Source organism: Thamnophis sirtalis, unplaced genomic scaffold (assembly GCF_051295495.1).
Source record: "Thamnophis sirtalis isolate CommonGarterSnake01/CBP01778 unplaced genomic scaffold, rThaSir2_p1.2 scaffold_5, whole genome shotgun sequence".
Taxonomy (NCBI): Eukaryota; Metazoa; Chordata; class Lepidosauria; order Squamata; family Natricidae; genus Thamnophis; species Thamnophis sirtalis.
In genome coordinates this window covers 118,252,959-118,541,316 of record NW_028261385.1, presented here as the reverse complement: position 1 = coordinate 118,541,316, position 288,358 = coordinate 118,252,959, and the positions used below count along the sequence as shown (strand labels likewise).

The following is a 288,358-nucleotide window of genomic DNA, read 5'->3' as shown; positions in this document are numbered from 1 at the left end:
CTTTAGGGAGTGGGCGGCATACAAATTTTATTAAATTGGAAATTGGAAATTGGAACTATGCCTAATTAAATTAATTAGGGCTTGTTGTCAATTCTGGATTAATGGCCGAGAGAGAGCGCACGCGAGAAAGCCCAGCAGCCGGATCTGGAAAGGGGGCGAGGGGCGGGGTAGGGTAGGGGGAGATGGGGAACTTCTCCCTCTCCCCACCTCCCACCCCTTTCCCACCTGGCTCCTTTTTCTCTTTCGGCGGTGTGCCTGGGCTGCTCTAGAAGATGAAGGGGGTTCATCCCCAGTGTCAAAGGGGAGGTTGTTTGCTCCCAACAAGGGGCTGGCTCTGCAAAGTATAAATAGGGGGGACTTCAATCACCGAAGCCCAGACAGATCGGAACTCTTTGCGGGGAGAATTGTCAAAGGTCAGTTTTTACAAGCTTCGCTTGGGGGGTGGGAAAAAATAATCTAAAACTCATATCCTGGCGAAATAGCCACATGGCCACCGAAAACCGTATATTCCCTTCTCGTTCTCCCACTGTTCCATAGCTTGTCGTGTATTCTTTTCAAAAATCGGGACTTTTTTAAAACGCTGCGGGATGCGGGACAAATTGTTAAAAATCAGGACTGTCCCGCCAAAAGCGAGATGTCTGGTCACTTTAGGTTAGAACCACTTGACTCCCAGCCACTCAAATCACAATAATCACAAGTCAATAACAAAAACCATGGTTTTTGAAGTCTACTCCAAAAGAAGCAGCTGTCTGGAGTACTGTCTGTCTGCTTACAATCTCTGCTATTTCCAGATAGACTTTACCAGCCAGAATTCACCATCTGGCTGATGAACTCTACTGCAATTCCTTGCCCATTCCTTTGGGGAGGGGCCATGAAGCCTCACTAGAAGTGCTTCAGAACATTTATCTTTGGAATATTTACACATGTGCTGTAAGGAAACTTTGACAGTGACTCCCATATCCCTTGAAGAGGACTCCCATATACTTGAGAGCCATAGATTTAGAGAGACACATCAGCTGCTCTGTGAAATGCCTTTCCAAAATTTTGGGATCGATCTGATATGCTATTAGAGCAATAGTCAAAAACTGCAGTACCAACTCAGTTTGGATCCAGATTGGCTCACACATTTCTTTTACAATTATCAGGGTTTGAAGAGCTATTTTTTTTCCAGTTAAAGCCTTATCAATATCACCTCTTAAGCTAATAGAAGTTATTGCAAATTTTTATTGGAAACTTATAGTATAAATATTCTGGGGAAAAAAGAAGGGAAGCATGCATGTTACAAAACTAACAGAGAGCTTATGTCCTCACAAATTCCAACCATGTACAAAACGCTTCCCAGAGCCTTCTACAATCTATGATCTCCTGAAGCAGCATTCAGCTAGGCCTGAGTCAAATAAACCCTCACATTCACTAGGCCCCAGTAGGATGCAAGGTAGTTTACAATTTGATAATCCCCTTCAGCCCTTATTAAATCAGCAACACACTGCAGGTGGGAAGCCAGACAAGGAAAATAAAAGGCTGGCAGAGAAGGGGAGGGAGAAACAACCCAATGCATACCCCCCCAAACAGCTAGGGTTTCACAATCCTACTGCTAACTTTTGTTATCCAGATCCCCCACGTCTTCACTCTTCCCAACAGTGTTGTGAACATTGTATAATGGGGAATGATGTCATCTTTATTTTTAGCACAGAGACTTCCTCTGTAGAACTCTAGCCAGGACATTAGAACAGAAGTATTTTATTATTTGCTTGGGTTTGACCTTCTTTCTCCAGAAAGTCTTTTAAGTGCAAAGTACACTTACTTTGTTACTGCTACCAAATCTATGCTGCAAAAAATCTACTTTATGCAGCACAGAGATAGAGGGCTTTTATAACTCTTTGCTCCTCTGCATTGATTTATTTGCAAAGCTTCTAACCAGCCTAACCTTCACCAACTGTCAAAATTTACAGCATACCTATATTTATTTAGTGATAAATAAATACCTCACTTTTGCAGTCTAGAATGTACAGACACATACATAATAAATAGCCTTCAGAACAATGTAAATATTCCTTATCATATGTAATTATTTCAGATGGAAATAGAGAAAGACAATAAACCATTGCTTTTCACATATTTTTCATACTTTTCTGGTATATAACAATACACACACACGGATATGTACATAAACACACATATATGTATACACACATATACACACTGTGTGTGCATGTTTATTTTTATATATATATATGGGATTCGAACCCTTTATTTATTTATCAGCACAAATAAAACACAAATATAACAAAGGCAACAGTAAAAATATTGGGTTTCTGTCGTGATGGACTCTTGTGACGAGCCGATTGACAGATGATGGAAGCAGTCAGCTTCCTCCCATAATTGGGGCTTAACAGGGGTTGTGACACTATATATACATATATATATATATATATATATATATATATATATATATGTATGTATGTATGTATGTATGTATGTATGTATGTATGTATGTATGTATGTATGTATGTATGTATGTATGTATGTGTGTATATATATATATATATATATATATATATATATATATATATATATATATATATATATATATATAGACAAAATAGTAAGACAAAAATAAAAAATAGTAAGACAAAAATAAAAAAAATAAAACAATTTAAAATGGTAAGGTTGTTCAAGGATATACAGACACAAGTTAAACTGCTGAGTATGGTAGGACTTTGTTTGGATAGACAAATATATAAATCTCTTCATAAATGTAGATATTTATTTCAAAATTACCCTGTGGTAAGATAGGTGGCCAATACTTTTAAAAAACAAATAAATTTGGAGCTGAATGGCCATCTCACCTAAGTCACTCTAGGATATTTACAATAAAAACATAAAAAGTGGTATAAAAGTGAAAATAAAATAAAGATAAAATTAGAGAACAAAATTAAAATATTACAAATTAAATACAGACAATATAACTGCCTCTTCCAAATGACATTCTTAGATAGATGCCAACAAAATCCTTCCAATGAGTCCTTTCTTCTGATGTTATTCAAGGTTAAATCCATTGGACATTAAATGCCAGACCCCAGCCAGCAAACCAAATTTATATAGCTTTACTTCCTGGATCCTCAAGGCAATGTGGAATTCAGAACATGTATATTCCACAATTATAAAATTCAACATGAGGTTGGAGAAGGGAGGGAGGGAGGAAAGGATTTCTGAAGCTCCCTGATAACTTTTCACTAAGAAATGGAATCAAATTGTGGTTTGTCAGGTTTACTGTTGACATAATACTATTCTTAAGTAATATCTATGCAAGGAATGTTCAGGAGAAATTACATATGTGGGCACAACATGAGTGAATGAAATGGATAATTATAATCATAGATGGATGGATGGATCAATGGATCAATGGATTGATTGATGAATCAATGGATCAATGGATTGATTGATGAATCGATGGATCAATGGATTGATGGATAGTAGGATCTTTATTACAGCCAAAAGCCAAAGATGGAAGGTATAACTGAAAACAACTAAAAATCAACAACTAAAAAGTAAAAATAGAATACTACAGCTAATTGTGATAGTTGATGTAAAAGACTCCAAATTTCTTAAATAAATAAATAAATAAATAAATAAATAAATAAATAAATACATACATACATACATACATACATACATACATACATACATACATACATACTGTTTTTAAATCTTTGGAGAAAAGTGTGTTTGGCATGCTCAGGGCCCAAGGTTTGTAGAAGCTCTGATGATATCCCATAAGTTGTTAGTAGGGGTTTTTTTTCTATGATGTTACAGCTTAAGGGGCAATCACCAATCATTATTAATGGGAGTAGTCTCAGGAAAAGAAATAGACCTTTAGCAAGTAGCTTAATATCAAGTTTCATGCCATAATCTCAATTTTAGGCATCCTCTTTTCTAGCCTGGGAAAGGCATTGGCAACCACACTGAGTGCTGCAAGTATGTATCTTAGAAATTTAGTTTGGACCACATTGGGGCATATGTATCTTTTTCACATCTTTCTCATTCTTCTGGGTAATAAAATTCTCTGTTTGCCTGGGCCTAACAATACCATTAACACAGTGAGGAACTTACTCTCAGATTCTTAGTTTGGTAATTGGGTTAGAAGTTTGTAAGAGGATATCTCATATTTTTTTTTAAAATGGCTTTATTGTCCGCTTTAAAGCATATGGGAGAGGAAGTTTTAGATTGAACAACAGTTGGGTTGAAAAGCAGCAATCGGTTAGAAGCTAGAACACAAACATTAGACATTAATTGAAAGTATCGCGAAAGAAATTAAATAGCGGAAGACTTAATTGAAAAGATGGGTTTGACTGAAATTGGAGACAAAATTGCATTCTAATTCAAACATAGAGTCTGTGTTGTGTTTTCATTACTAATGTTTAGGGCACGCATGTCCAAAGTCCGGTCCGGGGGCCAATTGCAGCCCTCTTTCAAATTCCGAGCAGCCCACAGTCTCTTCTCCCCACTGGAGTTATTTGTTTAGACTTTCATAAAATAGTTCATTTGCATTTAATGTTAATGGTTCAGAGAATGTCAGGCTGAGTGGTCGGCCCCACATATTTTCACCTCACCAAATCTGACCCTCCTTGCAAAAAGTTTGGACACCCCTGGTTTAGAGTGTCCACATGCAGTTGTACTCATCAAAATCTTTTTGCAACTTTGTATCTTTCATTCTGACAGTAATTGGAAAGATTCCCAAGGCCAAAATCTGCATGGATATACTCTACTATAAATTCCCTGGTCACTTCGTCATTGCTTGTATGTCTCTACTCTCCTTTGTGCACATATTTATATTAATCTGTGCTGATGTCTTTTAAGAGGGATTCTTAAGGCATCCCTTATCAGTATTCAAAATGCCGTGTTTATTGATGGGAGGTAGATAGCTTTTAAGCTACATCTCTACATAGAAAATATTTTAATGCTGTGTACATATATAGCAATAGCACTTAGACTTATATACCACTTTACAGTGCTTTACAGCTCTCTCTAAGCGGATTACAGAGTCAGCCTCTTGCCCCCAACAATCTGAGTCCTCATTTTACCCACTCGGAAGGATGGAAGGCTGAGTCAATCTTGAGCCTGGTGAGATCTGAACTACCAAATTGCAGGCAGCCAGCAGGCAGCAGAAGTAGCCTGAAGTACTGCACTCTAACTACTTTGCCAATCCATATAAAATAGGCAACGTTTTTTGACTAGTGAAAGACATTTAATTTTTTTAACATTTTCTACATTTTGAGAGCCACAACAGCAGAGGTGGAAGTCTACTGGTTCAGACAGGTTCGGGCAAACCTGTGGCTCCGAAGATCAGTTTGGAGCAACCTAGTTCACTCCCACAAGCAAGTGGGCCCGCCCGCCAGTCCCTATGCTTTACTTACTTTTATCTTCTCAGCTGAGTCATGCGGCAGAGTGGATTGCCATGCCTCAGCTGTTTTTCTTCCCAAGCAGCAATCCAGAAAATAAGTATTTTCTGAACTGCACACTTGTGCACGCACTCAGAGAACCAGTTGTTAAACCGGTAGGGTCCCATCCCTGCACAAGAGACTTTTCTGATGACAAAGATGTGGTTCAATTTTTTCTCTTGTTTATGTTTTATTATTTTATTATTTATTATTAGATTAGATTTTTTATCCTGCCTTTATTATTTGTATAAAAAAGGCAGCAAACATACAGTACCTAATATTCCTTCTTCCTCCTATTTTCCTCATAATAACAACTCTGTTAGGTGGATTGGGCTTAGAGAGAGTGACTGGCCCACAGTCAACCAGGTGACTCTCATGTCTAAGGTGGAACTAGAACTCATAATTTCCTGGTTTTAACTGATTTCTTAACCACTAGACCAGAATGATTCTTCTGGGAGGAAGATCTTGAGAATTACAACACAGAAGAAATGGGAAGGGGAGTGGATAGAAAACCAGTAGCTTTGCCATCAAACATCAAAACAGAGGGGTTTTCAAGGTACTAGATAGATGCTGATGGAAAACAGATCGTCAACCGGCTGTCTAACTGTTATCCTTGATGAGTTATCAATGTGTTAGTGAGGAAAGAGTTAAGGAAGCTTTTTATTTATTTTTTCACATAATTTGTTTTACAATTCCAACTACAACACATGAAAACCCAGCCGCAATGTTGCATAAAATCCTGTATCAATACTGGATCAAATCTACTCCAGTTTGCTGTCCAGTTTTGCCATCAAAGGATAGGACAAAAGTAAGCAAGATCAGGATAATGAGGAAGGACAAAATAAAATAGGGTTTAGTTTAAATCAGGTAAATGTACTGTAAGTTATATGGTTCCTTCTCATAAAAATATTACTTATCTATTCTATCACATAAAATTAATTTGGTGGCTTCCAAAACTATTAAAATTATATATGATTGTGGATCCTAGACTAGGATTCAAATATATATTGGGTGAGAGAAAGAAATTATATATACATATACATATACATATACATATACATATACATATACATATACATATACATATACATATACACATACACATACACATACACATACACATACACATACATACATACATACATACATACATACATACATACATACATACATACATACATACATATATATATATATATATATATATATATATATATATATATATATATATAATTTGTGCTGATAAATAAATAAAGGAGACTAGTATAGATCTATTTCAAGCTATTTAGCTCTCATTAGCTAGCCATACCCTTACTGGGATTTCAACCTGGGCTATATTACATACTAGGCAGACATCTTAGCCATTAGGCCACAGGTGCTTATCTGTTATCAGCGAAGCCAGAGTGAAAGGTATCTATTAGATTTTTACAACCCCCGGTATATGTGTGTGTGTGTGTGTGTGTGTGTGTGTGTGTGTGTGTGTGTGTGTGTGTATAATATATCACACACAGGTTCTTTAGAGCCCTGAGCAGAATTTCTTGAAGTTATAACTTTGGTCATTGATAAAGCCAAATTTAATTTCGTCCTTTAACAAAAAAAAAAAAAGGACACATGTAGGCTCTTGCCTATGCACAGCCATTGTCTGTGTGCAAGTCATGCAGGGAAGTTTCCTCTGCAATTTCAGTATGGCTGAGATTGCTGGACAGGCATTTTGATTGTGTACTATGGCTATCTTTTTTACCTTATTAATCTTCTGAGAATGTATGTCCATCAATTGTCAAGACTGGAGGGTCATATAAGTTTGAATACATGCATGCATGCATACATGCATACAATCATACATACGTACATACATACATACATACATACATCTTTATTACTGTTTGCACTCCATGGTCCATTTCTATCCTGGCTTACTACTGTTGCAACCACATAAAGTCACATTTGTGACATGGGCATCCATATAAATTGATATAAGCAAGCAAACAAACAAATGGTTTCCTGCAGTCACCTGGTGATTCTCTCAGTCCAAAGTCAGAGGGTCTAGTGCTTTGGCTTGTGCATTTTACAGATTGATGGTTGCTGAGCTTTTCAGAAGCAGGACTACTGGAAAATAGGTTTGGGGTGAAACATGGGTAAGTCGGGATGAACAGTGACACAGACGATGATGTGATCTTGTAGATTATTAAGAAAAGGATTCCAAGAGTTTCCCATTGCCTTGAAAGGTTAGACTTCTATTCTTCCATGTGATTATATTTTACCAGAATTTGGCCTTGGACATCTGCAGGTCTGATCTTTAAATGTGCTTGAGGAAAAGGGAATGTGCTTTCAGATATGGGTCAAGCTCAAGAGAATCCCCCTCTCCTCTAGCATTCAAACATGAAGATAAAATGTAGTCTTCAGCCCTCAGGTTGCTGCTGTGGGTAATTTAAAGATTTCCCTGTAATGACAGGGGAGACACTAAGGCTTCAGGTTCTTCCTTGAAACCTTGATATCAATCAGCCGTTATTTTTTCTGGCATCTTTATAGCAAGATGAATTTCACTAAGAGCATAATTGTAGACACATTTAACCTACAAGTGTATTTGATCTTGATTTTTTTTAAAAAAATATATATTATGGTCCATTTTGTTCTCTGGCTTTATTGGTTGTTATGAGTTATGTCTGTTGTATTGTGCCCAAAGCTCTTTAGCTGTCATGGAAAGTTCCCAAGAAGCCTCTATAGATGAAAAGCAATGACACTGCAACTTAACGCTCTCTACCATATGCAGTAATTTATCAACAGCACTTACACTGGAGAAGCCAGTGCTGAGATCAGTTACAAGTGCAAGGCTCGTAACATGACCTATAAGCCGAAGAGATGGCGATCCCTATGGAGATTAAACAGATGCCACAAGACTGAAGGAAAACTCCTCTAAAGTTACGGCAGATAGGAAGGATCCTGCCCTTGGGTCCTCCATCCAGGCAAACAGTTAATTGCATCCCTCTTTAATATAGGTAATTAAATGTTCCTTTAAAAAGTCTTATCCTTCCTCAAACAGTAAGTGGAATGTCATCTTTAAAAAATGGTTCAAAGAGGCTTGTCTTTGCTTTGTCCGCCTTGTCCATTAATGGTGGCCATATGCTAATGTCAACCGTTTGCCAAGTTTAGAGGAAAGGGAATATTGCAAGCAAAATAGTTCAGTAAGGTTTGAAAAGAGGTAGATGAACTTGGTGTAAAATGAACCTTGATGAAACGACAGTGCCAATTTATACTATGGACCACAGTCTTTCTAAAGTCATTTTCTGAAATATAAAGGCTAGTTTCAAACTAGAAATATGAAAGTCAGAAATGACTGTGGTGCCTCACTGAAGTAAAAAAAAATCTAGTTTATATACAGAATAATTACAAAAGGAGCCTGAATCCACAGTCTGCACACCAAACCCATCAGAACATTCAACTTTTTATCACTTTGTGAAAACCAAGAAAACGGGGGCTCTCCTTATTGCTAGGAGTTTCTACAACATGAGGGCTACATTAAAAGAGTTTATTACATTATTTGGATTTGGATTTTCTTCTTATATATTTGCACAAAGGACATTTATTACTGGGCAGATTAAAACTCATTAATTCATATTATTAATTGATCAGCATACAAATGAAGATTTTAATTACCATGAAGTAAAAAAAAATCTACAACACAAAAATGTAGCATGAATAGGTAGTTATTAAACTATTTTGCTTCCATTCCAAACTTCTCAATTCTCAACAAAAGTCATCCTAATAAAGTAAAATATTGGAAATAAATAACTTATCTCCTCTGCTAAGTCTTGTTCCTCCCCCAAATCATGAAGTCAGCAATATTCAGAGACCTACATGCAAATCTGAAATAAAAATGTGTTGAAATCACAAAATCCACATTCATTTTCCTTTGGTTGATCAAATATATCAAGATGTTGATAGATTTCGAAGCTATCCTTTTTGGCTAAAGACCTAGACTAGATGGTTTGGAACAAAATAATGCCTGTAATAACTTCCTGAATAGCAACGACAACAGTCTTGAATTCCAAGGGATGCCTCAAGTAAAACTCACATGATTTTCCTCCCCAAACAATTATTGAGGATATTGGAATGTACTACTCTTCCTGTTGCTCAGCCCTTTAATTGAGAAGTGGTAAGTTCCCTTGATTAACTGAAGACATAGTGTATTGCTTAAACCACATGCATGCCAAATTGTGACAGTTGCTAAAGGCAGGGTGTTGTGTATAAAGAATAACACTGAAGTTATACTGAAATACCCCAAAATCTGCCAAAGAAAATAAATGATCAGTCTCTTCCATATGTTAAGGAGAAAAAAAGACGGAAAGAAAAAACCGGGATGAATACTTTTGAAGTAGAAGTGTTAATGCATTGCGGCTGTTCTACTTCCAATAACAACATAAGAACCCACATGTACTCTGCTATCTTATAATTCTTCCAGTATTGCTTCCTGTTATTTTCCCAAGAATCCTTTTGTTGCCTCTATTACCCTTTATACAATCTTCCAGTTGCCTTTAAGAGCTCCAATTTAAACAAGCTGATCATTTCAGATTCAGGTCAGAAGTATATTTTGCTGGTGATTCACAAAAATTCAAAAGCCCATTCTTGTTTATATTCAAATTTTATCACACATTTATTTGCAGCAAATATCTAAGAACAGAAGTGGAAAACTTTTTCTTGATAGGGGCTAAATTTGTAAAATCTGCTCCACAGCTGTCAAGGCCATATGAACTGTTAAGATGTGGAGGGTTCAAAAATAATTCATTAAAAATGGCTTTAGGTGGGCCTAGAACTTCTCTGTTACTCATTAAAGCAGCCATGTTTTACAGTGAGCTTTTGAGACAGTGAGGAAAAGCTGCCCTTGCTTTAAGAGTAATACTAAAGGCACAGTTTTACTGATTTGATTCATTAAAGCACACAATGTAGGAGATTACCAGGCTGAGCCTGAGGGAATGGTCAAACACATAATCAGTCATGAATAATTGTGCAACCACAAGACAAGCCCAGCCCACCTTGAATCCCTTTCTATTCTTGACTCCTGCAAATTTCCCTTGACCATTAGTAGTTCCAATTCTTGTAGAGAGTTTAAGCTTACAATAAATGTTTATACTCATTTATGCTGCCTGAATCTCCTCATTTCCCTAGCACTTGACACGTAAGTTTTTTTTAAGGATCCTGCAGAATTTTTATAAAGACAGATATAGTCACATGCAAGAACTGAAGCATTTCTGGATTATTTTGCAAGACTGCGCAGTCTTACTCTGTTCAGGTAATCCCTGACTTACAACTGTTTGTTTAATAATGGTTTAATGATGATTCAAAGTTACCACAGCCTTGGAAAAGTCTCTTATGACCTGTACTTATACTTACAAACATTGCACCACTTGGCAACCAGCTCATATTTATGACCAATGCAATCCTAAATTGCATTAACAGAGGGATACAATCAAGATCAAGTGAGGTACTAATACCACTCTATGAAGCCTTAGTAGGACCACACCTAGAATACTGCATCCACTTTTGGTTACCACACTAGTTAAGATGCTAGAAAGAGTGCAGAGAACCAAGACGATTAAGGGACTGGAGGCTAAAACATATGATGAATAGTTGCAGGAACTAGGCATGGCTAGTCTAGCAAAGAAAAGGACCAGGGTAGATATGATAGCAGTGTTGCAATATTTGAGGGGCTGCCACAGAGACAAGGGGATCAAGCTATTTTCCAAACCACAACAAGGCCAGACAAGGACTAATGGCTGGAAACTGAACAAGGAGAGATTCAACCTGGAAATAAGGAGAAATTTTCTGACAGTTAGAACAATCAACCAATGGAACAGAAGTTGCCTTCAGAAGTTGTGGGAGCTGCTTCACTGGAACCTTTCAATGGGAGAATGGACTGCCATCTGTCAGAAATGATGTAGGTGGGGGTTGAACTAGATGACCTACAACGTCCCTTCCAACTCTGTTAATCTGTATCAATTGCAGCATCCTGCAGTCCCATAATTATGATTTGTGATCTTTCTTGCCAATTTACAGCAAAACACTTGATGATGAGTGATTCTTGTAACAACCAGTATAAAAAAATGTCACAAAATTGAGTCTCACTCAATTTACAGCTGCAATGACTTATGATGGAAATTCTGGTCCCAATTGTATGGTCATAAGTCATAAGACTACCTGTAATGGCAAGGTGCAATCTGGGGATCCATTTGATTTGAGGGAGGTTTATGGTGTAAAGGGATGCCCTATATCTTAGAGGCAGGTAGGAAGATGAAATATATGTAGCCAAAAACTAGCAGGTGTTTCTAAATTTTCCATACCCAATTATATTTAGAAATGCAGCTTCTATTAATGAAAAACACCATATATTGAGAGCATTGGTTTTGATATACGGGAACATTAGCATTGTCAACAATTCAGAAAACCTTGCGTTTTTCAAATAAAGTGAGGTATACATATCCAACAAAATGAACCCAGCCTATGGGAAACCATAGCCGGTCACAAGCCCGGATAAATGGGGAGTGTTGGTTCCCGTGGCGACGGAACCATGAAACAAGCTGAGAATCCAATGGCAGGACAACACACGGATAAACAACTCTGTAATCCGTGACGTTCTGCCTTTGGCCTTCACAATGCAACGGTCACTGCCTTGTGGACGTTGACATTTACGAAGATTAAGTCCAAGTAAGTCCAACAAAATGCAATTTATTGGTGAGAAAACTAAAGTTTTGCCCTTCGACAATAAAAGTCAAATGCACAAATGTACAATAGGTGGTAGCTGTCTCAACCCCTTCATTTTATGCATTCCTGTTTTTAAAAGACAGGAAAAATGATATAGAACAAATTTGCACAATATGATCAAAAATATAAAATGGGGGTGATTTTTTTTCATCTTTGTTGAAGGACAAACAAGCAAAAAGCAAAGCTATTTCTCCTTGTTCCCATATTATAGCATTCAGCTAGATTACTCTTCTTCCTAATATCATCACCTTCATCAGATAAACTGCTGCTTTAAAGCCATCTCTTAAAACCCAATGTGTTTGCTTTGATGGTGTTGAGCTTCAGTTGGCATCAGGGCGGGCAGCCAGGCAGGCAATCTTGCCCTTTCAACCACTTTAAATATGGACCCAGGATAGTGGTGGGTTGCAAATATTTTCACTATCGGTTTGGGTGCACTCCCCTGTGCAGAAGCGTCCAGATGGGTGGGCGGGGCCTCCTGCCACCACTACTACCTGTTTGGCCAAACCAGGCCAAACTGGGAGTAACCCTCCACTGACCCAGGAAAGGAAACTAAATGCATAAGTTCCAGTGGCAGAGCTTTTTTTAAATCCCATCCTAGTACCATTTTATATATGCATGTTCAACTTGGAAAAAGAGTCCATACAAACAAATCCATTATTTCACATGAAGACTCATCATCACCTTAATGAGTTGCATTTTCAAAGAATTTTCTCTGCAATGAGTTCTGCTTCATTCTTTACTGATTTTCATTACCACTTTATTGAACTTGATGCATTTTTATCATCGATTTGAATTTTATAGTCAGTTTGATATTGTGCATGTTTTTTGGGAGTAGATCTGATTCAGTGCAATTGGATATTTTCAATGTTTGCAGAGGCTTGCAGTCATCATCATCATCATCATCATCATCATCATCATCATCATCATCATTATATCCAATTTCAAGGCTGCCCAACTCCTTAATAACTCTTGGCTGCTTATAAAGAGAAACAATATACTTTAATATAAAAAGAGAACCCAGCCGACATGTATGAGAAATTGTCAATTACTTGCGCTCCAGCAGTGTCACATAAATTGAATAAAATTTCAAAAGAATACAAGAGAAATCTGCAATTCTGTTTAGAGTGAAATTGAATAATCTCTCAATAGAATCTATCACAGAAGATAACAGGAGTAATTCATGGAGTCCACCATGAGGCAATATTCTTGATCTAAAAGTTTTATACAAAGCAGCTCATGAAACTTCTTGGGGAAAGTTGATATGGAAAAGCACTAAGTTACTGGTGGTTGCAATAAAACAATGTTTATTAGGGAAAATTGTGTGGAAGACTACAGAAAATTTCATAGAATAAATGGGTGTTTTTCTTATAGTTTCCCTAAGAAAATAACTTGAGGAAATTTAACAAAATGGAATATTAAATAAATATTAGTGACATTAACCATATTTGACTGATCCACATATTAAATGGGATAGACAAAATTGGAAACAAGATAGATTTGGATGTCACTTTCCCAAATGATCTATGAAATACCAAACCTCTTTGCTCTTCCCAGCCCTGCCAGTCAAGTGAAACTGAGATTTTGGAGACACACAAATAACTATTGGCTAAGCTGCATAAGACAGCTTTGCTCTTTCTGGTATTGATTTTGCTTATTTTAAAGTTAAGCATATCCATAAAAGCACTCTATTTTGCCTTGAGGTAAATCTCATAAGGTATATTAAAAAAGAAGAGAAAAAATCTTTGGCAGCAATTACCATCTCAAATAACCTGTTCAGGGTTGAGAAAGCATGCCAAAGGCATCTGCAGAAATAGCTTTCATTTGGGCTGTTTATTTTCATATGCATTGTTCAACACTTTACTGCTGTGGCAGGGTATTTAGCTGTCAACTTCCATTAAATGCTGTGTCAGTTACCCTGCTTTAAGTAAAATACTCCAATAATTGTTCATATCTATATTTTAATTTCAGTTACTCCTATTTTGGAGAAGTGAAATAACAAAGGAAATAATCCATAGGTTGTATAATGATCTTCAGTTAAGCTCCTTCCACAAACACTAATAAAATCCAGTAAAAGAACAATATCTTCAAATTCCCATATTGGGTCACTTAAGGCAGTTTAGGAAGGTTGCTGGAAGTACATCTGCCGTGGGATGAGAGGCCCACAACTTCTGAACATACTGAAGCACATCGAGCTATCAACAGTTTTAAAAACAGAATAAGAAAGATAGGTATCTGAAAATCTGGTCACCTTACTGAAGTCCAAAAGAAAAGATGGCTTGCAGACCTGATATATAGTTATATAAGTTAATTGTAACTTTGGTCACTATACCACCTTTCTTGCCACCGTTCTTAAGTGAATAACTGCAGCTGATAAGTTAGTAACATAAGTGAATCTGGTTTCCCCATTGGACTTTGTCAAAAGGTCACAAAAGGCAATTACATGACCCCAGGACCCTGAAACCATCATAAATACGAATCTGTTGCCAAACATCAAAATTTTGATCACATGACCATGAGGATGCTGCAATGGTATATATATATCTTTCCTGGGGGTGTGGATAGTCTAGACTCTAGAATACAAATAATGGATTTAGCTTCCAAATACCCATTAAAGAAAGGATTAGAGCTGTTTGCTTGTGCTCCTTATTCACCACCATAAAATTTTAGATGTTAAGTTAAGTTTCTTATGAGGTGAACCATAAAATGAGTTTGGTTAATTCAGCAATCTCACCAGTTCAAGCATCACATTATATAAATAATCAACACCTTGTTCTCACTCCTATGATGGAGCTGTTTTCAACTAAACACATTTAGTGATTTTTATCTCAGTTAGGATATCTTGTTACTTAGCTACAGTTTATCCAAGCAAGCCAAATAATAAACCGATATTACCTGATAATGGAAGGAAAGCTTCCAGCCTCAAAGAAACAATGTCCCAAGAAGAATAGAAGGACATGAGGCTAAATATTATATCCAAACCTGGACATTCAATAAAAATTCAATGAAATATGTCAATATCTGACAACAGTTGGCTCTCCCAATTCCAAATTTTCCTGCAAACAAACAGAAATGTTACCAAAGGTTGGTCTATTTTCTTTAAAAAGTGGAAGAGTGTGTGAGAGAGTTTGGACCTCTCTAAAATAATAATAATTTGCTGCCGCTGCAGTGAAAATCTTTGTGGAGAAAGTAAATAGCCAATCCCCTGTATAACAAACACATCAGGTTATCTTTTAATTGCTTGCTTGCTTTTTAATGCACACTGTTGTGCATTTGCTAAATGTCATAACTCATTTGCTGAATAGGTATTTTTTGTTGGATTCAAGTTTGTTCTCTCTCGCTCAGATTTTGGGAAATTGAATGATTAACTGGTTTCCATCATCATTCTTCCTATAAGTCACAGCTTGCAATGCTATTTCAAATTCTCATTGACAAAGATTTCATTATGCAAAGCCATAATTTTGAACCAGAAATTTAACAAAGGTTTTACTTTCCACCATGAATGAGGCCCATATGTTTTAGTAGCATGCAGAAAACACACACCGGGGAAGGGGAGTGGAACAGGTCTGTTTAAATGTCCACCCAGATCAGAGCACAAAGACACTCTGAATTAGTCTCTCTAACCCCTTCATTAAATAGTATAAATCAAAAATACATTTTCGATGGATGTTGAAAGATTTGCTTTCATAATCCAAAAGGAATTTTAAGCGCTCACCAGGTGAGAGTTATCCTAAGAGTAGAACCATTTTTATTGACCTTGACAGGTGAGGTAGCTCATTTTACCATCATTACAAAACTCTTTACAAACTTGAAATCAGTGTGTTATTGGAGTGATTAACTATTCAAAGCAGTTACCAGTTCTGTGTTATTTATTACATGTATAACTCATCCTTTCCTCCAAGGAGCTCAAATGTCTGGCAATATTTATGCCGCAAACAACATGTCTGAGTGGGCATTTGAACCTACTGATTTGGGGAGATGTGGGAAAGTGAGATGAGGTGGACAACTGGTGATATTCCAATTTTACAAATAATAACCTGCTATTACATGATGCTCTGGGTCTCTTCAATTAAACACTGCAATCTTCTGGGACCAAGGAAACATGCCTTCATTGTCACAGCTCCTGCTCTCTGGCTCCAAATTCTGGATAGTGTCCCTTCTCCAGGGGTTCCAGAAGGTCCTTAAGACAGCTCTGTTCCCAGACATGAATATAATGTGCAGTTAGAACCTCACTGGTGTGTGTGTTTGTATCTACATGTGTGTAGATGGTATAGGGAACAGCTTTGAAGAACAAGAAGATGGGCAGCTACCAAGGCCTTGGTTAGATAACAGGGGCTTGAGTCCAGGCCAAGAAAATAACTTGAAAAAAATGTCTTATACAGACTCCTGTCTACTTCATATGAAGATAAAGTGAAGAAGGGGAAAGCACATTTAGACTTGCAAGATTTTGTTATGATAGCTGTTACAATAAAAGTAGTTCTGACATAAATGATATTAGTTTCTTAGTTTGACCTATCTTGTTTGGCTAATAGTGTGTGTGTGTGTGTGTGTGTGTGTGTGTGTGTGTGTGTTAGTTATTGATAATTCCATATTATGTCTAACACTCTTCAACATCTTTATAAATTATCTAGATGACGGGTAGAAGAGAAACTCATCAAATTTGTAGATGATACCAAGCTTTGTAAAAGAGTGTTCCCAAATGTTGTGGTTTTCAGTTCAATATTCTGAATATATCTATAGGGGTCATATATGAGAGGCAGTTTGGTGTAGTGGTTAAGGGTTAGGATTAGAAACTCAGAGAATGTGAGTTCCAGTTTTGCCTTAGGAACAAAGCTGCTAGGTGATCTTGAGCCAGTCACTTTCAGCCCTAGGAATGAGGCAATTGGACATGACTGAACAGAAGAAAAACATGGGGTTCCTATACAAGCATAATGGGGTGAAGAGAAGAGAAAGGGAGGGAGGGAGGGAGGGAGGGAGAAAGAGGAGAGAGGGGGGGACATCATTTTAATTACATGTGTAAAAAATTTTAAAGGTAGAAGGCAACATTTTTCCACTTGTCTATACGATAAAATGACATCAGATGGCATGCTTTTTCAACTTGTCAAAGCTATGTCTAAAAGTCTTGTGTTCACCATATGTATTTATTTTCTTATTAAAATTTGTTATAGGTACCCACTCCAATGAACTCTGGGCAGCATAGCTCAGAGTTTTATACCATTGTTTTATACCATTCTCAAAAACTGTATTCTTGAGAGGTTTTTTTTTCTTGTGCCTACTTGTCACATTGGAGGAGGTATCCTCAATGACTGAATCAATTCTCCCTAGGAGTGACTATCTCCAATGTTACTATGTTTGAATCTCCATGCAAGACTATCTTCACTTAGAATAATGTCTTGCATAATAATCTCAATTATTCTGTTGTTTGCAGCCCAAAACTCTGCCTTGTAAGATTGGGGGGGGGGGGCTTTATAAACATGATCAATAAATAAAAAAGACTAAATACATATGAACTGGTCAATACCAATTAATGAACTATACCAATTAAGGTCATGCAAAATTAAATAGAAGTGACATTCACCTTAAACTTACCAAATTGTTAATGATTTGCAAGCAATTGCTTGCTCCTTCAGATTTTATATGTTATGAATCCTTTGACAGCATGGTATATCTTCATTGTGTAAGGCCCAACAGAAGGGGTAAAGAACCTATGAAATAATTACAAAAAATTTAAACTCCCAATATCATTCATGTTTCCACAGGTCAAAGGACCATAGGAGCTCTGTCAGCATAAGTAGTGGTAAATAAATGTTCCATTCAGAGATGGAACAGTAGGGTAAATCACGGGATAAAAACAAAAGAGGAAAACAATAACATTTTGATAAGATCTCTCCCTTCTGCACTGAGCTCCAAAGCTTTAATACTAAATAGCAATAGCAATATATAAGTCTTATACTGCTTCATAGGGCTTTCAGTCCTCTCTAAGCGGTTTACAGAGTCAGCATATCGCCCCCACAGTCTGGGTCCTCATTTTACCCACCTCAGAAGGATGGAAGGCTGAGTCAACCTTGAGCCGGTGAGATTTGAACCGCTGAACTGCAGCTAACAGTCAGCTGAAGTGGCTGCAGTACTGCACTCTAACCACTGCACCACCTCGGCTCTTGCTCTAAACACCCCACCCTCTCCCTCAGCTTTAGACTGAGCATATTAACACTCAGAGCTAATATCTAAATTCTCAGGTGCCTTCAGATGTAGAACACATGAATATTACATGGGACTGCAATCTTCATATTAAGAAAAGATCTCAAGGAAATTACCGTAGACTTCTAGCATCTCAGAGGTTTTCTCTCCCCACCCTACCCCTGTCTCACAAACACAAACAAACAAACAAATTCTGGCTTGAGGTACTGCCTTCTTTGCCTTCATTCCGAAATTTAGTCACTGAACTTGTATTTTAAATTATCATAAGTGGGTAGCTGTATAAAATAATGAAAATGTAAAACATTTAAAACATACTGTAAATCATTTATTGGCAGGTTTAATTCTAAAGTATGATGTCTACATTCAGCCTCTTTTGAATTCTCAAATTAAAACCCAGAAGACCTCATGTTGGCACAGAAAAATGTAAGTTAAACATGTAATGTTTCTGCAGACAAGTTGCAGGTTCTAAGTCCAAAAAACAATTTGGCTCACTACTCAATCATTTTTAAATGCCTCCTTTTTCTTCCTTTTTTGTTTCTGAAAAGCAATATATTGAAGCAGCTGATTCTTTTGAATGTATATTTAAAGCTAATATGATTATAGATTTTCATGAACCTAAAAAAGGAACTACATTCTGCTTTGTGAATCAACATTCTCTTATAAGTGTTTGATGCTCACATAATCTTTATTATAAATAATGACTCTTTAACTGTTACAAGTGTACAAAAGCCTGGGAATGCATCCACATTTTAGAGAAATATTCAGCAGACAGGGTTTTTTTTATACTTCTTCTGCCATAACGTTATTGAGATCTTACACTATTCACTGACCCATCTAGTCACAGCAGATATTCAGGTGTTTAATTCCTCCAAAGGCAACATATATAATTTTAAATTAAATTATTGGTGCCCTATATGGATGTTTGCAAAATTAAGATTCCAGAAGTATGTTCAATTCTCTGGGACTACTGAATGCAGTAGGTTTTACTTCACAATTATAATGAGTTGAGATAAGGCTAGATTGCTTTTCTCTGAGGCTGACAGGAGAGTGAGGACAACAGTGTCACTTTATAACAGTGAGGACAATTAACCAGTGGAAAAGCTTGCTGTCAAAAGTTGTGGGTGTGTCATCACTGGAGGTTTTTAAGAAGAGGATGGACACTTGTCTGAAATGATAGCCAGTCTCCTGCTTGAGCAGGGCGGGTTGACCTGAAGATCTCCAAGGTCCTTTGCAGCCCTATTCTTATTGATTGATTAAGTATGGTGACAAAACCACACAATCACTGCAAAAGGCACTAAAGCCCCAGGTCTAGTTTTTCATTTACACTCCTTTAACTTCTTCTCTTTTGCCAAGATGTAGAGTTCCCTGAGAAAAGCATCGGAAATATTTAGCATTTATAGTTTGTTTGATTATAGCTATCTGTTTCAGTTTTAAAAAGACAACATCATGGGCAGCCCGAAGTCAGGGATGGGTTGCTGCCGGTCCTCGGCGGTTCTTGCGAGCCGGTTCGTGACCGGACCCGGAAGTAAGCCTGCCCTGCTCCCAGCCCTGTATACCCGTCCCGGCCGGCCAGTATTTTGTCCCTTCTGTCTCCACGTTGCTCAGAAAAGCAACTTTGGGAAGGTCCTTTGCTAGCAGGCAGGTTCTAGGATGCCTGCCGCCACCAAAGGACCTTCCCAGAGTTGCTTTTCTGAGCAACGGGGAGACAGAAGGGACAAAATACCGTCCATTTTCCCCGTACCATGAGGGCAGGAGGAAGACTAGGACAGGGATCTCCTCTCGGATCCAGCCTGGGAGAGAAGCAGCAGAGAAAGGTAAACCAGCATTTTACATTTTATTTGCTTTATTTGTAGTAGTTGTAGTTGCGTTTATTTATAGGCCGCCCTTTTCCCTGAGGGGACTCAGGGCGGCTAACAACTTATGGGAAGGGAAGACGTACAATAACATAAAAATACAATATGTAGTTAAGATCAAACAACATTCATTCAACATTCGGGCGGGGGCAAACTATGGTCTTTACCCCCAGGCCTGGCGGGATAGCCAGATCTTGAGGGCTGTGCGGAAGGTCTGAAGGGTGGTGAGGGTACGAATCTCCACGGGGAAATCGTTCCAGAGGGTCGGAGCTGCTACAGAAAAGGCTCTCCTCCGCGTAGTTGCCAGCCGGCACTGGCTGGCAGATGGCACTCGGAGGAGGCCTAATCTGTGGGATCTTATGGGTCGAGAGGAGGTAATTGGCAGAAGGCGGTCTCCCAAGTACGCAGATCCACTACCATGAAGGGCTTTATAGGTAGTAAGAAGCACCTTGAAGCGCACACGTAGGTCAACAGGTAGCCAGTGCAGCTCGCGGAGGATAGGTGTTATGTGGGCGAACCGAGGTGCACCCACGATCACTCGCGCGGCCGCATTCTGGACTAGCTGAAGCCGCCGGATGCTCTTCAAGGGCAGCCCCATGTAGAGCACGTTGCAGTATTCCAGCCTAGAGGTCACGAGGGCGCGAGTGACTGTTGTGAGAGCCTCCCGATTCAGGTAGGGTCGCAACTGGCGCACCAGGCGAACCTGGGCAAATGCCCCCCTGGTCACAGCCGACAGGTGGTGATCAAAGGTCAGCTGTGGATCCAGGAGGACTCCCAAGTTGCGAACCCTGTCTGAGGGGTGTAAATTTTGACCCCCCAGCCTGAGCGTTGGAACACTAACCAAATTTTTGGGAGGGAAACACAACAGCCACTCGGTCTTTTCTGGGTTGAGTACAAGCTTGTTAGCCCGCATCCAGTCCCTAACGGCTTCAAGACCCCGGCTCATCATGTCTACCGCTTCATTGAGTTGGCACGGGGCGGACAGATACAGCTGCGTATCATCCGCATATTGGTGGTATCTTATCCCGTGCCTCCGAATGATCTCGCCCTTTATTTGCTTTCAGCCCGAGCGGGGTAGGGAAGACATCTTGCCAGAGGCTGCTGGAGAACTCTTTCCAAAGAGGGGGTTTGGGAACTGGGCGGGCGAGATTGGAGTGGGCAGGCGGGCAAGTGCACTTGCTCCCCTTTCCCATGGCCCGCCTTTCCCCACGGAGCCTGTGGACGCAGCTGCTGTCTGTGCAGGTGACCTGGAGGGAAGCACCGAACCTCCTGGCGTGGACCTGGTGTTGGAGATCCACATTTCCAAAGCGTAGCATTATTTCACTCCTCTCCCATTTTCTAGTGGGGGGAGCTATGAGAAGCGAGTGCTGGCCACTTGGGGAATATTTGTGTCCCCGGGAGATCTGCTCTTCCCTGCCCCTTACCTCCGAAGGAGAGGCCAGGCGTGGGAGAGAGTGCTAATGATAATGACCAATTCCCTCCTGTTTCTGCGGGTTTAGGGGGGAGAGAAGGTAATTGCCAAGCTGGACTGAAGTTAGGAGGCTGACTCGCTACAATAAGGAGTGATCATTATTTGGAGGAAGAAAAAGCGTAGCCGTGCAATGGAGATTCGCTCTTGCAGAACCTGCATCATCTTTTTTTTCAAAATTAAAAAAAAGCCTTTTAATCATTCTTATTCCTAAAGGCAAAAAAAACCCATGAGGCTTTCTGGAGAACGGAGTGGAGGTGACGTGCAAGGGGGAAGCGGGGTGCCGTGGTGGGGGGAGATGTTGCTGAAATAATTCGATCTGTCAGGAACTCGGAGGTGGGGGGGAGGTCAGTGGGAAACCTTTGCCGGCCCAACACCAGCCGTAGCTCTGAAGTTGCTTTCCTTTCTACTGAAGCAACAAATGTTTCCCTTGCTTAACATCTCAGCGTTTTTCGCATCGGGGCATGCTGCAAGAGGGAGGGAGTGAAGACCTTTTCCGGATTCCTGGTGGTGGAGGTGCGGGCCCGTCACCCCTTCCCCACGTCCGGGGAAGTCCTTTGCGCTGGCTAGAAAAGGTCTTCACTCCCTCCCTCTTGCAGCACGCCCCGAAGCGAAAAACACCGAGATCGCCGCACTTGGGACTGCTGCTGCTGCAACATCCAGGGAGGTCTGGAACCCATCTGCGGGGGGAAGGATCCCCCTCATGTTACTCATCTTCCCGGATGGGCTGGTAAGGGGGTAGAAAAGGGTTTTCTCCAGTCCCAGGTTTCAGCTTCTTGGCTTCAGTATCTCTTTCCAGCTTCTTTTGTTGAGCCTGTAATTAATTAATTAATTAATTAATTAGTCTGTAATTAATTTTTATGTCTTAGGAAAGATCACCTGGTTAAAATGAAGGAAGAGGCTCTGCTGGTCCGGAGCCCATCTGCAGGTTGGGAGGGAGGGAGAGACAGACAGAAAGACAGACAGACAGAGACACAGAGAGAGACATGCACACACACAGAGTGAATGATTAAGTGAGTGAGTGAGAAACAGACAGACAGACAGACACACACATATACACACAGAGTGACAGAGAGAAAGGAAGGGAGGGGAGAGAGATAGAGAGATAGAGAGGGAGGGAGGGAAACAGAGAGACACACAGAGAGTGAGAGACAGACAGACACATACACACACATATACACACAGAGTGACAGAGAGAGAGGAAGGGAGAGGAGAGGGAGAGAGAGGGAGAGAGAAAGAGAGAGACATAAATAGAGTGAGGGAGAGACAGACAGACAGACACACACACACATACAGAGTGACAGATGGGGGAGGGAGGAGAGAGAGACAGCGAGATACAGAGAGACAGACACAGAGAGAGAGTGATAGAGAGAGACAGAGAGAGGAGGGAGAGAGAGACAGATCCACACAGAGGGAGACAGACAGACACAGAGAGAGAGACAGAAAGAGACAGAAAGAGAAAGATAGAAAAAGAAAGGAAGAATGAAAAAAGGAAAAAAGAAAAGAAAGTGGGAGAGATAAAAGAAAGAAAGAAAGAAAGAAAGAAAGAAAGAAAGAAAGAAAGAAAGAAAGAAAACATATGACCACAATTGAGCCCAAAATTTTGGTTGCTAAGCAAGAGTGTTGTTAAGTGAGTTTCATCACATTTTCCAGGTTGGCCACTCCCACCCGGTCACATGGCTGGCAAGCCACTCCCACCAGTCACATGGCCAGCAAGCCCACAAAGGAGGCCACACCCACAGAGTAGGTTCCCAAAATTTTTGAAACCCACCACTGCCCGAAGTGAAACTATCATAACAATATCAAACCAGACCAAGGTCACATAAACCCATTAACCTTAGGCCTCAGGCCAAATCCAGGTCCAAACAGCTGTTTGGAACTCTTTTATGTATCTCTGAGGAGATGCTACCCCAGAGGGCAGGAGCCTTATCAGAAAAGGCACATTTCCACGCCCATGTAAGATGACAGAGTTTAATAGAAGGGACCTGGAACACACCCATTTTGCCAGAATGTATTAGGCTGGCAGAAACATTTGGAGATATAATGTCCTTCATGTATCCAGATTCTATTATTAAGAAATTTATAGGTAAAAACCACTACCTTGAATTGCTCTGGAAGCCAACTGGCAACCAATGTAGTTCACATTGCAACAGTGACACCTGAGAAGTACCCATTTTATCTTGCACCACTGCATGTTGTAGTATTTAATATTTATTAATTGAAGAATCGATAATTCTTACTAAGAGCCAAGGTGGCGCAGTGGTTAAATGCAGCACTGCAGGCTACTGCTAGATCAGCAGGTCAGCGGTTCAAATCTCACCGGCTCAGGGTTGACTCAGCCTTCCATCCTTCCGAGGTGGGTAAAATGAGGACCCAGATTGTTGGGGGCAATATGCTGACTCTCTGTAAACCGCTTAGAGAGGCCTGAAAGGCCTATGAAGCGGTATATAAGTCTACTGCTATTGCTATTGCTATTACTAATAATTTTTCAAAAAATAATATAAGAATATGAATGCTCTTGAAGAGAGAGACCATATATATCTCCTGTATCTGCAGTGAAAACAAGGATTTAGTCTTGGTTACTACAGCTCATCTGTGCAAAAAAAATCAGATTTTGCACACATGTTCACACAAAAATATCACAAACCAGAAACTATTATAAAAGAAGGAAGGACAATGGCTGAGACATTTGAACATGGATAGCAATTCCAAAGAGTGCAAAGATTTTAGCATTCAAAATCAGCATGCATATCTACTTTTTGATCAATATAACATATTTCACATTTCAAGCAGGAGCAGTAAAGCATAAGGAAATGGTGGATGGATGGATGGATGGATGGATGGATGGATGGATGGATGGATGGGAATTTTATTGAGGCCTTGGTGCTTAGTTGTGGATAGTTTAATATCTCAATAGGACAGTGTTTCTCAACCTTGGCAACTTGAAGATGTCTGGACTTCAAATGCTGGCTGGGGAATTCTGGGAGTTGAAGTCCGGACATCTTCAAGTTGCCAAGGTTGAGAAACACTGCAATAGGAGTTTATCTGAGGAGTTTCTTCCACAGGCTGGAGTTGATACTTCGTTTGGCTGAGCATTCTTCCCTGGAAAGTGGATTTAATCAACAAGGTTTCAGATTTCTTAGGATCAGCATTTTATTCTTCATTTGATACTCTGAGAATCTTGAAAATACCTCTCTCTGTCTCTCATACAGTTTCTATATTATTGTTTATCTACCCTGTACTCTTTTTTTATATATACATATGTTCCTGTGCTACCTAACCTGAAGTAGAAAAATCTGGATGAGCACTAGATGATAGCAAATTGCTTGTTTCTGTAAGCCTTTGCTACCATTTAGTGGTTATCTGGATTTCTGCAGACCAGATATGGTAGCTATAATTCTTCCTGGGTTTTTTTCTCTTTTCAGCCAGGTAACTTGTAAATTAGTATTGTATAATCTCTCTGAGTCATAAAAAGGGACTTAATTTGTTCTGATTTATGATTTTCAATAGTAACATATACATATATGGTTGCTTTACATTATTTAGCCATTTCTTTACCTGTTTTCTATTTTCTATTTTGTGAAGGAGGTCAAGGTGCTTTTTCCTATTTTGAATTGAATTGAATTGAATTTATTATATTTCTATGCCGCCCTATTCCCAGAAGGGACTCAGGGCGGCTCACAAACCAAGCCGGGGGGGGGGGGGGGGGTAGGGGATACAAGTAGGAAAAAAAGAGAGACATAGACAAAAACAATACCACAATTTAAAAACAATCAACAGCCACACCATTCGAGCGGGGACAGGAACTCATCAGCCCCAGGCCTGTCGGAACAGCCAGGTTTTAAGGGCTTTGCGGAAAGCCTGGAGGGTGGTGAGGGTCCGAATCTCCATGGGGAGCTCGTTCCAGAGGGCTGGAGCAGCCACAGAGAAGGCCCTCCTCCGGGTGGTCGCCAGTCGGCATTGGCCAGTGGATAGAATTCGGAGGAGGCCTAATCTGTGGGATTTTTCCCATCACAACCCTGAGATAAGACTTGACTGAAAGGGAGTGACTAGCCCAAAGTTGCCCAGTGAACATCTGTGGTGGAGAATGCAGAATTTTTTGTCTCCATGCTTTTAGTATCACATCTAAAGCACTATCTAACCTCATCACCAATATGTCACATTATGCATTAATATGTGTGTGTACATGTTTGTGTGTGTGTGTGTGTGTGTGTGTGTGTGTATTTTCAAAAAATGACATCTGCAGCTTTTTATGAAGAGAAAAAGATAGTTAAAAAAAACCTGTTGCTTAATCTAGAACACAAATGGGTCACAAGATATAGCTCCCAAATAACTGAAGCATTTGGCTGTTTTGAAGAAATGAGTAATTTTTTAATATTATATTAACAACGTGGCTATTAATTTGGTTAAAGATTTTATACTAACAATTTGACTAACACATTAGCCCAAGCATATTTATAAATACTTATTTTATTGCCAGGTAATGGTATTTCACTAGTGCATTACAACCTGGTCAACCTCATCATTCTAATAAAGCTGTTGAATTTGTTGGCTTGAAGAATATGCTATATGTATTATTTTCCTTCACGACAGACTTTTATGCCTAAAGTGCCTTCACTGAAGTCATTCCATGATGCCTTTTGTGATGCATTAATTGTTCTTGCACAATAGCTTTTCATCAGAGTTCTACCATAATACAAGATTACCTGCATTATATTTTGCTGCTTCTACTTTGGGAAAGCTGGACAATCATATAGAGCTATATCATAGGTGGCAATGCTTACAAATATCCTAAATCTCTTTGCTGCCATCTATTTGTACTCTAGGTTTTTGCTATATATGATTGCCTTAGAAGATACCAGTCCTGATTGCCCAGTGAGATATCATGTGAAAGTCAGTTGGCTTTCTTGGACGTTTCAATGATTTTCAGAGTTGTGGGCTTCTTTTGGCTATGTAACTTAAATAGGAGGATAATGATTTTTCTCCACCTTGGATGAGCAAGTGGTACTGAGGGATTATTGCTATGCTCAGTGAGGTTCCCCATAGCTGTTTACAGGTGTTCATCTAAATAGAATTTATCCTGTTCAGGAAAGCTTTCTACTCTCCCTCTCCTTCCAAAAAAGCAGATATATAGTCTCTGGATACTTGCAGATCCAGAATTGACATTGGAAATTCAAGTGGCCTCAATTTCACTTATTTAGGACCTCAGCTCAGCTAACAAAGCTAATCACTAGTCATTATACTGAGATAGACCTGAAACACGGGGACAAGAAAGAAATCCCCATCTTCCAAGACTTCTGGTTTTAAGGAGGTTTGTTGGCCAGGAGAGACATCATTGACTGAATTGAAGTTATAAGAACAAAAAGGTGAATAGATCTGCCTTTGTAGTTTTAACCACCTTAGGATAAAGATACAAAAATGTGCAAACTTTGAGGGGGGGAGACAAAAATAAATAGGAAGACAGGAAGGAAATGTTTGTAAGAGTTAAGAGCAACTAAGAGCTAAAATCATCCTTTCTTGCTGAGAGGGCTATACAGAATAATAGGGGCAAAAGGTCATCACTTTTTGCCATAAATTTCATTTTTTTGGCTCAAAAGGGAGGAAAATCCCCTTGAGCAAAAGAAAAAAAAACCTTTGATGACTTTTTGATTTAATAGGCTAATAATTAAAGACAGGTAGGTTGATAATTAAAGATATATAAGCTGATAAGAAATTCCATTTGACTATATAAAGGCTGATGTTTAGAATAGTAAATTAGCTGTTTCAGCAAACCCTCCTAAAATAGAGGAGAAATAATGTCTGGAATTCAGTACTGTGTGCTTTTTATGTGTCTTAATGTTTGAATGATATCTTTAATGTATCTGTTTTATGTATATGTTATCCTTACGATATTTTATTAATAACATAAAAGCAGATACTTCAAAATGAAGGATAGGTTAGACTTTTCCTGTGTAGAGGGTTTATTTGGAAACTTATTGTCCTTACCCAGCAAATCTTAGGATATCAAACTCAGATATATTTTTGGTTAAGATTTAAAATTACTTGGAAAAGGAGAAAGAAAAACAATGCCTCCCTAAAAATCCATCAGCATCTTGTACAAATGATACCCCAATCAAAGCTAATCAGTTTAACTACCTCATATAAGTAACCAGCAAACTCTACTCCTCCAAGTATTGATGATGTTACCCAGCCTGGGAATGAAAGATCTGCAGGAAGAGAAGAAAGCTCAAACACCAAATATCCATCAAAAATGAAACCTGCATTAAACAATTAAGCGGTTTCTGATAATCTCTCTTTGGGTATAGTTGTGTGCAATGAAAAATCGTTTGGTTTTTTTTCCAGCCCAGCTGGAAAGTTACTTGTAATAACCAATCTTCTTTTTAAGGATAACGCCTCAGTCTTCTTTCCTAAAGGAACATAGCTTTCTTTTCTTGGCAGGTAAGAAAATCAGGAGAAAAAATGTTGGACCCATTAGCAATAGTTTTCCATGACAATATGAAAATTTAGTTAGTCATTATTTAGAATCTGTATTTTTGAATTATCTGTCTGTATATGTTGGACCAGTTATGAAATGGTTTTTCTTTGCTTTTATTTTGTTGCTGGGTAGAACAATAAAGTTCTCATAATTGGAACCAGTAGTTTTGTCCGTGACTCATGTTTGCTAATCTGAACACAGTTCAGCTGGGGAAACCAGAGGAGCATGTTGCAGCTTAAGAGAAAACTTTATGCATTGATTAGAACTCATCACTTGATTCTTTGTATGCAATTCACCAAAATAGTTCTATTTTACCCCAAATGACGTAACTACTACACAAATAAATGCAAATATATGTGTCCCAGGATAATCTTGCAAGATCTAATATGGGTTGGTCACCAGGACCAGAGGTTCTGTCTTCCAAGCTTTTGGACTCGTGCTGGAGCCCATCCTCAGGAAACTTCTCTTTGCCAGAATGTATGCTTTGGGCTACTATAATTTTTTTAATAGCATTTTCCTTTCTTCATCAAAACATTTCTAACCAGTTTGTAGACTGAGTCAATAAAGTAGTTTAATTGGTAGATCATTGGTTTATCAGAAAGTTGGATTAATGAATAAAGATAATGTTAGACAATTGGATCAAAATCGTTAAGACCATCATGTTCCTTTATTAAAAGAACAAACAGAGCATGGTCATGAAGATACTAAGCAAATTCATTAGAAATACTTCAGACAACTCCTGGGCATTTCCAAATATAGGTGTTTGGCTGCCTCATCCATCTGGTAGCCTTCCTTTCTAATATTTTCTTCTTCTGCAAAAGCTAACTCTAACAACCATTGGCTATGTGGAGCTCTGAAACCACATGTTTATTTTCTCCAGCTATAAAAAGTTTATAAGGGGAGCTGGTATTCTTATGGAGCACTGTACAGTGATTTGCTACTACATTCCACTCTTAAAACAGAAAGAGCTCTGTGTTTCTTACCAGAGGGAAATCCTTGTGATTTGGCTGTCAAGCAGCCAACAAGACTACAGACACCTCCTAAAATATATTGCTGATTTTGCTATTTAACAAACTCTATGAAACGGAGAGAACTTCACATATTTGAAGAATGGATCTGGCTAGTTCCAGGAACAAGAATACTTGTAGGTAGAACACAATATTAAAAGTAAACTCTCTCTCTCCCCTCCCTCTCTCTTGTAATTAGACACAGTGTTCAACATTAGAAAGGAAAAATCGTATCCCCAAATACCTTGCATCTATGTGTTAACAAAAACTAGGGGACCTCTGATTCATTTCAGTTCAATTGTATTTATTATCTTTGAGAGACTTAAGTTAATACTTTTCTTTCAAACATATTTATACAAATATACATATATATATTTTCTGATAAAATAGCTTTGGCAGTTATGCAATTTTTTTTCATTTCATTTTTAATTCATTCAAAATTTCTAATATGTGTTTGGTACTGAGTTATCTTTTATTTCAATACTTGAAGCGATTAAAATCATTAAGTCTGCATAAAATGGATCCTCTTCATCATGTGTCTCTTTTTCAAACACAGTATTTATTTATTTATTTATTAGACTTATATACCGCTTCATAGGGCTTTCAGCCCTCTCTAAGCGGTTTACAAATTTTTTAGCAAATTGAGTCAGCAACTTGCCCCCACAGTCCGGGTCCTCATTTCACTCACCTTGGAAGGATGGACGGCTGAGTCGACCTTGAGCCGGTGAGATTTGAACCGCTGAGCTGCAGATCACAGTCAGCTAAAGTGGCCTGCAGTACTGCAACCTAACCATTGCGCCACCTCGGCAACATTAGTATCCTAATTTGATGTACCTGAGTTTCAGTGTTGCCAATTTTGCGGTATTTCCATTCTTGCTGCTGTTAATAAAAGCCTACCTCTTAAATGTATGTTCTCTTTAATGAACACATTAAAGAGTTCCAGTTGCAATGTTTGCTTAATCTTATTAATGTTATCTCTATTAAGACCAAAATGTCTGTACTATATTACAATACCACCATAATGTTCCCTTTTCTGTACATTATTTGCAAACTTCAGAATGTCTTCAATACAATCAGGATGAAGAACTATTTGTTGATTACTTGAAGATGCCTTTCTTGTATTTTTTGCTGATAGTTTGGCTTTCTTCCTTCAAACTGAAGAGGCACATACAGTATTGTGGTCCCTAATTCTCATGTTATCTTCTTTATTATCTACATCAGGTTTAGTAGCAATCTTCATAATTAATTCTATCATCTGTACATATTATGTACATCTCTGGCTAATATACTCAAATTTCAGAACTTCGTGTACAAGGCAAATTGAAAATCAAAGAAAAATGAAAATATTTATTTATTTGTATTAGTTGTATTTGTATTTTTATTATTTTTATTCAAGGCTGTAAACATATCCATACTTCCTCCTTCTATTTTTCCCACAAACACAATCTGTGAAGTGAGTTAGGCTGAGAGGTAGTGATTGGTCCCAGGTCACACAGCTGATTTTCAAAACTAAGGCAGGATTAGAATGGAGAGACTTCTGGTTCCTAACCTGGTGTCTTAATCATTAGACCAAACAGGCTCTCAAACTTATTGAGAAAATAGTTCCAAAGACCTCAAGCACAACCAAAGCCTATTTTGTAGCAGAACTCCTCATTGTAGGAAAGTTAATATAGATAATTTCCACTTTGGTTTCCAACCGGCACACTCCCAGTCAACCCCTACATCCATTCGGTCCAGCTATCAAAAATATAGTGTCACATTTCTTTATTAAACATTAATTAACCATAAGTCAATATTAAAAACAGTTAAGGGGGAAAAGAGAAAAGAATAGAAACAACAAAAGAGAAAAAAGGCAGGGAAATACAGGGGAAAAGAGATGAACTACAGGCAAGAATTTACACTACAGTATCGATGTTTATCTTTCAAAAGGCTCAGAATTTTCCATAGCCATGGAAGCAATATTGTGGGTAATTAGGCAAGGCACATGATGATCTGAGTTAGATAGGTTTCAAGGGAAAGAAAACCACATGCTGAGATGAGAAGGCCTTAAGGCCTGCCCTTAGATCCACAGTACGTTACCCCTTCATCCAAGGAGCTTGGCTCTTTCTCCTTTTTCCCCTTTTCACTATTTGCATAGCCTTTTATATGGCATGTTTCTTCCAAAATCAAGAGAGTGAACGTGGTAGCATGGATCGATAGTATACCCTTCATGCTGTCTTCTGGTTGTTGTGATTATGGGTGATATGATCAGACCATGATACCTCTCCAGCTTTCTCCAGCTTGGCTTTTTTTTTTTTTTTACTGTGCTGAGACACAGAATCCCTCATAATAAGATCGCATGTTCCCTGATGCTCTCTTCTTTGGGCAGCAAAGCCTACTTATTTCAATGTGTGTGATGCACCAAAAATAACAAAGGTTCTGTTTTGTGATTTGCAATGCTGGTGCTCAAGGACTTGGAAGTAGATCATTTCCCCATTCACTCTCCTTCCTTATTAAATCTGGAATTCTTTAGTAGATTTCATAAGATACTTTGTTAAAGAGAAGCATTAGTCAGTTCAGAATCCACCCTTTTATTTATTTTTCATGTATATATTTATTATGCTTTATCAATAGGAATAAAATACACACACAGAGAGAAAAAACATATATCCAACAGTAACAACAACAACAAAAGAAAAAAAGTGTACATATAAGGAAAAAAAGGGGGAGGAGGAAATGACTCAAATATTCAACATTAAACTTATTAAAATATCCACCCTGGCTGGATGTTGAAAAAAATAATAATTAAAAAAAACCCTATTAAATTATTCTCCCTTTTATATAATGAGTATGTAAATAGTTATAAACTTTCGTATCCTTATTTAAGAATAAAAACATATTATATAAAGCAAAATTTTACTTGGCTGCAAAACTATGGTGTCAAGTCATCATCAAGGTTTTGATAGAAAGAATGTCATCTTGATCACTAGATTACATTCTTTACATGCTAATAGTCCCAGATGTTTGCAAATAGCCAAACAGCATGTACTGAAAACAAAAATGGGGAATTAGTAATTGATTCCTACTTTTTCTCTGTGGAAATATGACACAAAGATTTTTGTTATCCCAAAGATTGTCATAGCTCAGGAGACAGGATATTAAGTAAATGATATTTCTACACTCTCTTATTTGAGTGAGTACTGATTGATTCATGATGTTTTTTCCCATGATTTGGGGTTTTTCCAAAAATCAGAGGTGACGACAATTTCAAAATCCTTTGGAAAGATAAGAGAATAGAAATGATGCTATGTAGAAGTGCCCTAAATTCTTTAGAATCTATCTTGGTGATTAAGAGGGGTTATACTTAACCATCAAAACCATATAATATTTTATCTAATACAGGAGAATGTTTGTGTTCAGTGCTGAAATGAAGGATCCTTGGTGCTCTCTGAGCTTGATTGTTTTCTTGCAGATGATTCATTACCCAAACTAGGTAAGATAAACGATGCTAAAAAAAAAATCAAGCTCAGAGAGCACCAAGGACTTTTCAATATTTTATCTTTATTGTTAAAATCCAATCCAATCAAATCAAACCAAATCAAATCAAGAGGTTATGCAGATTGAAGCTTTTCTTTCATGCCTTTCACATCTGTGAAAATCTCCCCCCTCAAAAAACTTTGCTAGTCCAAAGCAACTGGAGGGTGCCAGATAAGATATGTTCGGTTACTTTGGATGACTGAAATGGATATAAGGGCCTTTTATTTTAATTGAAGACAGAAAACCAAAACTGTCATTTGCCATTAACCAAGCCTACCAGGCCTAACTAGTTATGTCTATGGTACAAATTTCTTCCATCGTTTTTTAGGAAACGATGAGTCAAAATGTTATTGGTAAAGTTGTATAATCCTATGAATGCTATCTTTTGGACACAATGATAATTCAGAGAATGTTAATCACAATTTTAAACCTATACTAAGAAGTTCATTTTTCTGCATACCATAGCTTTCCAATCTAGGGAGAAGCAAATGTGTCAAATGTAGAAATAGATTTCTAGAGTAACTAAACTTCTTCTCAGTGGGAAGATTCAATAACAATTTCTAACACATGAAAATCCAGTAATTATCCACTTAGCAATTGTCATTTTCTCTCACTTGAAAATTGATTATCTAGAAGGCTGCATCTGCTAAATTCAGCATGAATATACGTAGAACAGGCTGTAGCCCAACTTCAATAAATGTGTTAAAAAAATAATACCCACACTGGATTGTTTGACTTGAAGCATAAACATGTGCTTAAGGAAGAGAAGTTTGACAGCTCAGGGACTTAATCTTTTTATTAGCAGCCTTCAGTGTCCATTAACCTGTCTCACTGGATTTCCTTCTGTGCCATACTAGAAGCAACTCTTGTAACAAAATAAATAGGCATGTGTAGAAATTTAAATTCTTTATATTAAAAATGCTTTAGGTAGCTAGCTTTGGGATAGTTTTCTCATGCAGCACAGAACCATCTCTAACCATTTCTAACTCCTAGGCAATTGCTAAGTGATTTGTTCCAGTATCATTTATGATTTCCTTGATTCGTAGGGAAACTCAAAGCTCAAAAGTAGCTTCCGATATAATTGCAGAGTGGTCTTTTAAAAGAAAGTGTTAAAAAAGCTGTGGAGTGACATTACAGGGTAAGTGGAAGCACACACACAAAAAAGATGGAATTTTTGCTTTTGAATACAATGTGTTACAAACCATATCACATACTATCAGCTCAGATAGCATACACATGAATGAATCTTGCTAATGTAAATAAAGTATTATCTGAGAAATCATACTATATTCCTTAGTGAAATAATACAAAAAGCAAATCTTGCTAATTTGAAAATACATTTGCGAACTCTTAAGATTGCATATTATACTATATTTGGAATAGAAACATGACCAAGTATTTTTTTTTGTGAGAATAAACATGATTTGGATATTTAGATGCTTTATCTATTTATAATCAAGATGCTTGAGCTATTTAAAATCAAGAGCTCAGGCACTCTTGAGTGCTCAGTGCAGTTCTGATGTTCATAGCCAGCACCCTCCATTTATTTTTCAAAGAGAAAGAAGAGACTAGTAGAAAGGCAGGGGTGTGTCTGCAGAATATCTCCCTTGACCCAAGTACATTACTTGGGTCAAGCAGGATCTCAAATGCCAAATCATAGTACCTAAAGAAAAATACCAGTCTTTGGGACGAAATAATAGGCGCCATCTTCTGGAGTTTGGCTTCCACAAGCCCGTCATATCATTCTTCTTTAAAAATGAAATTACCATTGTTAGGTTTAGATGGCATTTCAAGTTCAACATGATCAGAACTGACACTTTTCTGGTCAAGATATCTTGCACCCTTAATGGCAGTGGATATTAGTTTACACATGACTTCTGAGTGCATAACAGGGTCTTTCTTATCAACCTTCCACTGAGAAAATGATGAAGATGAGACCTTTGGACATACAGATAGTGGTGGTACTTCAATCTCAGTATTTGTTTAAGGTCACACCTCTTCTCCTTCAACTGAACTCCTCCAGTGTTTCTGGCGATTACCACGCATGTGGCCTTGAGCTCCTGAAAGAAAAGTAAATTATAAATATAAGGATATAAATACTGCATTTGTTGCAAGGACACTGGCAGAAACCATTCTTGAGGCTCTTGGGACAATTATGGTTGTGATGGGGTCTATAGAGCCACCATTTTTAACATACATCTTGTGTGTACATATACAATACTTTCATATGTTTGCAAGGCAACTCATAATGAAACATTAACTATAGTTTTTAAACGTCTAACATTTAAAGTGTATGGTTACAATTGGGGCTAAAGCATATTTATATGTCATTTTGATGCCCACCATGGGACATTCATACCAGAAAAATACTTAATGAAGATCAGTGTATAAATATGTCAAGCAAGTTCTTGTTTTTAACCGAAGTGCATAATTTAGGCATAACTACCTCACACGGAGCCAAATAAACTAGAAGAAGGGAAACCAGGGAGTCCCAGAGGCTGGTGCAATTGAAGTAAATCCCAAAGTCGAAACTCCAACTGGGAATTTTTTTAAAAAAACCCTAAAATGTGACTGATTAACTGACAATAATCCCTTTTAGCAATATATTTTGTTCTACTATAAAGGCCAAGCTTTCTTTTAATAGAAGAAAAACAAATGTACTTATTTAGGTCAGCCCTCAAAACAGATTGTCAAAAAGAATGACAGCTAAACATTTTTTACTTGCAGAGTGGCTATTATATTAAAGAGAGGCATTGTATTCTATTTAGAATCCAGAAGTAGTCTCTCACTGTCTGTCTCTGTGCCATTACTTAGCCTCGGAGATCAGAGGCTACTGTCAGACTAGAAAAGGCATACCCGTGGTGCAAAAGTGAGCCGGGTAAGTTCTTTTTCCAGAAATATTCTGGGAAGCATTGCTTGAGGTTCAAGGTTTGCTCCTAGCCTTGTCTGCAGATACCTTAATTACATGTAAACCACAGGATCCTCCCCTCCTGTTGCACCATGAAGAAAAAAGGGTGGATAGCTTCAGACATTCGTTGTCAAGTGGTGGTAGATTACAAATTGTGTGTAAAGTCATTTCCAGAGGACAAAAAAAATCAGTAGCAGAAACATTTGGTTGTCTCCTCACTGTATGGTCAGACAGGAAATTAGTGACTCTCCAGCATGACTTACCAGCAGTGAGTTCATACAGAATTACTAGAGCAGAGATGCATTCTGTACTCCATGCTGCAATTAGGGAAGAAATAGATAGTGGTGTTGAAATTAGGCCAAGCTGTGGGTGTCAACTCATCTGATCCAAAAGAGAACTGAAGTTGGCTGGACCAGCTAAAAAGAGTAGCCTCCGATAGACTGGTGTTCGGAAGATCTGTTTCCCATTTCTTTGAATGTAGTGGCACTGCTGGCTTTTTCACGAAAAGAAGCCTACCCAGGCATGACTCATAGGACATCCGCATTAGATTTTCTATAGTATTTAATTTTCCACAAAGGCAGTTGCAACTAAAGCAACATTAAATATAGGCTTGGTAATACTTTTGACATTCGTAGGTTGTCATGAAAAATTAATGGAAAACGAAAGGGGAAAAACCACATGAGGGTGGCAGCTGACTTTCTGAAATAGGTCTGTAAAGGACTTGTGGTTTATGTCTCCCAGGGTTAGAAAGAGCATTTTAAAGTTGCATATGTATCCTCAATTTGGGAATAGAGGGTTGCCCTAGGAATCCAATCCTAGCCAATCCTTTAAATATTGACAATAATTCTAATGGAAGATTTTATGCCTCATGGATCAACATTCAGGACAACTTTCATTTTTCTGGCTTGACTTGATCCTGAGAGCAAAGTCATTATCCACATTCTATCATGGCAGCCTGCTGACCTTCAAATTCTGGGTGTTACAGTCTCTGTACCCCTTAAGGATGTCAGGTCAGGGAAGACTGCCAGATTCATCGATACATACAGGTGAAACTCGAAAAATTAGTGCAAAAGTTCATTTATTTCAGTAATGCAACTTAAAAGGTGAAACTAATATGAGATAAGACTCATTACATGCAAAGCAAGATAGTTCAAGCCGTGATTTGTCATAATTGTGATGATTATGGCGTACAGCTCATGAAAACCTCACATCTACCATCTCAGAAAATTAGAATATTACATGCAATCAATAAAACAAGGATTGTACATAGAACAATATCGGACCTCTGAAAAGTATAAGCATGCATATGTACTCAGTACAACTTTTGCCAAAAACACCAAAAACTGGTTCAATGATTACTGTGCTTGATTGGCCTCTCCATTCTTCCTCCATACTCTGGGTCCTTGGTTTCCAAATGAGATGCAAAAGTTGCTCTCATCAGAAAAGAGGACTTTGGACTACTGAACAAAAGGACTATGGACCACTGTGCTTCATTAAGACCAGGATCAACGCAGCCGTCTACCAGGAGATTTTGGAGCACTTCATGCTTTCTTCTGCAGACAAGATTTATGGGGATGCACTCTACATGGGGCAGCCCTTGAAGAGCATTTGGAGACTCCAGCTTGTCCAGAATGCAGCCGTGCGAGCAATTGTGGGTGCACCTCGGTACACCCACGTTACACCTATCCTCCGTGAGCTGCACTGGCTGCCTATTGGTCTCCGGATACGCTTCAAGGTGCTAGTCGTCACTTATAAAGCCCTTCATTGTATTGTACCTGGGTACTTGAGAGACCCGTCTGCTGCCAATTACCTCCCAAAGACCTATCAGATCCCACAGACTAGGCCTCCTCCGACTTCCATCCGCCGGCCAATGCCGATTGTCGACCACCCGGAGGAGGGCCTTCTCTGTGGCTGCTCCAGCCCTCTGGAACGATCTCCCCGTGGAGATCCAGACCCTCACCACCCTTCAGGCTTTCCGCAAAGCTGTCAAAACCTGGCTGTTCCAACAGGCCTGGGGCTGATGCATTCCCATCCCCACTCGCATTGTGTGGCTGTTGACTGCTTTTAAATTGTTTCCGTATTTTGTTTGCTTGTTTTTATTGCTTTTTGTCTGTATTATTCCCTTCCCCTTTGGTTTGTTAGCTGCCCTGAGTCCCTCTGGGAATAGGGCGGCATACAAGTGTAATAAACCTTGAACCTTGACTTCATTTTCCAGCTGCCCACACTGCCAAAAGCACCAAAACCTGGTTCAATGACTGTGGGATTACTGTGCTTGATTGGCCAGCAAGCTCGCCTGACCTGAACCCCATAGAGAACCTATGGGGCATTGCCAAGAGAAAGATGAGAGACATGAGACCGAACAATGCAGAAGAGCTGAAGGCCGCTATTGAAGCATCCTGGTCTTCCATAACACCTCAGCAGTGCCACAGACTGATAGCTTCCATGCCACGCTGCATTGAGGCAGTAATTGCTGCAAAAGTGGTCCAAACCAAGTACTGAGTACATATGCATGTTTATACTTTTCAGAGGTCCGATATTGTTCTATGTACAATCCTTGTTTTATTGATTGCATGTAATATTCTAATTTTCTGAGATGGTGGATGTGGGGTTTTCATGAGCTGTACGCCATAATCATCACAATTATGACAAATCACGGCTTGAACTATCTTGCTTTGCATGTAATAAGTCTTATCTCATATATTAGTTTCACCTTTTAAGTTGCATTACTGAAATAAATGAACTTTTGCACGATATTCTAATTTTTCGAGTTTCACCTGTATATATAAATTATTCATGTTCAACTTACCATGATTATTATGAGAATATCAGAAATATGCTTTAATCACTAATGGGATCCAAATATGCTTGGATTTAGTTGAAGCATCCATACAATATTTCTTAAGAACCTGATGCCTACTACTATTTTCATCACAAACCATTTTAACATATGATATTTCAAGACACTCTCCAACCTAGAAGTCTTCTTAACAATTATTTTATTGCCTACCAATTTTATTGACCTCAGCAGGTTTGAGGCATCATGATTTTTATGAAGAATTTAATATTGCATCTCAGATTCCATGCCATTGCAGAACATATGGCACAAGTTATTAATTCTTCCAAAAGACACGGTTCAGGGATTTTCCTGTATCTCTTCTTTCAGAACTCATTTTCAGCTGCCACGAGAAAGTCTCCTTTCCAGTTAATGCTGCCTATTCTTTTCTAATGAAAGATGTGCAGCCCAGATGCAACTTCTCCTTCTCACACCCATCAGAGTAACAATAGAAAAAACAAAATAATCACACAAAAGGAAATCAGCACATGCACAGAGAGCTATTAAACATTTGAGAAGGGTTTAAGACTCAGGATTGGGGTAGAGTAGGATCATTTTGTTCCAGACACTTTGCCTTTATACATTTTCCTATTTTAATAAAAAAATAGTTTGAGACTGAATAACCAGAACCGCACAGGATATTTAAAAAAATGGTTCTATTCTGAATTTATAAATCAACATAAATTGATGTATTTAGGTGTACATTTGATACTGTATAATGCAATCATATTGCTTATGATTTAGGATGCAGTTGCAATAATAGTTTGAAAGAATGAGATTATTTTGCCATGGCATGCGTCCTAAAATAAATTATAGCCCACATTAGAAAGTAGGATTCTTTGCAGAGTACCACTTATTAAGCATCTCAGTTGATTTGGCAGCTAGATTGTGGCCTCAACCAGTGGCAGTCCTTCAGAAATTGTTAGCAGGGTAGAATCATGCTAAGTTCTTTTCCTTAAATCTCTTCTACCCCTTTGCAATAATAAATTCATTGCTAATAACATACATGGAAAGAAAGATTGCTTAAATACTGGAAAATCAAATTTATGATGGCATCTTAGAGCGGTAATTCCCAGTGTGTTCCAACAAATTAGGTAATGTAAGACTCCAAGAAACTCCCGCCTTCCCCTCTCAACAGGCCTATTATTACAGTTCTGTCTCCTTCCAGTCTTTTACAGTCTTATGATCAGTAAATCTGCTGTGTTTGGGCATCAAGAATAAATGAGAAGGACCAGAAACTAAAAAACCACAGTATGCACTAGTTGCCACTACAGCAATATATGCAGTTCAGTGAGCAGGAGCAAGCCAAAATACACGTGCCTTCCCCACTCCCCAAAAGAGAATGCCTTCAGAAAGATTCAGAGCTTCCTTCGTAATGCAAATCATGTGGGAGGGATATTGATCAGAAATATGGGACAGGGACATTTTTATAGAGTATCTTGTTAGACAACAGGAGGAGAAAAAAATGTTAGTCTGAGTTCAGTTGATTTATGCTCAAGTTTTACAGTACAATCTGATAGATGTCTAATCATGAGTCTCACTGAATTCCAAAGGACTTACATCCAGTTGATAGCATACAAAACTGCAACATTAGTTTTGCAAATAAAAATTTAAGAGTTTATTCAACTGAAGAATCAATTGAATCAGATGACGAGCAAGAAACTGCAAGTTAATTACATTCATATTGTCCTTCTAAAAAGTATTTTAAATACTATTTGTTGCAAAATACATGTTTAGGTTACCCGGGTTTCTTACATTACATTACATTCTTACATTTTTACTTTCGTAAAATGCCCTGCTAAAGCACTAATACTAAGACAAAGACCAACATGCTGAACATTTCCAGAAATAGTGTTGATGACAGTTTTGACAAAGAAATAAATAGGAAAGCAGTGCAAATTTGGGCTATAAGAAGGAAGAGATAGGCTTTATTTAAAACAGGCAGTATGGAAAATCCAATTTTATTTATATATAAACTGAAAAGGTGATGTATCAGTGGTGTATAGCATAAATCAAAGTCTAAGAATTATGAGTGAATTATTTCTTTCACTATAGTAAAATCATGATTTTGTAGACTAAATGGAAGAAAAATGTATCCATTAAAGACAAATATCTATTAAATCAGACAATATGGAATGTATAGATATTTTATGGCCTGGAATATTTTATTGAAGTCAATGCCTGTCATTATGTTACAGGTCCAAAGATTTTACTAAATGTAGCCAATAATACAATCAGGATAATCTAATGAAGATAAGTAGGGAGAAATTCTGAATTGATAAAATAAATAATTCACACCTTTTCTTCTTATACAAGCCAACACCACTTTAACTATCTGCCATTTGAAAACAAAGCAAGTATGAAATATTGGAATCCATTGTCAATTAACTACAAGAATTATAAGAAATTACTTGAAAATGATTCACTATTCTACTGGTCCAAATCATTGCAGCATAAGCTCTTAATGCAAGAGTATAACTCCTTGATTTTAGACTCTGACAACAAATCATTAAATGAAGCATAGAAGGAATTTGTAAATACATTATGGTCATGTAAATAGACCATGACAGCTTGGACAGTGATTTCTATTTTGGGGTAACTAAGCTAAAAGATCTTGGGATATGTTTCTTCCTCTCTTTATAGAGCTAGGATAAAAGACAGTGTGACAAGAAATATCCTGTTTTGGAGATGGAGATCTGTGAAAATGAATCATGGGGTGGCTATTCTTGAAAATGGTCCATACTCATGCTACTTTAATGGAAGGAAATGCTGCCACTCCTTCTGTAATTTAAGTTTTTTTCTAAAGCAAACATTTGTATTCTGGTCATATCTTCAGGTTTAGAATGATGTTATGAATGTTAACAGTTAGCAGGCTTTCAATTATTATTCTTTTATTACATCAATAAAATAGAGTTCTAGTATTTCTTGCAGTGTTTCCTGACCTGGTCTACATTGAAGGATTGATAGTACCACCCATAATGCAATGACATGTCTTTTCTAATGGAGGCAACAGACAACCTGAAACCAGGTGCTAGAGTACATGAGGACAGGATGTCTTTTGTGTTCTGCTTGTGGATTTCCTAGGGGACTGGCGTGGCCACTGGGGTACAGAATGCTTTTGACCTGAACCAGCAAAGATCTTGTATTCTCAATTCTGACTTTAACCCATTTTCTGTAACAGTGAAGTAAAGTATGGAACCACACTTGGCCTTTGGAGGCAGCATTCCAAGTGACTCTAAAATTTGGGGTGTTACGTGTTGCATAATAAACTTGGAAGAAGGTAGAAGAAAAGACAAAAACAGCCTGTCCATATGAAAACAATAATAATGTGTTAGGAAAAACTAGACTTCCTGATATGAAGACTAAAAATGTTTTTGGTTCCTCAAACAGAAAAAAAATCAGTGATATTTTATGATAAGCAAACATTTTTTTAATGAAATAAATTTCTAATTTAAAGTAGTATAGAACCCCCAGAGGGCAAAATAGACTTGCCTTTGGGAGTCTGAAGGAAGCTCATGGTAGCCAAATACACAATCTGCGTATAATAAAAAGTAAGGAACTCTCAACTTTAATTTCAGCAAGCACTGAGGCATTTCTCCAACTTCTAGGTTTGGCAATATTTTCCCCAATATACAACTATAAAAATATTAAATGTTGCCCTCCCAGCACAAACCAGGACATTGTTAAAGTTATTTGATCTCTTGGTTTTTCTAATGATTGTATTACATTTTCTTTCAAAGTGCACATTTCAATTTTTTATAGCTCTTTAATATCAGAAGAGTCTCGAATCTTCATAAAAAGAGCAGGAATCATCATACTTTGGATAACCTTCAAATAATAATTGTATATTATTTGAGTCTAGCAAGTTTAGGCCAACATTTAAAATAGTGCATTTATCCTGTTAAAAAGAAACTAAAAACTAAAAGTGAAGCTTGAATTTATATGTTACTATTAAAGATTGGATATGGATAATATTAACCTTTGGAGAAATGCATATCAAAATTCTCTACAGGCATTCTCTTCCAATTAAATTTTGAGGCAAGGAAAACAATTACAATACATGACGATAATAGTTCATAAATCAATATTAATATCAATAATATCAATTATGCCAGTAATGAGAAACCTGAATGAATGTAGTGGACTTCGTTTTTCAGAAAGGTTTTCCACAATCTTTATCACACAATTGCTTCAGTCCTAGATATGTGAAATAACTTGTAAAGTGTTGAATAAAGTACATCTCAACAATAATTTAAAAATATACTTAGTTTTTTTAAAACCAATGCTATGTATGTATCATAAATCCATATATGTTGCATCATTGCCTCTTGATGTTTTTTGATAATAATTCAATAATTCAAAAAGATGCAATGAAATTTTTAATTACAAATATAACTAAGCCAAGTTTTGAACATATTTTAGAACACAGTTTTTATTAATGCAAATTGCTCCCTAAGCCTAAGAGGTCTACAGCAGCAATAGCTGTGGAATGCATGTGTTTGTGTGCGCATACGCTGCAATCTGTACACTGATGTTACTTAACCATAAAATTGTCATGAAGTAGAGAGGACAGAATCCCTCCATCTGCAACATCACTTCCTTTTGGCATAAGATGTCAAAATTGGAGATGATCAAAAGTGTCATGTCTTGGAGAAACATCATCATTGTAAACTTATACTAGTTTGGTAAACTACCTATCAGTCATCCCACAAAATGTCCCTTATTTTTTTAATTTCTGATGATTTCCATGCATGTCTATCTAGGTTTTCTTTACACAAACATATGGAAGTGGTTTGTCATTGCTGTCACCGAAAATTGTTTTTGTTTCCCAGTTTAGCCTCCTAGGATTTCATAGTGCTCTTCCATTCAAGTTCTTACAGCCATCTCAGGATCCAGTGTTTTCATCTGAAGATGCTCTTTGCTGTTGCAATGTATATCGTTTCATGCAATGCCACCAGAGGTGGGTTCCTACCAGTTCGCACCTATTCGGTAGAACCGGTTCGTCAAATCTACCGAACCGGTTAGAAGAGGTTCCACCAGTGGACCCGGAAAGCAGGCCACACCTACAGAAGAGGCTCCAAAAATTTTTGAAACCCACCACTGGTCCTTGGATATGATTATTCTACACTATCATGCTCATGTTTATAAAACTCAGTGCCTCTGTGAAAGGTAAGGATGACTACTGCGTTTGTGGTGCAATCAGAACATTGCGTGTGTTGAAGTTGTTTTAACGCAAACCAAAGATGCCTTTTAAAAAACAAGTTTACATCATATTCTTATGCACGCCAGTGCTGTGTGTGAGGTAATTTAAGGTGCTTCTGACAAGTGTTGTCGGCATCTTCATATCCGGTCACATGGGTGGCAAGCCACTCCCATCCGGTCACATGGGCGGCAAGCCACTCCCACAAAGGAGGCCACACCCACAGAGTAGGTTCGAACAATTTTTGAAACCCACCACTGAATGCCACAATAGACAATGTGTCCTCCTTGACATCCATTCCACAAAGTTTTGCAAGTGCGCACTATAACAAGTCATTTGGCTTTTCAAGAACAGTGAAGATTGATCAGGTGTTGCCTTCTATACTTCAATATTAAACTTATGTTGATCTTCAGCTTTGGAAAATGATTTTATACAAATTGAACTAACGTGTTTTCAAAGGCCAAGTAGCTAAACTACTTTCAGACAAGCATGTTAATATGCATTTACCAGTTCATGACAGCAGTTTCATGGAGCATTCAGACATCAGTTGTTTTTTAGTCATCAGCCCATGTTCTACATCTAGTTTACACTTTTTTTCTCTTAATGGAGACAATCTATTTAGTTTATATTGTAAATGAAATGGACTCCATTTTCATTTTAAAATTCATACTGAAATGAATCCATGTATGTAAAAAAAAATGATAATTTTTATAATTTTACAAATTATTATTTTAATAAATAATAATTTAAATGTTATATAATTTAGTAAAGGAGTGACTTTTTTCTAGGCTATGCAGAACCCTGAAAACAGTTCGGGCACTTGATCAGCAAAGAGATATTGAAAGTAGGTTCCAAGGGATCTTCAGATTGTTTACCTCTACTATATTTTCTGTATGACAGAGGATTCAAGAAACCATCTTATATTTAGGAAGAAATCATCTTCTAGTCCAGTGGTTCCCAAAGTGGGCAGTACTGCCCCCTGGGAGGCGGTGGGATGACTTAGGGGGGGGCGCTAAGAGGCAAGGGGGGCAGCAGGGGGGTGCTAAGAGGCAAGGGAGATGGCAGAGGAGTGCTGGAGGTGTTCTGCTGTACTGTACTCCCGACTCGCCTAGGTTAGCGCACAGACACAGAAGGGAATGCGATAGGACTGAAAGCAAGAGTCCTTTCCCCCACGTGGCTTGTGTGGAGGTGGCGGGTCAGTCTTGCCTCACCAGGAACCGGCGACGCCGCGCCTTTGGGAAGGCTTGGGTCTCGCGCGCACCTTCTATGGGTAGAAGGACTGGGTTCTTCTTCATTGCGAGAGACTGGCAGTTAAAACTGCTCCTCCAGCTGCGGAAGGGGGGGCGGCCGTGAACCTCTAAACGTAGCAATGGAGTTATCTTCCCTGCTTCTTGCCGGCTTTGCCACCTTCCTTCTCCATGGCCAGCTGCTATTTAACGAATGGGCATGTGGGTGAACAGCTTCACAAGAGCCGAAGGTCCTATCCCACCTGACATGAGCGTATTGAGACCCTCGGCTGGTCTGTCATGCTGTGTAGCAACTGAGCTGCTGTCTCCGTAAAAAAATGCAGGTTTCTCCATTGACTTTGCCTTGTCAGAAGGTTCCAAAGATGATCATATGACCTTGGGACACTGCAACCATCATAAATACAGTATGAGTGAGTTGCCAAGCATCCAAATTTTAATCTTACAACCATGGGGATGCCACAATTGTCATAACTGTCAAAAATCATCATAAGTCACTTTTTCAACACCTTTTCAATGATGAAGATTTTGATCGTTTGCTGCTTCATACAGAAGCTTGTTGGCTATCAAAAGGCAACTGTGTGAGACACTTTTACAATCATTTTGACACTGTTGTGGAGTTTTTTGAAGAGAAGAATGCCTTGCTCAGTGGTGAACTGAAAGAGATCAGGCATGACATTGCTTATTTATCAGAACTATTTGCAAAGTTCAATGAAGTGAATTTGCAGGTGCAAGGAAATTAGGTCAATTCTTATTAAGGCCAAATCTGTCATCTCTACATTTATTTCAAAGTTAACTCTATTCAAGTGCAATATACGCCATTGCGAGCTATACCAATTTCCGAGCTACTCTGAGCTAGAAGAGAAAGGTGGGATACAAGATGATGATCTTCAAGGTTTTTTTTGTGACCATTTGGACATGCTGCATAAAGATATGTCTGAGCGATATCAGGATCTTTTTTTGATGGGAAATTCCAGATTGGGTGATAAATCCATTTTCAGATACTGAGGAAGATGGGGTAGTGGAGGAACGACTCATAGAGCTATACAATGACATTGAGCTGAAGCCAAAGTTTAAGAAATCGTACCAAGAGTTTTGGTTATAGAAAGAAGTTTCTGATCGCTATCCTGCACTATGGACAGTGGTTAAGAAGTTCCTTGTTGCATTTCCAACATCATATTTGGTGGAACGTGGCTTCAGTGTGGTCATCTAACTTCTCTCCAAGCAAAGAAATAGACTCCAGATTACTGAACATGGTGATTTAAGACTCCTGCTAATTGACTTAAAACCAGACATTGGGAAACTAGTATCACTTCATCAAGCCCATCCATCATATTAAGAATTTACTGAACAGTGAAGTAGTTACTAAATTTTACTGAGTTTACTAAGTTACTAGTCACTAAGGTTCTTGATAAATAACTATCAAACTTTGAAAACCTGGTATCACTGGATCATATTCAACAATTTTGTTGAATTAACATTAACTAAAAAGGTTTTTAAATTGATTTTGAATAAATGTGCAATTAATTGTTAGTTTTGAATTTTACTGTTACTATCTTCCTTCCGTCGTGCAAACAGCCCAGTCACATGACCCCCCCAGCCACGCCCATCAAGTCACGCCCACAGAAGCGGTAGAAAAAAATTGAATTCCAACACTGGGTGGGGGGCACTGAGGATCAGTTTGTAGCACCAAGGGGGCGGTAGACTGAAAAAGTTTGGGAACCACTGATCTAGTCTCTGAATAAATGATGCTCTCCATGCTCACATTTATTCACGGTAAGGTCTTTAAAGAAGTACATAATTTCTAGTAATTGTTTTCCTCTATAACTAGCCCTAGTAAGAAATATGAAATAAGTATACTACAGAATCCATGCTTTCTCCATTAGTTCATATGACTCCGAGACCTTGAAGTAGGAACATTTCTATATTTACAATCCTCTGCTTTTTAAAGAGTTGTTTGTATTGCCACCACATTAATGTCTACTGAAAGTTTATATATCTAATTCTGCTCCTCTTGTGATATAAGAAATATATGAAATTTTTAAAAGTGCCGTTATTTTAAGGGACAATAAAGTTATAATAGATATGTAGCCTTTTTCTGGTTTTAAAGGCCATCTGGCCTTACTTAAGCCACAAAATATACATTCCATTTCTCCAGGATAGTTTAGCTGCATAAAGTTGGCTTATTGCCCTCTGGAAGAGTCATTGATTAAATGCATCCCATCACGTTTTCCTAGCTATGTTGCTGTTCTGTACAGATGTACCATTGCAATCTTAAAAACCCAACCTGATTCCTAACCTTAAAAAAAATAAAAAAGATTCACTTGGCCAATAAAACGTAATAGAATAGCCTTCAATGTTGAAGTTATACCTATGACAAATGCCGCTATCAATTTATCCTCAAATTATCTCTGGAAGTGTTTATGTACTATGAAACATTTTGCATGAGCTAGACAGGAAGCTATAAAATATTTTATGAGAACGGCACATGGCTGATGGCAGAGTTTTAATGCAAACGTGGTCCCTTCTAAATCTGAAGCCTGCCAGAAAGGAATTCTTTCCACAGTAATCCTGGTTTGACCAAAGCCCCCCAAATCTAGAGAGACTTCTTCCAATGGACAGCCCCCTGAGAATGTGAAAGAACATCACATTTGGCTGCTATGTATGGAAAAGGAAAACTAAATCTTTTGTGGAGTAAGAAGGGAAGTAAGAAATTATTCTTCAGACAATTAAAGGAATAGAACTTTAATTTTTTATTCAAATCCTTAAGGTTGTAATGCTATTTCTAACATGAGAGAAGTTTTGAGTAAATAATATTCCATATATTTAGACAAGCTTGTTTTCCATGGGCTTTCTCTCTTAATCTACATGCAATGAATGCAATCTTGAGTCTTCCCTATACGGGTTATGATATATTGTAATATACTTCTGTAAATAATTGTTCTTACTCAACACCCACTTGTGTTATCAAGATATGGTTGAACAACGAATTGTCTTTTTAAGGATTCACCTATTCAGATTACTGAACTATCCTATGACTGACAACTTTTGGGAAACAACATCACTAACTGATGAAGTCTGGGGACAGTTGAAGCTGCTGGTGCCACCATCACCTCCTGTAGCATATGAATAGAGGTGTCCCTGCCTTACAGAAAGGGGTAGTATTGGAAACTCTGCTCAGTTCACTATTGGATACTTTCTCTTTAAATATGGGATTCTGGTATTTAGTTTGGCCTCTGTAATTTTGTCCTGAAATTACTTTTAATTTGGTAATTGTATTTTAATGGCGGATTGTATTTATATCTGTTTGTTTATTTTGGATCCTTCTTTCAGTATGTCCTTTTTGGAGAGGAAGATCAAAATCTAAATATTTCTGTAAATATAAATAATATAAGAATATTAAAAATTAAGGAGGAACAGAAAGAATATGAAGTATAAGAATAAAGGGAATGGGAATATATAGGAACTATACTATATTCAGTCATTCTGAGAATAAATCTAGACTGATCCAAGAAAATGAGACAAAATGTAGCTTGTTTTCCTTACAATTTTTTCATTTTGGCATATAATTCTTGCTTTTTGGAGAAGAGAAAGGTTATTATATGGGTTTATTGAACAAACTAGATTTTATAAATAATTGCCTGTCAGACTGTTCAAGACAGACAAATATACAGCAGACCAACAAAAACATGATCTGTCATATTTCTAAGAGAAATATATGTTGATTTTTCATTCTCTGGGGTTGTAAGTGTACCAAGTAGAAATAAATGGCAGTGCTTTTTCTGCTTATGCATTTTTTTAAAAAACAAAGATACATCTAGAGAAAGAATTTTTATTCCAGTATTCTTGGCTTAAAATGTTTTCTTTTTGCATATATGCCTGCAGATCGAAACCAAATACAATAAATGCTGGTGTCCTTTAAAAAGTCTGGATGTTTACAGCAAGCATATAATTTTCCATCATTATGGATGCCAAGAAAAATAAGAAATCATGATAAAAAGAAAGGTTTAATCATACATTTCAGCAAGCACAGACAGAACATCAGCAATGGGTTTTCTTCTTTACTGTATACACTATTTTTAGTTCTTTAACATCAGATCAATTCCAGAAAAATGACATGCAAAATGTTTTTAAAGTATAATTATGCCACTATGGAAAGCATAATACTGAATATATCAATTGCAATAATTCAGTAAAGTAACCACATCTAAACATTGACTTCTAAAGAGATTGATCCGTATAAGGCTGGTTATGGTGAATGTCCAGTATTTGGACTCTTTAAGTCCTTGGCTCTTATGATTAGCTGTACAGCAGCAACTTTTGGCAATGAGTCCGTCCTGCAGGGTTTAATGAAAACATTACATGAGATCCCATTCAAAACTGATGGCCACATTCAGACCTCATCATAGAATAGTGAAAACTTTCCTAAAGTTTTAATAAAAAAATGAAAATGAATATAGTCTTGTGTAGATTTTGAACAAAAACAGAATACTGAAATTAGTTTGCAATTGAAAGGAATCCTTCTTTGATTGAGTAACTTGCCAACCGAAGAAATGACAAGACATTAGGTGCTCCAAGAAAAAGAAAGAAGAAGATGCTGTAGTGTCATTTCTTTCAAAAAAATTCAGATAAATGGATTCACAAAGCACTGGAAGCCTAGAAAAAGCATATAAACCAATAATCTTGATGTAGTGGCAAAATGCTGTTTCCATGTTTTTATTCCATTGAAAAAGATTAGGATTAGAATTTACTATCATGCTTATCTTAACAGAAAAATGCTTCCCATATAATTATTGTAAGGCATTTGCACTGCGAGAATACAATATATTTTTCTGTGTAGAAATGGGCTTTTAATTAATATCCCAACGTACGAAGAATTATCCCTGCCTTCAGCTTTTTGCATGATTCACTAAATGATTTTGTTTTTTTCTGAGTGAAAGAGCCTCATTCTTGAACTGCACAGGAATTCTCCATAGTAGGCAATTCTGCTCTGTCTCTGCAAAATGTCTGACTGACTGAAAATGAGGCAATCAGAATAACAGAATAATGGAGTTGGAAGGGACCTTGGAGGTCTTCTAGTCCAACCCCTGGCTCAGGCAGGAAACCCTATCAGAAAAATGGTTATTCAATCTCTTCTTAAAAACTTCAAGTATTGGAGCAAGAGCCGTGGTGGCACAGTGGTTAGAATGCAGTACTGCAGTCTACTCTGCTGTCTACCAGCTGGCAGCAGTTTGGCAATTCGATCCTCACTGGCTCAAGGTTGACTCAGGCTTCAATCCTTCTGAGGTGAGTAAAATGAGGACCCAGGGGGCAATATGCTGAATCTGTAAACCGCTTAGAAAGGGCTGTAAGGCACTGTGAAGCGGTATATAAGTTTAAGTGCTATTGCTATTGCCAACTTCTGGAGGCAAGTTATTCCACTGATTAACTGTCCTAACTATCAAGAAAATTCTCCTTAGTTCTAGGTTGCTTCTCTCCTTGATTAGTTTCCATCCATTGCTTCCTGTCCTGCCTTCAGGTGCTTTTCATATCTGATGCACAGATGTGCCAGAAGTGCTTACCTTTGCATGGCATCACTTGCTGGTGTAATTGTTAGCACCTGTAGGCGACTCTCATAGTATATAGTTTTAGAATTGCTATTTTTCAAAAACCAGTTTTTAAGACCAATATTGGTATAGCACAGTTTAGTTGAACTCTGATATTATATAACGATGTTTAGATTGATTGTTAAAATAACATTATTTTCTGTTTCACAGTTCCTGGTCAGTCTATCAATTTCCAAATTACACAAAATAACAATTGGCTTTTTAGATTTGTGAAAAAAATCAAAATTTCTCTAATTATTTTCCTGATGAGGAAAAACAAATAAGGCAATTAGCAGTTTGATGTAAATACATCACAGCTTCTTTTAACTTTCTTTATAAAGGTGATGAGTTGAAATTAACAAAAAGGCCACTGAAATTTGTTCTTGAGGACAGATACTGTAATAATTTTGAGGAGGAGGGTAAACTTCAGAACCGTGCAATTTACCATGACATACCAAACATCTTGCCATTAATTAGCTAAATGTTACTTTTAGAAATCAGGAATAATGACTGAGGGGGTAGGAAAAGAGAGACAGAAGCAGCCATTTGATAGTCGCAACAAGCCAGCCCACTCACAAGTATACTTGCAAATGCCGAATTGGCTTCGGGGGGAAAAAATCACCTTAATATAATACTGTCTTCTTTCCTGTTGCTGTAGGCACATCCATATTAGCAAGCCAGAAAAGTCATCCCATTTCTGCGGTAGGCGCTCTGTCAAAGAAAGAAAATCTGCAATGAATTATCACATCAACTTAAACAAGGAAAAACAGGCAGAGAGCAGAGCAAGACTTTCTTCCTGTTTGTAGACTATTCTGGCTGCAATCTAATAGCAAACTTAATCTTAACATTTCTGGTGGGGAAGCATTAAGCAACCACATTTTCTATTAAAAGCTCAGTGTGGTTAGAAGCGGTTAGTGGTTCTATTTCAGGACATGTGCAAAATTATGACATCCTATTTTGTTAATTACCTAATACATAAGCAATTGGTGGTCAAAAGTACTAATAGTTCAACATTCTCATTTTTTAAATAAATCTATCCTAAATCTCATCACCATTTAGAAAATTCACTTCTGCCTTACCTATAATAAATAAATGACTGCAATATTTTAAATTTCTCTCATGAGGATTTTATAGACTAGGTTCATTACAATGTACATCCAATCAACCTTTACCTCACCTCCCATTAAGTCAGTTTTCTGACACTGCAGAATCAATGGGTTTGAAAAAGAGGCTCAAACAACTGAAGGCTATAAGAGAAAAGTTTTTTTTTTAAATCACTTTATATTTTAGGTGGCTCAAGACTGTCAGGGGCTTTAAACATATTTTGAGACATTCTAGAACAGTGTTTCTCAACCTTGGCAACTTGAAGATGTCCGGACTTCAACACCCAGAATTCCCCAGCCAGCTGGCTGGGGAATTCTGGGAGTTGAAGTCCGGACATCTTCAAGTTGCCAAGGTTGAGAAACACTGTTCTAGAACCATTATTCTCAATTATCTTAATGTTATCAGTGTAATGTTCATTACACATTTGTTTCATGCACAAACTCTCCTTTAAATACTTACTATATGTCTTTAAACTCACTGAATTCTAATCAATGTTGCCATTCATCTCCAACTGAGTGCATTCTGGTAAATTTTGCAAATCTGCTTATTTCTTTTATATTCCTAATATGGACATCATCAGAAATCAAGATGTCACCTCCCCCCCCCTCTTTTTCTTCCTTTGGCATACATGTGAATACAAGCATGCACACACAAATATACCAAGTAATACTGATACAAATAATCGAAACTGGTAGATGTTAACATGATTCTACTCTGATTTTCCAATTATAACAGCCTCCAAAGCAGCTTGCAACCAATAATTCTAATCTAAACTGATTATCCTGAATTAAATGAATCAAAATCCAAGTCAAACATTGAAAAGCAATTGTTTATATTGCAAAGGTATATTAATGCTGAGTGATACAGTATATGTGTGATATCATGTAGTAGAATAAGAAATCAAGCTAGCTAGGAACATTTCATTTGATACCAAAACTGAAATTTCAGCTAACCTCTAGAATTATTTTCTTTTAAAGGCAAGCGAATTTTTAGGGGACAGAATTTTAGAACTGAACTGAATCTTTAGTAACTACAACTAATTTGACAAAGGAGGGATACCCAGAAGAAAAGCCTCTATGGCAGGCATATTCAAATTGGAGTAGACAATCCTTAGATGTGTTGACTTTAGGTTATTTTTGGCTTTGAATGTTAAAAACCAGGATTTTCAACTAAAAATTTAAATCAATTTTAAAAAAACAGCTCAAGACTGGGTGTTTTCGAAACAACATTAAAGAGTAGCTGAACTCTTTCAGGAAATGAGAAAAGGAATTGGTATATCAACTGAAGTAGAGTATTACTCTACTTATTTAGTATTTACAATCATTTTTATGATTGTAACTAATCCAAAATATTGTTGGTAAACAGGGTAAAAATACTATTGTTAGGTTCCACAACATGTTAGCATAACAACATTTTGATCAAGGAGAATATTTGTAGCTCAGAACTGAAATAAGGGGTCCTTGGTGCTCTCTGAGCTTAGTTGTTGCTTTGTAGATGTTTCATTATGAGTAATGATCCAACCTAATTATTTGATCTAACCTAAATCTAAAATTTATTTGTGTGGGAATGTTCTAATTTTATTCTCATTCAATTTTAATAACAACAACTATTCTCACGCGATTATAACAACTACTATATCTACCATGTTTTGGATATTGATCAGAACATTACTATCTACTGCATAAAAAGACACAATAATGTTCTCTGTAGCTGTAGACCAGGGCTGTCAATCTCCCGGCCGACAGGCTGGATGTGTCACAGGCTGGTCACGCCCATGTCCGCTTTAGTGAAGGGAAAAAATATATCATATGACAAAGTGAGTTTGACAGCCCTGCTGTAAACTAAAGGATAATTCAAATTAAATATGCCACAAGAAAGGTGGGAAACTTTTCTATTTTGAAAGATAGTTTCCATTATTACCATTATTTTGCCATTTTAAAAGTCTTCACAGTTGAATCATGTAAAGTTTTCTGAAATTCCAGATCCTAAAAATCCATATCTCAACCTAGACAATTCCATTAATTCTTATCTCAGACTCTTAATCACCAGTAAATATATCCATAGAACTGGGCTTCGAATTCTCAGATCTTCCAGATTTTACTGAAATATATCTCCCAGCAGGCTCAGACAGTAGGGCTGATGGTTAGTGATGCTGGGCTTCATAGTCCAATGAATATATACAGAGTTACATATTTCCCACACTTCCCTAGAATTTCTAATAGTCACAAATATTAATAAAAAAGTTTTACACATTGCAATTCATAGCCACATCTACGAGAGACCTCCTGAACCTGTTTCTGAAAACTATTCTCTCTATATAAAATGGAAACTATTTCAAATATTGTCATGACTTTTTTTCCTGCTTTTGGGAGCCAATGAATGAATAACATTGAAAATTAGCTCTTAGTGGTTTTAATGTACATTTACCTAGAAGAAATGTCCTACTTTTTTCTCTTATACATAGGCTTACACTGGAATGTGCTACAAGATGAAGAATATTACACTGAACTTAAAAAATACTTTCAAATAAAACATTAGGCAATGTCATAAGAATGAATAGCTTAAAATGAAATATTCTAACTAAAGCCAGGCATGGGCCATTATAAACAAAAGAGCCATATATCCAAAGATATGGGTATTGCTTAAGCAACTAGAATCTATGCTTAGAATTTCAGGCAAAAATAGTATTTTCTTTTCCTTCAAGACACTCTAACAGATTTATAACACAGCAAAAAGCTTTACTCTAATTCAACACTAAAGATTACTATGAAACATATATGAAGATATAATAAAAATTATATCTTTATTATATTTTATTATAAAAATATATTATATTTTTGCTAATTTGAGAAAAGAGATGTGGGAGATACAAATACTCAGAGAATAGCGGTGGGGGGATAAAATCTAGTTCTCTTAAATTCAATTGCATATTTCAGCCAAAAACAGAAATACTTTTTTTTAGTCTATGAAGATAATAGCTTACTGAAGCAGACCAACTTGTAAATGAACAGAAATAACAAAAAACACTTAAAGGAGAGGAGGAGGTAGGAGAGGAAGAAATGGTGCTGATGGCAAACAGTATTTTCCCTTCTAAAGGCTTGCTTGATATATTTTACTCTTTGAATAGAGTAGCAAATGACACCACAAAGCAAGTTCGATAATAACAAATGTTAAGCAAGTTATTTTGTGATATGAAGCAGAACATTCCCTATCCCCTCTCTCATCTTCAACAATAAAAACAAAAACAAAGTAAATAGCTAATCATTGCAATCCTTCCATTGCATTCATATCTGCTGCCAATATAATCATAATTACAACACTTGTATGTTGTACAACACTTGTACACACTGATGACAATTAATGAATTTTACTTATTAAAATTCAATACATGCAGGCTTATGGGGCTATAATAGCTATAGGTATTTTGTTTCTTCATTTAATACATACATCGGCACCTTGGTGTGGATGGCTATCCTTCAATATTGAAATGACACAATTACTAATGTAATTTAGCATATTTACATATGTCTGCATATGAGAAAAGTATAAATCCAACATGCAATAAAGCATAGGAACACCAGATTCTACCACAGAACCTGTAGGTATGGTATCATCTGTTCATACTTCTACACTGGATCGCTGTATGTGTCCTGTGTGATCAAAATGTTGAAGATTATCTTGAATAGCAAACCAGAACAGGGAGCATACAAATGAGGAATTTCAGTTAATATCGTTTCAAATATTTGTGAAGACGATGATGATATTTATTCAGTTGTGTTCAACTCTTGGCAATTCTATGGATTAGGTCTTTCCACATCTTCCAATCTTATACTACTTCTTTGAGCGTTTCTATGCTATGGCTGGTGTCATGTTTGAGGTGTCCAACTACTGGTTTCCTTTTTACCACTAAGTCTTCCAAACATAACTGTTTTCTCCAGTGATTCCCTGCCATATGGCATGGGCAAAATAAGTGAGATTCACTGTTTCATGATTTTGCCTTCCAGTGACATGCCTCCTGTTATGCGCTCCAGTACTTACTTGTTAATCACCTTTGTTGTCCAAGGAATATCTAGGAACTGCACCACAGCTCAAATGAGCCAATGTTCTTCCAGTCTTGCTTTCTTAAGGTCCAACTTTCATAAACATAGTTTATTATGGGGAACACAATAGAGCGGACTAACCTACATTTAATTGCCAGATGTCCTTGCTTTTCCATATTCGGGTCATGTTCATCATTGTTATGCAACCCAGTGCAATCTGATGTTTTATTTCTCAGCTGCATTTATCACTTTGAGTGATCTGCAATTCTAGGAAAGTAAATTTTTCCACGCATTCTGTCTCTTCATCCTTCAATTACTATTTAGTTTGTTTGTTTCCATTTCTTGCTGTGGACATGAGCTTGGTTTTTTTTGGGATGTTCAAGAAGAGGCCCAAATTCTCACTTTCTTCTTTTATTTTCTAAATCAGATATTCCAGGCCTTCTTTTTTCTATTTCTACATTTTTCTAAGTATTTCTATTTAACCTAAATGTCTATCCCTCAGAAAAGCAGGCCTTGGAACCAAATAAATGGGAAGAAAAACCAAGTTTAATTCTAAATGATAATCTGGTTTAAGATAGTGTTGCGTAGTTGATAGGAAAACCTGGGCATATCTATATTAAATTAAACATATATGACATGGAAAAAGGTCCAACAAGTCACCTATGAGTTCAAAATGGGAAACCTCTAAAGCAGTGTTTCTCAACCTTGGCAACTTGAAGATGTCTGGACTTCAACTCCCAGAATTCCCCAGCCAGCGAATGCTGGCTGGGGAATTCTGGGAGTTGAAGTCCGGACATCTTCAAGTTGCCAAGGTTGAGAAACACTGCTCTAAAGAATGAAAAGACTGGTGGAAAGGGGGTGGAAAAACAAAGTCAAGAATATCTTTCCAATGTTTTAAAACCACAATAACTGAAGCTCAATTGGCAGGTATGTAAAAGACTTAACAAAATCCAAGAAGCGGTCAACATGGCCCTTGTGATGGAAAAAGGGCAGGATAATAACTGTTATTTAAGATAAGATAACTGTTTTTCCAAAAAATTATACAAATGTAAATGTACCAGAGACATTCGGTCCATAACAATAACAATAAAAACAATTGATTGCTTCTTTGTAATTAGTATATTCCTTCATCTGTGTTCTGTACCAGACCTGTCATAAATAGCCTATTTTTTATACTTCTATATGATCCTGAAAAAGGATGTGATTGTTTTAATAAAGAAAAGATGAATCGTCTCTTGCAAGCTCCATAGCACTTCTTTTGTACTATGCTCAGTGTACAACCCTGTTGTTCCTCTACATAGATCTTGGTTCAAAACAGCCTAGAGCTACTATAACCAGCCAGAGTCACTTAGGCACAGAAACAAACAAAAAATAATATGTTAGGCAGAAAAGACTTCATCTCCATTCCTACTGCATACTCTTGTAATTCTCCTCCATTGAGATACTAGTTTGAGGATGGTAAAGAAAAATAAGATATATGAATGTATTTAAAGAGCCATCATCACAACCAGCAATCTGAACATCTAGGGGGCAACAATATATTGAATGGAAAAATAATAATTTCTGAGCCTATTTCAGGTGAATGAGAAAAGATGTAGCTGGTGAGAGAAGTTCTGTCCAATGAAAAGTTCTATTTTGGAATGAAATAAAGATTTGTTTACAAGTCAACCTTATTCTGACGCATAATCGAGATAGGGTTGATTTATTTTTAGGACAAGAGCTTATTCAATAGCATACCAAACAGTCAGATACAAAGATATGATGCCCAACTTCCTTGTGTTTGAGAATTATTGGTTAGTTGATGCAAATCCCAATCATTGGATTGAGGAATGTTGGTCCCATAAGTGACGTGTTTTCTACTGTTAGTGGCTATTAGCCCAAGCGAAAAATAGTTATACTCAAACAATGGCAACTGTTCAAGTAGCAAGAAGAAAAAAATGATTTAAAAAAGAAGCAGACTAAAAGTAATTAGGCAGAAAGAAACAATGAGAGAAAGAGAGAGACAGACACAGAGAGAAGGCAAGTTTGAAAGCAGACAGTTTGTAAAATGGAGTGTTTTCAGCCTAAACATCTCAAGTTCTAGAACTTCTAAATAAAATTCTTAGTATATAAGCTTTAAGGCAAAAATCATCTTAAAATAACTCCTGTTTAAAGTTACTTACTGGATGCTTTTTGACAATGCAAATACACAACCTTTACGGATTAGAAATTACAGTTTTTCATTCATTTAAAAGGCGGTAATTTGATTCTGTATTCATTCACTTTGGTACTCAAATTAAGATATTTAGCTTCTCTACATAAAGAAAATTTGGGCTCAGAATCTAATATTATTTATGTTGTATAATACATTTAGCTGCCTGGTCTCATGACTTTATATATCCTTACCAAAGAATTCTGTCATCAGATTTCATGCGATTCTTGCCTTTCTGAAGGAGAAAAATGAAATCATTCAGGACTTCTGTGCAAATCACCCACTCAAGTAGAGAGTGTCAATTACACTTGGTGGCTAAATATATAGGCCGCACGTGGCTGAATAGATGAAGCAGAACTGACAGTTTTCTCTCTATACATACAAATTCACCACAGGAGATGTCATCTTTGCGTTTAACATTTAAACATTTTTGTTCATTCTTTATTCTAGGAAATCATTTGAAACTAGTTGTATAACCTAAGTGTAATATTAATGTATTTACATTATTTATAAGCTGTCTTTCAGAGCAAGTCCCTCACAGGAAGCCTACAATAAAATTGCCTAATAAATTACTAAAAGCAGCAACTAAATAAAAGGAATAAAGGGCCAGCAAAAGATTAATCACAGGCTGAGCAAAACAAATGCTTTGGAATTCTGTTTTAAACTTTGCAGTAAAAGAGCTGTAGTTCCTGGAGGAGGAAAATCTGAAAGTAAAAATATCCTTGAATCAAGCAAGCCTGGCTCTTGAATCTGGCCAAAGGCAGGTAAATTGTAACCCTCCAAATGATAATGATGGTTACTTCAAATCAATAAAATGTATCCTTTTAGTGGATTTCAATCATCATCATCTTGCTTTTGGCAGTTCGAATCTCATCAGGCTCACGGTTGACTCGGCCTCCCATCCTTCCAAGGTTGGTAAAATGAGGACCCAGATTATTGGCGACAGTATGCTGACTCTGTTAACTGCTTAGAGAGGGCTGTAAAGCACTGTGAAATGGCATATAAGTCTAAATGCTATTGCTATCATTGTCGTCGTCATCATCATCATCATCATCATCATCATCACCATCATCTTGCATTAATAAACAGCACAGGAAAAGATAAAATCTATAAATACCACTATTTCAGGAAAATATAAGCATGTAAAGCTGACTGACTGATGAACTAACTATAAAATACCGTAATCCTTGGAGAAGACAGCTATATTAATCAGGGGATGCAATGCCATAGTATGTGCTGTTTTTCACAAGGGAGAGATCTATAATGGAGAATGCTCTCTCTTTCTGGTTAGCTGTCTGTACAAATGTAGTTGACAAAGCATCTGGAAGGAAGTTTGTACATGATTAATTCATGGAGCAAAATATGTTCCTTGAAATCTTCTTGCCCGGGCTATTCGTGGCTTTAAAGGTTAGCATTCACAATTACTCCAACCCTAATTCCAATTCTAAGAGTGATTTCTACTTGGTTCACTTGATTTCAGTGATGACCAGTAGTTTTAAAAAAATTGTCTCCTATGAATATGGCTTCTGTCATGGGGTTCATTTTGAATGGTTTGGCATAGGCATATAGATATAGGTTTCACCCCCAAAGTGTTCTACTTATTGCTTCACAAATACACAGATTCTTAAGTTTCATAAGTTTTACTAACATAATCCTACTCTTATACCTTACTTAACCTACATCTCAGATAAGCCTATAAATGTAGCTACTTATTTATTGAGGTTTTCAGTAATACTTCTAATTTTGTGGTCCAAATCCAATTTACATAGTTTCTGTTTTTATTTCTGACTTTGCTCCTTTAACTGCTGGGTATTTTCTTTTCCTCCTCCTCCTCCTCCTCCTCCTCCTCCTCCTCCTCCTCCTCAACTGTTTTTATTTTCAGTGTTTTTAACAAGTATTTTTAAAACTACCAGCCTATGTAGTAACACTTGGGTTTTCAAATGTTTTCAGACTGCAGTTAAAAAAAATCCAGAATTTCTGCTGTTTTAGGCATATAAGGAAAGGCACAGTTGATACTTTATTCCTCCTATAATTTTTTTCAGCTGATAAGCTTAGTGGTTAAAGATACTGAGATTGACATCTCAGGTTTGAGACCCAAGCACTGCACAAGAGTGAGCTCCCATTGCTTGCCCTGTTCCTACCCACCTAGCAGTTGGAAAGCATCCAGATGTGAGCAAATTAGAAGAGTAGACCTTCAGTGGGAAGGTGACAGTGTCTTTGGCCTATAGCTGTGCTGGCCACATGACCACTGGAAATGTCTTCGGACAATGCTAGCTCCCTCAGCTAAGAAATAGAGATGAGAATCACCCACTAGAGTCGGACATGACTGGACAGGGAAACCTTTACCTTTACCTATAATTCTTTTCTCTTATACAGATACTTTTTCTAAAAAGAAGTCTTCTGATCTGACGTACATCATTTGAAATAATTATTGGATTTTTAATATGTGAAATTCTATAAATCCTAATTCTAACAAATTCTTTAGGTCTTAACATTTTTTTTACTTTAGACATTTCTAACAGTTTAAAAACTAAAGGAAAAGTCTAACATCTTCCTTAATACAGAAGAAAAGCATTTTTCCCCAACTAACAGATACTGGATGCCAGTATAGTATAGAAGTATCAACCTGTTCCAGAGTTCCTAGAATATCCTAATTCTTTAATATAACTTTGTCCTACCTGTTAGAACTGATTTTATGTCTCCATAATATCAAATAATGTCATTATGTCCCCTTAGTAACAAATATTTTATTTTTAACTATATTATTTTAAATACATAGATGATAAACAAGAAAATGATACTTTGGTATATTAAAATGTCTTCATTTTTTTTTAAAAAAGGCAAAGATCCTTACAACTATTTTATTTTTCCCAAACCACATTAAAAGAATTTTAAATCATTGTTGAAACTGTAACAGCTAAATGCTGCAAAATAATATGATTAAAGAAGAAAAATATGCTTTATATTTTTGTTGTTAATTCCTGTTGCATCAGAAAATAAGCATATGTTGCCAAATAATTAACCTCAAAGTAATACATATCCTTATTTCCAATTCATTTTCTTTAAAAATTACAGCAGTCTGTTTTTAATAGTAATAGTAATTAAGCTTCTCTATAAGCAATTAGGTCAAAATATGAATTTTGGCTAATGAAAAAGTATTTAAGAGCTGATGGCCCTATATCTAAGGAAACTGCTTATGACCCTGAATGATTCCTTTCGGGAAACTGTTGTCTGCAGTTAATTTGGAAAAGATAAGTTAATCAAATATTTTCTCTTAAATTAGTACAACAAAATAAGATTAAAAATTATGTTAGTCAAATTCATAGCAGTGTCTTCTCACTAATCACTCTCAATTAATGAATCAGGTTAAGGTGAATTGGTATCAATAAGATCATGTAGATTAAGACAAATCTTTTTTATCTAAAGAAGAAAAATTGCTGGATTAGGCACCAGAAGAAGTTGCAAACTTATTGCAATCAGCCAGACCAAGTTATTGCAATCAGCCAGATCAAGGCTGGAGAAAATACAGAAACCACTGAAAACACAATAGAATCATATGACTGAAAGAGACCTTGGAGGTCTTCTAGACACCTCTCCCTCCAGCCCAAGGCAGGAGGCCTTGTATCATCCTGATCAAATTGTTGTCTACTCTATTTTTGAAAATCTCCAGTGATGCATTACCCACAATTTCAGAAGTGCCATTCCACTGATTACTGGTCTCACTGTCAGAAAATGTTTCCTTCTAGGTTGGATCCCTCTTTAACAGGCTTTCCACCCATTAATTCCTGATGAAAAATGAACTTCACATTCTTGAGCAATACAGGATTATAGACCCATTCACAATGCTGTCAATCAGTAGGATCTGTACTGGTGAGGAGATTCCATAAATCTCTTGTTATAAATGCAATTTTCTCAAAACTCCAATATTGTAAATAATGGAAGTCTTTGACATCACATAATTGTGAATTTTCACAAACTCTTGCGCCTTTCTTGGCCATTGGCCCTAAAATGTAAGCAATTCTTCAAAAATTCCCCTATTTGTACTCCCACTATTTTTCTGCTACAATTAATGCTTTTCTCATTAACATCTATCTATCTATCTATCTATCTATCTATCTGTCTGTCTGTCTGTCTGTCTGTCTGTCTGTCCGTCCGTCTGTCCGTCCATCCATCTCCACTGTCTGATTTTTTTAAGACAAACCTAACATATAACATTTCTATAGCACTACATCAACTTTCCACAAATTCTGTTCCCCTTCTCAGCCTCTGTCTGATATCATTGAGAGGAAAGAAAACAAGGCAAAAAGAGGATGGCATCTGCTCCAGTAAAAGCGTGAGGTGTGGGAATAGCACATGAACATTTGCCAAAAGGAAAAAGAAAAAAACTGGTAGGGAATGAACTACTTACTATGTTATGTTTCTCAGAGGCTACTGTAAACAATGGTGTGGGAAGCTTAAAAAAGGAAACTATAAAACAATACTTGGCAGTAGCTTTTGCAAAACAAACAGACTTATGAAGTTCTTCCCATCACTGCCACAAAGTTTAATAGATTTATTTTTCTGAGTAAGAAAACTTCTGGAAATAAAGTTAAACTGAAAGCCTTAAGGGAGACATCTAGAAAAAAAAAAGGACGCGACTGAAAGCTGGATTTGGTTTAAGAGCACAGTATAAAAAGGCAGACTTGCTTCCTACTAACTTGAAGACCTCCCACAGAGTATAACTGAATATTATTAGTACCTTGTGCAATGGCCTGATTAGACTCTTTGCTAAATAAGAGTTGCTTACAGCAACTAGGTTTTTATTCAACTTACTTGCATTTATTTGGAGCACAGCTCTGCCCAGGTCTAGACAAACGCGTCTGTGTACTTGATATCGTTTTTCCTTCTAAACTCTGTGCAGCATTTTAAGGCATTTGGTTAGGAAGGGAGAGGAAAAGAAAGCAGAGTGGGGTGGCTGGGAAGGATGGGTTTGCAGGAATAAGAAGATGCTGGGATTTAAAATTAACTTCCTTACTTCTTTGCTGTGTGGCCTCCCAAAGACCATTTGTCTTTATGGAGCTTCAATTTCCCTGTCTTTTACATAGGGATATGATTACCTCCAAAAAGTATTTCAACCGATTGCAAGTTGAAAGTTTGCTCAAAGCTTTCGAAATATGGCACCTTGTCTAATTATTATTTGCATTAGCCTTTTCTCCCCGTTGTTTCTTATGGCGAGATACAGAATGACTGAAGTGGATGTTGAAATAGGCAGCCACTGGGCGACAGGAGTGGAATTTTCATGTAAGCAACTGAAGCGTCTTGGAGAAAAATAGTTATTTTCCGTTAGATGCTGCTGCTGCTGCTACCGGCTGCTGGGTCAGAGGCACTCTCTTGCTATTATAGTGTGAACATATATCATCAATCCCACACATTTACCCATAAATAACTCACTGGCAAATGTGTGTGTAATATGTGCTACTTTATCCCATGCACAGTCTTAACTTAATGCCTATATCTGGTTGCTGGGGGGAAAGGAACTCATCCGTTATTTTAACGCAAGAAGAACTCCTATCCTAACGGAGAGGTTCTCTTCGGCTCCCGGCTCCTTTGCTGGCAGAAACGTGGGTGCGGCTACAGTACTTCTGCTCAATGCTCATTCCTGCTCGATGTGCTCAGTTTCTATTGAGGCTCTTGTTCACCAAAGCAGTGGGAGGTAAGAGGAGTTAAGGTAATGCATCAGTGGTTGCCAGTGGTGGAGATGGGAAGAAATAAAAAGCAAAAAGAAATATACCATTTCAATCAAAGTCTGAAATTTGTAGAAGTGGTTTTGGTCTCAATATAGCAAAAATATTTATCCAAGAAACTCCTACTCGGGTGCGAACATCCTACTTCTAGTGGGATTTTGTTTGGACAAAGTCCTGGGCAAGAGTGGAAGCTAATACAGAACATGTCTATAAACAAATATATTTACTTAGTACGACTGGCACATTCACTAGAGTATTTCAGTGATTATAACGGGTAAACTATTTCCTAAAGTAGTTTTATTTTGTGATATCTGCTAATTTATTCAATCCACCTCATTCTTCATACTCTTGAGTGTTAAGTTATTTCAACCAGACAGAATGAAAGGTATGCTCTGAGAGACATATATACTGCTTAGTGCTCCAAACCCTTAGGCTTACCGGGCAGCTGGGGTTGAATTAAAGAAACTGACTTAACTATTTTCAATATCTGCTGATCAGCGGCTGGACTGCTTTGTGATGGGACAAAAAATTACTCTGTCGGGTTTTCCCCCCCCTATGTTGGATAATAGCAAAGAGAATAAGCAATGACTAGGAAGGATAACAAGGTGGGTATTACATATAATATTATTAATTAATTGGCAGAAGAAATGTATATATTTACAAAATTGTTAATAAAATTTATTTAGGTAGAAAATTTGTAAGGCTATCCGTTTTTTTTTTAAATAACAGTGCGCAGCTAACAAATACTTAATCAAGCCAAAACAAAACAAGATCAGAAAAACATAATTTCTGTCTTTCATTCAATTTTGCATTTTGTTCAATTGTTAAATAATTAAAAGATAATCATAGTTTAAAAATAAAATTACACTGAATGCCAACATGGACATCTTTAAAAAATAAAGGAAAATCAAAATATGACTATTTCTAGAACAAAAAAAAATCTAGAAAAACACAATGAAATAAAAACCACTCACACACGGACACATACACACATATTTGTGTGCCTCCAATTTTTTTCTGGCTCACAGAACAAAGTAATGCCTCTAGATCAGCCCTGATATCTCAAAACATCAGCTCCTTTTTTCTTTGTTGACTTTTGACTGCAAAGCATTTTGTGGTAACTCTTATAGGTCAAGTTCGTATTTTTAGCCTTACTGGAGTTTTGAATTGCTCTCAGTTTGTGGGTTTAAAACAAAATCTTAACATCACTGATGTGGCATTTTGTTTTCAGTAATTGATATTAATTTTCAGGTTGCACTTCTGGTTTTAATATGAGAAGATCTTGGAGAACTGCATTAAAAGATCCACAAAAATGGTAAGATATTGTTTAGTTTCCATTTGTTTTATATTCAAAATGTTTAAAATGCTTTAACTGCCATACACTTTCCTGGTTTCTCTTGTGCCAGATATTATCCCTACATTGCACAAAACATTGGCTGGCTGAAACAATTATTGTGGTGTTTCTGCAAGTAGCCAGGTCTGGAATCTGGTGATAATCAACATTTCTACAAGCTCAAGTTGATACACTGGACCTCTTTACACACTTTAAAGTGACTACGAAAACAGTGGTCAATTATTTATAGGAAGATGCTATGCCAATAGTAGATGCTTTCCATATGTACAGCACAATGCTGCAGTTCCCCTGTCTTCATTGTATTCACACTGCAGAACAGATTTAGAGATAGTGATATCATTCTCATAACAGAAGATTCTGCCAATGTTGCACTGCTGAGAACCCTCAAATCTGCTTAAGATATTACAGTAAGAAAGGGGATAGCTTGTTTACCAATGACAGCATTTTTTAAAAAGAAAAATCACAAGCACTGCTTCTAGCACACTGTGTCAAAAATCAGTATTTAAATATGCTCCCTTAGATGTACAGCCAGAAGGTTCTGGAGTAAAACAGTTCTTTAAATGAGTGACAAGGCTGATGCTAAAAGTCATTATTACATGTATTTTGTGGCACTGATATTATTTTTACTTTTTCAGGATCATTTTATTTAGGATGATCATACACTTTTCCAGGTGGTAAAGGTTTACAGTATGTAATTTTTTAAAACAGAATATTACAGAACAGTTAAAACAGTTCATTTAGTGACTGTTTAAAGTTAGAATGGCATTGAAAAAAGTGACTTATGATCGTTTTTCACACGACCCCATGGCCACATGATCAAAATTCAGATGCTTGGTAAGTGGCTTATGCGATGGTTGCATTGTCCTGGGGTCACATGATCAGCTTTTACGACCTTTTGATGAGCAAAGTCAATGGGGAATTCAGATTCACTTAACAACCATGTTACTAACTTAACAAATGCAATGATTCACTTAACAACAGAAGTAAGAAAAGTTGTAAAATGGGGTAAACTCACTTAACAAATGTTTCACTTAGCAACATAAATTTTAGGCTCAATTATGGTCATAACTCAAGGACTACCTGTATTAGACTCCTCAGAGATCTAGTATAATAAAGAACCCTGCTCATCTCAGATCAAGCCTACAAAATTAAATGCATCCAGGTGATCACTGCTTCTGGAGACAACATGTTAAGCCTGACTGCCTTGAAGGAAGTAATGCACTAGACTTTTTAAAAAGTGTAATGAATTTTAACAGCTATTGCTCAATGACAAATACAAATACAGGTTTTGGGGAAAGCTACTTCAGAAACTGATGGTTCAATTCCAGGCACTGGAGTGAAAACTGTTTATCTGGCTTCAGTTTAATCGAACATTTTAAGGCAGCTGTGGCTACCTTGATGGATGAAGTCTATCTAAAAAAACAGGAGAGTCCTATTCCATTGATTCTTCTACATCAGGGCTGTCAAACTCATGGCCTGCGGGCTGGATGCGTCACACACTGGCCATGGCCAGGCCCAGTTTAGTGAAGGGGAAAAAGTCACAATACATCACATGATGACACGAGTTTGACACCCCTGTTCTAGATAATTCAGTAGTCTAAGTGAACCATGATATTTACCTAATTGGTTTCAGATAGCAGCAGGCCATACATACCTTAGGAAAGAAGTCTATCTATAGAAATGCCTTTTTCTATATCTGCTTATTTTCACTGGACTTTCTTTTTTCAAATAATAAAGTAAAAATTATGTAGGAATTTTAATTATCTATGTATAAAAAGAGTCTTTCTTTAGTGCAGGGCTGTCAAACTCACGGCATCGTCACCTGATGTATTGGGACTTTTTTCCCTTTTGCTAAACCAGACGTGGGCGTGGTCAGCGCATGACACATCCGGCCCATGGGCAGCGAGTTTGACAACCCTGCTTTAGTATCTTCTCAAAAGTATTAGTAGCACTAACTTTACAACATTTTCAATTCTATTTTAGGTCCTTTTAGTGTCTCCAGATATTGTCAATGCTAATATTTCATTTTGCTTATAGTTTCACTATTTGGTGTGTTTATTCTGATAAAGAGTAATTTGAAAAATAAATAAATAAAAATACCCAAATTCATCTTGTTTGTGTTGTTACTTAGCTTATTGCTTTTAATTTCCCTTGGGAAATGACTGGCTTTTGGCCTAACTAAAATGTCTAAAGTTCATGATATAAATACTGTGGTCTGAAAAAAAAAAGCAATAATAATGACAATCTCATAATTGTAGGTTACTTCATCACTAAGGTCCTGCACATAATGTGGTTTAATGTGTCAGAACTTTGTGACTACAGTTCTGTGATTCAAACATACTAAGTTCATGGCATTTTGCTGAGATAGAATTTACTCTGGAATAAAGACAAGGTCAGCAAAGACTCTTTCCATAGACAATGTCTACATTTATTTATTTTTTGAATAGGTGTTTTTGTCTGTACACCCTTCTATCTTCTTCTTCCTAATACATGCACTAATTTCCAAGAGTGAACTGCCCTCAAGATCAGCTGGTGACTACCTGTATAAAACCATTCATGCAGCTTTCTTACCAACATTAGAAAAGCAATTTGCCATGACTTCATAAAAAATGTACTTACTAGTATAGCCATATACTCTTTGCATTCTCACCCAAATACTAATCAGATCTAATCTGCAGCAGAGTTTTAAAAAATATGAAGACTTATTATTTACTTGACATGTTTTTGTTAATAACTATTTGCCTTTTTAGCAGCATTATTATAACATTAGCTCTTAATCAGCTTGTGATCTACTAACGCAAAGATAGGGAATCTTTAGTTCATAGTCATAGGTATTAAAAAGGATCCAGTTAATCTATATTTCAAGAATCCTTTGCCTCACCATCTTCTGAACTACCCTGTTTCCCCAAAAATAAGACCTTCCTGGATAGTAAGCCCAATCGGGCTTTGAATGCATGTGCTAAAATAAGACCTCCCCAAAAATAAGCCCTCCCTGAAAATATTGCAACAGAGCAGCAGCCATGAGGTGACCACACTCACTGCCTTCTGAATCTCAAAAGTAATAAGACCTCCCCGAAAATAAGGCCAAATGATTATTTCGGGGGTCAAAAGAAAATAAAATCCTGACTTATTTTCGAGGAAACACAGTATGTCTCTCAAAAGCAAAGATGTTTATGTTTTCCTGAACTCTATACTGTACAGAATAGGTAATCTTCTATCAGTTTGATAACTGATCACAAAATGCTGTTCTATACTCTATGGGGGAAAACCTATCTATGTAATTATTTTTGTATGATCAAATTTTCTGATCTCTCTTGCTACAATGGCAAAGTGCTAAATAGAAGCAGAAGATTTCCAATTGGTTAATATTTTCCCTAAAAGTAGTTAAGAAAGAGATGTAGAAAACTTCAGAGAAATATTCAGTATTTCAATTCAATTTATCATATTCACAAATCTAAATATCTTCTGAAATAGTTCAAGATCACAATTTCAACCCGTTTTTTTCTTAGGAGCTATAATTGTACCTCATGGCATGATTGACATCACCACCACCACCATCATCTACAACTTCTTAGAAAAATAACTGTAGTGCAATCTGCACAAAACACATTTAAAAACCACAACTATATAATGTTTCATCCTAAACATACTTCTCTGGAATTTAGGCTGTGCAAAAATTGTTCTTTGGGGAAAAATTAAAATTATTTGGGGTGGGGGATAGCCGTGCTCATAAATGTCTCCTCTCCTATCATTGCTGAAGAGTGAATAATATCTGTACCAGGAATAATGACATGATTTCAACATACTTCACAAGATGAAGACATTTTTATTACTATGTTCATGCAGTCCTCTAGAAATGCATTGTCTGTCCATGATCATGTCTGTTCTCAGTATTTTGTTTTTCTATTTACTTTCCTAATTCACAAATCAGAATTCAATATGAAGGGTACTTTTAGACACCCACGTCATTCACCCTAAATAACTCTTTTCTTCCTCAGAATTAGAGTTAAGAAAGATTACAAAGGTCACCAAGTCCACTCCCTTCCCGAGCTTCGCTAACAGATGGTCATCCAGGCTCTGTTTGAAAATCTCTAATGAAAGATAAGTTACCACATCATTTTGCAGCTGGTTCCATCATCTAACAGTCACACAGGCCAGGGAGTTCTTCCTGATATTTATCTGCTTCATTATATCTTAACTAAATATATTTATGGTTCATATTTGTAATAGGTTAAACATACACAGTTCCTTTAAACTGTGCCCTCATATTGCTTAGTTTCTAGACCGTAAACTATTGGTAGCTCTATTCTGGGCTTGACTTATTTTGAATTGTGGTATCAAAAACTAGTTACAGTTCTCCAAATGGAATATGATCAGGGTAGAATGGAAAGGAATAATTGCTTCTTGTGATCTAGATTCTATGGTTTTGTTAACATCACTCAGATAACATTTAGCTTTTTAGCAGCTGCATCACACTCATGCTTAACTTATGATGAGCAAGGTCATCAGATGTTTTACATATGCACTATTGCCAAGCTATTGCTTATAGTCATGCCTGACATTTTTTCCTACTAGATGCAGGACAGATAAATTTATTCCTCTTAAATTCTACCCTATTTATTTAAACCGGCTACTTCACATTATACTCTCTCCCCTATTTAATATCTACATAAAACGACTGGATTTTGTCATTCATCAGTTTGGAGTCAAGTATTTTCAGTATATTGATGATACTAAAGTTGTACATTTTGACACTAAAATATCAGTAATCATGGTCACATGACTGTCGGACATTATAACAGATCATAAAACTGCTCAGAGGTACCACATGGTAAAATGGACAGCTAATAAATTTTATAAATAAATAAATAGCCAAATCAGCTGCCAAGTGACCAAAATGTAGTCATGTGATAGTGGGGAGGCATTTAATAATGGTTAGATGTGCTTTATGGGCTGTAAAGCAACCATTCTGAAGTGGCTGTACCTTTGACCAACTGTAAAACAACCAGTTGTAAGTCAAGAACTACGTACATTCTCATTTCCTCTTTTATTTGTAACTGGCCAGAATTAATAAGGAATTGGATATTAAGTCTGTTATGAGGAACAAATGTTTGTTGAACAAATGAAAAAATAAATGTGTGCAAGAGTGTATTTTGAATGATTAAAAAATCATAGAACAAATATGGATGAAAAAGTGAATAAATTGAGAAGAAAGGGAAGACTGAGAAAGTTGTGGTTGAGTGGAGTTGATGAAAAACCCCAAACCAGAAAATTTAGCAGTTCAAAGAGCAAAAAGCAAAGTCTTGAGCAATGTATGGATGGAGTGGTTTGCAAAGATAGAAGGAACTGAGCAGATATAAGAAGTGTTAAAATAAACTTTTTTTCTTTTTTTATCCATGCCTTTAATTTCTTTATCTTACTGATTTTTGTGCTCTTCATAAAACTGCTTACTTAAAAGGACATTATGCATGATATGCAACCCTCTTTATGGTTCTTATGTTCAGTGACAGAGCAATTCCATGTGGAAAGGAACTGCTACTACTAACTAGATGTTTGTTCCACACTACTACCGCTCAGTAGACACTTGTGTGAAACAAACTTAATGTTTGTTGTGTGAAATCAACTTAATGTTTTTGAGTTAAGTACTAAATAATTCTTTTAAACTTGTAGAGATGCATCCAATGGATGTACTTTATCTCCAAGCATGTTATTAAAAACATTCCGTTTTGCAAAAACTTTATCTATTAAAATAGCGGTCTCCAACCATAACAGCTTTGTGGACTGGTGACGGCAGCAGGAGGGGGGGGGGAGTGGATGGTTCCACGCATGCCCTGTTCATGCAAATGATGTGTATGTGCTTATGTATATGTATTTTTATTTACATGATAGCATATGGCATGAAGAATCAGCTTTAAAAATTCATTTTGAATAATTATTCTTCAAAATATCTCTTCCTTCTTCGGGATATAGTATAGTTTTTATGTCAAGCTCAGCTCCTAGAGCTGTGATGGCGAACCTATGGCATGCTGAGCCATTTGTTAGGGCATGCAAGGCATTACCCTGTCAGCTCTAGCATGCACTTCAGCCTTTATTTTCGTTTTTCACCCTCCGGAGGCTTCCCATTCCTGAATTTCTGGGTTGCTCGAAGGGTCGTTTTTCATCCTCCTGAAGGTGAAAAATGGCCCTACGGGCAACCTGGAAGTCCATTCCCAAACTTCGGGTTTGCCTATAGGGCTGTTTTTCAGCCTCTAGAGACTTCAGGGAAGCCTCCTGAAGGCTCTGGAGGGCCTCGGGGTGGGGATGGGGGAGCCCATTTTCGCCTTCTCCGGGCTCCTAGAAAGCCTCTGGAGCCTGCGAAGGGTGAAAAATGGGTCCATCTGCACCAAAAGTGGGGGTCGCATGTGCATAGAATTATGGGTGTGGGCACGCCCATGTGTGACCCTCCTGTGCTCTCCCCGCTTTTGGCATGGTATGGGGAAAAGGTTAGCCATCACTGTCCTTGAGCCTTGCATGGACACATCCATACAGGGTGGTTTCTTTTTTCTTTTTTTTCTTTTTTATATAATAGAAAGTGATTTGCCACTGCCTTCTCCTAGCCAGCAGCTCTGGAAAACTTCCACACATCATTTAATCCTATAGTCTACTTTTTAAACAAAAACAAATTCTTTACTTCCTGTTAAAAGTTTAGTTATAAATGAAAAACACCAAGGGAGATTTTTAAAAATCTGAAAGCATTTGATCATTTCATATCATGCTGAGAAACAAATCTCAGTGATAATATACCACCAGTGAACTCCCCCAACTCAAGCTCAAATATGCCAGTGCTAAAATACTTATACTTACCGTGCCGCCAGTTTAATTAAAGAAAAACAAAAGTGCACATAGTTTGCCAAAAGCAGGAAAGCATTTCAGTCAACTGTGTTTTGCTTTAGTAACAAGATCATGAACAAGTGGAGCATGCAACTTTTTCAACCATTGCTCTGTGTTAGATCAGTATGTTTTAACATACTGGAAATCTGGAAACCAAACTCTTATAGCCCATTATTAGCTGAATAAGAAAGGAAGAAAACATAATCAAATGTCCTTTGACTCTCTAGTTCAAATCAGAATCAAGAAATGGGAAAGCAACCCAAATCTAATGTGAAAGCGTGTGCATGTGTGCGTGCATGACCGTGCATTTCATTCAAAGAAAATAACAATGCTGTAGAAGGCAAGGCTAACCAATGTATCTTTAAGACAGATAGTCTGCTCTCAGGAAGATGACAAGCTAATTATAGTGTTCCCTTCAGAGGCAACTCACACATGTAAACTATTATGCAAAATATAAGTGTTTTTTTCCCCTTCAAGAATGCTCAAGTTCATTAGACATGGTTTTCTCAATGTAGAAAATCAGGCCAGAAATGAAAATAAACAGCTTCTAGTATATGCAACATAATTCCCCCAGCATTTATGGAAATACAGTAAGAGTCCTACAAAAAATGTTACTTGACATTTTCATGCTTTCCCCACAATCTCAGATTCAGTATTTGCCTATTTGTACTATATTGTTTCCAATTTAACAGTACTTCAGTGAACGAGGATGGCTCTAGCGGTAGTAACTATTTGTTGGTGAATATTTTGGTCTAATTTAATCCAACAATTAACAGATACCGATGGAAACTGAACTCATGTTTACAGTACATATTACATTTACTAACCTAGTCTTGCAAAGGATGTCAGCAATATAGCATCCCGGAAAGACCCTTCCGCAGGTTTTTCAATGGTCAGTACTCTTTCTTTAATTATTGCCTGCTGGACAGTTTATGCCAAAGGTGTTCAGTTGTTTGACTGAACTTCAATTCTGCTACAAGCTCAGTAGTGGTGGGATTCAAATTTTTTTTACTACTGGTTCTGTGGGCATGGCTTGGTGGACGTGGCATGGTGGGCATGGCAGGGGAAGGATACTGTAAAATCTCCATTCCCTCCCCACTCCAGGAGAAGGTTACTGCAAAATCTCCATTTCTTCCCAATTATCTGGGACTCCGGAGGCAGAGAATAGATGGGGGCGGGGCCAGAATTGGTCACAACCTGATGAATGCCACCTCTGAAGTTCAGGTGAAGTAACAGCAAACCATCCATGTAAAATAGCTATAGCAGAAATGCACTTCAGTTCAATATATTCTTATGAAGCCTAGGAGAATATTTTGACTGGAAGCACCCAAAGGCTTTAGTTGGTATCCTTTTATTCCAAGCTGCCAATCAGCAAGCTTTTGTCTTTGACAATTCTTTAATATTCTGTCATCTTCCTCTGATGTTTAAGACAGGTGCTCAACTCACAAGGACGGTGATGTAAAACCAGCAAGCAAACCCAAATATCTCTGCCAAAGCACTGTTCTCCGAATGACAGAAATGGCACACTTACTGTTCAGGATGCCTTTGGTGAAAGAATTGCATCCAAAAGGAAATAACTGTAATCTTACCAAATTTATTTTCAACTTCAGTTGGGAAAGGATTCAATACAATGCTACTTCGGATACAGAATTTGTTACTTTAATCCCAATGTGGGAAACATTTGCAATCAGTCTTAAATGCCTTAGTTGCAGAGTTAAGTTAAATAATGTAGAGAAGAGACATCATTCATCCACAAAACATAAAACCTCATTTTACATGTAAATCAGCAGCACCGATTGTAGATATTAGTATAGTAAGCTAGAGGCAGACAACTGTTCCTTTTGCTTGTTTCCTTCTTTACATATTGTTGCTTAATGTGCTGAAAACAGGGCTGAAAAGGGCACATATGATCATTCTAGCAGAGGATAAAAGGTCTGGGCTTTGTGCAATTTGGAGAGTGACCCTTCAGAAAGATAAAGATACAAATACTCTGGGACAGATTTCCTTTTGCTTATCATCATTGCTCCCATCATCTCCAGTATCTCTATTGCCACTCCAATAGTATTTCTTCCAAAAGAGAGTACAGGTAGCCCTCAACTTACCACCACAACTGAGTCCAAAATTTATATTGTTAAGAGAGAAATTTGTTAAGTGAGTCTTGCCCCACTTTACAATTTTCTTGTCACATTTGTTAAGTGAGTCACTGCAGTAATTAAATTAGTAACATGGACGTTAAGTTAATCTGGTTTCCCCATTGATTTTGCTTGTCAGAAACTTGCAAAAGGTGATCACATGATCCCAGTTCACTGCAAAAGTTACAAATATGAATCAATTGTCAAGCATCCGAATGTAAAACATGCTGCAACTGTCTAAAGTGTGAAAAATGGTCATAAGTATTTTTTGCTCCATAAGAAACACTTTTTTCCTACCAAAATTGGATGGAAATGTCTGAACATCTTGGCCAGTTGGCCCGGAGACAGGAACACCTGACAGGAGACCGAGTTGATGATGGCGCTCAGATGTTGAATGCGCATGATCGGGCAGAGATGACTCGTCTCCATATTGACTGAGAAGCCGTGGTGCTGCAAAGTCCGGATGGTCATCTGTACTTCCTGCTTTGCTTGGTCTGGAGTCGTTGAGTGGATAAGTATGTCGTTTAGATAGCACTCTAGACGGATGGGATGGTTCTGGAGGTGGGTTGCCACCACTGCCAGGGTCTTCGTGAAGGTCCTGGGTGTGGACGAGAGGCCGAATGGGAGAGCTTTGTATTGGTAGTGCCTCCCATCGTAATAGAATCCCAGGAACCTCCTGTGGGCAGCATGGATGGAGACATGCAGGTAGGCCTCTTTCGGATCTATGGATGTCAATAGATCTCCCTGTCTCACACACTCCAGGATGGAGTGGAGGGATTGCATCTTTAACCTTTTGTAAGCCAGATGCTGGTTCAGGCTTTTCAGATCCAAGATGGCCCTCCCCCCCCACCCCCAAATTCTTCTGGACTAGAAACAGTATGGAATAGAATCCCTGTTTCTCCTAACCTCTTGGGACAGTCTCTATGGCCTCTAGTTGGAGCAGGTGGAGGATCTCCTCCTGCATGAGCCCTCTCTTTATGGGATTCTTTGGAGTTGGGCAACAAATGAATTTCCTCTGGAGAAAGGATAGAAACTCTAGGACCGGGCCCCTTTTGATCGTATTGAGGACCCACAAGTCTGAAGTGATCTCCTCCCACCTGTCAGCATATAGTTGAAGCCAACCCCCTATGGGAGGGATCCTGTGATGGTCCCTTCCCCCTGCAGAACTGACGGGAGTTGTTGTTATTGTTACCCCCACGAAATGGTTTGCGAAAGGAATGCTGTTGTTGTCTCTTGTGTGACCCAAAGGAGTTCCTATCCTGAGTCCTTTCACCCCCTTGGTTGTAATGCCTCTGGAAGAGGTGGACGCTTGAGCAGTGTCCTGGTCCCGAAATGCTTGTTTGCGAAAAGATCCTGAGCCTTTGCACTCGTCTTTTTCAGAGTGGCTGGGAGAATTTTCTGTTTATCTTTTGTCTCAATGACAAATTTATCCAAGGCCTCCCCGAACAACTGAGCACCCTTGAAGGGAGCGGAAGCTAGCTTCCACTTCGCCTTCATATCTGCCTGCCAGTGGCGGAGCCAAAGGAGGCATGTAGATGTGATGATGGACACCAGGGCCTTGGAGGCAAACTTTGCAGCATTTAGAGAGGTGTCAGCGGAGTACTCCACAGCCATAATGATCTTGCTGAGATCATGGTGCCAGCGAGAGCCCGGGGAAGGAAGTTTGGCCCTAAGCTGTCTCAACCAGAGTAAGGACGCTCTGGTGAAAAAGGAAGCCGAGGTGGATGCCTGATGGTCCAGGTGGCCGCCTGGTGTGTCTTATGGCACGCCTTCTCTGATCTCTTGTCTTCAGCTTTTAGGCCTTCCAGGAGGTCGACCGACAGGTTCGAATTAGAGGTCAGAGAGATCACTGGGGCATCACCCCAGGAAGCTTTAAGATGTCCTCCATCCTACTTTCCACAGTGTAAAGGGATTTATCCCCACCACTGGGATTGGTTAAGGAACCCACTGTCTTTGGACAACATCCATGAATAGATCTGGGACAGGAATGAGCTCCTGAGTGGGAGCCGTTTCCTTAAACAGCCTTTCCTTGGGGTCTTTTGACGAAGAAGGTGGTAGGTTAGGTTTGGGGGTATACCCGGTTCGGTTGCCGCCTTGGCCTTGTGAAGTATTGACTTAAACAAAGATGGCTTAAAGAGACCTGTAAAGGCAGGCTTGTCTGGGGGAAGATCATCATCCTCAGACAGTTCAAACCCCTCAGCCTCCTCCTCACCCCCTGAAGAGTCCTTCGTGGCTATGGATGAGCCTGGAGAGGATGAGGCCTGTGTGGCAATGACTGCAAGCACCTGTTTGGCCTTGGAGGAGCCTGACTTGTGGTATTCCTTTTGCCTAATGCCCTCCGCTATACCTTGAGATATGGCTAAGGAAATTAGCTCTCTCATTTCAGTGGATAAGGATGCGCCCTTATCCTCCTTTGGGCGACGTCTGCTGGTAAACCAACATTCCTTATGCCTGCCTCAGGTGGCCCCTTCCTCCATAGGAAGCATGCCCTAGAATGGCTCCATTTCCTCCCGAAGAGAGGAACTGGGTGAATCCGGGTATCCCCAAGAGGCATCCGGAGATGGATCCCTCAAATTCCCCTCCCCCATGGACTGGGATGCATTGTCCCCCTTCACCGCAATCAGATGGGGACTCAGGGGGAAGTTCTTGCTCAGGAGGAGAACGAGGGCCGTGGACATGTAGGGCCTTCCCTTCCTCAGGTCTATGCTGACGGTGACCCCCTCTGGCCTTGTCAACGGTCCCTGAGGCCCCGGGGAGGTCTTTCTGGTGGTGCCCCTGCTCCCTTCCTCCCCCTTGGATGGAAGGTCTAGCCTTCTGCATTTGCTGGAGGGCCCTGCCTGCACCTCCAGACTGTCATCAGCCATGCTGCCCTGAATCTCTGATGATAGGCAGACTTCTGATCTTGGCTGTGCTCACAGCAAGTGGATACCAGGCGCTGGCCAGCCGGCTCAAGCGTGCTTGCAGATCTCTAGGGGAGGAGAGGGCCGCCAAGTGGACAGAACCTTTCCCCCAACCACTCTCGGGTCCCCGAGTATTAACAGGCAGGAGGGCAGGACTAGCCGGCACCCCAGGCTAGGCCCTGCGGCTCCTGGTGGCGATCTGCAGCTGAGAAGCAAGATATGCGACTTCCTGTCTCTCACAAGCTCCGACGCTCCGTGCTCGGCTCCTTCGCAAGTCGGAATGGAACAAAAATGGTGGCTGCTGTGCACGCAGCCTCCGCCCACCAAATTTGTCCGTCAATGAGGAGAAAGCGCGCGAATCTGACCAAAATGGCCACTGCTGTTGCCAGGCAGAAAAGAGCATCGCTGGTGCCGCCGAAGCGCAGGACGATGGCACAGCACTGAAATTCGGCGACTGGGGTCCACTGGGTTTGGGAATCCTCCCGCACTCCCCCTCACCCTCCAGCAGCGACTCTTGTGACCAGCAGGGGAAGAACAGCGAGCCCGGAAGCCTCTCAGCACTTCAACGTCTCAGATGGTATAGGTGTTTCTTATTAGTAATGTGCAACCAAATGTGGTCAAATTGATGTTGGGGAGACCAGTCTATCTGCTCTTGGACTGGAGAGCTCCCTAATTTAGTCCTCACGGGCAGACTGAGTTTTTAAACTGAAAGTATAACAGGAGCAGAGATGTTGCATTATATATGTTACACTTGAAGGCCATTGATATGAGTTTTCATAAGTTGACTTCCATTTTTATGTCCCAAAATCCTTTCCTGAAAAAAGAAATTCTGAACCAAATTTTGTTTGTACAGTGTGTATGTGTTTGCATGAGACTAAAAATTAATTCTTGTATTTTCAATAAATTGTGAGAATATATCAGTTAAATTGAAATACTGAAAACTGAAGAGTGTTTCCAATACTAAATGTTCCCTTCTTCCCTTTACAACCATTGCTATTTCAGTAAACCTCCCAGGCATGAGAAAAAGTTATTAAACTGATGTGAAAAGTTCAGTTACAAACAATTACTTCCCTTCAAGATATATCTGTGTGACAATATATGTGATTTTCTGAAGTATAATACAACAAATTAAACCTCGAGAAATAGAGAGAAACAAAGAGTAAGAAAGAGTGAGCCTTACTCAGAGAGTGCATGGTGTATAAAGATGGGATTGAGATAGGAGGTCCAGGACAAACCTTTGCAAATTTGTTAGACTATACAACCATACAACAAAATTGTACCAAATAACATACACAATGCACATTTTTATTTGAAACTTTTATATATACCTTCCTATTAAATAAACCAATCATATTACCTGCAAGCAATTTACTTATAAGCCCAAGTACACTGATTGTAGTTATGAAAAGGTTCTTAAAAAGGATTTTTTTAAAAAGTCGGAAAGACATGAGTATCTGCTATAGCAAGAAGGTTAAATAGGGTAGGCCACTACAAGCAGGTTTTTGTGGGTTTTAACTCACATCTGATGACACAGAGCTAATGGGGAAAACCTGGATTAGAGTTGAAAATGATTTTCATTTGCTAACGCTTTAACTTTTTTGAGAAATTTGCCAAGCTTAATTTGGATGTGGCATTTCAAAGTTTGCACAGTTCTAACTTTAACCTGTTGCCATCTTAAAGAGTATCCTGAGTAACATTCCATGCTCATTTAGCATAACTAACAGTTTGTTCCAAATACAGCCCAAAAAACATAACAAACCAAGTTTAAAATTGTCTGCCTAAAAAGAGTGAAGGTGACCTGAGAGGAAAAAATATATATCCATGTCATAAATACCTGAGAGGAATAATATTTAATATTACATAAAAATAATTCTTGCAAGATGAAATCAGACTGTCTTTTTTTTCAGAATAGCAGTGATAGTTAGCAATAGCAATAGCAGTTAGACTTATATACCGCTTCATAGGGCTTTCAGCCCTCTCTAAGCGGTTTACAGAGTCAGCATATTGCCCCCAACAACAATCCGGGTCCTCATTTCACCCACCTCGGAAGGATGGAAGGCTGAGTCAACCTTGAGCCGGTGAGATTTGAACAGCCGAACTGCAGAACTGCAGTCAGCTGAAGTAGCCTGCATTTAACCACTGCGCCACCTCGGCTCTCTACGTTCTTCTCTGTAGTTCTTCCCATTCCATAGTTCCCCAACATCTTCTCTAGAAATGTTCTAGTGGAACTCTCAAGCAACTCCAAGAATGACATCATTCAGCATCATCAACTGAAATGTGTGAAAATTATTAGTAGTAGAACTATCAGACTGTTACAGGGGTGGGTTTCAGCTGGTACGCACCGGTATGTCCGTATCCGTTTGTGAAATTTAGCGTGTCCTCCCATGCCCATTCTTCCAGAGGCCCCGTACTGGAATTCTCCCTCCCCTGGTATGCCCCCTTGCTCGCTCCCCCTGTGCACCCAGTTGCCGCTTGCTTGCTCTACTTGTCTGCACCAGGATTGTCCCGCCCACCCACTTCCTTTGCCGAAGCGGAGGATTGGGAGAAGCCCATGTAGCGCGCGCTCCTCCTCTTGGGCTTTTCCAACAGCCGAACTCCCATCCTATTCCTTCTTTGGCTATCTGAAATGGTATGGGGTTTCCTGCCTGAGCAGAGGGTTGGACTAGAACCATGATGGTGAACCTACGGCACGTGTGCCACAGGTGACACACAGAGCCCTCTCTGTGGACACACAAGCTGTTGCCCCAGCTCAGCTCCACTGCGCATGCGTGTGCACTTCCCACCAGTCAGTTGGTCTTTGGGTCTCTGCTGTGCATGCATGTGGGGCATGTGGGAGATCCGTGTGTATGTGTGTGAGGTCTGGCACATGTGGGGGTCATGCATGCATGGGGGCACATGTGGGTCACATGCGCATGGAGTTGCACATGAGAGTCATCCATGTATGCACGGGGCAGGGCAGTCACATACGCATTGCATTATTGGTAGTGTGTGCACTTTCGGCATCGGCGAGAAAGAGTCACTGGACTAGAAGATCTCCAAGGTCCCTTTTCTATTCTATTCTATTCTGAAAAGAAAAGAAAAGAAAAAAAAGTGTTTGAAAGTTGTAGGTGTTGAAAGGTACCCAAATATCTATAGTTATGAAAACCTTTGAAAGACTAGTGATGTCCCACTTGAAAATCATCACGGATCCCCTGTTATACCCCCTACAATTTGCACAATTTGTTGGGGGCAATATGCTGACTCTCTGTAAACCGCTTAGAGAGGGCTGAAAGCCCTATGAAGCGGTATATAAGTCCACTGCTATTGCTATTGCTATTGCATACCGAGCAAATAGATCAACAGATGATGCTGTTAATATGGCTATGCATTACATTCTACAATATCTTGAGCCTCCAAAGACCTATGCAAGGGTCCTCTTTATAGACTTTAGTTCAGCATTCAATACCATCATACCGGATATTATTCTAACTAAACTAAATCAGCTAGTGGTGCCTGTACACACTTGTAAATGGATCACAAGCTTCCTAACAGACAGGAAACAGCAGGTGAAGCTGGGCAAAATCACATCAGATACCTGTACAATTAGCACAGGAGCCCCCAGGGCTGTGTGCTCTCTCCACTTCTCTCCTCTTTCTATACCAATGACTGCATCTCAAATGATCCATCTGTTCAACTACTGACGTTTGCAGATGATACAAGTCAGTCTCAATTGAGACAACAATGAAACCGCATACAGACGGGAGGTTGACAACTAGCCTCGTGGTGTGACTGGAGCAATCTGGAACTAAACACACTCAAAACCATAGAAATGGTGGTAGACTTTAAGAGAAACCCTTCCATACTACCACCTCTTACAATATTAGATAACACTGTATCAACAGTGGAGACCTTCAAATTTCTAGGTGCTATCATATCTCAAGACCTAAAATGGACACCTAATATCAATAACATCATAAAAACAGCACAACACAGAATGTTCTTTCTGCACCAACTCAGGAAGCTCAAACTGCCCAAGGACCTGCTGATACAATTTATACAGAGGAATTATTGAGTCTGTCATCTGTACCTCTATAACTGTCTGGTTTGGTTCTGCAACCCATCAATACAGACTTCAGAGGATAATTAGAACTGCAGAAAAAACAATTATTACCAACCTGCCTTCCATTGATGACCTGTACACAGGGTACAGTGCAATAGAGTATAATGCAATAGGGCTGTGAAAATATTTACAGACCGAAGCTATAGAGCACTGCACACCAAGACAACTAGACACAAGAAATTCTTTTTCCCCTGAACGCCATCACTCTGCTAAACATATAATTCCCTCACCACTGTCAAACTATTCACTAAGGCTGCATTACTATTACTATTAGGCTTCTCATTGTTCCTATCATTCATCTCCTTCCACTTATGACTGCATATCTGTAACTTCGTTGCTTGTATACTTATGATTTATATTTATATTGATTATTTCCTGATTGCTTATTAGTAACCGTGACTATCACTAAGTGTTGTACCTTATGATTCTTGATGAATGTATCTTGTCTTTTTATGTACACTGAGAGCATCTGCACCAAAGACAAATTCCTTGTGTGTCCAATCACACTTGGCCAATAAAGAATTCTATTCTATTCTATTCTATTCTATTCTATTCCATTTTACCTCCTTTGCTGGATTTTGAATGCAATAATGGATAGTAAAAAAAGATTTCTAACAAATTAAAAGACATCAGTTTCAAATTCAAGATATGTTTTTAGAAATAATTAAGTTTTATGGCAATATTTTACATATTTCTCAAAATAATAAAAAAGAAATATTAGAAGTGAGGGATATTTAGCTTTGTATAATAAAGGTTTTAGAGAACACAAATTCCAGTCTCTTGAATTTTAAAAGTAATTAAATAATTTTTTGGATAATTCTACAAAAGACCTTGAACATAGAGAAAACAAAACTGTTTACCATTTCTCTCTTGGTGTGGCTTTTGCTAGGAACATTTTATCACAGAACTTATTTTAAGAAACAGGGAGTACGCATAAGATATCTCACCATACGATAAAAGAAAAACAACAACAAAAAATATCATCAGCATTGCAGCATCCATGAATTTCTTTCAAGGGAAAAACACTTCATAGTTTTTCAAAACACTTCTGCAATATCATTTTGGGACTGATAAACAAACTCATGATTTTGAAAGTGAAATTGTTTGGTTTCTTTATCGTACAAATTGGACCTGGATTGTTAAGCTATTTGTACCATTGTTTTCTTGCTTCGGGGTTGTTATTGTTTTTTGTAATAGTGGTGTGATGAATGCACATGATATTCTAGAAGAAACAGTACAGTCTGTGCAAGTTAGTCAACTGCAAAAAGCACATCCCAGAGTGCATGTGAGTTTTAGTTCAATATGCACTAAAAATAGAACACTTTGAGACATAGGTGCACTGCTGAACCTGGATATTTAAAAATTAGTTTAAGGGCAACCAAAATATAACTTGTAACTATGACACTTAACTACTCCCAACAGAGATTAGGAAATTGCCTACTCTAAAGATTTCCCCCAGAAATTAAGCTGATTTATCCTTATCAGTAGGTCTAATTAATCTATTTTTACTCTGTTGATATTATCATTTTATACTTTCCCCTATATTTTATTGTATTTATTTCAGTGGTTTTGTGAACCACTTTAACCATGTTAAAAAATTAAAAAGCTCATTTAAATATTAACTATGTTTTAGCTGAAACTACTTTTGTAACTACCAGTAAATATTTAAATACTTTCAGTTCTACTATTTTAAAACTGTAATTTAAAGGTGTTTTTGATGTTGTTAAATAGGTCATATAAAACAGAATACTGGAACTATTACAAACTTTAGAACAGTTGATATTGAAAGAAAAAATATTTTTTAAAACCACAGAAACATCTATTGTAGGAACTTTGCCTGTAAATTTCCTTTCAAAGCTAAAATGGGGTATAAATTGCTGTTAATGGCAAATTCCATGCAAGCTTTCCCTCTCCTCTAACTCTCTGCTCAAGAAAGCAGAACTGATGGGAGATTCAGAGTGCAGTCAATCTTTTCAGAAAGCTCTACAATGAACTAAAGGAATCAGCAATGATAATTGAAACTAGTTACATATGTACCTAGTTTATTTTCCATTTACCAATGTAGTCTGATAGTAAATTATTGATTATTTTAATAAATAATTATTTATAATAAATACCTTTTGGTGCATGTTTGTCTTAAGCAATATGAATTGGAATACATAATGTACAGTATGTTCCAAATGAAAGCATGCTTTTAATGATAGACACAGAACTTTGACTGATAAAAAGCAAGGCAGTATAGTGCTTTGAAAACACATTTATGCTCAGTTCTCATCAGCCCAACTAACTTTTATAAGGGGGAAGGTGCTTTTCTTTTTCTGATAATAAGGTCATCAAATTGTAGAGTTGGGAGGGATTACATGGATCATCTATCCCATTGCTCTGAAATGTGCAGAAAAACTATTAAGCCACCCCTAAGCGATGGTTTAACCCACTTTAATCCTCCCCTCCCCCAGGATGGACTACAGAGTTGTTTGTAAAGGGGTCGCTACAACAAATCATCATTATCATCAAACCTAACAACTTTCACAGGTAGACTGTTCCACTGTTATACAAAACTTACAGTCACAAAGTTTTTCTGTATTTAAATTAATTCTAGGAAGCTGCAATTTATTCTTTGCATCACTGGTCCTAGTTTTCATGGCCATGGAAAATTTCCTTCCTTCCTTCCTTCCTTTCCCTCCCTCCCTCACTGCATTCACATCCAGAGTAGCTCTCGGGACTGTAAAATTTTCTCCCTTCCCCTGAAAGCACTTAGAGATGTCACATTCTTTTTTTTCTCCCTCCCTCTCTCTTCTTTCTTCTTTCTCTGTTTCTCCCTCCCTCTCTTCTTTCTCTCTTCTTTCTTCTTTCACTCTGTCTCTCTCTGTGTCTCTCCCTCCCTCTCTCTCATCTTTCTGTCTCCCTCCCTCCCTTCCTCTCTCTCCCCCCTCCCTCCCTTCTTTCTTTCTCTGTCTCTCTCTCTCTGTCCCTCTCTTCTTTCTTCTTTCTCTCACTCTCACTCTCTCTGTCTCTCTGTCTCTCTCTCTGAGGGATATCACATTCTAATAACCCAGTTGGCTGACACATGAATGAGGCTGCTGCAGCCAGGAATTCTGCTGTCTCCTATATAAAAAGAGCCAACTTTATGATGGAAATTGGCTAAGGAGCTTCATAGCTGGGGTGGTATGGTGATATATGCTTCCATCTACATCTTCCAGCAAATGTTGAATCTTCTTTAAATGAGTTTCTGTTCACATGTGGCACTCAGCTGCGCAACAACTTTTTGTCTCCCTATCTCCCTAATTGTCCCTATCATGAGCTTCTTTGATACTGTCTTAAGTCACTTAGAGCACTGCATATGTGGAATAGATTCACACTTATCACAAATAATAAGCAAACAATAGGAACTTTAGTAAAACATTTATACTTGGCAATACTTATTTTAATGTGTGAAAGAAATGTGCAGACTTTCAAATTCCCAGAAATTTTCAATTGGTACAGTGAGTGGAGGGGGGGGGGAGTAGAAAAGATCTAAACTACAGACAAAAAAAGAGTAATAAAGAATAGAATACCATTTTTTGTGAGAATAATTAAATTCCAACCAATTCAAAATGGCACAGCAATAATGTTGCCTGTACAATTAAATTTTCAGGCAAATGGAAACTGTAAAGGTAACAAGCCTTAGGTGTATTTTAATGAATTTGAAAAAAAAGAAAGGATCTATTAAAAAAAGAACCATGAAGCTAAAGCAGGGATTAGACTGAGCATTGGTTTGGCAAGAGGTTTGAAAAACTATATATTAGTACTGTAGCTAAAAACAGAACTTCCCTCTTCCTCTTCTCTCCCCCCCCTTCAAAACTTTCCTAATAGATGGCAGCTGATAAAAGCATAAAAGACTCAATATCCTCCAGCCATAATTCTGCAACTGAAGAATCTAATAAAACCATAATCAGTAATTAATAGGCCCTTTAAGCCAGATAGAGAGCTATACACATCCTTTCTCCCAGAGAATGTATGAGAGGCTATTTCCATTCCTTCTCCAATAGCTCTCCCTTTCTCTAGTATGGTAAGTACGGGAGACAGCATGGGGGGAAAACATGTTATTTCATCCTCTTCTTCTATCCACTCAGCACGCAAATCTGAATTCCATATACTGAAAGCTCTTGATGAAAAGACAAATTTTAAAAAAGCTAGATTTTTCAAAATTCTGATTTCATGGTCAATTTGCCACTTTGGCAACTTAAAGCTTCTTTGTGCATTGGTGCATTTATAAAGCTTGTATCAAACCTTTTCCTACATTTCACTACTTTGATGCATTCCTGCTCAGGTGCCAAAATACACTGACTGAGTCAACAGTAGTAGCAGCAGCAGTGGCAGTAGCGGTCGTAAGAATGGCAGCAAGTCAGAATTATTTGAGAGGATGGAGATGAATGTTTGAAATCCCAAACAACTGTCAATTTGAGGATGCAGTCCAATAACTTTTTAAAAAAGAAGAGAAAATGTAACTTTATAAAGCTACAGCAACAGCAGTTGAAACAGTAAAAAACTCAGGCATATGTACTTTGTCTTGTTATTTTGACAAAGTTAAACAACAAGACTGTTTTTCAGTCTGGAGTTAAAGCTAAAATGAAATTATAAATGATGATTTTATAAATAAATTATTAAAAATGAAGTTATAAATAAAATAAAATTCAATGCAGAGAAAAGTAAAGTCCCACATTTAGGTAAGAAAAACCAAAAGTACAAAGATAAACTGGGTGAAACCAGGCTTAATAGTGAGAGGGAACTTGGAATCTTAGTGGACAACCAGCTAAATATGAGCCAGCAGTGTGCAGCCGCCACCAAAAAAGCCAATGCAATCCTAAATTGTATTAACAGAGGTATACAATCAAGATCAAGTGAGGTACTAATACCACTCTATAAAGCCCTAGTAAGACCACAACTAGAGTTCTGCAGCCAGTTTTGGTTATCACACTATAAAAAAAAAATGTTGAGACTCTAGAAAAAGTGCAGAGGAGAGCAACCAGGATGATTAGGGGACTGGAGACTAAAACATGAAGAACGGTTACAGGAACTGGGCATGGCTAGTCAACTTTGAATGCAATATTGCAGGTTAACTCTGCACACAGTCAGGAGTTAGATCCTGACCATCTTGAGCTTGACTGAGCCTTCCATCTTTCTGAGGTCAGTAAAATGAGGGCCCAGATTGTTGGGGGTAATATGCTGACATTTGTAAATCACCCAGTGCTGTAAAGAGAAGGACCAGGGAAGACATGATAGCAGTGTCCCAATATTTGAGGGGCTGTCACAAAGAGGAGGGGGTCAAGCTATTTTCCACAACACCTGAAGGCGAGACAAGGAATAATGGATGGAAAATGACCAAGAAGTAATTCAACCTAGAAATAAGGAGGAACTTTCTGGAAGTGAAAACTATCAACCCATGAAACAGCTTGCTCTCGGAAGTTGTGGGAGCTTCATCACTTGAGACTTTCAAGAAGACACTGGACTGCCATTTGCAGAAATAGTGTAGGGTCTCCTGCTTGAGTGGGGGGTTGGACTAGATGACCTATAAGGTTGCTTCCAACTCTGTCAATCTGTTAACATCTGTTAACTCTGGTACGGTAGTTTATTTCAATGCAAACTTTTATCTTTTTAGCTACAATATACTACTTCTGCAGCATAAAATGGTTGACACCCAATTCTTTTAAAATAAAAGAATATAATAATATTTAATAAATTAGTCTAATTTAAAGATCATAACAACCCTATTTAATATTCATCAAAAAATCATTCCTGTATTTTAACTCTGGATCCTAAATTTCTCACAAATTACCTAGATCCCTCTTAACAATATATTCAGGGTTTTTTTTGTAAAATGAACTCTAGGTTTAAATTGCTTCAAAATATCTTCTAATGTAATGTAATCTTTAAATTTCAGTAGCAAAATGTAGTATAACCAAATTAAGAAGTAATTTTTGTTTAATTGAATAATATCCTGCAATTTAAGACAATTAAAATTCCTCATGTAGTGTATCAGTTTTTAGAAATCATCATTATAAATTGGGTGTAGAATACCAATACATTTCTGCTCAAGAAAGTTACAAATCATTCACAACTTTCAAATAAAAATTATTATTCCAAAATGTCAACTTTTCATGCATTCTTAACCAAATTTAAGTTTCAGGTTTGGTTATGCAATGACTCACTTAGTGACCAAAATTTTGGTTCCAACTGTGTTTATCAACCAAAGACTATCTGTAATATTATTTCTGTTCTCTCTTTTTTTTGCTTTGGAAATAATGACTAACAAATATAGCTTCTTTTAAATAATTTTAATAGCAGAATATGTTTAAATATTTTTAAAAAAATATATGTATGATGTAATGCATTTCTGAAATGGGTTGTGAAAATAACCTCAGAGAAAAATGCATAGCTAGGACAATAATCAGACAAGAGTTATCTCAACCCATAGAAGAAATGGATGTAGAGCATGTGTCTCAGGAGGGACTTGTCCTTGTTCTCTAGAATATGAAGGAAGGAAATTTTTGTTACTGTAACTTACAATAAGGGCAATGTCAGTAAACATAATTTTGGTTTCTTGGGTAAATTACCATGAAGAGATGACAATTTCATCCAAACACACAAAGCTCACCTGTCTCAAATGTTCCAGGACAACCGTATTTTCAAATGTTCTGTTCCTCACTAAAACTCAAGAAGCTTTCTATCACTCCTAATGCTGGAAATGAGCTGTTCACACCCAATTAATGGTAAAGTCAATGTAAGTAAATCAAGACTTCCTAAAAAATATTTAATGGACACAATTTCATACATGAATAGTTTAACACATAAGTAATCAATTGATAAATAATGAAATATTTTCCAAATTAACCTAATTTAAAAATTATGTTATTATTATATAACATTAAATATTTAAAGTCTTGTAATTAAAAAAGGTTGCTTAATGTGTTATGCTTGTAATAAACAAATAATCATGTAAATATAACTTCATTGACAGATTTTTCTCAATCACTATCAATAAGTGCTTTCAATTTTTTATATACAGTTTTATATAGAGCTTTTAACTTTCTTTTCCTTCAGGCCAATTGTTAATGGTTCCTCTAAGTTTCTTAGTTGCATGACTGCTTGTCTTCTAAGAAATTGGCCATTTAACCTTTTAAAAGAACATTTAAAATGTTTCCTTTGTCTGATTGTTGAAGAAGTTAGAAGAACTTTTCAGTGGCAGCATAATTTAAATGATATTACTGTTGGGATAGGATAATGTTTTTTTAGATGATGATGATACTAATTTATAAACACTGCTTTGGTTTTTCCTGTTTGCTTATGTATAAATGAATACATGAGCAAAATAAAAATATCTTCCTGCAAAATATCCACAAATGTTAGTTTGTATTAAATGTATGATATTGAAAGCTAATAAAGACATTATTATTAAAAAATAAACAGGAATAAACTCATCTCTAGTAATATGCCTGAACTTGATGTTGTAACGTAGATCTGAGAATCTGCATTCTCTAGGTGGGTTTTTTGGCACAGGACAGGATAGCAAAAAGAAAGCATCAATATTTACTGAGCTCCTTCCTCATTATAAATAATACAGTTTTCATATGAGATTTGGGGCAGACTACTGCTTATTTCTCTCCCTTCGACTTTCTAGGAATATAGAGTATAATGTGGAGGTTTTTTTAAAAAACTCTTAAGATTTTCATAGAAATAAGCATGCTTAAAACAGCCTGAGGTAGTAGGAGCTTATTCATCTCAAGAGGCCATTTCTAGTCGAATGGCTGAGCTTGTGACTCTGGAGAGAACAGACCCTGTAGTATCAGCACTATGGAAATACAAAGCTGCTTCTGGGGTTCCCACTTTGCCTGTACAGGCATATAAACAACACTGGGGCATACAAGAGTCAGTTTGGTTTAAAAGGCAACTCAGTTAAATACTGGTGGTATTTTGGGGAGCTTATAAGTGTACCTTGGGCAATGATCAGAAGCAGCCATCACATAATAGTTATCTAGGTAGAATCAATACAAATGCTCTTCCATAAGGAACATAGTTCATAGAAAGGTACATTTCTTAGTTCTATTTCTATTTGACCAGCTAACTAAGGTCCAGGTAACTTAACTAACAACAACAGGAGCAAAAAATAAATAAATCACTTTTCTGCCTTGGCCAGATGAAATGATAAACTGAAAAGCAGAAGAAAATAACAGAAAATCAACAATAAAGACCAACTAAAACATTCCCAAAGAAAAACAGAGAATGTTACTAATAGGGCTGCAACTGTAGCAAACGAAAAATAGCTCAATGAAAGACTAAAGTTATGATCCTTGGGACTGGGGACTGCCAAAAGTCACAGGATAACATTTTCTGGAACAACGCTCTATACATGCACAAACCTCCATATTTAGTGCACAGAAACATTAATTTTATTGTATCAGAATATTTTTAAGCTATAAACTCTTTGTCAATCTTTTGAAAGCGACTCAATCGACTATTAAAAATATTGAACTTTTAAAATTATCCTCAAAGCAATAAAAGCTTCCATATTAATGTACAGATCTGCATCCCTGGGTAATTCATCAAAATGCTTAGTTGTTTTAGAATGATTTTATTGCTTTTATTCAAAAACTATCGTTATTGTGTGCATAATGTATATAATTAAATCTATTTTCAAATTATTCCCCAGTTGAGTATTAAACTCAACTGCACTCTGCAAACATTACTTTCAATAATGCTTGTTTTAAAATATGTGGAGCTTCTAAAACTTATTTTAGAAGTCTTGAATTCCTTTCAAAAAGAGGGTTTTTTTACCAGTAAATTTCAAAGGAGTATCTTAAGCTATTTTTCAACTGGTCATTTTTGGCATACTTTTGTATTCAATGATGCATTTGAAAGAGGAAACAAGCAGAGAAGTTGGTTTTTCTCATCCCGTAAGCTCCCGTGTAAGTGGTTCAGCACTGACTTAGTGAGGACCAACAGTAGGAATGTGTCTTTATCCACAGGCAGCAAAAAATGTACCATCTCATCTTGGAGTAATTTATCCAATAAGATGATTTAGGGGACAGTTCAATGGCACCAGTTTTGGAAGGCCAAAGCAGAGGGAAGGAATATAAATCAAAGGTGACTGGCAGGTAAAGGATATATGCAGCAATCAGCCAAACCATGTGCACCCTGGCACAAATTCAACAAGATCATTTATAAAAATTTTAAGTCAGGAATACACAAAAGGGGGTCTGGTGCTAACTAAATCCACAGATAGATTACACTCCACTGAAATAAACACTTCCAGATGCTGGTGTACAAAAACCTTTCACAGAAAGAAATGTTTTCTTTCATAAATTTGAAGGGAGGAACCTCGGGTGAAGGGAGAGGAAAACAAGGGCTCCATACTGAGACCTGGTTTCCTACCGCTTTTACGGAACTAGTCATTTTTTTTCCAAAATATAAAATGTGACACACAAGAAAACAATATGCTGAAATTCAGCCCTGACTAAATAAACTTCAATACAGCCATGTTTGGGTAGCAAAAATAATATCTTTGGGTCTTTTATAAAGCACTTAATTTTGATGCAGCTCAACTGACAACACATGCTGTATCTTACTGATGTTTGCCCTTAAGGACAATAGTGTTTCTTGAAGACTTTTACACACATACATCTCCCACATTCTATGTATGTGAAAAAATAATTATTATACAAATTATATAGACAGAAACAAGGTTTTGAGGAGACTAGATAAGTGTAAGTTGTTAAGAAAGACAGCCTAGCATATCAAAGTATGAAAAGAGCCTCAACATTTTTGTGCAGTTTAATATTAATACACCTTTAAATGAGGCAAAGACTATTACATTACACTGTGTTTTTTATTATATATATATTTGATAAAAATTATTCCTCTTCTATTTTATTACACTGGAGTAAAGGTGTATTATGACATACCGTATATACTCGAGTATAGGCCGACCCGAATATAAGCCGAGGCACCTAATTTTACCACAAAAAACTGGAAAAGTTATTGACTCGAGTATAAGCCTAGGGTGGGAAATGCAGCAGCTACCGGTAAATTTCAAAAATAAAAATAGATACCAATAATGTTTTTCAAAGCCATTGTAAAAATTTGCTCTGGATAACAAATTATTATCACACAATACCGGTGTATTCAATGAAATACTTCACTCACCTCATGATGCTGATGTCCCACTGTGATGATGATGTCCCGTGCAGCTGCGGGAGCGATGTCCCGCCTCCTATGACACACGGCACAGTGATTCCTATCATTGGATCACTGTACCAGAGGAGGTGGGACATCGCTATGTGGCTGCTTGCCATAACAAGGAGGAGGTGGGACATCGTTGCAGAGCGGCAGGAGGGGGAGGAAGGGGAATCGTAAGACAGCCCTGCATTACATTAGAACGTGAGGAGGGGAGATGGTGCGGTGCGCGCTGCGCAGCAAACTGACACAGAGGGAGGGGAAACTCACAGGGGCGCCGGGCCATTCACGAGTGTCACCCAGCGGCATGGCCCCGCCCTTTTTTCTCCTCCATTTCGGGCAAATTTTTCACTGACTCGAGTATAAGCCGAGGCGGCTTTTTTCAGCCCAAAAAGTGGGCTGAAAAACTCGGCTTATACTTGAGTATATACGGTAAGTACTTTTTTAAAAATGTATTTTAATCAATAATACTTTTCAGAGTTCATTTCCAATCATGACAGAAATTATGCTGAGATTTCTGAACCTCAGTTGCAGAATCTTCCCATATTGTGGGAAGAAGAGAATCAACTCATATTGGAAAATAGGCTTTCAGTCTTTCAGGTGAGGGACAGGAAAAAAAATTCTAACAGGGCCTGATGATCAGAGGAGCAATGGACAAGTTGCCTCTTTTATTTTGTGGGGAACAAAGAAGGGATTTTGGAGTACAACTTTTTTTTAAGGAATTTTAAAAATGTGACACTCATTGACATGTTTCAGTATGGACTTTTACCATTATAACTTGTAGGAACCATCAAAATGAAACTTGGGGAAGGCTGAACAACTTTATTAGTTGCATAACCATATCCTTGTTATCAACAGCTGTTAATATAACAGCTAATATTAACAGGAAATTTATTTAAACCTAACAGTTCAAAAGAATGTAAGTGTGTTCAGATAAAGGAAAAGCAAGAAGATGACACTGGCACTTTTTTAGTCCCCTAGTAAGCATTTTGCATGCATTCTGTATACTTTCACATATACATTTTATGGCTATAAAATAAATGTTTTTTTGAGGCCCAGAAGCAATTGCAGTAGGAAATGGCATCCAGCCAGCAGAGAAAACTGCCAACCCCAAAAGCAAGCAAAGTCAACAGTTTGGGTGGGAGAAAACTATTTAAGAAAAAAAATAGCCAAAGCTAGAGTAAATGACAGTAGCTGGAGAGGATGAACTTCCAATGTTAACACAATAAAAGAGATAAAAGAAGGAAAACAATTTGTTTTTCGTATATTCCTCAATATTCGTGAGGCAGATTTTTTTTCAAAGTTAAAGTGGAAATATTTAATTTGGAAAATAATGTTGCATCAAGGGGGCATTAAAATACTTTTATCACAGCAATTTGCATTCTAAATTTAAATAGCAAAATTTGGAATACATCAAGAACAGTATCCAGGCATTTCTATTCATGGTTTTGCACTAATTACATTCTTATTCATTTATATACTTTGCTCTATATTTATTTATATACTTTGTTTACAATGTCCTATGAAAGCATAATATTTTTAAGAGAAGAAATACTAGGTATGTATTTTAAGGAGACATTCAAAGCAGTTACCATATCCAGACACTGAGATACAAATCAGTGAAACAGTTTTAAAACATTCTGTGACAATTCCGATTTTATACCAAGTAATAGCAATAGATTTTACTCCATTTACTTTTTTGAGTTTTTTAAATGCATCTAGTTGGTTTTTGTATGTGGGACTAGATCAACTACTCCTGTATTAGGAGTAGGTATACTGAACTCAAACAACATATAACAGTGGTAACTAGAAAATTTTACAGTTTATGTTATCAAAATAATTAAACAATTGTTATTAGCAATTATAATGACCGCACAAGTAATATTACAAATAAGTCATATTATTATATGCTATTACTGCAGTGCAATGTACATAATGAAATGTTACATTATCAAATCTATGCTAAAAAGGCATAGATAACAACTCAACTCTGCTATATATAATTGTAAAATATGCATGAATACGTAGAAACCTCCAAAGAATGGCCTTAGATAAGCTAAACAAACATGATATATAATCTAATTATTTGTCTAGTTATTTTCCTTCTCTGTAGTACAGCCTTTGAGAAATCTAAAAATGTCATTTATAGGAAATTATAACTAGTATCCAGATATTCTGTCACCCACTAACTAAGAGATATTTGATATTGAGCTAATTAGAAATGCTGTTGGTGACAATATATTTTCTCCCAACTCTAGCCAATGAACGAATTCCCATAGATATACTTTGGCCTTTTTGAATTGTTTACCCAATTTAAACACCATTTTCAAGCAATTGGTTTCAGTACCAAATCAAAACTGGCTACATCTGTAACACACCCATATTGGCAGACAAATAGCTTTTTCAGCAATATTTTGTTTCAAATAATAATGGAAGTGAATTCTTGGAAAGACAGAATATTAAATTCAAAAGAATCAACAATATTTGGGGATTGTTATTTTTGAAAAACCCAACTACTCTTTTTTGGAACGATCTCCCCGTGGAGATCCGGACCCTTACCACCCTTCAGACTTTCCGCAAAGCTATTAAGACCTGGCTATTTCGGCAGGCCTGGGGCTGATAAGTTCCCAGCCCCATTCGAATTTGTTGTGACTGTTGTTTATCTTTTAACTTGTTTTTGTCTCATTTGTTGTTTGTATTCCCCCCCTTATTTTGGTTTGTTAGCCGCCCTGAGTCCCTCGGGAATAGGGCGGCATACAAGTGAAATAAACATTTCCAAACAAACATTTATTGTGAAATTCATATAGCATTATACAGACAAGATGATAGTGATGTCCTTTAAATTGCTTGCACCTGCATATGGCAAACGTCTTTTGTATGTCCTGACATACCACCTATAATGAGCTATTTTGCAACTTGATATAAAGGCCAATTGAGTAAATAATCTGATGAGCATGATTAGTTCTGCTCAAAAATAGTTATCACAGGAACAACATAGTGAGGTTTATTATGCACAGCAGCTTTTAGTTTTCCTATTTTGTTTTACCTCTTGAATTGGACAGATATGAAATTCAAACTAGGGCAAATGGTCAATAAAGAAAGTATTTGGCAAATGGAGAAACCTACATATTTCTTTTAAAATAATTTTCCTCGCATAGCGTCAAATTATTTCCAGTTGAGAATGCCAATTTATTTTTTTATTTTTTTATTTTGTTAAAGACACCTGTTGACTTAATGCAATAATAGCTTCATAACCTCAAAGAAACTCATTGATTCCCATGTTTTAATGTTTCAGCATAAAGCAATATTATGTTTTGACCTTTTATATTGTCAGCACAGGTAAATTAATCTTAAATTAGGAAGAAAGAAGCAACTGTATGTACAAATGACATAGTTGTATACTATGTGAAGATACACTGTAGAGCAGGGAAGTCAAACTCAAGGCCCGCAGGCCGGATGCATCATGTGCTGGCCACATCCACCCCCGGTTTAGCAAAGGGGGGGAAGTTCCAATACGTCACATGATGACGTTAGTTTGACACCCCTGCTATAGAGTGTCAGCAAAAGGAAGAAACATAGACACATAATCTGTAATTATGTATGCACTGAAATGTTAATTGCATTACTTTTAATGATTTAATTTTGCTGTATTAGCTTCCTTGATTGGCAAACATAGTAAAATTTAAAAGCTAATTGTTCTGCATTAATTTCCATTTGCATTATAGATAACAAATTATTAACTGGCAAAGCCCTAATGCAGGCATGAAACACAAATCACAAACTCGGACAGAGGCAGTGGAAACACTAATCTCTTGACACTAGTTCAAATGTAAAAGAACCCAACATTTGGGGTAAATTCCCTATTGCAACACTATGATTATATTTTAAACAAATATCTCTGAATTCCTTGCCTAAATCTCCCTGCAGAGCCGGGCACCTCCGCTGCCCGCCACTGCTGCCTCCCCAGCATGGCTTTTTCTGCAACTTCCAAACCACGGAGGTAGGATGCCGAGTCTTTCCGCAGTTGCTGCTCTGGGAGTACGTTTTATGGTTGTGGGCTGATTGCTCTATTCCCAGAGTGGCAACTTCTGGAAGCCTCGGCATCCTACCTCCGTGATTTGGAAGCCACAGAAAAAGTCATGCTGGGGCGGTGGCAACAGTGGTGGTGGGCAACAGCGGAGGTGCCCAGGCTCTGCAGGGAGAATTAGGCAAGGGCGTTGTGAGGCTGGGAGGTGCGTGAGCAGGGAGCAGAAAAGCAGCTCATGCAACCCACCTCTCCAGCCATGCAGAGCCCCATTCACTGACCTAGGGGCATTTCGTAGGCACGAAGCCACGGGAGCAGGAGGGCAACGAACAGGCGCTCACGTGGCTTGGCAATACCCTAGTTCAATGAATGAGGTGCTCACGTGGCTTGGCAATACCTTAGGTCAATGAATGGCGCTTTGCCCGGCTGGAAAGGGGGATTGCCAGGTGATGCTCATGAGTGTGGTCACCTCATGGCTGCTGTGTTATACTGCTGCAACAGCGCAACACAGCCGTTCGACTCTGAGGATGTGCTAGGCTCTTCGGGAGCCCGCTCGCAAGAGAGCAGCAGCCCAGCAACCCCCCTCTCCAGCTGGGCACAACGCCACTCACCGACCTAGTGGTATCCCTAAGGCGCCAAGCAATGCAAGCCTTTGCTCACCCCCATCCCATTCCCGCGGCTTGGCGGGATACCACTAGGTTGGTGAGCGATGCTCTGCCTGTCCAGAGGGGGAGGGGTTGTCCAGGGGGCTTATTTTTGGGGGGGGGCTTATTTTTGGGGGAGGGCTTACATTTTTTTCCACCTGAAAAATGTGGCATGGCCTTATTTTTAGGACATGTCATATTTTCAGGGAAACACGGTAGTTAGGTGCTGCTTCCTGCTGCTCATAAGAGCCAAGGTGGCGCAGTGGTTAAATGCACTGCAGGCTACTGCTAGATCAGCAGGTCAGCGGTTCAAATCTCACCGGCTCAGGGTTGACTCAGCCTTCCATCCTTCTGAGGTGGGTAAAATGAGGACCCAGATTGTTGGGGGCAATATGCTGACTCTCTGTAAACCGCTTAGAGAGGTCTGAAAGGCCTATGAAGCGGTATATAAGTCTACTGCTATTGCTATTGCTATAAAAGAATTAAGATTATTTAATAATCCCTTCTTCCTCAATAGCCACATTTATTATTTCCTAATAGGGTTGTATAGAGTATTTTAAAAACTGTGATTCACATTACTGTCAGTAAAGTATCTCTCCTCAACATGACTGAGAGCCAGTGTAGTAGAGTGGTTATGGTGTTGGACTAGTAGAGGTACCCATTTACCCCCATTACCCCTTGGCCTTTGGGTCAGCCACTAGCCTAGCTTAGAAGCAAATATTGTTTCCTTATATAGGAACTATTACATACCATTATTTGACATTTATTTATTATATTTATATCCCATCTTTCCTCCAGGAGCCCCAGATTGATTCACAAAGTAAGACTGTTACAAGATCTAAAATGATGCTTTCATTTTCACTGTTTATTTATTTAATATTATATTCCTCCTTATTTATTTTTTCTAAACAACTCAATGAGGTGAATATACTTAATACCCTTTCCTCCTCTTATTTTCCCCACAACAACCCTATGAGTGGGTTGGGCTGAAAGAGAGTGACTAGCTAGCTTCAACTCATACAAGATGAGTAAAGTTATAAAGATGAGTTAATAATAGTATCAGAATCGGAACAGATTGGTAAGAAACTGTAATACTGATAAACACCAGGGAAACATTTTTGGGCATTCTTCTGACACCATTCTTAGAGCCTTATCCTTATTAAATGGAAATGCTTTGAATATTTAAAAAGAAATAGATAATTTTAAATACAATTTTATACTTATGTGGAACTAAGATACTTTTTCAATTACATCTGTAAAGATGCTTCTTCAAGTACATTACAATCCTGTAAATGGTTTATGAAGTCTAAGTCATTAAGAACCTTTAAATGTATGACAAGGAATAAATCTTTGTTAGACAATTGATCAATCCACTAATTTTAGAATATTTAAACTGTTTAAAGTTGACACTAGGAGTACTCCAAATAAAAATATTTCATCATTAAAATTATTTAAAACAAAATTATCTTCCTTTGCCCTACAAAAGAAAAATATTGTTTCATTCCCCCAAAGAATTATTCCATTTTTAAAGAAAACTAGAATTGCCACAAATTGCACTCAACAATTCCAAGGCTTCTTCATTTGACCACTTGAAAATCAAACTTCTCTAAGATTATAAATATAGCTTCTTAAATCTTTGTTATTACATACTGTGTAAGGGGAAAGGGGTCCAATCTTGTGGCCGTAGCGTCGAATGGCCTCTCTGATGTGGGCAGGCTGGATGGCATCACTTTGGGCTTCTGCACCACAAGCTGCAGTACTCTGCAGCAACAATATCAACAACAATATAGCTCATTCATTGTTATTAAGTCGAAAACACATAACAAGCACGCACTGTGAATTAATTAAGAAAATTGACCTTTCTAGAATTTGTTTATTTCATTTGAAGAGACAATCATTGTCACACCATTCACATTAAAATAAAACTAAACTTCCATAAACAGAGCAAAAAGGAAATGTATTCTAGAATATAAAGTTTACTTATAGATGAAGAACAGGAAGAAAAATAGTGTTTTCCTTTGCAAAAGGGCTATTTTGGAAGCAAGCAACATTGAAGCCATAATTCCATAGGGAACTTAAGAGGAACCTTTGTGCATCAACTGGGGCTTAGGATGGGATTCACTAGATTGACCACTTCTGATACTAAAAGCCAGTTTGTTTTTTTTAGGACAAGAAAGTAGAAACATTCATTGTTTGGTATGATTAACTCTAGCAAAATTCTTCTGGTTTCCCTAAAAGCTAGTCTTTTATTTCTCCTATATGCAATTTTGTGAAAAGTGTACTTGTGAAGCTTTCTTAGTAATTCAAGTGATACCAGTGTTTAGATTTGCCACTTTATACTCATATTATGTGATTCAGTGTGTAAAGTGGATTTGTAATACTTTCAATGATTGCTGAAATGCCCAATGTGTGATGAGAAAATCTATCTTTTCTGATAGTGATAGGGATTCCTAGCTAAATGAGATCTTAAATGAGATCTCAATTTGTGCTTACAAATTCCTGTAGTGTCCCCACATAAATGTGTGCATGTGTGTATGTTTATGTTTGCATCTATAATATCACATTATATACCTATGGTGCCAAGCTAACATACATTTATTCTGCTCAAAGACTACTAACATTTTCTAGAAGAAGCTTTGTTGAGCAATATTTATTATCAGACAGAGATTACTTATCTATGATTCTGGCATTTATACAGTACAGATAATCCTCAATTTACAACAGTTTGTTCATGACCATGTTACAACAGCAATGGAAAAAGTGACTTGTGACTGTTTTTCACATTTAAAAGGTCAAGCGATCAAAATTCACTTGGCAACTAACTTTTATTTATGATGGTTGCATGACTCCAGGGTCATGCATTCATCTTTTTTGACCTTCTGACAAGCAAAGTCAAATGGGAAGAGAGATTCACTTAAAAACTGTATTAGTAAGTTAACAACTGCAATGATTTACTTAGCAACTGTTGCAATAAAGGTTGTACAATGGGGCAAAATTAACTTAACTGTCTCGCCTAGCAACATAAACTCTGGGTTCAATTTTGAACTTAAGTCAAGGACCACCTGTATTTCATTTTCTACAAGATTTTTCTCAAGCTAGAAATTTTGATAAATCATTTCTAACAAACCAAAACTTATTTCATTTTTAAATCTTATTTATTTTATTTATCCCTTCATCTATTATTTTGTTATTATTTTAAATCTCAATTTAGACTAATTTTACATTTGAATGTAAAATGTCTAAACTGAGATTTAAAATAATAACAAGGTAATACATGAATGGATAAATTTGAATGACTAGAAGTTTTTTAATGGATTTGGAAAAAATATATTCTAGCGAAAATGAATCTTCATGGGAAAATTATTCCAAAACTGTAGCACAATAAGGAAATTGATCTCATCGGAGCACAGTCACAAGATCACCTAAAATGGCTGTCAGATCTCATATAAAGAAATCATAACTTCCAAAGCAACTTAGATTTCCATATGCATTCCGTTCCAATTTCCATTTGACAGCACAAAAGTGAAACGTGCCGGGGACTAATTGATTGATTAGTTTTTAATCAAATGCTTAAAAATGGTTAGCAACAGAAAGAAGGCAAACATTAAAAGATAAGCATGATAAGAAGGAAAAGGAGAATCATACATATTAAACATTCCACTGTGATTAGCTTCACATAATCCTACTCTATCTATGTTTTAGTTTGATAGTTTTTCTTTATTTGATTCTTATTCCACCTTTCTATTCAGATTAGATTCCCAAGGCAACTTATATCTTAAAACAGTCACCCAGAAAGACAGAAATTATTACAGTTCAATGAAACAGGAATGTGTACCTTCCTGGATCCATGCTTCAGAGGGGAAACTGATGTCCTAGCTATACCGATCAGTGCCTCCGTAAAGAAGGCAGAAATTGAAGGCAGGGAGTACCTGATAAGCATGTCATCTTCAGAAGGAGCTTTCCGTTAGGCCTTATGATTCAGACAGAACCTTAACAGTTACTCTCAAGCATCATACTGAGTCTCTGATTAGATGGTCTGCAAACCTCTTCAATATTTATTAGATGTCACCAGTGGTGGGTTGCTCCTGGTTCAGCGGAACTGGTAGTAGCGACAGCGGGAAGCTCTGCCCACCTGCCAGGATGTTTTTGCGCATACACAGAAGTGTCACGCATGTGCACGAGTGCACACTGGAGTGCGCCCAAACCAGTAGTGAAAAAATTGGCAACCCACCACTGGATGACACCTGACACTTAAGCATACTGAAATACCTGCAGACTGTACAGATAAGCTATTCCGGAGAACAGGATACATATTTGGAGGAGCTGAAATATTTGATTGTCTCCATTGTTAATTTTAACTTACTTTCTTCTTCTTTCGCTGTTTGACTTTGGAGGAATCTTGTCCAGTACTGCCATTCCCCATAGTCCCAGACTGAATTTTCCCAAGGTACTGTGGGCCCATTGATGGCAGGGTTGGTGTTGGTGGTGGAGTATTATCTGGTGAGTCTGGATTGCTTTTCATACTTGCAGTCTGCCCTAAAATATGCATCTAAAAAAAAGACAAAATTATTCCTTCACCTATTTTCTCTGAGTACATATACCTATCAGTTCCATGTTTTAATGGTAGAAGATGAATATGACCAGAAATTGGGGCATTCCAACAATTGCACCATTTCTTTCTGGAGCTATTCCTTCCCAACCCTCCCTACCTCCAAAATCCAGGAAGATCATTATATATATACGTTTCTGTTCTTCATAGAGATTATACTTGATTAAGCTTCACTGTTGAATCTAAATGTATTCTAAAATACCGTATATCCTAAATCATACAATGTGAATATAAATCTTTCTGGTCAAAGTCTAATAGTACTCAATATATACAATAGCATTCCATAAATATATTTTCAGGAGATATATATTTTCAGAAGACTGCCACCAGTCTTCCATTTCTAAGATAAAATGGCAACTATAAGTAAATGTGGGCATCAATAGTCTCTAGGAGATTACTGTATTATAGCTAATAATAATAATAATAATAATAATAATAATAATAATAATAATAATAATAATAATGATGATGATTCCACAAAAAAAATCACCCTACTTGGAACAGCTTATATCCTTCGACGTTACCTTAACAGTTCCTAGGTCCTTGGTTAGGACTCGAGCTGTTGAGCTACCAACCAGCCCCAAAGGCTGTGAATCTCACCAAAGATGATAATAATAACAACAACAACAACAACAACTCTGCCGTTGCCGGTCCCAAGCCCAGAAGAGAAAGGAGGAGAGTTGGGGTCAGGTTGACAACCTGGCCCCATAAAAAAAACCTGCCAACTCATACAATATGGTGAAAGAAACGAATAAAAATTTTATACCGCATTGGTCGTTGCGCAGGTTAACAAGGGCCGTGGCGGATGTTGGGGTCCCTGGACATCCGTCGACAAGTGGGCTACAAATGGACTAGCCAACAAAATGACAAAAATATAGTGCAGATGAAAACCGTGCCATAATGGAATGTTACTACAACTCAGAGCCAGAAAAATCAACAATTGAATCGGGATCCATCTTGGAAACGAACCAGTTAATGTACAGCGCAGCTGTAATAGTCACTAATGAACTAGGCATTAAAATCAAAGTACCTAGTCACACAACAGAAAAAGCATCAAAGCCAAAGTGGAAAATCTGATTAGAACAAAAAGTCAAAAAATTAAGGGCAGATGCTAGTAACTTAAAGAACATGTATGAGCAACGGCTTAAAAACAACAAAATCATAGATCAGCTAATCAGAAGATGTAGATTGGATACAAGAAACATCAATGAAGCTGTAGAGATTGTAAAACAGCAGATAACAGCAACAGCTAGAAAAATTGAAAGATATGAGGCACGAATCATCCAATATAAACAAAATCAGCAATTTTGATCAGACCAACGGCGTTTTTATCAAAGTCTTAATGTGAATGGTGACATCAAAAGTGAAAAACCAGAAAAGCAGGCCATAGTTGAATTCTGGAAAGAATTGTGGGAAAATGCAAAGGACTACAATAAGGAAGCAAAGTGGATACATGACTTAGAGAAAAGCATTGGCAACAAACAAATGCAAGTATTAGAAATAACAACTGAGATGGTCAAAAATTGATTAAAAATGGTAAAGAATTGGACATCACCTGGAAAGGACCAATTACATGGTTTCTGGCTCAAATATGTGACCAGTTTACATGCAATATTGGCCAGGCAACTGAATGAAATTTTACAAAAGGGCCAAATTGATGAATGGTTGACAACTGGAAAAACATACTTGATTCAGAAAGATGCAACTAAAGGACTAACACCTGAAAACTACAGACCAATAATATGCTTGCCAACAACCTTCAAATTACTCACAGGCATTATTGCAGATAACATGATGGATTATTTGGAAACAAACAACATCTTGCCAGTAGAGCAAAAAGGCAACAAAAGAAGGAGCAGGGGCACAAAAGATCAGCTTCTAATTGATAAAATGATATTAGAAAATTGTAAGAACAGAAAAACGAACTTGAATATGGTCTGGATTGATTACAAAAAGGCATTTGACTCACTGCCACATAGTTGGATCATAAAATGCTTAGAAACAACTGGCATTAGCAAAAATATTACATCCTTTACTGAAAAGGCGATGAAACAATGGAGAACTGAGTTGGCAGTAGGGAATGAGATCTATGGAATGGTTAATATCAAGTGAGGAATTTTCCAGGGTGATTCACTTTCACCTCTTCTCTTCATCATCGCAATGATCCCACTATCAGTAATCTTTAAAAAAAAATGAAATTAGGCTACCAAACAGCCAAAGAAGCTGAAAAAAATTCGCATTTACTATATATGGATGATTTGAAACTCTATGGAAAGTCAGAAATAGAAATCCAATCATTGACAAACACAGTCCGAGTATTCAGCACTGATATTTCAATGCAGTTTGGCATGGAAAAATGCGCCACTGTATCCATAAAAAGGGGCAAAATCACTGCATGTGAGGGAATTGAAATGCCCAATGGCCAACTAATTAAATGCAATGAAAATGAAGCCTACAAATACTTAGGCATTCTGCAGTTGGATAACATCAAGCATGGAGAAGTAAAAACTATTGTCAGGCGAGAGTACACCAACAGAGTTAGGAAAATTTTGAAATCTAAATTGAATGGTGGAAATACAATCAAGGCCATAAATACCTGGGCAATACCAGTTATAAGATACACAGCTGGTATAGTTAACTGGACACAAGCTAATTTGGACCTTTTGGACCGAAAAACCAGGAAACTAATGACAATGCACTACAGTTTACATCCACGTGGTGATACTGATAGACTATATCTGCCCAGAAAATCAGGTGGCAGAGGATTATTACAAGTGAAGCAAACAGTTGAAGAAGAAAAACATGCACTGGCTGATTATTTAAAAGAAAGTCAAGAACATCTATTAATCGAAGTAAAGAACAAAAATCTACTGAAGGCCCAACAGACAAAACAAGAATACAGAAAAGATGTGATAAAATCAAGAATGGAGAGTTGGCAGAACAAAGCACTGCATGGTCAATTTCTGGAAAAAATAAAAGATAAAGTGGACAGGGAACAAACTTGGTTATGGTTAAAAACAGGTACATTAAAGAAAGAAACAGAGTCACTAATCCTGGCTGCGCAAGAACAAGCTATCCGCACAAATGCCATTAAGGCCAAAATCGAAAAATCCTCTGATGATGCTAAATGCAGACTTTGCAAAGAAGCTGACGAAACTGTTGATCACATACTCAGCTGCTGTAAAAAAATCGCGCAGACTGATTATAAATTGCGGCACAATTCAGTAGCACAAATGATCCATTGGAATTTGTGCAAAAATTTAAAACAGCAACAAACTGGTGGGAACATCAGCCTGAAAAAGTCACAGAAAATCAGATGGTCAAGATCTTGTGGGATTTCTGTATACAAACCGACAAAATACTGGCGCATAATACACCAGACATCACACTGGTTGAGAAAAATAAGGTCACAATCATAGACATCGCAATACCAGGTGATAGCAGGGTCGCCGAGAAGGAACATGAAAAAATTGCAAGATACCAGGACTTAAAAATCGAAATTCAACGACTATGGCACAAACCAGCAGTGGTAATTCCAGTGGTAATTGGCACACTGGGTGCTATTCCAAAAGCACTGGAATTACATTTAAAACAGTTAAATATTGACAAAATCACCATCAGTCAAATGCAAAAAGCCGCACTGCTTGGATCTGCACGCATATTACGAAAATACGTTACAACGTCCTAGGCCCCTGGGTGGGGCCCGACTAGTAACCAATGCCAAATCCGGCGAAACAACTGGCCGCTGTGATACAATTGTATAATAATAATAATAATAATAATAATAATAATAATAATAATAATAATAATAATAATAATAATAATGGAACATCTTACATCCTGTGATACCTTTAACACCACAAAACGTTAGCATCTGCCTATTCCAGGTCTTTGGGAAGCACATGATAGATGGGACAAAAATACCAAATGTAGTTCATCTGGTTCATTATGTAAGGTATATTAATTCTGAAACTAAGTTGTGAATGCTAATACAAATTTTATTACAAAGTTATAGCAACAGAATCTTGCAAGACTGAATGTGTTCTCCCCACCTCCCAACGCACAGACACTTTATCTATTTGAGAACTAGGGGTCACATCTAAGATGGTTTCTCGTTAAATAGCATCAGTTTCTTCCTTCTGTTCCTCAAGGCTATTTCTACTTCCTTTTACAGTAGGCACTGGCCACATTTAGCCCTGAAGGAAAAAAAATGCTCACCTCTGCAAAGGAGCTATTGAATAAGTGTTTTAACATACAGTTAGTTCCAATAGAAGAGAATATCTTCAGTTGAGGGTTGAACTATGGAGTCCTTGGTGTCTTTGAGCTTAGTTGTTTGTTTACAGACATTTTATTTCCTGACTAGGTAACATCATTTCTCTCTCTATAGGTTTATTTATATGCAGAAAGGCGTGGTGGGAGCCTTTTCAGGTAAAGTGATTTAGATCCCTTAGAGCTTCCATAAAAATTTATATTGAAATTTAAGTCCTTGTGATAAAGCAAATCAATAAAGTACACTATATTCTGTAAGCTGTAAACTTTAAGGTCATATTTACCTCAGAATGGTGATGCTGAATAAAAGTAGCAGATATTGCATGACTAAAAGGGTCACCAGTTTTCGGTATCATATCCTGCTTGACCAAAAGAGCCAAATCCACCAGCTAAGGAAAAATTGACAATTTAAAAATGGTCAAAAGGAAATCTTAACTTGATTGGCTATTAATAAGTATAGGATGCACTTAAAAAGATGGTTTTTTTTAAATGTTTTGATATCAATTTAGTCCTAGAAAGTATTAGAGACAAATGTTCTTGTCCTTTGTATGAGGATAGTATCATTCCATATTAATTTGCATTAGGAACATGCAAAATGTTCTGTGCACCCACCATCCAGCATGTGAAACAGCCAGTTTTTGGTAGTTCGTTATCTAGACTAAATCACGCATGGACCTGAAGCAAGCATGCTTTCAAGGTTGGTTGAAGACGAGAAAAACAGGAGGAGGAAAAGCAGGGAGAGGAATGGGCAAGGTGGTTGGATATTCTACCCTTGAATTTAAGGGAGTGGCATTTGGAGGCAGTGGTGGATTGCAGCCGGTAAGCCCTGGTATGGGCATACTGGACCCTGCCCGGAGCACTGGGTACCGTTCCGGTATGGTGCTCTGGAGGGCCTGCCTGCCCGAGCTCCTTACCTATCCTTTAAAGCCTTCAGTGCTTCTGCACATGCACATGGTATGTACAGCGCCTGCCTGACACTTTGCCGTGCAGCTGGAGCATCGCGGAGGCTTGCAGAGGCATAACTGGCATAACTCATGCGTGCATTGCACATGTTCATATGGAGGATGCTGGGCCCCATTGCAACCAATACGGAACCCACTACTGTTTGGATCCGGAACCCACCACTGTTTGGAGGCTAAGGAGGGATGGGGAACAAAAGTATAGGGAAGATCTTGCTAGCTGGTTGAGTCCATTGTGGGTGTTGTCCATTATTGCCCTCAAATTCAAATGCAACTAAATGGCATCTTCCCCTAAAATCATCAGAAATAAAAAATATTTTCTCATTACCTGTGCTACTGTCTCATATGCTAAATAAGCCAGCATTTCCATAGCACTTGCATTTGGTTTTATTTCCATGCTACTACAGTCCAACCAGTCTCGAAATTTGGAGGCTTTTTTGGCTGCATTGGAAAAAAAATTAAATATTAAACCTGCATCTTCTAATTTCTATTGCTTCTTATGAAGAGTAAGACCTTGTAACCTCTGATGTAAGTGAATATGTAAGTATTCAGGATTCGGAGTTAACTGACAAGTAAGTAAGTAGGTAGGTAGGTAGGTATTCCCCACCTTTATTATTTTTACAAATAACTTAAGGCAGCAAACATATCTAACACATGTTCCTCTTTTCCCCCACAACCTATTTTCCCCATAACAACCAACCTGTGAGGTGAGTTGGGCTAAGAGTGACTGGCCTACGGTCACCCAGCTGACTTAAGACAGGACTTGAACAAACTTTTCAGCGAGAGCCAATCATCACCATCATCATGTCCTGTGCTAAGCTACAAGTGTATTCCACAATTTTCAGTCCGCAGCTACAGTATCTGCATCCTTCCATTAAGATTGGTGTTTTTGAGATCTTCCTGAAATGTTTGGCAACAAGCTTGCTTTGGACTTCCTCTTTGCCTCTGACCACCTGCTGGTATCCAATTAATTGTGGTTTTTGTTGGACATTGTTCATTCATGTGGAGTACATGTCAGGCAAAGAGCATTCTTCATTCTGTCATTATCTCAAAGAGTCTTCATGAGTTACTTTTTTGTAGAATTTCCTTGTTTGTGACATGGTCCCGATATGAGATACAAAGAATCATTCTGAGATAACATTGTTGGAAGACATTGATCTTATGAATAATTTTTCTTGTAGATTTCCCGATCTCACTGGCATAAGATGGCAGTCGGTATGACAATGGAATTAAATAATCTGATCTTTGTGGCTAACAGAACCTGAACCAGAAGCTAGCAGTCTTAGGTAGCCAAACAATTACTTTGTTAACACTGTAGTCTCCCGGCTAATGTATGATCGCTTTATGCTAAATAAATAATCTGTCCTTTCGGATAAATGGATATAATATCAAAATAAATGAAAGCTTCCCTATGCTTTAAAATATATTTTGAATGTTTCTCTTCTTTTTCTTTTTTAAAAAGGTCATTCTGGTATGATGAAAACAGAAGTGGAAACATCCGTGACCCGTCAAAAGCGCGTTCCACAAAATCGCGGTCGACGAAATCGCGTATGTGACGTCATCACAACGCGTCGAAAAAGATCGAAAAATTGAAATAAAAATTAAATTACAGCAAGCCGATTCACATAAAGGTAAGGGTTAGGTTAAGGGTTAGGGTTAGGTTAAGGGTTAGGGTTAGGGTTAGAGCATTAGCGTTACGTTTAGCGTTAGGTTAAGGGTTAGCGTTAGGTTTTTTGTTACGTTAAGGGTTAGGTTTAGGGTTAGGTTTAGGGTTAGGTTAAGGGTTAGGTTTAGGGTTAGGTTTGGGGGGGTTAGGGGAAGGTTTTAGCTTTATTTTTACATTTTTCGATCTTTTTCGTCGCGCTGTGATGACGTCACATACGCGCTTTCGTCGACCGCGATTTTGTCGTCCGCGGTTTTGTGGTAGAACCGGAAACATCATTTACAAAGCATACTGATAAGATCCTACATTTAGATGGAGGAGGGCAGGTGATGTGAGCCTCCTACATTGATTACAAGTTGACTTTGAGGCAGTGGCAGCGCAGGTGAATATGGAATTATTTTATTCCATGTTGTCACTTATTTCTGAATATGATTTATATCAATATCTGACAAATATTTTGATTTATTTCAAAATACATTTCATTCTTTAACCAAGTCAATGCAATATTGTTCGCGTAAGCAGCTTTGAATCAGATATTTCAAAAATAGCTATTATTTTTATACTAGGTTTTCATTTCTGTGTTTTATAGTTGAATTCTACTAAATAACTACAGTATCACAGAAAACAATATGTATTTATATAAGTGTTTTTCCAAGTTCAAATTTTTGATACTATTGTCTGAAAGAAATATATAATCAAGGTATACCCTTGATTATAATTAAAAGGTGCAAAATGTGAGGTTATCACATTTTAAGATGAAGAGTTTTCACTTAACTATTTACAGATGCTTAAAATGAACTCAGAAAAAAGCAATGAAACAGCAAAAACACTACTTACAGACCAAACTTCTCTGCTATTTGACATTTACAGAAGACACAATTGTGGATGTGTCATTTATTCTTCACATTGTGATTCTCAAGTGAACCAGTCATTTCTCCAAATCAAATGCTTGTTATGGAAAACGAGATAAGTGCCTTTCATTTAAAGATTTTGTGCTTTTGTGCTTTCATTTATCACTGGAACACACTGTACTATTTTGTTGAGTTTTTTTAGGACTCCTTCAGTGTGCTCTTTTTTCTCTCTTTGACCTTGAAGGCTCTTAGCATTATTGTTAGTTATTTTTTATTATTGTTTTGTAACAAAGACTTTTAATAAAGTAAGAGATAATGAAAGTTATGTTATTTGGAAATGTAGGGGAATACATGGTAACTTTACCTGGTTAATTAATTAATTAATTAATTAATTAAAAACTGGCTGTAGATTTAAAATTAATCCCAACATCTGTTGTACTTTTTCTTACTACTATTGATCTCATTAATTTGCCATCACATTCTGCTCTTTTTAAGCAGATCCTTGCATGATCATGCCTTTATTATTTCTCTACTTTTTCCATAGGGGGAAAACTCACAAAATTATTTCAGAAAATAATTGTCCTTGTTAAATATCAGATGGCTAGGTAATCAATATCACATGTAATCTGTTGCTCTTTAATTTCACTGTAAAAATAAGACAAGCTGAATATATTAATAGATAGTAGAAATACACCGAAGGGAGGAGTAGAGGGATAGAAGAAAGAGGGGTAGAGAGGGTGGGAGAGAGGATGGGAGGGAGGGTGAGAAGGAAGGGAGGGAGTGTACTGGGAGAAAGGAGTGGTAGAGGGGGAGGGGAAGTAGGGTAGAGGGGAATGTTGGAGGGAAGATGGAAAGTTGGAGGGGGGCGAAAGAAAGGGTGTATGGAGGGTCGAAGAGGTACATTGGATTTCTATTTTGGGGGTATTGTTGACAAGAGGAATGGCTCTGTTTATTGTTTAATGTTATATGGCCCCGGTTATGCACAGTATATATGTGACTGTACGAAATGAAAATGGAAAATAAAAACACATTTACAACAATATCACGTGTAATCAATTTATACAATCATACTGCAGGTGAACATGTACAAGAGATTAATACAAGAAGAAATCTTATGAAGGGACTCCCAAATTCATCTATAATGAGACTCATTGAACTTGAATGTACTCTCATATTCTCTTTAACAGCCTTATGTTTTGATGATGTGAATTCAGTGGGCATGCCAGACAAATTAAAAGCCTCTGGGGGAAAAAAAACAGAGACGGTGCCATTATTGCAAGTTAAGCATAAATGACATTTTTTCCTTGTTTTGGCATTAAATGAATTTGCTTTTTAACTACTACCAACTTGAAAAATACTACCTTTGAGAGTAAAAATTTTACACAATACTTACAAAAGCTCAACTGACGGCTTTCACTGAATTCTGCATATTGTGCTGAATCCATCACTCTTGCTTGTCTTTCTGCTCTCTGGAAAATGATATAAATGCATACATCACCCAAAAGATTAATACAACTTTATCCTACCTTTCTCCATGAATCACAGGATGTCTCTTTCTCTCTCTCATACACACACACACACACACACACACACTCCTTGAAGACTTTTTTTTTACTTCATCAGCTAAGTTATAACATTGTAAAAGGGTATGATTATGACTCTTTACTGGAGCAGCCTATCTTAATCATAATCCTGCTAACTTTTGTTATACATACACTAGTATATTAGCAAAATGATAATATGAGAAATCTTGAGAAACAATTAAACTAAATACTCTTCTGCTATTCACTTACCAGTGTATTATTTCATTTTTCAACAATAAAAACTGTTCTCTTTGCCTATTTCTTATTTCTATAGTCTGGAACAAGGCAAGGAAACAGAGCAGTGCTCAAATGAAGGATAAAATAATATGTGACAATCTTAAAGAAGGACCTGGCGTTATCATGATAAATTAATGAAAAAAATATTCATCTTGCTACATATTAGTGTCCCCCAGTTTTTTCGGAAACTTTTCCCCTCTGTATCTGGTGCGGTTTTCCTCTTTAATTTATCCTTTTTATTCTCATTACACTCAACTTGATTTGCTGATGCTGCCATCCAGTTTAATTCAATATACTGAGAACATTTATGGTTCCTTTTTGTAGATACTATGACATTACCCTTTCAGATGTAATTTCAAAACAATGCAAATTAATACTGCTAACCAGATTAAACCAAGCCAATAAAGAAGAAGGAAGAAATTGATGATCAGAAGAACACTGCTCACAGAACAGCTAATTGAACACAAAATGAGTAGCTTCAACTCAGCAGTAACTACATACCACTTGGTTAAGATCAACAATGATGAACAGATAATAATAATGAAAGATTAGACTGATGTTCATTACAACTTGGCAGAAATCCTATAGCTTTGAAAGACAAACTAGAATATTTAATTTTGCTTCATTTTGTTCCTACACACACAAAAAATCCTGAAATAAGCTATATTGTATAGTATGTACTTAGAGGCAGTATTTATTTATTCTGAGTAGCTAAATAAATAATTTCTGTGGCATAGAGGCAATTGCTTTGCCCATCACCTGCCCTTTTGGTTTTCCCTGCACAGCATGAAGTATTCTGCTGCCATCACCTCCAGTGGACATTCCTCACTATTTTCCTTAGGGGCAATCATCATGTTTTACCTCACCTGAGCTAGGCTTGCTGCTGAGGCCAGCTGTCTCAAGATCCCTGGTATAGCAAGCAGCCCCAGAGTTGCTTTATCATAAGGCCAAGAGAACCAAGCAGACAAGATGTTCTCCTGTCCTAAATATGTACACAAGGCAGAAGAAATAGAAATTCACTCCCAAAAAGAAATCCTCCTAGACTATAGGATTGGAGATTTTATGACTCAAAAGCCATGAAGAACATTTAGTATAAAATAAATGGGAACTACTGTTATAATCACAAAAGTCAAAATGGTACTTGAGCTAATGAAATATTGTTAAACTGTAAATTTAATGCAAATCCTAAAGGCCCTAAAACTTATTTCATACTTGTAATTTAGCTGATTATGCCCTCTAAAATCCACATAAAATTTTAGAAAATGAGTCAGAAAGTATACAATAATATAAACCATCTTAAAAATTAGATACAGTCTGAGACTTCAGCTGAAACTAACAAAACTTTTGTAACACAATGACCGAGGCTGGGATGAGCTGCAGATTTGGAAATAAAAGAACAGATACCCAATCAATTCCTGTTATCTTATTTAATCTTGCATTTTAAAGCACACCCATCTCTTCTATCCATTAATATGAATGAATATGTAAGAGTAGCAGTTTTCAAAGTTATACTAAACATTGTTGTGAATTTCCAACTTAACAAGAAAGTCTAATTTATACCAAAGGCAGGATTAGATTTCAACCTTAAAAGGGCCTCAAGAGGAAGTAATAATCACATATTTTCTTCTTTCCTCTTCTACCTGAAAAAAATGTTTGTGGAATTTTCTATGAACTAGTCTTGAGCTAATCTGAGGAACATAGGAAGTTGCATAGACTTACTCACAGATGAGAGTTATATAAATGAGAGGTCCATACATATGTAGTCTTCTGCAGGAACATATTTTTCTTAATTTATTCTTTATATTAACGTAAAGTATGTGCATATGTGTGTTCACGTTTATATGAATTTTGTTTATAATATATGTTAATGTTTTATATATTATATTGCATATTATATAATAATATATTTTATAATAGCAAAATAGTAAATGATTTTTCCTTCCATTTTATGAATTTTGAAAAACAATATATTGGAGCATCGGATCCTTTTGAATGTTTATTTAAACCTGGTATGGTATAGTTTTCCATCGTGACCCGTCAAAACCGTGCTCGACTAAGCCGTGCCTGATTAAACCGCGTCGCTGACGTCATCAACAGGGCGACAACAGCCAGCGCGGAGAAAGAAGGGCGCTTTAAATAGCGCTTTGAAAGCAAGCCGATTCAACTTAAGGTAAGGGTTAGGTTTAGGGTTAGGTTTAGGGTTAGGATTAGGGTTAGGTTAAGGGTTAGGTTTAGGATTAGGTTTAGGGGGGTTAGGTTTAGGTTTAGGGGTTAATTTTAGGTTTAGGGTTTACAGCGTGCTTCTGTCTCCGCGCTGTTGTCGCCCTGTTGATGACGTCAGCTACGCGGTTTAGTCGGATGCAGTTTAGTCGAGCGCAGTTTTGTGGTGGAACCGTTTTCCATAAACTTAAAAAAGGAACTACATTATTCTATATGAATCAACATTCTCTTTTAAGTGCTGAATACTCGTATAATCTTTATTATAAATGACTGTTTGACTGTCCCAAGGGTGCTTTTTCAGAGGCAACTGGACTTTCTGGTTCTTTATTGAAGACATTTCACTTCTCACCCAAGACGCTTCTTTAGCTCTGGGGAATGGAAGAATTTATACTCCTTGCAGATAGCTGGTCATTTGCATTCTCCCTGAGGGTCATTGAGTCCACCTGGAGGTTTATCTGTGTCGGTCAGGGTCACCTAAGTAGTGCAAATGTGTATGGAGCCTTCTTGGAACTGTTGAAAGGACTGTTGTAGCCTAGAGTTAGATGATCTCTCTCAACAGCGAGGGATATGACATAATCTATTTCATATCCCTCCTGCCATATCAAGGAATAATTACAAAGCTGTGATTGGAAGAATATGTTAATCTTACATTAATCTCAATTTCTTAATATGTACTATTTTAATCTAAGAAGATTCCCTCAAGTAGGTGTTTCACTGAAAATTAAAAATGCAATCTTACCAAAGCATTTCAGTGTTGACCTAAATCACATCACAGAAATGTATGGAAATAAGCCTGGTGGAAGTTGGGCTTTCTAAGTGTATCTTCAAGACAAAGATGAAGAACACCTATTCTGGAGTTTATTCAAGCATGAAAAGCAAAACAAAACACACTAAAATTTACACCACCCAAATCAAGGAAAATTGGCCAAAATTTTATATATTCCATTAATTATATATTTATTTCTCTCCCGAATAAATGTTTAAAACTACCTATTATGCAGTGTGAAGTTAGAATTTTGAAAACAATCAAGGGAGCATTCATAAATTTGAAAGACTGAATCAAGCAAAAGTTTGCACAGCCTTCATGCTATACTGTTTCACATAGTTTCAAATACTGGTATAACAACACAATTATTCTGATGTTTATCCTAGAGTGCAAGAGAGAGTCCAATGGGATGGAAAGGAAAAATGAATGCAAAGAACATCAACTGTATGTGGATTCATTAGCTTGAGCTTTACTGATAATTTATCCTGTTTCCTAATGAAAGCAAAAAAACCTCCCCCCAAAACCCACCATGTCTCTATTAAAAAGCAATCAGATTTGGTATATTGGTGACACTTTAAAGGGCACATTATGTGGGAAAACAAAATAAACATTTACCCTGGCAAATGAAAGTAGGCTTGGGGTTTTGACATGCTTGGCAGGCATGCAGAATTATATTCACATCAAGCACACAGAAAACCTAATTTAATATTTAAATATTTGCTTAAGTAATACACTACTTTAAAGCAACAGATTAGAAGACGCATTTTTATCAAAACTTTTTTTTAAATACTCTAAAAAGAATACCCCATTGAAGTAATACATTCAGGTGAGATCAGAGAGTTTTGATCTCTCTATGATACTGCCTCTGTTTTCAGACAACCGAACAGGCATCCTTCATCTGTCAGCAAGAGCTATTTCAAAACTATCTACTAACAATCTGCTGAGCATTACAGACTGTAGCTCTCACCAACAGATTTACATTTGTAAAATCTCATCAAAGCTTTTATGCATTTGAACTCCTAACCCACTTCATTCTGACCAAGAAAGTTTGTATCTTATGATTAATTATTTATGTTGATTGCTTATTTGATATCCTATGATTATCACTGAGTGTTCTATCTTGTGATTTATGATGATTGTATTTTATGATTACGATCATGATTCATCACTTGTTACTTGTATGTACACTGAGAATTTATGCACTGGAGACAAATTCCTTGTGTGCCCAATTACACTAAAGAATTCTATTATATTCTAAAAAAAACAAAAACAAAAAACAAATCATTTCCAGTGAGGCCTGTAAACAACTCTTAAATATATTTAGTATTTGAAAAAATTGCACTTTATTTTGCATGTTTCAAATTCCTTTCCTTTTTATTTTCCTTTAGCAAGCTCTATGGACCAAGGGCTTGTTATTTTTCATCACAATCCATTACTTGTGATGACATTAGCTGTGGCCCACCATAATTTACAAGGTACAGTAATACATTCATTAGATATGAAAATGCCAAAATATTCTGTCACCTAACATGGATTGGCTAGGTTTATGGACTGGATAATGTTCCATGTATTCACCATCCAATCTAAGCATTGATTTTTGTCAGTATAGAGAAAAGAAGACTGAACTACACTGTATAGCAAGGCAGAATAGAGCAGTGCCAGAAAACTTCTAAAATAAGAACTTTACTACTTTTGCTTTTCTTATTTCTGTAGGAACATATTTGTAGCAAAAGACTGTCCAGAAAAGGACTTCGGTCAGGGTATCATCAACAATTCCTTTTTTTCTCCTTCCAATTTTCTCAAATAGTTTTCTCTAATTCTCCCTCCTTCATATCCCATCTATACATGTTCTTTTTTAATTGAGTTGAGTAGAAAAGGTGGAATATGCAAATGGAACAATTATAAACTTATATTACACTGTCAATAATCATATTCTCTCTTTTTGTGTCTCTTGACACCCCCCTATTATCAGTGCATCTGAGTAGAGCTCAACAGTAGCCAGTGTTCAATTTCATTCCATTTAAATTTTCCTCCACTATCATTCATGTCATTATCCCTGATGTTCCCTGATGCTCTCTTAAAAACCAGAAATAAATGCAAAGTTCTTCAATCAACTAGGTTCTCCAAAGTTATACAGTTTTTAATGTAAAAGAATTCTACTCCTCTTTCCCCAAATATGAGTAAGTGTAATTTTGACTTGTGGCCCTTGATTGATCCAGACATTTTTTACTGCATTTTAATTGGCAGTTTAGAAATACAGATTATACAGAATGTTACTAACTAGAAAAATGTTTGTACTAAAGCATTCAGATTATTTCTAAAGGCAATATGAGTAATTGTTTTGTTTTCTAATGTCTTCCAGAAAAACAAAATGCATTATAAAATGCATTATTCCTGTATCTTTGAAGAATTACAATATTTGAAACAAACATTTAAGCCGTTACAACAGCTTAAAATATCTGTAGCAGTATATTGATCTAGTTCAGAAAAATGAGAATATGCATGATTTATTGATTTATCATCTGAAACAAGGATAATTTCCTTTATACAAGTCTGATTAATAGAAGTGTTAAAAGCAGGTACACCTAAAGTATGTACAAAGCTACACTGGTTATTTTTTAAAATTATATTAAAGTTGTTACACAAAGGCCTTTAAAAGTTTTTCATATAAAAGTTTAAAATTTCCTTGAAATATATGCTTGGTTTCTGTACATATGAGCTGTTAAATTAACACTTTTAAACTACTAAAAAGTATTTACAAAATTGAATGGACATTTCTCACCTCAGAAGACAAGCAAGGGAAAAGATGACCCTCCAGTTATATTAGCAAGGAGAAAGCTGAAACCGATGCTGCCAACTAGTAGCTTTTCTGTAATCTTGGGAAGGAGAGACACTTACATCCTTTCTGCATTGGAGTTGTAATTAGCCTCCTCACCAGCTATTGTAATGGGTCAATAAGAGGATTTCTAGTGATACAGCAATGTTGCTGAATGCGGTTAAAAATATTGGGTCCATTTTTTTTTGCAAAATTTGGACCTTTGGAATGGGAATTAGGACTGGGACCCAAAGTCCCAACATCTAACTTCAATCATTTTGCCCTTAAATTCTGGTAGCATGATTTTTGAAGCCACTATTACTTCAAAAAGAAAAAAGAAAAAAAGTGCTGGAGAAAGAGACTTATGCAGCTCAATACTGTTGTGACTGATCCTTTGATTTTGAGGTGTGTGTGGTTAAACTGTCTTTCTACAATCAATCTGAGACAACTTTGCAATTATAGGATATAAGACCATTAGCATTTGATACAAACTCACATGGTTGGCATATATAAATACTTTTAATTATTTCAAAGCGGATGTAATATGTACATCCTTTTTCTTTTTCCAAAAAATTGTTTGATATGGTTTGCATAAGGATTTCCATTACCAGACGCTGTGTGTAGCACATTACAGATGTCTGCAGCCTTCAAGTATCAACAATGCTTTGAATAACACCCCCAGTATAACAGTCCTCTTGTCATTGGTGTTGCCTATTATAGCATAGGAATCCCACACAAGTGGATGAACAGACTTTAAATAATACCATCTGACACTGGGGAGTGGAGGCGAGGAATAGAAATCTGACAAAGGATTGGAAATGGTTGTTAGCCATGGGAAATAGGATCCAGGCCACTGGGGAGAGGCTCATCCTTCTTCCCTTTGATCAGACCAACTATACTTTTAAATATTGTTTCCTACAATTCATGGGAAAAGATTTTACCATCATTTAAATGCTACTTAAGAAGCTATTGCCATTCTTTTTTGCAAATTTATTTCAAAGTAATATTTTCTGAAGAACATCGTAACTCTCTTAAAGGTGTTTCACAGTGCACAGGTTATGCTAGAAGCAGACAAAAACTGTGTACTAATATCAGAAAAGGATACATACATGGGTACAGATTGCCCATGTTATCTGTCATCATATTATTCACAATTTTGTGAAACTGAGATTGATAATTGCAAGCAAGATCTCTGAATACAGGTAAATGTTTTTGCCTATTGCATCTGCAGTGTTGCCCTTTTTTGCTCGCATGCAAATTGGTGAACTGTTTTTATGCATCTTCACAAAAGGATAAGTTTTTAAGGATGAGGCCATCTATGCAATGTGTTTGCATTTTCTCCTCTTTCTCATTTGGTTATGGTGGGTCTTGGTCACAAGGATCCACATGACTTCTTTAACGCAAATGGCCTTCTTCAGAGAAACTTGCTTATCTTTTGCTTAATTGCTGTAGCTGGTCAACTGGGAGCACTAGCATTCATTGGGGCATTTAGATCATGTGACTTGATGCTAGTGCTGTCTACTTATTCACAGTGATCTCTTGATCATGTCACTGAATGCTATTGTGATATCAATGAGACATGCTGTGACCAAGCGAGGAGGAGGAGGAGAAAAAAATACAGGTTATCTAGACAGTCATAGGGAAAGAGTGAAAAAATACAAGTGGAAAAAAGGGAAGGTCACAAGCACCCAAATTAACCTCCCAGAATTACTTTCCATAAACTCATGATATTGTTATTTGTGTTGCAGTTTCTTTAACTGTGATTTTATGTTGAGATGGGCATTCTCTGCATAACAAAAACCATGTTATGAGGAGGCTGAGGAAGAAACAGGGGAACCTCTAGGCATAAACATCCTACATATATAGTTTGTTAGTAGCTTATCTCATAAATGGCAGCTTACTCCAGGCTCAAAAAGTCTTGGAAATAGAGATTCAAAATATTCAGGAGGAGTAGAGTAGAGTAGAGTAGAGTAGAGTAGAGTAGAGTAGAGTAGAGTAGAGTAGAGTAGGGAATAGGAATAGAATATTTGGCCAAATGTGATTAGACACTGAAGGAATTTGCTTCCGATGCAGAAACTCTCAGTGTATATGCAAAACAACAGAACAATAATAACCATAATAATAATACTAATAAAAGGGGGTAATAAAGAATATGAGAGGTATAATAATAATGGTACAGCCATACAACAAGGGTAAGTGTACAAAGACATTAGACAATATTATGAGAAAATTGGGGAATAGAGAAAGTGTTCCCACTCAGAATACTATTGGCTGCTAAGGTGATTTGGGCAGTGGGAGATTCCTTAATGTTAGGTGTTAGGAGACCACAGAACTCCTAAGAAAAGCGCTTGCACAGTGATACCTTCAGAATAAAAAATACCTAATCTGTGATGTTTATTAAAAATGAAGAAATATTTCTTTACATGAAAACAAAAATAGAGAATCCTACTTTAAAGTTAATGAATTGTTTCTGTCCAAAAAACCTGTAATTCCTTCAGAGGCCTGATACGCCAAAATGAAACTTTCTCTTCATCATCATAAAATAGTAGATTTTAAAATCTTCTGCTCTGTCACTGTGGGATTGGGAACTCTGGTCCTGTCCGAATATCAGTGGCATGCCAGTGTTACATATAATTCATAATTTCTTTGTTCTGAAAGTGAAGTTAACTGACCAAAGAGCAAAAATGAGATCCCTTGGGATCGTTGAAAATTGATGCTGAATACAAACAGAAAAAGATCTAGTCATAGCTTTCTCATGGTACAGGCATAATACAGATCTGATAAAAATGCTGAGAGTTTTGAGACTCGATTAGGAACTTTCAACACACATTCAAAAGGCCATAAGCATAGTAAGAATTTAGTTGAGATTCCAAACTAGAAATACTGTTCTGTAGGAGACTGGTAAGTAAGTTTCACTGGCCTGCAATTGTTCCTTTTCTTAGCAGCTGCGGGGTACCACAAACCACTACTTTGTCCCCAGTGCAAGTTACATTTATTTGAAAGCTGTTACGTGTGATCATTAAAGGATTAAGATTCACTACAATACTCCATTCTAATATACACACACAGGAGTTAAATGTGGCTGTATTTAATTAAAATGGAAGCCCACATGTAGTGGTTGGTTGGATAAAGACAAATAGGCTGAAGTAGAAGCCTGGAAAGACTATGCTCGTAATGGGCAGTTTATAGGTCTACCAACAGAGAGCTCTACATGTTCTAGATGGGACTGAATTTCCTGAACAGCTTTGTCTGAAGAGTTGCAGAGAGCAGAGTGTGACCATCTGAAGGGTTCCCAAAGCCTGTCCAGTAGTGCTATGGTATGGGAAGAGCGGTATTCACACATTTTTTTAAGAAGTAGGGTACAAATGAGAATTCACTCTGGCAGGCAAACCATTTCAATCCCCACCTGTTAATCTTCTCAGATTCCACCCAACAGAAATTAAACCAATATAAACAATATGTGTCTCTGTGTTTGAATCATTTGTTTAATAAATACTTTTTAATCTTTAGTATTACTGTATAAGCTAAATTTAACACATCATGATTTTTCATTTGGGTTGAATTATTCTTTGTCTATATATTGACAATCTCTCTCTCCCTCCCTCTCTCACACACACATACTAAATATTATATTCAATCATATCTACATAGCTACATAACCTGACACTCATGTGCATAATAGAGTTTTAAAATCTTACATTCTATGTAATGTACAATGTGCATTTGATGAAAAGCTCCTGGATAAATTGGCAGATTCTTGACATGCTTAATAATTAGAAGCACAAGGCTGTTGTCCCATACATCTTCTCAGGAGCCTGACCATCAGAGCAGGCAAAGGAATTCTTCTGCTATTCATAACGCTCATTGTCCAATAACTAAGTTAAAGTTGCTTAATGTTAGCAATGTTTAAAAGTACTAAGAAAAGAGATACTTATAACCCATTCTTAGGATGAATTTTGCAGCAGCTTCTAAAAATTCAGAGATTTGCCTTTGAGACATCTCCAAAAAGAACCTCATATCAACTTTGGTTGGCAAGAAGTCTATTTGGGAAGGATATTTTCATCTATTAAAAGTATTGGTCTTCCACTGTTTATTCAAATAAGAAATGTACTATGAAAGCAGTTTGGTGCCTGTGGTGCTGAATTATTGCTATGTAACTCTCAAGAGCGGGAAATTTATCCCTAAACTAGAAGGCAAAGTGATAGATGAATAGTGTGCTTTTTAATCCTGAGGGAATAACTTCTGAAATGCAGCATTCAGAATGCAATATTGTTTGCATATCAGTTCAGATTTTTTCATCACAGGGTTTTTCTTCCTGTGAGGGTAAGTGGATGAGTCCCCATTATAAAATTATTTTGTAGAAATTAATTTTATTTAAAAGTAAAAAATAAATGACCATATTTTGAAAAATTCAATATACTTCCTACTAAAATAACAGAGTATAATGACTTTATGATCCTGTTTTCTTAACTTTATCATATTGTATCAAACCTACATTGGTCAAATAATCTTTCTGTACAAACAAAGCACAACCACGGCTACAAAGCAGTGTTGGGCAGATGTGCTTTGATAAATCTATTCAGGATCTGAAAGATATTCTTGACGCAACCTGGGTTGCTCCAAGAGTAATCCATTCTAATGTTTCTGGGATCAGAAAGAGATTCCCTTCAACCTCTCCTATGTAGAAAAAGCATAAATGCCAAAGCAACTGCAATATTTTTAATCCAAATAGGATGACATTCATATATTAATTAAACTATTCTGAGGTAATACAGATTTCTAAACTCCACAGATATTGGTGGAAAAGGCTTTGGGCTACAATTCTTTGAAATTTGATTTCTCAATATAAGGAAAACACTTTTTTTGCTTTCTTCTGAAAAGGAATGAAATTTACAAGAAAACTAGATCATTAAGAATGACCCACATTATATTTCACTGGCATTGTACTGAGAACCTTTGAGGTATTTTATTTGTTAAATGCATTTTAAAAACCTCAATTTGAAAGATTGGAAATAAACTTTGCCAGTGAGGATTCATGGCAAACTACACATCCCTGAACAAGCGAGAATGCAACAGCCATCCAGTGAACTGTGGCTTGCAAAATTTCTCCAGAAAAAAAAGGGGGGGGAGTGAGATCAGTCACTGGTACTGCAGACAACTGCTCCTCATCAGTAGATTGCAGAAACTGAGATTTTTATGGTTGACTTGAGTTGAGCAACTGAAAGTTGAGAGATTTCAACCAAGCTCATACCATAATGCAGCTTATATGGACATGCTGGAACATTGGACTAAGGATCCAAATGGATCTGAAATAAGATTTTGAAATTAAATTTATAAATCCTTCTCATGGGGAAATACTGTTGTTTTGAATTCTTTAAAAAAAACATAATGGCACTGTTAATGTACTGTTAACTCCGCATAAACTGTCAAAGATGTATAAGAGAGTATCAAATGTATATTGGAAATGCAAACAATTTGAAACAACCCTTTATCATCTCTGACAGGCATGGAAACTTGGTGACCAAGTATTTGAAGCATTCTCCATCTCTTGGAAGTGATTTTACAAATTGCTTCATCAATCCCAATTTTATGTGGAGAGGTGGTAGAAGAACTTTATGGGAAGGTACCAAAGTTTCCCAAAGGACATTTTTTTCACTGACTGTTAGCACCCTCGGTTGCCAACTCTTCTTGGTCCAGTGATTTTGTCGGTCTCGACTGTCCCATAGACACAGAAAACAAGGGTATTTGGTATACCCAGCTTGTTGCCCGAGCAGCATGCACAAGACCTTCAAGTCCCCACACACTTGCCAACCATGGTCTTCATATTTAAGTTTACGAAGAACCAATTTCAAGTTCTTGTAGGTTTCCTTCAATTGTACGGAATGACCTACAGGTATGGAAGCATAAAAACCGTTGTGGATTAAAACTGCTTTGAGACTTCTTTTTGAAGAATCTATAAAAAGACGCCATTGCTCTGAATCATATTGGATTTTAAATTGACCCATCAGATCTTCGACATTGATGCAATAAGCCAACTTGTCTTCCTGGGCGAAGTAAGGAACGAACTCCTTTTCAAGATGTCTGAACCATGAAGATGACACTCCTGGCAATAATAAATTCTTGCTTTTCAGCCTTGATCTGAGTAACTCAGTGGCATCTTTGGGAAGATTCAAGTCTCTTACCAAATCATTCATCTCCTCCTGAGAAAACAATTTTGGTCTTGTATCATCTTCAAAGTCAGAACTTGATTTGTCATCTGATTCAGGTATGACTTCACCTTCATCGGAGCTAAGTATCTCTTCCAAGGTAGCAGGGGGCTTGGGTACTGGTATATCTGTGCCATGGGGGATAGGATGAATTGCTGAGTGAAGATTGGGGTATGAAACGGAATGCTTCCATTTGGAATTAAACCCTTTCACATTGCATGAACAAAAGTAACAGTCAACACTATGGTTCTTTTGCTCTCGCCATACCATAGGAATCCCATAACAGAAAGATTTTTTCTTACCCTTGAACCAGTTTCGGAGGTCCTCAACACACCATTTGCACACTTTATGAGGCGCCCAAACTTTATCTTGATCTCCAATTTTAGTCCAAAGTATGCAAAGTATACTTTTTCACAAAGTCTGCAATATTCTGCTGTTGCTTCAACACTGTATATTCACCACAGATGAAACAGAAACTGTCTGGCGAATTAATACACTTTCGCGGAGCCATAACATAATGGTTGAAGAATGACGAGCTAACATGAATTGCGATGAAAAAGTGTGAACAGCCTAGAACCAAGAACCTGATGATGATTCGTGCACAACTGTGGCATGCAGGCCAGAGCAGCTCTGTGTCTGTACACAAGACGTCACAGTGCTGGCCATGCCCCCTGCACTGACCGAAGATGCTGCTATCTGCCCTGTGTCTCCCTCCCACGGGATTCTTCAGGAAAGATTAACCCTTTCTACCATTAGAAGCACAGACTTAAAACTTGCTTAGCTTATGTATATATTGCTGACCATCAGATTTACAGTGCTATATTTTTTTTACATTACTCGGACAAACCTTTTAAGGTTTTTTGGTATTTTATATCTTAAATGCACCTATGTGAATTAATTAATAGTAATTTGGACTTTAAATTTGGTTAAAAACCCATAATATAAAAAAATACCCAAAAAAATTTTTTTTAATAAATTTGAAGACAATTTTGCATGTTGTGGCAAATCATGACGTCTAGGAGTTTTTTCAATATTTTATTTGTTTTCAGCACACCAAAATACATGGAAATTAGATGAAAATAATCAAGTAGTCTTTTAGTCGCAGACCTGTGTAATAAATCGATTCCAAGGTCCCCCTCCTCCCAACTAAACGGCAGTATCACTTTTAGGGATCTGACACCTGTCTTCTTTACAGCCCAAGAAATTGGGGAAAGTCTCTTCTGAACCTGTTGCCTCACCCACTACCCAGCTGAAGCAATGCTGTCTCTTATCTGACTGTTTGCTAGTCAGCTTCTTTTGGCCCTGTCTCACAAGGTCTTGCCCACATTTCACTACATTCTACAGGAAGTGAATAACAGCATTTTTCTATTTAACAGATAAAATTCCAAATAGCCCATTCATTTTTCTCTAGTGTCATAACTATCCACACATTCGTGTTACCGAAAATAATAATTAAGGTATTATTTTGCAAGCCAACATTTTGTTCCCCTCACCCCTACAATCTGGGCACATATTCTGTACACACTATTTTTTTATTTAAAATATTTATTTAAAATAACCTCAGTTGATTTTCATTTTCTATTGTTTATTCAATAAGGAACAGTTCAAATTAATTAGTATCAAGCTGTATGCTGCTTACCAAATACGTCACAAAAGAAAAAAAAATACACTAGAAGTGTACTAAAGTGTATCTGCTGTGAAAATTTTATTTTGATAAATCTTTCATTACTAGGAGAAGTACGTGACAATATGTTTGGGGCAACACTGAGTTAGACTGGTTGCCAAATATTTTATTTTCATATACCTTACTTTAGACCCAATGGCGCTGATATTTACAATGTAAACCGATGGGCTATACTATTAAGATAAAGCAAGGATCCTCAAAGATTTATATTACGTTTCATTTTATTCATTTATATATATTCTCAAATTTAGATCAGAACATTTAATTAACAGAAAAGATACTTTATAATGATCTATGCATAGTATCCTTAATAAGTAATTAATTGAGCTAGTTTTTTCAATTCAAGTAAATTCACTTTGTTTCATTAATATACCACATTTCAAAGTAGTCCCAGAGGTGATAGGAGCACTTGGGCTGTAAATTCTAAACAGGGAGAGTGGCTCCAACAGATCCCTGGAACAACTTCAGAGCTCTCTGTCCAGAAGAGTAAAGTGCATCTAAGATCCTGCACAAAGTCCTCACCCTATCAGGGTGAGAAGGGTATGAATGTGGGAATGTACGTACTGTATGTTTTTATGTATGTATGTAAAATCTCCCTTGGAAATAAAAAGGGATGAAACTGTAATTTTTAATTTAAAATTTCAGAAAGACAATTTAAAAATGCATAGTAAACAATATTTGTTTTCTGTATAACTCATCATAACTGAAACCATACCGCCAAACAATCATATCCTGTTTGGGCCATAATGACATCAGAAATCCATGTTTATCATTTGCTTTGGACAACTTAGCATGTTTTTGGCCCAGGGCAAAGTGGAAATAAAACCATTTGCAGCTGGCCAAACCAAGATAACCACACATTTCTGAAGTAATTGATACCTAAAGGAACATAGCCTTTAGATCACAGTTCATGATTTAAGTACACTAATTCTTTAAAGGAGGTTGTTAAAGATTTTAAAGAACACACTGGACTTACTCCAAGATTTAACATGCAGAAACTATACTAAACATGGCAAATAAGATATTCTATACGTCTTTATGCACTAATTACCACTTTTTAAAGGGAATGGAATATATTTCCTGCATTGTTTTAAATGTCCACAGTATTTTCAGAGAGTCTAGGCCAAAACATTTTAAATGGTACAAAATAACAAAATATCTCATTGTCCATGCAATCCTTGAGAAAATGGAATGCAGTTTTTCTATTTTCTATTCAATTTTAAGATTCCAAATTTAATAGAACAACTTTATTTTCTTTTTTCTTCTCTCACTTTTAAGAGTTTATACCATATTGTTTAGTGGAATTCCCTTGTCTTTCTGTTTTTAATTTAATTAATAGTTTATAATTATATCTGTACCATGGTCAAATGTGTTAAGATTGGATTTGTGAATTTTAGCCAGGAAGAAACCTGTTCGTGTTATCCATAATTTGCTTTGTTATACATGTAATGTTAAATCATGATTGAAGGAAAGTAACATTACATTATAGCAAATATAAATAAATGATAACACTCAATTTCTGTTATATCCAGATCCCAATTTTCCTTCTGATCTTGCCTTTCTTCTTTATAACATATAAGAATAACAAACAAGGAAACCTATCAAAATAAAACCAGCAGAAGCTAACTTTCATTTGATAGTTTGTGTAAGATTTCCAACTTTCAATTTTACAGGAAATTCCTAAAGATAAAGAATTTATTGTAGGCCTGTTAAGTTGCTGCAGTGCTCTCCTAATAGTTGCACATCTACAGGTATAGAACTCTATGCACAGTTTTCTGTCCTTGAATCTTGAAAATGCCACCATGCATAGAACAAGAACTATTTTCTGGAATGTGCTCATCACATACTTTCAGAACTTCAGAAATGCTCCTAGTGATGAATGTAGAAATAATATTGTAATTGCTCTAGTGTAAAACAGTCCACAAAGCATTTTAAAAAAATCCCTTCATTAATTAGTAGAAAGTGGCAACTATAACATTAAGATTATTATTAGAATACTTTGGTTCTTAATCTTAAAGTTGAAGCAATCAAAAATTAGTATAACTGACAGTCCAGTTAATAACCTCAATGTATATCATATCATGACTTTTGAGACAAGAGAGTGGCAAATCTGTGATTAAAAAGGAAAGTAAACAAGGAATGTGACAGCTCACAACAGTTTATAATTTGTTAATTGTGACTATAGATAGTCTTTGTATACTGACCACTTGCTCAGCCACTGTTCAAAATTATGAAGGCACTGAATACTCGAAATTTAAACTCATCGTTGTGGCCATTGCAGCATCCTCACAATCTTGATTTGGGTACTTGGCAATTTACCTATGAATGCCCAATTGAACTAGTGAACTAACCTGTGATCAAATGTGGAGAGGGAGGAAGGATTTCTGATGTTCCCTGCCAGCTTCCCACAAGGAAATTCAATGGAGAAGTCAGCAGGAAGTTGCAAGTCACTCACATTCCCACTGCCTTTTTGCTCATCCATAGTCATTTTGTTTCTCTGTTTAGGAAATATCTCTGAAAAGTTGACCAATGGGCAGCCGTTGCTTATTACCTCAACAGAAATACCATACGGAGACAGTTTCAAATGTTCTCGCAGGTATTTTAAATCTCATTAATTAGATATAGCAAATATCAAGCTACTATTACACCTTTTACTATATACAGTTAATAACTATTACTGTGTTTTATGTCTAAAAAACAAAGAAGGAGAGAAACAAGTAACTAATATGTGTAGAATGTGTATATATCCACACAGAACATCCAAATTTCTGATAAAAATTTAAGAGGAAAACTGAAAGCAAATATGTCAATAAGAATGAACAAAGCTGCTTATATTATGACCCTTGAGGTTACAAAAGAAAAAAGTAGGGAAGAAAAATTATGCTGTGAAGATTTTAACTAGTACTTCCCAGAATCCAGAGAAAGATTTGGCACCCATACAAATTAGCCTAGAGGCCAGGAAAGCTATATAAATTTAGATATCATTGTGTTGAACATATGGCTAGCTTGATAGAAACTTTTGCTTTGCAGATGTTGCCATTCATCTTCATCGGAACAACATATAAAGTCTCAAAGTGAGGGTTGGCTTTGTTACAAATTCAAATATAATGTTAGAACTGAAAACTACTGTCTTATGATTCTTAGAAAGTAATTATGCATTTGTACTCCTTTCAACTTGACTCCTAGATATCTATTTTTGGGATAAGAGTCTTATTTGCTTTTTGAAAAGAGTAATGTGGTTATGAAAATGAATTATTTGGAATAACTCACATCAGTTCATCATAATATAGTATCTCTTTATTCTTTCAGTTGCTACTACAGATGCTACATAATGACCAGTAGGTCATCCAGTCAATCACTCAGATATACTTACTAAAAAGACTAGTCATCAAAAAGAACATATTTTAACATAAATGATCCTCATATTCCAAATCTATATTAAACATGTATTTTCTATTTGTTGTGCGCTAAATATTTTTCTCTTTTGTTTTTGATGAGAACCATTCTTAAAATATTTTACAAAAATTCTAGCTTTAGAATTGTACAGATTAACAATTAAAAAATGGTCCAGATTTTATGGCAATAGTTTACATGAACATGTAGATGAAGCCCAAAACATTCAAGAAATAATTTGGAAGGCCAATATCAAAATTAAAACAAATAATTGCTTAATTTAAAGATAAAGTCTAGCTAACTTACTCCAATTTTATTTTAAACATGATGCACTGAAGCTGAAATAGCAACTTTCAGAGGTTATATAATGAGACGATCATTGTTTCTAAACATTTCATATATCTTAGCTCATATGTGTATAACTACATTGAAAATTTAGTTCTTATAGCCTTTTTCCTAAGAGCCATGAATATACCATATCCATATAATTTCACTTAATCTACAAGCAAGAGATCATGAAAAATAATCTCAAATACTGTAACAGAAATAGTGCCATATGGTACATTTACAAAAATAGAAGACTTTGCATATGTCTTATTTGAATGCCAATTATATGCCCCATGAAGAGCCTTTTATTTAGAACTCGATGAATGTAATAAAGATTGATTAGAACCTTGTATTTAGAACTTATGCATTGAATAGCCTATTGGAACTGCAACAACCAATAGTTCTACTTCCTTCTCTTATATTAAAGCTGTTCAGCTGAGAGTTTGTTACATAGGAAAAATTGGAGTAAAGTGCAAATGGGATGTCCGTAGGATAACAGAGTTTGAAGGGACCTTGGATATCTTCTAGAACAGAGGTCCCCAACCTCTGGGCTGCAGACTGGCACCATTTTGTGGCCTGCCAGGAACTGAGCCGTGCAAGCAAGTGAAGCCCCATCTGGAAAAGCCCCATGCGGAAAAACTGCATCCATGGAGCTGGTCATTGGCACTCAAAAGGTTGGGGGCTGCTATTTCAGAATATATTTCTGAATATATATTATATTATATTAATTATATTATATTATTATATTATATTATATTATATTATATTATATTATATTATATTATATTATATTATATTATATTATATTATATTATATTATATTATATTATATTATATTATTATTATATTATATTATATTATATTATTATATTATATTATATTATATTATATTATATTATATTATATTATATTATATTATATTATATTATATTATATTTATTATACATTGCCCTGTAATTTGGTATATTTATTTATTTATTTGGAAAACTTATAACTATGTTACCCTTTTGTTAGTTGATGCTGTGATGTATCTTGACATGTCAATTGACTAATCAGTAACAACTAGACATGACTGAAAAATGCTAATCTTGTACTGATCTTAAAAGTGAAGGTATGGCATTTGTATGAAGCCTTTCTAATTCAGATGGAAGGGTGTTTATTTAGTATTTATATGGGAGAAACTTCAGTGATGCTGGTTGTATACCATGTAACATACTGTCTCCTGTCTTCTTTGTTTTATTTTGTTAATCCTGACAAGATGGTAGTACTTGTCATCTTTCCTGGTTCTCCTCTCCTTTCCTCATCCTCTCTGTTCTACTTGAGTCATCACTACCCTTCAATCTTGCAGTTTCATCCTTGCTAGAGTCTTCTGACAGGGTTTGATCTGCCTGCTTAAAAGTAGAGAGATTAAAAGCCAAAGTGGTAACTAACAGTTATTTACTTGTAACATTCAGAATAAATTTTTTCTAAGTTTTAATAGTTTTTTTTTGCTTCATATTTATCTATCTGATTTATCCTAAAAGTAGCCTCATAAAGTTTAAAATATAAAAATTAAAAATGATGAAAACAAGGGAGGGAACTCTAAAATACTGATAGAAACCTTTTATAAGTGTTTACTTCATGAAACCTGTAAAATAATATATTTGGGGCTTGGAATCTATGTTTATTATTTTGCCTTTTCCTTTAGCATGCATTTGCCTGGCCAAAGAATTTTCACATTGATCTCACATTTACTGTGTCTTAAGGAGGTCAGTATTATATGTGGATGAATGCTCTGCATGAAGAATTCTCCTATAAAGCAAGGAATTGGACTAAATGAATTTAACTTAATTTATTTTAATGTAATCTAATTTTGTAAAGTAAATAGTTTTCGTACTTTGTTTAGAAAAAAGGGTAGAATTTACCTCCATTCTTTCTTGCTTTACATCATCTATCTCATCATCTTCAAACAAGGCCAAGAGCTCCCCAGTCTGATCAATAGAAGTAAGAAAGTCTTGAGCAGTTTTCTGACGTTTGTTAGTGCTGCTACTGAATTTGTCTGAAAGAGACCAGAAAAGGAAAATAGACAGCTGTTGATACAAAAAAAGGGATTCCATGAAAGCGTCTAAGCAAGTGCTGAAATCGAGTCAGCTGAATGAAGACCATTTTAATTTAATTCTCCCTGCAATTACATACACCATGACTACAGAACACTTATATCAGAAAGCTGAGGAGTATCACTGAACTTTGGACCTTTATACTGAAGACACTCGGATAAAGATGAATCTATGGCTCTTTGAAAAAAACCAATCACTTCTATGTTCATTTTAGTCAGAAAGTATTGTCACGATCTTACTTTTGCCTGATTTCTCCATCTTACCTGCACTGCTTTGACTGCGCATTCTTGATTTTTTTAAAAAAAATAGATTGTTAGCCCTGAAGCCATTTCTGGGAGCATGTTCAGGGCTGCCACAGCGAGGCCGGGTGGCGCTGTGGGAATGTAAGGGGGGGGGGAGGTAGAGATAACCGGGGGATGTTAGCCAAAAAAAATATTCTTTCCAGTGGGAGCCAAAGTGTTGGAGGAGTGTGCACCAAAGGCAGCCGGAGTTGGGACTATGATCTGATTGGACCATGTGATGGACATGTGACCTGGAGAGCAAGAACTTTGGGCCAGATGCTTTTTGGTTGTTTGCTTTGCTTTCTTCCTCTCTCCCAATTATCATTATAAGGTCATTGTCTCATGTTGTCCTTTTGCAAATCCATTTGCATTCACACTAAATGCTTGGATTTTAAAACAGATCCCAGATATCTTGAAATCCCATAGAAATAAATTTTAGGGGAAATGCAACCAAATTAGAGTGATTACATATTTAGTAACTAATTAAAATGAAACATTCATCTTAATTTTAGATCAGTATTAAAGGATGATTCTGACAATATTTTTTCTAATAAATTAATTAAATTATAGTTCAAATTAATCTGAAAATGTAAATTGTAAAATTAAAAAGACTGTTAATCAGCATCAGTGCCTTAACTAAACTTAATTGTTGATAATAACAGTTCTGGTTATCAAATGGTTGATGGACTAATATTCTAAACTTTTATAAATAATTGAAATGGAAAAGCACTGGCTTAAATGAAATTTCCCACGAAGTACAATTTTGAATGTCTAAAGCTAGCTAGAGTATATTTCCATTTGACACTGTGGAGATAGAGCACATGTTGCATATTCCCCATAGAAAGACAAGTTTTCTGGAAGCTTCATACCTTCAAGAAGATCATCTTCATCAATGCCTTTGACAACTTTAGATTTGTAATCTCGGAAAAACATGTATTTAAGTAATCTTCGAAGTTTTTTCTAGTTAAGAAAAAAAATGGACATGGACACTGCCTGCTAACATTAAACATTCAAGGAAAAATTTGAAGCATTGTAACCGCAATCTTAGATTATATATCCACATTTATATTCACAGATTGACAATAGTTATTCTAATAGAACCAAAAGCAGACTTTAGCAAAAACTCAAATTGATATTGAAATTCCAAACATAAGTCTGACAATGCAAATCAAATCAAGTGTATCTTTTGTGCAGATATATTTCAACACTCATTTTTCTTGTGTTCATTATACTTTTCAGTCATGTAAACCTTATTTTGCCAGTTCAATAAGCAGACTAGACTGAAAAATAATGAAGTTTGAATCAAAATTCCTTTTTGTTTTATTTCAGTGTGTGAATAAAAGTTTATGGGAATAGCAGGCTGTAATCAAGCACCTTTATTTTCATTTCATAAATTTAGTGATAGTTGAATTTATCTCAGAACAAGACAAGCACGCAGGGTGCTTTCAGGCAGCTAGCTGTTTAGTATCATTACAGTTTATTTAATCATTCTATGTTTCCCTCCTACCTTTACATTTTTGCACATTGGTTAAAACTACTCTTTTTCTCTATAGGTTTGAGTTCTCTCCTTATAGAAAACAATTTCAAATCAGCATGCTTCAGGACCATCTCACAGGGTATGAGTGTGTATTTAGTGCACTTAAACAATGTATTAAAGATCTGGAAATCCAGCAAGATTGGGCTGCTCTTCCCAAGAATGTTCATTTGAGCAGTCAAACTCCCCCCTTTAAAGCAGAAAGATATTTATACCAAATAATTGTTCCTCAAAACTGAAGGGCATTAACTAATTCTGTGGGAAGTGCACTAATTGCACTTCCTACAGAAGTTTTGGAGGGCCAATACAAAAAATTATCATATGAGCTGAGACTGTGCCCCTATGGATAAGGGGCCACTGAAACTATAGCTCACATTCTCCCATACTGCGTTTTCTATAAGGACCCACAGACTCAATTTATAATACCTCACCTAATAAATTATCCAAGAAATACTGATATTTTTCTACATGCAACTATGTTATCAGATCAATATGGAGTAGCTTCTCTGAATGTGGCCAAATTTTGCTATGCTGTATGTTATTCCACCGCCAGTCGCAATATATTATTTTGCTTTTATTTTTATTTGTTGTTGTTGTTGTTAGTTTGATGCAATTATTTGGTATAAATATATGTGACTGTAATAAAAATTGATTGTTTCCTTCTTTTTCTTAATCATGACCTAATATTTCTGATCTGTCAATAATCAAGGGGACAAATGACACCCAGAGAATATTTCTTTCCCCTGATTTTGCATGTATCTTGGTGACAGGTCTTACAGACAATTTCCCTTTAAAATTTTGATTATAATGGTCTTGTATTTGCCTTAATAAACTCAGATTCAATCATTTTAAACTACATGAGTTGGAGTGGAACAAGAGGGAGGGAGAGAGAAAGAGCATAAAGCAGTATTTAGGGAAAGTAATGTGTCAGAGGGTTTTTCCTATTCACATTTATACTGATCTGGTATCAGAGTTTTGCTGCTATGTTCCCACAAAATCAACCTCTTTGGAAAGTTGACATAATTTTCATACATTTACAGAATAAAAGTGAGCATAGCATCATCTAGTCCAATTCCCTATTCAGTGCATGATCCACTAGAGTATTTCTGATGGATGACCATCCTACTCTCATTCTGAAGATTTCCAGTAAAGGAGAACATGTAAATAGCCTGTTCCAATGGATGTTCCAGCTGATAAGAGTCAGTTTCTCCTGTTTTCTAGTTTAGCTGCAATATAACTCAATGGAAAAAAAATCATTTTGCAATTTGTAAAACTTGAAGCATATGCGCCTAAGGTGGAGCTGGGATGGCTGCCTTTCCATTAAGGAAACTTTTGACTCATTCTGTCTCCCATTGGCTGAACTCAGGGTTCTCTAAAAGTTTTACGGGAAATCCTATCAGTGAGGCTGATCATAATTTTTCTACAGTAGTCAATTTCTAAACAGTTTGACAATCCTTCTTAAAAAAACATTGTCCAGCTTGATTTTCTCTAGATATTATGAAGTGTGCACCAAATTCTTGGCATATCCCATATCCCATTCTCTGGAATAAAATCATCAATCTGCTACCTTCTGTGCATAGACACAGAAACATACTTAGAACCATAATTTCAGTTATTGAGGGGAAAAAAGTTTGTTGTTATAATCATTGTTACAGCTTTCAGTGCGAATTTTGAAAATTAAGCAGTTTTTACTTTTTTACCAATATCTTTTAAGATTTTTCAACTCCACTTGCAATTATTCCTTCCTTCTAAAGTAAGTAGGATAAATGACATTACAAAGCACAATTACAAACAGTTGGAGCATATATTACAAATATGGGGCAAGATGAAATAACTATTTTTTTCCTTTTCAGCATAGAGAGTAAGAGAAGGGGACTTTTGATATTGGAGGAGTTACTGTATCTTATTGGTATGATGTTGACTGAATTATAATTTTTGAAGTATCATGTTGGGTGACTAGAGAAAACACTAATTCATGGTTTAATTTACAACGTCAGTTAATTTATATTACAGTACCTTATCTTTGCGCATCAAAAAAATAAGATCTTCTGCAGAGATTACTCTAGCACCTCTCATCTGAGACACTTCAGAGGCTTGTTGCAACTGTGAACAAAAAAACAAGATCAGAACTGATGAGGCAATGTGATATTTTGTAGAATTATATTTATTTAAAGTAGCCTGAGCGGTATGGGGGGGGGGAATCCCTCACAATGCAAATCAACTAAATTTAGAATTTAAAATAATTTTAAATATCAGTAGAATTAGAAGCTATACCTCACCAGTCAGTTTAAGATTTTCATTTTGCTGAATTTATCTTGACAATAACTATTCCAATCAATCTTTTCTAAATCGACCTGGAATATAGATGGTTGGGCCTGACGAACATCTGCAGGAGAATTTCAGAAAATTCTAGTGCTGTAGGCTAGGTTGAAAATAAGGCAAACATACATACATACAGTAGGTCCTGTTGCTGAGAAACGGACCCATGAAGTCATTAGGTGTTGAACTCAACTTGAATGATATATTACTTTTTATTGTAAAAAGACTGTATATATTATCTCACAAGTGACATTTCCTATATGAGGATAATATTCTATTTTTCTTAATAAAGGATCAAACCCAAATGCAACATGTATGTATGTATGTATGTATGTATGTATGTATTTATGTATGTATAATATCCTTCTGAAGTTTAGTACATATTCACTCTGCTGAACACAAACTTTTCAGTACCATACCCATTCCAACAATGTATCAATGACTTAGATTAAATTAGATCACTAAAAGAAATTAGAAAAAATTATTGACTCTGAGATGAAAATTTGCAAAGTAGGTACTCTTTACAATTCCAGCTACTGGTTCTGTTTAAAATCTTGCACAAATGTACACTAGATGATGATGATGATGGTAGCAATAGCAACTATATGTATGTTGTGCCAGTTTTTAATTTGTTTCTATCTCACAGGACCTAATATGATGCCTGCCTATTATATTCTTTTTCTTGATGGTTATTTTAGTTTTCTTTTTTGGTTAGCAAGGACAGGTGATATGACAAGTATCAAAAAACATAGTGATGACTGGTGTTGATCATTAGTGGGGGGAACGTCAACTGTTATAAATGGGCAATTCTTCACCATACTCCTTCCATGGTAAGAATGCTCTAGCTCTTATTCAGTTGTCTTTCAATAGAAGATGATTTCATTATAGATTTTAGTGTTCCATTTCGAACGTCTATGAACAGATTAGAAAACGGTCAATGGAAGGCATACGTGATAGCCCTGGTTTATACTAAAATCTTACAGTAACCTACTATGATCCAAAGAGACAAAACTAATAGAGCCATCATGGACATTGATCCTTGGTACCCAGAATAAGAATTGGAATTTCCTGGGTTTAAGACACATGTCAAAAATTGACAAAAACTATGCAAAACAGTAAGCACTATAAAATGTTTCACACATTCTGCTGCTAAACTAAAGTTCTGCAGAGCTTTGTATTTTACTTCTAGGTTTCCTGATGCATGCATTCTGTGGTAATTTCTACAGTGACATTTACTTTCCTAGTTCTACCATCTTTTTCCTTTTACTTAAATGAACTTTGCCTGGTTATGAAGAAATCTATATTGACATACCTCTAGCTAGCAACTGTATACTATTTTGTCTGTATTCTCAGAAATACATCATAATGATGCCACTGGACTTTTTAACATTCTATCAAAATAAAATTATTTGTAGAAGTACAGAAAATTAACTTTTTAAAGAAATAATTAATGCTCAAAACTACTACATCTATAGAACAATATATAAACATATACTTCATGGAAGCCCTGGAATGTGATAGATGCAAGCCAAATAATTCAATACTAACTACAAAAATGTATCATATTGTTTTTTCATTTGAAATATAACATAATAAAGCTTACATTTATAAATACATACACATACGTACACCTGAGAACAGATGGAAGAAATTTTAATTTTCATATATCATATTAGCAGTAGTTTTACTTTGTAATATTGGCTGAAGAAGGATATTATTAATATGAGATTTAATGTTGCTGTTGCTATAATTTGAAATAGGACTATTCAGCAGTTAAAACAGTAGCTGTTTCTAATATGTAGGGGGGAGGTAGTTTTTACTTTTGGCAAGTGTTCAGCAGGAAAAAGATTTCATCAATAAATCATAATACCGGACTGCATTCCCCCCCCCCCCCCGCTCTCTAATCACATGCACACAGAATGTGAACTGTATCTGGTAGGCACAACACAAAACATACTGCTTTAAAAAGCTTCACTTTTTTTCCCCTTTGAAATGCTCAGGAGGGCTTTTGCAGCTACAAAGACAAGAGAATTTTTAGGAATTCAGAAGTCACAGTAACATAATCTGACTTAAAACTGAACTGGAAAATATAAGAATGTGAAAAATGATAGTTCTATTTTTTTGGCAGAGGAAAGTAGCTTCTTATTCTGATTAGTTTAAGGAGACACAAGGTACTTATGTTTCCAGCATAAAATACAGAAAAGCTGGGTAACATTATAATACAAAGAACGGGATGAATACCTCATTGGTGTAATTTGGATGAACTCAGTGGACTTATATCCAGGCATGCATTTACTCAATATATTTAATAACTGCTTAGAAAAGTGATGTTAGTGTGCTGCTAATATAATACATCTTTTTCAAATTTTGTATGGACCTAGAGAATTCTTTTGAACAAAACAGCTAAAGTTATGTCGGCCTCTGTTGAATAGAAGGTAAAAAAAATATGTAACACAATAGAGCCACAACCCAGTAGTAACCTAAATGGTTGACCACTACTTCATGGTATCATGATTATATCCAAATATACTAATCAATTCCATTAAAATAAATATATAAAAACTAGCAGTTTAAATGATCTGAAGACACTTAAGATACTCCTAGATATGAAATAGAAACAAAATACACTACAATCGGCATAATAGCTACCTGATGAAAATGACTGATGATGCTTTTAAATCAATAAAAGCAACTCAGACAATCTCTCATATATGGCTAATATGTACTTCTATTTAATAGTGAAAAAATGAAGTACTGCTCAAGGATCAATTATTCCTTCTTGACATCTATATGCTCCTCTTCCAGGATATTGTTCTATACCAATCGGTAGAAAAAGATTAGGTGATTACACACAGATTTTCTGAGAAATCGGAAACTATCAGAACACTCTTATTTGCAATCTTTTTCCAGCGTAGCTAGAAGAGCAGGATGTAACCTCATTTTCTTGAATAGGAAAGAGCATTCTTGGTTCTGAAATGTTTCAGACCAACCCACCTCCCAAAATTAAGCAAACATCAGCTTTTTTAATGATGAAAATGCATAGCATACAGAACAAAGTACTGTTACAAACATAACTGCTGAAAAATTGTCTATACTGTTAGATATAAAAAAGCTTCAGAGCAGTGTTTCTCAACCTCAACAACTTTAAGAACTTTAACTCTCAGAATTCCCCAGTCTCCATATGTCAGACCTGCCCAAGCCTGATCCCTTAGAGGAGAAAAACTCTCAACTCCATTTGGCTGAAGTGAAAGATACTTTTACTAAGAGATGCTGATTGCAGTACAGTCAAACGGAATCTAAAGTCCTTGTGCATCAATACAAAACCCGGTGGTTCCCCCAGCACTACCCCCATGGTCCATCTGTGTGTAGCCAATCTGGCACCGCCGAGATGTTTTGGGAAGCACTAAGGTGTTTAGACTGTTGAAATTCCATCCTTAAGGTAAACAGCCTTGAAGATGCCAGGCACGAACTGGATTCCAAAACACTGTTGTTCCTCAACAATCAATCTCCTCTCCCAATTTCCCACCATAGAGGTATACAGTTTTATTGCCCATTTGTTCCCCCCTCCCTCACCCAGTTTATTGATTGCAGGACACCAGCTTGATGCCAAACTGAAGGTGGTGGATCTGTCAGCATAAGAAACATTGTTCAATTAAGAAATACTGCTTTAAAGTGTAACTCAAAGTTATATGCATATTGATCTGTAAATCACTAAACAAATATGTAGCTCAATGAAAGAACTCCAACTGAAAAAAAATTAAGTATTAAGAAATGAAACAGCTTCATCTGCTTTCTGGATAAAAATAATATTTTCTAATTACAATATAGTTCAGGATAGTTTAAAAAAATAAAGAAACAAACTACCTGATTATATCTTTATTAGGTTTGCTTAGAACATAAAAATAAATCCAAGACCTCATTATATCTAAATTTTGAAATGTTTATCAAAATGAATAAAATTATGAACAACACCTGCACTATATCATTTTGACCAAGAGTACCTTGTGAATTTATTTTCTATTATATATGTAAGAAAGAAAACATGAGCCATCCTAAAACTTCAAAGACATGATTGGAGCATAACATTTCAGGCTCTAATAGCAATCATTATATTTTTTAGTTCAATCCAATGATATTCATCCAATAACAGCAATGGCAAAATGGATTCTCCTTCCAGCGCTCCAAAATTGCTCCAGAATAAGAATATACAAAATATTTTAACATTATATCAGCATTTTGGATTGTTTCAAGCAGTTTTACTATTTAGCCTTTCTAAATTGTTGATTTGTAGGATGTGATTGGGTGGCTTGTTTATAGTCTTGGTCCAGACTAGGCAGTCCAAACAGCCACCGATGGCCATGCTGCTGTTGGCTAAGACAGGATGAGCAAATAGAAGAGAGGAACGCTGATGAAAAAGCAGAACTGAAGTTAATGGCCAGACAGTAGAAGCTTGTTTGCACTTAAATATCTACCAGGCCAAATATTTATCCATATTTATAGATTTTCATCCTGCTGAAAAGAAATGTGGTTTACAGCAGCTTACTTACACATATAAAACAAAAAATGTTGGGAATTTTTTTAATGTTTTAGTCTACTGTAATGTATTTGATCACATCCCTTCTGTTGTATTATTTTATTTATGTTGGTGTATTCTATTTATTTCCCCAATAAAATCTTTAATTAAAATTAAAACACCATAGAATAAAATCCAAGTCAAAAGCAAAGCTAATGTAGGGCTTTGTAGGCTAAAGGTAGCTCTTTAAATTGGACTCCTAAACTTTCTGGAAGTCAAAACAATCCCAGCAATAGAGGCATAATATGGACCAGTTCTCAGCTGTCCATATGTGGGATTCTACATATTCTATCAACTACAATTTCTAAATAGCCTTCAAAGGCAAACAGGCTTCTATCCAGCAGACAAGATTGCAACCAGTTTAAGAAATTGCAACCAGTTTAAGAGGTTCAAGAATTTCTGATGAATACGGTATATTGTAAAAAAAAAAAAAGGAAGAAGTTATTCTTAGACTTCTAATGTTTTTGATGTACCCAATCAATGCTGTTCTTTCATATCTTTTTCCAGCCTGTAGTAACTATCTTTTGGCCAGGAAAAATTATTTCCATCTACTCCTTGTTCAATGGCTAAAATTTGTATCAGGCTGTTTACATCTGACAATGTGAGACCTAATTTTCAAGTAGTAGACAAGTAAGTACAGTTGGTAGATACATTTAGAGCTTATTGTATGTAAGTAGACACTTGGGTATATTGTTTGTGTTTTAGGATGGTTTATAAGGGGAAAGATAACCTAAAGTTGTGTGTCTGCTTCTATTATTGTGCTTCACAAACAAATGTTGCTAATGTTACTAAGGTTGAGTAGATGCAAAAATGTTAGTATAGATATTAACTTGATGGTAGGTAGGTTGGGCCTTGGTGCATGCATGTACTTTGGGCATATCTTCTTTTTATTTTGTTATCCTTATAATTATGTTATATCAATAGCCATCCTCTTTTTTTCTTATTCTTTTTGCAGCTAGGCATGAAACATTAGCAAGAAATAATCCAGGTGCTTTGATTTGTTTTGGCCTCTTGCCTTGTAGGCAGGCTAAACAAAAAAGCACACTTGATTTTGTTAACTAGTTTGAGTAGCTATCCCTACAGAGAAATTGGGAATATTTTTTTAAATAAAGACATCATAGGACTATAAAGAAATAATATGACCATCTGTTTTGTTTTTCAGAGACCATTGTCCATGTGGAGAATAACAAAATGACTTTGAGATGGAGCCAGGTAAAATGAGCTAAAGTACTTTTTAAGTTCAGAATGTCCAGAAAACATTCTGAAACAGCTCAGACAGAGATCTCCCTAGTTTACTGAATCTGTAACTATAGATACAGCACAATCAGATTTGCAAAATTCTGTTATTGTAGCCAATTTTAATAAGTACTCTTAATCTTTAAAATAACAGGTTAATTGATACAATCAGCACAGTCTACAGGAGGCACCTACAGTGGAAATATCAGGATTGGCTGGAAAAACAAAACATATTTGCAAAGGAGCAAGTTGGCTTTAGAAAAGGCTGATTAACTTAGTTTTCCATCATGTCATTGAAAAACACTCCCCCTGCAACATAGCCTTCCTTTAAACTATTGTCATAAGCTTCAATGTAACATTTGATTCCGTATGCTGAACTACATTTTATAAAACTAAAAAACTAAAGAAACTGAAAGCCTCCTCAACTGACCAATATCTGCTTCATTTAATACTATGCTACTTGAAGGCACTTCATTTAAAGTAAGATGGCCCTCTCACCAGTGTCACTATAACTGAGAAAGGCATCAAGCAGGGCATCAACCCATACCCCTCTTTTTCAATTCTTTTAGACTTGTTTTTTATATGTACTTTCTATTTCAATATATTTATACAACTTTTTCCAATTTTGTTTGGTGCATCTTTTATGATTTTTGACTGACTATATCCCATACTCATTATGCTGGTCTATGACCATAATAAAGATGATGATTGTAGCCTATGTAGATATACTTGCATGAACAAAAATCTTTCTGCAGCTATATGTGCTATTTCTCTTACTGAAATCTAGAAAGATCTTCTTGCTACTGAAGCTGCAGTTTACTCACTAATTCCTGGAGCAGGGTGGCTTTATGTGTGTTAGATATAATATGTTGTTAGATATCTTAGCATCTCAAATTTCAATATATGTTAGAAAAAGAACGTTGGTCCCTACCTGAATGTTCGTTTTAAGTAGAATTGAGGGAGGGGGTCACTGCTGGGATATCGTCAAAGCCTGATTGGTCCAGAGACTGAGGGAAATTTCTTTTATGCTTCACCATTCCCTGTTGGTTTCCAGTTTCCTCGAGGTCACAGTACGAATCTGTGAAAAAAACAGACTGCAAATCACCTGACCCTCCACCTGACTAGCTGTCTGCAGTCTTACTAGGGAGGGATGTGACCCCTCCCTCAATTCTACTTAAAACGAACGCTCATGTAAGGACCAACGTTCTTTTACCAGTAGAATTGAGGTAGGGGTCACTGCTGGGACGTACCCAAGCTCAGTCCCAGGGAAGGATTAAGACCCAGGGGGAGGGATGGTTGCTACTTGCTGAAGGACTCTGCATCCAAAAGATGCGTCAGCAGATGCGAAGGAATCTATTCAGTAATGTCAGATAAAGGGAGTCGGGGATGACCAGGCGGCCGCCTGACAAATGTCCTCAAACGAGGCCCTAGTGGCCCACATAACTGTAGTAGCTCATTCGCTTGCGTTGGTACGAAATGAGAGTCCATTGGAGTGATCTGGCATGAAGACGGGCCCAGGGAACGATCCCTAGCAGGACACCATCTTGCCTAGGAGGCGGGCTAAGGTCAGGATGGAAACAGACCGACTTGCACGTACTTGGCGCAAGAGGGATTGAAGGCTGGAGAGGCGCTTGTGGGAGAGCCAGACAAGACCTGTCAGGGAATCTATCACCGCCCCCAGATGAAGAATTTGAGTTGTGGGAGATAGATGACGTTTGGGAAAATTGACGGAAAACCCCAGGAATTGGATGGTGAGTTGGAGGTCAAGGACTGTCGGGGGGGGGGGGGGTTGAATGAGCATGTCGTCTAGGTAACATTGGAGTCTCACCGGCTTGGATCGTAGGTGAGCTGCCAATGCGGCCAGGATCTTTGTAAAGGTGCGAGGGGCCGAGGCTAGGCCGAAGGGAAGGATATTGATAGTGTAGCTCTTTGTGAGAGAATCCCAGGTACCTGCGATGGCTGGGAAGGATTGGGACATGGAGATAGGCCTCTGTTAAGTCCACTGATGCCAGGTAATCTCCCCGCCTGATTCCTTGAAGGATGGACCTGAGAGAAGACATTTTGAATCACGTAGACTAGGTAGCGATTGAGTTGCTTGAGGTCCAGAATCGCTCTCCAAACCCCGAGGCCTTCAGAACCACAAATAGGTTGGAGTAATGATCCAACCCACGCTCGGCCTCTGGAACCGCCTCCACCACCCAAATGTCCAGCAGATGTTAGTCCGCCGCCACATGAGGTGACGGCAGATCGGGTCCCGAGATGGGTCAAAGGTCCTGAAGAACATTGGGGGCAGGGAGAGAAACTCCAGGCAGAGATTGAACCTGATGGTTGACCTGACCCAAGTGTCTGACGTTATCCAATTCCATTGGTCCACAAAGTGTTCCAAGCAGCCACCTATGGGAACACTTGGGTTGGAGTCATTTCCCTTTGCAGAAGGGGTGCCCCTCCCCCACAAAAGGGCTGCCTGGACTGGCCCTGGAACGTGTTTCTGTCTGGATAATAAGGTTACTGGGTTTGTCTATCAGATCTGTAAGGGAAAAACCTACGTTGATGGAAATTAGACTTGGGTGCCTTATAAGAAGGCCTGCGGTAGTGGGAAGGGCAGGTATCTGGCTTCTTTGCGTTGGTAGGCAAGACCTTTTTCTTGTCTTTATTCTCGATGAGAATTGGGTCTAGGCATTCGCCGAAAAAATTAGTACTCGTATAAGGGGCCGTTGCCATGTTCCATTTGGACTTACTGTCCATTTGCCAACTGCGGAGCCAGAGAAGCTGTCTGGAAGTCACTGAGGTAGCTAGCGCTCGGGACACATATTTAATGGAATCCAGAGTGGCGTCCGCCGAGAACCATGTAGCAGCTATGATCTTAGTGAGGCCTTGTAGCAGACGTTCATCCTGGGCCGGGATGTGGTCCTGCAGTTGATGTAGCCACATGACAGCGGTGCGGTTGAAATAAGATCTAATTGCAGATCTAATTGCCCAGGCCGAGGCAATGAAATTCTTAAGCAAGATAAGTTCTGCACGTTTGTCCTCTGGTTTTAACCCCGGCTACATCACCTGACACTACTGTGGAGGCCATGGCTAAAGCAGCCACCGGGGTGTCTACGGTTGGCAACTGCAGGGCCTGGAAGAAAGCTGTCCATGTTGTAGAAACGGCGGTGATTACTCACAGGGTTGGGAAGAGTAGAGGGCCAAGCCCATTGATTATTGACTACCTCTAAGAATAGAGAAGGGGCTGGGACCTCCTCTTTATGGGTGGCAGTATTGGAAAACATGGGCAGGTTTGGCTCTCTAGGCTGAAAGACGGCTGGGTCTCCTGTGCCAATCTTAGTGGTAGAGACCAGGAAAAGGCCGGAGGGGGAACGGTGTCCTCATCCTCCGAAAAGCCCATATCTTGATGGGCCTCCTTTCCCAAGATAGACCCTTCACTCTCTACAGAAGGAGAAGGAGATCTGGAACTCTCCTGTCTGCGGGTAGAAGTGGGATGTCTCATCTCAGAATGAGGCCTGACCTCTGTCTGAGGAGGGGGAGCTCTTTGAGCTAGACCAGTAGCAATGCCTTTAGTGATGGCAGATGATATAAGTTGTTTGATACTCTCAGGCAAGAGCTCCAAATCATCAAACTCATCTTTGGAAGGCCCTTTAAGGGGGTGCCTGGGGAGCAAGTGTGGAAGCTGGAAGGAAGTCATGAGAAGAACTTCTAATGGATCCCCCTGTTCCTCCTCAACCACCCTTGGAGATGCAGATGGAGAAGGGGAAATCTCCTGCCTGGAATGCCTATGCGGCCTAGGAGGAGAGATAGAAGGAGAGGATAGACTGAAATCCCTGGGGGAAGCCGATTGATGGGAGCCTGGTCTAACCAGTGACCTGGATCTGGTAGGAGAGGAGGGCCTCGCTGCCTGGGCCTGCTTCTCCACCCTGGCTACTCTCTTTTCCAGGGCACGTTGGCGCCTGAGCTCATCCCTGACTGTAGCTCTGGAGGGGCGCTGGGCGGCAGAAGGCTTAGAGGTCACCGCCCTTGTCCTTGGTTTATCCATAACCCCTGCATGGGGCTGATACAGGGGCTCCCTGGAGGCTTGGGCTCTGTCGGGCCTAGAGTCACCCATATCACTCCCCTGGCCTTGCTGAGGAGAAGGTTGCGGCCGACCAAAATGCCTGCCGGAATCACGGCCTCACGGGAGCTGATGGTCTGCGAGATGGCAAACTTCTGCCTGCCGGCCTCGATTTATGGCCGTGATGCAGGTCCGAGCTTCAAAATGGCCGCCTCCACGTGCGCACCTCAAAATGGCCACCGGAGGTCTCGCTCGGCTCGCCTAAGGATTTTAAAGTGCTGCAGCTTGTTTTTCGCCGTCCTCAGCACTCTCTAGTCGGCGTGGCTCCTTTCTTCAAGCCACGGCTCGCCCTTTTGAAGTTGTGGCGCTGAAGGAAGCTTGCAAGCCAAATTTCAAGCTGCTGGAGCAGGTGCAGCCTATTTCTTCAGGTGCAGCTTGCCAAATGGAAGGGCGGCCATGCCACGCTGGATTGCTCTTCGCAGTCCTCCCGCGGAGCTGCAAGGATAGAGCCTGTCACCCCCACTGGCCCGGGACCAGACAGAGCTCCCAAGCCCTGGGCAGGATAGAGAACCTTCAGACAGATCCTCCACAGCACACAGGCAAGCCGGAAACCCGGTCTCTTAGGGCAGCAGCTCAAATTTAATTTAGTTTAATGTTAAGTAAGTCAATTAGCCAAATTAATCAGAACTGTGAATAATCTTGAATAAGATATTTCCTCAAGGGAACCAAAACCAGTGTTTGGACCAAAGACTGAGAGGAAACTGGGAACCAACAGGGAATGGTGAAGCATAAAAGAAATTTCCCCAGGCTCTGGACCAATCAGGCTTTGACGATATCCCAGCAGTGATCCCTCCCTCAATTCTACTGGTAAATGTTAGATTATAGATGTTAGAAATCATATTATAAATAAACAATAGGGGTATTTGTCCCATCCCTGTGTTTATTCATGTCTGAATAAGCCTATAATTGTCCTGCAAAATGCTATTAACATACCCCAAACTGAGATGTGGGAAATGAAAGCCAACCATGGCATGGTGCTTCAGCATTCAAGCTTGTGCATTTCCCCACCAACTTTTAATAGAGGTTGAAGCATGGAAATTCTCTAAGGAACAACAATTCTAGCTACTCATAATTAAAATAATTTTAATAAGACATTTCCAACAGGTTAAATTAGGAATAGTTATTTATAAAGGATGAGAACTACAATAAAATCCTCATCTTCCAACATACATAAACAGGGACCTTCAGTGTCAAAAGGACATATTATAGTAGAATATCTCAATGTGACACACCAAACATTTCTAAATAGAAGAAATGCATCTTCGACAAACATTCTAATACATGTACAAAGAGCAGAGTCAAATAAGGAAACTGCCAGAGTTTGGCCTTAGCTTTGTTTAAAGGAACTGTAGATATTATTTCTTGAAATTGTATTTAAGATACCTGAAACTATCAATGATATAACCTTTGCCTTGTTTTCTGATATTAGAGAACATTTTTGAAGTGAGTACAAAAGACAAAATTTGCATTATTCTGAGACAGTCAGTAAATGTCTTTCTGATGGCTACAATTCATGCTAGATGACAATTAGAAGCTTATGAAAACACTTCCTTTGTTAGTGTAGAGAGTAGCATTTATTCAAAACACCATGCTACAATTGCTTATATAAGGAAACTACATATTGCCTTACCAAATTAAATGCAAAAAAGATAAAACTATTTGCTTTCCTGGTAGCGATGGCCTCGTCCTTTCAGCAAGCAGATAGTGACATATTTTTAGTAGCAGTAGCAATGTTTGAGATAATAAACATTTCTAAATTTCGTGATGTCCTCCTCCCCTGCCTTCCCAAAATCCAAATAAAGGCAGGAGAAAATGTAGAATATTTTAGCCAAATTTAACAATTTAATCCTAATTGATCAAAAATTGGATGTGAGAGCTAGATGCACAGCCAGTCCAAGATCGACTGAGTCTAAAAAGCGGGAGGAGCTACCTCAGGAGCTATGATGTCACGATTTGTAGAATCAGTCCTACTAGATGCTGACAGAGTTAACCCATGCATGGATGCTATCTCCACCAACATTGGAAAATGCACAGGATTTTGCAGTAGGCGGAACAAGATCCGGGTCATGACTTGAGCTTTCTCACAGAATCGTGTTTACTGTTGGAGCAATACTGGAATAAAGACTCTTTACTTGGCTTAGGCTGATAGGCCACTTATAAACTTTGGAGAAGAGAACCTATGCTGTTATCACTGTGATGATTTGGCATAAAGTAAAGGCAGACAGCAAGGAGCTTGTGTTTATTCAGCAGCAGCCATCTTAAAACTGCCTTCTGCCCCAGATGATGTCATTAAAAAAGTTAACTGTTTCCTAACCTTCTTAAAGAGCTAGGCCTAACAATTGAACTTGAAATATAGCATAAAACATACACATCATTACAGTCACCACATGGCATAACTACTGCTGCATGCTCCATGTGGATTGCGTTGGAAGACACATCAATCCATTGGTGGGACTTGAATAACTTATAACCAGTTCTCTGGCTGGGTAGGCGTGGCCGGTTAGTCATGTTACTCATCACACCAAGCCCTGCCTCCCGGCAACTCACCTCGAAGGCAATCCCACCACTGGCTAGCCACACCCCCCACTGTTTTTTGGCCTGTTTTGGGGGGCGTTTTCAGGTCCATTTTTGGCTCGAAAAACAGCCTGGAAAACAGGCCAAAAAATGAACAGGGTGGGATTTGCTGGTTCACCGAACTGCACAGAATCTTAACTACCAGTTCGCCCGAACTGGTGTGAACCAGCAGTATCCCACCTCTGCCTCTGCATAGGATTCAGAGTCCAGTATCCTACCAAGATAACACCTATTATATAATCATTGTACTGATGTCAGTAAACCTCAGGATCCAATTTAAAGTATTGGCTACCACTACTAAATTATAGTAGAGCACCAGAGAAACATCAGGAACCACTTAACCCAAATAGAATATAGAATAATAAGATTGGAGGTCTAGTCCAACCTCCTGTTCAAGCACGAGAACTTAAACCATTCTGGCCAAATGGCTGCCTTCTTGAAAACCTCCAGTGATAGAGCACCCACAACTTCTGTAGTTAAACTTGATTCTTCCTGCTTTGTAAGAGCATCAAGGAAAGGTTTGCTCAGTTCTTGCTTGAGATAGAATGGGCATTTTCAGATCACAGAAAGCAGGCCTTCTCAGTAGTTGCCTTAATAATGTGGAACATGCTGATGGTTGAGATATGACTAATCCCTTCAGCCTAGACATTCTGCTGAGCTCCAAAGTTTCTGCTTTCTAAAGCAGAAATTGATTTTGAATTGATGGTTATTAGGTAACTGTGTTTTAATTATATTATGGTTCAAGTCAGGGAAGTTCACCTTTAAGGATTGCTTTTTTATTGTTACCATCTAGAGTTTATTAATGCAGTATAAAAAGATAAAAAGCACTTTTCCCCATGAATGAATGAATGAATGAATGAATGAGTGTATGCATGTATTATTAGTACAAACACACACATTCAATATTATCCATTGTTTGAAAAGGGCACGCAATTGATTATCACATTTAAAAAATGTTTTAAACTTATAGCACAGAATGTATACTAAAATTGCACTGTAGTACTGGATCATTGCACCATTGACACACAAAAAAATTATTCCACTTTTTATCTAAGAATGCTGCCTTTAAATGAGCATGCACAACAGAACAGAGTATTGTGAAAAAACAGCCAAATGAGATACAATTGGATGAAAATAAAGCTGAAATGTTTATATGAAAGATTAGCAATGTCCTTGGCCATTTGCCTTACATGGCATTCATAAGCAAAATATGATTTTTCTCAGAGAACATTTACTACAAACAACTCTTAATCATTTTGAAAACATTTTCTGAATTTCAAAATATTTTCCTTAGAGAATCTTATTTGTCACGTTTTGTTTCAATAGACACATTTAAGAGATAATGGTATGTTTGTAGGTTTTGAGGCAGACTTTCCTACTTGAATTACTAACAAAATAATATTTATTAACCCATATAACCTAAATTCAGATTGCAGAAGTAGATGTTTTAGTGCACAAATCTAAGCCTGACAGTTTCTAAGAAAACCGTCACTAAATTCTTATACAGAGGACTGTAATTTGACCTCTCTATCCCTAAAATAGGAACTACAAGTACAGGTATATTTATTTTTAGTCTTCTCTGTTAGAATGCCCTTGCTCTCATTTGATCAAATGATGCATCTATCCTTTGCCCCATTCACATTCTACTGTTAAAATAAGCAACAGGAAAGAGATGGAGAAGGCAAAAATCAGCATCATGAGAAAAGAACAATTTCATGTCTGAAAAAGCAAATTCTCCTTTAAAAATATCTTACTAGTAACAATCCCATTGGTTTTGCATTTCTTTGCTTATTTTACTAACTTATACTTGTAATGCTGTTGGCACACCAGTCTTCTATGCAACATAAAACTGACACCATCAATTAGCATCAATTATTAATTGTATTAAATAAAACAACAGTACCATAAATAATATCAATATAAGCATAATCAACTATGTATTTAAAATATGGAATGTTTCATAAATTTGCATGAATGCACATACATAAACACCATTCTTCATATTTTCAATTAAAAACAATGCCAGGTAGTGGAACTATGAAGAAATCCTGGAAAATGGCTGCTTATCTAAATTTGGTTTTAGGTATGAGACATGTCATGGGAGCCTATTCGTACTTAATTAGAAATGGCAATTTGATGGAGGGGATTTCAAAGCAAATGAACCACAAACAAATATTTAAATATGTGACAGTTCAGTTTAAATATGACATACAAGCCTTTATGATGACTATGTCATACAAAATGTTACCATCAGTGACTGCACATTTCTTTGACATGTCTGCACATCTTTCATGTTAATTTTAAAAGAGTATGATTTTGTTTCAATGTTTACATTTTCTTGGGCCACTAAAATGTGCTTTCGCACACTGCACAAATAAATCACCATTTTTTTCTTACAGGCATAAAGAAAGAAAGAAAGAAAGAAAGAAAGAAAGAAAGAAAGAAAGAAAGAAAGAAAGAAAGAAAGAAAAGAAAGAAAGAAAGAAAGAAAAAAAGAAAGAAAGAAAGAAAGAAAGAGATATCAGCAGTACTAAATTCCACTGCCAAATTAGTAAAGTGTTACATTTAGTTCAGCTTTAAATAAACAATATACTAATTTTAATAAGTCAGCAAAGATTTATTTTAGTTCTAGTTCAGACATACAGTCATGTGCAAGGTAATTCAACACTCATTGTAAGAAAAAACTATGAAAATTGTTTTACAGCTGGTTTTAATCAGCTCCCTTTGTTTAACATTAGAAACTACCTCTAAAAGATATATACAAGCTGCACATCCTACAGGTAATAGTATCCAGATGGGATGCTCTTGCTGAACATCATGCTCAATATCATAAAGAATATACTGTGAAATAAGCACCTTGGCATAGACCTTGAAGTTGACTTCTACTGTGTTTCCCTTAGTCCTTATGCTTGATGAAACTTGGAGGAATTCCTCACAGGTAGACCAAAGAAGTTTCAGATCAAGATTTATGTAATAACAGCAAATATTAGCTTACTAATAATACTTTTCATTTTTTTAGCAGAACTATTATATTTTTAGTACTTTTGCTATAATGCAAACCAAATTATCAAAGATGTGCATCTTAGCTTATTAGCTTGATATGAGTTAGGGTTTAAACAAATGAAATGAGTTAAGATGTTGTCATTTTTGTCCCTTTTGAGATTCAAAATAAATGTTTGGCCCTGTTGGTCTTACAAGATTGATCTTACTCAGTTGCAATGGCAAAGGCTCTCTTCCTGGGTCCCTGCCAGTCAAAAGCCTTTAACTCACAGGGTCCATAACATATGTTCTGCCACTGTATTTTTCATAATTGGGCTGACAGTCTCTCATATAGGCTTTCCTCACAGCAGCAGGCACCATCTGACCCCAACTTGTGCTGTGCATTATTCTTAGTTTCACTTCTCCCTTTTGATCTTATTAGTGATCTCGCACACTTCTGCCAGCATGACTCTAGCACAGAGTCACTAAAACTACTGAGAATATTCCCACCATGTTGATGTGATATTTCCTGGAAGGTATGTTCATTAAAATAAAAAAACATCCAAACTTTTTGCTGTCATTCCTACATTGCATGTGAAATCATTAGAAAATGTGCTTTCCCCAATATTTTTAACCATAAATGCATGATACTATAAACGCTGGAATAGGAATGAAAAGAGAGGAGAATAAATCTTATTTGTACAAACTTCAAGAATTCTACTTTAAAATGCAGGTTAATCAGGGCTATTTGCAGATTCCTGCGATTCTTTCCATGTGTATAGCAGCCCAGGCAAAAGAAGTAGAGATAAACTGCATAAACGTTCTGTTTTCCATTTCTCTTCGATTGAGGACAAAAGCACTAGACTGGATATGTTTAGAAACTGAATGATTCATTTGAGCTTGGCAGAGAGGGAAGAAGAAGAGTAGCTACCAATATGGGAACAGTCTGCCCCAAAGACACAATATTGCAAAAAGCACACAGGCACTCACAGCAAGAAAAAAAAAGGTGACTCATTTCTTAAACTGGAACATCATTTAATCAAACAAGTCCACAACCAATGCATCACTGCCTATAAACTGGATAAGAACTAAGGTAGGTTTATAATTGGATGATGGTCATGGTAGGTAATGAATTAAATTATTTGTACAAGAACACGCAGGATTAAATCATCCTTAAAAAGAGTTTGTGAACTCAGAGAATACTTTATGGATCCTTAGATGACACTCCCGAGTGTATTTCTGTATCAGTTATATTTGAATGGTTGCTGGTACCTATTCTTAGAAAATAAGTATCCAGTCTTCTTTATACATATTCTGATAATTTCCTATATGTGGAGCTAATGTACGTAAAAAACAACAATGAAGATTGTTAGGAAACCGGCACGATTTGTTTGTGCTGAGAGTCAGAAGGATAGAAATGGATACAACTGCAAATAAATAAAATCCTGGTTACTTACAGATAGTTACGAATAAATCTTAAAGAAGGATTCGCTCAACATTTGCTTGAGAATATCTTTATTTATACTAAGAATACAATATGGCAGCGACCTAGGCCTGCCACACCCCTGAACAGTTTCTCCAGGCAATGTCATAGGTGCCACCATCTTGTTTTTTTGCTTATGCACACGCGCAGAACAATTTGTATTGTACTGTGCATGCACGCACGGTGCATCCATGAGCAAACCGGAAGTAGTGACTGCCAGAACCCATCCCTGATGATCTGGATAACTTTTTCCTACTGGATTTATAAAAGAAGTTTGTTAAAACCTTGAAGATCTTGATGTAATGGGACAAAGAAGAAATGAAGAAGAATCAAATACTCTGGCAATATTGGAATTAAAGATTAAGACTGTTAGAAGTAAAAGGAAGAAGTATAAAGTTGATATATGTGATCAACATTTTTTTTAAAAGAGAGATATCTTACTTCTGGCTACACTATTTGGACTTTATGCTGACACCAGGACTTTAAAGATGTTTTATGGATTTGTTTATAGATAAGAGATGGGATGGAGACAAATGTTTGTAACTCTAGAGAGAGTGAAGATTACTAAATTTGTTTATACTTGTTAAGATGAATGTTTGAAGTAACTTCTTTATATATTTCTTTTCTCTTGCTTCTCTTTTTCTATTTCCTTGCACTTTTTACTGCTATTTACTTTCTGTAAGATTAGTTTGCATTAAATGTTATATTATAATCAAAATTCTTAATACAATTATGCATAGATAGAAAGTAATTGTGTTTACTTCTTCGTGCCTAACCTCCAAGTGCCCCGATGATACCATCTGACTTACTTCTGAACCCCATTTTATATCTTCATAAAAACTCTTATACTTATCACTAACAGGAATGCAATGTAGACTAGCAAATTGTTTTGATTATTTGTGATAGAAATGTTTTAAGGGGGTTATTGGTCTTGCCAGCAACTCATTAACAGCATGAAATGGATTACATTCACAGATATCTCTTTACGTTGGTTTACTTCTAAGTAGATGGGTAAATAATTGGGCTAAGTATTAGAATGCACAGAAAGAGTGAACACTAGGTGTCAGTGTAAGAAATGGGGGGGGGGGAATAAAAAAAACCTGTTGCTTCCAATCAGGTGGATAAGCTAAAAAACCAGAACCAGCTGTGACCACATTTACTTGTAACTGCATAATACTGTTAACAAGCCAACCTTCCTTAGAAAACTGATTCCCAAACCATCAGGTTCACTTGAAATCAGATAAGTATTAGAAGCCGCAATGATTTCTCTCTATTAAATGCCACTGAAGTGGTTGTTAAAATAAAGCAAAATACCTTATAACATTAGGCATTAATTTATTCCATCAATACTTGTCAAGGATGTGTTCAGATGGCAGTTGACCATACCAACTGTAACTCTATAAAAGTTCCTTAATAACTGGCATAGGATTTGAGCATTACAGTTGGTAATTTGGAAAGTGTAATGGCTACTGATCAGATTAATTTATTTAGACTGACGCAGGACTGGTACAGGCATATGTGGTTGGAATATGCTTGACTATGCAAAACGGTCCAGCTGGAATGATCATTTATTGAAAAAAATAGAAACATTGATGTTACTTTAAATATATTTCTTAGCCCAAGGATTGAAGACTTCTGGCAGAAGTTTAGCTTAGACTGAAATTGGCAAGTTTTTAAAAATAGTTGCTTTATGCGGAATTGCTACTAAATCAGTATTAGTATCCAATTTTTTATTTCACAGCCATCATCACTTATTCACATACACACCTTCTCTTGTAGCTGCTTTCATAAGTTAGCTACAACTTAGCTGAATTTTTTAAAAATGTCATTTTTATTTTGTAGGGTAACACATAAATTTAAAGCAATACATAAAAAAGGTAACACTTTGAATTTTAAACATTCAGTGATGACCTTTAGCTTCAAGAGATGAAAGAATGTTTTCTCGATTGCTGCTTGAGTTGAGAAAATCCAAGAAACTTGTAACTGAATTTTAAAATAACCTAAAACTTCTAAATTTTATTTTTACTATGGTATTATTCCCCTAAAGTATTTCTGTTCTCCTGCACGGGTCAGGATTGAGCACGTGGCATCCCATAACACTGTTCTCCCCCACCCCATGATAATTGTTTGTATTTACCAGCAAAACAAAGGCACAGTTTCTGCAAGGCATAATGCACCTGTTTTATCTCATTAAATCATTCCCAGTCCAAGCCAATTTCAATTCTTTGATGAGAATTTGAATGCAACTTTATTACAGCATCATAGCATTAGCAGTTAGACTTATATACCACTTCATAGGGCTTTCAGCCCTCTCTAAGCGGTTTACAGAGTCAGCATATTGCCCCCAACAACAATCTGGGTCCTCATTTTACCCACCTCGGAAGGATGGAAGGCTGAGTCAACCTTGAGCCGGTGAGATTAGAACCGCTGAACTGCAGATAACAGTCAGCTGAAGTGGCCTGCAGTACTGCACCCTAACCACTGCGCCACCACGGCTCTTATCATCCTTAAAGATGGATGGATATGATCCAATAAGCATTTTTCGAGCTCATAATCATAATTCCTTAAAAGTCACAATTAAATTTGAGGGAAAAGATCACAGGGTATCTTGCACAAATTAAGTATGCATATAAGGCTGGTTTTGCTTGAATCCAAACAAAATGCCAGGACTGTTCCTTGCCTTAACTGGACAAAAGAAGAGCAAAGCCAGTGTTTTCTACAGCTGTCGCTACGAAGTGCAAACCCTGATCTATAATAAACTTGCAACAAGAAAATAAGAGTAGCTGTTTCAAAAATAAAACCCAGAATGTATTTTTATTAAATGTGTTTTATTAGAAAACTAAAAAATTCAGGATCTCTCAGTCCTCTGGGGACACAGGGGAAAGATGGAGATGGGAGTATCCAATTTACAAAGTTTCCTCATGCAATCTGGAATCAGAGGCAATATCTATCTATCAAACGTTTAGCTTATCAATCAATTTTGAAATTGTTGATTTTTGAGATGGAAAGGAATGAGGCTTTTTAGTTAGCTGCTATATATTGCTATCTTCAGGAAAAAGCTGTATCAGCACTTTTAAATTTTCTTGTTGACTAATCTTTTGTGGCATTATTGAAACTCACTCATTGTAGCTAAACAGTGATAATTCAAGGAACAAAGAGAAAATAAAACATGTAACGTTATAATTCAACAAAATATGTGCTTCATAATACAACTTAACAATAAAATGTATTTGGTATTAAACAAAATTGATGTTGTATTTTGACATTGCCTTCTAAGATAGGAGATAATTAGGAAAATATATTTTCCCATCTGTACTAATGTTCCATTACAAGGAACATTCAAATATTTGAATTGTATGCAGCTTTTTAAAAAGTTGTCATTTGTTAGCTACAGAGCACACATTTTTATAAAGTTCTTATTTCTTGTATTATTATGTTAACTAGTAACTTAACAATTAATGCTACTTCCTAATGTTCTGATTTCTTTTTTTTTTTACAACTCTTTAATCTTTTTACTCAGGGTGGAGTTGGAGTGGCTGAATGGAGCTGAGCATTTACTGGCCAGATGCCCTTCCTGACGCCTACATGAAGTTCGCAGCAAATATTTTCACTTTAGGTCCTGATAGAGAAACATCTGCCACTGCTTAGGATCTTAACCTTCCAAGTGGGAATTGAATGTCTTCACTTCTAGGTCACCACATCACTCCGATTCCTAATGCTCTGATATTCTGTCATATAAAAATATTATTCTGATTCCATTTGATGCCTCCAAACTTCTGTACTGTTGAACAAAAATGGGCGTGTGTTAAGTCTGAAGATCTAATTCCTAACCAAATATTAGTAAATAAAAGATTTTACCCCGATGGTTTTTATATTTTCTTTATCTATTCATATAGACCTAATGTATTTTCTGGTCTACTAAATAAAGTATACAACTTTCTATTAAGCTCAAATGTTTAACTATCAGGAAGATTGTTTCCATCCTGTGATTAATAAGATCCCACTGGGATAACTACTTCCTTTATTTTATCCAATTGAAAATTATATGACTTTTTTCTATTTTTGTAACATCTTTAATTAAGGTCCTCACAGGAAGCTTTATTATTTTTTAAAACAATCACATAAAACAAGGACTTTTTAGGATGCCCTACTACCAAGAAGTGAGTGGCAAATAACTTTCTAAAAGTAGTTAAGCAGTATTTGCCATGTGTTAATTGACACACACATTATTTTAAACAAATCTAGGAGCAACACACAATTACAACTTATATTCATTCATGAATAAAAATATTTAACATTATTAGTATTAATATATAAAACTACTAGTAGTTTTATATAGAATGCAAAGTATTTTAAATACTCTTTTTATAGTACTTAAAATATTATTATAGGCTAAATAGGAAAGTTTATTTATTAATAGATTACCAAATCATAATGGCAGCTATTCTTAAAAATGCATTCTACAGGGTGTCTTATCATTTTCTATGTACTTCAATTCCCTCAAAATACTGAAAGAAGATATATATTGTGTTCATGTTTTTCCCCTCAATTGTTATATAGACTTTTTGATCCAGCAAGGCAAAGGGTATTGCACAGACTCTTGGCAGCAGGCATAGGTAATATTTGACAGCTTTACTTCTACGATCTGAAATGCAACAAATGGAGATTACCTAACCTGCTGGTTAGTAATATTTATAGAATGGGCTAAATATCATTATACTGATCTCACTTTGTCAGATACAGATATTTCATTAAAACTGTTGATCTTCTGTTTTCATTTGTTCAACAACAACAAAAACCTTACCAAATTAATCAGTTGAGTGTGAACAATGTCTTCAACCAATATTGCTGATTCATGTAGGGGCCTGCGAGCATCTCCTAAGGAAAACCTAAAAGACAATTTACTGTAATTAGCAAACTAAAAAAATGCAGGAAGAGAGAAAAAAATATATAGTGTGAAATAGTAAAAGAATTATTAAACCACGTGATGCAAATGGATTGAGAAGGGGAAAAAGTATGTTAAACCTAAACCCATGGCCTTCATCCTGGGCATAAATCAAGATTTTAAGAATTCTATTCTGTTGGAAGAAAATGTTTAGGAGCAATTAAGCTGTCTCCACGTATCAGTGAGTAATTAATAGCTGTATCCACCAAAAAATCCTCCATCTGTAAAAGTCAAAAGTTCCTATCAGCTTCCTGAAACATGCAATTAATGTAAAGTTGGTAGATTTAGCAGGATTTAGGGTACCTAGAAAATTGCTCATAGTCCTATACTCTATAAATTTATCTAATCTCCATCAAAAATAGTGGTCATCACAATATCTTGTGGCAAAGAATAAATTATGACAGCTTCAGAAATGACTTGGAAAACATTTTATGTAATCCTTATCTATACCAATTTTATCCATTGGGGCAGAATACCATCTATAAGGTGTAAAGCTGATAAACTGATTCAAACTGGATTCAAAGTCATTTTCTTGACTTTCTTCTCTAAAATTATTTTTCCAATTACACAAATGTCCCTTGATGAGATTCATTTGCCTCCCAACTATTACTAGATTTATCTACTGATCCCTTCATCATGACAACTATGTTTTTTGTTCCTGGCTTTTGGGTGCTGGATGCCGAAGCCTATCTTAGTCTGATTCCATATTCTCCATGTTGTTAACCAATATATAATATATACATAGAAGCAGAAACAATGATTTAATAAAGTAAACATCTCCTACCTGACTTAAAACTGCTTTTTTAAAGGAAAATGAGTCCTAATCAAGCAAAAAGTTTTTAAAGGTTTGACCAGAAATCATAGTACAATAACACTTTAAAAGGGCTATCCAATGAGAAGCATGCAGACAACAAGCCACCATCAGCAGCCTCTCTAGAAAAGATAATGGAATTGTATAAACAAACACTGGAATAGACAATTACTGTAGCTGAACCTCAACAGCAGCAACTAACAAGGAGATTTAGAGTCACCAACAAGAATCCAATATCAGACTTTGAAATGAATGAACAAGTTAAGAAACTCCTGATTGTATTTAATTACCTACTCATTATTCTCATAGTATTTGGTGGGCCTTTTATTATTTTCTTTTGTATACAAATGGAGTTGTATCAAGAATTATTCAAAATATTTGGGTTACTGTTTTTTGAGTTCTAAAAAACTTCCAGATACATCTAATAGACACACAAAGGAAATTATTTCCCAGTAATGCAATGTGAAAAATAAAACATTTTCTGAAAGTAATGCACTTTTACATTCTTTTCAGTTGTCATATTATTGTACTATTGAGATAATTTATAGCCATTATTCCACAGCAAAACATTTTTCCCCGTGTGAAAACTTTTAACAGAAATAATATTAATGGGGGGAAATGGAGAATAATCATGAGCAAAATTTGGGAGATGTAGTGAAGGAGCTGGCCACTGAAGAGTTTTGCTCTTCAGCAATTTGATAAGAAATACATAAATATAAAAAAATTTATTGTTTCTTTGTTGAGTTAGACATAATGTATGATAAATTATGTTTATTGTACTTATGCCCATTATGCGTATTATAAAATTGTTCCTTAAATTGTGGAATGTTACGCATGAGTACATAGTTGAAGATTGGTTGCTAAATGCAATCAGTGTAATATTAGTAGAATATGAGGAAGAATAAAAGGACTGGTTAGTGAAAAATGCAAGGTTGAGCAAGAAGTAACACAAGAATGTACTTTGTGCCATTTATTCTTTAATATATTTATAGATGACTATATAAGGATTGCTGATGTGATGTTGGAAGTATGATAGGTGGGAATGTGAATATAAATCTGTTTTTGTATACAAATGATTATTAAAGAAAATCTGAATGCTTAAATAGACTATATGATGCAAAAAGGAGTACAGATCTCAAAAGAAATGTAATAAAGACTAAAACAACTGTTATATAGAATAGAATATTCTATATAACAATATATATAAATATAGAATATTTCCTATATAAGGAAAATAGGGACATTTTAAGATGCCCAAATAGGTATGAGCATTTATCCAAACAAACAAACAAACCTCCGCAGCATTAATCTTCCAAATTTCAATTTATATGAGAGAAGTTAGAATATACTATGATTAAGGACAAATTTAGGCTCCTGTTGGACCTGCCACAACTTAGAACTCTGAATAAAAACATTCCTTGGCTCCATTTGTTGAGAAAGGTATTGTTTATTAGAGATCAAGTGTATTGCAGTAGTGCAAAGCCAGATCTGAATATTGCGCTCCAAATTCACACTCATGGTGGAGGAACTGTGAGGAATGTCTTCATGGTGAAAGAAGGCAATAAACAAATTGCATTCTGTATTTGCAATCCTATTAAATATGACAATTCAGATAGTTATCCTCAGGTTTTTGAGTATGTATGTGTGTATGTATGTATATGTTTTAAGTCACTATAGTGGGAAGATGATTCTGGCAGCAAAGCAATTAAGGACCAAAGGGACTTGTGGTGTGGATACATACAATATTCAGGAAAGCAGCATATTTTCCTTATCTATGTCTTTCTCTGTCTTTGAGCAAACCTTGCTACACAGGCAATATGGCATGCAGCTGCTCATGAATCAATATTTTCTCATGTATTCTTTTAAAAAAGATGTAAAGATTGTAATCTACTAAAATCAATAATGTTGTGTGCTTTTGTCTTGAAAAATGATACTAATTCACAAAAGACAACCATGGAAAATGCACAGCAATGAAACAACCAGTGTTTCACATGCAAAGCACAATGCAATTCAACCTGCTTCTATAAAAATTTCTGCAGATGCTTACGCATTTACAGAAACAACCTGATTGAAAGAGAGAGGAGAAACAAACGAACAAACCAGGAAGAAATCATCTATTTGCATAAAAAGGGTTTGACCTATTAAAGAAGAATGTTTGGTATACAAATTTTCCTACCTAGATAGGTAGGTAATTGGGGAAATAATAATGAATATTTTTTTAATAATGAATGGTTCTATACTAAACTATAGAGAGCCAGTCTGCTGTAGTGATTAAGACACCAGGCTAGAAACCAGGATACTGTAAGCATTTCCACCTTATGCACAAAGTGAACTGGGTGACCTTGGACCAGTCACCCACTCTCAGCCCCAGGAATAAAAAAGCCATGAAAAACTACTTCTGGGAAAAGTTGCTAAGAAAACTACTGCAGGGGTGGCAGGAAGGTGTTCTCCCAGGGCGTAGCAATCGGCTCGGCGGGTCTGCTGGCAATGGGGCGGTTGGTTCCTGGGTGGTGCAGGCGGACCGTAGACCGGTAGAGACGGATTGGCTTGAGCTGGAGGTGGCAGGGTGGCCCGGCAGACTTGGGCCAGGTGCCCTTTCTTGCCGCAGCGGCGGCACATCAAAGCCTTGAAGGGGCAGGACGCCGGGGCATGATTGCCTCCACAGCTGAGGCAGGCAGCAGCCGCCACAGCGGTTCGGGCTTGTGGAGGCTGTTGCCGCCGGGGAATGGCTCAGAGGCGGTCGACCTGGTCTTCATAGATTGGATCCGGCAAGGGGGCCAGCTCGTCTATTAGGCAGGTCGATTGTGGGGAAGACGACGGAGGCAGAGGTGTTGCTGCAGGCAAGGGAGGCAGGTAGCGGGCCATCTCTATCGTTGACAGCTCCGATAGTTCCGCAGCCCTAGCCTCGTCGACAGCCTGAGTCAAAGTAATGTCTGCCTTGGTGAGGAGGCGCCACTTGAGATGGATGTCCTTCACCCCCAGACAAACTGCTCAAGCAGATTGTCCTCCAGGTCGGGGAATTTGCATTGAATGGCGGCGACCCGTAGCGCCTGGAGGAACTGGTTGATCGATTTGATGCTTTTTGGACACACCGGCAAAAAGCGTACTGGCGCGTGATCTTAGAGGGAGTTGGGGCGTAGTGAGCCTTTAGCCCTTCCATGAGTTCGTCCCAGCTTAGGTCGTAAACGGGGAACGGGCCGCGAAGGAGCGGGCCGTCCCGAACATCTCGGGGCTGCAGGCACTAAGGAAGAAGCTGCACTTCCGAGCCTGTGAATACCCCTGCCAGTTATTAGTGATAAGGAAGCATTCAAAATGCTCCAGGAAGGCGGCCCAAGACTCGCCGTCCGTCCCAAATGGAGCGAACGCAGGCATTGCGGCCATAGTGAGATGCCATTGAAGAGTAGCGAGACGCGGCGAGAATTGCCCGGCAATGCGGAGCACCTAACAACTGCTTGCTTGCCTTTATAGGTTGAACTCAGAGCCCGATATCCCACCAGCTCGTCGCCAGTGTTAAGTTCCTTAGAAGAACCAGGCGGGAGGCGTCTGAGGTAAGTTTAACTCAACCAACTTTATTCACTGGCATTCACAAACAAGAACAAGTAGACCGGCACCCCCTCCCTGTCTGACAGCTATTTATACGGAGCTGTCAGACAGGGAGACCAATAGCCGCGCGTTTGACAGCCCAACAACTGCAGGTCGCGCCTGATTGGTTCCGGCGCACCTGGCTGTTGCCGAGCTGTCATTCGTAAGTCCGAGGACTTAACAGAAAAAACTTGCCTAAGGCAGTTGCCTAGAGACAACACTGACTCAAAGACAACTCTGCCCCCCACCCACAAAATCTATAGTAAATCTAGTAGCTCAAATACCAAGAGACCTAATATTAATTGCACTCTATAAATCAAGCTTCTTTGGAAAATATCAGCTCACCATCCTATACAAAAAAGAATGAGTACAATGTACTGATAAGAAATGTTATCTGACTAATTTATGGCTCAGTATATCATACACATATAGAGTGATTATGGTTGTTTGTTTTTGTGAACTATGTAGATCTACTGAGCTAATTCAATAAGCCATGGTTAAATAAATGAATTAGCACATTTTTCAAATTCACCCAATAGATATGCAGCAATTAATGGGCTCATCTGGTCTCTAGGTTCAGTGGCGAACCACCCTCTGTAACAATAATTTATCCAATTTAAGAAAGGCATAATACTTCCCAACGCACGTGTTTTATAGGCCAGAAGAAATAAACTTGTGGCTGCTCAGCTTTCCACAGAAGGAATGTCATTCATTTTTTTTGGGGGGGGGGAAATCCCACTGAATTCAATGAAACTTACTCCCAGGTAAAATCTAGAATTGCAGCATCTGAGAGAATTCTCTAGCAGTATTAGCAGAAGGGTTATACAGCATAGTAGCTTTTCATTTAAAGTTTATCTTTACTTAATTTCTTGTCACCCTATATAGTAAATACTCTGAATTCAGTAAAGCTGGCTCTCAGTAAGGAAATCTAACATGCAGCTTTTTTAGCATTTCCAACATGATGTAGCAATAATAAGAAAAAAGTCTAATCAATGGCCCTATCCTACTTTCTTCTCACCTTTTCACCAGATTCATTTCAAAGGAGAAGACCTTCTGGGTAAACCAAATAAACAGTTAACTAATTCTAGCCCTTCATTCCTTCCATGGATATGTGTTAATCCCAACAGAATTTAAAAATGAATAGTAAGGAGCAAAGGCGTTAATTTAATCTCCATTCTTTTCACTAATTTTCATAGGGCTTTCAAGTCTAATTGTAAAACCATGTCACCTAGTGGTCATCTGGATTTTTACAGATATGGTAGCCCTGGTATAAATTAAAATAGGCGCTTTTTGTGGTAGTACATTCAGATTCTTTATCAGTCAATATGTATCTGTGTATACAGCAGCGGTGGGCAATTAATTTTCCCGAAGGGCCACATGACAAATATGGACTGTTGTGGAGGGCCGCCACCAACACCCCCTGCTCCTAATGCTGTCCCCACCCTGCCCCCACTGCACCATCACCCCAGCCTCCACTACCCTCTGCCATTGTCACCTCACCCCTGATGTTGCTGATACCCCACCCCCACTGCAGCAGGTCCGATTGAGGCTGCAGCAGGGCTGGATGTGGCTTCTGGACCCAGGAGTGGTATAGCCTACATGTATTGTTACTATTTTAAGATTTAAGAGAGAAAACGTAAAACTGTTAAAAACACAACTTGGAGCAAAACCTTTTATATTTGAACAATATAGGATGGAAATAATAGAACCTTTCCTTTAGCATTAAAATGGGGCAGTATCTTTTCTACTTACCACACAGCCTTTTAAAGAAAAGAAAGTTTTCTCTCTCAAAGCCTATAAACATAAAATCAAAATATATTCCAGTAAGTGGAATATATTTTGTGTTGAGTATGATTTCAAAACTATCTTTGCAGTCTTGATAGGATGTTGACATCAATCATACAATACAATAGCAGAGTTGGAAGGGACCTTGGAGGTCTTCTAGTACAACCCTATAGCGTTTCAGACAGATGGCTATCCAACATCTTCTTAAAGACTTGCACTGTTGGGGCATTCACAACTTCTGGAGGCAAGCTGTTCCACTGATTAATTGTTCTAACTGACAGGAAATTTCTCCTCAGTTCTAAGTTGCTTCTCTCCTTGATTAGTTTCCAGCCATTGCTTCTTGTTCTACCCTCAGGTGCCTTGGAGAATAGTTTCACTCCCTCTTCTTTCTGGCAACCCGAGATATTGGAACACTGGAACACATCTCTCCCCTAGTCCTTCTTTCTATTAAACTAGACATACCCAGTTCCTGCAACCGTTCATATGTTTTAATCTCCAGTCCCCTAATCATCTTTGTTGCTCTTCGCTGCACTCTTTCCAGAGTCTCCACATCTTTTCTACATCGTGGCGACCAGAACTGAATGCAGTATTCCAAGTGTGGCCTTACCAAGGCATTATAAAGTGGTATTAACACTTCACGTGATCTTGAGTCTATCCCTCTATTTATGCAGCCTAGAACTGTGTTGGCTTTTTGGCAGCTGCTGCACACTGCTGGCTCATATTTAAATGGTTGTCCAGTAGGACTCCCAAGATCCCTTTCACAGTTATTACTATTGAGGAAGGTACCACCTATACTGTACCTGTGCATTTTGTTTTTCTTGCCTAAATGTAGAACCTTACTCTTTTCACCGTTGAATTTCATTTTATTAGATAGTGCCCAATGTTCAAATTTGTCAAGATCCTTCTGTATCTTAAGCCTATCTTCTGGTGTTGGATATTCCTGCCAGCTTGGTGTCATCTGCAAATTTGATGAGTTCCCCATTTCCTCATCCAAATCATTGATGAAGATGTTGAAGAGTACTGGGCCTAAAACAGAGCATTGGGGTACTCCACTGCAAACTTCCCTCCATGTAGATGCAGTTCCATTGAGGACTATACCTTGAGTGTGGTTGGTCAGCCAATTACGAATCCATCTGGTGGTGATGCTGTCTAACCCACATTCTTCTACATTATCTAGTAGTAGGTTATGGTCTACCTTATCAAATGCCTTAATGAAGTCCAAGTAAACTATATCAACAGCATTCCTCTGCTCCACTAATTTTGTCACATTATCAAAGAATGCAATAAGATTAGTCTGGCATGATCTGTTTTTGACAAACCCATGTTGGCTTTTGGCTATTACTTTGTTTGCTTCTAAGTGTTCGCTAATTCGTTGCTTGATTATTTTTTCCAGAATCATTCCTGGTATTGAGGTCAGGCTGATAGGTCTGTAGTTTCCTGGATCTATTTTTTTTCCTTTTTTGAAGATGGAAACCACATCAGCTCTTTTCCAGTCCCCTGGTAGTTCCCTGGTGTTCCAGGATCTCTGAAAGATATAATTCAGTGGTTCTGAGATCTCTTCTGCCAGTTCCTTCAGAACCCTGGAGTGTAATCCATCCGGTCCTAGTGATTTGAACTCGTCTAGGGTAGACAGGTGCTCACTTACCGTTTTCTTCCCTATTTCAATTTGTGTTCCTAATCTGATTTTTGTGGTGCTATTTTCGATAGGTTGGACTGTTTTATCCCTTTGTGTAAAGACAGATGCAAAACATGAGTTAAATAGTTCTGCTTTCTCCCTGTTGCTTGTCACCTTCTTGCCACTTTCTCCCAGCAATGGACAATTGTTTCCTTAACTTTTTTCTTGTTTTTAACATGTTGGAAGAAGCTTTTTTTGTTAATTTTTACTTTTGTGGTAAGCCTTTCTTCATTGTGAGCCTTAGCTTTCCTCACTTCATCTTTACAGGCTCGGGCTATTTGCTGATATTCTGCCTTAGTTATGTCCCCCTCTTTCCACTTTTTATACTTATCTTTTTTGTCTTTCAATTTGTCAGAGAGTTCTTTATGCAGTCATGCTGGTTTCTTTTGGGAGCTGTTATTTTTCTTCTTCATTGGTATTGTCCTAGACTGGACTTTTGTAATTTTATTTTTCAAAATTTCCCAAGCTTCTTGAGTTGTTTTCCCCTTGAGGATTCTCATCCATGGAATTTTTCCCAAGCTCTAAGTTTATTGAAATTAGCTCTCTTAAAGTCCAAGACTCTAGTTTGACTTCTACTACTTGTGTTTGCATAATGTAGAATTCCAATATTGCATGTCATGTCCCTTATCTTAAAGATGTGCTCATCACCTTTTCATTTGTTGCCCAATCATTGCCTTTCCTTTTTGTGATCTGACTTCCTTATCTAGTTGCAACATCTTTTACATCCCTTTGGCAAATTATATTAACTGAATGGGGACTGATTTTATGTGATGATTGTTTGTTTTAAATTGTGGCAGTTGCACATCATTATATAAGCGGAGACAGGATCATTTAAAATTCAAACTCCTATTCATGGACAGAGCAGAATTCCTCCTTTCTCCGTTGGAGTCAAAATAAGATTGGGGGTGGGGGGGAAGAGAAGCATTGTTTTCCAGGAAACGGGGGGATTGTATGAAGCATAAACAGTGATTAAAATGTTCAATATTCATATCCTTTGAACACTTTAAATTTATTTTCACTTATTATTGTAATGAGTCTTATTCCTCCTCCAGGAAGAGTTCTTCTCCCACTCTTTTCTAAAGTGCTTATTTCACTTTGGTGCTACTAAACATTACTGCTTCTTCTCTGAAATGCTTTTAACTCTCTCAAATTCCTCTGGTTGATTCATCTGTCCCCTTTACTATGATAATTTGTATTTCTTCAATGGACTTGCATCTTCACATTTTCCCACAAAGTCGCATATGAGGATAGAACGTATATGTGCCTAAACACTATCACATATACTTTCCTAAAATTAAACTTTGATTTGATCCTGTTCCCAGAAAGATTCTGTCACCACCACCACCTCTTCCTTCTTTGGGAAAATAAACCTCCTACAGGGCTTAAGTGGTTTTCCGGTACCAGAGGTAGCCATTGTATGTTGAAATAAGTGGCTTGCTTCAGGGGGTGGTGTGGGGAGAACTAAAATAAAAATATTGCCACATACTTTATGAATGATTTCATTTTATTGCATAAATATAATTAAATCTGATAAAGCTACTTTTTATGCATTTAATCTATTTAATTGTTTTAAAATCTTTTCATCATACTTTTATAGTACCTTGATGACTAATTCATTGTACTATACATTTTAATAGATTACAGTCCATTTCATCAGATGTCTCTCCTGAAACAATCTAAAGCCTACAATAGCTTATACCATAATTAATACATATATTGTAAGATTCTTTGATAGTTTTCTCACATTAATGTTTTATGCATTATATTGAAAAATATTCCTATTAATTGTCCATAAAATGTACCAACATAAAAATGAAATCTAATCTGTTTGATTATATTGCATGTTTTTCTACCATTCCATCCTGCCCAATGTAATTTTGCTTTTTGGTTGTTTGTGCAGTCCATACTTCTTCAGATGTAATTGTTGATCAGTTGTGTTTGTTCTGTCTATAAAAGTAGTATCCTGGTATCAGTCAGATCATTAGCATGGTCCTGATATACTTTAAAGCATTTACATTTGATGGTAATTAAAACTATATCTAATAACTAATCAATGTCTATTTCTGTATTTTTCACAGAAGTTCCCTTAATGTCAAAAATCATAGTTCTATGAGAGACATATTTTAAAGTTATTTGAAATAGTAATTAAGGATACAGCCAATAGAAGTTTTATTGATACCAAAAAAATAGCAACTTCTATCACAAATTATAAAGTTTCTGTGTGTATACTTTATAAACTTTTTGTAAGATTTCCAGGAAAATCTGACATGAATATTGACCCTGTTTTCCAAAACGGAACAAAAATATGGATCCAGAAAAACTAAGAATACCTAGCTTTTAACATGATATAAATGAAGATCGGAAGATCTTCAGATGACTGACTGTAATTCCCAATAAATAAATAGCAGTAAGTTTGTGTCTAAAAATTTGATGCTAGAATCCTGGCTTTGTAATAACAATAGTGCATTTTTTATTTTTATATGCCGAACATCACAGTGTTATAGCAAAATGCACATGTCATTGTGTGCCATAATCATGGTTTACAACAATCTGCAAACCACAATGATTCACATCACATGCCAACCCCAAAATAAGAAAGTATTGTTAAAGGTTTCTGTAATGTATATACTATTTTTATAGTTCAGTAGATAACTAGTTCTATCCCTTAGATACTGTATGGAAAAAATCCAATAAAAACAAAAATAACAGAAGTCTGTTTTTTCTATTCTGCTTTCGATAATTTCTCAGATTTTTTGTTAATCCTTGTAAAATCCTACATTAACTTGGAATCATCACAACATGTTGATTTGTACATGTTTAAAAAATAGCTAAACCTATAATGATTTCTACCAGTACAAAAGAGAAGTAAACAATTCATTACTCAGTCTCAAAATACTTATGTAAGAGAACTTTATAAATCCTCTGACTAACAAAAAAGAAAACACGTAATATAATTTAGCTCAGTTTGTAGAATCTAATATGTTCCATTTGCTACAATAGGATTTAGTCTGGATCAAGGAAAAAAAATGAGACAATAGGCTTTCCAGAGGATGTAAACTGGACTATGATTAATCTTTTCTGTAAATTAAGGAGCATACTTGTCTCAGTCCCAGATATATCATCCCATGCTGAAAGAATCCAGGACTGAGAAGAACCAGAATGAAAAGGAAAGGAAATCAAAGTTTACAACAGTGTGTATGACAAAGAGAATATCCACCAGCGGAGATGGAAGGAGACACATAGTCCAACTCCTGCTTAATGCTAGAACTTTTAAGCTGAGATCTCTATCTAATCTTTCTTGAAAATATCCAATAAACAAACACAGGTACACAGAGTAAGTGTCAACACTTAATGAAGAAATCTTTTTCAGATGTACAGGTAGTCCTGTACAGGAAGTCCTTGACTCATGACCACAATTAAGCCCAAAAAATCTGTTGCTAAGCAAGACAATTATTAAGTGAATTTTGCCCCATTTTACAACCTTTCTTGCCACAGTTGTTAAAATGAATCACTGCAGTTGTTGGAAGTGTGAAAAATGGCCATGTCACTTTTTTCAGTGTTATTGTAACCTCAACATATTTTCTTGTATCTTTGTCTGAAATCTGAATGCCTGATATCTGCACATGGATTTACACATGCATGCGTACACATACAGTGAAGTGTAATGACTAGGTAGATTTTCTAATATTGACATTCTATTATTTGATGATTTATCCATTCTACTTACCATGACTAGCAACCTGAACAGTAAAATAATTTAATATTTTAAAAAGCACTGTGCTGTGTCTTTTGAGTCTTGCAAAATTTTAATATTTATTCTGGTTTTCCCCTCCATAGAGCTTAGTTGACTGCTCTTTACCAATTTTGCAAAACTGTTGCATTTTGAAAATAAAAATTAATATATCTTGAATAATATATTCATTTTAACAGTGGCTGTTAACTCTAACCAGAAGAGTTTTAAATTCTTCCATCTTTCAAAGTCTTTTATATTTCTCTTCATAATAGCTGACTTTTGCCAATTGACCTATAGACACATTTAGTTATTTGCAACAAATATCTTGCTACTGTAGATTTGCTGAATAGTCCTAGATCCTTTTCTTGGGGTATATTATATATATCCAAACAGATCTTGTTAGGCCTCAGGAATAAAGTATACAAGTAATCCAAAATTAGATCTGACATGGGTCTGTGCTTGAAGAACATTTGGAGCTGCAGCTGATTCAGAAAGCAGTGATGTGGGCAGTGTTTGGTGCTTCTTGTTATGTTCATAAAATACCACTGGTCTGTGAACTGCATTGGCTTCCAGGTTCAATTCAAGGTGCTGCTTATCCTTTATAAAGCTTTACATAGCAAATGACTAGGCTGTTTGTGGGGCTATCTGTCTGCCATTTTTCTTGCCTGTCCCACCAGCTCTAACAAATAGGGCATGTTTTGAGTTCCCTCTGTTATCTTGTTGTACCCAGGAATCATGTCTTCCTTTGGTCACCACCTGCATTCCTCCAAAGTCAGATGATCCCAACAATACTTTGCATAAGGCATTGAAGACCTAGTTGATTCCACAGGAATCAGAGTGTTAGATAAGCTTTGTTGGTTAAAGTTATTTTTATTATTAATTGGGTTAAAAATTAAGAGAGTGAGAATTCCTGGCCGAGATGATATCTCAAGGTTGCTCCGCGATGAGAAGAATGCAACTGCAAACCAGTCTACAATCGTATTCAAAATTGATTGGACAGTGGGCGACTAGCAATGGGTCTAAGTGGGAAAAGGTTTTACTCTGAGTTTTTGTGTGCTAGTTCTGACTTTGCTCTAGTGTATTTTGCTTAATCTTTAGTAAACTATATCTATACCTAAACTATATCTTTTTCACCAAAAGGAGTCAAGGATGATTCTTGCAGTAGGGCTGACAGCTGCTGTTTTAATTTTCAGCATTCACCCTGAATCACTACTGCGAGATGGGGGTCACATAAATCCAATCATTAAATCTAAAAAGAATCAAATTTTCTCTTTTAGACAATTCACTGTGTCAACTGCTATATAAACAACTTAAATTTAAAACAATTAGTCCCCTTTAATAATTTAAACAGTACAATTAATAGACAAACTGTAGTAGATGCAGGTATTTCTTATTGACTCATCAATACCAAACTTACAATAACACGGTTAAAATACAAATAAAATATATAGTATGTTGCAAGAGCATAAATTCCCATTTTAACCATATTATCATAAGTTTGATACTGATGAGTCAATACAAATGCCTACATCTATCACTATTCATCTTTTAATTGTACTGTTTAAACTTGTTAAATATTAAATGTATAATTTTTTACCTAGGTTGTCCTCTGTTCTCCAACATTGTGATTTAATGTGCACAAACAGCATTAGCCAGCCTTAAATTTATAAATTCTGGCTCATTTGGGTACCATTACCAATAATTCTAAGTTCAGGGTAATGGTAAAGGTTCCCCTCACACATATGTGCTAGTCGTTCCCGACTCTCGGGGTGGTGGTCATCTCTGTTTCTAAGCCGAAGAGCCAGCACTTTCTGAAGACGCCTCTGTGACCATGTGACTGGCAGGACTAAACACCGAAGGTGCATGGAACACTGTTACCTTTCCACCAAACTGGTCCCTGTTTTTCTACTTGCATTTTTACATGCTTTCGAACTGCTAGGTTGGCAGAAGTTGAGACAAGTAATGGGAGCTCACTCCTTTACGCGGTGCTAGGGATTCGAACCGCCAAATTTTCTGATCAACAAGCTCAGTGTCTTAGCCACTGAGACATCACGTCCTCTCTAAGTTCAAAGTGTTCTCTAAAAACCCTTTATGACAAACATTATAAAGATAACAGTACATTAAAGTTGTAGTTCAATCTATTTTAAATACTTTAGTCTTCATAAAAATCACAAAACATTTTTACAGTAAAGAATTCAAAAGATATATTCTTTAAGGGGAATCAGGCAAGATTTTTGGAAGGAGAAAATAAGAATTTTCAAATGGTTGATGATTTAAAGTAATTTGAATTTTAATCTATCTGCTATGAAAACAAAGGCTGACAGTTTGGAGAATGTCTACTGTTTACAATCATTAATTATGTTTTGTTACTGAGTTACTTACTAAAAATGCAGGAACTATATCCAACATTCTCTGGAGCACTGTGGGAAAAATTAAATTACTAAGATATAAAAGAAGATTCTATTAAAGCAATAATGCTACCCTTAAGAAATTAAACTGAAACAAAAACTTCATCATTCTTTTTTTGTAGTATGTAGAGAATGTTTGCCAATCCATCTCATACTGTAAATGGTAGAGTTTTGAACCCTGGCTGGATCCAGCTAAAACTGTAAAACAAAAAACTCATTAGGCATAAAATTCTGGTTATTTTCTTTCTGTTATCTTTTATTTCATTGTCATTCTCATAATGTCAAGATAACCCTGAACTTGAATATCTGAAGGAAATCTTGGACACATTGACTTGTTTTGTTTTTGAAACAAACTGAAAAATATATCAGGAAAGTAGGTGTACAAAGTTATTTCATATAGAAAATTATTTCTCTCTTTACTCAGATACTCTAACACTACTACAGAAAAGGCTTTTTTTTCTACTGCCAAAATCTGTGCATATGCATTAAGTAGGGTCACTGTGTGCATGCTCAGACTTTATTTCAATCAAGATGTTGGGATAGGTAGAAATAAAGAGAAGAAACCAACAGCTAAGTGGATAGACATGTGATAGTTCACCTATTTTTAAAAATAATTTTCAAAAGCAATGAACAGAGATGCAACCAGACTGACACCTTTTTTCAATATTCTAAGGTGAAATTTAATTGGAATATCTGAAATTTAATCTGGATATCTGAACTCATCCAAGGTTTGTAGGCTTTCCCTAATTGTGTTTCTGTCAAACCGAAATCTTATGGGCTTTTCTCAATTGCCACACAGAATTATGAGTAATCAGGATGACATTATGAGAACAATTTGATAGGAACCCTAAAGGTTCCAGTAATAGAAGAGATTTCGCTAAGACTGCATGCTTAGACAATATCAATAGAAACAGTACAGAATAGTACAGAATATGCCAGGCATGTAGCTTTGTGTATTTAGATGTCATCTTCATGATATTTTATTATTTGTATATTTTCTATTATGCAATGTATTTTTGTAATCTGTGACTGTCTCTGATACTGCATGCAATGTTTTTAATACATTCTGTTCTGCATTTTGCAGATTCAAAACCTATGAAAGATAATTCTGCTTCTGGTCATCAGAAATATGGATGTATTTTACTGTGTGAGTCAAGTTACTCTAGTTCAGAAGGCCCTTTGGAACCAATTTACAATACCAACATAATTTAAGATAATATAAAAGCACAAGAGTCACAAGACTTCATTGCAATTCCAGCAAGGCAGCAAATCTAAATAAAGAAGTAATTAACAAATACATAAGATTGTGATTAGCTGTAGGCAAGTCTTTCAAGTGACTGCCTTTTCTACATCTAAAAAATACTTTTACACTGGTCACAAAATAAGAAAAGGCAGGGCCAAGATTTATTTCATTTATTTATTTTATTTATTTAGTTTGTCAAACATGTACAAGATAACAGGTATAAGTAAGCTCTGGCAACTTCCTGTTAAGAGCAGAATTTCAAATTAACCTGCATTGTACTCCTGAGCTGAGGATAAATCTCAGGGTGAATACTGTATATCTCCCTTGCTACTTGAAAGAATGGTAGAAATTACCAAACTGAAACTTCCATCAAATACCTTATATGCCATTCACAGCACCTATTAGATAATCATTCTGCTTGTGAACCCAGATTTTACATGACAGATCCTGAACTTCTGCCCTTCCATCACTACAAACCTACTGGTATTAATGCTACTCATATTAACACCAGAAATACATTTGAAATATCCTCTCATTAAAAAGGAAGAGAGCAAAGCATGGAGGGGAAGAGGAGAAAGGGAAATTTGGGGATATTTGTTGTTTTGCATATTCAACTTATTTTCACAGCATCTGGAACAATTACGCCTGAAGAAACCCACATCCTAAGCCACAAACTGAACCACCTGGACTTGCCTTTCATACAGGAAGACTTCCAATTTAATAACTTCCTTTAATATCTCCATCATTTGTTTAGTTGTCTTTAACTAACAAAATTGCAATGTCCTTCCAGAATTAGATTGTCATGAGCTGACAAATGCAAAAACTACACGGAACTTTTGCAAGATGGGTTCTAGCTTATTAAAAGAAGTACTGGAGCTATTTAAATCAGTGAGCATTTTTGTTTTTTAAGATGAGATTTGTGAGTGGAAAATCTGATTTGGGATGGAATAGGGAGAAAATAATGGATAATGTTATTTAGGAATATCATATCTCTTACAATAGGTACTACCACTTCTGTTGTTGTTATGTCACTGAGTAAATGGGATGATACATGTATCTTTCCAAAGTTGCAGTATCAGTCTTTTAGCTACAATAAGAGCATGGAGAATCTATTACTGGATACAAAATAATACAGAGTATTTTTTTATTAGTATTATTAAACTAATCCAAGAATGCAATTGCCATAATTCAGTCAGAAACATAGAAAGCATCAACACTTCCTAGGCCTGGCTAGGCTGTTCTTTTATAGACAGAACTTGAGCTCACAAGTTTCAGATACCATTTCCCAAATTGGATCCTTTTAAAAAAAAAGTCTCAATTAAACAAGCACATGAAAGGCTTGGAAATCACAATTCTAAAATTCTAGCATCCTATTATTTTAATTTAGAAATAAGCAGATGATCAGTTTTAGTAATGTCTAGACTATTTATATGCTTAATGTCATCAACTGTATGCAAAAAATCAGTTAGATGTGTAGGAGATGAAAGTCATAGTATTACAGTAATTGGTATTTTCAACTTCTGTTAAAAAATATCCACAAAATAAACACACTTAGACAATGTTTGATAAATGCCATAATATATATGAAATGTAGTTCTACAAAACTTGATTTAATAATAGAAGAGCAATTCAAGTCATAAATAACCAAAACTGTTTTACTTTGTGTGAGTTTACACCTACTAATAGATTAAATATTCTTTTATGCAAAATAATTTCATCCAAATAAAAAACAAAACCTGCATGTTAGCATCAACACTAATTTAGAACTTTTTGCCAAATATTCTTATTTTCTATATGGGCCTATATAGGCCTGAAGATTACAACATTCCAATTCAGACAAATCCTTACCTTACTAATCAACAGGTCTTAATTATCAAACTTCTTACTATTGCTGATCAGCCAGCAAACTGCTACAACTGATTAATGTAAATGCTGTGACATGAAAAGGGCCATGTCACAACTACTGCAAGAAACGATGGGTAAAAGCTCATCAGAGGGAGATTCAACCTGTAACTAAGAAGGACATTTCTGACAATGGGAATGATTAATTCAGTGGAACAGTTTGTTCCTGGAGTTGTAGGTGCTCCATCTTTGGAAGTTTTGAAGAAAAGATTCAACAACCATTTGTCTGGAATAGTATAAGAACTCTTGTCTTGGGCAGAGGGTTGGACTACAAGACCTGCAAGGTCCCTTACAACCTTATGAGTCTATGATTCCAAACTGCTAATACCTATGAGAAACTCTTCCATTAAGGACTCACTCCTTAAGGGTGACATGATAGCAATATTCCAGTATTTGGGGGACTGCCACAAAAAAGAGGGGGTCAAATTATTATCCAAAGCACCAGAGGGAGGGACAAGAAATAATAGTTGGAAACTAATCAAAGAGAGAAGCAACCTGGAATTAAGGAGAGACTTCCTAACAGTGAGGACAATTAACTAGTGGAACAATTTGCCTCCAGAAATCATGGGTGCTCCACCATTGGAGGTTTTTAAGAAGAGACTAGATAGTTACTTGTCTTAGATGGCATAGATTCTCCTGCTTGAGCAGGACTAGAAGACCTCAGTTTCAACAATCTGATTAGCTTTACTGCAAACATATCTTAGTGAGTTTCATATATCCTCTTTATGACAATAAAGATTATACTATACTATAATATAAACACAGAATATATCCAGGCTAGCAGTGTTAAAGCATGGACAGAGGAATGTACTTGATGGAAGTGTGGGGATCAGTGGTGGGATTCATTTTTTTTTTACTACCAGTTCTGTGGGCGTGGCTTGGTGGGTGTGGCAGGGGAAGGATACTACAAAATCTCCATTCCCACCCCACTCCTGGGGAAGGTTCCTGCAAAATCCCCATTCCCTCCTCATCCCACTAACCTGCTTTCCAGCTCTGTTCTCCTGTGCAGGGCAACAAAAGTAGATCCAGCTGATCAGCTGGGACTCAGGAGGCAGCAAATAAATGGGGGCGGAGCCAGCCAGAGGTGGTATTTGCCGGTTCTCCAAACTACTCACAATTTCTGCTACCGGTTCTCCAGAACTGGTCAGAACCAGCTGAATACCACCTCTGGTGGGGATGCAGATTCATTCCACTTCCCATTACTCTCTTCAATCCCTCCTTCCACCCTGATTCCTCTGATGCCACTATTGACTGCAATATCTTCTTAGCTAAGTAGATATTTTGCCCTGAATGTAGAGAGGGAGAGAATAACATATTGCATATTGTTTAGTGAATGGATGGGAAATAATTGAAAAAAAACAATGAATTTTAATTTTTGGCTACAACAGAAGAAAATAATTTAATTTTGTGAAAAATAATCAATAAAAAAGATGAAAAATATGAAGAGTAATTTGTCCTGTATTTTAAATACAAGCTGGCATTTTGCAAACAATTCTCTCAATTCTATATAGATTTGCAATTCTAATTAAACAATTGTATGCACATATCATTTAATTTTACTTGTATCTATGTTGGTTTTATTATCAGTGAAGTTGCTTTTTACAGAATTTGTCTCCTTTCTCTGACTCTGCCATTCCTGCTATTAGGTTCAGTGATATAAGATTAGAGACGTCAGATTTCAGTTGGGAAAAAATAATGACAATGGCTATCCATCTTAAAAGAAAATGGAGAGAGGGCTAAAGCCCAGAGATGTTCAACCCAGAAGATGCCAAGCCATACTTAATAATTTATGTGAAAATAAGAGGCAAAGGGGAAAAATCTTCTATTAAGGGAAGGAAATAAAACTGTGTGTTTCAGTGAAAAACAAATCAAAAACTGAGATACCCTTAAATTCTTCTACTTGCTTCTTGTCCTGGCTTTATACATAAAACTCAATTTCCTGACAATGAAATCCATTTCTTCTCAATAATCTCAACTATTGATTAAATACATTATAAGAAATGTATTCTACGGTTATACATATTAGCTGAGATATTTTTGTTATAATGAATGGCTGATTGATTATGTTTTATCAAGTGAGAATGGACACAGAATCAAGTGACTCCACAGATAAATTTCCTGCAGGAGGATCTGTGTTCAACCTGGGCCTTCAGATCTTCCAAGCATGCATTCATTGTTGCCGTAACTGAATCCACCCACTTTGCTGCTAGTCATTCCCTTTGTCTTTCCTTTAATCTTCCTCCTCCAGTGTAGGGAATTATAGACCTGATTTATAATGAGATCTATTTATCATTTTTGCTTCCTCCTGCAATTTTTGATTATGTCTAATAAGCAGATTTTTCTATCCTCCACATAAGATCACTTATTGATTTTGACCCAATATCTACAGTACCTCTTCATTCTCACTATAAGGAAAATGGAAGAAAAAAGTATTACTTTGAACTCCTGAACAAAAAACTTGATATATTAGTAAATCTAACAAACAAATCTTAAAGCCATCTAAATCTGCCCAAAATGAAAGAGAAGTATTTGTGTTTTATTCTTTTCCAATAAAACCATCAGAAACTTTGAATTCTTAAAACTGTGACTAGTTACTGAAAAAGTTTTCATAATACTTCTATATGTACAGCAGTACCTAGGAAATTAGTTATTTTAAGTCATATTGAAACATTATGTGTAAAATAGGAGTACCCCCTTGGAAATTTTTGCTCCTTAACCCCCATTCCCAAAATGTGACAGATATGAATTTAAACACTTTTCTTGAAGGTATAATATGGAAATAAACCTTGAAATATGTGTTCTATTTTTTTTACCCACATCACAGCAGCTTATTTTCTGGACCTATTTTTAACCTTAAGCTTACATATAAAATAAATTGCTCTGGAGCTTACATTGTTCATCCAATTCTAAAAGATTCCCAGAATTATATAGCTAGTTGCTTCCTTGACTTCTGGAATGTAACATTCTGGATAAATGGATTATATTTTCTCTAGTGCTTTCTGTTTTCTGTGTTTGATTGGATTTGACATTTGCCAATATATGATAGGCAGATACCCCCTTGAAGTTCTAAAAAGCAAAAGATGCTCAAACCACATGAGAAAATACCATTTAATTTTAGAAAATATAGGTATATCAGTACTATTTATTCTTTGGATAACAAGCAAAACTGTCCAATCTCACATTTTTCGACTTCTTTTACATAAGGATTTCTCAAACTTGTTATGACCATTTTTATCATTATTGATTTTGACTGCCTTCAGCCACAGGAACTTTAGGTCTGCAGTTTTGTGTTTAAATTCAGGCCAGCTGTTCCAGAGTTGTTTCCAAGGCTGCCGCGTATAGTCCAGTGTAATAGTAGAATTACCACAGATTACTATATTATCAGGGATAATTTTAAGAAAAATATTTATATATTGCAATAAAGGGATTTGGATAGAAAAAGAGTAGTTTGACAATACCTGCATCAAAGAAAACACTAACAGAATGTAGAACTGCACAATTATGTGCAGCATAGTTTAAACAAACAGCAATCTGTTTGAAGGCACTTACAAAGAATGAATAATCAAATCTCTGATCCCTAAAGTTTAAAAAATTATAGACTTTCAAAATCTTATTTACTTAATCTTTCTGTAACTTAATCTTGTATACTACTAGAACAAAAAACATAAGACAAAAAACAGCATCTTTTCCTACATACTTTCTACTATATATACTATAAACTATTATGCATCATATTTTGCATAATATGGCCTCTAAATTTCAAGGTAGTAATAATTTTATATAATCATAATAATACAAGTTTTATTTCATTAATATTTTTAGCAAAGTGGACAACCTAATAAATGTCCCAGAATATGTATAAAATTCCTAAACATTTAATTCCCTAACTTTAGCATCTTTATTCAATGTACACCTGCATTTTCTTGAAAATTATGTAAATATACTTCTTTTTTCAATTATGTGCTTTAATATTTAAAAGGATCCATGTTTGAACATATGCCAAATCACCAATTCCTCTGAAGGCTCACTTTAAATTTGAAAATCTGGAGAAACCTAATTCAGATGAATTGGAAATCTGACCAAATATTCTAACATGGAGTGCTTTAAATATGAATCCATAATTAATCCATTCTTTAGTTTCTGAAATATTCCTAATCTTGCCTTTGTAGTTATAACTAATACTGAATATTATTGATTCATATCCACATTTAATGAAAACTATGGAACTCTTGAGTTTGTTTGAAAGAAAACAGCAACAGAATACATTGATGTTTTACAATGCTTTTGCCTATAGTAATTATTTTAAGTTGCTGGATTTTTCTTATAGCTATAGCCAGGACTTATAAAATGAATGCAAATGTGAATAGTGACAAAGGTCTGCCTTGCCTTGCACGTCTAAAACAATTTAGCATAAAAGCTATTTCTGAAATTACTGAGACTTTTATAATAGGGACTGAACAGATTTCATTGTACATTCTCATTTCATACCATAAAACTGAATACTGATACCTTAATCTCAGAATCTATTATTTCTTTTAGAATGCAATTTGAGTATTTCTTTAGAAAAACTTTTAATTCATTTCATTCTAAAACTTACATTTTAAAAGTAACATTCCAGGGATTTAATTCAAGAACAAATAGCCTTAATAGAAAGAGGGAGAGAGAGATCTTTAAATATATACCAATGCACAATCAACTTCAAGCATTTGGTTAAGTCTTAGAAGGGAAAGAGTTCTTTTTTTTTCCACTTGAGGATTCTTAAAACGGAAGTCTGGTGTTGCTCTTTCTCAGGAAAAAAGTAGGGTGAGAGTCCCTTTCAAACCCTCAAGCAGTAGACCACACAAGGGCATTTCAACTGGTCAAAGCTGAAACATTCCAAAAGGAAGTCCTATGGACCAAAGAAAACAGCACCTTTTCCAGGAGAAACTATTTGTGGGACAAGTCTAAGTTTTTTACAGCTCAGACCCTTTTAGGAGTGAACCATCGAGACTGGTTATCCAAATACAATATTTCTTTCTCACAAATATTGTCCTATTCTGTAGTGATAATGGATCTGTTGATCACTCAGTATCAACTGCTATACAATGAAATAAGGACACCGACAATATAACCCCTTTAATAATCTAGCAATTGTGGTTAACTGACCACCAACTCACCACCCAAGCATCTCAGCCAAGTTAAACAAGCCAAACATGTCTACCTTTTCAATATATGACGAAAAAATACATAAATCATGGGATTATAAGCAAACAACTTTTGCTTTCACAGAGTTAACTTGGACTAAATAACCAGATCTTCCTAAAACCACCGAACAAAAAGTTTTAGGATAAGAGATTGAATGAGGGATGCAAAGAATTAACCACTTCCTGAAAGGAATATATTATAATGGGCACATTGTAATAGGGGACACAAATAAAGAACCAATAATTTTATCAAACAATACACAATCATGTGACACAGAAACTGAAAAAGTCTTATCTATGAGCTATAGTCAGATATTTTCTTTATACAGAGATGTTATCTTTCTTTTCTTTATATGTATATATAGATATACACGCAAGAATTTTTTTCATCATTTCTTCATCTACTACCTCAGCATATCCACTGGGACATTAACAAGGAATTAGTAACATATTTTTTCATATTTTCAAGCACATTAGTTAAAAGGATGATGAATTCAGAAATGACACAAAAGTGGAATATTTCCATTAAAGCTTTGCAGAGAGGGACTATCTGAGCACAGACACAAATGATGTAACTCTGTCACTTAGACAACAAAATCAAATATCATTAGTCTACACCCCTTCCTCCAACCCCAGTGACCCATGGCTGCACTAGAAGAATTCTGCTAGGAATGTAAAGTTTCTTAATGCATTTGTTGAGGTGGGCTTAACATTCTGGGGGAGGATGAAGCGAAGCCATTTTGCAGGAGGAGCCAAACAATTCACATATATTAAGGCAAGCCTTCATCAAGGGTTGCCAAAAGTTGAGTACATTCAACATGTTTAGATTGATTTTGAGAATTATAACACCTTTGGATGAAAAACAAAAATATAAGAATGGTCCTGGCCTGAAGATAATTAAAATTGTATAGTATAAATAAAGATAAATATGTGGACATTAAATTACTCTATTTTGGCTTAACCGTATTTCGCCTTACCTCTCTGTCTCCACGTCCTCCACCATTCAAATTTGGAAAGTGGAAGGAGTGAGAGAGAAAGAGAATACTACTACATCATATTCACAGAAGTTGTATTGCTCATCAGGAGGCAGTATGTGACTAGTTTTATTCTATTTAGGACTCATCAGATTTAGGGGGTTCAAATCCTCTACAGGGAACTTAATTCATGGACCTTTCATTGTAGATGATTACATAAAGTGTATTAGTTTTGGAATCTATCCAGGTTCTAGTCAGTGGTGGGTTTCTAATTTTTTTACTACTAGTTTGCTCGTGCGCGTGCGTGACACTTCTGCGCAGAAGCATCTGGGCAGGTGGGCAGAGCCTCCCAATGCCACCGCTACCAGTTTGCCCGATCCGGGCTAAACCGGGAGTAACCCACCTCTGGTTCTAGTGCTCAGTGATACTGCTGGACGAGAAATATAAAATCTATCAAATAGTATATACACTCTACCTTTTCTTAAGATCTTAGAGCAAAAACATACAGAGGTTGCATTATGCCATACTCCCATATATTGTACAGGGTTTTATGTGACTTCCTTATAGAATATCATAGTAATAGTAGAATAATCTCTTGTATTCATCTGTAAAAGACTGCTGCATAAAATGTTCAGTACAGCTCAGTAAAGCTGTTCACAAAGGGCTTCGATATCTAGTTTGCATAATTTTCTAACATAAAATCTGAACTAATAATTATACAAATATGAATCAATAAAGCATTCTAATAACAATTTATAAATAAGAGAATAAGAAAATTTAAGCACAGCTCTACAGCTGAATAGGAGACCATGCCGTATCATTTTCTCCCTATGGCACAAAGTCCTCTTTGTGCCATAGGGAGACTATGGGCTAAAAGAAAGAACCAGATCATCCAGTAAATTCCATTGGCACTAGATTTGCTGAATTCACTTCCATCCTAGTCCAGTCCCTGAGTGAAGAACCAGATCTCCACAGCCTTCTAAAAGTTAAAATGGTGAAAGCTTCCAAGGGATTAAAATCTAATTTCTCAGTTTCAAAAATATTGCTGGACATGCATCAATTCACAATATAATTAATAGCTAAATACTTGTACAATTTTTGTTTTGCACTCAGAATATATTATTATACATTATGGTTTTGCCAATAGAAGACTATTGTTACAAGTGATTATTATCCTTATGGTATTATCAAATATTCAGGCTATCAAAGGCAGAAGATGCTAAAAGGGGCATTTGAAAGAACAAAAACCAATAATCTAATTTTGTAAATGAATTTGAAGCAGGCATTCACTTTTTTTTGTCTCAACATGATAAAATTAAATATTTTATTATTTTATATACAAAGAAATAATCACTATCTAAATCAGATTGCAATTTTGAAGAGGTATATATAGCTCCCTGCTTCATTCGAAAATGTTAAAGAATTCTGTTTTAATGATAAAGGAAAAGAAAATTAGCATTCTGCAAAGTACCACCTTTTAAAACCTTATTCCTATGCAGAAGTATGTTTGATCCCCCAATGATATTGTACAGAATATCTGGGCTACTTTGTCTTCTAATGAGATTTCTGACTGGCCATGCTTACTGTGAAAGCCATTTTGGGAGCATATCTTCCATATGCTTTCAAAATTTCAGAAATTACCTAGCCCAAAAAGGTTGCCAAAACTTGATTGTCCCTTTTTATTATCATTTATATACTTTAACCTGGTATATACTGTGTTTCCCCAAAAATAAGACATGCCCTGCTAGTAAGTCCAATCGGGCTTTTCAGAGCATGCGCCATAATAAGCCCTCCCCCCAAAATAAGTCCGCCCCCAATATTTAAGCGCATGCGCAACCGGTCCCCGCCATTACCACTGTACCACCTACCGGTACAGCTTGCAGGGCAAAAAGAGGGCTTACCGCAAAAACAGCGGCAGGCGAAGCAAAGTGCTTCCACCTCCTGCCCTTCCCTCCCACGCAATGGACCTGGAAAGGTAAGAGGCGCGCCTCACTTTTCCCCCACCTTCTACCCCTCGCTAAAGGGATGGCGGGGAAGGGAACCAGGCAGGCTGCCTTTACCATTGGGGCGAGGTGGGCGGTGTTGGGCCATGAGGTGCATCTCTTACCTTTCCAGGTCCGTTGCGTTCCTTGGCCTTTTGCCCATTGAAGCCCCTTGTAAGAAAAACCTCGTGAGTTGAACTCATGAGTTTTTTTTACAAGGGGATTCACTGGATGAAAGGACGAGGAACGCAACGGACTGGAAAGATAAGAGGTGCGCCTAGCTTCTCCCCCCTCCCCCATCTGCCACCCCTCGCTAAAGGGACGGCGGGAAAGGGAACCAGGCAGGCTGCCATTACCATTGGGGCGAGATGGGCGGTGTTGGGCCGCAAGGCGTGTCTCTTACCTTTCCAGGTCCATCGCGTCCCTTGCCATTGTGTCAAGAAATTTGATTGAACTTGCGAAAAGTATTTTTTTTTACCAGCGGCTTCCCTGAACACAATGGCAAGGAACGCGACGGAGATGGAAAGGTACAAGGCGTGCCTCGCTTCTCATCTGCCCCAGAAAATAATAAGCCCTCCCCTATAATAAGCCCAAGGCCATATTTCGTGGGGCAAAAGAAAATAAGACCCTGTCTTATTTTCGGGAAAACATGGTAGCAAATTTCAACTTTGCACAGGATATTATTTATTTTTTATTTAGTGGCAAAAATGAAGATTGTGGCTTCATGAAGTCTGCTCTATTTTTTTATTTTATTTCAGGTTTTAAAAATATAAATAAGGTTAGTTTTATTTTCGGGCACTGAAGCAAAGGACCCTTCCACTACAATGTACCAAAATAAAAACAATTTCTTGCTTTTAAAACAAAAAAACAGCATAGAATATTTTAACTCAATAAAAATTAAGGCGTACATATTTTTCAGCTACAGTATTTATTAAAATGCCCGATTAGAGTTTAATGGTCCAGCATGAGAAAGCAACAGCTTGCACAGCTTTTAAAATAAATCTTTCCTAATGCAGAAGCCAGCAATTTTTATACCAGGTATGGAAGAGAAAAAACTTAAGTAGAAAACTGTAAGATTTTCATACATTAGTATTTCTGTGATTGATGTTGTACCTAATGATAATGCTTTTCATTAGCAAAATTAGGATAAAATCCAACAAGTGTGAAAATAATGAAATTTTGCATTCTTAAAGAGTTTCACTCGGTATGCTGCTATAGTAGTAAATATGGTTACCATTCTGTCTTTATATGGACTCCTACCATTTTAAAAATACTGTCCCACAGCTGTTTAAAATTTATTTTTTTAGACCATAGCACCACTGTTTGGTTGTTTCCAATTTCTAAAACCACAAATAGTAAAAGTGTACTCAGTCTACTGCAAACATAAATAGCAAATGCACGCTTCAGCACTTTTAAAAGGATATGGAAATTGGCAACAAAAATGCAATTCATGTTGAAAATTTAGGATTGCCTAGCCATATTTCTTGAGAAATACAATTAAGTTAAAATTAGGAAGATCTCTACTAGCTGGGTGGCATTTTTGCATTTTATGTTTTTTTGGTGTTTTTTTTAAAGGTGAAGGACATTCATTATGCAATTTCTGGCTCTTGATAGAATACAGGAATGGTACCTTTGCTAAAACCACATTCTCTCAACTTATGTTTAACATTACACAAACATCTTTCACCTTAGATATCCCCTAACATTAATATATTCAATCAGAATCATCCTACATTCCTCAATGACAAAGCACATGCCTTGTGTTGAGAATGACGCTGGAATTGATCCTCATCAGTTAGGGCTGGCAAGGGCTCTAATTTAAAAGTCTAGGGAGCCATTGCCATGCAGAATGGAGAAGAATGGGATGGCTGGATTAATCCTCAAAGATCATTCAACCCCATTTAGGAAAAATCACTCCACCCCATTTTAGCAGTATCTGACTTATTGCAAGTTGGATAAGGGCTTAAAACTGCTTTTTGAAAACTAGATTAAATAAAACTGTTTATTTAATCATGGGGAAATGACTTTTGCAGAATTAAACTAAATGACATTGTACTGATTCAGTTTTTAACACAAACTACATGCATAAACACTTTGCTTATTATGAAGAATAATACCCCCACTGCATTATAAAGGGCCCATGATGAACATGAGCAGGATGACCATAAAGACACTACCCAAATGCATTTGCATTGCTCCGTAAGTCTCTTACAATGTTTTGAGTAATGTCCCAACATCTATCTAAACAGATCCTCTCCCAGCTTAGGATGCATGCAAAATTGTGTCTAAATACAGCCTGTGTAGTAAATGAACACCTGGTATTGTGTACTGATTCAGGAGTTGGACTAGGAGTGGAAAGAATCAGGTTAATGTCTATCTTCAGCCATGAAAGTTTGTTAGCTGATTTCAGGCCAATCATTCTGTCTGTGTGTGTGTGTGTGTGTGTGTGTGTGTGTGTGTGTAGCTTACTTCACAAGAGAGTTGTATACAAAAATTTGAAAAGGGATCATTATTACTGTGATTTTTCTCCAATGGAAAATCATACATAACTTATTTGTCCTGTAAAATAACTATATCACAACAATGCCACCCTAAGAAAAATTATTTCTTTTATTTCCAATTCTACTGTCACTCCAAAGGATAGTATTCCTCCATTTGTCCCTAAACTGACCACTCAGAGGAATTACTAAAGCAAAGCCAGGGAGTGGTAAATAAGAATACCCTAGTGAGGTCAAGACTTAAATCCAAATATTCTCCAGGCTTTACTATTTCCCTCATGGAACGTGTCCTCCCTAATCATCCCAGTCTTAATGTAATGAATCAGAAAGTGGGCAACTGATATTCCTGTATTACACTGAACAGCCAAAGTTGTATCACATCTACCATAGAAAGCAAAATTGAGTGGGGATGAGCATATTCTCTCGTATTACCAGCCTCAACCAGCCTTAGTGCTAATGAAGTAAGATATATAGGTCATAGTCTCTGAGCACTAAAACATTTGCAAATGGCTTATCACATAGTCTGGAAAGATGCCTTCTCATTTGTAATGAAAATGGAAATTTTGTGACTCTACAAAACCCATATCTACTCCTGCCAGTGTTCCACTCATTTAAGGCCATTGATATCATTGGATCATCTCCATTATGTTAACTATTATACCATCATTAAGCTCTACATCTGAATTAATGAAAGGTGTGCCAAAGTTCTTTAACAGTAAAACAACATGAACGTTTATTTAATTTGCACATTATCCTTGTGGCTAGAAAATTCTGGGAAAGCCATCAAAAGTGGCCAAAAGCTCAGAATGCTCCAGGATCATTCCACTGTGCAGCTACAAGTAAAACACAGAGCAGGAAGACACCGTAGAAGCTCCATGTAGCAAATTTGTGTTAGTATCATACAACTTCCTTTTTTTTTAAAAGACATCTGTAAAAACTGTAACTGTTCAAATTAAATAATATTTCCTGAAAAATATTAGCTTTATGTTATTCGTCATAAAGTAGGCTACCTAAAATTAAGATTCATATTCCAATTAAAATAGTTAAAGTCACCATGTTTTATGCTGACGTACTTATTTATTTAAATTAACAAGAAATGTGGCTCAACAACCTTGAACATCTTAGTTTGTGAGCTCATTCCCTAAACATATATTTAGATGGGCTGGCTTCAACATAATGCTTTGTTACAGCAAACTAAAGCCAAAAGCTCATTAAAAGATAAATATTGGTTTAAATTTTAAATATGTTTGCAAAGGATATTTTTAAGTAGGAAAAATCATGTAGTAAATATGTGAGCTTTTAATATGTGGTTTCTACTTTGTAGCAAGCTGACTACAGCATACTGTATTATGAGTTCAGGATAGACTATGCAATGTTATAGATCCTTAGGTAAAATGAAGTAGTCAAGACAACAGCTCCAAAACGGTGTTCACCACATTCATTAAACCTGGACTAAACATCTGATAGTTATACTTCAGCTAATTAGTGCCTACTGAGGTCATCATGTCTTCCTGACACTGAAATATTGAGATGTGAATTCACTTAAGATTAAATTCTTATAGGCTTTAAAATCTGTTTTCTCATCAATTGTCACCCGTGACCTGAATGTTTTCATAAGTTAATATAACCAGTTTTATGTTTTGTTGACTTTACTTTATCCCACAAATTCTTCATATATATTTTATTATGCATATCAAGTTAAATTATTTTATTTTTATTTATATCACTTTATTAGTTTTATCAATAACTTAGTGAAATAATATATTCTTTCCTCCTCCTATTTTCCCCACAATAATAACCCTGTGGGATGAGTTGGGCTGAGAGTGAGTGACTGGTCCAAAATCACTCCAGTGGTTCACTTTTTGCTGGTTTCTAGCCTTACTACTACACAGAACTAGTTCTCATCATATCTTTACATTACAATATATCTGTCTTTTATACTTTTCTATCTTTATTATGTTTTATTGGGAGCAGTAAAATGGAAAATCATATTGACACAGATGCAATTAAATTTTAAACTGCCCCCCCAAATACTGATTCATAAAACTCTTCACTAAATATATTCCTTAAGCCAGATGTTAGTATCCCAATTGATTATGCATTAAATCTAAAATCTATTTAAATACAATGAATTAATTTTAGAATAAAATATAATTATTGTATCCTTCCTCTTCTGTCTCCCAGTATTGATGATATTCCTAATATAAACCCTAATTAGTGTCAAGCTGTTTTGTGAATCATTTATTCTACAGAAACTAAAAAAAATTTTTTTCATCAGTGAAATGTAAAGGATGTAGAAAAACTTCTGCAGAAGATGACCTGGCTGAACCCGAGAGAGGGGTCAAACGCTTCATCAGTCATGAGTCTCTACTTGTCCACAAGAAATCTAAGTCCAGCCCACCTTGAATGCCTTCTTAATTCCCACTCATTTCCTTTGAGCTCTAGTAGCTCAGATTCTTGTAGAGAACTGAAGTGTACTATAAATCTTTATACTCATTTGAACTGCCTGAATCTCCTGATTTGCCCAGCACTTGACAAAATCCTGTTCAATGGACAGGTAAAGAATGAACATTATGGTTGAATTTACCACCTTGTTTCACAATAATCCAGAATTAAGCTTTCAGGAAAAAAAATGTCAATACAATCAAAAACTCCCCTAAATCAGAATATATTCCCCACAAACACACACACGCGCACACACACACACAGTCCATTTAATATATTTTTCTTAAAAAATAATTAAAATGTGTGTATTAGAAGTGCACCCTAGTTCATACATTACAAAAAACATGCATGAAAAATTTTGTGAGAAGCTTTTTAGGTAATCACTTTGAGACTAAAACTGGAAGGAACTTAAGGCTGGAAAAAATGAGAATTCAGAAACTTGACATCGTATCATAGTGATCCTAGACCCCATTTTCAAAACATCCCTATGAAGGGAAAAGGAAATTTTGAGTAAGCATAATAAAGGAACTAACAGAGACAACCTCAAGTCATGCCCACTTCGGTTTTTTTCCCTTGAATCAGAACAATGTTACACAAAACTGTGTACCAATAAAGAGAATATTTATGTACACTGTATAAGATATTTTGTAGGATTATCAGAGGAAAAATGCTTATTTTTGCATTTTCACTTTTATATTTAAATGGCCCTAAAAGTATACATAATTAATTGTAATTATGCATACATAATTACAATAACTGCAGTAGAAATCATGTATTTGTGCAGCACTCCCTCAGAAATAACTTCATCTGATGATGCTTACATTCAAATCAGCTGGGCCTAAATATAACATATGGTTTGATTGTTTCTCTTCTACCTTAAGCCTGCATTTAATTGTGTGTTTTCTTTTGAATTATTACTGTCAGTTATGTCACTGTCCAGATAGAAAAAAGTTCACCAAGAAACATATATATTATGAACATAACTTATAAAAATTAATTAGATGTAAAATTAAAATTTAAAATTTAAACATTTACATTTTTAATATTTATTTTTATTGCAAAGTTTTTCTTTAAATATCTATCACGATTAACAGATCTGTGGCATTATCCATACAACTGGAATCAATATTCAATACATTACATACATTCTATTTCCAGACATTCTGACCCTATGTACATTTCCATTTCTTATTTCTGCTGTCTATCCATTCATCCCATTTCTCCCATACCGCGTAGTATTCCGAATAATCCTCCCTTTAACTCTAACGTGAGTTTGTCCATTTCCGCACAATCATATATTTTTTGAATTACTAATCCCTCTGGCGGAATACTATCTTTCTTCCAATATTGCACAAAAGCAATCCTTGCCGCCGTTATTATGTGTAACAACAGGTACTTTGAGCTTCTACTGTATTTCGCTCTAATTATCCCCAGGAGAAACATACCCAGTTTAAATTCTATTTGACATTTAGTTAACATCTGCAGCCAATTCTATATAATGACTATGGTTTATCTGAAGGGTCCTTTTCTGTGCACTGCGGGAGAGTTCAAGCAATGGGTTAAATTAGTCTGGTTGCCCTAGGACTGAGGAATCTTTTTCCTTGGCAACGCCTTCTGGTGCTTATCTATGCCAGATTTTTGACGATTTCTGGAACCAGTGAGGGATGAAGATAAGATGATGCAGTAGAAGGAAATCCGAGGTGACATGATGGACCTGAATCCCTGGACACGAAGACCCAGGACAGTTTGGACTCTCCCACAGTGCATAGAAAAGGACCCTTCAGGTAAGCCAACGGTCATTTTTCTGTGCACTGCCTGGAGAGTCCAAGCAATGGGACATACCCAAGTTACATGTCACTGGGGCGGGAAGATTGTCTGTCCTGGGATTCGGTCGTGGAAACAACCTCCTGGAGAACCCGCCTGCCGAATGATGCTTTGGTCGATGCATACATGTCCAGTTTATAGTTTCTGACAAAGGGCAATGGAGATGACCACATAGCCGCTCTCCAGATATCGTCTATAGTGGCCTGGGTTGCCCAGGCAGCGGTGGTGGCGGCGCTCCTTGTGGAGTGAGCGGTGATGTTTCGAGGTACAGCTCTGGATTGACGTTCATATGGAGCTGCAATACACGCCGACAGTAGAATATGTTACCTTCTTACCCTTCTTACCCTTGCTAGAATGACACAAATAGGGCCTCTGATATGCGGAAGTCTGCTGTCTGTCTGATGTATCTCTGCGGGGCTTGTCAGACATCTAGCGTGTGCCAGATGCGCTCCCTTGGGTGCTTGGGGTGCAGACAAAAGTTTGGTAAAATTATCTCCTGTGCCCTATGGAACCAGGTGTTAATCTTTGGGATGAAGGCAGGATCTAGGCTCAATACAACTATCAGGATGGATGATACAAAGGTCCTCTCGGACCAATAAGAGCCGCCAGTTCTGAAATGCGCCTGGCAAATGTTATTGCAATAAGAAATACAGTCTTTAAGGTGAGGTGTCAAAGTGAAGTAGTGTGTAGCGACTTGAAGGGAGCTGAAGTGAGGGCCTGTAAGACCACCGACAACTGCCAGGTTGGATACCGGTGAACCACCGGAGGGCATAGGTTGGAGGCGCCCTTGAGGAAGCACCGAACCCTAGGAATCTTGCTGAGGGGCTGGGCTGGAGTCCCAGACCAGATGGTAAATAACGCAGTTACCTGGCGTCGAAGGGAGTTGGGGGCAAGCCCCATCGAGACCCTCCTGTAGAAAGTCCAATACATGGGAAATGAGTGCTGTGACCAGATCAAGGTGAGATTTGTCGCACCACTTGGCGAAGGTAGGCCACATGGAGTTGTAAATCCTGGTCGTTGAAGGCCGCCTGGATGCCTGGATGGTACGTATCACCTCTTCTGACAGGTCTTCCCTCCCCAGGGGGTCCCCCTCAAGTGCCTGATGGCCAGCTGGAGCCACTGGGGGTCCGACTATGGCCCCCTGGCTGAGGGAGACCTGACCCTGAGGGATTCGCCATGGGCTGGACACTGACAAGCTGACAAGATCGGCATACCAGGATCTCCGAGGCCAGTGACGTACGACCAGTAGTACCTCCGTCCTCTCTGCAATAATTTTGCGGATCACTTGGTAACATAGGAAGTGGTGGAAAGGCATATAGCAGTTCCTGGGGCCACCTGCAGCGGAGAGCATCCATCCCCTCCGCCCCCGGTGAGTGGAAGCGGGAGAAGAACCATTGGAGTTGCGTGTTCTCGCGGGTGGCAAACAGGTCGACCGTTGTAGTGCCGAATCTGCGAGACAACTGGCGAAACAGGACCGTGTGTAATTGCCACTCTGAATTGTCTATGGTGGTCCTGTTCAACCAGTCCACCTGGGTGTTGTCCACCCCTGAGATGTGATCAGAGCGGAGATATTCGATATGACGCTCCATCCACCAGTCCAGGCTCTTTGTCTCCACCATGAACTTCCTGGACCTCGTGCCCCCTTGGCGATTTATGTGGGCCTTGGTGGCCACATTGTCCTGCTGCCTATTACCTCCCAAAGACCCATTAGATCACACAGGGTCGGCCTCCTCCGGGTTCCGTCTACCAGCCAATGCCATCTAGCTATCACCCGGGGGAGGGCCTTCTCTGTGGCAGCTCCGGCCCTTTGGAACGAACTCCCCGCAGAGATTCGGACCCTCACCTCTCTCCAGGCCTTCCGAAAAGCCGTCAAAACCTGGCTGTGCCGGCAGGCCTGGGGATGATGAGTTCCCCTACCCCCTCGACTTGTGTGGCTGTGTGATTCTTGGTTGTTTTAATTACTTGTATTGTACTCTGTGTCCCCTTTCCCCCTTTGAGTTGTTTGCCGCCCTGAGTCCCTCCCGGAATAGGGCGGCATATAAATAAAACAAACCTCAACCTCATCATCAAGAGTACGTGCTGATGTAAAATGTCCTGTTGAAAATGATGCAGGGCGAGTCTTGCTGCCCTCAGGTCCAGGAAATTGATGTTACAAGCCGCTTCGGCTGCAGACCCCTTGTCCTGAGTCACACGAGGTCCCATGTGTGTGCCCCAGCCTACAAGGCTGGTGTCCATCGTGATGACTATCCTCTCCGGCTCCTTGAAGAGATGACCTTTCTGAAGAGTGGCTGATTGCCACCTTCTCACAGCCATGGGAAGACGGACCTTCATGGAGGAGTTGCTTCTGTTGGCTCTCTGATGGGGCAGGAGCAACCATTGCAACTCCCGGGAATGGAGATGTGCCCATGGAACCACTGAGATACAGGAAATCATCTTTCCCATCAATTGCGAGAGAAACAGCACTGGGACCTGCCTTGACCCCTGAATCTTGCGAGCAAGGGAGACTAAGCTGTCTATCCTGTCCTGGGAAAGGGACACCCTGCAGGTGGAAGTGTCCATCACTGCCCCCCAGGTAGAGAAGCTTGGTAGTCGGGGAAAGGTGGCTCTTTTCCAGGTTCAAAGAGAACCCGTGGTTGCGAAGAGACCTCATGGTGATATGGAGGTCCCACAAGGCCTGTCTCCTGGACGATGACTGAATAAGGATGTCGTCCAGGTAACATTGGAGCCTTAGGGGTATGCGCCTGAGGTGCGCTGCGACTACTGACAGAATTTTCATGAAAGTTCTGGGCGCCGACGACAGGCCAAATGGCAGAGCCCTGTATTGATAGTGTCGGCTGGTGTAAAAGAACTGCAGGAACCTTCGATGTTGTGGCCGAATTGGGATGTGTAAATAAGCCTCCTTTAGGTTGATGGACGTTAAAAGGTCCTCCTAGCGAATCCATGAGAGGATGGTTTGCAGGGACTGCATCTTGAACCCCCTGTATGCGACATGATGGTTGAGGCACTTGAGGTCCCAGATTGCCCTCCTCCAGTAAAATCCCTTCCCCTCCTGGTCAGATGGTACTTGCTCTATGGCAACCTTTAAAAAGACCTCCGCTGTCATCCACAGTCGGCGCGGCTAGCGGAACACCCCCCACGTCCATTCCTACCGCAGCTCGAAGATCGCAGGCTGTAATGAAGAAAAAAAGGCTTCAAATGAAAACAAAATGAAAAATATTGAGAAATAAATTCAAAAGGCAAAGGAAAAAGGAGATTAAGAGAAAAAACTATTAGGAGAGTCCAAGCCTGTTTAAATTAGAAGCTGGAGCTCACTAAATTAGTCCCTAATCGGGCCAGACTGAGGAAAAAATCTGGCGTAGATAAGCACCAGGAAGCGTGGCCTAGGGCAACCAGACTAATTTAACCCATTGCTTGGACTCTCCAAGCAGTGCACAGGAAAATCAGCCAATATCTTTTCAAAATATATTTACATTTTTAATGAATTTATAAAACTGTTTACAAACTACTATTATAGACAATATATTTAAAAAGAAACAAATAAAAAATGTTTTCCTTTGTAATTCAAGGTCAATAATGTCAAGATAAGCAAAGCCTTCCACAGAGAGAATTTATATGACAAGTACTGTTGAATGCTGGTATTCCTCAAATTAGAACCATTTGTTTAGCAACCATTCAAAGTTACAATAGCTCTGAAAAAGTGACTTATGACCAGTCGACAGCCTTATCATCACAGTCACATGATCAAATGTCAGGGGTTTAGCAACAGCATGCATTTACAATGATGGCAGCATCCTGAGGTCATGTGATTACCATAACTTTCCCAGAGGGCTTTTAATAAGCAAAATTAATGGGGAAAGGTGAGTTTATTTAATAACTGCAGGGATTAATAATTGTGGCAAAAAAGGCCACATAACATTAGGCATGACTCACTTAACAACCAATGCTTAGCAACAGAAATTCTTGTCCAAATTGTGATTATAACCATAAATGCAGACAAAATTGTTAAAAATGATAGAATATAGCTTGACAATGCAGATTTCATAAAGGCTGTAGCACCAGAAAAAGGCTACAAATATTTTGGAATTTTGGAAGCTTCAGATTTATTATAGAACTAAAAGTGCTTCTACAATTACATCAAAGGAATTCAGAAAGTTTTAAAATCAAAGTCAAATGGTGGAAACATCTTTAAAGCAAACCTGGGCAGAACTTGTTATTCCATATACACAGCAGAAATAGCTGACTGGACTCAAATGTAATTTGATAATTTGGATTGAAAAACAAGAAAACTAACAATAATATACCATGCTCTACACCCAAAAAGTGATAATATATTTGCCAAAAACTGGGTGAGCAGGAGACTCCAACAGGTAAAACAAACTACAACAGGTAAAACAAACTACAATTATATCAAGAAAAGCTTCCTTAAAGAAAATCAACCAAGGGAAGATTTTGAAAACAACAAAGATGAAAGCTGAGTAAAGAAAGCACTTGACTTACAACCATTTGTTTAATGAGCGTTCGAAATTACAATGGCACTGAAAAAAGTGACTTATAACATTTATCACATGATCATTGCAACTTCCTTAGGTCCTGTGAAAAAATGCAGGTGCTTGGCAACTGGCATGCGTTTATGACGGTTGAAGTGTCATGTGATCACCTTTCGTGACCTTCTGTTAAGCAAAGTCAATGGGAGCCAGGTTAATTTAACAATCGTGCTACTAACTTAAAAACTGCAGTGATTAATTTAACAACTGTCTCCTCCCAGCCTTTGGCCTCTGCCTCCCAGCAATTAAGGGGAAATTGCCGCGGCAGGGAAAATTGCCGTGGTTGTGTTTGATCGCCACCAGAGAATGTGTTCGTGACCAGAGTGAAACATTTAGCTGATTTTTTGGTCGGCACCCGATTTGATGGTGGTCAGAAGTGTTTGTGACCTGAAGTTCTACCCTATTCTCTTCTATTGGAACAATAATGTTTTTATATAAGATTCCCAAGAGACCACTTTTCCCAAATCTTCATTTCAAACTTAACTATAGTATCTTTGTATTATGAATGATTAATGTGTGTCTTTCCATATTAGTTTATTTTTTATTGGATTTATATCTCATCTTTCTCATAACAGTTCAAGCTTGCAGTGAGTTTCTATTGCTGATAGTGGATTTGAACACGGGTCTTCCTGGTCCTAATCCAAAGACTTAATAATTAACTAGCATGACTAATTCAAGCGATAGTAGGAGTTCAAGTCAAGTTATCATGTGTAAGTAATGACAGCTGGCGGGACCACAAATTGCATCTCTCCGATCTTTGTTTTCTAAACATAATGTTGACCTATACCATCTTACTTACAGATGATAATAATCATAATTTGTTTAATACTAAAGTCAAGTGGTTGAAGGTAAACAGGAACAAAACCAAAAAGGAACACTAAGTAATTAGAAGCACAAGCATGCTCAAACAAACCTTTAAGCAAGAGTGACATTTAAAAAAAATAGTCATACCCTTTCTGAACTACACAGAGCTCAATGAAAACTGAGCACATTTGGTAGACTCTAGGTGTTATGCAATTTTAAGGACATCTGTGTGTGCAAAGGGGAGAGAATATATTCTCTTGCTTGAAGACTTGATGGTATTTTGGAAAAGTGCATGGCTGATAGAAAGTAAAGGAAGTAAAGGATATATTACAAGACATGGAACTGATCTGGGACTGCAGATTCAACTGAAAGTAAGTGTAGATTATTGACTGGGATTGGGTAAAATTGTATTATGCTAGTGTTGAGCCACTTAGACTGATTTCTAGGCGCACTGAAAGTGCTGATTTGTAGGGTGTACAAATTATTCTGCATCTGGAAAGCACACGTTCAAAACTTTTGTTTGAAGATTGGAAAAAAATGTGACATTCCATTCCACAGTTTCAAATGTTCCTACATCAAGCGACTGGTTTCTTCTTTTTTAAACACTTCTAACCCATGCAACCATGTCTCTATGAATTGGAGGAAACAGCAAGCACAGATTCTGTCTCTGCTGTCCCTGGCTATAGCTAGTTGACCTAAGTAACAGTTAGATGTGTGAGAGTCAGTTAGCATATGTTTACAGCCTGGGAATTATTTTTAGACATAAGAAAAAGAGTACTGCCTATTTGTCCGTAAAGTGATTTATTGTCATGGGGAAATTAGAATTCATGCAGTGTGGTATTTCTGTCTTCATTTATTTTCTATCTCTTGTGATCTTTGAGAAATGACAGGCATCTGTAGTTATTCTTTTTTTTCCAGATACTTTATGATAATAAAACAAAGTAAAAATGTAAGTATCATGCTATAATTCTTTTTCTATCTGCAAATTCAGAGAGCATTCACAGATCATTTTCGTCAAATAAGAAAAAAATCTAATGGAATGTTAGAAACTCTTGCAGTATGGAAAGAACATATTTTTTTGCTCTTCTTGGTCCTTCCTCTTCTTTTTCTGGTCAGCTGGAGAAATAAATGTAAACCAACTTTGACATCACTTTTTGAAGTTTTTTAAAATGAGATTGTCCCCTTTTCAAAAAAGGCAGTCAACAAGACTGGGAAGAAGATGGAAGGGTATCAAATGTGTTCATCTGAGGTCAAAATTCAAGCCCTGGTCTCAAATAGGAAAACTGAAGGAATGCTATGGTCTCTTATAATAGTAGTAGAACCTTCCTAGTAATAAAAATATAAACAGTAAAATAAATAGCATTTAGGTTATTCATGATCTAATTTTCAAGGTATATTCCAAGATTCTATAGTTAAGTCTTATGGAACCAGTTGAGCTTCCCAAAAAATGACTTGTCTTCATTGCTCTAGAAAAATTATGATGGAAGAGATGGAATTTTGAAGGTGAAAAATATCAGGAGGGCCAGAAGTTTCCCAACTCATGGTTGTGCAGTTTTTATTATCCTTTCATATTTGTGGGTTTTGTAAGAAAAGAGGAAAAGGAGAGAAGAGGATGCTTATATACAACTTTCCCAAAACATTATGGTGATGGTTGGTTGGTTAGTTGGTTGGGTTTTTTGGCAATTAAGCTATATATAAAATAGCTACATATAAGAAACAGATCTCTTAAAAATACTAAGCCACAATCTAAATGCCAAAATCACATTGATGTCTGGAAAATTATAGTTTTAGTAGAAAATTATGACCCAGACATTTCTCTTTTATAAGTCAATCAAACAATTATCCAAACTGAACTATCAGCTACTTCATTAACATCATGTTACAGAAGAATCCAAACTGTAATACAGTAAACACTTTCATACAATAAAATCTTTATGGAGAAATATTTTAGAGAAAAAAAATCATTTAAGAGATTCATTCTCCTTCCATTGATGAAATGTTCCACTAAGTTTTTCAAAAGAAGGACAGAATCAAGTAAATGTTTCAAAAGATCAATACTTCCTATTTTGACATTTCCAAGTTCCACTGAATGCTATGATGAAAAAAAAATCACCGGTGTGCTATTTTCTACAATCCTGTAGACATTCAGCTTTTAAGTTACATTTAATGGAAATTCCATTTAACTTTTCCCAAATTGGCTTGGAAATGAATTGAGCTATTTTTTATTAAAACAGGAAACAGCAATTCCAAATGTTCCCCAGGACTTGCCTCTATAATTCCAAAACTATTGTTTGAAGCTAAGGATTTTGGAGATTTGAAAAATAATCAATGACATACCCACAGTTTAGAGGAATTCTCGTGGGAGCTTTTGCTGGCTAGCCAAGGCAGCCAAGCCATATAGATTCCCTGAGAGTTTTTGACAGCTTCAGGTTTCTACTGGCTATAGAATAGTAAGAACCGTGTAGCTGGTCCACTTCCTAATCCTTAGCTGCCTACAAAATCTTTTTGCAATAAGAAAAGCCTCACTGAACTGCTATCCTTTGAGGGACATGCAAACTGTGCATGTTGTGGGAAGAAGCAAAATTACGGTACATCCCACGTTGAATTGGGGAAAAATAATATAAATTTTATCCTTTCAGGTGGTGACGTTCAGCATTCATTTTTAAAACAGATTGATAGATTCAAGAAAATTAGAATCTGTGTTCTAAGCAAAAGCAACTTGAAGCAATACCATTCTAAAATGCATTTTTAAAAAAGGTTTATAGTCTACAAATTAAAGATACTATACTAGAGCCTCCTTAACAGAGTCCTCAGCCTTTCTTGATAATAGCTAAATTACTAGTTTATTTAGTAATATAACTAATATTGTAATATTCTAAAAGAAATGAATTTGAAACATGTACAACAGGGTTATCAAACTGACAGCCAGATGCATCATGGGTAGGCCATGCCCCCTAGCTTCACAAACGGGAATAACATTACAAAACGTCAGTGACAGCAATGTGACACAGTGAGTTTGACACCCATGGTGTATAGAAGGGGTAGTCAACCTTTTTATACCTACCGCCCACTTTTGTATCTAGTAGTAAAATTTTCTAACCGCCCTCCGGTTCCACAGTAATGGTGATTTATAAAATAGGGAAGTAACTTTATTTTATAAAATTTATAAAGTAGAGTTACAACAAACCCCTACCGCCCATCATGAAAGCTGGAACGCCCACTAGTGGGCGGTAGGGACCAAGTTGACTACCACTGGTGTATAGTATTCAGGAAAAAAAACTTTTTTTCTTATTCTTATAGTAAACAAAATGCAAGAAATATCAACATTAGAGATTCAAAATTGTTTTGTAACTACAGATCAATTCTAGTTCATGCATATGTATTTGGCAAAAGCAATAATTGCTACAGTTTCATCAGTCATGTACTTTTATGAATGTTTTTCATATACTAACTACAACAGAAGGAAACACATAATCATAGTAATTTTATACCATAGATAATTTTTCACTGAATTTTTAATTCTTCAGTATGGAATGGATTATAGGATGTATAATTCTTGCATGCTGTTTCTAATTCAGAAGGAACAACAGGCTAGATGTGGAGCAATTCTAACCAAAGTCTCATCCAGACCCAAAGATTATGGACGCCACTGTAATTGAGTAACATTCGCAACCAGATAGTCATAGAGGGTGTTTTTTGTTTGTTTGTTTGTTTTGTTTAAAATAATACTTCTTTTACATTGGTTCCAACTAAAACATTAATGTTCTTAAAGCTTTTTACCAAAATGCCTAAAGCTGAATTTTACTATTATAGTTTCTTGTTTTAATTTACAGACTTTCATTTTATAAAAAGGATACTGTTCAAATGTTAACTATATAGTTATTTTCACATTGAAGAAAATCATAAATGTTTCTCTCTTTTCAAAGTACTGTAACACTGTGCATAGCTAATTATATTGTACCATCAGACCTTGTCTTTTGAACATTCTGGCATTGGAAAACTAATTATATATCCCATCACAGTGGTATATACAATTAACCATACAAGACATTTCAGTTAGTTATGGTACAGCGCTGCACTTCCAGCACTTATTCTTGAAGTAAAAAAAAAAAAACCTAAGTAGTTGAAATAGGCAACTTAATTTGAAAGTGTAGACCATTCATGCTGTTAAAATTAATTCAATGGGTATTCTCTTCTAGCTTCAGTGTTAGAAGTATAATAATGAGGAAAATATGCACTGTCAAGTTACTATGAATCTGTTGATACAATGATTGCTAAATACGATCCAACAACAGTTCATCTGACCAGCACTAGTATGGTAAGTGCAAATAGAAACTCCAGCAAAGCTGTACTGTCATTCTCTCAATAAGGACACTTTCAATATTATCCCTTCCTGCAATCTAAAAATCCTCTAGAAATGAGTAGAAAAAATGCTTATTGCAAATATCAACCCTTAGATAGAAAAAAGACTGCAGCTAAAATCATTTCATTAAGCATGCTCTTTAGAACAAAACTAAATATCAGCCAATTTTAACTACCAAATTATGATCCATTCTTTTAAAATTGTTTTGGTAAAAAAAATATGGAACACTGCTTATTTTATGCAACACTGCTTATTAAATGCCTTGAAAATTCTACATTTAGGCAATAATATTTTCACAACAGCAAATTAGCTTGGTGATAGAACATATTTCATGAATATTTTGATGAAATCAAGATATAGTACATCTATGACACTTTTAAGATCTATTAGGAGAGTTTGCTCATAAAGAAAATCTGACAAGATTTGTTCTAGGCAAATTCATATTGATTTCTGGTAATTGATGCTTTGCTTTCAAAACAATTACAGTATCACTTCAGCAAATGGTGATAATGCAGAAATACATTTTATATCAAATTATGCAATATCATGAATGAATACAACACACTAGAAAAAGCTGAACTGTTCGGTGGCATCAATAATTTGATTGCTTGTAATATAGAAGAAAAGAATCAGTGAAGAATACAAGGAAGATGCGAACTTCTGACAGATTTTTAGTGGATCTTGGGGGGAGAGAAGAAAGGGAAGAGAAAGAAAGAAACTAAAATGAAAGTAAAATTATATCCCAAAGAGAAAGCACAAATACTGTATGAAAAAGTATTTGAAGATAGATTCAACTCTCAAGAGAAATATGAAATGTGATATGAAATGTATCTGGAATACAGTGAAAAGCATTATTTTACAGATTGCAGCAAAATAATGCATAATATAATTTCCTATTAGCTATACTAGTGGAGCATTAATAAGATACTTTGTGGAATGCTGAAATAAAAGTTGCTCAATGAGAAAAAGAATGCTTATAAGAAAATGTGTCCTAAAAGATTGAGGAAAGAAACTGTGCAAAGGATGGGTGTCCAATCTTTTGGCTTGCCTTAGCCACATTGCGTGAAGAGGAATTGTCTTGGTCAGCATATAAAATATATAATGTAGTTAATGAATATGAATATCACTAATATCCATTAACATTAACACATTAAAATTTTATGATCTTGTGAGGTCACATTACTAGTTGTCCAAGGCTGCATGCAGTCCATGGACTGACTACATGGTGCACATACCTGGTTTGAAGTGTATAAGGAGAAAGGGATAGTTTCAAAGAGTCTCTAAAAATTTAAATGGGATTAAGAATAACAATAGCAATAGGATTTACATTTATATATCACTCCACAATGCTTTACAATGTCATCATATTGCCTCCAATAATCTGGATCCTCATTTTACTGACCTTGGAAGGGTGGTAGGCTAAGCCTGTTGGGCTCAAACTCTAGAATTAGTCTGCAATACTTCATTCTAATCACTGTGCCACCACAGCTGCTAAGAATGATGTTATCTGAAATGAAACTAAAGAAATGGTGTAATGGAGATTTTAGATATGGATGCAGAAATGACTGTCATGACAAAGAACAGAACTGAAATTAAGGTAATGTCAAGTGCAGGAAATCAGGAGTCCAGGCAGTTCAAATAAAGATAGGTTTATTGTATGCTAATGTTCTCTACAAGAATCTGAATTACTAACAATCAAAGCAATATAGAGGTAGATAAGGGTCAATGGAATTCAAGATGGGCTGGACTTAGATCTCTTGTAGGCATAAAGGGATTCGAGACTGATGACACATTTGACCCCTTCCTTGGGCTCAGCCTGGTCATCTACACATTATAAATATTACAAATATTTTTATACAAAAAAGAGGGAAAGAAAGATATAAATTATATCAAAATGTTGAAAAATGGTGGGGCTTCAGGTGTACAATGAATACTCCCACAACACCTACATATAGAGGAGTTCTAAACTGGAGAAATGCTAAAAAGTGGATACAGTTTGCTAATGAAGTGATTAGTGTGCAACTTAAGATGCAGCTGTGTTCAATAACTAAAAAATGTTTTACATTCAATTAAATGTAGAGTAACAAAAGTAAATGCAAAACTGCAAGGATATAGTTAATTAAGCAGTTTAAGAAAATGTTTGCCAGAATTCTGATTGAAAGGACACAAGAGACGATAATGATATAGAACTGGAAAATTCTGTGCAGCTATATGCCAGGTTTATTGGGGGGGGGGGGGAAGAGATGTCATTAAGAAATGTACAAACAAGTGAAAGGTAACATCTTTTAACCTGGTAAATTTCCTGATGCAGAGAAAACCTATGATGAAGCAAATTTATGGAAACCTGGCCATATATGGAATTGAAGTTTGGTTACTAAATACTCTTACTCTTTGGAATAAGATAGATTGTAAAAATAATAATGGGCCAGAATGCGTATGTAAAATTAGAGTACATGATTCACGCAGATGATGTCGGATTGTTTGTTGAAAATCCAATTTTATTTATTTGTATCCCATCTGTATCATTTTTACAAATAACTCAAGGTGGAGAATATATCCTTTCCTTCTACTTTCTACAAACACCAACCTGTGAAGTGAGTTGGGCTGAGAGGGAGTGACTGGCCCAAGGTCACCCAGCTGGCTTTCATGGCTAAGGCAAGACTAGAATTCATAGTCTCTACTGCCAGAACCACTAGACCAAACATTAGGTAAAATGTACAACGTACTGAATAACATGGCTCTGCAAATTTTATGTACAAAAGACCAAGACACTTCTGTTGTCAAGGAAAAGAGAAACGCCTTTAACAGAACAGAAATGTTTTTTTAAATGAGCAAGCAATTGCAAATTACCTGTAAGTGATGAAAAATTAGAGCAAGTAGATTAATTTGTGTCTCTTAGTAATAAAATTACTAAAGCTGGGGAAATAAATGGAGCAATTTTAAGATGAACAAATGTTGATGGAAAGATAGTCTGGTCTATTGTGAGGAATGAATATTTGCTGAAAGAAATAAATGGCTGGATATAAAAGTATACACAATGTATAATTTTCACAATGTATGAAAATTAAGTTAATGTCAGGAACAACATAATAAGTTGAATGTAGTACAAATGGTTTATTTAAGAAATGGGTGGTGAAACAAGAAGAGATGAGGTTAAGAATGCATACTTAATCAGATTTAAGACTCTTTAAGAATCAGTCATAAGAATGAATAAAAATTTAATACCAAACAAATATCTAAAGGGAGGCTTTGAGGAACTAAAAAACAAAGTCATGCTTGGATGAAGTTGACAAGACACTGAAAAAAGAAAGGTTTGAAGTTTAAACAAAACCAATATATGAATGTTAGTACACTATACTTTGAAATAGAAGCTTTCAGTATAGTAGTGATAACCTATACTGATTTTTTTGTATACATTGTCATCATGGGCCAACTTACAATGCCAGCATGAAACATCTTAAATTAATCAAATAGGGAAGTAAAATGTTCCTTAATATCTACCAGACCACATTGTTCAAATGTACATAAAACTATGTACATAAATTCTAATCCATAGAATTTGGATTGTAAAGCACACACAGATAGACATATAGAAATAGAGAGAAGGGTAAAATAGCAGTTGATTTGTTCAATATAAATTATTTTAAAAACCCTTTAAAACTAGAGAAAGTGCAAAAGCTGAAGATGAAACTTCATAAATGTTATTATTTGAAAAATATCAAGTTAATATTTTCCTGATTTAAACATTATTCTGTCTGTTCATTTAAGCAAAGTGAATACTAATGTCTTCAGAATCCTGCTAACTATACTAAATTATGCTAAAAATAATAATCTATATACAATTAGAGCAATTAACTTCAAAAAATATTTCAAAAAATAAAGTTATATAGGATTCAATGAGTGTGGTCCATAAAATATCAAGCTAGTGACCACCCATATATAGAAATATTTAGAATATACTTTCAAAACAATTCTAAAGCCATATTTTTGCCCACACATATGGAAAGAGAAAGATAAATATAATTTTTATAAAAATATTTAAATGTATCATTCAGATTCAGATATATTATTCTAAAAAATTTATAAAATTAGAAGAATTCTAAAAGTTAATGTTCTAATATTAAAGGATGAATGTCCTGTCAGATAATTACCAAACCATTAAGCATAAAATGTACAAAAAATCCAGCATATTGTTTTTAAATTCAAAATTATTTCTTCAATTCTTAATTACTTGGAATATTAAACATATTACTAACATTATTATCAGTCAGAAGGCAATAACATGACCTTATTTCAACGCAAGTGACTATTCTTTACCTAGGCTGAGGCAAAACACAATCTAAAAATGTACAGCAATCAGTTTTCAAAAACTTCCCATTTATGCTAACATATGAAACACAAGATATTATCACTGATAAAAAACACAGTTCAATAATATGCTCTAGCTCAGTGTTTCTCAACCTTGGCAACTTGAAGATGTCTGGACTTCAAGTCCCAGAATTCCCCAACCAGCGAATGCATTCGCTGGCTGGGGAATTCTGGGACTTGAAGTCCAGACATCTTCAAGTTGCCAAGGTTGAGCAACACTGCTCTAGCTGATCTCAGACAGTGGGCCATTAATTTAGAGTTTCTAGCCAACTTCTCAGCCCTCCCTTCTTGATACACTGGACAGCCATTTGTGTAAGATCTCCTGACTCATGCAGGAGGTTGGACTAGATGTCCAAGGACCCTTCCAGCCTTGTGATTCTTTAATATTATTGTATCTCCCACTTGTTTTCTGTTTTCAAGGGGGGGAAAAACCTAGGTATATTTATCAATCTCTTTTCATAAATTACTTTCTACCCCTGTGATTAGTCTCATTGCCACCTAATCTAATCTGCCCTTAAAGAATTAGTCTCCCTTCTCCAGATTATTCTGTCTTTGTCCGAAATTATTCTAATTTGTCTAAACCCTCTTTGTAATGGAATATCCAAAAAGTGTGGTATATTTTTTAAAAAAATGCAATCTAATAATTCAGAATTTAGTGGAACTGTTATTTTCCCTGATTTGGAATCTAATTCTATTTTTGCAGTCTAAATTTGTATTTGCCCTTTTAATAGTCATGTCACTGTACTTACTCATTCAGTTTGTGGTCATGTGGAGTTCCAACATCCTTTTGACATATGCTATTACCAACTGAAAAATGTTTGTTCTCTTATTATTCTCTCATATTATTTTGCTTTATTCTGTTTCTATCTTTAGTGTATGTTTTACTACTATATGTTTATATGTTTAATTAAATTATCATCAACATTTATTTGAAGAAAATATTTTAAAATCCTATCTCTCTATTGTGAAGTCCTGCTTAGTACGTTGCTCATAAATCTGGAGCTGCCATCCAAAAGAGATTCAAATTCAATGGATTTGAATCTGATTATATCTTTATTCTATATAGTGCTTAAATAATACAAGGGAAAAGCCAGATATTATATATACTAAAGGAGAAGAGAAATTGTATAATTTTAAACTAAGTTTTAGGGAATAGTAAAGCCTAACAATTTTAAGTAATTCAAGAGTAGTGCACAATGATCTACTGGAAGAAGAGCAGTGGCAAACCCAGTCTACAGAGTTGCCAGGAAAACTGCACGGCTGTCTCCATGAAGTCACCAGGAGTCAAGCTCGATTTAAAGGAGACTTTACCTTTACTATTCCCTAGAAAATATTTCCATGGAAAAGGAAAAGAAAAAAAACCCCTGCATTTTCAGAAAATGTTTATTTCTGGATCACTTAAATCTCACAAAAATCAACTTATGATAAAATTACACCCTACCCTTAATATATTCTGAAAGTCTTTTGAACAAAATCTCACAGGGCTTCAATCCAAGGAGTTTCACTGTGGTAATAACTATATATTTTGTGCTTACTTGTGGTTTTGAAGGGATTCTTAAGAAATGGCATGTCTTTAAAGATGAAAATAGGAACAACCAACAGAATGTGTTAAGAATTTCTCAACAATCTATTGAAAAATCTACCTTATAGACAATGTAATAACCACACCTTATAACAGCATACACTTCTTTTTGTAGTTCATTTTTAATACATTCAAGGATGGAAGGGTACATTAAAACCAACACAATTACTCATTTACGAGAGGGGGGGGTCCCAGAACTGACATATATTGCCCAGACGTGCATATTTTTTGCATATATGTTTATGTTCAAGAATAGCAGTAAGGATCTATATCAGTGATGGCAAACTATGGCACGCATGCCACAGGTGGCATGTGCGCGCTGGCCAGCTGAGTTCACCCTTTTTTAAAGCCATTTTTCACCCTCCCCAGGCTCCAGAGGTTTTATAGGAGACTGGGGAGGGCAAAAAGAGCCTCCACGTCCCCCCAGAGGCCCTCCAGAGGCTTCATGAACTTCCCTGAAGCCTCCGGAGTGCAAAAAACCGGCTCTATGGGCAAACTGGACATTCAGGGACAGACATCCGGTTTGCTTGGAAGGTCGTTTTGACTCCTCTGGAGGGTTTCCAAGGGGCGGGGGAGGCTGTTTTCGCCCTCCCCAGGTACTGGAGCCTGGGGAGGGCGAAAAAAAACATGCAAAAATGGGGGAAGCGCCTGTAGTGGGGTCGCACATTGCATTATGGGTGTGGCACGCCCGCACATGACACCCCCCCCCTGCGCTCCCCCCACTTATGGCACGTGAGCCAAAAAAGGTTCGCCATCACTGGTCTATATGAACAGAAATCACTATCTATATAGTCCTCTGTAATCACAAATATGAAATTAACATAGGGTAACAAAAGTAAACTGCAGAAATCCAGATAACTGCTAGTTGGCAATCAAATTCTACAGAAAAACATTCTTGGTTTCCATCTTATGATTGTCTAGATTTTTGCTGATTACTTTGAGTAGCCCTAATTAATACTGATTTTTGAAGGGAGAAATACTCATCATTTCAAAAGAAATGAAAATGTTATATTTCTATTTTTCTTTCATAATATCTCAGAAACTCTTGGTTGTATAATAAACCCTCATATGTGAAGAACAAAACTAATACTAATTTATCCTACACATACATATTATTTGAGCTCAAGAAAATCACCTTTTGTTAATTGATTCATGATTGCTTGAAAGAACTAACAGAATTCTGGCTTTCAGATTCAGATTCTTACTACAGTAATTCACATTTATGTAATAAATCCATATTTTTAACTGACACCATAATTAAGTAGTTGGTAAACACTGTTATTTATTGTGGTAAATAAGATTTCCCATCAATCATAATCTAAAATATTACAAAAAAGGTTCATATCTCTTAATTAAATTATCTCTTAACTAAATGGACTACAACCAGGCTACCAAAAAGCACCCTGCATGCATTCCAGAGAAGGCAGTAAACATGCTTTCCAAAGACTGGAACCAGAATTACATCCTAGTCAATGGATGTACATACTAGTCAATGGTTATGTGGGTGGTGCTAATAAAAATAGGTTTGGTTGCATTTTAGAGAGTTGTTAAAATCTCAACTTCACAGGAAGTGAGGGGATCAAAAGATGCAAGTTGTAGAACATGCCACGTGACTCTGCCAATGGGAAACTGCTCACCTGATAGCTCCAATCTAATTGCTTCCTAGCTTTCCTTTTCAGTGCTATAGCTGAGTCAGAAATTAATTCAGCTGTGAAAAGCAGTTGAAAATCTCCAAAGGGAAAGTAAGGTAATAAGGACTATGACACCAGTCCTTATTGGTGTCATACTCCTTATGGCATGTGGAAAGGACCTTTGTTATTAATTCTAAAACACATAACAAATGTCCTCTCCAAATGTCACTTAACAAATGTGGCAAGAAAAGTCATAAAAATTGTAAAATTCACTTAAGAACATAAATTTGGTTGTAAATTGAGGACTACCTGTAAAATTTATTCAAATAATCTAGTAGATCTTGATGTAACAAGAAGCTGGAAGTCTACTGAATCAGTATGCAGTAATCATAAAATACCACTGACTTCAAAAAAACCCTCATCTTCCTTGATTTCCAATGCAGTTTCTTTTACAGTTGATAGCAATCCATCTTCTGTTAATTATAAAATTAACAGTAACCTCCCCTGCCTGTAACCCAAAACCTGAAAGTTGGGATAAGGATCTTCTAGTAAAGGATAGAATTATCAGGTGGCCTTATTGGGCAGCAAATATTCATTTACTAGTTTGAACAAAGTAACTGGGATTGCAGACTTAATCTGCACAATGGACCATCCACTAAGGCAGTATAAAATTTTTCAGTTATTAATATTTAATATGTAGGATGTTTTGGTTAAAGCTCTTCCTAATAATATTCCATATACAGGATGTTTTGATTAAAACTCTGATAGCTAGAAAAAAATTATAGAAAGAAAGTGTACAGATGACCAAATGTCAGTAATTCTCAAACATGATATTTGTAAAGAAAAATCTAGCTGGCTCTGCTAAAAAAAATAGGACTTCAAAGGCAAAATAGGGAAATCATTGATTAAATAATGAAATTTTTAAAAAAACTTCTGCATTTTAGCATTTTGTTTTAGCTATCTTATCTTCAAGGATATTGGTGGTATCATTTCTCCAGGTGTGTGGCTGAATTATTTCTATTCAGTGGTATTCAGTGGTAACTGCCACTCACAACTGTCACTTCATCTTATCTGAAGAAACAATAAAAACGGTAGAGGCAATTTAAATTCAAAAGAATTATTGTGGATTAATATTGATCATGGGCTCCTCTACTGATATAGTTAAGTTGTTTGTATCAATTAGCAATAGCAATAGCAGTTAGACTTATATATCGCTTCATAGGGCTTTCAGCCCTCTCTAAGCGGTTTACAGAGTCAGCATATTGCCCCCAACAACAATCCGGGTCCTCATTTTACCCACCTCGGAAGGATGGAAGGCTGAGTCAACCTTGAGCCGGTGAGATTTGAACCGCTGAACTGCAGTCAGCTGAAGTAGCCTGCAGTGCTGCATTTAACCACTGCGCCACCTCGGCTCTTCTATATGATTGATATATATGATTGTTATCATGACTGAAAAGAGGCAACAAAAATGTCCATTAAACTATCTCCCAATCATTTGTTAGTTATAATAGGTAAAAACTAGACACCTTTATTGGTGGACTGAATGTTGCACAGCAACATCTTAGTGGAAAGAAGTTATTTTTTAAAAGTCAGATCAACTCTACCTTGAGACTTGATTTGGCAGCACAAAAACCCAAATAAATAAATAAATAAACTTCACTGTATATCAACACTTAGCCTTCCTACAGTTGGCTGAGAAATACACTTTGGAAAAACCATATGTTGCCATGTAGATTTGAAAGTAGCATTTAATTCAGGGAAATTGATTAAATTTACCCCAGGGAAAAATTGTTCACTAATTATCATCTCATTTTAATTTTGAAACTCCTTGAGATTAATCATTTGTCGGTCAGTTGTGCCTCTCAAGGATCCTTTACTTACCAATTCTATAGCAGAAAGTGGTAAAATAATATTGCATTATGGTATCTATTTTTTGCACCTACTAAATACATTTATTGGTTTAAGCCCTTTTACTAACAAACTTCCTCCCACCTCCTCATTATCCAATAAATGGCATGTATACCAATCAGGTTAACTCCTTTAAATATCTTGGTGTTTCACTTGGAAAGAACACATAGCAATTATGACAGTAAAAGTCCAATGTCTCACACATGCTGTTTTGCAAATCCCAGAGGCAACAAGTAAGTTCCAGCTCAAGGCAAAGGTCCTGACCTATCTGATTTATAGTGTTACACAGTCACTTTTTGAAATTATTAAGGACCCTGCTAGATGTGTTCCAATGTGTGTCCAATTCCCTGTTAAATTTAGAATCCAAACTGGTCTCCACTAAAGCTTGAATGTGAGCTAATTAGCTAAACTACTGACTTAGATCTTGTCACTTTTGAAAGCTTTCAGCGCTGCCTGAATTTAGTTTTAGGGAAACAGTTTTATATTATCATGCCTTAAATGGAATTAAATTGTTTAATTCTAGAGTCTCTTTGCTCAACATTTGGGAGAAATAACATACCATTGATTTAGACCTGCAGAAAGATTTTTAAATTTCAATTCCAAATTGTATTGTTTCTGATTTATATAGCAAACTATTTTCAGCAGTTCCCCATCTTACGAACTTCCTATGTCCTAAACATATAAGAACTCTAAGTATGGTATGATACTACAGCATTATTACAAGGGATACTCAATTACTTCGATTCTTCTGCATGAACTTGTTTGTCCCCACCCCTGGAGAAAAGAGAATTAAGTGGTCATTGTCTTTACAATAATAGGTTCTCTCCTTGATTAGTTTGCATCCATTGCTTCTTATCCTGCCTTCAGGTGCTTTGGAGAATAGGGTAACCCCCACTTCTTTGCTCTACAACTCTGCAGAAAGAACAATATTCCCTTTTCTGATGGTGAAATGAGAATTCTATTGTCCAAATTATATGCTGTTATTTTTATCCTTTCTAATCTGACTACTTACTCTGCTTTTTATCTCAAGGATATCTGCACAAAGAGAGTACTCAGTTATTCAGGCATAATATTATCACGGAGTTCTGTTATAGTTTAAATTTTGGGACAACTGACAAAACTTTAATAATACAAGAAATGTTGATATATTAATTAACTGAACTTTAAATAATAAAGTATGTACTTCCCTTGATTGGAAGAAAGGAACTTACTGGATCTACAGTTGTTCCTGCTTAATTAGGTAGCAGCTGTACCTCCTCCATAGCCTAAGCCAGTGATGGCTAACCTTTTTCTAAAGGTGTGCCAAAATGGTGTGTGCGCAAGCTATTATGTGTGCCCACCTGTGCATGCGCACGACTCCCCTCCCCCACCTGCACATGCACCCAGGATCTCCAGGTGCATGTGCGACCCCCCATATGGGGGGTATGCCCTCCCCGGGTTCAAAAGGCTTTCCTAAAGCCTGGGGAGGGCAAAAACGGCATCCCGTGGCGGGCTGGGGGAAGCCGTTTTCACCCTCCCCAGGCTTCAGGAAAGCCTCCAGAAGTTCAAATTTCTGGTTTGCCCATTGGGCCTGTTTTTGGCCATCCCCAGGCTCTGGAGGCTTCCCTGGAGCCTGGGAAGGGCGAAAATGGCCTTCCCCAGCCCTCCAGAAGACCGAAAATCAGCTGGCCGGTATGCACATGTGCACACCAGAGGTGAGGGCTGCCGTGCCAGCAAATATGGCTCCATGTGCCACCTGTGGCATGCATGCCATAGGTTCGCCATCATGGGCCTAAACTAATATTAAGCAGCTGTAACCTTTCTTAAAGAGCATGGCATAATATGGACTGGCTATATAACACATCCAACTATTTAATTGCTACAAAATACAGCAGCTGGATTACAGATCCTGATTATAAGAGACATATTATAAATCTTAACCTGTGTCCTATTTATATCAACTTTGACATTTGAAATCACAGTACCTCAAGAATATGTAAGTCCCATCATTACCATAAGAACTATCTTTTTGATTAGGAGGACAGTCTTCTTCATAGCCTTCTGTTTTCTTAACAGTCTACAAAATTCCATACATATATTGGGCAGCTTTACATGTCTCTCCTTTCTTTTTCTCTTTTTCTTTTTCTCCCCTCTTTTTCTCCTTACTTGCAAGCTATATATTAACCTAATATTATATGGATGTGCCTTTGCTTAGCCTGAAATTTGCATGTCTAGGAATTTGTTCTGAATGTGTTCCGATTCTTTTAAGAAAAAATGATGGATCACATAAACACCTATTTAAGCCAGCATTGGTTTTATACAATGACTTTGGGTTACTAGCAAAACATGGAGACATACCCCTTACCCAACAGAGTTCCAAATCAAGAGAATGATCATTGCCTTACCTGAACGATCATTCTCTGGGCACTGCGGGAGAGTCCAAGCATGGGTTAAATTCTGCCTTCTGCCCAAGGACTGAATTGAATTTCTTTGGCCATGTCCTCTGGTTGCTTGCGTTTAGCCAGTTTTTTTCAATTAAGGCGTGGTTCTGTTGATTCTGATGATAGTCAGTGTCACTGCCATCCTGCTGGTAATCAGTTGAGACACTGGAATAGTCAGAGCTAGTAGGAGACCCTAGGGAGGGATTGGACTCTCCCGCAGTGCCCAGAGAATGATTGTTGAGGTAAGCCAATGATCATTCTCCTGAGTGCTGCTTGGAGAGTCCAAGCATGGGACATACCCAAGCTAATTGTGCCTAGGGCGGGAAAAAGATGTGTTGGAGGTCTCCGTGCTGGAGTGAACTCTCTGTAACACTTGTTTCCCAAACGCTGTTTCAGCAGATGCAAACTTGTCTAGTTTATAATTGCGTACAAGGAGAGAGGGTGAGGCCCAAGGGCCACCCTGCAAATTTCCTCAATTGAAGCTTGTGACGCCCAGGCAGCGATGGTAGCTGCACTCCTAGTGGAGTGAGCTATTATACAACCTGGCAGTGGCTTGGCCTGGTGTTCATATGCTAGGGCGATACAAGCTCTGAGCCAGTGACTGACAGTTGAAGAGGTGACTTTACGACCCATGGAGGCTGGCTGGCAACATCTAATGTTTGTGTAGTATTATTTTCAGCAGACTGTGTTTTTCTATTGTTGTGATTTAGATGAAGTTCAGAGCACATTTTATGACCAATTCATGCAAAATTCCATGTAATCCCAAGGGTTTCACATACTTTTTCTTGCAACTGCATCACTGGAGGCTGACTAGGCAAGCCAGAACCTCCAATCTGCTCCTCTCAAGGTACCCCGCCAAATAAATCAGACAGGAGAAGTGTCAGGTGGCAATCTGCAAGGGCAATCAGTCAGCAGTGCAATGTGCTTTAGAAAAAAAAGTGTGCAATTTTCGGCACGCAAAATGGCCGCCCAGCACAGAAATGAGGACCTGCTGTTGATAGCACTGATAGGGTGAAGGAGAGGCTCAGTGGGGCCCCTGCAGCTCACAGACAATCGCCTGAGGCAATCTGGCAGCTGCTGCTGACCACCGTGGCGTCTGAGTGGACCCAGAACGCCGCAGTGACGAAAAGGGAGAAGGAAAAAAACTTTTGACTCTCCCTGCCTGCCCCAAGGAAAAACAACAAGTAAACCAAAGAAATCATGAAAGAAATCAAAAAACAAAAAACAAAAAACAACCCAAGAGTTAAATAAGAGTAATGCAAACAATTATAAGAAAAAAAGTGGAAAAAAAGAAGAGAGTCGACGCTTATCAGGTCAAGAACTGCTTGAACTTCTTTGACTACGTCCACTGGGCACAGACTGAATTGAAAAACTGGCTAGAGAAACAACCAAAGGACATGGCCAAAGAAATTCAATTCAGTCCTTCGGCAGAAGGCAGAATTTAACCCATGCTTGGACTCTCCAAGCAGCACTCAGGAGAATACATTGAACATTCAATAATAATTAACTGTCACAGACCTATCCTCCATAAATTTATCCAGTTCTATTTTAAAACTTCTATTTTAGTGGCCATTATTACATCTTGCAATAATGAATTCCACATGTTGATTATACTTCTTTTCATGTGTTCTAAATCTCTTTCCAAGCAGCTTTCCTGGGATGACCTCTAATCCTAGGTTTTGAATTTTTTGTCTTTCAAGTTCTCAATGTTCTGCATGTTTTAACAAACCTAAATTCTGCTCCCCTTTGGTTGCTGTGTTTCCAAGTTACAACACAAGACCCAAATGTTTGAGGAACTGTCTCTGTCCAATCATTTTACCTGTCCCATTATGTGCAGCAAGAGAGGCAAGCTTTGGGTCGGGAGGGGGGGTCATCTGGCAGAACCAAAATGTAAGCCTTTTTGACTAGGGCTAGCACTCTTCTTTGACATCAGATTAGCCCAACCCTACTAACCATCTATAAAACCCTTTAAAAAATGGTCTTGCCATTGAGCATAGGAGCCAAGTAATAGTAATTATACTGATTGTTATTGATGAATATTAGAATACCTTATATATGGATTTTGTTGCATGGTTTTTGAAAGTTTTTGTATTGATTTTATCATTTAATTTTTGTGTATTTTTATTTTACTTATTTGTGATTGTACTTGTCTTGTTTTGACGTTTTATGCTGTTTTTGTTTGAGCTGACTAAGAGTCATATATTTGAGATAGGAGGCATTATAAACTAAAGTTATAAAGTCCTAAATATTCTACATGTAGTCCTCAATTTATGACCATTCATCCATCTTAATCTTTTTATTGATTAAGAGTATAGTTGACATCTTCTGCATAAAGAGCCTATCCTTACCCCCAGCGCCACCACTGTTAATAAATAATAAAAATAATAAAATGTTCATTATTCCTTCTTGTTCTTTGGAAATTAAATATTTTTGTTTTGACAATTATATTATTTTTACATTAAAACTACATTATCTAGGAAATGTGCTCTATTTCCTAGATAATGTTCTAGGTAAAAGGCATTTTGATTTGCTATTCTGTTGAAGGTGATGAGTAAATGGCAGTAGGATGACAGGTAAATGCTAACACTCATTCAAATTGGAATTATGTTAGTGAGAACTTACAAAAACAATGCAGGTACAGTATACTAAAACAAAGTATACTGAACTGAATAAGCCACAGTGACTACATTCATACGTAATGCTAAGCCAGTGGGGCTCAAACAGAGGGTAGTCTGAGCATATCCTGAGGGTAAAGAAGCAATTTGTAATTTGCTGTTATGAGTTGAGGATCTCAACTGGTGCTGCCAAGTCTCTTATATAAAACAACAGTCTTGGTGTTTTGTATTGTTTGTGGTAGGGATAATGGCATTATTCAGAACTTGGAAAAAGAGCATTTGGATCAAAAAGTTTAAGAACCACTATGTCGCGCCATAAATTATACACTTTACTTTATAAACTTTACTATACGTAAACGTTACAGCCACAACTGCTGCATTCACACAACATGCTAAACCAGAACAAACAAGCCAACATATTAGCTTACTGTAATATGACACTACTTTCAAATTAAAACAAAGAAGAATCTATTATTTGGGAATAATATTTTCAGTTTATGTCTTGACAATAAGAATATGTCTTTATGAGAAAATGCTTCCACTCGCATATGTTGCTTTTTTAAAATAAATTGCATCACCAATTTTAACTGGATTTTTAAATCAAGGAGAAATGTAATGGGTGCACATTTTGAACTCAGTATCCTGTAAAGCCCATCCTAACTGGGAAGAATGTAATACTTGTCTATAAAGATGTCTATAAGGACATATATGATATTAAGCATTCCCTTTGATCTAAACAATAGAGTTTGAAAGTAATGCACACTGTTTGCATTCTCTGTCAAGGAATTAACATTTCTAGACAGGGTGGGAAACAGTTACATTAACAATGAAGTTGTGTAATATTTTTTTGCCTATTATCTTCTTATAGTAACCAGCAAATTTCTTTTAGTTTTTAACTTTAGAGGATTTGCTTATCAGTTAAATGTCATCACGGTGCCCATTTAAAAAAGACAGAAATCACATTTGCTCAGAAGTAAGTCCTTAAATGTATTTTAGCAATAGCTTCATATTTTGATGTTTTGTTTTTAATTGCAAGTGCTCTCCACATCTAGATAACTAGACAGTACCTGACCACAAGCCAGCCAAGTGGTGCAATTATTCATACTATTGGTAATAATCACGTCTGCATAACTGGTACATAAACCTCTAATTACAGAGTCAGGATATCCCCGAGGCTTGGGAAACAACACTAACTTCACAATGTGAATTTAACAAGCTGAAACGTATACATCACTAAAAAAATATTTTAAGGAACAAAAATCCCACCAGATCTAAAATGGAATAGGACCCTTTAAGATAAATGAGGGAGAGCAAATTTGTACTACCATTGCCACAACCCCTGGCCTTAATCTCTAAATCCAAATAAATGACACTTTGATATTAAAATATAAACAATCTCCAATACCATAGGAGGAAGTATTTGTCAAAAACCTGAACTGTGTTAAATCTGAACCTGTCTCCCACAGAAAAGTACAATACTGAAAAATACATTAGAAGTTCACCACCTTCTAGTGATGGTCTAGTACAAAGGTGTCAAACTTATATTGTCACGTTTTTGTTAATGTGATGTTATTTTTCCCCTTCACTAAAATGGGGGGACGTGGCCAGCGTGTGATGCATCCGGCCCGCAGGTTGCAAGTTTGACGTCCCTGGTCTAGTATCTATCAGAATCGTATCATTAATAATAATTTTTATATATTTTATATATTTGGATTCTGGAATTTTTCAAATGTAGAAATCTATTCTGAATATACTCCATCCTAAACAGCAGCAAAAACTGGTGGGGGAAGTCATGTGAGATGGCAAAGCTTCTCCAGAGTCATGTTAATAACTCTGTTTAAGAACAGACTAGTCAAAAGGCTTTAGGATGAGACTGAAGTGGCTGTTTTTAGATATCTAGCCAATCAGCTCCAAGGCTTCAACCCTGTGTCTTCTTCTCTAGCCTTAAGAGGTTATAGACTTCTTGCCTCCCATTTCTCAGGACTGAAATTTGAAGGCACTTGTTTCATAAATTTTTTGTCTGATCTTAAACTTTCTACTTCCAGCCTTGCTGGCTTTAGCCTTCCTAGGAAAGACTCGACTATGGACTTGAACAATCCAAAATCCATCAAAAAGTCCATTTAAAGAATGTGTTAAATTACACAGATGATTTATAGTATATATATATTGCTGACTTAACTCTGTCCAGTGCATGTTTTAAACACTGACTAATGGATCCATTTCAATTCATCGTAGTATGAAAATGGGGACTACTTCCTATTTCCGTTGCAGTTAATTCCTTTTCTACCCACAACAGAAAATAGGGGTACTTTTGCATGTTGATGGTTACTGTTAATGCAACGTAGTATTTAGTCAAAGATTCATATTCTTTATTAGTAATGTTCATGTTCTTTTTTAACTAAAGAAAGTTACTACTCAATTTTGTGCTGATAATGTAATTAAAGAATTCAGTAGTTGACTTTAGGTCAGTTACTTTCTCTTAGTGATTTTAGGCTGCAAGATTGCTTAACTGAGAAAACTGAGATTATAGTATAGTGTATACTATAGTGAATAAGAATCCATTAAATGTTCTTTTTTATGATAACGGACAAAGGCACTCTAATTGTCAAGACAGAAAAACTAGAACAATGAATGAACAGCAGTCCCCAACATGTTTTTTAGAAGATCATTTTTCCATGGATCGGGGGTGGGGGAAGAGCATGCAACCTAGATCTTTCACATGCAGAGTTTTACTTGCCTGCAGCTCATCTTCAATTGTGTGTCTCAGTCACAACTTGACCATAAGATGCTGCAAATGTCATAAATACAAGTCTATTGCCAAGCACACGGTGGCTCAGTGGCAAAGATGCTGAGCTTGTTGATCAGAAGGTCGGCAATTCAGTGGTTCAAATCCCTAGTGCTGCATAATGGAGTGAACTCCCGTTACTTCTCCCAGCTTCTGCCAATCTAGCAGTTTGAAAGCATGTAAAAATGCAAGTAGAAGAATAGGAACCACCTTTAGTGGGAAGGTAACAGCATTCAGTGTGCCTTTGGCATTTAGTCATACCACCCACATGACCAGAGAGACATCTTTGGACAGTGCTGGCTCTTTGGCTTTGAAAGAGAGATGAGCATCACACCCTAGAGTCGGGAACAACTAGCACATATGTCCAAGGGGAACTTTTACCTTTACATATGCCATAATTAAAACTGAGGTGCATATTGTCTGTTCTTATAGCAATAATTTTATGGATGTATGTATCCTGACATTGCCAAGTTCCATAAGAAATAAAGTCCCACGTATTGTGTTTGCATATGAGATATACTCCACAAAGTGAAAAATTGACTCTGAGAATTTTATTTAACTGTGATATGAAGCTAAAGAAAACACTTAATACAAACATTTTTTATAAACAGGAAATACAAACTAAGTAAAATACAATACCATTTAACAATCTGCTGACTCATATGTTCTAAATAAGCAAAAAGGCTATATATTTACCTATTGAAAAGGAAAATAAAATTTAAAAATTTCAGAAAAAATATGACTAAAAAAGGTCTGACTATAAACATGTATCAGAGAAAAGATTGATAACTAAATTAACTTAAACTAGCTTTTCAACTTTTATGACAATTTTCCACATCTAAACCGGAGACATGATACAGATATAAATCAGCTTAAATATTGGAACTATGATTAAGACTTTTTAGAATTAATACAAATATGTTCCAAATTCCTTAGAGACAATTTTGCCTTTGGATATAGTTTTCAAAGTCAATGTAACCTGTAAACATTTAAATACACAAATGAAAAGTATATCTTATTTACAGGCACTCCTTCACTTACCACTAATCACTTAGCAACAATTCGAAGTTGCAACAGACCCCCCAAATGGTATTTATAATTCAGTCTCAAGGTTATGTCCACTGAAGCATTTCTGTGGTCATTTGCCCTTACAACTGCAGCATGCCCTACCATCCTTCCTCCCCATCCTGTTCCACCTGTTCCACCAGGTCACCACAGGCATTGGGCCTGTTTTGCAATCCACCAGGTTCCACATGCTCTGCCTCAACTTAGTCATTAATCACTCACATTTCAAAGTTCTCCAGAGCTGAAGAGGTTGGGGAAGGGAAGGAGGACAGGCTGCTCTATTGCTAGGCCACATGGCACAATATCACAAGCAGCTGTCTTTCTCTGAGTGAAAAAATAACACTGAAGAAGCTAAGGCTAGCATTAGTGAAGAAGCTGAAGAAGCTTCTTGGAGGAAAAGTGAAACATCTTCAAAGAAAAAGAAGAAAGTCCCATTGCTTCTTGAAAAAACACTCAGAACAGTCATGACCTGTATGACTGAGAATTTCCATAGATATTAGCGAAGAAAGAAATCCTCTCTGGGTTTTTTTTTCCTCACTGACATTAGCTTTAACTCCACCAGCGTTAGTGAGGAACAGAAAACCAAGAGAGCCTTTTTTCCTCAGTAACACTGGCATTAGCTTTGCCAGTCTTGTTTTTAACTATGGAATTGTACCAAGTAGCCCAACAACGCAGCAGATTGTCCTCCTTCCCTACCCCAACCTCCTAAGTTCTGAAGATCTTGGAAAGATTAAGTGTGTGATTGTGACAGGTGAAGAGAAGTTTTAAGGGGATGTGGGGATCCCAAGGAGCAGAAAGCAGAGTGTGGGGTATCTCGGGGTGGGAGGAGGCCTTTGAAGGAAAGAGGCAGGCGAGTGTGTTCCTGCACTAGGTCACTCCAGATTTCCATGCTGAGGCAACCCATGCTCCACTTAATGACCCACATGTTTAACAAATGCATTTGGGAGAGCAGGGATAGGGGGGGTCATTAAGTGAGGTAGTTCACTTAACAGCTATCCTGATTTCAAACTATGTTGGGCAGGCGCCATTATGGTTGTAACTTGATGACTACTTGTACTTCATTTGAATGATGTGATTCCAAAGGTAAACATTATAATGTCTATGGAAAAAAGTACTTTATTTATCTGTGCAAAATTAAAACAGCAGAAAGTTTCTCTCTTTTTGGCTAAATGTTTAGAAAAATAATACCCTTTAAAATATTTATAGGTTACTTCTATTTTACAAAATAGTCCAAATTACTACTCAAAATAAAGGAAGAAAAGTAAAGAATACTATGCATGCACAAAAGTGTACCTTACATACTATCCAGAGCCTCTAGAATCAGGCAGTTAATAAATATTTTAAATAAGAGCTGAACTAAGCAGAACTGACCATTTCAAGGATGATCCAGTAATTTCCTTCCAGAAATTTCTTGACCTACTTCCACTGGAGACACAGATTTGACATATGGTAGATTGGTAGAAAGTTCAGGTGTTGAGGTGGGTGTTGAATGAACATTTTTTGTTCATTCCCTCCCACTTCACAAAACATCTTACACTCAACTCTAAAGGTATGCAAAGTTTTGGCAATGTTGGACTGAAAGAAGGCATTTAACAGCACTGCATACCTTTCACACAAAGATACACAATGCTATTAAATACACACTCATGTACAACCTTTTTTAAAATGATCTTGTAAAACAAAATCCTTTTTTGCCATTTTGTCTTTTGAATAAACTAAGCGAAGGACCTCAAACCTTACTTCAGAAACTTTGCTAAAAGTGTTTTCTTTTCCTGTTCTTCAACTCCCCCACTCATCTCTCCAAATTGCCAAAAAAGACAGTACAGAAAATTTTGGCACCACATTAATATATATGCTCCCCAAAATTCATAAATCATATTTTCATCACCTAGCCAAAGCTCAATCTCCTTCTCCACTTCATAATTAGAGCTGTTATATCAATGTAATTGCTATTTTCCATCTCTTTATTTCCAAGTTAAATCCTTTATAAATTAATATAAGATTATGACTTTATTCTTAACAAACATAAATAAAACATGAAACCTATGTTAGGAGACGCTAGAATGCATCTGTCTATAGGATAACAGTGAAGAAGGGAGACCTCCAGCTATTTGGCAGTGGGGAAAATATAATAAATGGAAACTGAACCCAAGAAATATATAATTATAACCACTCTTATTTATTTATTTAAATTATTTATAGATCTGCCTATCTGTTCTGAAAGCTGTACCCAACAATGCCAGTACTACTACTATCACAGCATTCTGAGAGGGAACAGTCCACCTATGGTGGTATCAACCAGAGGTGGATTCCTACCGATTCGGATTCATTCAGTAGAACCGGTAGCAAAAATTACGGCTGGCTCTCCGAACCGGTAGTACCAGCAGGCTGGCCACGCCCACCAAAGCTGTCCCCTGGTCACTGCTCACATCCATCGTACAGCAAGCTGACCAGAGCTGGGAAGCAGCTGGCTGGCAAAGAAGCCTCTCAGCTGCCTCTTTGAATGCCATAGGATCAGAGGCTTCTTTTCCACCCAGCCACTGGCCACAGGGCGCCAAAAGGTTCTCCAGGTGGTGAGAAGAAATCTGAGCATGCGCAAAGATGGTGGCAGCAACTGGAGGTCTTTCTGGTGGCTGCACCAGCGGCTGGGTGGAAAAGAAGCCTCTCAGCTTCCAAGTTCAGCAGCAGGCTTGGTCCCTTCACAAACTGAGCCTGCTGCTGAACTCAGTTGCTTTTCTCTATGCCTGAGAAAAATCAAAAGGCATGGAACATCAACCTTTATGGACAAAGCCGGCGTAGCCGCCTAGAAGTAAGAAAATGAACCAGAGGGAAGGACCCCCTGAAGCTGCAGGCGTTGCAGCTGCCCACCGCTCCCCGCCGTTTGGAGCTCCAAGCGGAAGATGTCCTCAGCTGTTGCGAAGAAGCAGCAGCTCTGGGTGCGCCATGCCTGCTTCGTTCTCTTTGAGAGCCGCTTTGCAAACAAGGTGCAAAATGGCTCTCAAAGAGAATGATGTGGGCATGATGTACCCAGAGCTGCCGCTTCTTCGCAACAGCTGAGGATGGAAGAGTTTGCTCAGGAGCGATGCCAGTGAGGAAAGCAGCCAAGTTGGAGGGAAGCATAGCCCAAGCTTTCTGGAATAGGTAAACAAGTGTGGGGAGTCAAAGGGGGCAGAGAAGGCAGGAGCCACAAGAGGAGGAGAGTGGCTCTTCTTCTTCGCCCCTGCTCAGAGAAAGATGCTCCCTGTGCAAGAAGACCAAGAGAGGGAGGTTAAAGTGGCTCTTCACACTAACCCAGAGATGGCCAGAGGTTGCTCTCACCCTCAGGCAACAGCTCCACCTTCCCCCAATCAAAGCTGGCAAGGAAGCCCGCTCCTCCTGCCATATCCACCCAAGGAAGGAGAGAGACAGAGAGACAGAGGCACATAGAGAGCCAGAGCCAGAGACTCGGCCAAACTGCCTCTCCTCGAGCCAGAAGCAACAGTAAGCACCAGCCCAGGGCTCTTCCATGTCTTTTTTTTTTTTGATCCCCAGAGCGTATGGTCAGGGTGGTGTGCTGCTCCAAGAAGCCACGCTCGGCCAGCTCCCATTTGCGATCAGCAACTAAAGCAGTCCGGGTGCAGCAAGCACTGCAGGTCCAGGAGCACTGCCAGAGCTGGGCCAGGGAGAAGCCACGTGAGCAGCCCAGCACCTCGAAGATGTCTGTGCAGGGCTCCAGCAGCTGCAAAGCACGGCATGAGGGGCAGAAGCCCCCAAACCCAGAAGTGCCCCGCAGCTCCAGTAGCAGCAGCATCTGGCTGCCTGGGATCGGGCCCAGTTTGGAACTCTCGCGTGCATTGCCCGCCGCCATATCCACTCCAGCAGCTGAGCACCCCGTCCTCGCCCCTCTCCGCACAGTAGGGGCTCTTAGCTGTCCTGCTCAGGAGACAGAGCCCAGGAAGAAAATGGTGCTCCGACTGCAGTGCAAGGGAGTCCCGGGCCGAGGAGGGAAGCGTCTGCCAGCCACATTGCCTGCCCGGGAGCTTAGGGAGAAAAAACCCCAACAAAACAGCCTCAACAGAGCTAAGGAAGTGCCTGCCAACTACCCACCATCAGCGGGAGTGACCAATGCTGAAAACGCTGCAAAAGATGGGAGGAAAAAGAGGGGGGAGTTGGTGGTGGTCGTAAAAGGCTCTATTAAGTGCAACGCGAGAATCTGTCCTTTTCCGGCCAAGGAGGACCCGCTCTCGGCAAAGGATGGCAGACTAAGGCTTTTGGACCGGCGTGTAACCGGCCTGGGGGGGGGGAGGGAAACCCCAAAAGACTTGAGAGTGGCAGTATATCCCCGGTTCTCCAGAATGCAGTCAGAAAGAGTCCCAGAGAGGTCCCATGGGCCATTTTTCGCAAAAATGGAGGCGTTTTTGCCTTCCCCCAGCCCCCAGAAGCATTCTGCAGGCTTCAACAGGAGTCGGCCAACCGTGGCTTCTCAGAGCAGCATGCCTCAAGTTGGCCATCCCCACTCAGTCACATGCCCCCCCCCCCATTTAGCTACACCCACCAAACCAGTAGTAAAAAAGTTTGAAACCCACTGCTGGTGTCAACTACTTTTAGTTATGATCACTTTCATATTGTTGTGATTTCCAAGTTTGCTATCTAATTTATTCTCACAGATTTCCTAAGGGTTCAGTGTCATACTCATATGCTCTCCCTTAAAGATCTAATCTGATCCATCAGAGCTGATTCCAAGCTCACCCTTCAAGTGAAGGGTCTGCAGGTTACAATGCCCACCCAACAGTAAATGTTACACTATCACTGCTTCCCATGGCTTCTCCCTGGAGAAAATGATACATTCAATATATATGATGCATCAGCAAGCAATAAATCAAACAATAAAAGTTATTTATTATAGAATCATAGAATAAGAGGGAATTTTGAGATTAAGTAGGAGACCCTATACCAGTGATGGCAAACCTTTATCTCCTCAGGTGCCAAAAGCACATGTGCATGACCACCCCCATAATTTAATGCCCCCCTCGCTGTGCTCCCTACACATGCGCATGACACCCCCTCCCCACTGTCCCATTTTCCAACTTCCAGTGGGACTGGTAAGTCTGTTTTTCACCCTCCCCAAGTTCCAGAGGCTTTCTAGGAGCCTGGGGAGGGTGAAAACAGGCTTCACCCACCCCTGGAGGCCCTCCGGAGGCCAGAAATGGCCCTCTTTCCAACTTCTGGTGGGCCCGGTAGGTCTGTTTTTCATGTCCCCAGGCTCCTGAGGCTTTGTAGGAGCCTGGAGAGGGCAAAAAACCACCCAACACACAAACCCAAAGTTCGGGAACGGATTTCTGGTCTGCGCGTTGGGCGATTTTTCACCCTTCGGTGGCTCCAGGGAAACCTCTGGAGGGTGAGAAATGGTCAAAAATCAAGGCCAAAAATCAGTTGACTACCGCGCACATGCACACTGGAGCTGACAGGGCAACACCTCACATGCCCTCAGAAATGGCTCCACATGCCATCTATGGCATGCATGCCATGGGTTCCCCATCGTGCCCCTATATTATTCCAGACAAATGGTTGTCCAATCTCTTCTTGAAAACCTCTAATTATGGAGCACCCACAACTTCTGGATTCAAGAGGTTTCACTGATTAATTGTTCTCACTGATATGAAATTTCTCTTAATTCTACATTGGATTTTTTTTTCTTTATAAGCTTCCATACATAACTTCTTGTCCTACCTTCAATTCTTCTCTGTGATAGCCCATCAAATACTGAGACTGCTACCATGTCACACCCCGTCCCCCCGTCCTGCTCTTTATTAGACTAGTTCCCTCAACTGTATATCATACAGGCTCCAAGCCCCTAATCATCTTTGCTGCTCTTCTCTGCACTCTTTCTAGAGCATCAACATCCTTTTTTGTATCTTTTTGTGTATACCTTGATGTTAAATAAAGATTTAGGTTTTTTTATCACGAGACAGACACCTTTGAAATACATTGCATCATCTTCTTTTCCACCCAGTTTCATTTCTTTAACACTTGCAACTTTAATCAAGGGTTTCGGAATACAGCCCTATTGTTTGACTGAAATGGGTACTTTTTACACAGCCAAGGAACGGAATTGTTTGTTTGTTTGTTTGTTTTTAAATTATTTATGTATCTGCTCTCTTAAAAAGTGTACCATCACTCTGAATGACAAGAAAAATTAGTAAAGAAGTTGAGTGAGAATTTTCATGAGTTAAAAATGTGAAGAGCAATAATTGAATGTAAGCATTGTGTCATGAATATAACTGTCAGATATAAATTGAGGTTTTTGATAGAAAGCTCTCTTTCATCTGCTCTGCTGTATTTCAGTGACCCAGCTAAAGGGAATGTCTTCTCCTGATTATCTCCTGAAAAAAATTACCAACATTGGTATGGACAACAGGAAAAAAAAACATTCATCATGAATGTAAGAAAAAAATATGATAAACTCTCCATTTTGATGAATGCAACACATCTTATGAGTACTGTATATATGTATAAAATCTCTTCCATAATTATATTTCAGCCCAAATCTTTTTAATAAAGGAAGTTATCATTTCCAGATAATGTTTGACACAGTTGTTACTGAAAAGATACCCAATATACGGCAAACTAAAAAATTCTAGAAAGTTAACCCAAACAGATTTCTATTGTTTAGGCTACAGAGCAGCTAAAGTTTGGCTCTGTCTGTATAGTGCTGATGCAGTGTATAATTTAGTAAGTAAATAAGATACATATTTCTAAGATAAGAGATGAATAATAGCACATCATTAGCACTACCAACCTAATTTATGTTCCACTTCATTGATTTTGACAACTTATCAGCAAATCACTGTAATATGTTTTGCAAGGAAATCAATCACAATACTGAACAGCAAGCGCAAGAGAGCAGATCTCTCTCTTGCCAGTGAATATGATGCCAATAGGCATCCTAGTCACTGATTCAAAGGACAGGTTTGGTGTTGAACAATATTGATCTGAAAGTAGAGTTTTTTATTAGGTTTCTTTTTTGTTGCTGCTGTTTTTGCAAAACCCATTTGGCATAACACATAAAGCAAATAACACCACATGAAACTGCTGGAAATTTATGTATAACAATAAGCAATTAATAAGCAGGAAGTTTAACACTATTGACAGTTAGTGCCTTCCTTAGAGGCTGGTTTAAGAGTATAATGTTGGGGAACTCATGCTCAATTCCACAGCTGTTAATGTACAACCCTTCTGATCATACCCTACTGCTTAATGTACAAATGAAATTACTATAAAAATCATGTGGGTATTGTTACCATTATGTAGATGATACACAGCATTATTTACTCTACCACTGTTATGGTAACAAACTCCACATCAATATCTGAAAACCATAAAAATTAGATAAGAATAGATACAGGAAATTCAGACCAAGCATAAGTGTTGGGCAAGCCACATATCCTGAAACGGAAAAGCAAGCTTTTTGGAATGGGATACTACTCTTATCCTATGAAAATTACATTAGCAGTTTGCAGTATTTGTAGACATGGCTTTGAACCTACATGTTCAAAGTGCAGCTGCAGAAAGGAATATGTTTGGCCTTAGTTATAGCATCAGCATCCTTTTCTTCACAAGATCAAACCTGCACTTTTGACATATATTCCAATAGTTAGATTAGATTATTGCAAACTGCTCTATTGGTGTCTATTTATTAAGACTTTAGAAACTACACCTGGTCTAGAATGCAACAGCAAGCATGCTGATATGTACCTACTTATAGGATCATACCTTGTCTTGCAAGGGTTGATTTGGTTACAATTTGATGATGAGCCTCCTTAACAAAAGAATAGAGGATCTATTTAGGTTAGTGAGTCCAAAAATCTACTCAGTGTGTAATCAAGTATTTTCAACAGAAGCTAAATTTTATCTGAATATTTCCAGGAAAAGGGAGCCCATCACATTTGTGAATAACTGTTCTAATATAAAACTTTTCTTAATGTTAGATTTTTTTAAAACATTTAACTGGAATATTCCTCTTGATAACTTAAATTAAATATTTTATGCATTACACTATGGGATAATCAATACTATATTTTGATATACCTCAGTTTTAGTTGAAGTGTCCTGTCAAATCTCCATCTAGCCTCTTCTACTCAAACAATCCAATTCTCTCAATCTCTCATTTTAGGATTTAATTCCAAGGCTCCTGATAATCCTTGCCATTTTTCTCAGAGTCTGCTGCATGTTTAAAAAACTTTTTTTTAAAACACGTTGCCTCAAATCCATCACATTATTCCAATTGGGGTTTGCATAATGCAAAATAAAATAGAATTATTGCTTCCCATGATTCCTCCATGTCTCTTGATATAACAGAAACTGTATCTTGGTTTTTTCCCATCTACATTAATCTATTGCTCATATTCAATTTGTAATCAACTAATATTCCAAGTTCTTTTCACAAGTGCTATTTCTACATTCCCGTCCAATACTTGTAACTTTGATATCTGCTTCCTGAGTAACTTTTCAATCAATAAAGAGTCATTGACAAGCATTCTGAAAGAACCTACAAAATGGGTCCTTGTTTTAACTTTGGCCATCTGAAGAATCTTCAAATCTGAAAAAAATATTTTGCAGCCCTGCCTGGTAGGATTTTGCCAGCTAATAGCATCATTACTAAATGAAATGCTCTCTAACAAAACAAAGGCCAGAATATTTTATGTGGAAAATTATTCTTAATTTTACACATTCATATAGAAGGGTCCTAAGTACTAATATGAAGTTTCTAAGTACTAATATGAAGCTACAAAGATTCCAAGGTAAATAAAACACACATTCCTCATCCAATGCTAAACAAAAGATTAACATTTATTTTGTACCATATGAATGACATATTCTCCGTCACAAAATCAGTCTTCCACAGAATCTACAAACCATAGGTGCTTACTGCAATGAAACAAAAATAAAAATTAGCAGGAATAATGGCATTTACAAAAGTAAAGTGCTAATGGTCCCCTTAAACAGCAATCAGATGAAGTAAATTAAGAACTTTAAATAAGCAATTTCTTTCAAACTCCTAATGCTTGGAAGCAACAAATCAGTCATTTCATCACATGTACAAAAAAACCTCTACTACTATAATTAGATTTGCCAAACATCATAGAAATAATTACATCCCTGTTGCACTTACATTATGTTAATGTTGAGTGATATTGCATAAATCTCTGCCTAAAGAGAAATACATCTTGCAAATAATTCAATCTACTTTTTAAGAACAATGTTTCATGTCTCTTTGCCACTACATATCAAATACAACTCTGAGACTGGACCTCAAACATGTATCAATAAAAATATGCAGTTGACTGAAATATTGATGAACATTATTGATTTGGAAGAGATATGTGATTTATTTAATTCTCATCAATAACTTTGATTCCTGGCAAGAAATAGCAGCTTCTGCTTTGGACTATTTAAAAATACTATGGCCTGTAAAATTTATATCAAAAGTTAAAACTGTTTGTCCGACATTTAGATTTGTCAATGGATTAGAATAGGCCAATATGAGTGACCTGCTGATGCTTTTGGAACCAGTATTAGACAGAAATTGGATAGCTGCAATACTTTTTTTTTGTCTTATTGGGATAATGTAGGATGGAGCTAAAGAACGCAGTGGCCAAGACGCTGAGCTTATTGATCAGAAAGGTCGGCAGGTTGGCGGTTTGAATCGGTAGTGCCATGTAATGGAGTGAGCATCCGTTACTTGTCCCAGCTTCTGCCAACCTAGCAATTCGAAAGCAAGTAAAAATGCAAGTAGAAAAATAGGAACCACCTTTGGGGGGAAAGTAACAGCGTTTCCGTGCGCCTTCAGTGTTTCGTTGTGCCAGCCACATGACCACGGAGACGTCTTCAGACAGTGCTGGCTCTTCATCTTTGAAACAGAGATGGGCACCTCCCCCTAGAGTTGGAAATGACTAGCACATATGTGTGAGGGGAACCTTTACCTTTACTTAGGATGGAGCCTGAGATTTCTTTACAGGTCAATATCTCTGGCATATTATTTGAAGGGTGTTCTGGCCTGGTGTAACCCCAGTGGGATTAGAGGAGAATCCAGAATAGGTGAAGATGGCACAAAATGAATTCTACCAAAAAGACTGGGATTTGTGTTGAAGTGTCAAAACAGTCAGACTGTTGAGCTTTGCCTCAAACAGAGGTGGTATTCTGTCAGTTCAGCCCAGTTCGGGCAAACCAGTAGTGACAGTGGTGGGAGGCTCTGCCCATCCGCCCATATGTCATCAGGGACGCTCTGCGCATGCACAGAAGGTTCTGCCCATGCACAGAAGCACCATACACTCCCAGTTCCGAACTGGTAGTGAAGATGATAGCACTTCATGCCTGGCCTCAAACATTGTATAAGTTCATCTTTGTGATGAATATAGATATGTTGTAAGAACAGAAAAGGTCTATTTCAAAGGTTACTGTTACAATAGTGAGAGATTTTATTCTAATGTCCTCCGCTCAATTTTTCTGGAAGGTAGGCTTCACCAGGCATTCAAAGAACAGTGCTTCTGCCCTTTTAGTGAGGAGGGAATTCAAACACTGAGACAGGTGATGCTGCATTGCTGCCGTTTGAAAGAGCTTAAAGCATCTCGTTGGGATGCCTATATTTACCTCACTCATAACATGATCCCCAAGGAGAGTACAAGATGATTACATTTACTTCCTTTTAGCCACTCAGAAAGTGGAGGTTTCTGGTAATCTGCCATGTTTTGCATGCGGTCCATGACTGAACGTAAATAACTGATGCAACTGAGGTGATTCCAAGTATTATCTTACAACAGCATAATGCAACATGGTCTTCCTCCCTTCTATTTAGCATATTATATACTTCACTATGTTTTCCTTTATTAAGTTAATAACATTAATGTAAATTATTTATTTCTTAGAAATACAAGAATTACTATTAGGACTAGTTCAGTAAACTTTTAAGTAAAATAAATATTCAAAGATTTTGGTATCCTACAGGTAGTCTTCAACTTACAACCACAATTGGGATCAGAAATCCATTTCTCCACATTTTTTTGACAGTGGTTAAGCAAATCACCATGGTTGTTAAGCAAATAGCATTGTCATTAAGCAAACTCATTCTTCCAAAAGAATTGCAAAAAAACCCAAAAAAACCACTAGAAACTGACAAAAAAATAAAAAATATTCACAACTGTGGTCATGTGACTGTGGGATGCTGCAATCAGTCATGGTGCCAAATGCCTGAAATGTGGTCACATGACTGCACATTTCACAACAACCATAAGTACTTTAGAAGCCATTAAGTAATAATTGCATTTTTGTTATTTAGGCCTTTGAAACAAATAAAATTAAAAATCAAAGGATTTTTTTTATACACCCTAACAAAAAACTGATGTTAATATGCATAAAGAAACAATAAAAAGACTACTAAAGGGGGCAGAAAAATGTAACACTTCAAAATATTTTTACACTACATAAACTCTCTTAACTATACTCAGTAATTCAATTCAAGAAATAAACAGAACAGCAAGCCCGTATTTTCTGCTCTCAAGTATCAGAATAAAGTTTTGTAAGAAGGGACATATAATAGATGAACAGTAGCATTTATATATCATTGTTCCTTAAAAATAGCTTTCATGTGATATATTGGGGCAGTGGGGGATATCAAATGCTGCAGTTAACACAGGGAATCTGCAAAATGAACTGAACCAGTGAAACTATTTGCTTTTTTAAATGTGATATTATTTTAGAGCTTTCATTATAATTTTCATCTCTTTTCATCAATTTTTTTCAGCTATCAATATGGGGAACTTTCAGAAAACCAAGTAGCAGAATTTACCACCCTCTTCTTAAACAGTTTAATAGGGATGCCTTTACTTTTGACTATTCAAGTACTATTTCTAAATAAGATTTTCTGAGGTTTTTTTAACAGTTAAACAACAAAATAAAATTGGACTACAAATAGTGATCATGGGATTGTGGGATACTATAGTGTAAGTGCAAGTCAGTTGCCAAATGCCTGGATCGTGATCACATGACAACGGGAGTTCTGGGATAGCTGAAACATTGAGGAGTAATGGTTAGTGCCAACATAACTTTGGATGGTTTCTGAACAAGTGCTCATTAACTGATGATTACCTGTATGTTGCAACTGGAAAGTTTACCATAGTAGTTAAGTAATCTTTATTGTGGTCTCTGAATGGTGGGTATAAATATACACACATATAGACGATTAATACATTATTAAAAAGAGAAGGAGAGGGAAAGGATAAAAAGTTGAAGAGAATGAAGAAATGTAGTCTTATTGGCCAATGTTTTCTGCCTCATTTTCATGGAAGCAAGTAAAACTTTGGCTAAATTATAAGTAATAGTGGTCATATGATCCAATATAAGGTAGGAGATATACAGTAGTCATCTATTTTTGGAGGTTGCTTTATGAGGAGCCGAATTAATACATCGAGGTTTAAATAGTACAGTACAATATGGTATGTTGCATGCGACGAAGTTGTTCATGGAAGAGATATTTTTGGTATGTGTTATCAATGATTTCTGAAAGGAACGTGTTGGATCTAGCCAGAGCTAATCCACCATAATACATAATGAACACCACCATTCTAAAAGATCAAATTAGTATATTAAAATACATATAATGACATCTGTTATGAAAACAGCCCTGAATTCAGAGCAGATTTTTTTCCAAACTTGGCAACTTTAAGCCAGGTTGTCTGGGTTTCAACTCCCAGAATTCTCTAGCCAGCATCTTAAAGTTGCCAAGTTTGAAAAAAAACTGGTCTAGAGAATGGGGGCAAATAATGATGTGATCACACATGCTGTGACTTTATACTTATAACCAACACTGGGATGTAAATTGTGACATTTGTGTGATATTACCATATACACCTATGTACAAATACAACACTTAATATTACACACTCGTATAGAAGGCATTATTTAACTTATAGTTTAGGTATGTTAGTTTTCCAGACTGGGGTTTATTTCTTTTTCTTAAGTATGAGTGACATCTCCTCAGTATGAGGGATAATAGAGCTGTCTTTAGCTGATTTAGTAGAAGCCCATGGTGAGCATTTGGATGAGACATCACCTGGGAATTCCAGGGCTTTGGGATAGACTAAAAGGTGGAAATAATTCTTTAAGAAGGCAATCACAAACCGCTTCCATATCATGCCAAGAAAGCATCAGAGAGGAATCCAAGAAGTCACCAGGAAACAAACCTGACATAAAAATGACATTTCCTTTATGGGTGACTTATTCAACTGATTCCAGGTTGCAATAAAATATTTCTGGTATAACAAAGACATTCACCAATCAATTTTTCACTTACTTTCTCACCTCCCTACTCTCCATACAGATACACACACACACACACACACACATACACAAATGAATCAGTTAAAATATTGTTTTAATACCTTTTAATTTTTCCAGTAAATTGCTGGAGAAGAAAGCTCTAAAGGTTACTCCTTAACAGATATATTATATTGATATTTGTAGCTCAGGGTTAAACTGTGGAGTCCTTAGTGTTCTCTTAGCTTGGTTTTTGTGCAGATGTTTCATTATCAAACTAGGTGACATCAACAGTGCTAGAAGGGAGTGGGTTTTTCTCACTAGTGGCTTGCGCTGTCAATGCCAGTTGCCACCTCACATTTGCGCATCACAATCATTCAGCATCAGCTGCCATGAATTCAGAGGCTGTATGAGAGAGGGGATGCTTCAAAAAATGTTTCATTTTTTCCAATATTCTTAGATTATTTCAATGTTCAAATATGTTTAATATTGTGATTTGCATTTTTTGTGCCCCAACACTTTTGACGACTTAAAAAAAGGTTTCTGGTTTCAATGTTTATTTTTTTCCCCTATTTCACAGATGGCCAATCTAGGGTGCTCAGGCTAAGAAAGCAAACCACTAGTTTATGTTGTGTCACTTCACTAACAAAATCCCGTATCTTTTTTTAATGATGTGCATATTTCATGTACTTACCTATATGTATGTATGCATGCATACATTGGTCAAAGACCACCAATGTATAGTTTTCCTACATATCCATATTTTGATATAAATGTTGTATGTCTGCAATCTTCTGAATAACAATAACCATCATAATAGCAATAGATATAGCATTACGTATCACTTCATAGTCATTTCTAAGCAGTTTACGGAGTCAGCATACTGCCCCCAACAATCTGAGTCTCCATTATAGTGACCTCGAAAAGATGGAAAGCCGAGTCAACCTTGAGCCGCTCAAAATCAAACTCCTGGAGTGAGCAGTGAGTTAGAATGCAGTACTGCATTCTAACCACTGCACCATCATGGAGCTTCCTCTTACCCATAGATGATGACAATCTAAGTTCAAGTAAAACACTGTAGATACTTCTTCTAATTAGTCAAACACACAATTGCTTGGTAAATTAAATAAATATCCACATAGTGCAATGTTTGATGCTAATTGCATTACAAAAAAGCACAATAAAAGAATATTGCAGCTATATATCAGTTTAAGAAAGTTATACTTTAAAAATAGGTAGTTTTCTTACAGTTTTTCCTGAAATCTTCCATTTCTTTTCTGCTTTACATAACTTTGAACTCAACCCACATTGTAGTCTGTAGTATGTTACTGTTCCCATTATATATAATTTCAGTTGTTCAACTCCACCTTATTTTCTATTCATTTCGTTAAGTGTCTCTTGGAAAAGTGACTGCCTTCCAATTTCACTGCTTCTCATCTTCTATTTTAACAACAATAAAGTTTTCCTATAAACTGGAATATATTAAGATCAGTCATGTTCTTAAATCCAGTTAGAAAAAAGAAACAAAACTGCTCTGATCTCCTCATATTTATTTGAAAAAAGAACTCTGCAGTAGACCTTGGTCACTAAAATCCAAACAGTAGAAGAATTATACACTATAAGTATTTTTATAAAGTTTTATTATGTAATTAAGATGCTGATCTTTTTTTAAAAAAATCAGTATTTTTAAAGAAATGGGCAAAATATTTTTTTTTTTAAAAAAACCTGAAGCATAGGGGTTTTTAAAAAAATTCTGTTTATGTCTTCGGAAAGAACATTCCGTATAATGAAAAACATGACCAAATTTTTCACAGTACATCACTATAAAACCCTGTAATTGACTTCTGGGGTTGGTTTACTCTATGTCTATTTTTGTCTACATAGAAAACAGAAATGATGTGGTAAAAGACCAAAATGCAGGTCTCATTGCAGGATAAGGCTCCATCCTGATTAACAAAGTAATATCATGTTTTCTCTGGGAAACTTGCCCGTTTTGTAGAGGAGAATTCAGTACACATGAACCATCATTACAAAACACACATACACATTCAATAGAGACATAAAAGTCCAAAGATTTTATCTATAAAGTCAACCTCCCAAATTTTGGTGAATGATCCTTTGCTTTAACCGTACGAGGATGGATCTGCTAAACCCTTAAACTCAATGGAATGTAATTTCATCCATAACTTTTATTATATATTGAACAAATAGATAAATTTCACATTTTTTCAAAGTACAATACATACGACTATTAAGCCACCATTCATTATTTTTTATTTAATTCAACCTGAAAAGTCTTACATTTAAATATAATTTATCTACAATTTACTAAAAAAAATAAAATGTGCTATCTAAAGAGTCAAGAAAATCAGTTTGGCAGAACATAAATATCTTCCATTATAGTCAAAACAATAATCTACCAAGATAAGGATCATGGGATCATGAATCATTCCCCAGTAGGAAGAGGGGAAAATGGGAGTAAGGAATAAAGCAATATTTTATAAGAGTGGGCTTCTCTTCCTTAAAAGTACTTTTTCAAGCTTTGAAGGTCTTGATGCATGCATAAAATGATCTTAAAGATAAAAATCTTTATTTTTTTCTCTTCATTCATTCTGTATGAATGGATTGGATATATTTTAATTAAAAGAAGAAATTGAAATGTGCATCTGAGAGCTTTTTTTTTCAAAGTTTGAAAACTTTATAACTAAAAATCAATAAAAGTAGCCCATCAATTTATTATTTAATTTCAGCAGTGAAACCTGAGAGATTACTAGAAGTTGCTAATAGGGGAAGAGCTTCAATTCATTCTTCAACACACAATTATATATTCTGTTTTTCATGCACATACTTCCAAAAGATGTCAACTTTCCATTCTTTAACAGTTTTCTCACTGACCATTTTCCTATCTCACATGATCATTATATATCAGTCCAATGGCAGACTGAACCTGTTTAAATAGATTTATGTACATATGAAGGGGAAAATGCTACTTCAGTAACAATAATAGAGATAGGATTTGGAATCTTAGATGAAAATAAGACATTTTATCCACAAGTGCTTAGCAAACAAATTTCAGCAAGTCAAGACAATTTCCACCAGGGGAACAAAGCTATAGGAACAAAATCTATTTTGTTTAGCTTTGCTATGTAAGGAGTAAGGAGCTCAGCTTTGGTTTTGGTTTTTAGACATGCTGTAGTACTGAACACTATTAGAATACTTTGGGCCAGTTTAAGATTTTTATGTCCCATCAGCAGAGCTGAAAAGACTATAAACCACAGATGTATGTTCTCCAGGCTTATATGAGACATTATTGCATATTGATCACTTAATAAAATTATATAGGGCTCAATATTCTATTTTTCCCATTGAATCCCTATGCTTGAAGTCATCTTCCATTAACTAACATGAGGAAGCTTGCTTTTAATATTTATTTTAAAAAACAATCATTTAATAGAATACTAGCAAGTTTTAAAACCTCTGAAAAAGCAGTCATACACTATCATATGCAACAAAAAAACCAAATAATGTATTGAATTGAATTGAATTTTATTATTTGTATGCCGCCCTTCTCCGGGAGGGACTCAGGGCGGCGAACAACTCAAAAGGGGGGAAAAGGGGAACATAGAACAGAATACAAATAATTAAAATAGGCAAGAATCACACAAGCACACAAGTCAAGAGGGGAGGGGAACTCATCAACCCCAGGCCTGCCGGCAAAGCCAGGTTTTGATGGCTTTTCGGAAGGCCTGGAGAGAGGTGAGGGTCCGAATCCCTGCAGGGAGTTCGTTCCAGAGGGCCGGAGCTGCCACAGAGAAGGCCCTCCCCCGGGTAGTAGCCAGGTGGCATTGGCTGGTAGATGGAACCTGGAGGAGGCCAACCCTGTGTGATCTAATGGGTCTTTGGGAGGTAATTGGCAGCAGGCGGTCTCTCAATGTATAGAGTTAACATCTACCAAATGATGGCATTGTTACAGATGAGATCTTTGAGTCTTCTCATAATTAGCAGAAGTCCAGGAAAGAAAGAGTGATTTGTCTGTACATTCTCTTTGACAAATAATAAACAAAAAAGAGAAAAACATTGAATGAAAGGGTGTCCTAATGATCAGAGCAAAGTTTGTTTCGAGTGAAGCTTGGCTCTCAGCAACTTCTTTGATATATTCATGTAGTTTTCTTGTCCATCATTAAGAGAACCAAAAACCCAGCAAAAAGAAAGCTGGCTATAAGATTAATATGTAATATTATACTAGAGACAAAAAGCAAATGTTTTAGAAATAAAAGTTCAGTGTTTTATATTTGCAAAGCTTTAACATTAAAGCTGTAGATTTGTATAAACTGTATAACTTTTTGCTTACATATGAATCTGTCTGTCTGTCTATCTATCATCCAGCTATGTGTTAATTCTAGCTTATGCACAGTAATTTATATTGTAATAAAATTGAAAGAGGTATTTTTAAATTTGCATAGCTAGTCTGCTTTTGAATGGCTACAAAAAATGATCAATGCCAGAATAATGTGATGGAGGGAAGAGGTCCCCTTCACTGTGCTTGTTTTTTATAATTTCTGGTAGTATCTCTGGTAGAAGACAATGACCTTTGGGGCAGATGACAACAATGTATTTTGGCAAATGAACTCAGTGTGTAAGCAAGCTAACAAATTAGCTTCCAGAAACCACTAACAGTAGCTTGCAGAGTCACAGCTGTTGATCTCAGTTAAAATGTATTGTTTGCAGAAGATTTCTAAGCAGTTTTCAAAGATGTGTCTTGTGTAGGACGACAGCCTGGAAAAACATACAATGCAGAAGTAGATCTATGACTACTTTTATAAAATGGCAATAGTTTGTTGTATTAGAATAAAGTGACATATCATATCATGTAACACATCAGTATATATCTGCTAGGCAAAGGCTTGGAGGAACAGAATACTCCTGGTAAATTCATATTAGAATTAGGCTTTTAAGAGAGTATATTATTATAGAGTAACAAAGTACTACCATAGGACTTGAAGTAGCAAGAAAATAGGAGGAATATGAGTAATTTTTCATAAGCTTGAGGAACTTAAGGAGGGAACAATTTTCCTTTCTAATTCTGAGAACATGTAGGACAAATTAAGAAAACATATTCTTATTATTTAGATAAGTTTATATCTTTCTCTCATGCTACGGTAAATTTAAAAATGCTCTGGATCATAGGCAAAATGTTTAGCGCAATGTGAAATTTAGTGGTTGTCAATATGGACTCAAACCAATTGTGGTGGACATAACTGCATTTGATGCCAATCATTTCAAAGAGACTGGGGCACATTTACAGATGTGCACATACAGTACATGAATATTAGCAGGATGAAAACCACTTGTGTTTTAAAAGTTCTATTTATTTCATAGATATATAATATTAACCCTGCACAACGAAAGTTAACCTAAATTATTTTCGTAGAAGAGCAATCAGACGTTTTTCTTATTTCTCAGATAAGTACCAATACCTTTTATTCTGTAACTGTATGCATTCCCCAAACACAATTCACATTCACATAACTCTATGCAATGCAACGAAGTAATGAAATTACAACTCACAACTGTACTTAGCCCTGTTCATGAAACAAAACTAATACCAACATTTCAGGTATAGTGGAATTAAGAAAACAAACCAATGCATTTATATATATATACAACCATACAGAATATCATCTTACACAAATGCTAAGACGACATGACTTGTAAACAGAAGTCAATACCTAAATTCTGTAGTCTGAAATGAGGATGGGGCAATGTAACTGAACAGTAAACTACCAGCCTTTTCTCTCCCTGCCCACAAGCCCAAACCCTCAGTGATTCTTTGTAATTTGTCTGAAGTAGTTCCAAATTAGGTATTCTCCACAGCTCTTTCATCAATATATGTTTAACTTGTAGAGATGCCACAAATTTTTACAAGTGTTTCATTTTTCAAACGTCTGGTATCATTTTTCTTGAAACTGAGCTATAAACAATACTGCCACACAGCTACAGCAAATCCACCCAAAACAAAATTGAGTACCACAAAGTAACAAAGTGATATTTAGCCAGTTTAATAAGTAAAACATCACGTAAATCAGCAAAGAAACAACAAATGTCACAAAATACTATAATATGGAAAGACAACTGTAAAAAAAAGAAAAGAAAATTGAGGCTGTCAGATATACATATATTCTATTCAGTGTCAAAACTGAGAAATATTTAAAAATATAAATTTTATTCTTAATCTAATAGAAAGAGAATATGATTTAGACTCAACTACTGAATTTGCTTTATTTCAAAATTGCTCCTCAGACTTTTAAATTTGATTCAGATTACGGTACAAGAGTTAGTTCAGGGCTGTGGAAACTGTGGAAACACCTTGTCATGTTATAGCAGGTTAACAATTTGTTCCCAGGTATTTAAAAAAAAGAGTTACTGGGGTGATGATTCTTTCAAAGTCTTCAAGTTGGGCACCCTTTCTTTTCATCTTTGAACCTGAAAAATCTGGAAGTGTGTTTACTTTCACAATTAAAATAATACTCAATGTGTATCTATATGAATACACACACACACACACTTTTGTATGTGTGTATACATACGTACATACATACATATATACAATATACAGTTACATGCACAGAAACACACACAAACATGCTTGGGCAGGGGGCTGAACTAGAAAATCCCCAGGGTCCCTTCTCACTCAGATATTCTGAACCTTTCTCAGTGTGTGTGTGTACTTTAAACACACACACACAATAATCTTGATAGACAAAAAGTTTCACATAATTATTGTGAAACATTAAGTTCTTAGCTTTTTTATTTTGACTTGTAAGCTGTAAAACCATTACAGATAACTTAGTTATCGTTCAAAGTTACAATGGCACTGAAAAAAGTGACTTATTTATTTTATTTTATTTATTTATTTATTTATTTATTTATTATTTATTAGACTTATATACCGCTTCATAGGCTTTCAGCCCTCTCTAAGCGGTTTCAAATTTTTTTAGCAAATTGAGTCAGCAACTTGCCCCCATAGTCCGGGTCCTTATCACCATTTTTCACACTTATGAGCATTATACCATCTCCATGGTCACGTGATCTACATTTGGATGCTTGACAACTGACTCACATTTATAACAGTTGCAGTATCTTGGGGTCATGTGATCCCCTTTTGCAACCTATTGACAAGCAAAATCAATGGGGAAACTAGATTTACTTAACAACCATGTTACTAATTTAACAACTCCAGTGTGTCATTTAACAAATGGAGCAAGAAAAATGGGGCAAAACACACTTAACAAATTTCTCACTTAGCAACATAAATGTTGAGTTCAATTGTGATCGTACGTTGAGGATTACCTGTATTGTACAAACTCATTTGATGTACAAAAAATTAAGTAAATTGTAAAATAATTCAGTTGACAGCTTTAAAATTTCTATACACCTGTTTTGTATTTTTACAGCATACAAAGGAGGGGGGGAGGGAGGCCTCATCATTGCTATGCTTAACTTTCTTTGAAACCACATCTCTGCAAAATAATGAATAAACAAACAAAATAGCAATTCAGCTGTAAATGGATATACTATAGAAAATTCTTTGGGTGAATCTTTTGGGATAACCTCCAAACCAAAATAAGAAGAGTATGACTTTTGGGAGCTTGTTACTGTCTTTGCAAACTTGCAGGGACTCCATAATGTCCTATTGTTTCCAAATGAGTGGAATACTTGGAGAAACAGGAGATGCTTTTTAGCACTACAACTACCAATAAAACAACTAGGACATGAATAGAGTACATTTTATTAATGTGTTACAACTGCATATGTTTATCTTCTGTTGCTTCCTCACTTTGTATAAGGGAATTCTAACATGAGAAAAATGTAATGCTACATTACAGATCTTTCAATATAAATAACTGAACATCAACATTAATAATAAACATAGTTAAAAACTGGTTCTTTTTCTTTGATGTATTATGTACAAAATAAAAACACAACAGTGTTTTAAATGCCAGTTTAATGAAGCGATCAATTAAAAGTTTGACATAGAGCAGGGCTGTCAAACTCTGGTCGTCACATGATGTACCGTGACTTTCTCCCCCTTCAAAATACTGGGTGTGGGCATGCCAGTGCATGATGCATCCTGCTCCCGGGCTGCGAGTTTGACAGCCCTGACATAGAGGAAATAAAAGTATTGCCAAATTACAGTCCTATCTATATATTTTTGGAAGCAGTTACTGAATTTAATGAACAAAGCATGCAAATTAATAGTTATTTCAATAAAGGAGAATATTTGTAGCTCAGGTTGAAATGAGGAGTCCTTAGTTCTCTCTGACCTTAATTGTTTTCTTGCAGATGTTTCATTATCCAAGTCATTCATTAGCACTGATGATGTTACCTAGTTTAGGAATGAAATATTTGCAAGAAAACAACCAAGCACAGAAAGCATCAAGAACCTCTCTTTGAGCTTGGTTTTTTTTTTGCAGATGTTTCATTACCCAAGCTAGGCAACATCATTAGAGCACTGATAATATTACCTAGTTTGGATAATGAAACATCTTTGCAAGAAAACAACCATAATAATCATTTTGTGCTTTCTTCGTCTTTTTAATAATGCATAAACTGATAGGATATTGATCATTCTATGACTACTATGAGACAACATCACAGGCAAAAGAACATCTCTGACTTCCTTCCCTAACAAGGAAGTTCCAAAGAGAATCTAGACCTGGAACAGTCTGGAAGGAACTTTTGATCTAATGCGTTTACATCCCCTGCATGTAAAACCTTTAGCACAATCATTGTAAGATTACTTTTAGTCTATGAACCACTCTATTTGAATCTTGAGATTCTTCAGTCATATTACCCTGAGCAAGAGCTTTGGACTGATAACAATAACTGCAATCCTACATACATGTTTGAAAATTAGTCTCATTAGCACTTAAGTATTTCAAAATATTCCATTTTTCTTGCATCATCTCTGGCATTTGTTTGACTTCAGACTTTTTCAAAACAAACATTTTTCACTGAACAACTTGTATTTTCAACAATTTCAGCTTAAGATATTATCTTTCTGGGGACAGTGTGTCATTATTTCAAAACCCAAAAAGAATAGATATCTCCAATTGGATGTTCATGATTGCCAAAACAATGAATAACGTCCCAAATTATATAAACATTTCTTCAGAGTATTAGATAAGAGTTGTGCCGTACATTGGATCTGAAAGGACAAAATGCTTTGGACACAAGACCTATGAACAATTCTTACCCCCAACAATCTTTTGAGAAAACTGTAAGGCAGCTATGGAGGGAAGTCATGCAATCCTGTTTGAAAGAACTGCCAACAAGTGCTACATGAACTTCTTTCTTCTTTCAAACCTGAAGGACTACACAAAGCAGTATCACCTATAAGAACATATATAGTCTGTAGCTAATCAAATTGAGACTTAAAAATCATTCTCTGTAACAAAGACATAGAAACAATGCCCAGTTGTTAAAATGAGAAATCAATTCCTTTTCATATCTGAACTTAATGGATTTCACTCCTTAATCTACCTACTTCCTAGTGCACTGAAGGCATCTGGAACAAGTATAAATGTGAAGTCAGGACAAATGTGCGTTGCTTGATTACACTTTGCAAGGCAAGAATTGACTATAAAATCCTTCACCAAAAATTATGAATAGCACAAATACTCAGCTATAATATTTCAACCTGAATCTCTATTGAAGCTTTGAAAATTAGTTTATATTTCTCCCTAGTGCAAATACTGTGAGGTAATTTTACAATTGCAGTTTGAAATCTGCAATTGCAATTAGTAAAATAAATGAAAACTCTATAAGCAGCAGTGAAACTGGCATGCAACTTAAAAACTGTCATGAATATTGCCTAAAAATAAGCTTACAATGGCTATTTTAAAGGCTGTGGGTGGTCTTACCCATATATTCTGGCAAGATGCAGTTTCTCCAACCACAGCTAGAGTCATCCAAAAGCAGTGGCACTGGAGAGTCTCTGTCTCACCTGTCAAAGTTGAAGAACGCTGTTCAGCAGACCACCATGAGTCCATGGATAGGATCCACAGTGCTGAGCAGCTGTTCCTGATAAGGTTTCTTTAACTATAGAGGAAATCCTTTCATAAGAGAATCACACTTAAAGTGTGTGTCCTAGCACCCATGCAGAACATGATTGGGCAGAAAGAAAAGAGGGTGGGAAAACTCTAGTCTGTTACAATAATTACCCTCTAGTTGGATATTTGCTAATTTATTAATTTACATTAAACAAATAGCATAAGACATTAAAACACTTTCTGTATCACTTATTAAAATAATTTGATAGTCCAATAATACGTTAAAACACATCTGATTCATTTTGAAGGGATTTCTTTGTTCCTATCCTAAATAAATAAGATTTCAAACTGATGAAAATAATTTGGTTGTGGGTGAATTGCTTTTCCTTATAGCAAAATAAAATAAACTCAAAGTAAATAATCTCAAAAAACTTAATCTAAATAATCAAAAAACTTAAACTGAATAACTATTTGTGATATTCCCCTCTCATACCAGCCTTTGCCATTCTGCACTTAGATGGTATATATGTGGATGATGAATTAATATTAAAACTTATTTTTACGTAAGCGCGGCTGTTATCAAAAGAACAATTCAGTTCTCCAGCTATGAAAATTCCTACACTTTAATTACGGGCAGTAATCATTTCACTAAGCAAAAAGGCTCTCAAGAGATTGCTTGCATTTTCTTGGAATATATATTTTTGGAGTACTAACTAGCATAGTTTGGGTATTATTTTTCTTTGGTTTTGTCAGTAGCATGTTTGAAATAAATTTTATTAAGTGGTAGTGTAAGTAACATTGCATTGTGGGTAGCAGTTTCCTGTTTTAACCTAGCCACATCCTCAGCTGTTATGTGAGACAAGTTTCCCATATTTTGTGCAAAACAGACTTTTTTTCTTCAATGAAAACTGAGACTGAAAGAGCAAAAAACAATAATGGTTTAAGTTTCTGAAGGTAATGGTTTGTTACATTTAAATACAAGCTATGCTAACACACTGTACAAATTCTAAAATGCAGTGATACAGAATAAAATATTTATTAAGAGCAACAGATAGGAAAAATCATTTTACTATTTTCTCTAATATAGCACCTAATTTCTACATTTTAAAACATTAATTCCTATAGTGATTATACATTAATATTAATATACTTTTTGTGTCATTAGCACTCCCTAAGACTGATGAGAAAATGGCTTGGCACAATTCAGTGTGCAGTACCACATCTTCTTTAAAAGATAACACTCTTCCCACTCGTGTTAAATATTGCTATTAAAATCTCAATTGATTAAAAAACCCAATTATCTACTGTGGTTGAAGTATGTGTACAATCATTGCATTTCTTTTTTCCTAACACCCCACTGATTATTCTTATGATAGCCAGGAAATTCATTAAAAAATGGTTCTGTTCCCTTAGAATCTCTCATAAAGGTAAACATCTGTCAAAGAAAGCACAAGACAAGTTGGGGATTTTTTAAAATAATTTTTATTCACTCAAAAGCTGTTGAGGAGCAATTTTAAAATTCCTAATCAAACTGAATAAGGCTTAGTTATTCTAAAGGCTTCCTCAAAAATTCCTGTTTTTCTTTTTAAACAGGTTGTGACAGATGATCAAGCATTACTCTGGGGAAGCCTATATGTTTTATACTACAGCTCCTAGCAGCTCAAGACAACACTGCCATTGTTTAGGATTTCTGGATACTATAGCTCAGGAAAACCTCGATGGACAGTTTTCCTAAACCTGATCTAGGACATGGTGTATTCTCTCCCAGTCTCAGCCCTAGCCTTTCCCAACTTTTATCCCAATCTGATAGGGGAAAAAAACTACATTTCACAATTTTGGAGGACCACAACTAGGCATCCTCCAGAATTGTTAAGACTAGTTTTGTTTTTGATCAAATTAAAAAAGAAATAATACTATATCCTAAATAGTGGAAGAATAGGCTAGTTCTCCTTCCATATCAATACATTCATTCAACATTTAAAGCAAAATATAGTCACTGCCTTCACATTTATAATTTCATTCTGTCCAGAGTAGGAAGATTTGAGACAGTTCAAGCAGACAACCAACTTATTTCTCATCATGCATTTTCTGAACAAGCCCAGATAAGCTTGAAAAGGGGGTTTTGTGATTACTTTTTTCACTGTTGGTTCAAAATTTAATAATGATGTTTTCCTCTTCTTTTCAGCCATATTCTTTGAAGTTTCCACCTCAGAAGATAGATCTCAAAAGGGGGAAAAAATCTGCATTACTTTAGTCAGCTACAACTCCATCTTAAATTATACTCTGAAAACAGAAGAGATTAAGCATTCTCTTTTGTCCAACTGAAAGCAATTTTTGTATCTGCAAAAAGAAGACATATTACCTTCTAATAGGAGGCAAAGGAAAACAATTTCAGAAAACAAAAGAGTTATTGTTTAAATAAGGGTTTAATCTAGTATAGGGAACATGTTTTAGACGTGACTAATCTTTAATTCCAAGTGGCTAATGTAATGCAGCAAGAAAGCCACTATGATATTGTGCATAGACCAAAGAAACACAGGGTCAAATCCCTACTTAGCTATGATACTTGCCAAGTGATTCTGAGCCATTCATTATCTCTCAGACTAATCTAACTCACACTGTTGCAGAAAAAAAAAAATAAGGGAACTTCTAAGGAAGCCTCTCTTCATTTCTTGCAGATTACAAGCATCATTAAATGAAGGCAAAATGGGAAAAGGTTATTAATATATTTACTAGCACTAGGAATACATCTATGAATTTCTATACTAACACTTCTTAAATTAAGAATGTTATTATTCCATACTGAAGAATAAAGCATAACAAAATAAAACACTCCCAGAAAAGTGGGACAATATTTATTGGCATGCATAAAACATCTTCAAATTTGTCTACTATGTAGTAAAATGGATTGTGGACTTCTTAAAAGTTATCATTTCTTTAGGCAGCTACATATATGAAAAACTGGCAAAGGAAAGTGTTTGCTTTTTAATGGGAGCCTAGCACTGCTGATTATATTGAAGCTATTTTAAAATTGTAACTTCAAGTTCTGACAAAAACATGTTGATGCAAAATACTGAAATACTATAATTATACATGTTATGTTTGAGTGTAGTTTGCTAAATAAATTAAGGGAAGACAATTATAAGATATAAAGTTCGAAGAATGCTAGAAGAGAAAGCAGAGTGACTTTAGGCAGGTTACGGAACAAAGTTATGCGTTACAATATTACACCTTTCAAATAATGCAATAATTGACTTTATATTTGATAGATTCAAATGTAAAAGAGCAATGTCTGGAAGTTGGTGAAAACCCATCTAATAATCGTGTCATTATGTTATTTATTGTGGTGAACATCATCTATATGCTACCGATGCAAGAAATTCTGTTTAAACCTGTTATAAAAATAAATGTCTACAGTACAAATAAACCTTCTAAAATATATGCTTTATACCGTGCACTCTTCCTAAATACTTGTCTATGTTCACCTTTAACTATTTCATACAAGTAAAGACTATAGGTTTCCCAAATAGATTTTGGACATTTTGTGATTCAATAGCTTATATAAATATAAACATCACCTTATTTGTGATTCTATAGCAAAATAATTCTGACTACTCTGATTATGCTTGTGCTTTTTAATATCAGATGACAAATGCCTATTACTACAATTTGGACCAAAATCTTCTCCTATTCATTGCCAAAGACATCTTTTGGCCAATTCAACCCAGAAAACTGAATATTTATTTTTAGATGAAGAAAAAGATATAAGCAAGAAAACATGCTTCCCAATGAATTACAAGATTCTAAATAGCCGTGCTGTAACCTACTAAAGAGGTAGCTGTTAATGTTTTCTTCATCGTTTTCCTCACAAATTATGGAAAATTATGGTTGATCACCACAATTTTTTTGGAAATCCACCTTTTCAAACAAAAGAGATCATTATGTATCTCTCCTCCAGTTTTCTAGGTACAATTTTAGAGGATACAGATCACAAGTTATATTTAAAGACCTATCAGACATTTTCTTTTTCTATGTCTTCCTATGATAGTCACAGGTATGTTGAGAATTTTAAAAAAATCCAATACAACAAATAAATGCAAAACAAAACAGCAAAAGATGTTAAAATATGTTTCTTACAGTCAGATTCATTGCTCCCTACAAGATTCTGCAGGAATCTAAAATCTGAAGTCATGCATTAACAGAAATACAAAAAAATATACTCAAAATATTTCAAATAAAGTTAAGGAAAATATTTAAGAAATATATTGTGAGAATACTGCAAGAACTCAGATTCCTGTAATATCAAGATATCAAAGGTAATCTAAGTTAGAATGTTTAGCCAAAAAGTACAATTTCTAGAGTTTTGTCCCAAATTTGTGATTTTAAAGATATTTAAAGTTTTTTTTAAATTTATCAATTATTTCAGCAAAGAAAATTATATGCATGTGTAAACTGATGCTTATGAATTAAATTATATCATTAACATAGTAATCCTATAGGCTTACCTGGGACAGTCCTACTGGACTGAATGGGGTACTTCTGTGTAGACTCAGAATCCTATGTATGTCTATTAGGTCTTATTTCAAATATTCATTCATTCAGAGAAACATACTGTAATAAATTAAAATCTAAAGTTGCTGTTATATTAAAATTTACGAAATCCTCTCACGTATGGCACATTTAATTGATATAATTTTACATCTTTGTTTCTTGTGATTACTTTAGTTGTGTACCACCATTTAGATTTTTTAAAAATGTGCAGCATACCACTTTAGCACACAAAAAGCTTTAAAAAAGAAGTATGAGATATCTTTACACATACAGAATTTAGGAATATTAAAGTTATGGAATTCATAAATAGATATAAAAGATACAAAAATCCAGATAAAATTAATTGTTCTCATTATTTTTTCTTTTAAACATACTTTCTCCTCTTTATTTATTATGTACTCATATCTCTTATGCATTATAGGCACAAAATCTTTTCCTGCAGTTTTATTCACTGTCTACTTGGATTTCAATAGAAGGCAAAAGGTAATGTTCTGTGCATCTCACTAATTTAAAATGAAAATACTAGAATTTTTTTAACTATTTTGCTAAACTACTATCCTCGGTTAAATTACTAAAGATGTTAGTATTGAGAGGCAATGGGTGACCATATTAACAAGATTAGCCACAGAAACATAGGAATAGTGCCAGGGATTAGGCAGTTTCTGAAAGATGTTTTCAATTTTGTCCAAAACACAAATAAGCAAATAATGCCTGTGCACAATATTATTTAGCCTACACAGCATGTTGCAATTTATTCTGAGGCCTAAATTACAGACAGAACACCAGCTTCATTTCAACTATGTGCATTAACACAGTTAAAGCTTTTGATAGATAATTGTATTTTAACACACTTTAAAAGACCATATAAATTTATAGGACGAACTGCCTAAGCAATGTCTATGAATCAGATTTATGTTTCAAAGCAAATAAAGCATCTCCCACTGGCCTTTGAAATCTGCTTTTACAGAAACCTCTCCCTCAACATTCAGTAAGTAATATTTTGTTTTTAATAAAACACATTAAATATATAATTGTTTCACATTAACTACCAGAAAGATATCAGAATACAGCATAGTGTGTCCTCTCTCTAACATATGCAAGTAAGCCACACTATAAAGATGATAGGTTTTCTAGGAAACAGAAAAGGCTGCATATAATTGCATCTAATGTTCATTACAGAAAGCTGCCAGCTAGTTTTAGGAGAATGTAACATAGACAGATATGATTTCTGGAATCCCGAAACTAACACTTCAGTGACAGCCAATTACAGCCCCCAAAACACAGCCCCAGTAGGCAGTCTGCTAGGAGAACTTGAGGTAAGGTAAAGTTTCTCACAATGAGTTACAGATTCACAAGCTCAGGAAGACAAGGAGAAAAAGAAAAACAGAAGGAATCCAGCTACCCAGCAAATATGAAGCAGACCCCAAGATCGAGATACAATCCAAATATGTAAATTATTGTAAATCATCACTGTTGTTCAGAATTTCACACAGACATTTGTGCCAATTCTGGTTTATTTCTCCACAGACACAATAAGGAAGCAGAGGAGGTGGGGGGGGGGGTTTAGAGGGAGAGAAAGAAGAGAGAAGCAAGCAGGGAAGCAGAGTATTGAAGTTCTGCTGCCCATATGCTTCAACGGCACAGGAGTTGAAGCTCTTTCAGCAATTTGTATGCTCTCCAAATCCTCATGAGTCACAAAAATTAAAAAGCTAGATCCTTCTGGATTCCAGAAAGGGCCTTACCACGGGCCTTTTGTCAAACTTTAAAAGGAGGAGGAAAGGAAAAGCCACAGTGCTGGGCAGTCCCACTTTACTTGGCTTCTATGATGTCACAAACCACATGATTCTGTCTCTCCAGTAACAGGGCTTGCAAAAAAAAGGAGTTTTAAAAGCTTTTGCTTTTTTGGATTGTGTAAATGCTTCATTCGCCTCACAAACAACCACAGAACCACAAGTGCGGTGCAAACTTTCTCCAAGAGGACACAGCAAGAAGCCTTTGGTTTTTAAATGGTTAATCTCAACAGGTCACCAACAGCCACGAAGACCATCAGAGTCAGTAAGTGTTCTCAAACCACATTCTGTTCGGTAGTTCTAGACCTGTCAAATAGTTCTTCATTTTCTTTTTCTGATGTTTCCTTACTTTTTTTGCATGTTACCAGTAATGCAGCAAGATTGCTTTTTTACTGTAGTTAGAATGGAAATACATCTAGATTCTATACACACCAGACATACTGCAAAACTTAATGGACCTTGGCTATGATTTCTGATTTCAGTATAAGGCTTCAAAGATTCTTTGCACCAGAAGAAACACTGGCAGGAGGGGAGAGCAATGGCATCGAACAGTCTTTTTAGCTCAGTGACACCTTGTCAGCAAAACTTCTTCTGGGGTAAGTCTTTGAGTTTCCAAAGATTATGAAATATTGCTGATTTTTAAAAAATAGTTTGCTATATGTGTATGTATGTGTTTAAACTTTCTAATCCAAATTAACGGTTTGAGTAAAAACAGTGATAGTGTTTTTTTAATTTGAATATTAACTGAATTTGACACATTTTACTCTGAACACCTGAGCAGCCAGGAGATTTTATCTTCCTTGTATAATCATAAACAGATATCGAAACCAAGGTATGGTTGTCAGATCAGTGTTCAAGGTACGGTGTTGTCAATGCTAAGCATAATGCATGAAAGAATGGAGAATAAGATGCCAACCATTTAAAAGTTTTACCATGACTAAGCAGTAAAGTCACTGCAGCAGGCAAACGGGGCTCAATATTTCCCAATATGTGATGAAATTATTAAAGACAAAAACAGTCCTTATTCAATTTTTCAATAAGTCAGACATTGGCAAGTTGAATCCACAATTAAATTTTGATTACAACCAAGTATCCTGTGGCAGCTAATTGACCTGCCAAAAGTGTATGCTATAATTGAGGATCTCATGCATTTGTTTCTATTCAGTGCATAAAATGCTGTTTCGCTTCCACCAAAAGTTACAGGGAGTCTGTTATGCAGTTCTAAACAAATATGCCCACAAGCTAAGAAAATCCCTGGCAACAAAACAATAGAGTAGTAAAGCAGAGCAAAGACACCAATCAGTAAGATTCTACAATTGTGATAATGCATTTTAGGAAATTCTGTATAAATATCTATTAAAATTGCCACTTAAAAATATGAGAAAAAAGTTAACTAAGATCTTACTCCACCTCTTTCAAAGTCTGCCTTTACGTAAGGAAAATAAGTCCCAAATAGCATCTCTGAAACCCCTTTGATCCTTCCCATTTCTGATATTTTTGAATTTGTCAGTACATATATTAATACCATATGAAATAAAAGATTGCCTATTTTAAGAAAGCATAATATGTCTTAATAGCTTCACTGATCTCTGTAGTATTTGCTGTACAGCTGAGACTTAGTTTTAAAAGATGTAGAAAAAGCTGCCTAAGGCCAAAGTCTGTTCATAGTCCTTGGAGCAGTAGCAGGAGATTGTTTTCCTTTTCTCTTTGTAATACTGCAAAAGTATCTAAACAATATCAACTTATAGAAAGGGAACAAAATCAAAGCACTTACAATATTTTCTTAATGCTGTCCATCTTGGCTGAAACTTAGTTAGGGCTGAAAGTGAGTGATTTTCCTTTTCCTGCTAAGGGGGGGGAAAAACCCCGATGCTTGGAATGCTGTCACAGTGTGCACCTACATTGAACGTGTATTGTATCTAGCTGATGGTTGGAGTTCAGTTTACCCCTCCTACTTCACACGTTTCAACTGGCTCCTGTTGAAGCATGTGAATCTGCTGTAATCTCTGAGCATAATTAGACATGAAGCAAGCCTTGTACTCATGGAACAGAGAGACCTATTTAATTTCTGATATGCCAAGCTTTAATGATGAGCTAGAGTCATATGCCTGAAAACTTAGTTTCTGCAAGATCACCACATGGAACTATACTGTAATGGGCAACTAACATGCAAGACAAAAATGCAGCAGGTATTTTCTAACTGATTCTTCCCCCGCCCCAAAATGTTTACAAATAATCAGGCATTACTCCTGCTTTACAATAGAAAAAAATAGTTTATATGCATAGGAAATTGTTTTTGCTTTTAATATCCACAGGGAAAACACTGATGATTCAAATTAATCTAATGTGTATTGCTGACTGTTAATTCTTCTTTTTGGACAAAAGCTATGGACAGAGCAACCTTCCAAATACTTCCTATTTAAATAAAGAGGATGAAGCTAGTCTAAAATAAATTTTCAGACAAAAGATCATTTGATTATTAATTCATGGCATACAGATTAAAGCTTATTTCTCTTTCAGTACTTCTATAAATAAATAAACATATGGAAGCTAAGTTAGCTATACTAAACACTGACAGCTGATTTGCATAAATTAAGTGTTCTAATTCTTATTACCAGCAATGTATCGTGTCCATTTAGCACTGGATTCTGAATTGATGCCTTTGCGTTCAGTTTAGTAATATATAAAGCTTTTATATTCAGTCATATTTTCCTTATTGGGCACATTGGCAAATAAAATATTAGGGTTTGGAAAGGGACATTGAACTTAATCAGTGTACATGTGATGGGAATATATATAGTCTTTTAAAAATGCCCTTGTAAATCAGGGTAATTCTGAATGTAATTTTCTATTTTCCATGTAATGATCAACATAAAATACCTACCGATTTTAATTAAAATTAACCACAGTAATTGATTATAGATAAGTAGCATGAATAAATACACCCCAAGTTTCTAATAACATATGTAAAATGCCTGCAGTATAATCCACAGAAACTTAGTTAAAAGAATGGAACACCTGTGTTCTTGCATAGCTTCTACTCCATTCACTATGTCTTGTGAGTAAGAATTTCCAGCTGAGTTATGCCCATCATTTGCACCTGAACTTTCAGTTTATATATAAATAATTCATGAAATTAAGCTACCAATTTTTTTCTTCAATATTAATCTCTTGGTTCTTTTTAAGTTACTGTTCCCTGCCAAAAAAGAGGCAAGTTGTATTTCCAATAATCTGCATACTGTGATATATTGCATAGCTTACTGATTAAACACAAAAAAATTAAATCACTGGTTTCTAAAAATAGGTCAGTTAATAGTTCCCCCAGTGTGATTTTAATCCCTGAAATATTAACTACAATTTATGTTATATATTGCAAAGAATTCCTATCAGAATTTTTAAAATTAATAAATCAATTTTATTAGAAACATATATTTTAGACTATTCAAGACTAATATATCAGTTCTAAACTATTTTGAACATTGGGTAAAAAAGTGTTTCTACTTACAATATTTTTATTTGATGATTTTTACATTTTAAAATTTTAGTCACATATAGATACATAAATGAATTGGTTTATTTATTGAACCAATAACTACTGATATTCTCCTCTTGTTGCTCAAATACTCTAATCTGATATAAGATTCCCTAAAAACAAAAATCTTCCTGTTAGTTAAAAGAACACCAAAATATTAGATACTTAAATAAACAAGTAAGTGGGGAAAAAAGCTAATTCATAGGAGAGGCTAAGATTTTATCAGGCATAGAGGATTAAAATTTATTGAATAGAACCATTCACAAATCAAAACTTACTTTACTTCTTTACCTTCATACAGCGTTAATCAATTAAAACATTTTCTAGTGATTCAAAATCCATGTGCTTTTAATTTTACACATTGGTGGTCTAAAATATAGAAATGAGGCTGAGCTAAGTTAGTTTATATAGAAACTTTCGGTTTTTTCCAACAAATATTCTACCAAAGTTTTCCTTAGAGCTGCTCTATGAAGACTGAGGCAATATTTTTATACTGTACCTCCTTGTTGAAGTAAAGGTTAAGGGTTATCAAAATAGCTCAGCTGTATATACAAAAAAAGAGAGGAAAACTTAAGTATTCATATGAAAAATCCAAGGGAACTCTATTATTTATTTTTGCATTTCCTATGATTAATTATGCACTCGGGTATACTTGAAAACTGAAGTCATAGTAGGGCTAGCACCTTGAATTTCTTTATAAAGTAAGGAAATGTCAAGTCTAGTACAATGAATTAACAGGCCACAAAAATATTAAAATACTCCACCATCCGCTTTAATATACAGCACTGCTTAGAATCCTCACAACATGCTGTGATTTCTTCAAAGGTGGTCTAATAAAATCTTAAGGAGTGTCTTATTTAGAAATCTTAAAATATGTTTTTTTCAGTCGACTTACTTTCTGTTTAAAGGCATTATCCTAAACAAATAACAAGCTCCTTAACAACGTTCTTAAGACTGCTAGCTAAAAAGTTCAGTTCCATTTCAAATGTACATTGCTACAATGCGAATAAAACAGTCCAACATTTAAAGAGTGCATTATGTGTTAAAGTGTCTACTTGGTCAGTTTTCTGTCAGGTAACAAAACAAAACCCAAAAAAACCAACAAAAAACCCAATATGAATAAATAAGGTAAAATCAGAATACAGCTACAGCTCCCACTCTTACAGGTATTTAATAATTTCCAAGTATTGCAAACAAGAGGATATGTCACATGCAATTATAATCTACTATAGATACCCTGTCAATCCCCAAATTTAACTTCTGCAAGTGATGTAATACTATTAAATCTGCACTGTTAATAAACATTACAACAAACTGTCCATTTACAGGGCCCCAGAATATAACAAATTTGAATTTAGGGGGCTCTCTGTGATAGCAAATTTAGAACATTAAACGCTATCAGAATGTTATGCCTACTAATCAATTAAATTAGTTTGTTAAATAAATATAACAAAAATTACAAATATTATAGTATTTCTGTCTTTTTTCCTATGGCTTTAAAATCAAAATCAAATAAGTATCCCTTAAGCCACACATTCTATGAAAACTTACTCGGAGATTGCATTGAACAAGATAGGCCTTATTTTTTTTATTCAAATGAATATGGACATAAGAGTCGGGAACGACTAGACATACGTGCGAGGGGAACCTTTACCTTTATTATATGAGATTTGAAATAAATATATTTCTTCATTTCATTATATAATAGAAATCCCAACTATATCTATATTCATTGGCAGGGGGGGGGGGAATAAGGCCTATTTTGTTCAATGTATTATATTGTGATCAAAAGCTGTTCTCTATAGACTTCAGACAGCCACATAATTCACAAGTCTTTAAAATGCTTTGTTTAAGTCAAGAAGGCATTGGTATAAATGCAATCAATACATTTTAATAAGACATTTTAATTTTAATATCTATTGACTTTAATTTTATTTTAGAGGAACGAGTGCGATATTGCAGCCCAACCATCCAATCTGTAGGATATTTTTTAACTGAAACTGCTCAGGCTTATTCTTAACAGTGATCAGATGCTTCTGTCTTCAGACTAATTAAATTTCCTTTTATATGTCAACCTTTATTTAAGAGTCAATATTTCAAACCTGAAATATCGAGGGGCTAACAAATATTTAAAATCTACAAAAACAATAATTCTGTAATAAAATTCTATGTACAGAAAAAGTATATGGTAACTGAGCATTAATAAAGTTTACATATTCACATATATCAAGAAAAAAACCTTTCAAAGGTAACATTTTTGAAAGTTGCAACTATCCATTTACTTAAACCCAATAAAATGAGGGGGGGAGTGAATTCATACCTATTAAGTCTCTCAATTGCAATGCATAATGCACACTAAAAATATTTTAAAGGCAAGCGTTATGCAAAATATCTGAAATCATAAACCAATTTAAAATCCATTTAAAATATGGGCATTATTCATCAATACATTTCATATTCAAACACATCAATCTGCTCACCCACAGGACTATCTATAATCCATACTAATTGCCTTAAGAGGTTTGCAAGGGTATGAGAAAGAAATGAGGAGCTACATAACAGCTGATTGTTTTAACATATATGAAAAAATAATTAAATGTTCTATAAAAATATTAGGTAAATAACAAAATCAGTTTTTCAGTTTGACTTGTACATCAGGAGTTGGGAGAAATAAATTTTGTATTCAATTTTTCTCTTTTCTTAAACTAAGAATTTACTCTACTTTCTTCTTATATCAGATGAAGCGTGTTAACACAAAAAGACTGCATTCTGATCCAGTAACATAGTCCCAACATAGAAATATCTCCCAGGAGTAACAAAAAGGAAACTACATTATGTTTTTTGGAGGAAAACCAGTATTTTGAGAAAGTCAGGCATATCTGCAAAACTAATACATTTATTATTCTTATAGAAAATATCCAATTGATTCTAGTAAAGGTAGTTAGACCATTATTTCTTCCTTTAAAGAAATAATGAAACAATGCATTCATTGGAGTGAAACTACAGAGAATTAAAAAGAGCTTTCAGTGTTTAATACACTAGAACTAAAAATCCTGTGTTGAAAACTGCTTGGGCAGAAATTCACACATTTGTATTTTGTTTTATTTCATTTTTATTTTAATACACATTTTCCTAATTTTATTCAGTCTCCTACAATGTATTGCTTATCTTGTTACAATCTGGTGGTACTCTATAGCAAAATCACAACAGAAAAGCCAGAGAGAGCATTTATTTTTTACAGGAAAAATCTCAACACCATATTTGATGATGAGACATGTAAAATTATCATAATACAAACAAGCATATTATTTTGATGTATCAAATAAAATATGTAACAAATGGTACATGTAAGTAGATAACATAGTTTCACAAAATATACAAGGGTAAAAGAAGAAGAAAAGAACACCCATCAGTTCAGGGCAGTAAAAAGCAATCAAAAGTCAGACTGGTTAAAAACAGACCATGAAAATTTGAATCTAATAATTAAAACAGGATAATCTGTACTAATATTTGATATGTGACAATGTGGTTACAGAGATCTTATAATAATTTAAAAGCAGCCAGCAAAGGGAACTCCCAAAACTTACCAACTTCAAATATGTTTAGCTTCAGCAAGATTTTTCCAGTTCTGATCTACATTGCACATGAAGACTGTAGAGGTATATCTAGCCGGTGTACAATAATACTTCTTCAGGAAGTGTATATGCTTACCACTATTACATCAAACTACCAGAAAATGTTTTAATTTTAAAATAACTTCATTTTTAATTTTATTTAAGTCTAGCAAAAAAAAAAGCTCAAATAAACAATTGTTTTAGAAAGTCACATTTTTCTGCAAACCTTGTTGAAATATATCACCTTATAAAATTGTAGCTTATTTATTAGCATATAATGCATACAACACTGAATTACCTTTTTATATAAGCATTCCATTTCAAGATACACTAAAAAACATTCATAGAAAATACATTTTACTTCTGTAAATTCTAATATTGAACTACTAACATTTTAATAAAAGTTAAAATGAGCATAGAATCCCATGGTATTAACAGAGGCATTATTTCAGAATAAAATCATATTATCATAGCACTATAGTAGCATTCATTTAGTAATTATTCTTCAGTAAATCTGCCTGCAAATCCCTAACTGGATAAAAAAATGGAACAATCCAAGAACATTCCATAGAATGGGGTGTGGGGGGGGTTTATCTTTGAATCTCTCAAGATCTTGTTTTTTGAAAGGACTCTTTATTTTCATCCATTGCAAACAGGTTTTGCTGGGTTTGTTGCTTTCTTATATATTTTTAAATGAATCTAAATATAGTCTAGAAAAATTATTCATTACCACATTCACGTTTAAAATGCATTAAAATTGTGTGAGACTAAATAATAGTACAGAATTATTTTAGTGGAAAGGAAGGAGGAAAGAAAGCAGCTTTAAAATGCTAGGACAAAAAGGATAGTCAATTACCTCCTCAACTTTTATTGCCTATAAATACAACAGATATTGTGCCTTCCCTATGAAATACTTAACTACTGTAAACTCGAAGTATCTAGCCACGGAAGAGTCTTTACATTGGCTTGATGTCATACCTTCCCTTCAGCTACCATGAAGGCTGATACAGGATAATTTCCTTCCCTATAACCCTCAACACCCTTCTCTACAACCCTCGACACACAAAAACAATAGATGCCTGCATTACAGAGATATTTGCACTAGCGTCATCTCACCCTTATTGCATAAATACTCAGGACAGACACGACTGTTCTAGATCTTCCTGCTGCTTTCATATACCAACCCTACTATACCACATATGTTGTTGCTAGCTTCTGCACAGCAGTGTGTAAAATGACCTGTGCCAAAAAGTAATCCTATTGAACATTTAGTTTGTCATTGTAGACTGCTTCGTGCTATGATAGATTCAGTCTGCCACATGCTACCACGTGTGCTCCTCATTAAATATCCATTTAATTCTCCTACTCCTTTTTAGATCCCTTGTATTAAAAATAAGTTTTGTTTTATATCTTTTTAAAGACATAGCTTTTCAGAATTATATTTTTTGAAACTGATGTATTTTCTGTACTTTTAATTGACTGTATGTACCCTACCCTCCTTATGCTGCTCTTTGAGCATAATAAAGATTTGATTTGAGTAATCACTTGTGAATATATATATTCATTACAAATATACTGGCTTCATGACTACAAATAAATATTATGTCTACTTATTACAATACAAAATATGTGAATACATCACAGATAAATATTGTTAATATGCACATTTCCAAATAAAATTTATGTAAATGTTATAGAGTGATAGTTGTATTAAACATGAGTTGAAACAGATAGCTTACTGCAAGTAACTGCAACAGAACTACTATGCTTCCAAGTTTCTTATGATCAACAAAAAGCTTTAAAGTTGTTGCTTTGGTTTCTTTCCATCCCCACCCTTACTAAATATAGTCCCTCACAATATAATTTTCACACAAATGCAAATATATCTAAATATGTGTTTTAGCTACTTGCATGAACTGTGGCTGATGATACTTTCTAGAACGCCTGTATACATTAGCATGCCTTGAGGAAGTCCTTTCTGCTGCACCATAATGATGTGATCCAAAAACTCAAGGACACATTAAACAACAGCCTACCTGTTCTAGCCATACTTAGGAATGTTTCCAAATCATTTTTTTATTGATTTAACCTTTACAGGAATGTTTCATATCCTCAGAGCAAAACATTTCTAATGTATTTATAATATGATACACCTCTAAGAAGTCTATATTTACAGAGAGAGGGAGGGAGAGAGAGGAAAAACAGAGAGAGAGAAACGGGGGTGGGGAGCGATCCAAGGTATAATACTGTCTCCCTCAATGTTTGCAATCATGTTCATTTTTAGGTCTGTTGATTAACAAGCTTTCATTATTTTTAAAACCCCATTTAATTGCACTGGAGGGACATGGAGAGCAATCCTCTAAATGCCATTCCTCCTCAAATCCTACTGAAGTAACTGGCAGAGTAGGAACCATGGCCAATAGACTATGCGTGTGTGGAGTTATTATCAAAACATAGACATAAGTTGCTCAACAGCCAAGGAATTCTGGCCTTGTGCTTCAGAACTTCTCTATTTCCAGCTCTTGGCAAAAAAGCAGAACAAAGAGAAAAACACTGTCAAGGCTTTGAATAGCTACTACATGTTGTTAATAGGCTATATACGATCTGATACATACATAACAAGTCATACAAATCTAGTTCATATTTGAAGCACAATTTGAATGAATACAAGTTCAGTAATATCTAAAGACACATAGGTCTGCACTAATTTCTTTCTGTAGGAACTTGTCTTAGAGCAGTTTTTAAAATGAAACTTAAAACTGAGATGGGGTGGAATGAACTACATATTCATTAAAAACATATAAATGTAGCTTTCAAAACTTCTGTATATTTCTATACAAATACAAAGTCGCATTCCTCATGAAAATTATATTTTTTTTAGCATGAATATATTTATTTTGAATTTAGCTTTGATCATGCATTATGTTTATTATATTCTCAAAAACTGCAAATCACATTCACATTGAAGTAAACCCCTGATGTCTAAAATAAAAGTTTCCAAATAAGGAAGGTGAAAATAGAAATCGAAGAATAAAAACTCATTTGAATTGCTGTCTGTCCATAAAATGCAAATGCTGTTTACCCATATCACTAAAATATAATGCTCGAAGAAACAAAGATCCTGATGCAAAAGAATGAGATTTATGAGTAGAATGATAAAAATTTAAAAATTTGTGAAACACTAAAAAACTTGTTATCTGTTGGGTTATTATTTCTTACCAGATTCCTCAATGCCTTCAATGATGCAGACTTTCTAGTGCACTCTTAAAAGTTTTTAAAAACTCAAGGAGATATTCAGAAATCTATTTGCCTTGAAAGCAGTCCATGCTGAATTGTAAAGAACAGTCAGGCATTAGGAACGGACCATAGGAAATGTTTTAATATTTTATATTTTGTCATAAAATGATTCATGTTTATGCATTAAATTTTTTATAAAATTTGCCAAATTACAATTCCATTGGAATCATGCATCCCAGATTTTGGGTGCATTCTTCAAGTTAGCCCATTTGAAATATCTTGGTGCAGAACATTTTGCCCTATGATGCACTGCTTCACCCAATTAAAGGTTACAGATGCACAAGTTTTAGTAGTAGCCAAAGTGTATATATTACTAATAGAAGGAATGGTTACCATAGGTCGTCAATATACCTCTAGTTTAAGATATACAGAGGAGCAGGAAGCAAGCTAGCTTCCCACTACTCCATATCATATTATCCTATTTTCAGAAAGCAAGTATGATTTAATTTAAAATGGGCTTAGGTACATAAGCATATTGGGGAGTATTGGTAAAGAGTTTAAGTAATCCATTGCAGTATTTTTATTCACTAAAAATATTACATGGCATTAGTCCGACTCTTGTCTTCATGCATCCAATGCCCTGTCTTACCCCTGAAATAAATAGTGAAGTTTCCATGGAATAAAAGACATAAAAAGAATAATTGTATAGACTGTAGCAGTGTTTCTTAAGCAGCAAAAAATAAATAAAAAATGCATGTTTGTAAAAGCTTTTGGAAGCAACATTACTATAAATTGTTCTTTGTGATATGTTGCATGCTCTGACAAATAAGCTATGGTGGTATTGTGAAATCTGAAACATACCTCAGTTTATTAGAGAGCAATCTGCTACTTGCTTCATATTGATTTGAATAACTTAGTGGAAAATCTAGCATAAAAATCATAAAGTATCTTGTAATCTATATAGAATGAAACTCATATGTAAGACATAGCAGAAATAGAAAAAAATGTCATTTTGCTGCATGTTTTTTTAAAAAGGGTTTAAACCTACTGAAAATAATTTGGTTCATTTTCAGATTCATTAATTAATTTCTATGTATTATATTGTAAACTTGAAGACTATGTGAAATGTACATATTTATGGATGTAACAGATACAACAGAAACAGGAGAGTATTGGAAGAGAGTTATGAATGTGTGAAAATAATTATTAGAGTTTAAGGATGATTGTTTGCTAATTGAAGAAGGTTGTAGACAGTGGGGACTATGGAGATTCTCAATCATCCAGGTCATGGTTGTCCCAAAGATGCTCTTTCAAAAGGCAACTGGACTTTCTGTGTTTTTTCTCTTGAAGACATTTCGCTTCTGATCTAAGAAGCATCTTCAGTTGAGAAGACAGTGAGGGGTGTTCTGTTATGTGTTTGCTTCCTTCCTGAGCACATGTTTGCGAGTAGAAGAATGTATAATGCTGAACAAAGTATTAAATAGTGGATGAATTACATTTCCTCAATTAATAGTAATTTGCTTTATAAGAAAGGATATATTTAGGAGTTTCACAACAGGAGCAAACAGGAAGAAAAATAGTGACAGGGAAGTTTTATGTCCAAAGGACATTCTTGCCAATAATTGAGTCATACAGTGCTAAGGTAACATATTCAGAAATGCTAACATTACATGTGCAGAGTTAGCTAGTCAGGCAGAACAGAGGGGAGGAGAACTGTAGAAGGATGGCAGAATCCATTAAGAGGGATCAACCTAGAATCCCTACATAGCCATAAGCGAACTAAGTCCAATCTCTCTTGAATTCTGTTGGCCTTAGTTAATCCCAAGTATTATCTTCTCAACTAACCCCATTAGTTGGGAAGATTCTTATGCAGACATGATTAGCAATACAACAGTTTAACTGCACCTTTATGTGTAGACCTGATGATCTGCACCTAAGGTCAACACATGGATGAGACAGTAGTGTCAAAGAGAGTTTACATGGATACATTTTGAAACAAGCCAAACTTATAGAAGAGACAGATTCCATTTGAACAAAAATGGAGCAGGATGCTGGCACATGATATCAAAAAGATTTTAAAACAGCTTTGAAGTTCAAACAACAATTTTTAACTAAAACTCAAGGAAAAACTAGCCAGCATTGGTCAGCATCCAGAAGAACGTAGATATTTTCACAATATCTACATAAGGCATAGGACAAATGTTGGAAATAATGTAATGAACATGACATGAGGTGAAAGTATTAGAAAAACCTCATAGTAGGTATATATACCAATGTTAGAATTCTTTAAGACTTGACAGGGGAATTAATATGCTTGATTCTATGTACAAAACATGGGATATACCAGAAAGCAACAGAAGACTTGATTCCATCAGTTATTATGAGCAGAATGTTTGAGGAACTGCCTCTCCCTGACTGTGTTTACCTGTCCCATTTAAGTCCAGTAGGAGAGGCAGGCTCCAAGTCCCATCTATTAGGGATTACCATCTTATGGAGTCCAGGAAGAGATTCTTTTCTGTCATGATGTCCACCTTTCTGGAGATAAGATTGATCCCAACCTTATCTTTTACAACCTTTTATAAGTCTTTAAGGCATGTTTTTTGTTACCAGTCCTGGGGCATCAGGATGTGAAGCAGAGCCTGTACAATGGCTATATTGATTTGTCATTGGGGATTTGGTTTTGTATCTTGGCTGTGGATTATATGTATTTGATGACAGCGTTTTTGAAATTCTGTTTTACTGTTAGCTGCCCCCAAACATGAATTGGGTAGCCATATAAATTGAGTAATTTATAAAGAGACGCAGTGGCTCAGTGGCTAAGATGCTGAGCTTATCGATCAGAAAGGTCAGCAGTTTGGTGATTTGAATCCCTATCACCATGTAACGGAGTGAACTCCCTTTACTAGTCTCGTTATTTGTGCCAGTGTCTGCCAACCTAGCAGTTTAAAAGCATGTAAAAATGCAAGTAGAAAAATAGGGATCACTTTGGTGGGAAGGTAACAGCGTTCCATGTGCCTTCAACATTTAGTCATGCTGGCCACATAACCACAGAGATTTCTTCGTACAGCGCTGGCTCTTTGGCTTTGAAACACAGATGAGCATCACCCCCTAGAGTTGGGAAAGACTAGCACATATGCGCGAGGGGAACCTTTACCTTATAAATTGAGTAAATAAAGAAATAGACTCAAATATAACTAAGATAAAGAGATATGCTACTGATAAAAATATAGAATATGATGGGTAAAGAAAGATTTGGAAAAAAGATGATATACTAATGCAAAATATCAACTACCCTCACCTGGATATAATCATAGATAATAAACCAAAATTCTAGATGCCGTAAATGTCTGTTGTCTATATTTTTTCCTTCTAAAAATTAACTATGAACTAGTGATATAATAAAGAGATTATCATAAACTACTATGTTTTGCATACATATAAAAGAAAATTGACAGCAATTCCAATATTTTTTGCTACAAGAAAGGAAATTGTTTCAAAAATGAGGGTACTGGTAATAGAGAGACAGAAAATTAAGATCAAGAGGTCCATTTATCTTCATAATGCCTAAATATTATTTAAAACTATGTAATGGCAGCTCTTTGGAATTTTTGCCACAATGTAAGAAATGTCAACTAACAGGAAGAATTTAGCATTTTCAGGAAACTTTAAAAAATTATTTCAGCAAATGGGAAGCCTAAGGAGAACAAAAAGGACCGCCAAGAAATGAAATGCAAAACAAAAATATTTTGAGGAATGCAAAACAAGAATAATTTAGTATATGGCAAAAACTTTTAAGATAAACAAAAATACAATTTGGCCATTAGCTTATAAAGGAGTTGAACTGATCCTCAAGATTGCATTGAGATTCCAAATGAATTTTTTGCGTCATTTTCAGAGGGGGAATTAAAACAAATCTACATATACATATATACACATGTATATGTATATATATGTATGTATGTATGTATGTATGTATGTATGTGTATATATATATATATATATATGTATGTATGTATGTATGTATGTATGTATGTATGTATGTATGTATTTAGCAAAATATTTACAATATGGTCCATGATTTAGGATTGTAATTAAACCTTGAATCACAGTCTAAGACATGCCAATCATTAAGCGGGTCACCATGTGATTACACTCAATTTTATGACTTTTGCAGCAGTTGTTAAGTGAATGTGGCAGTCATTAAGCAAATCCATTGTCCACAATGGTGTTGTGCGTCAGAAACCAGCAAATGGAAAAAGTCATAAATCATGGTTGCATGACTGCAGGCCACATCCAAAATGTGACATGATCACAAGGAGGGGATCAGCAATCCAAACTTGAAATCCGGGTGATAAATAGCCCTGGGGGGGAGCTGTCATAACTTCAAAAAGTCACTAAGTGACTGGCCTTATGTCAAGGACTACCAGTAAAATGGTCTATTCGGAACAGCGGCTAAAGGAAAAATACAGAAGCAAATTGAATAGAATTTAGTGGTTATGGAATCTATTATTGTATGCACAAACATCAAAGTGATGAACATAAGAAGTAGAGCCCCTGAAGGACCAGTCTTAGGATGGTACTTATTAGTACCGTTGTATTGTTCAGAAATGACTTATGGGTGATCAGTAAGTTGAAAAATGTTGAGGTTGCTCAGAGGTGGTGAAAATGAAAATTGATATAGTGTGTGTCACCTAAAAATGCAGTTCATTTAAAAAAGAAACACATTAGAACAAAAAGCCCAAGCTTCACATTTAGTGACAGGATTCTAAGAAAGAAAAAATTATTGCAGTCACAAGGATAGGTCAGTCAAGATGCTGATTCTGCATGCACTAGCTGTGAAATAAGGTATATTCATTAGGAAAAGGAGGGAAATTGCCAACATAGCAATATATTTATTTAAATCTACATGTCTGGATCTGGAATACCGTGTTCTGATTGCCACATTCAAAAAATGAAGAAATATAATAGATTAGAGAAAAGTTCACGAGACAGCATCTAACATTATAAGGGGGCTTAAACATCTGTCTTATGGGAGAAGACTAGAGTATTTGGGGTTTGGAGTCTAGAAAAAAAATGCAACGTAAGAGTAGATCTGACTGAGATATAGAAAATAATGTATAGTAGGGTAGAAAGTTGGAGGGTGGTGGAAGAAAGAGGTGTGTGGAGAATGGAAGAGGTATATTGGGCTTTTATTTTCTGGGGCATTGTTGACAAGAGGAATTGATGCAATTATTGTTTAATACTGTATGGTGTATACATGTGAGTGTATGAAAATGAAAATAAAATACAAATTCCTAAAGAAAAGAAAATAATTTATAGTATGGGGAAAAATAGTCTTTCTCAAAGCACTAGGACCAGAGATCATCCAATGAGGCTGATTGAAAGAAGATGTAGAACAAATTAAACAAAATATAATTACCCTGTGAATTAAATGCACAAGGTGTTGTGATTGCCACTCACTTGGATTGGCTTTTAAAAGATATTGGATAAATTAATGGACGGTCTAGAAGTCTTAAACACTAAATGTTACCTCTGGATTGGAACTGCATGTTCTCAAATACCAAGAGATTCAAAAACAGGGGTGGGAGAGCCCTTGGAAATATTTGTGCATTTTATTTTTCTCATACAATAAAAATATTAATATTTATAATATTAATATTATGAGAAAACAGTGTTATTATATGATCACTACTAATGAACATCATTATTATATACTTTATTCATTAAACGTGAAATTCAATCAACTGAACATTCAAAAATGCATCACAAATACCATTGACTGTTGCTAATGGTTGATACAGGTTGCTGCCAGCATCCTAGGTATCACCCAAGTACCTTCTTAAGATGTATGATGTTCCATATAGCGCAGTTTTGGTGTTATTGCAGGAAGCTGCAATTACTTGATGTGTTTTATAAAATTCTTGGACATGGTACCAAGTGCCCCAATGACAATGAGTATCACTGTATCATCATCATCCAAATAACTGTAACCAGACAACACACTGTTTATATGGACATTGACACTGTTGCTCTTTCTTTGTATAGTAAAAATAAATAAAAAATAAAAAAAACTGGTGGGAGAGCGAAATGTTTCCATATCCTGCTAGAAAAAAATCTGGTTGACCATTGTGAGAAACAAAATGCTTGATAAGATGAACCACAGTCTGATTTAGCAGAGCAATTGTTATGTTCTTATGGAGCAGTTCACAAATGTTTCTAATCCAGAGAGAATATCTGCAGTTTTATGATTCACTGAAAACTGGAATAAGAGTCTCAAATTTTCTAGGACATTTAAGGAAATAGCCAATATATTATGAATGCCAAAGGCATAAATCTATTACAGTGATTAGCTATATTGTATTGTAAAAAAACACCAGGTGTTCTTGATATCTGTTTCCTTGCATTTCTATAAAACATGATAGTGCACTGTGAAATGGCAAAATACCAGGTGCATTGGAGAGTTTTATGTAAGATATTGTCTCTTATTAAAAAGAATATATACCACTGCATGAGTTGTATTACAACAAAATAAAAAGAATCTTGCATTAGCTAGTTCTTAGCTAAGCCAGGCTCCTTCCTGTCTCCTTGTTACTCACACAGCAAATACTGTTTTAGAGGCCAAATAGCCTTAGTTGCTATGCCTATTAATTGGCTGACCTTGTTTACCATGTGTTCCAAGTCATGAACTCTCACACACTGACAGGAAGCTAGCCAGCTGAATACCATGGATGCTGGTAGGCAGAGGCAGCATTTTTTTCTTCTCATTTTCCTCCCCAAAAACTAAGGCGTGTCTTATATTCCAGAGCGTGTTATACTCCAAAAAATACAGTAATTTGGGAATTTCCTGAAAGGTCTATAAATATAGTTCTAGTTTAAACACACCTGCGGTTCAATGCAATATAGGCTGTCTATTTTATATTATCAACATATAAAATCTCTATTTATACTCTAAATGTATACTGCAAAACTAGATACTTTAAGAAAAGATCCTTATCTAGATATTTCTCATTTAATACTGTCCTGTGATCTTTTATAATAAAAGTCCCCTTCTCCCCATTGCTTTCGTATTCTTAAAATTATGATTTCTTAATAATCTTCTTGCTATCATTTCTCCCTTGTCATATTTGATGAGATTTGTTGAGCTCTTGTCAGTTCTAAAACTACATTAACAACGGATTAAGATTTTAAATTTTTTTTGTGTCTTACCTTAAAATTCATTATCAAATGGATTTACCAAGACTGGGTCAGTATAGACATAAAATATATTGATTTTGGCAAATCATTTTGCTAAAATACATGGACTTATTAGTAAGTTACTTAAGTAAAAAGTTGAATGGCAGATTTATTAGATGGATACAGTACTAGTTTTAAAACTACACATCAAACTGCACTGAAATACAAGTGCAGAGGAAATGGTTTAAAGGAAATGGTTCTGGAACTGGAACTTTAACATTATCATTAATGACCAGGATGAAGGTTTGAAGGGGCTTTTACTGAATCTTCAGATGATATATTACTCGGTGAATTATACACCACACACACTATTCAAAAGAAGTATCTAGTAAACTGTTAAGAACAGCCTTCCCCAAATTATTAACAGTGATGTCTTTTGAAAGCATCACTGGCAGTCTTGGTATAAAGCAAAACATGTTTTATGAAGCAACGCTTTTGAATTCTTTAGACAGATCTACTACATAATACCCTAGAAGACAGAAAGAATATCCAAATATTTTGTCAATTACAGAAATAGCCTGAAAATAGGCTGAAACTTAATAGTAAGTAACTTTATTTACTTAGGATAAATACATCAAACAGACAGATGTGGAATATTTAACTTGGTAATAATGCATCTGAAAAGAATCTTAAGAGTTGTAGTTGATTGCAAGCTAAATATGAGTCAGCAGTATTATACGGTTACAAAAAAAGCAAATGCAATTTTGGATCTCATCAGCAAAAGTATAGTCTCAAAATCATAGGCTATAACAGTTGGCCAGACTACTGTGTCCCCAGTAAGAAAGACTCAGGAAACAGGAAGCAACAAAGGGCATTACTGATGATCAACAGACTGGAAATCAAGTCTTAAAAGGAGACAATAAAGGAAATTACTTATGAAAAACAGTAAGGAATATGATGTAGCACTTTTCAACTGCTTGTAGTGTTTTATGGAAACTTATCAAGATTTCTTTATTTATACGATTTATATGGCTACTCATCTTATACAATATAAAGCAGGTGGTTAATAACAATCCAATCACTATAAATGTATAGAAAATAAAAACCAGAACTCTGGAAAATTAAACAAGACCAAATAAAACCCATCACACTTCAACCAAGATGTGTTCTTAGTCATTATGCAATGTGTAGCCATGGTCAAATTACCTACTGAACAAAGATTAAATATTTTTAAAAGCTTCCTAAATGTACAAATGAAACAAACATCAAGAAAGCATCCCTTTGAAAGATGTTCATGCAAATCTTGAATCTAGATTTCTGGGGTGAGCATAGGATTCAACTTAATGGGCTAAACTATCCTTTTCAATTCTATCAAAAAGTTTGTATGGAAGAACATCAGACTCCGCTCACTTGCAGGGTTTTGTTTGTTAAGCAAAACCCTGATCTTAAGTTAATGCAAATCACCAGCATTTAAGCCATGTTAGCATCCTAAGAAAGAAGGTTCTCAGTATATTTTTATATATTTCCAATTACTTGTTATTTTAATTTGACTTCCTCATGGGTTTCTTTACAAATGTTTTGGTGGAAGGGGTGGTCTTTAAAAAGATAAATAGTTTATTTACATCTGAGGGAAATAATCATCCTATCTTTTCATGATATAGACTATTCTCCCCATTTCTTACATACAATATTTCTGTTCATAAAAATCATATATCCTCATAGTTGAAGAAATGGACAAGCTGATGTAAAGCATGTTTTCCATTAAAAGAATCAACACTATTATAATATCTACGTGAAAGGTAAATTATTTTTTTGTTTGAAATCATTACCATTGACCAAGGGGAAAGAAAGTAAATCATGCACAAAAAGTTAGTTACAGGAAAGCAGGTGGCCTTGAAATGGAAAAGTGGACTCTGCCTCATTGAGTGAGGAGGCCTTGATAAGGATCTGACAAGTATGTCAGATCAGTGGATAAAAAAATCTCTCTCCCTTCAATCCATACAAGTTTTTTCTATTAATTTCAATCTATTCCAACCTTTCTTTTGCCTTCCTTCCCAATATACCAATCCTTTCCCATTTTTTATTCCTGATTTTGTACTTTATGGTTGTTGGTTTTTTTATTTTCTCTAAGAAAATGTGGAGCGAGGAGTGCATTGGCTGACAGAGGGGAAAAAATTAACTGCTAGGCTACCAAAACTCTTTTTTTGTTTTAGTCTATGTTGTCTGAATAATATGTGAGCAAGGAAAGCTGAAAGAAAGGCCGCCTGGCTATCAAAATATATTTGATAGCCATAAAATATCATGCATAAAATATCCCAGTGAAAGTGTTTATGTATATAAGAATAAAGACACTGGAAGGCAACAACTACATTAGACCAAGTCATATTGACTCATACACATAAGTTTATAGCACAAGATCATTAATATATCAGTATAACAATGCAGTTACAAACCCTGCTGCTAGAGTGGGAATCATAACCTATTTATACATTTTTCTCATCTTCAGACCCACACTCTTCTGCACTATAATAGTCACAAAATGCCATAATTATATTAAGGATTTGTCATCCACTATATGACTGTATCAATGTTGTCATATCTTTAATGAAAGACTTTGTTATACTACTGTGCCTCAGAGCTTCAATTTCTATCTGGAAAATGGGAAAGAAAATGATCTTTCTGTGAAGTCCATTGGATAAGGCAATACAACTTTGGCTTTTATTAGAATTGTTAACTGAGCATTGAGCTATTTAAAACTAATGTGTTGTGCTCCAAAACCAAAGTCAGACAATTACTCATTAGTAGAAAGACACTAGATTCTGTTAAACACACACTCTACAGCTAGCACAAAAAGTACACATACATTATGACTAAATAGGTTACAAGAAGATTTAGCAACTGGGTTTTGTTTTATAAGACACTAAATGTTTTATCAATGACTGTGAGTCATAAATCAGGTGAATAGAATAGGACATTTGTTAATAGTATAATAATACAGCAGAATAGTTTTAAGTCCCTTAAAGATCATATTTTCTTTTACTGAAATCTATTTTTAGAATTAGAAGGCCAACAAATCCCTCTGATCAAAAAGGTCGACACAAAGGCTGAAAATTAGGAGTTTTCAACTTTAATACATTAAATATTAATTGTTAAATATAACTATTTAAACTATTAAAATTGCAACTGGAAGGAAAAACTAGCATTAAAATAAATCATGCAGAATTTCACTTGGAATAGACTGACATGCACTAATTCTACTTCTACTTCTTGATTCTAGTTTTCTCTTATAGGAAATAGAACGAAGTTACTGTGATGTCATCCATTATAGCAATGCATTCAGTAATTGTGATTTGCCACATAATTCACACTTAGATCTATTTTGGCTTCAAGAAGCTCAGCATATTATCCAATTCCCCCTCCTATTTCATTTACCTTCAAAGTAATTATGTGGGAAGTTTAGGGTAAGAAAAAGTAATTAGCTCAATAAACTTCACGGGTGAATAGAACCTGAACCTGAGATCCAAAAATTTAACCGCTGTTGGAAAGAGATTATGTTTGTGCCAAAGCAAATATTGTTTAATATGCTGCTACCTGCCTTAAAAAATGAAAGACTGGAAAAGTATTAATCAAATAATAAAAATAATACTCTTTTAAAAAGACAATCCTGTTCTTTTTGGGGTGGGAAATTCATTCATATCAATTAGTTATTCCAGCATAAACCAGGAAAAAAAATACAGTAATGTCATGTTATTGAGAAGCTATTAATGGAAGAAATAAAAAACAAAAATTACAGCAATGTATATTATGACATGAAAACAAGGGTGTAAGGGGTGCTACTTCTAGTTAACAGTATACCAAGGATCCAACTATATAAGAAGTTAAATAAATAAAGGATAATATTAAGTATAGTATAACATGGACAAACAACAACCCAACCCACTTGACAGAGAAAAGGATAAAAATGTAAGAGTCTAGCAAAGGCTGATATTGACTTTTTGCAGATGAGTACTGGGAAGTAAATGTTCTAATAATAAGCAACTACAATAGCTCTAACTCAACTCCCATATTTACCAATTGGAAAAACTCATTATATTATTCAGTCCTGAATCTATTCATATATGCAGATACAAAGTTACAGGGAGGTCTAATGTAGTCAAGGAAGAAGTGCAACAAACAATTTGTTTTGCTACTGTTCCAGGATTGCAAATGAAAAAGTGGTAGCCCTTTCACAGGCTACAGGTTTTTCTTGGTTTTTCCAAAACCAATATTTTTAATTATGAATAGAAAACACACACATATATATAAAAGTACTTTCATACATGTACATATGTATGCAAGTTTTATACAGTAATTTCAATAAAGGATCTCCATATTCCATTATGATTGTTCTTCTAAGTGTTATATTGCATAAACATGGCCAATTACCCAAATAACATTTTATAATAATGATAATTTGATAATTATATCAAATTTTGAATTTGATATTATAATTATCCAAGCATAATATGTATCTTTAAGATACAAGTAACATAAATAACTGGGGCCATGCATTTATTTTTTCAAGATAAGGGAATGTTTTTAGCAGTAACAATAGCAGGAAGACTAATTCCCATATTTGAGCCATCAGTTTCTAGTTCCTTCAAAATAATACGGATGTCTCAGAGTCAAATTAATATGTGTAATGATTTTTCCAGAATATAACAATTTTGGGACCCTTTAAGATACTGATTGGAGAGAAAATTATTTTAGTAACATCCCCCCCAATGGACAAGTATGTGTCTTGCTTCCTTTGTATAAGCATCTGGTATAGTTTAACTGAAAATCTCAGACTCCAATTCCTCAATTACCCGCTCTTCATTTTTCTTTGCTTTCTTCACAGTCCATATTAGTGGTTCTTCTCACCTGCCCCCCACCCCATTTTTACTATCGGCTTCTTTTCAGGATAAACTTCTAGACAATATATTAAATTACTAGACACCAAAAGCAATAAGCAGCACTTAAGAAATTAACTCTATTTTTTAATAAATGTGCACTGTCCAATATATTTCTCATGGTTCTGTAATTTTTTTATTAAATAAATGTTCTGGAGTCAGGAAGAGCCTAAACAAAACGTTCTCCACTATCATATCACAAACTTGCAAAACAAAAGTAGATAAAGCAAATGATCTAAATAGACAACAGGAACACATCTTAATTCTAGACATTGTCACAGGTAGTCTGAATCTGAATCCCAGATTCAGTTTAACTTGCTTAATACTGTAGGGATGCTGCAAATGTTGTAAGCATGAGAACCAACAGTTGTAAGTCACTTTTTTCAGTGCAATTGTAACTTTGACCAGACAATAAATAAATAGTTGTTAAGTGAAGGACTAGCTTTACCCATTAAAAACCAATTACTTTTCAAAATGATGCATGATATCTCTCAGGGTCCCTGCACTAGCTTACCTTTTAAAAAATACTCATCTAATAAAATCAACAGGCAATTGACAAGCTGCTAATATATTCAATTGGATAAGAGTTAAAAGATTGAGTAAGAAATAAAAACCCTTTCATAATCTTTACTGTTACCACTGTCTCTAGGCCCATACTACAGACCAGTACAGAAATAGCTTTGAAAAAGACCATGATAGTCATTACAAAACCTTAAGCTTAGTCCAGAAAAATTGGACGGGGAAAAGATTGGCTTATCTTAACTTTCTTGTATATAAGAAAAAGAAGAAAAAATAGCTTACCTTAACTTTGTTGTGTATAAGAAAAAGAAGAAACATTGTTGAAATATTTTGTTTGTTGTTATTTTAGTTATATTTTTTAAAGTTCCAGTATTTCTTGTAGTGTTTTGTTGCTGATTTTGGTCTACCTTAAAGGGCTGACTACACACCTCTGTCGTGTTATAAAGATGAAAATCAACATATTTTCCTGTCAATTACCTAAATAAAGTTAACGTGTTATTCAAGAGAATGTTCCCATAAATGTGAACACTAAACTGGAGATGGTATGAAATGTCCAGGATGCTGAAGGAAGATTGGGGAGCAACTCTTCCAGATTGCCTTCTAGGCCATGGGCTAGGATTCTGGAATTGACCACAGACATCAAAGTAGCCATTTTTGAAATCACTCATAAAATTATCTCAAAACTCCAAATATGTCCAATCACCTAAAGTATTGGGAAACCTTGGGTTGTGTTTTGCTTTACTACATCTTTGAAAAAAAATTAATATGAATAAAGTTTACCAGTTTAGCTGGAAAGAAATAATAAAAATGCTGGTTCAGACAATCAGCTCTCAGCCCACAGAGTTGTTCTCGTGGGGAAATTAGGAGAAAAATGTATTGGCTATGTTTACCATCTTACTTGTAAAAAATAAAGGCGGGATATACATAAACAAATATATAAAAATTATCAGTAGCTCTGCTTCATTATACTTCCTATTCATGCAGAAAAATTCAGACTATGATAAAAAAATGGTTTTTGAATAGCAAAAACACAAGAGCAAAACTAGTGGTATTAGGAAATTATGGCATCTTTCTCACTTAACACGTATTTAAATAAATGTTGGGATTGGGCTTTATTCAACAAAGCAATATATGTCTATTCAATTTATATTTAGGCAAGGGATATATGTGATACTGTTCCACATTCATGCACATCTTTTAAACTAGTGAACAACAAAAGATCCTTGCATAATTTGTTTATTAAGACAGACACATGAAGCTCGTTATATATACATCCGCTCTACTGCAGCTTATTACAGATGACTAGGCCTGTTTAGAATACAAAGCTGAATAAGAGTAGGAATTGCTTTAGTTACTCAATTGACTCCCACTTTTCAAGATGTTATTAACAGCAATCACCAGATGTAAATACCAGCAACATTTTATCTTATTTGGGAAAGGAAGGAAGGAAAGAAGGAAGGAAGGAAGGAAGGAAGGAAGGAAGGAAGGAAGGAAGGAAGGAAGGAAGGAAGGAAGGAAGGAAGGAAGGATGGGGAAACCTACACTACAGCCAGTGAATGCAGGGAAGATAGTATACCCTGTGGGTTCTAGTATCTCTGTTCCACCATGCACCAAGGAGGACAATCACAGAAATACCAAACGGAAAGCAGCAGCATTTATGGACAAATCAATTTCAGATATAGGAAAGCACAGTGACACATACTGCTTTTCAATCGAGTTCTAATAAAGGGCAATGGCTAACATCAAAAGCAAAGAGCTCACTAAAATTCCTGTGTTTTCATCCTCTTTATGCCATCTCCAATTTGCAATAAAGGGCTATTTACACTGGGCAATTTTTATAGCTCCTTTAAGATTTTGTTTTGTGTGTCCTTTTGAGTCAGTATTGATTCATAATGAATGCATGGACTAGTCCTTGCAATTTTCTTTGCAAGATTTTGGAAATGGTTAGCTCTTGCTTCTTCCTATGTCTGAGACAGTGACTGGCCCAAAGTCACCCAGCTGGCTTTGTGCCTAAGGCATAACTAGAACTTACAGTTTCACAGTTTGTGCCTTAATCACTCCACCAAATCAGCTCTCTGTTTAAGAGATTACTGAGCTAATATGAATCACTTAGAACAATGGAATGTAGAGCTACTAGATAGAACACTGTGTATCCTTTCTAACAAAATTTATCCCTAATATGACTACTTAGTGTATTGCCTCAGAGTAGTATACAATGTACAGCAAATAAGAACATCCTTATCTAGTTTGATAATACCTTTGATTTGGGGGATGGAAGACTCATGGCAACTCCTTCCTAACAGAAGTTTTAAAGATTTAAACTGGAAGTCAACACAATAAGCTATTTTTACACTCAATAAAATGTTTAGATTCAGAAATTCAATCATGGAATGGAATACAGAAATCCTGTGGTAACCTCAAATTACAGCTCAATCTGCCAGTCTTTTCACAGACAAGATCATTATTACCATTTCCTTCCAACATCAACCAAAATCAACTCTCTAGAGTGATGGATATGACAATAATAATAAACACATTTGAAGATTGAAATAAAGTAAGAAAATACTAGGAAAACACACAAGGTCACATTTAGGCTAGAACACAGACCACTAGTGGCTAGAACAGGGTTGGGCTACTGCACAACCTTAAAGATGAAATATATTTTTCACTTTCAGGAAAAATGCATTCCATAATACAGCATTCACCTTTCTCTACTGAGTAGGCAAAAACTTTGATCTAACTGGGCTGTTTTATAATAACTTTAAACATATAATCACCTGATTTTAAGTTTCTCTTTTCTTAATAAGTAAAAGTTGGTCAATTTGGTGTAGTGATTAAGACACCAAACTAGAAATCAAGTGACTGTGAGTTCTAATCCTGCCTCAGGCAGAAAGCCATCTGGGTAATCTTCAACCAATCCCTCTCTCTCAATCCAAGGAAAGAGACAATGGCAAAACACTTCCAGAAAAATCTTGCCAAGAAAACTGCAGGGACTTAAAATGTCCAGGCAGTTGCCAGAAATCAATGGTAACTTGAAGCCAGGAAAATAAAAGGTGGTCAAACTTTTTAAATACAATAGGATTCCACAAATAATGTGCCATTCCTTTCTTAGAAAACTAATGGGATCAAGCTTTTAAAATGCTGTGCCACTATTCTCACCCCACCACCATCCACAGAAAATTGACAAAATAATGGATTATTGAAGACTCTTCATGTAAATTTAATGTTTTTTATTTTAAAAGTACCTTAGAAAATTATCTTGAATGATATATTACACTAGCATGTTCAAAGTACAATACCAAAGATAAGTTTAGTCTTTTCATTAAAAGAATTAACCATACTAAAGCAGAACTAGAAATACAAAAAGTTACACAAAATACAAAAGAAAGAATATAGGCAGATATTTCAAATTATACAAGAGTTTATTACTGATACACATACTATCTGCTGTAAGCTTGCACTGCTCTCACTTAATGTAAGCTTCCAGTTTTCTTTCAGTTGCTGTGACATTTTGAATGTGTAAGCATAATATTGGGCTCATGTCTGAACATTATTTTGCATTTAACACTATTATGGCAGTTGTTAATATTTCTTTCTGGATATTATTACTTCTTTTTGTTTCATTCCCCAAGAGAGATTATAAAACTAAAGTCATATGTTTTGAAAGGTCTTTTATTTAATGTTACATGACATTTCTTAGCATACAGATCTCAAAATATACAATATAAGTGCTTTAAAGAAAAAAATAATTATCTTGAGTGAAGAATACATTTTCAAAATATGAATGATTTCTAATTGCTACTGATACAGTATATTTTATAATACTGACAAAATGCAGTTTATTAATACAAATAACAGTATGCAATATAGTTAAATACTAATAACTTATAAGTTTCCTGCCCTGCTTCTCTGTCTCAGTAACCACTGCCTTCACCTGACATATCAACAACATACTCAAGGCAATTTTCATTCCCCAAATGCAAAAATGCCAACATACACAGTACATAGACATTTTCCTGCTTAAAAGCCTTTCCTTCTTAGAAATCATTTAATTGAAGAGCTACTGCCACATATAAAAGGAGTGCATGTATTAAATAATCCTTCTCTACATGGAATGTACCAGTTTTAAGCTGTACATAGTCCAATATATTATGAGCTTCAATATATTTATCATATATTTAATGAAAAGATTAAATAATTGAAATGAGCCTTTCTGGAGTCAAAAACAATTTCCAGTCTGCTAATTTTAATTATGTTTATTATTTTATTATTAATGTGTATTGTAGCTTTATTCTTTACAGGAGATGAAGGAAGTGTATTCAGTGTGTATATTCATGTCTTGACATAAATTACATACATGTTAACATAAGCATAACAGAAGGAAAATTGGGATTTTTCTGTATGTTTCCATTTCTAAATTTATATTTTAGACCATAGAGCAAATATCATATAGGGAGAATCATCAGGAAATCTCTCTTTTTTTCACAATTCCCATTAGATCTTTTCTAAAGCTGCTTCTGAGGTCATTAAAAACAGCTATCAATCTTGAGTTATCATTTCTGTTGTTCTTTTAACAAGATACTGCAGCCATGGAGATAAGTTTCTAAAATATTTAATTATTTTAAAGTCATTAGGCAGTCCTGCTGTATCTAGCAGACTAACTGTAGGACTTAAGTAGCATGATTATCAAGCACCTTACCTAAAATGGACTAGCAGTAAACCTGTGTGGCAAACTCAATTATTATGTCTTTACCATAAAACCATTTCTTAAAACCTTTAAAGTGATTTCATTGAATAATATCATTTTGTACAAATAAATATGCTTTAAGATAGGGATATATATTACATTGTTGTTGTTTAAGCCTTGAAGAGTTCTAGAACAATTGGTCATCAATGCTACAAATCAGAAGCCAAGGAAAACAATTCTAAATTTGCTCATAGTCTATTCTTTAGCAGAAAATTTATTTCTGCTAAAAAGGCTTATTTTAAGAAACAGAGTAGAAGAAATAAATGTACTAAAAAAATTCCCCCAGTTCCAATGAAATTAATGAAACAATTGATAAAATTATTTCAAAATCAGGATTATTTGTTTGGATAACTTTTAAAATCAAAACTGTCCTTGATCTTAAAAAAATGAAGATGTCTATGTTTTATATTTCTGTAGCACTTGTGTATTAATAGGAATTGATATATACTTTCAAAAGTGTTTAATCAGGAAGTCTGTAATTTTATAAAAACATGCTTCTCAGCTGCTTATCCATAAGGCCCATATTCATGGCCTTTGATTTCCAAATCCAAGAAATGTTGTTTTATTTCCTCTCAGTGCAAATACCAAAACATATTATTGAATTTGTATCACTTAAAGTTAAGAACAAAATATAAATTTACTGCTGGATCAGAGGAAAGCAATTAGGTATTACAAAAGAACAAAAACAAAATGTACTACTATGATATTCAAATAAAAGATTGAGGACTCAGGTCACAGACATTTTAAGGGTAAATCCAGATGGTTGATTTTTAACTGCTCTACATTCCAGCAAAGAACATCAAGTGGTACTTTGTGAATTCCAATTGTTTTTCTCCACATGACTGCAGACATGTACCAGATTGGTGCAGGGCTTCAGATTAAAAGGCATAAAAGTACCATTGAATGGAGATGGCCCACAGCATGTATTGGCAATTCCTTGTGAAAAAGCAATTGTTTAATTAGGGAAACCTTGTTTTGGTCATTACTCCTGGCAGCCTCAACCATCAATATTTGATGCTGTTGTAGTATATGTTTGATGTTGTCTCTCCACCTTCTTCTGAAGTCTGCCTCATGTTCTTTGGTCTTCCCCCCTTTTTTTTCTTGTCTTTAAAGTTTAGTTTCTTCCCTAAATACTTGGTATGCTTGCAGGGGGGGAAATGGTCAATTCCTCAACTTTGAGATCCTAGTAACTTTAAAGTGGTTGTTTGGGGTTTTTTTGACCATCTGTTTTCCATAGTCACATGATCAAAATTCAGGTGCTCCTCAACTGACAGTTGCACTGTCCCAGAATCAAGTGACCATCAGTCTGACCTTCCCAGTCAGCTTCTGACAAGCAAAGTCAATGGGAGAAGCCAGATTTGATTAACAACTTCATGATTCAGTGAACTACTCCAGTGATTTATTTAATGGTGGCAAAAAAATTGCTAAACTGAGGCAAAACTCACTTATCAAGTGCCGTGCTTGGCAACAGAAAGTTTGGGCTCAATTGTGGTCAAGAAATACCTGTACTCGACCTGTACTGCATCTCTAATTCATGCAGCTAAATATAAAATGTATTATTGTTCCTTTAGAACCTCAAAGTGGAATATATATTTTAATAAGACTCTCTCAAAGTTGCCATAAATTGTAATACTTATAATTACTAGGATCTCAAAGTTAAGAAATTAGCAATTTTTTTCCTGCAAGTATACTAAGTTTTTAGGGAAGAAACTAAACTTTAAAGACAAAAATACAAATCTCAGGATAGCAAACTTTTCACATCAATCCAAACTATTTTCCATAGCCCAGAATTATCATAAACCATTCCAATTCACTATCTTACATCTTTTGCTTTTCTTTATAAAAGAAAGCCAATTTCAATTTGGATATCAAATCCTTGTCACTAAAAAATTAGGCACCATATTTATAATAATGCTCCCTCTGGAGGTCCAATAGAAAGAGATCACTTACATCTTAAAATGAAAATAAATTGGTCAATAAATAAGAAATAATGGTCCATAAATAACAATCTCCCTTCCCTTACATCTATTCTGAATGTACATAAGAGAAAATGGCATGTGCTAAAATGTCTTTCTAATTTCTAATTGATAGGATTCCTTCTTCTAAATTAAGATTTGTAATTTGGTCCATTGTAGAAGACAACACTTTAAATATGGAATGAAATATGTAATCTATAGTTGTATGAAACCTACATATCATGGGCCAATAAATAAACAATAAAGAAAAATCAAAAACAATTTTGTGGTTTCATTACAAAGGAGAACTGGATTAATTCACTATAAATCATCATCCCTAATATTCTTATTGTCAGGAGGAAGAAAACAAAGTTCTAAATTATCTACATATGTTAACTTTACTATAAATGCAATTATTTTATTGTTAAGCATAAACAAAAGTAGAAAATTTTGAAGCTATTATAAAATATACATAGCATTTTATATTTATTGCCATATTTATCATTCAAAGTCAAGGGACCTCCTTACTACTATATTCAATCCGGGAACACATTTTACCCTCTGCAACATCAGAGCATGAATACATTTTAATAAAATCTTTCCTTTTCTATTGCCCATCCATAAACATTGTGAGATGTAGAAACAGAATTATACTCACATCATACTTTGCAATTCTAGAATAAAGTTTGTTGATCTCCCAGACCCTCTTCCACTGCTAGCTGGAACAGCTGACATTGGGCTGGGTCCAGTACTGCTCATCTAAGTAAATAGCAGACAAGGACAACACATGAAATTTAGCAAATGAACCCCACAAACCTTCAGAGGTATTTGAACATATCAAACCTAACTGTGCTCCAACCAAAATTTTGCAATACTTTCTTCGCCATGTCTAAAATGTTCAGGACACATTTTATCACACAGGTAGGCAAAAATAATTCATACTATTATTAATGTGACTTCAATTCAGGCTTTATTTTGACCAACATCCTGCATAAAAACCTAAAAACACTTTTAGTCCTAACCTAAAAGGAGTCAATATTTAATATATAAGTTGAATTATATTAGCTATACCGTCGTACAGTAATTACTATGACTCTGATATAATTCAACTGGCCTTAAATTTTGATCCCTTTTTGACATCAGTGTTGGATAAAATGTTAAATCAAATGTGTTAAAGATATATACATGCATTATTAACTTTAAAAATATATTATAAAATGCATCTTTTTTCTACATTTTTGAATTCTGAACTGTTTGTAGTCCAAATATCTGAAGTGAATATTAATCAGTAACAATCTGAATCCTTCCAATGAAATGTCAGAACTGAATTGGGATTTTCAGTGGTTATCAATTTGTGGAGTTTAAGAGATGATCCTTTCAACATTGTTTGTCTGGGGGCAAATATGCAGACATTAGGACTGCAATCTTCAAAAAAATTATTCAGAGGAATTGCTATACACCTAGAACAAGCACAGCTCTTCTTGATCCCTTATAAGATTATTTTTTACTTTTTTTGATCCTGAAAAGGTATTACTATTGAGTGGATCCCTTAAAGCAACAGTAATCTTTTTTTCAGCCTCACGTGTTTTTCTAGTTTCACTTTTTGACAGAATTCAGAAAAGCAAATAATATACACTTAGTACTGAATAAAAGTAAAACAAAATCCTACTAATTACTCTGTAAAACTTACAGAACTTGTAAATTTCTGGATCTAAAAGTAAAACCTCAAGGAAACAAAATATATAACAAAGAGTACATTAGATAGATCAGGCTCGATAGATATTCTCATATGAGAATATGAATTTTTGCAGTTTGTGTGTGTGCGTGTGTATAAGAACTCTTTTTAAAAAACTATTACTGTTATCTTTAAATATAATTTGGGGTTTCCTTAGAAAACATCTAGAAGTACTACAGCGCCATTACAAATTTACTTTTGTCCCTCTGAATTGTTTCAGAAAATACATTTTCAAATTAATATGTCCTATCCTACTCTAAGTATAGAAAGATAGACAGACACAGATATAGATATAACAATATCCCCTCCCCCCATATAAAATCAGAAAGTGTGATTGAGGTTTTTCTCTTAAAACCTGTCATTTTCAGGGGTCATTGCAATCAATTTCACACACTCACTTTTTCCCCTGCCTCTATTGGTTTTTAGAGGGGAAGGAGGAGGAGGAAGGAACAAATGTTCTAATTCCTATATCCCCCTTCCCAGACTGATGAGTGTCAGCATTCACAATATTTTTGTTCAGTTTTAAATGCCTGAAAAGAGGGTTTATATGTGACGTGGCACCATTAACCTATCCTCAGTGTATCCCTAACAAGTTTAAACTCTTCCTTTGGGATAGATATTTTTCTTTTAACACAGAAAATGTTAAAATAATCATTTTAAAATGAACACCTTGGACTTTGGAGGCTTAACTGGCCATTCAAAGCAATCTATATCTCTACATTGGTATAAGATTACAAACACAAACTTCCATTAATAGCACCTCAGAAATGCTATTTTCCAATTCATTCTGCCCTTTCCATGTGCAAATTCATGTTCCAACCATTTTCAAACAATTATTCGAAATTAAGGGTAAAACTTGAAAATCTCCAGCCACTTTAAAGGTGCTGCTGGGTATTCACTGCTGTTCATGTATCACAAATTACAAGGTTGGAAAGAACTTTGAAAATCATCTAATCCAAGTCCATATTCAGTTTGGAAATCTACAGTATCTCTAATACTTCCAGAAAAGAACAGTCCAGCATCTCTTGATATAATCTGTTTCACTGGTAGTCAAACCATTAGTAAAACCATTAGTAAAATTAAACCTAACATTCAACTAAAATCAACTTCTTTGTAATTTACAACTATTGTTTCTTATTCCATCTTCTGGAACAACTTTTAAAAGCTCATCCAACACTTGAAGACCTCTATGATGTTTCCCCAGAATCATCTTCTCTCCAGACTAAACATATAAAACACCTCCAAGAATTCCTTCATGTTTTTCTTTTCAGGCCTCTTATCATTTTTTTCTGCTTTTTCATGGTTATGCTCCAGTTAACCCTTGTCTTCCTAAAATGTGATACCCAGAATAGGATGCAATATTTTAGACATGGTCAACTACCAGGAAGGCAGGGGGGGGGGGGGATTTCTTGACAAAGACATTTTCTCAATCCAGGTCCTGGATCCTCAGCTTAGTGACCGAAGTGCTAAGTGACCGAACTGCCATAAAAAATGTTGTAAAATATTACAGTTGTAACACAACTATCTGCATAGTAGTGTATTTCCAATTTTAGAACTTCATGATGGTAATTTATATTCACTTTGAAATCCAAGGCAACCAATGTTCTTTGCATATACGGCTGAGTATGGATCTTTCCCAATACATTTTCTACTCAAGCCTTTGATGTTTTCTATCCAGTGTAGGACTTTGCATTCTATCAAAATTCATGTCGCTGTTTTCTACCCGTTTTAACCATTTGCCATAAAATTGAGTAACAAGAAAACAAATTTCCCATGCAACTTCTAATCTTGAACTAGTATAGCGTAGAGTACTACTGTGGCTGCAACAGTACTAAAGGAAAACTGCTATAGTCCTTCACTCAATGTAAAACCCCAACAAAGCAGCTGCACACTTCTTCAAATATGCAGGGATACGATGGAGGGAAAGGTGGGTGAGTCGGCAACTGCACAAGCCCCTTGTGAATGGGAGTAGAATTATCTCAATGCTTTGTTAAAAAAACAGCTGGGTTATCTCGGAGATCTTGACCTTCTTGGCCATCCAGATGGAACCTTTAGGGGGGGATTGGCTTCACCTGTTCCAGTAAGAAGGCAAATCTTAAGATTTCTTCCTATCTCAAGAAGGAAAGCCCTCCCTTTAGGTTTGCTTTTTGGAAATGCTGGTGTTTCTCAGCTCCATTTTGAGGGCCGAGAACAGAAAAACGAGTAGTTAAGAAACAGAAGCCACCGCTGCCACAGTTGGAGGCTGTGAGCAAGAAGACACCTCTATCCATGAGCCCCACGTGGCCGCCGGAGCCAGTGGCGCGGCGAAGCCGATGAGGACAGCGGGCTGCAGGTCAAGCATTTCCCCCCCTGCGTTCCAGCCAGCAAGCTGGTTAGCAAATTGGCAAAGATCCGCGGCCTGCACGTGACCTTTCCCGGCCCAGGAGAGCCACATGTTCGATGTCATGCATGCTTATTCGGCATTTCATTCCACCTTTTCGTTCGTAAACCCAGAGACGCGTTTCTTAACCTAAAGGGATCCGGCCAGAACGGGATTGGCTCGGTCCCGTTCCAAAAGGAAGCGCGCGGGCCCCTTCGGGACTTTCCCCGGGTCCTGACGGAGGGGGGGGGGTCCGTTCTATCCCCGCCTCCGCGCACGCGGCCGCCTGGGCGGGCAGAGGCTCCCCCAACAGTACCTGAGCAGCCCTTTCGGCAGCAGCGGCGTCTCAGCGGGCGGGAAGAGCCATGGCGGCGCTTCCTGCGCGAGTCGCGGCGAAAGACGCGTCGCCTCTGATTCGTGGACCAGGCCGACAAACTGGCCACGCCAGGAGGCGCGCTTTCGGCCGACAGGGAAATTCGCCTCGGCTTTTCCCTGTACGTTTTTTGCACGATTTTATTTTATTTCGTGACCAGCGATTTCATTATTGCCCAAAAGCAAGGGGAGTTAATGTACTACAACAAAGCAGGGGAAAATTTTGCTTCCGTTTTGGTCAAAGTTTTCATTACTTGCCAAGATAACGTGGCCCGAGCGTGGGAAGTTTCATTCTCAAACTGCGAAGAATATGAAGTGTTTTATTGAGATGCGGAAAACATTTCATCAGACCACCCTGTACCGTTAAAAATAATTACTTCCCCCAGCCAAGATTTGTTAGACGGTTTAGATAATTAACTTGTTGCACATCAAAGTCACATCCTATGCATGTCTTATTTCCTTTCTTCCTAACATTAAAAAAAAACTCTGGCAAAAGCAGAAGCACTCAAATCAATTTTCTCCAATAAATCCGACTAACATGAAACTCAAAACCTACTGTAATATTCAATGGGTCAATGTACTGCAGTTGCTCTTTCTTTGAATCTAAATGCAGCTGCATGCCATATCCTGCAAAGTGAATTCAGATGTTCAGATGGAATAAGAGATTATTTCAACATGCTTTAGTTTATGCTTGAACCGTTAGATGAAGATAATATTTTATTAACACTATTTAAAACTAGCAATTATAAAGTTCTAGCTAAATCTTTGTGATATTTTGGGAATTCTGAAGTCTCTTCATAAAAATACTTTAAAAGAAAATAAAACATTGCATAAAAAGGGTTTTATTCATAGCTCTCTATATGAAAGCTTTCACACTCAGCAATTTAATATGTCATTTTGGACACCTCATAATAGTTTTATCTCCAGTTCAAAATAGCATTCTGATATTGTAGAGTTAAAACTAAATGTGATGGTATCTAGAATTTAATCTTCTCTAACCATACTTAACAAAATCAGGTTTCTGAAAATTTCTAAATGTTCATATGAATCCATACAGAACATAGGTATTACACTGCTTTTAATACTACTGGGTTCCAGTCACTCTTCATTCCTAAAGACTTTGTAGGCATATTTCTGTGCTGTAGTTTCTTTGGCAAAAATTTAAAAGTGACTTTTCATTATTACCAAGACCAAATCCTCTTCTTAACCCAAACTGGTTTAAAAATTCATGTTTACAGAGAATAACGTTAACAGCTTTATGTTTAAATAGAATGATGTTTGACAAAGGTACTTTAGATTATGTAGCCAGAATTTATGTGGTTGTAATAATGCTTTTGTTCAACATTAAGAATATTAATTTATATGAACTTTGTCAGCTTGGAAGTAACATCAAATAGACATATGATAGTAATAAAACTCATCTTTGGAAAAAGATGCATTTTTGTCCAATTCACTTTTTTAAAAATATTACTATATTAAAATTAAATATTTTTTTCCAAATCTCAAACTTAAGTTGTTTGGACCTAAATGCTTTGAAATTTTTTATAAGAACTTAAATCTTGTGTCAGCAGATGATTCTCTCTTTTTTATAAAAAAATTGCCTCTTTAGACTTTTGTAAAAAAAAACTGAAAAAAAAAACTTTTGGAAAAAAACTGAGAAAAAGTTGTGTATGCTTTAAGATTTAATCTGATGAAAACCTGAAAAAAAGCTACTTTAATCAATAACAAAGAAATCATTTCACACAAGCTCTGAAGCACTTCAGTAGAAAATCATTTGGCACTGCAACTAAACAAGACAGACACAGACTTCAATGGATAGTTAGAACTGCAGAAAAAAACAATTGTTACCAGCCTGCCTTCCATTGAGAACCTGTATACTGCATGAGCCAGAAAGAGGACTGTGAAAATAGCTACAGAGCTGTCACATCTTGGGCATAAATTGTTTCAAATTCTTCCCTCAAGACAATGCTTTAGGGCATTGCACACCAAAACAACTAGACACAAGGACAGGTTTTTCCCCCATGCCATCACTCTGCTAAACAACTAATTCCCACACCACTGTCAAACTACCTACCCTGTTTCCCTGAAAATAAGAGCTCCCCGGATAATAAGCCCAATCGGATTTATGAACAGATGCGCTAAAATAAACCCACCCTGAAAATAAGCCTTGCCCGAAAATATTGCAATGTAGCAGCAGTCATGAGATGACCACACTCGCCACCTTCTGCACCTCAAAAATAATAAGACCTCCCAAAAAATAAGGCCAAGTGCTTATTTCAGGGATCAAAAGAAAAAAGGACCCTGTCTTATTTTCGGGGGGAAATGGTAGTAGGGCTGTATTACTAATCCATCTCATCTTTCCTATTACCTACTCCTTATCTTCTTATGACTATAACTTTGTTGCTTGTATCTTACTATTTATATTGTTTTATTTAGTATCCTGGTATATGTATGTTGATTGTTTATTTAGTATCCTATAACTATCACTAAGTGTTCTATCTTATGATTTATGATGATGTATTTATGATTATATTCATGATTTATCACTTGTTGCTTGTGTGAGCACTGAGAGTTTATGCACCAGAGACAAATTCCTTGTTTGTCCAACCATTCTTGGCCAATAAAGTATGGTTGGACAACTCTACTCTACTCTACTCTACTCTACTCTACTCTACTCTACTCTATTCTAATACAGAATGTTTATAGTTTATCAAATCAGTACAGACTTTGTTATAACAGATACATGGACATGGTGGAAAAACACTAGTCTTTTATCCAGTAGTGGTTTAAGCCCTAACTTAAGAGATTCTTTCTGTGCTCATAAAGATTGAACCTATTACCTTTGATACATTGAAGGGAAAGCCCTTCTTGTCCCAGAACATACATAAAAGTAATAATTAGATCACCAATAATATTCTGCCTGGAAACTTGTTATTCTTTTGCTCTCTATTTTTTATGCAAATATTATGACTATGCCACAGTTTAATTTAAAGGCAAAAAAGATGTATTTTAGCAAATAGGCGCAAATATGCTATCTCTCTGCAGCCTCTTAAACCAAACATTTTTTCCTCAAGATTTTTTGCAAAGGACAGTCATGAAATCCCAGGAAAGGCATGGCTGCTTTAAGGAGCTACAAAAACTGTTGTGTTTGTCTCTCTTTATGCTCTGAAACACCTTGCTTATTGGGAGAGCCACAGATATGACCTTGGATAAACAATGCAGCCACATGTACAAAAATATGTTTTAAATGTGGGAGAAAAGAAATTCAGGTTAAAAAGGAAGGGGAAACATTGTTACACTTTCAAGATTCTATTACTTTAGTCTACAGCAGGAGTGTCAAACTTGATTACATTAAAGCCTCATCGGTGTTGTGTTTGATCTCGGGGGTGGGGGCATGGCCAGGGTGGGTGTGGCTAGCTTGACATCACTGGATCCATTTTCACTGGCAGAGGGCTGCAGGAAGCCATTGCGCCTGAAAATGAAGCCTGGGAGAGCCATTCACGGCTTCCCTGGGCTCCGTTTTCACTGGCAGAGACACTGTGGGCCGGCCCTTCACTGTTTCCAGGGCAGCCACATGGGCCAGATCTAAGCACCCCACGTGCCTTGAGTTTGACACCCCTGGTCTACAGGTAGTCCTCACATAATGGTAATTGGGGCTGGAAGTCATAAAAGCTGAAGTCATGACTGAGCCACTTAATCAATGAACATTCTGACATTTCTGGTTGCCATCATTAGGCAAATCAGGTCATTAAGAGAGATTATCATATGGTTGCAATTTGTGAATTCCTGCCGTTTTCCCTTTTGACCTGTAGGAAGCCAGTGAAGAAGGTCACAAATGGTAATAACAGAGAGATGCTGTAATGTTGAAATTGCGAGGCAGGTAGTATGTGACACAGAGAGACTGCAATTGACATATTTATAGGAACAGTCAAAAGTACTTATAAGCTTGAATAGTTGCTGTACAAGTTATGATTAAAAGAGGACTGTCTGAATATCAGTAAAGTAGAACTCTTAACATTCATGTCCTGCCAGGTCTACTTTGAAAGTCTGTTGGCTTATCAGTCAGAAGTGTTAACAAGCAATAGCCTGTAGAACAGGCAGTCCCCAGATTAATGATGTCCAATTTATGGACCACACATACTTAAAAATACCATTACTAAAAATGGTGGACAGCATTCTCCTAGCTGACAAACCATTCAAGCTGGGCAATGTTTTTATGACCTGCTAAAGGTGTGCATTTTTAAAATACATCCTGTTTTCAGTAGTTCATTAGCTCAAGGAAAAACAATGCCATTTGCCATTTCTAGTAATAGGCAGTCTATTTGCAAGTATACCCTGTAAATTCTGCCTTGAATAGAAATTTGACCTAAAGACAGACTTAGGAGTGGATCTCAATCTTCACTAGGGGACTGGCTGTATCCTCAGGATCTTTCCACTTTTCTCAAAATCTCAATGGCAATATTGCAAGCTCTACCCCTTTCAGCCACTTATATGATGTTACAATGCACAAAGAAAGAAGAAAAGACTTGTACCTCATTGCCTCCTTGGCCCCAGCAAATACAGCCTATTTTAATAAATTCAATGAGTCATTTTTCTTTCAATGTATCTGAAGTTAAAATCTGAACCTTCAAAATGCATGAAAAAAATAATGTACTAATTCTATTTAGCAAGAGATTTCATACACACTTTTACATTGAGAATATGAAACATATGCATGAAAATTTATCTGTGCAGTATTTTAAAAAGCCATTAACCAAAATCAGGAAATGAACATTCTCTAAATTCCACAAATGCATTAGAGGATGCATTTAGATTAGATTTAATTAGAGGATAAGGAGGGAAGAGAAAAACGTCTGCATTGTCATCACTGGCAAAATTACAATATTTTAAGTTTCATCCTAAACCATGCTGGTATTGCTATTTTGACCAACTGTCATCTTGACAACTCCCCCTTAGGCCATCTCTTGGGACAGTAAATTGAAAATAGTTTCATTTCAGAATTCTTGATTTCTGAAATCAGCAAATATGGCTGCTCCTTCATAAATTGACAAAAGATCCCCTTTTATCTCCTTCAAACCTGAGACCCATGGGTGAAAACTGAAAATGCCATTACCTTTGTGGACTATAGTCAGTTACCTATAGGGCAGTGTTGAATAATTTTATACTTAATATAATTCAGAAAGCCCTGCTTCAGGGAAGATGATAAGATCTTTCCAAGAACAAAAATAGTCTCCCAGGAAAGTTAGGTGGTACTTGCAAAATATAGGAGTATTTATAACATGTGGATGAAATACTATGATGATTTTGAAAACTAAAGAAATGCAAATGTGGGCTTAAATAAACTGGTGAAGATAAAATAGCATTTAAATATGTAATTATAATTATGTTAATAATATATATGATATCTACAAATTGTAAATTACATGCTTGTTCAGCTTTGCCTTGGGTTTTGAATAGGGTATTGGCTTTGGACAATCCCTATTCCTAGACGAGAGAAAAGTCTTTCTTCTGTCCATTATTTCTACCCATGCACAGTTTTGTACTTCAAAGTTATCTTCCTCCTTCATTGCTTTTCTTCTGTCCTACAAAAGAATATAAAATGTTCTAGCTTTCTCTAGTAAGGTGTTTCAATTCCTTTTAATATTTTGGCTTGTTCCTCTGCCCTTATTCCAACTCCAATAATTTTTTTTCCAAATATGGTGACCAAAAGAGTACCTGTATATAATATGTAGGTGATAACTTCAATTTAAATAAGGGCATTATAATGTTATAATGCTATACAAGGGCAATATAACGAATCCCCTTTTTTAGTTTAGTAGTTTAGTTTCTTTGCCTCAAGGAGCATTTCACAGATGTTAATTGGTCAACTATTCACTTCATTTAAAGGGATATTTCTAGAGTTCTTCACAATCATTTTGGATTTTGATATCACTGAATGGTTTATTATTATCTGCAATCCTGGCCCAGTTCTAAGACAGGATCACCAGGTATCAAGTCCAATTTGATGGAGACTATATTTTAGTTTTATTATAATTTGCTGAGATATCTTAGTTAGACATTATAGTTGCTGATCACCCAAGTCAGAGTCAATAAAAAAAAGATGTGGAACATTATGAAATCAAACTATTTTTATCTATATCTACGTATACAAAAATATTTTTAAGATAAAAAATATCTTGCAATACCAAGTAATCCTGATTTGTATCATTCTTTCAGTAATAGATTTTTAAAAATAACTTGAGTGAAAAACTATAATATACATGCCACTTGGTAATACATGTATTAAAGGTAGATGTTCATACACATATATTAGCAACCAAACTTTACAAAAATATGCAAATAGCAGAAAAAGTTAAATGTTGTTTATTGAAAACCTGATCCATTTTAAAAAAAAGTATTATAACTTAATCTTGGATTCATAAATTAATACTGAAACAAGAAGGCATTGACTGAAAACCTTCAGCTCAGATACTATCTGAACTTTATATTTAAATTTTATCAGTATTTTCTATTTTATTTATTTCAGCTATCTGTATGCACCAACATTCTTAGTAGCTCAGAACTGTTTACAGAAATTCAGTCAAAACAAATATAGCATTGTTAAAGCCATCAAACAAGATGTAATATAAAATACTAAATACTAAAATACTAAATTTAAAACAATTAAATTTAAAACAATATAAGAACCTATGTAAACAAATAAATTTGAGTCTTTAGTTGTAATAAAAAGGGTCTTTAATTTCAAGGGCAATTTTTTCCACAACTTGAATTCTACCATGGAGGAAAGAAAATTAAGTATAGATTCAGATGTATCTGAGGAACACACAAATGGTAAACTATTGATGATCTCTGAGCGCAGGACAGATTCTGTGAGATTAGACTGTTCTGCAAATATCTTGTTCATAACCCTTGTACAGCTTTATTCACCTGGATTCTACTCAATTTCTGGGGGATTATTAGATTTTTTGATTTTGGGCATCTGCCCTAATATGCACCTCAGGATACGTATAATCACTGGAAATGCATGTTTTACTCTTTAGGAGATATGCAGAAATGCCAAAACACTTGTCAGAATTCTTATGCAAAAATAATTGCAAAAATATATGAAGTTTACTAAAATGTACATGACATGTATCTAATTTACCAATCAAATTTCAGGAACTTCTTCTGTATTTTGATCAGCCCACAAAGGATTTTTCTCAAATTTGACTCTGATCTTAAACCAGCATTACAAATGTTTAAATTAAAAAAATGTAAGCCACAACAAAGGTAGAAAGTTTTGTTACTACTGATACTTTTATTAGTGTATACATAGAAAGGACTAGTCAAAAAGCAAGAAAACTGACTGCAAAGAAAGGTTATAAGAATCAGGTCCTTACATTTTAAAAAAATAATAAATCCCAAAATGAGTTTCAAGGGACCAAGAACACCAAAAAAAAATTCAGTTGTGTAGGTTAAATTTGGAAGTTGAAATATGGGTTTGAGAAGAAGGCAGACTTCCATATTGCTGTCAAGAAAACAACATCAACCAATCTAGTAGTCATCAGAAGAAGTGAAGAAATTAAAAAAAATATTACCAGTTCTGTGGGCGTGGCTTGGTGGGCATGGCAGGGAAAGGATACTGCAAAAACTCCATTCCCTCCCCACTCTGGGGCCAGCCAGAGTGTATTTGTCAGTTCTCCGAAGTACTCAAAATTTCTTATACCAGTTCTCCAGAACCTGTCAGAACCTGCTGAATTTCACCCCTGATCAGAAGTCAAACTCAGACTGAGGCAGAAATTCAGACAGGACAATCCTACAATAGGGTAAAATGAGATTTTGAGCAACATGAAACTTGAGATTAAGCTTTCAGCTTCCTTCCATCTGAGTGTCTAATGATCAAAGCATCTTCAGTTAAAGGGGCCTGGCTTTCTTCTTTAGGGGGACTGGAATTCTGCTAAGGCTTCTGGGCTGGAGTCCAAAAATTGTGATGCAATCTCATAACCCAGAAAGATGCTGGCAAAATTGGCTTATTTTGTCTTGGAGCTTCCAGAGTAAAGACAACATCTGAGACAGACTTCTTAATGGCTATGCTCAGACTATAGAGAAGGCCAGTTTTCTTTCGGTTGTTCTTTCTTCTGAAAAATAAAAAAAAGTTTTTATTAAAGCAGGCTTTGATACATAAGTGGAAGTGTAGTTAATGAAGATAGGGGTATGTGCAGCTTCTTGAATAAACTGTTTCTAATGTTTTATATCATCTTTCATTGTTGAAATTATATTTAAATGATTGATGAACCCTGTGAGTGCTATTTATTTACTGAAATATTAAGTAAAAATTCAATAGATGTATTTGTTTTAAGAGCAAATCTCACTTTTGATGCATTCCATAAGTGTGAGCTTGTTTTACTGAGATGGAGAACTGAACTCTAGGGTAATGGCAGATAATGAAATTGTCAAATTTAAGGATTAGAAGAGAGATTTAAAATTAAGTAAAACAATGAGTATTACAGTGTCTTCATAGGGAACAAAGCAGGAACAAGGGAGCATATGCAGACCCGAGGACCCCATTTGCTGCCACTGCAACTCTTGAGGTTGCAGCCATTGTTTTGTGATACTTGTGGCAAAATAGTGAAGCACCAATAGTACATGCACCTTAAATGAAGAAGCAACAGATTCAGCTAAAATGGTTTCAAACAAATGTTTCATCTGCATAGTATAAGAACTACTTCATAGTGTGAATAGCCAAAACCTCAGTAAAAGCCACAATAATATGAAGCCATCCGCACTGGAATAACTTTTATTTCCTTCTACCAACAAATCCAAGCAAATGCCACATGTTGAAATAACTTTTAAATTGCAGGCCTAGGGGTTTATTCTGCTAACTATATTCTTTGGAATAGAAAATGTTCAT

General features: G+C 36.4%; 1 protein-coding gene across 2 annotated transcripts; it reads right to left on the bottom strand.

Moving 5' to 3' along the window:
- Nucleotides 1-48,714: 48,714 nt before the first annotated feature.
- SUPT3H (SPT3 homolog, SAGA and STAGA complex component) lies at nt 48,715-279,516 on the bottom strand. Of its 2 annotated transcripts, XM_087716747.1 has the most exons (13): nt 279,413-279,516; nt 275,661-275,761; nt 155,341-155,425; nt 133,281-133,367; nt 130,600-130,690; nt 129,258-129,391; nt 109,516-109,591; nt 105,937-106,049; nt 104,934-105,038; nt 100,135-100,320; nt 97,422-97,532; nt 51,104-51,192; nt 48,715-49,233 (listed from the first exon to the last, which is right to left on the bottom strand). In XM_087716747.1, exons 2-12 carry the CDS (start codon nt 275,759-275,761, stop codon nt 51,151-51,153), a joined length of 1,131 nt encoding a protein of 376 aa, XP_087572873.1. In that variant the 5' UTR covers nt 279,413-279,516; the 3' UTR covers nt 48,715-49,233; nt 51,104-51,150. The 2 variants fall into 2 exon arrangements, with proteins under 2 accessions (XP_087572873.1, XP_087572874.1); XM_087716748.1 differs by lacking the exons at nt 155,341-155,425; nt 279,413-279,516 and having other exon boundaries at nt 275,661-275,752.
- Between the last annotated feature and the right edge of the window lie 8,842 nt (nt 279,517-288,358).

Excerpts from the sequence above, each read along its gene's own strand:
- SUPT3H (XM_087716747.1), bottom strand. The coding sequence starts at position 275,761 with ATGAGCAGTACTGGACCCAGCCCAATGTCAGCTGTTCCAGCTAGCAGT. Across the intron at positions 133,368-155,340 it reads ACACTCAACTGATTAATTTG|TTGCAACAAGCCTCTGAAGT; the intron begins GTAAGGTTTTTG and ends TTTTGTTCACAG. Across the intron at positions 97,533-100,134 it reads AACAGCGAAAGAAGAAGAAA|AGTACTGCAGCTTGTGGTGC; the intron begins GTAAGTTAAAAT and ends TTGTTGCTGCAG.